General features: G+C 41.6%; 1 protein-coding gene across 4 annotated transcripts; it reads right to left on the reverse strand.

The window, feature by feature from the left end:
- Window positions 1-8,770: 8,770 nt before the first annotated feature.
- SCN5A (sodium voltage-gated channel alpha subunit 5) lies at window positions 8,771-181,563 on the reverse strand. Of its 4 annotated transcripts, none has more exons than XM_086466888.1 (27): window positions 181,297-181,563; window positions 179,462-179,580; window positions 174,048-174,137; window positions 170,504-170,632; window positions 166,021-166,112; window positions 157,725-157,955; window positions 141,151-141,214; window positions 128,126-128,267; window positions 126,332-126,529; window positions 122,308-122,490; window positions 119,498-119,899; window positions 110,276-110,408; window positions 107,405-107,643; window positions 102,411-102,584; window positions 100,621-100,977; window positions 77,474-77,944; window positions 63,218-63,364; window positions 56,301-56,421; window positions 46,491-46,645; window positions 42,437-42,610; window positions 28,063-28,185; window positions 20,720-21,001; window positions 13,764-13,817; window positions 12,447-12,588; window positions 11,601-11,701; window positions 10,878-11,148; window positions 8,771-10,005 (listed from the first exon to the last, which is right to left on the reverse strand). In XM_086466888.1, the coding sequence occupies exons 1-27, from the start codon at window positions 181,561-181,563 to the stop codon at window positions 8,771-8,773; spliced, it is 6,096 nt and encodes a 2,031-aa protein (XP_086323014.1). The 4 variants fall into 4 exon arrangements, with proteins under 4 accessions (XP_086323014.1, XP_086323015.1, XP_086323017.1 ...); XM_086466889.1 differs by lacking the exon at window positions 63,218-63,364 and adding an exon at window positions 73,974-73,982; XM_086466891.1 differs by lacking the exons at window positions 63,218-63,364; window positions 122,308-122,490; window positions 126,332-126,529; ... (6 more) ...; window positions 179,462-179,580; window positions 181,297-181,563 and adding an exon at window positions 70,627-70,641 and having other exon boundaries at window positions 119,579-119,830.
- Between the last annotated feature and the right edge of the window lie 60,728 nt (window positions 181,564-242,291).

Here is a 242,291-nt window from a genome sequence, read left to right on the forward strand (position 1 = left end):
CTCCCTGCTGCCTGGAGAAGATAGCCAGGGCAGCCTTTTGTGCAGTGAAACCCTGAGGCCGGAGAGCCTGCCCAGCTGAACCCTGCAACATTTCTATGGGCATAAATGAATACTGGAGCACCAGCCATGCAGATAAGCAGTTATCTGTGCTGTGCACACACAGAGGCACCCATCATGGCACTGCACACCACCCTGGGCTGCTTACAAGTCTGCATCACTGCTGATGCTATCAAGACAAGTGTCACCTATTGCAAGCGATTTATGCCAATGTCATCACCCCTGAGCTTACTCCCTCACCCACCCCACACACTTTTCAATAACTGTGTGTACCAAAGCAAATCAAGGTATTTGTATACTCCTACACCCCACCTTGCTTCTCCCCATGTTTTCTCAATTCGTTAAAGTTTTGATGAGAAGCATTTCACAGAAGTGCAGCGAGGGAGAGCGGTACAGAGCTGATCTAGCTTCTAAGGTGCATAGCCATCCTCCCAGCTCCTCATGGAAAACAAAAAGTACAATAGCTTCTGTCTCAAGCATCTTCCCATTTGATAGTGAAGGCAATCTAAACAAATCTCAAAGCGCCAGAACTAACTACATCTGAGTTTCTGTGTTTCATGCCATGGAATTAATGGCCCCTGGTGGTTAAACAAGTGTGAATTAATTGTTCCCCCTACAAATTGAGGCTTTTATAAGATCTGCCCTCTTTATGAAGGTGTTTTGTCTTTCCTTAAGACCTGAGCTCTTTTTATGGCCTTTCCTGCTTCCTGAAGCCTCACAGTGAATGTCTCCCCAGCTACTTAATTTTGCAAAACTTGTAGGAGTTCACTTATCTTTGAGACTCCCACCACTCCATCAAACCAGCCTGAAACAGGCCAGGGGGAGAGACACAGGCAGGTGCACATGGACCCTGTGAGCATGTAACTTGTCTCCACGGAAAGCAAGACATGTTCTTAGAGGCACCTGCCCTCCTTTGAGGGCTGATATTACCATCAATCTTCCCCTTCTGGGTAAGGGTTTCCCTTTTCCTACTGCAGAAGGGGAACAGCTATCTTCACCCCATTTCTACCCCTGGCTTTAGAGAAGACCTTGCACATCTGCAGCACCTGAGCACAGTGCTGCTGTAGTACTTGTCACAGCTACAAACCTCCTCCTGCATCATGCAGGGCAAATCACCTTCAAACCACAGCCCCCCACTTTGTCACAGGCTCAGGAGGACCTTCTCCTCTTCTGCTTCCCTCAAAGTCTTTCCAGCAAACCTCACACCAACACCAGACCCCACAACCAACCCAGCTAAGCCTCAGAGCATCCCTTCAGTCCCCACTCCCATAATAAGAGAAAGGAGCTTGTTTAAAGCTGCCTAGCTCTTTCTCTGCCCTGCTTGTCCTGAGGGGTAAGGCAAGCACAAGTAGAAGTGATGTCCACTCCTCTTTAAGGTTTAACATGGCTGTGACTGCAAGTTGTGGTCTGCAGTCTTCAACTCAGTAAGAAAAGAATATGGAATTTCTTCTAGATCAACAAAACACCTTTCAGAAATAGTAGGTGTGCATTCCAAGCATGACCATGCTCTGTTGTGAGAAAATGCAGCCCTTTGCACGAGTCTGTGAAGGAAAGCAGCCCCAGAGTTGCACTGGGGATTTATCCCCCGCCCTGCAGACCTTGCCCCACTCAGGTGCTGACTAGGAAACAGCTGCAGGACAGAGAGCACCCTTTGTGATACAAAGGTGCAGAGCAGACATGGGGATGTGTAGGAGGGTGTAGGGCCTCTTGGGAAAGCACCTGCTCTAGAGCCCAAAGCATGAATGCAAGCTTTGCCTATCCTGAAGCTCTTCAACTCAGCCTGCAGCATTTCTGCATACGCTGGGGGTGGGTTCAGAGCAGGACCTGCAGCCACGCAGCAGGTCTGCAGATCTTGCAAAGAAAGGGTGTGAACAGATCTGCAGTCGGCATGTGTTTTTTTTTTTGTCTAGAAAAGGGCCTATGTAAACAAGACAGCTTAGGGTCAAATTTTCCCTGTGCCTGGGCTGCAATTGCACAAATATTTTCTAAAAAGCCAGCCCTGCATGATGCGGTGAGCTTTACTCTCTCTTAGGCATCACCGAGACAAACCACGCTCCTGCTTTCCTCGTAACAGGACTTAGCTGGTCCTCAAAAAAGCCAAAAATTCCTTTGCACTCCAAGATGGCACCAAGGCCACCAAGGGCTGAATTGCCTTATGTTGCATTGGGCCCCAAGACTCCAGGTTTGTATCCTCTGTAGAAATACTTGTCACCTGCACTGCTTGTCCTGAGCTAAAAATGAAAAATATTTTATTTGTGCTTGGTCTGCAAATGTGGGAAGATTAAAGATTAAGACAAATGTGAGCAACTGGGACAGTCTCTATGAAAAAAAGTGTTGGAAACCTGGCTCCTCTAAGGGCAATTGCTAAATTCCCTTTGGCTTTCGAGTAACTGGGATTTCACAGAAAACACAGATGTTTTAAAGTACGGGTATGTAGTTCAAGTCACCTTTTAGCAGAAAACAGCATTTTAACTCATTTTAGGACCATTTTGCATGGTTCTATCATAACTGTCTCAGTGTTTGGTCTTTTTCTCTTAAAGCCGCAGTTTTTTCCTAACATAGTTGTTAAAAAACCAGAAAGCTTGAAAATATGGCCTGGACATACCCTTGAAGTTTTGGGGAATTAAAATAATAATAACACCACCACCACCACCACCACCACCACAATAATAATAATAATAATAATAATAATAATAATAATAATAATAACAACAACAACAACAACAAAACCCAACCAAACAAAAAAACCAGAGCAAGACACATTCCTTTCGAATTAAAATCTCACTTTTTAGGCCACTCTGGTGAGGTTTGAGCACTGGATATTGATTTCTGGGACTGTGCGGTATTCAATATAGTTATTTTCTAGGGGAAAAAGACCCTGGCCTGGCAGGGACTCTCCGATCATCATAAAGCAATGAGGCTCCAGGGACAACAACTGCAGCAGCGGTCTCAGAAACTGTGTCGGCGAAAGCACGCGGGCCAGGAGCTGCTCAAAGTCCTGTTTGTCAGCTGGCTAAAATAGCTCGGGCGGAGGTGCTGACAAACCCGTGCCCACACTGCAGCCCAACACCTCCAGCCCTCGTGGGGTTATCGGTGACGTTTGACTCCGAAGCATTTTTTTGCTCGCTGCCAATAGCTATTCCCCTTAGACTATTCCACATGCTTTCCCTTTGACACCGCTGCTATTTCTTTGCAATATGTAAACACTCAGAAGGATTTCCATGTTTGTTCTTCACCCGGCGCGGCCAGTCTTTCACAGCTCGTGGGGAGAGTCGACAGGAAGAAGCAGCCGTTTCGCAGGTGTTTGATTTTATTTTTTTTGTGCTCCTGTTTCCTCTTGTTTTAGATCCAGTTCTGCTCTTGTCTCAGCACCTCAGCACCCAGCAGAAAAATGCATTGCTGTTGTCAGAAACACGACACTTACTGTCATCCTACATGGCCGTCCTTTAGTACTAGATCCCAGCTTCGCACTGCAAAGCGTTTATTTTTTATTTCTCCTGTTCCTACAGCAACTTTTGGTGGTTATAACGATTCTCTTTAAACCTAAAGCAAGCTGTTAATGTGTGGCTTTTTCTAAGAAAGCTGGCTTTGCCTGCGCTGCTGTAACTGTCTCTCTTAATGCAAACTTGTTTCCAAAATGATCCTGGTATTTAGTAAGACAATTTGCACCAAAAGTCAGAAGGAACCGAAACCACAAAAAAATCTGAAGATAAATCTGGAAATTGCAGGCCCCAGCTCATGGATTTTATACAGGCTTGATTTAATAGATCTGTGGCTTTGTAAAATCAACATAATTTGACTGATTTAAAAATAAATACTATAAAAATTCACATTTATTGAGGAGCCAGTCCTCCAGGTTCCTTGCTAGGGTTGGAAAACAAGAAATCCCTTTGGCAATTTTTTTTTTTTTTAATTTTCATCCTGAAAAATGGAAATCTGAAAGTCTTTAGAAACTTGCCCATGATCTGCATGAAAATAAGGAGAGTCCTAATACAAAGCAGCCCCTAGCATAGTGATGAGAACATGTGTATAGGAGTGGGGTGATTCTGGTAAAAATCCAGGGTGTAAATTTTCACAGTAGGGTTTATGCCCCTGAATTTCCTTCCCATGGCAAATTTGACCACGAATTCTAACCAGGAATTTCCATAACTAACTTGACATGTCTCCACAGAGAGTTCTCATTTCAGTGAACTGCTCCTTCCAACAAAAAATATCTTTCTGAGAATTTTTCAGACAGATTTATTCTATACACTTGATTACTTAGAAGTCATTTTATTATATGACACATTTTGGTAAATGATTATTTTTATAAACCCCATCTTTTTCACAAGTCAGACTGCTCCAGGTTAATGTAAAACATGATTATAAACTGATTTTATTAAACTAATTCAAAGGACTGAGTGGACTTTCTCACTGCAGTTTAAACCAGCTCAATTTTGTTCTGTTTTAATATGATTAGGAACCTGCCACATTTAAATAGGAATCAGAGCACTGAAACAGGGTAACTAAATTCGTGCTAGCCTGGGAGAAGATAAGGCTGACTCAATCAATGCTGATAACAAGTAAGGGTTGTCCGTGTATCTTCCGAAGCTCCTTCCAGGATTAAGGCATGCATGTGTTGGGAAGGATGTTACTCTTCTTTAGTATTAATTTTAACATAAAACTAATACAACAGTAACCAAAATGCAAATCAATATAATTAAATTTGTATCATTAAGAAAATCTTGTTTATGCATTTTTTTTTAACCTCTAGGTGGGATCCTGTGTTTCCAGTAAAACCCTTCCACCTCCAGCTAATTCTGCTGGGCAGGATGGGTTGAAATATCAGTGCTGGACTCATCCTATAAATTACTTTCTTTGAAGAGAAGCTTTTGGGTCTGCTTTAAATTCGTCTGAAGTACCCAGGAATTCTCCAATGATTTCAACAAGCTTTGGCTCAAGCTTTTAATGCCCTGTAGCTAGCCTTACAATGCAAGATGAACTGGAGGGGTTTTCATTGACAAGCCTTCTAACAAAAGTCACCACGCATTTCCCAAACAAATGTGCTGAAAAAGTCAGAGAAATAATAACATAAAAGTTGATAACATAAGAAAAAAAAAAAAAAAAAGAAAAAAAAAAGGCACAGGAAATATTTGTTATCCTTATTTATTTAATAAAGAAACATAATAAACTTGAATTTTTCCAGGTACAAACAGCTTAATATGTCCTATGATATTGGCTGATATTTTCCTTGCTCTTTTTGTAGCTTGAGTGATTCATGTGGTAGCCTTTATTGAACAAATCAACAGAAAAAATGGTAGCACTCACCATGCTTATAGACAGTGTGGGCCAACTATTGAGTTAGTGTCTGTAACTAAGTCACTGGACTGGGAGGTTGTATCATTGCTGGATTTGGATCGGCATCTCCATTAATAAAGATCTGCAAGAGACGTTACTCGAAGTTTTTGAGGGGAGTTCTGCACACCATACAAAGACACCATTCCCTCTTCAGCTCTAAAGAAAATGTGCCACGAAACAATAGAAAACCCAATAGAAAACCAGCCTTCCAGTTACAAAGGTTTTGAAAGTAATTTACACTTCAGTTTCAGAAAGTTGCACTGTAAACATCTGTAGTTAAGACCCTCTTTCAGATTTTTTTGCGTTATGATTTTTTTTTTACAGGTTTTGGGTAGAAGACAGAACTGTTTATAATTGCATTGGTACTATAGGGTCTCAGTAATGACAATAAAATGTCCAACACAAGGGTGAAATGACTGGAGGAAGAGCTCTTCTCTAATATAATCAGTGACCAGCTAATTGTCCCATTACATCCCGTTCATTACTGGGCCTGACTCTTAATAAGAATATAATCTGAATATAAGTTACAAATAATTAATGTATTTTTTAAAACAGCGTGATCAACATTGCACTGCTGAGTGCAAGCTGTCTTTTTCCTCGGGTTTTGAATAGTTTATACTATATGTGAAAAAATCACGTAAGAAATGCTCATTTTTCTTAGTATTTTTCCCTGTCTTTTTATTCTAAAACTTTAAAAGGAAAATAATTTTACCAGTTGTCAGCCAATAAATGCTTGTTCAGCAAGTAATGAATGTTCTATTTTCTAATTAAACAGTTTCATTATAGGCAGCAGCTCGTTACTAATGATCAATAAAACCCATTGAGAAGAAAACATTTTAATCAGTAAGTCATGTCCTCTGAGTGTCAGCCACTCTATAAACTCACAAGATACATATATATGTATAGATATACGTATGTGTGTGTATATATATATATATGCATATAAATATAAAAATCGCATACTCTTTCTGGGTGATATGTACAGTCAGAATAACATTACAGCATAAATACACAGGGAATCTGTATAAAGTTTCTCTAATTTGAGAAGCCTTGAGCAATTTTGGTTTTTTGGGGGGGTGGTTAGGGGTGGGAAGGAAGGAAAGAATAAAGAGTGTTTTCACTTTAAGGAACTAAGAGTAGTTCCCTTAAGTTTGAATATAATTACATACAAGATTTAAAGGCAACAAAATGCCCAGAGGAACAGCCCTATGTTATACACCACAGACTTGGGGTTAAAAGGGCAAGAGAATATGATTATAATAATACTTATATAGTACGTTTCATTCCCTTATAGCACTTTGCAACCAGAAAGTCTTACAACACCGTTGTGAGGTAGGTAAGTATTATTATTCCCATTTTACAGATGGGTAAACTGAGGCACAGATAGGTTAAATTATTTGCCTAAAAATCATGTAGTAAGAATCAGGAATAGACCCCAGGAATCCTGATGGTAAATCCTCTGAATTAACTGATAGACCACTCTCAAGTGAATGCCTGAGACACCTCTCAATGAATGGAGAGAATATATTAGCCCATATTTACACAGATACATCGTAATTCTTTTGACATGTTGTCTTTACATGTTCTGACTTGTTTAGAGGACAGATAACAATGGCCATAGATAAACTTGGCTGTAACATGTTGCTTTAATTCTTGTTGCCAACCCCATGTGGATTTTGACTCCTTTACAACCTGGGACGTAACTGAATGTCAATGACAATACACCTTAAATACATTCTTGATATCTTTGCTTCTCCAAGGTGAAAAGCACAATTACTCTTCCTTAAAGTGCAATGGCTCATTATAGAAATCTCAAGATTTTCCATGAAGTCCAACCAAACCCAAGTACAATCAGTCTGAAGGTGAAAAAGAAAGAACTTGTCTGTAATGATGGACTTGTCTCTATATTCCATAAATACTTTCTCACATTCTATCGAGGCGGAAAGTTTAATAATAAATAATAATCTATGTTAGCACATAAAACCTCTAATACTTTTCTACAGCCACACATCCACCTTCCACCCTGTTGTCATTTCTTTGGCCTGAAGCTGATGGAGACATCAACTGTAAATATTACTTTGCCTACAGGTATGAGGATATATCTATTTTCTAGTAGATTCTTTTTATTGGTTCCTGTATTTCTTGTCCTTCTGCAGTAATCTAACTGTACCATCTGAGAAAATGAAAGATACACACTGAGTAGAAAGGATTCAAAACCTCAAAATTCACATACAGATCCAGAGGCAACTCCCCTCCCACCTTCTTGATCACACTGTTGCAGCCGTTCTGCATGGTCCAATTGCCATTGTTTTAACTATTATTATTATTATTATTAATAGCAGTATTTCTGGAGTAATACTGATGCACAGAGTTTCCAATAAGGCTGCTTAGCTCAGTGTTTCCACTACCTTAACAGAAACTTTGCCAGCGTAGATGGTGCTTTGGAGCACTACACATAAACGGGATGCACTACTTCTATGGTGAGTTTGATTGCGGTATTCAAAGCAGATTCTTGAAACATACTAAAAAATTAGTGCTTTTATTAACAGTTTTACAAACAGAATCCATTACTGTCTAGTTTCCTGAAGGATAGAACAAGCCATTTCTCTCATTATTTTGACATCATTTCCTTCTCTGTTTTTTTTGTTTGTTTGTTTTTGTTTTTTTTTTTTTTTTTGTGTGTTTCTGCTGATGAGCAGTTGCAAGTCCCAAGAGGGAGGGCATAGTGTAATAAACAGTTAAAATGTTGCTAATTTGGTAGTTTACTTTGCAACAGCTTTCCTCTTCAAGCCTTGGGGATCCCACAAGTTCCTATTACCTTGACTCAGAGTTCATTGTGAAGAGTGCAAGGATCATTAATCTCCATTGAAAAAGAGACTTTTTTTTTAAGTAAAAAAATATCAAATATAATAAATTTATGAAAGACCATTCACAACATATACAGTAAGTGTTACATTTTGCTACAGCAGCTGTGATTTTTTTTTTTTTCATTTTAGAATGCAAGGTCATACATTGCCATAAGTAAACACACTAATATGAGTAAGACCTTAAATGAATGTATACAGCCAGGCTTTATCTGTGGATAGTTATACACTGTGTTTACTGTTTTACAGTCTAGTATATTCTTATTCACACCGTTGATATAACAGCTATGACCCTGCAAAGATTCTTCCTGTGCATATATAAATATAAATATTGAGCCAAGTCAAAATGAGCAGGGTCAAAGGTTATATGACTTATTAGACTCCTGCAGTTAAGGGTAAAAACTCCATTGTTTCTTTTGCAACTAATTTTTAATAAGAAGGCTGCTTCAATCATTGTGTAGTTACAGCATTACATTCTGTAAACAAGATTTTAAAGCATTCTAAACAAACATTTAAACAATTGATTCTTTATCCTTGTCTGGCGAGAGAAGACAATCTATAGCCTCATCACTTTTGCTCGAGTCTGTCATCTTCAGCTGGAGATTATCACTCGTACCTCTGGTGACACTGTCATAGGACGGAGGGAAAGACGTGGAGGACAGAGTTTCTGATTTGTCTATTGGCCTGCCGTAGTTTTCGTTCATCATGAAAGCAATAAGACCCTCCTTCTCGGGTGCATCGTCCTCAAGGATGCTGCCATCAAAAGTTCTGTGCCGGTACAAGTAAGACGCCTGCTTCATGGAGCGTCGAAATAAATGTCTCCTGTAGGCTCGCTGGATGACGATGGCAGAGACCTCTTCTTGTTTCCGCCTGAGAGTTGTTGTAATGGGTTCATATGAGATCTTAGATGGATTCGCCGCCATGAACTTTTCTTCCATCTGTATTTTAAGGGCATCCATCTCTCCGGATTCTCCTAGCACCCTCTTTGTAAAAGCAAACAAAATATCCAAGCAATGGATCCTATCTCCACTGACCATGGGCAGGTCCATCGCTATGAGTTTGATTTTGTTTGGTTTTGCTATGCGCAAAGGTTCTGACAGCGCGTCTGCAAAGTCTGAAAGTGCAGAATACTCAATAAACTGAGTGGCTTCAGGGTCAAACTTCTCCCAGATTTCGTAGAACATATCAAAATCATCCTCGCTTAGAGGCTCTGTACTTTCCTCAGTGGCTACACTGAAATTCTCTAAAATAATGGCTATATACATGTTTACAACAATGAGAAATGATATAATGATATAAGTAACAAAGAATAAAATCCCTACGGCAGGGCTTCCGCAGTCTCCCTTTGAACCATTTGCATTCGGAAGGTTTGGGTCGCAATACGGTGGTCCGGTGTTTAAAATAGGGTTGAGAAGACCATCCCAGCCAGCTGACGTTGTGATTTGGAAAAGACAGAGCATGCTGTTAGCAAAGGTTTGGAAGTTGAACATGTCATCAATCCCGTGCTCCTTCTTCACGTAGGCAAAGTTAGCCATGCCAAAAATGGCATAAATGAACATGACCAGAAAAAGCAAGAGGCCGATGTTGAACAAAGCGGGTAGGGACATCATTAAGGCAAACAGGAGAGTTCGTATTCCTTTGGCTCCCCGGATGAGTCTTAGGATCCGGCCAATCCGAGCCAAGCGAATGACTCTGAAGAGTGTGGGAGAGAAGAAATATTTCTGGATGATGTCAGAAAGTACAGTGCCTTGAAAAGAAAAAAGACAAACAGAGAGTTAGTACATGAGAAATAATCCCAGGCTTCCCTTTAAAGCATTCAGTCAGGATTATGGACAAAATCAATTAAAACAGGAGCATCAGTCAATGAGAAGATGGCTCTGTTTTCCTAATCTGACACTTTCATTCACCTATTTCCTCCTTCAAAATGGAAACTTTTTTTGAAGAGCCAAATTTATGCATTTCTTCTTCTCACTGGATCAGTTGATCATCTTCCAGTTGCTACTTTATTTCCAATTCACATTTGATCTGCAGTTTTGTAGCACCTAACCTATGATCTTTGATTTGGGCTGCAGAACAGCAAAAGGCATAAATTGGCAACAAACTTGTGTCTTTCTATTTCATCCCTTGGATATATGAGAGTGTGGAGTTCTAGTGCCAACAGGGCTGAGAACAACCAGACTCACTATGCCTGCCCAAACCTGCCCTGAAGGACTGTTTCATACTTTTGTAATAAAAAGTAAGTAGCAGAACAATACCTTTCCCCATGTGCCCTTTCCATGTGACTTTTTGTCTTCCCAACTTCTCTGTCTTTGGCTGTTATGCAGAACCGGGGTTAAGTGTATGGTGCCAGTTCTGGACCATGATTTATCACCATAAACCTTTAAGTGTATGTTGAAACCAATACTGTGGCATGATACACCTCATCATTTTGCTGATCATACAAATTATTGTTAGGCAATACTATGTTATATTATGATACCATATTAAAAAAATATGCTTAGAATACAATTTTCTGAGTTCAAAGTGTGTACCATTGCACAAAGCCTTTAACTTTGTCTAATTAATTTTATGTCTGCCTTTGTGACTTTGGAGTTTGGTTGAAAATCCAGGTTGACCTACCTACGATAGACAGAATCACAACAACAAAGTCAAATATGTTCCAGCCATTGGTGAAGTAGTAGTGTCGCAGAGCCAGCATTTTGATGATGCACTCCCCAGTGAAGATGGCAACAAAAAGCATGTTGATTTTATGGAGGATGTTCACTTTTTCTTGACTTTGGTCATCCGTTTCCACCATCATGGTAATCATGTTAAGGCAGATGAGAATCATAATGGAGACATCAAAGGCTTGTTTTGAGACGACATCAAAAATAAAACCTTGGTATTTGTTCTGGAGGAAAGGAGATTTAGTTAGGAAATTTGAACCATGTCAAGATGATGACATCATTGTCTCCTGACTCATCAGAAAGTAGAGCTTCATAAACTTAAAGATTATGATGAATGGTTGTATGACAGAGTTTTCAAACCTGTTTAACCCTAAAGCTTCTTGAGACTACTGAAAAAAAGCCCTGGACTGGGGCCATGAATTCATTCATTGCAGGCACGTGGTCACATTGTTTAATTGGCAAATTTGACTTCTGGTCAATATTGCACAACAGTGAGAATTTTGTACCACAGGTCACTGGACTTGCAAATATTGTCCAAAATCAAAACATGTGAATAATAAGAGGCTTTCATCTGGGAGCGATCACCTATCCTACACTGGAAAGTTGAACTGCATTTATTCTATTAAATAAATATTCAGCTGTTACACAAAGTTCAACTGAATTATGCCATTCTTACCAGTGGCCTTGGAATTGGCTTTTGAGGTTTCTTAGATCCCAGCTTTTTCATTGCATTATAATACTTTTTCTGTTCTTCTGTCATAAAGATGTCCTGGCCGCCTAAGTATAGGGTGAGAACAAAGCCATTACTTTCTGATGAAAAGAGCTCCACTGCCCCCATCCAAAGTTCAGGCCTTCATCCTCTTCTCTTTTCTTATTTTCCTTTTCCTGTAGCTTTCATCAAAATATCTAAGAAGGGCTTGATGAGATGCAGTGCTAGGAGCTGCTTATCGAATGGAGACAAAGGGCAGGAGACACAGAGTGGTGCAGGCAACTGAGAAGGAGCAAGACTCGGATTCTGTCTGCACTCGAAGTGCAGGTCGAGGGCAAGAGAGGAAAATATAAGAACCTCAGCCCTTCATTTAGAGTCTACAAAGCAGTGAGAAACACAGCGCTCAGGCTAGGCTGATCCTCCCTGACCCTGGCTACACCTTGGGGCGGGGAGGCAAGGGGTTGAGGAGCACAGGTTTCACAGGAAGGACAGAGGTGTTTGTGCACAGGGTACACCAGGGTAGTCTGTGCCCCTGTGGCAGTGTTTGTGCCCGAGATCCCTTCTGCATGGAGCTGCTTCACTGCTTTCTGTGGAGAACATAGTCCCCCAGCCTGTATTTTCAGGATGCTCATCCCGTGGGGACATTAGGGGCTGCTACATCTCTGCTTTTGTGAAAGTCCTGGCAAGGTGGTTTCTGCAGCTGTTTTGCCAATGCTAATCTTGAGGCTAATGTGGCAAAGTCACTGCTTATAAATCTATCCCTTGCCCTGGTCTCTGCAGCAATCACAAGGTGATGCGTTGCATATGTACTACTTATCTTTTTCTTTTGTTGGTTAAAATTGTCAATGATGACACCAATGAAGAGGTTCAATGTGAAGAAAGACCCGAAGATGATGAAAATCACAAAGTACAGGTACATGTATAAATTATATTCCCATTCAGGCTGCTCCTCACACTGCAAAGGGAAAAGGGAAAATGTGAAAATGACACCATGGCTGCATATACCAAAATATTAATGCAGTTAAAAGCAAACTGTCCACTGGCAATAAAGATTATGAAACAGGAAAAATAGTGTAACTCCCACTAGCAGAGTCAGCACTCCTCAGTCTCTGTTTGAAGTTTACTACTGGCGTCTGCAATGCCATGGTCATTTCTGCTACATTTCACAACACTGTCACAGTGATCACACTGCTCCAGAAATTGCAACTTCAGAATAAATCCTATAAAACATTCTCAGTCTGAACCCAGAAGGGGAAAAGAATTAATTTTCTGATTATCCCTAATCTTATATGAACTAATGGTACTTATAAAAAGCAAAAGTATGATTGCGGTATAATTAAATGCTACTGGAAAACACTGTATTTAGAGGTACATTTTTTCTTTTATAAAGGGTGGAAATGAGTAAGATTTCTTGCTGAAGAACTGAGCAATGCAGTCCCATAGCCTCAAATTACATGTGCCACGTTTGGCAAAAACATTCAGAATTGCCCCACCAGCAAATCTGATGGGGCAGGGGTTTTAGGAAACCTGAAAGCTGAACAGGATGCAGGTAAGAAGTGAGCAGTCACCAGCACCCAGAGCTCCAGGCTCCAGCACTTCTCAAGCTAGAGCTGGAAGCTCACAGCAGCCTCTTTCCCTGCCAGGAGCTCCTCCACCCTACTTCAGTGGAGCTGCTGGTTGCAGAAACTTGCTCAAGGTGAAGATATAAGGAGGGTTGAGTATGTGGGTTACAGGTGAATGTAATTTAAACTAGGGCTTTTATGGAGGGTCTATCATCAGAAGTTAAATCCTTGGAAAATATGGCAGTCAACAGGGAGAGTAGAAGAAACAGAGGACAATTTAGGTTTTGGGTAGACACAGTCTTACCCCAGAGGCGCCTCTCTGTGCTGGCAGTTTTGCAGTATGAATAGATAAATCAGTTGTGTAGAACTGAAGGCTACATTTGTTTTATTCTCAGGGTCAAGACGCTTCAGTAGCAGCTGCAAAAAATGAAGGTCTGCGACTGTCTGAACCAGAGTAAGACAGGGACTAGCAACCTGCTGTATTTTTTTTTTTTTTTGCTATTAAACACAACGAATGCTGTGAAAATCAGTGGAAAAGGAAATGATTTGTTTCCTTGTAGTGACCTACCTCTCGTGAATCCACTGCTGCATACATAATATCCATCCAACCTTTAAATGTGGCCTGAAAAAAACCCCACAAAATACATAATTAAACATACTAAACAAGTGTATCTTGAAATGATGTTATCGTATCTGTGACGAGTTTTCAAAATGCAGTGTTGAGCATGTTCTTCACAGTTAATGGATTGCCTCTCCTTTAATGCAATATGAATCCATGAGCTTACGTTCATTTAGACATTTAAAATCACTCCTGAATAGCTTTCTCCTGGATTCTTTCATTCATGTTTTCTGATTTTCCGCACTTGTAGGGATAAACCAGAAGTTTTTAAAATAGATTTTAAGAAGGAGACAAAACTTGACAAATCTTTCGAAGTTTTGACCTTAAGAATTTCAAGTGATGAAGAGATACAGCTACACAGGACAACTCAGAGTGCCGTCCTGCACAAGTCTCGGATCAGGCAAGACAGATCCCACCCATACTGCTTGTTCGGACTGGTGGGCAGTGACTACTTTGTAGGATCCCACTGAAACTTGGATTCTGCCCTTTTTTAAAACAGGCTAAATCAAGGCAAAATTAAAGCCCAGGGAGTCTCATAAATCACAGCTGACTTGAAAGGAGCAAAGGCAATCAACACCTGCTGTGAGCCTGGCCCTGGAAACTCAATATCTGACTTACTGTTCAGATATTTTTTTTAACCAGGGGGTTTAATTATTAATTTTTTAAAATTGTTTAAACAAGGAGGGATTCCACAGAAGTCAGTGTCTCTTACTGAACAGTGACAACATTCCTAGGAGAAACATGTAGAAGTGGGTTTTATTATTCTGTAGCAAAACCATGCCTCTGCTCTCAGTATATGCCTCTCGTTATACACAGCCCTGTGACAAACACACCTGGCGTTATGTCTGACTCTGGCCTAAGCCACATTGCCTTCATATTAGTTCTCTGGGGTTGTTTCTCATTTGACTTCTGACCCATTTAGACTTACCCTGGATTTAAAATCAGTGTGAGCAGATAATGAGGCATTTTTAGATTTATTCGTTTAATCAGATTTACACTAGCATGCATGAAAGACCAACTCCAATATTTTTTTTTTTTTGCATCCCACTGACACTTTGGTTGAATTTTCTCCTGGTACACAAATCCAGAAAATGCTAATAGGAATTTGGCCAGTGGTTCCCAGGAGAAACCCAGCCGTTTGTGTTGAGCTAGGTACATTGAGCGGTTTTAGAAATGCTCCATTATACACTCTGTATTATTAAATTAAATCCTGGATGTAATGCTGCCTTCCCATTTCCCTTTCAAGGCTACTGAACCAAAGGAAGATGTTGTACAAGAGGTCAACCATAATTCTCGTGACATTAAGTATAAAATAATGTTTGAAAAGTTACATCCATTTTTGTCTGCTGGCTGAAAGAGATTAAACCCCCCAAATCAGAACCTTTTGGAAAATCTATGCCATGGTACTCTGTGTTAAAAAACACTTTAGATGTAAAGTGTTTACAGGAATGATCAGCAGTTTTATTGAAACGAATAACTATTTGAACCTGTCATGCTGATCCTCCTTAACTGTTCTAGTATTTTCCTTTTTTGCTGTTCTCTTTCTAATCTGATGGAAGATTTTCTGGTGTCATTACAGTCACTTGCAGCTTCCAGCTCAAAGTGCCATTCAGGAAGGGTGGACGAGGTGAAACAAGAAATCCTTTCCCTGTGGCACAAAATGATATGATCTTAGCCTGTACTTTTCTCCCACTTGGGAGAAAATCTTTTCTCTTGAGTAGCTATTTTACCCCTCAATATGTACCACAGACAGTAGAGACTCTACTGCAAGGCACAGGGGTTTATAGTGATAACAGATGATGAAGTGATCTGACAAAAACAAATATTAAGTGAATGAAGTACTGTGATTTTCTGGTTTTCCCACTTGTCCAGAAGTAGGAGAATTAAAAATCCATGGGGCTTCTGGAAAGCTTCCCTAGACACTTCATCTGCAGAGGGTAAAAGATACTGAGAATGAAAGAAATATAACACTGGGGAAAGAAATTATTTATCTGGAGTTAGTAACCACTTACACTCTGGATAAGGAAGTGACAAAATCATAGGAGTGTTTGTGATATTATCCTGTCTGGAAGCTGTCCAGAGAAACACCATTTTCTACTGAAACTGTCATGTGATGAGATTATCTACTGATAAACTCATCTTTGGATGGGATTACATTTTGTTATTTGACTGGTGGTTAGAACTGCAACACAGTAAATTAGTGGGGAGAAGGATAGGTGGGATGGCACTAGCTGCCCTCAAAGCATTTATTGTAGAATCACAGAATCACAGAATGTCAGGGGTTGGAAGGGACCTTGAAAGATCATCCAGTCCAACCCCCCCGCCAGAGCAGGACCACCTAGAGCAGGTCACACAGGAACACGTCCAGGCGGGTTTTGAGTGTCTCCAGAGAAGGAGACTCCATAACTCTCTGGGCAGCCTGTTCCAGTGCTCTGTCACCCTCACAACGAAAAAGCTTTTCCTTATGTTAATGTGGAACCTCCTGTGCTCCTGCTTGTGCCCGTTGCCCCTTGTCCTGTCATTGGACGTCACTGAGAAGAGCCCAGCTCCATCCTCCTGACACTCACAAATGGTACCTTAAAATAAAACAAGCCTTTAAATCTGTAGGGTTGTGGGTTTTTTTCCTAGAAAAGGACAGCAAGAGTGCAAGAAAAATGGCTGGTTTTGGTGGCAGAAATACTGGTCTTTGCATTTCTGAAATGCTTCTTTAAGCCTTGCTATTGGTGAGAGAAATTTCTGAAAGCTGAAAGAGAGCCACCAACAGTACAGCCAAACTACACATATTTAAGTTGGCTATGCTAACTCCACTATCTTCTAGATTTTGTGTTGAATATTTCAGTTTATTCAATTTCATCATAGCAGCAGTTTTATACTGAACATTTGTTTTATGTTTATTTTGCATTAAGATGATTTGCTGGGGAGGGTGTCACCAAGCATTGGACCAACCAGAGCACTTCAGAGTTCTGCACTGCGCTGGGCTAGGCGGGCTCCAAGGACACTGCCGCTGCTCCCCTCGAATTTCCACCAGTAAGTCCTCATGGAAATACTGCTTAGTCCTGATCTTTGGATATACGGAGAAATCTACCCTGGAACACTGAGTTATGGTTTGTTCAGAAGCACAGATTTCTTTGCGCATTTTGCATCCACAGTGAAAATAAAATCTAACATTACAGTTTACAGAAGTGCAAGAGATCATGTAACTCAGTAACTTTAGACACACGCCGCTGTCTCATGACCTCTTTGTAGCTGATTTATGAGCTCAGTCATGACTTCAAACCCGGCATGAGGGGCTGACTTAACTCTACAGCTCCTGATTGCTGTATGGGTCTAGGAGTGCTTCTGTTATCTTCCCGTTCCTTATCTGTAGTCCCCGAGTGACAAAGGGTTGTAGGACATATTAGATGTAAGCCTCTTCCTGTTTAAGGAGAACTTTTCCAAGCAAGCCAGGTGCTGCAGGAAAGACCACTTGTTTTCTTGGTATTCTTCAACAGATTGCAAAAAAAATATGTGGAGGAGATCATAACACGAAGGGAAAGATCCTGCAAGGGAAATGCAAAACTCCTACTGGAAATTTAAGATATTTCTTTGTTCAGTTCAAATACAGATTTATAGAACATAGGTGCTCTGATCTGCAAAGCAATTCTGAGAATATAGAAAAAGCATTACTGAAGCACTGGGTTGTAGCAATAATTTTTTCCTAATAGATTAGGGTGTTAAGGGTGTTAAATCCCCAGAAGAGCGAATCATCCTTCTTGCAAATTAAAAAGTCGTGATAATGAAGATCTTTTCCTCCCCGTGAATGAGGCATTTCTCTTTCTTGTAGAGTAAGCAGAGACTACCTCCTATTTTAGTAATCTGTTCTGAGACAGCCCATTTGTTAGTTGGAGAAGCTTGAAACTTGACTGACCACTGCACATGAAAGTTTTCTCAGACTCATTAATTCAAAGCAGCATCTTCAGAACAACATGATAGATCCTAAACAAGGTAGGAAAAGAGCAAAGCATATTTGGGGAAAGTTTCATGCAATTCTCAACTACACTGTCAGAAAGTTTGCCTCTGGATAGTAGCGAGCCTTTAAGTTTCCGTAGTAGCAACTTCTCATTCCTGTCAAAGATGCTGCAGAAGTGAAGACGGCAGACAGATTTGTTTTACCTATTTCCATTTGGATTTTCAGACACATTCAGGCATCCGAAGGTAAATTCAGAGTCACTTAAAGAATGTGTTGCAGCAGCTGAAAATGTCAACAGTCAAAAGACAAGTCCCACTTAAAAGCTCATATTTTGGATCCCAGAGGGCTGTAACCAGAATGCTTATCTCACCATTGCTACACACTGTCTCAGTGTGCACAAAGATGCACAGATGTGTCTGTCTCTTTAGGAGAGCTGTTAACTGATCCCCTGCAATTCCTATGGTAGTTTGCTCATGAAATGCAACCCCATATGGAGGATATTTGGCAAGGAGCACCTGTAACCAACACTCCTCAGATGGAGTCTGGCAAAGGAGATCCAGATGTTTGGGCCCCTTCTCTGTGGGTGTCATCTTTACACTTTATTGCCTAAGACTGTCATTAGCAGCAGAGATAAGAGCTCCAGGTGAAGGATAAAAGTTAAAATCATTCCCCTAATGGCATCTGGCTCCTGCCCTTCCTCCTGGAAGAAGAAGCCAGCACATCTCATACAAACTGAGCAAGGTTTTAGGGCTCCCTCATTTCCTGCCATAATCAATTTGTCCAGCCTGCACAGACTCTACGTTTCTGTCACTTTTGTACTTCTGCAACTGGAAAACCTACTTCTTGGCTGCCCAATACAGGATCACAGCTTTGAAAGAAACCTGCAGGGTTATCAAGTCCATATTCAGCTGGAAAACTGCAGTACTAGACCACCACTTCTGTGCTGAGATCCACCTTAAGATCAGTTATGTTTCTTCTCCCATCACTGATCCCAACAGAAGGCAGTCCCACCTGCTGAATGCAACCAGTATCACCAGTGCCAAGTGTCCAGGAACGGATACTGCAGAACAGTAGAAGAGACTGCTTCAGGATTGCTTAGGCAATGCCAATTTATCAAATGTTGCAGATTTTCAGAAAGATGGAGCTTGAGTCTTATAAAAAAAAAAAATGATGAAGGAATAACTACTACTCTAACGAAGTTTTTTCACCACAGAAACTAGGCATCTGTTAGGCAGCCATGGAGGAGATAAGATTCAGGTAAGACACAATATGGAAATTTTTGCTCTACTAGATTAGATGTTTAAATAAAAGACAAAGAAAGTACTATATAGAATGGAAAATCTAATTAAAGACATTCAAAGTGAATTAATATACCTTGCTTGGGTAAGCTGAATATCATAATTAAATGCAAAAGATAAAAGCTCTTGCTCTCAGCAAGTTCAGCTTTATGTCATGGAAAGAACGAAAAGTGGTTGTGCCCATTCTAACATTTCTGCTTTCCAGAGGGTCTGAAAGCAAAGACTCAATGGACAGTGGTCAGAAGATCTCAAACGTGTGTATGTACCAGGAACAGAGTATATAAGGATAAGCATTTCTACAAGAAAGGAAAACTGCTTCAAGGAGCTATATCGTGTGTCTGTGATAGAGAAGAAAAGATGTAGGAGAAAGGAAACTTGCATTGTGGGAAGGAGAAGGGCTGGCAGATCTGACGGGGACCTGTGGGAGGCTAATGCCTTTTTGGAAGGGCAGGTGGATACCCTACTGTATTGCAAAGGGTGGGTATCTATATGTAACAACTGAATTGAGCTCCCAACACACAAGTTTTTATTCCAGAAGCAAGGAATGCCATCACAGGTGCTTCAAGAAAGTAACCTCCTTGTCCAAGGATGTAGTGAGGGACTTGTTCAACTCTGCATAGGTAAAATGCAACACAAAACCCACTCCTAGTACGTACACAGCCCTTGTCATCACTCCGCTTCAGAGCAAATGAAGAATAATGGAAATAGGTATCATTACCGCTATTTTATGTGAGAGCCCCATGGAATGAAAACACAAAGAATTTTGTCTAAAATCACACAGCAGTCCAGCAGAAGAGTCTGGACAAGAAGATGGAGCCTCCTGTGGCTCTATCCATTGGGTTGTACTGCGTCACAACACAGTAAATCTCAGTGCATACAACCCATTTATTCATGTTTTACATTTGCTACTGAAAAAGGTTGTAAAAGTGCCTTACTTCTGTCTTCATAGATCAAATATTGCCATCATCTTTGAACCTCAACACTCTCTTCTCTGATATGCTCTCAGCACATTTCCAGAGAGACCAGGAGGTACGGAGTTACAACAGTCTGATCACCACCATGTTTCGTAGCTAGGTTCAATCTGGCTCATTACGTATGGCAGGTGGAAATGAGGCGAGGAACCAGAATGAGAGGCACCAGTGTCCTTCTCAAACATCTCCGTGGAAGGTGAGCAGAGGACTGTAAATTAAGATTTCTCTGTGATTACAGCTTTATGCAGTAGCTTCAGCCGAATAACAGAAAGCACTGCAAACTCATTTTTTCCCAGCAGGGTATAGTGAAGTCCCAGGCTGTTCAGGAAGGCCAGTGTACTCTGTCTGCGTGAACAGTCCTTCCTGGACCACGACTATTTTTTTCTGGAACTCTGGATTACAATACTGACAAAATGGTCTGTAATTCACTTCAAAAATCCAATCACCTCCCAGAGGACTGTATTAGTGGTGCACCAGAAACTCAAATTAAGACCAGATCCTACCATAAAGATCTCTAGACCAAATTAATATGCCAAACATGATCCGTTTACACTTGAGGAAAGGCATTCCCCTGATGGGTAAGGCTGAAAAAACCAGAAAAGCGTAGAGGTTATCCTGAGCCTTTAAACTGATGATTTCAATGGGAACAAGCAACATTTGCCATGAGCTTCTGGTGGTCACACTTACCACTTGTAGCAGAGCCAGGTACCCAGCACCAACATTATCGAAGTTAACTTTGACTTTTGTCCAGTAAAACGTGCCTGACACATTATAGAGAATGCAGTCACTCATGTTGTTAATAATTTTAGAGTCTAAAGGCATATCTCCTTCTGTCTTATTAATGCACTTCCCAAACTTCCCAGCAAACAGGTTCACTCCCATGATGCTAAAGATAAGCCAGAAGATGAGGCAGACAAGTAGAACATTCATGATGGAAGGGATGGCTCCCACGAGGGCATTGACCACCACCTTGGGGGAAACAGGAGAGGAAAAACGGAATTAATGTCAGCACTCGTATAGACACTTTGTTAACAAGTGTTGTGCATCCTTGATTGACTAGGCTGAACCCTTACATGGTGACAGGTAGTTAACTACTAACATTACCTAAGAAGCAGACCACCTTTAAAGGCTTCACACGTGATTATTTTTTCCTTTTGTAATTGAAGAGTTAATCTGTTGGCAACCCACCCATGGGATGATGTTTTTTCAAGAGTAATCTTTTAATTCAGGACCAGTCTGTGAAGTCATCTTGGCCTCTCAGATCCAGCTGGATAATACACTTTAGTCAAACTATCTGTCATAATCATATGATTAACTCGAAATGGCTACGGCACATCACAGTGTCTCAAAACAGACAAAAAAAATATTGCTGAAATCTTTTACTGAACTCAGGCTTCCATAGTCCTTGGGATGTGAACTCTAACTGTGATAAATTTTGCTTATTTAAATAATAACTGATTGAGACATACTGTGCTAAGCCAGCTTCCCCTGTCTGATCAGTATGCATGATTAAAACAGTGAAACCAGTCTAATTTAACAAAAAATGCATTATTTTGTCCTGTGACATGCTGTAAAGTTCCTACATATGAACCAGGCAGGGCTGTAAACTCCTGTGTAAAATCATATGTAAAAATGAAAAGCAGAAGGAGCTTTTCAGGTGTGGGAATGATGGCACTGGCAATGGAAACCATTCTGAAGCCATGCAAAAAAGGTCAGACCATCTACCTCTACAGATGTCAGGTTTGAATGCAGCATTACAATACCAGTACACCAACCAGGCAAGACACACATCATTTACTGTTTTGAGCATTAAGACATTTATGCATGCCAAATGTTATACTGAAGACATTTTCTGAGGGAAGAACACTGCCACACAGAATGTAGTTTTCCCCTTCCTATGTCAACCAGGTTTCTCCATATTCACAGTTTTTGGAGATGCTGCCATTGCACAGTGGAGGCAAAGCTGCCTGTCAGCATTGCTCCAGACACCAGCCCCACTACATGGATTTGTCTCCATCTCTGTCTCATGCTTTGGATATTGAAATCCGGTAGGCAGACAGTACACTCTTCCTCTTCCCCATCTACATTTCTGAAACTGAGACAAGGTGGTATTGATCCATAAAAATTAAGTTTTATTCAATTGAGAATCTTATTATGGCAAATGTCAGCTCTTGTTTTCTCTTGTATTAGTGTCCAATTTTCTGACAAGCTAATAATGCAACATTCGTTTCCCCATCATTTTTGCATTGCTGAGGCAGAAAAATACCCGGAAGAGTAAAACGGGTTTCATGCATGAAGCAGCAGCTTCATCTACAATGTACAATAGAAAATTATGTAGATCTTTCAAAACCCAGATTTGTATTTTGTGCATTTATGAATGAAGCTAATTTTCACACAGGAAAAGCTGCTTGACCAATTTTTATTTATTTTTTTTCTTTTTTTTTCTTTCTATATAGGCCCATTCCTGATGACTTTTCAATTTCTTTCTTTTTTTGCTGATTTTGTCTTTCAGTTTTGGATGTTAATCTATTTCTAACTTCATTGTTTTAAGACCAAATTTACTGTGTTAACCAAAATGCCGAATAATATCCAAATCGAGGGCTTATTTGGATATAGCCTTGGCCCTTGTCAAAGTAGCTTTCATTTGCTGATATGATGGACAATATTTTTGTTCAACTTTAATCCATTCCAACACAAAGCCACTGCACTTATGTCACATATGCCGCTGAACCCAGCTCCCACCCACAAGCCCTGTGGCAGGACACAGACATCCAAGTTTCAGCAGTACAAGTGATGTCTGTGCCTGCACCCTGCTTTTTTCCTTCTGCTGAATTATGTTCAATAGTTTGTAGATAACAAAACACGACATGAGGCTGGAGCAAATCCCGTAACACCTCTCTGAATGAATAATTAACAGGGGGGTTCATTCTTCTTTCACTGCTTCTGCTCTTACGCCAGCATGATGCCATTTGGTCTGCTGGAAGCACTCCTGATTTCCACTGAGACAAGTGAGAAGACTTAAAGACCTGGATATATAAAGGTAAATTATTATAAAATCATGTTAAAAGTTCAGCTCAAACCTTTCCATGGAAAGGGCTGAATTTCTGCTGCATCTAGGAATAGCAACATACGTGATAGCCATGTACAAGAAAATATTTCAGACCTCTTGATTTCCATGAATACCTGTATAGGTGAAACCACCTTCCAGGTGACTTCTTTAGGGATAGCCTAGAAACTGAGCTACCCTCTGCCCTAATCCACAGTGGTGCAAATCTATAGCCTGTGCCTGGACCTCAGCTCTCCTGAACTCATGGGCCACATCCTCAGCCGAAGCCGATCCAGATTTTAAATCCAGAAATAGACTTGCGCAATATGTTAAACCTCCCTTTGCTACAACAGAGCCCATCAGACTTCCTGCAGCAATTTCAGGCCCAGGCTACAACTCCTAGCCGAGCCTGGGCATAGCGTTTGCAAAGACATCTAATTCACAGTGTCAGATGTCAAATAATGGACAAAAAATTTATCATTAATAATCTACTCTTGGTGTCCTTTGCCCTCATTTCTGGAAACAGGTGCTGTATTTTTAGGTTGAATTTGTTGAACATGAGGCACTAGTCATCTGCTATTAGGTATCTTCTCCTATCATTTCCGTCTTCACCGCAGATGAGTTACCACTGAACATTGCTCTGGGTCATTAGAAAAACACAGCTTCTTTCTAGCTGTCATGGTTCCTTCAGATTTCTAATCATGCTCATAGCTCCTTGCATTTTTAACACTCCATTTCCATCTTTTTGGTGGAATTCAAGTATTGAAGCACTTCCCTCTCCCTCTGTGTGCTGGACTATTTCCCTGCATATTGAGGGATTGTAATAGTCATCTCGTTTATCAGACCTGCCCAAATGCTTGTGACCCGTTGAACAGTCATCCCGATCCCTAAGTACTTCCCAGCTGCTGTTTTCCAAGAAACGTCCCCCAGACTGACCTACTTTCCTCCTCCCGAGGTGTATGATATATGTGGTTATATTAAAAAGCATGTTTTACAATTGATCTGTTTTTCACCGTGATCCAGATCAGTCAGTATAATTCCCTCATCCGTCGTATCACTTACTACCCCGCTCACTTTGTGTGTTGTCAGCAAAGATTTTATATTTTCTTCCAGATGCTGTTGAAGTCCAGATTAAGGACAGTTGTCATTCTGAAGGATCCCTCACCCTGAGACACTCATCACTGAATTTACAGTGTCACCACTGTTTACAATTACTTTTTGAGATCCATCACCATTTTAAATTAGTTTAAAATATATTTACTTGGCTTGCTACAAAGCTCGTGTTTTCTTCACAATGTCTCATGGTATCAGATTCCTCTCTGAAATCTAAGGATATTACACCAGCACAGTTACCGTCATCAGCATAATTTGTAATCAAATCAAAGGACCATATCGGTTTTACAAGAACTATTCCCATGAAATCACACTAACTAGCATTAATTATGCTATTTCTTTCCTGCATGTATCTTCTAGCAGCCTCACCATGACTTTGCCTAGTATCATTTTCACATTAAATGGTCTATCATCATCCCACTCATCCTTTTAAAATACTGCAATAACCTCCCTTGCTTGGAAGAAACTTGCAGGGAAGTGGCACCTCTGAAATAATTCCCTGATGGATAGCAAATGAGGGGACATGAGAGACTTCATGACTCGGGACAGGCAGACCTAAGTTAATTTACACTGGGCTCTAGTGTGGGCTGGAAAGCAGTGGGTGAGGCAGGGTCTTGGCACATGCATGGAAACCCCCAGGGTTTATAGTAACTGTCTGGTGGGATACTGGTTTTACTGGGGTCTTTTTTTGGGGACACAGGGGCAGGACGGCAACAGTTCAGCCTTATTTTGAGGACCTCTCATGGGATGGAAGCTGCTGAGACTTGTGTCAAACGCAGAGGTCCCAGCCTGTTTGAAGACAGGGAAAGGACTGAAGTCTGATGGCTAGAGGTCCTCTTGGCCATCCGAGTACTACTCTGTGCCTTTGCCTCAAGACTAATTTCTTCCAAAATTTAGGTACAGCATCAATGAAATAAATCCTTTTCTGCAGCATAAATGAGAATTTTCTTGCTCCTATTCTAGCCATGCAGAGATCTTTCAGTTATTCAAGAAAAAGACATTATAATAATCCAAACTATTACTATTTTCTTACTGTCAGTGTTTGCTTCTCAACATTATCATTATTTAATCCATCACTGCGCTGGAAATTTTCCTGTGCATTTTGGAGCATATGAACTCCTAATAATGAAAGGTCTAACTGTCCCTAGTCGTGTTAAGTGTGGTTAGACAAACTAAAAATAAAATGATTTGATTTTCCAATAGCACGTATTCTCAATTACACTTTATCATAGTCTACAAGATAATTCACTACCTCTGACAGCTCAGAATGACAGAATATATCTCAGCTGCAGCAATGGTACAGGGAAGAAAAGGGATGTTGAGTCAGGGTCCAGGGGGGCTTACAAGTATGACCATGTTAGGAAGGAAACTTGCTGGGCTGATGCGTGTCTATTCCGGGTAAAATCTCCATCAAACCAACCTCTTGGCATTCTCAGATAGAGATGCGGCCTTTTTTACATGATTTCTTTCCTGTTTCAGTATCACTTTTCTGGTGCTTTGGGCTAGTCTTCCCACTGCCTTTTGGGTTTGAATCCAAATTTGTTAAACTGATGCAAAGTCATGAATGAAAATTCTTATGTCAGTTTTAGAAAATGTTCAAGGGGTTTCACTTGAACTTGCAAACCCACCAGTAGAAGCTAAGTGTTCATAAGCCAGATTTAAATTGATTTGAGAGAGTCCGTGCACAAATCACTCTGGTAGTTAAACTAGTGCAGCTTTTGCTGATACCAACTTCTGCTCAATTTGCGAATCTTTAATAAAGATTTAGAATGAGGTCATCAGATGACATAGGAGAACTACAGTCGGTAGTGCAACATCACTTTGTGCCAGTTGAGGCTCTGCAGTTTACTTTTGTTTTATTTTGTCAATAATCTTTAAAATATTGCCTGTGTTTGCAGAAAAGAATGTGATGAACAAAACAGTTCAGGTGTGAGTGCCCAGATGAATAAAGCCTTTTGAATATTTCTGTCTTAGTGCTAACAAAACAGAGACTGATCTGCAACTAGATTTCTCTGATCTTCATCCACGAAAATAATGTGATTTAGATAATCACAAGGTTTATGGGACAAAGCCATAGATCCCCAATGCTTGTCATCCACAGAAGAAGAAAAGTATGGATACAGTGTTTTCATAAATTGCTCAATCATTGTATTTCCTGGGCTCATAGAATCATGGAATGGTTTGGGTTGGAAGGGACCTTAAAGACCATCCCTTTCCAACCCCCCTGCCATGGGCAGGGACACCTTCACTAGACCAGGTTGCTCCAAGCCCCATCCAACCTGGCCTTGAGCACTGCCAGGGAGAGCGCAGCCACAGCTTCTCTGGGCACCCTGTGCCAGTGTCTCACCACCCTCACAGGGAAGAATTTCCTCCTAATATCTAATCTAAATCTCCACTCTTTCAGTTTGAATCCTTTGCCCCTCATGCTGTCACTACCCTCCCTGATCAAGAGTCCCTCCCCACCTTCCCTGTAGCCCCCTTTAAGCACTGGAAGGCCGCTGTAAGTTCTCCCTGGAGCCTTCTCTTCTCCAGGCTGAATAACCCCAACTCTCTCAGCCTGTCCTCGTAGGGGAGGTGCTCCAGACCCTTGGTCATCTTCGTGGCCCTGCTCTGGACCTGCTCGAGCAGACCTGTGTCCTTCTCATGCTGGGGTCTCACCAGAGCAGAGTAGAGGGGGAGAATCACCTCCCTCGACCTGCTGGCCACGTTTCTTTTGATGCAGCCCAGGATGCAATTTGCTTTCAGGGCTGCAAATGCACATTGCTGACTCAGATTCAGTTTTTCATCCACCAATACCCCCAACTCCTTCTCTGCAGGGCTGGTTTTCTCTATTGTTAGACTCTCTAGCTTTCCGTCTTTTTTACTGCAAGGGTACCGCAATGAGAACAGTTAATTGCTAGGAGGTCAATGCATGAACTGAGATTTTCCAATAGTTCGTATTCTTGGACCAAAATGATTTGGACCAAACTTTTGCCTATGGGAAAGCTTTACCCTGAATATGAGTCAGTATGAAAGCTGTAGCGTTTTTGTTGGCCTGCTAGAGAGATTTGGGATCATCAGACAATATGAGTTGTTTTACGTGTAATTTTGTCACAGATTTGCTTTATCTTGCTATGTAATCTGCAAGATTAGCAGTAACCTCAGCTCATGCAGAACACAGTTGTCATCATCTGCAAGTCATGCGTAGTGCAAGGAGTTAAATAAAGTGCTTATCTAGACAATAATTGATTAGTGTAGCAAGTAGGCTTAACAAATAAACAGGTATGCTGTGTGGATATAGCCATGCTGGTGAAGGACTGCAGAAGGGAAAAAAATGAGTGCACAAGATGGAGAAAGAAACACAAGCTACATGGGTTTAATGTTAATCCTGGCAGTCCACATTAAAATAGCAATCTGTTCAAAGGGCAGATTTTATATATACATTCATTTGCTTTCCCTATCTTCAGCATTTCTAATTTTTGCTTTAATTATTACTGAAAAAGTCCCTAAGAACTGTCCCAGTCAGTCTCATTTTAATGTATGTGAAAAGCAGGGAGCAAACTTGTAGCTTGGTTATTCCCCTGATACGCCTTATAATTGAGAGGTAATTGTTAGCCAGATGCTTCCTTGGCCAAAAAGATGTTTTTTAAAGCCCAGTATGACAAGTTAGGCAGCAGGATTAGTTTATCATTAAATCCACCGGAGGATAAAGCTGTAACGATACAATTGCAATCAAGACAAAGGAGGGATTTCTGGTATTGTTGTTTTGATACAGCTTTATGATTAATTTCCTTTGGCAGACAAAATGAAGACAAAACCACATGCAACAGTTCCCTGTTACATGCTTGATGTCACACAGTTGCTCTTTGATTGATGCTTTATGTACTCTTACCCTCATCCCTTCGAACCGTGACAATGCTCTTAACGGTCGCAGAGCTCGAAGGGTCCTGAGGGATTTAATGGGACCCATTTCAGAGTATCCAAGTGTATTGGCGATGAGGCTTATTAAAGAGACCTGAATGGAGACACAAAGCAAAAATCCAATCTTTAGTACACTCCTGCCATTTTCCTTCTCTTCTGACTTTCCTTCCTGGAAAGAAACAGCTGGTTAGTGGAACAGTGGAAAAAAACATCTTAAATGGAAGCCATTAAATTAGATCAACAGAGAAAAAAATGGAGATTTTTACATTCGCACATATACAGTTGTCTTACCAACTCACAAAACCTTGGTTTCCACTTTAACGGAAAATTTATAGAAATACAGACTTTCAAAGTTGTCACTTTTCTTTTAACTAAGCACACAGACATGCTCTTATCATCAGCTTGCACAAAGCGGATGAGAAAGGAGATCACCATTACAAAACCACCACTCTGTGACGCTCGTGCTGTAGGTTTCCTGTGCACTCCTCAAGGTGTGTGTGTCTTCCACTATTGAAAATATGAGTCATGTATAAATGTTATAATTTAGGGCTTTCTGGATGAAAGTACCTGTAAGATCTGTCCATTTCCAGCAGAGAGAAAAGATTTTAGCAATATCATTCAATTACTAATCTTAAACTTACTGATTAGAAACAAGTCTTCTCGATTGCTGATAGACACGACTTTATACCATAGACTCTAAAAGAATGATGTGCATGACTCTTTGATTCTGCACTTTTTCACTTTTTTTCTGGTTTCTGCACAGCCTCTAAAGGAGAAAGAAACTTGACAGGTGCTCAATATTGAGGTTCATATCCTTCAAAGACTATTTATTTGAAAGAAAATATCTATTTCCAAATCTAGAGACATCATGGAGGGGTTCCAATGCTCTTCATGATCTCAGAGCTTTTGTAATGCCCACTTGGTCCAAAATGTGGATGTTATCAGGCACAGGACTGGAGTCTGGCTGAATTGAATGGCAGTGGAGATTATGGGTCAGATTAACAGACACATGGAGCAATGTGGGTTTTGCATTCTCAAATCAGTGGTCACAGCCTCAATCCCCACTAATCAGGGACTGAGAAACAAACAGCTCTCCAACACCATAGGTATCATGCCAATTTGCATGTGTTAAATAAAGAACCAAAATTAATCACCACGTATTATAAAATATTATTTTCTTAGAAGAGAGAGACCTATGCATATTGCTAATCACAGTGCCCTTACTCCCATCTTACTTTAGCTGTTTCCACAGCCCCAGGTATCATATTATTGGATTATCTCACACTCACCAATGTGAGTGTGCAAACCTTACCTGGAAGGAGTCTGCTTTCTGCCATTTTAAAGGTAGCAGCTAAGTCTAAAACCAGAGATTATTCTACACTATATAAAAACCAGGTGCTTAATGTAAAAGGAAACTCTAAGCTCCCCCATGAAGACAGAGCTCTAGTGGAAAACCTTCCTTTTCATTTTAGGATGGTGTGATTTTTCCTCTGAACCCCACTGCTGGCTGACCAGCCCAGCATCACCCATGAGGTTTGTGAGAAAGCAGGATAAGACGAGCCTTGTCCCCTAAGTCTCAGGCTAGTGTCCTCTATGGAGCAACCTTTCTCCTCAATGTGCATTTGTTCATGTACAAGCAGTGTCTGCACAGCTAAGCATCTTTGTAAAACCTGCTCAATTTGTTAAATTATTTACCTATTGATGGCTTTATTGTGGCATGTGGGTGACAGCAAGCCTAAGGTTAGGAGGTCTCAGAGACGCCAAGCCTGGGCTGGATGCAGAGAGCTAGATATCTGCTGAGATACGACAGCCCACCTCTGCAGATGACTAAGTGGCACAGAGGCTGACTGTCACACTTTAACATGTCACTCTCTAACAAGGTGTGACACAAACTCACCTCCCATGAGCTGATGCGGAAGGAAGGTCTTAATAAACACTTCTGTATTTTAGTGGTGAGTGTGCTATAAAAACATCACAGTAGGCAGGCAGACTGGATTCAAGGTCTGATGTCTTAGGCCCCCTAGACACCAGGGAGGTAAAAATCACCAGTGAAACCTTTGCTTCCATCTCCTAGAGAGCAGATCTGAACCCGTCACATGAGAATGCCTAAGAAGTTACTTTAGAGTAAGTAATGCTATAGATTGGACATAATTCTTTCACCTAAATCCTGCTCAGTCAATGCTCAGAGTTAAAGAAGAAAATCTGTGTTTGACTTAAAAACCATCTTAAACTCACCAAAGCTTCCAAACTGAGGCAGCACCCATTTTCTGTCTTCCCTATTTCTTACCAGCCTCGATTACATCCTGTACTCTGAAGTTGCATTAACATACAGTCCAAAGCCTTCTCCTTTCATTCACTCTCCTCATTGACTCAGTGTTGCCTAAATAACAAAAAGGGCTGAAGGATTTGTCTGATAGCAGTATGCAAATGTGCAGCATACTTATGTACTAAAGCCATTCAAATAAGTCATCCTAAAATGTAACATAACTGGCATTATTGAGATACCATGATAGGACTAACACTGTGGCACATATTTCTATGTCAGAAAGTTTAGTGCAGAAAACAGCCTTAACTCCACAAACCCTTGGATCTTCCTATACAGAAAGGCTGGAGGTATAAGAAAAAAGCAGCTCAATGATAGCATGCTCAGTGGTAGAAACAAAGTTCCATACACTCAGGTAGCATTTGTAAAATGAATGTAGAGATTTAAAAGAAAATTAATCAAATAGGGAGCATCCAGCATCCTTCTTTGCTAACTTCACCCACAAGGACTGAAAGCCAGATCTTCTCAAGGTCTTCAAACTGCCTTGGTTGGTGCCCCTACGTGCTTCCTCCCTCATCCTGGATTTGCGTCCTATAACTCCCCTTTCTCTCAAGGCAGAAGACGTTCTGTTTAAATCTTGCAAGACCAGACTTCAGATCTGAGTGGGCTGCCATTTTCTTTAGAGTGCCGTAAATGTCACCGTGAAACACATCACAGGTGCTGTTGTCCTCCTGACACAGATTTACACAGCATTAGATATCTCTTCAGAGGATTAGGCCGCAAAGCTGTGTGACATTTGGCAATGATTTACAAGGCTAGAGTCAGAACCTAGTTTGAGAGAACTTGTTTAAACGCTTGGATGTTGGTTTTGAAGGTATCCCCGTCAAATTTTATTTGTAGTAGAATTACTAACGCAGAGACTTGGCCATGTGGACCTGATTAAAAGTGACCCGGAAGGCTATTTTTAGGAAAAAATTCAAGCAGTTTTCAAAATTGGTGCTGACTGCCCCACATAATCACAGCAAAAGGTGAAGTCAGCTGTTTCTGTTACTTTTTTTTTTCCTGTTACAAGGCTGTGCAGCCCAGAGCTGCTTTAAGATTCTGCTTTGTGTCTGCCCGGTATCAGAGACGTGCTGGCACCCACCAACACCTCCAGGGTCAACGTAACCTCTAGGTTCACAAAATGGCACACTTTTCTAATCCTTTCAGTATCTGCAAATAATTTTGTAGGTTTTTCAGAAAAAAACCTCGTCTGAATACCAGCAAGCACTGTAACATTGTGGAGAGCCGATGAATCCTAAGAGGTCACTATTGCTTGGAAGCATTTCCCATAAAATGCACAACTTGCTGTTGGGCTTGAGCTTTCACCTCATCTTCACCCTTCACATGGCATGTGTGCTAACAGATAAGCTACAGAGTCTCTCATCCTCCTGTGCACTTCTTCTGACCCAAGAAGCCTTATTATTATTCTCATTTGCAGATGCTCTGCTTCTAGGGGTTCCCTTGAGGGTGTTTGCAGAACGTGCTAGATCTTACTAAGAAACTTTCACAGCTTTCCAATGAGAAAATGAGAGCTTTGAAATCTTGTGACTGCATTGAACACTAGAAATACCAGCCATGGGGACTACCAGGCCTGTAGATGGTGTTTTGAAAGCCAGCCTCCTGTCATCTATGTGGCTCAGGGGCATCAGCAGCACAAGTCTAGAGTGCCCCATTGTATGATATTCATACGTGTTTCCAGGGCAAAATCAAGAAGAATCAATGAATTTAGACTGCTAGAACACAGGCAATGATCTCTGAAGAGAGGTTAGCCTCACTGGTAACTGTTCAAAGTTACTGCTATTATGTTCTAATGAGAGTAATTTATTAATTATTTTGACAATACACTACTAGATTTTACTTGACCAAAGGAAAAATAAAGCTATCTTGTCCAGGAATCGGGTTATTATTTCAGTAACGGTCATTTATTTATTTTACTATTTTATTGGAATGTTGTCGTTCTTGAGATGAGAAACACGACTTACGTATTTGTACCCAGGTGGCACCTATGTAGTGTTTGGTTCCCAGTGTGCTCACATTGGTGCTTAGAGTAATTCATCAGTTAACAGATATGGAACATTTTTGGACTATTAAAATTGTTCATTATGAACACACAGAGATAAAGCTATACAATAGGTATATATATCTTCATTACCTGACAGTGACTTAAGAAATCAGTGTTGTAAACCAATGTAAACCCCAGTAAAGCTGTCAGAAGAGGATTTTAAGGTTGCAGAAAACAATTATAAAGTAGGAAGTGCAATAATGCAGCTTCCTTTCAGCACACACGGGGGAAACAGTTTTTAATCAAAAGATCACAGACTCTTTTTCCCAAGGAGCTGTTTCATTTATAACAGTAGTGGGGTTCCTTCCTATGTGCATACATTTTAATCGCGTATTAGTAACATGCAGACTCCGCAGCCATGAAATTATGCTGGTGGCAGTAATTGGAAGGGCGTAGTCTTTGGGACCAGTATTTCACCTGAGGTTGACAGAGTTTCCTATAGTGAGGAGGTGGGTTTGAGCTGGAATAAGGGCTGCTCCTCTCTTTTTCACAGTCCTTCCCACCAGCCTAAAAGCACACCTTTTCAGATAACCAGTGAGCATCCACTGGACTGAGCTGGAAGCAGACCTGAGCAGCACCATCCAAAGGCAGATGCTACTCAGCATAGACTGCGTTTTTGAATTAACCCCAGATCACCACTGAGATGAATTAATAGTAGAGGCCAGGGAACAAGATGTTCTGCCTGAACAACAGTAAAATCCTCCTTGGCTGGTCATATAAATCCTAAAACCCATGAGAAAAACGAGAGCCTCTACTAAATGTCTGCCTGCTGCAACACACAGCTGTAAGCAATACCCTGCAAGCTGCTGTCTCGAGCAGAGGAGACCTCCTTCTTGGTTTGGGCAACAGCATATGTTTTATGCAACCAGGGATTTCATCAAATTAACCTGCTTGTTCAAATTAGAGGGGAGGGAGCAGGGAAAAAAAGGACAACCAAAAGGGAACACAGCAGCCGAGCTGAAAGCTCTGGCCACTTATTTAAATAAGTAGTTTCAGATAATGCAAGCCCCTAGAGCTTTCAAAAAAGGTTTTTATATGCTCCAGGAACCCCTGTCTCTCCCTCTCTAACTGCTTTTTTTTTTTTTTTTTTTTTTAAAAAAAAAAAAGGTAGAAGAAAGAGAGCTTGGATTACTTTGGGTGCCTCTTTTCAATCCAGTCTGGTTTCTCCTCTCCATTGCTGTCAAGGACAGGATTACCCAAAGAAATCTTCACAGCCCAAGCGGCAGCCCAGTGTCTTTAAGAGCCAGGCGTGCAGTCCCAAGTTGCTCCCCTTGATTTGGAAAGGAGCAAAACAAGGTCTGTACCCCAAACGCAAACGGGAAAAACTGCAGGAAAAGGGGAATTTGCAAATAAATTTAAATACATGGAACTTCTTATTGCCACTCTGAAATACTGGTGGGAGAAAAGGGCTTGTGATGATGCTGGTATTTCCTTTAGCATCTGCCATTTCTAAGCAGATATTTATTATCACCTTATTTTTAAAAAATATCTTTTTTTTTTTTTTTTTCACTCTGTCATTGCGTTTTCTGCCATATAGATGCCTAACTGTATGACTGCACCTGCCAATTCAGGAATTGCATTTTATGAATAAAGGCCATAAAGATAAAGGAAATTCTTAAAATTAGGACACTAGAGAGAGACTAAGGTGACCTAAACCAAATTCCCACCTCTTCTACCTGTTTCCTTGAATCGCAGCCCTCACATTCAGGTAAACACTACGAAATCCTTAGGGCTGCTCTGGAGTTAGTCCATGGCACGGAGATGAAAGCGCGTCTGCAAACGAGTTAATGAACACCCTCACCAGCAGCGGTGTTCATTACTGCTTGTGGAGTGCTCTTGTGTATTATAATATGATGGGCTACACGAGTGCCTAGATTAATTATAAACAAAAATTATCTCCTGGAAAGCACAACGCTGCTTTTTGTAACTCAGGTTAAAAAAGGCTTTTACATCATCCACTCATGTTCTTTTCTCTAGGACATTTCCTTTTCTTTTATTATTTTATTGTTTCCCCATCTACTACCCAAACTACGGCTGTGAAACTCTGTTAATATTCCATCTTCTCAGCTTGTTTCCTGATCCTCACGTCCACGCTTTTTGAGGCAATGTTTCTTTTGCAGGGGGCAGCCTTGTTGCAATCAGTATGTGCCACTCCTGTTGGCTTAAATGCTTTTAAATAAATCATTCCTGCATCCTAATCGCTTCCTGGTGGTTTCCAGAAGAACCTTTTTACATCTCACTGTTCTCTTAATCTGTCACCTCCTTTACACCTGCTCAGGCTTTTCTAACAACTCCAGTCAATTCCCAAGGCAGATGGCTGTGAATCAAGAATTAAACCTCAGCTAATTTCTGAGGGCGAGTCAAACAACCTCCTGCTGCGAGTTTACATCCAGTGAGATGGAAAACTGACTTAGTGATTTGCAGTTTTCCCACCCCACCCTTTCCAAATAGATTTTCAGTTTGTCTCAGTTCACCTTTTCACTGCAAAGACACCTTTGCCAGGCCTCCAGGACCCATTTAACCAGCCCTGTGTAGGGATGGCAGAGGGATCTCTGTGACTTTTGGAGATCACATGACACTTCTTGATCAGTCTAATCTTGGCCAAGACCCAAAATCTTTCTCCTTGTTGCAGCCGTGGTGGCTGTGCAAGTGCAGCTGCCTTGAAAAGTCTGATATTTCTGCCGGGATTTAGACCAAAAACAATTCCTTCATCATCAACTACATTCTGCTTCTCATCCAGACTCCATGCGGAGACGGGTTTGATTTAGGGCAGCTGAAATGGAAAGATATTCCCCTCTTAAAATATCTCCAAAAACACCGCACAATTCATCCCAGGGTACCTTCTTGATGCTGAATGCTGTTGTCAGGAGTAGACGGAAATATGCTTGATTATTATTTATTATTTGAAGATAGCTTTATAATGCCAGGGGTGCACATAGTGATTACTGAAGAGAACATTTCCCTGGGGGCTCAGCCCCATTGACTCTGCTGCATTTCCATCCCAGTCAGTGGGAGCTGAGGTGCTGAGCTGAAGACATGAGCTGAAGACTTGCTTATTTCTGGGCAGGATTAGCTCAACCCTACTTACACATGACATGATGTAAAAAAAAAAAAAAAAAAAAAAAGAAAAAGAAGTCTAAAAATCTGTTTGGGCTGTTTCCACAAAGCGCTGTTCTGGATTTGCTCAATTCCCTAAAGCATTTATTTAATCAGATGTTCCAAATCAATATGAAAAATACCAACTTGATGTGGGAAATATGACAGTCTTAGCTTGAAAATCATCTCTGTTAAGTTGGATTCTTGAACCTGATTGATCCTGATATTGTATTGAATATGCTAAGATGGAGAGGGACTCTGAGGAATTACAGGATCCTTGCTTTGTGCCAGAAAGGACGATGGTACAAGTAGGAGTACATACCACAAGTAGGAGTGTTCATCTTCTTTTGCCTAGGAGGAAAGCACTGCAAAGCCAGCCACACCAGGGTAGGAGGCCAGCACAAAGTCTCTACACCACTAGAACACAGCTCCCAAGTTTCACCCTAGTTCCTTTGATGCCTCCCCCCCAAATAAATAATCCCTGACCCCTCTGCAGGCTGCTCCTCTTCCACCACTTCTTCCTTCCCTCTCCTCCTGGCACCAATCTCTTGAGCTGCACCTGGCCATCCTGGATGGAGTCACAAGGGTGGTGAGAAGACGTTTTTCAGTCTGCAACAGCTGGGGTTGCAAAGGTGTTGGTCATTAGGGAGAGGAACTGTAGGACAATCCTCCTATGCCCCTGCAGAGCATGTGGGACGCTGGACTGTTAAATACAGCCTACATGTCCCTCCCAGCTCTGATCCTCCATGCAAGTGACAACATCCTCAGTTCACCTAGGAATTTGGCTGCTACACTCACAGTAACCGAAAGGGCCAAGCAAGTTGTGTGCAAGAGCTCCAGGGTTTTATTCATTATTTTGTTTTTCAGCATATTCTTCTAAAAAAAGGACATTGAAATGTGCTCCATCTTTAAACAACTTCAAGTTATTTAAACCTAGTTCAGCATAATCTGGGTTGAGACAGGTTTTTTTACACCACTTTCAAAAGCTGAAATTCTCCCTCAGTAATTGAAATTCTTCAGTAACTGCAGTTATTTTTCATATTGCAACCATTTCACGAGGTGTAGGCAGGCAGTGAGCTACACTCACTTCTCTCCTCACCTTCATTTACCATCCCTTTTCCTCCAGCTGCAGATGCCTTGTCTGAAACCAAGCTTGTGCCTCCACTTGGCAAAGCCTGGTTGCTCTCCTTTTAGCGTCTATGTGGTAACTAACATGAGGTGCAAACCAAGATAAGACAAGACATTTGGATGTTTTTGCATGTGTTATGTTGAGATAAAATGTGGGGAGGCAGAAGGGAGATTTACAGCATCGGCTGACCTGCTAACACACATTAAAACCACTTATCTAACTTCATGTGGAATTTTTTTTTCACTTATCCTAAATTAGCCAATATGTAGTAAATCAGCATTCTTTTTTTTCTTTTTTCCTTTTTTTTTTTCCCTTCAAAACCAGGCTCCCTGGCTTCTGAAGAGGGATTCTCTTTCCTATTAGTTATCTGGGGTGTTTATGTTATCAGCAGAGGCCCAGAAGAATGAGCATTGAAACATCTTCAAAAATCCCACATGAGCATTTGCTTTGAGGAAATGAAGGAAAACAGTCAAAAACCAACCTCTGAAGTAATAGTACCCTGTTGTAACCCGTGGATTTTTGATAACTTGCAGAGAGCATTAACACGTTCACTCTTAAGATGTTTCTCCAAATGACAACCTATATTATTTTTACTTTGCCTCAGCTGTATTTTTGTTATTCTGTTCCTGTGTGCTTTACTGAAGAGAAACTAGACAAAATTTGCATGCTTTTAGGATAATTTCCCAGGAATATAAATTGAATTTCGGTGCTGTTTGGGAACAACTCATTACAGCAGATTGTGTAATTACTGGTAAAGAAAACAGAAATCACCTTGATAATCAACAGGGAATAACAGATGGAAAAAACAATTAAAGTAATCATAAGCCAGCAATATTTACTTCACACAGCAAGTTTTTAATTGTCACTTAAAGACAATCCAACACAAGGGCATAATTTAATTCAATTCAACTTTTAACTAGGGATAGAAAGGCTGTTTTAAATTGTTCATCTCAAACTCAAAGACTATTACCTGTTTCTTAACTTGTCTGGCACTGAAGTATCTGAAGTAGAAATCTTAGAGCAAATGCTTTCTAGGAAACTGTCTTGGGAAATGTAGTGTCTATACCTTTCAAAGCATTCAGTGAAAAAATTAATCACTGAACATCCATAAGCAGTTCTCAAACAAGCAAACGGGAAATTTGGAAAGCTGTTCAATGGGGAATACAGATCTCCAGGTACAAACACAGCAACTCCAGGCAAACACCAGAAACATGTTGTGTTACAACATTGCACAAACTTATGGGGGTGCGTGAAATGTACATATTATTTTACTTCTGTAAAAGCATCTACAAAATCTTGCCTTGTGGACTTGAATAACTCATTTGAGATGTCTGGCCTCCAAATCCATTGCTGAGCCTTGCTGGAACTGTTTTGCAGCCAGATATACTGCTTAAAGCTGTTGTGAGTCTCTGCCTTCATGGCGGAAGAGCAGGCTCTCTGGGAAAAGGAATGGAATGAGAAATTTTTCTCTGCGGTGACTCAGCTGGAAAGAAACTGGTGGGGCACCAGGGTAAAAATTGAAAAATAGAGATGCTCTTCCCCTCCCCATTGCAGGACATAGGACCCATTGCTGGAGAGGGCTGAAGAGGAAGGAGGCTTCCAGCACCTCTAAAAAAGCAATTCCGTAAGAAAGTAACTTTCCCCAAGTATGAAATCTTGAAAGATGGGATAATCTTACAAATGATTGGTGGAGAAACACCCATTTCCCCTCATCTCAGAAAGCACTAAATGACAGTCAGGGGATTTTTTAAGCCTGGATTGGAACTAACTTTTGGTCAATTAAATTGAACCCAAAAGCTGCAATGGAGATGATGGATTTGTGATAACGGACTTTTGGAGAGATGATATTAGTGCCTGTTTAAGAGGATTTTTCTGTGTATGCCACAGGCAACGAAACTTGGCTGTGACTTTTTTTCTGAGCATTCTTACTAATGAATTAGGGACTTTACAGCCCTTTCACAAGACTTCCTTGTGACAGCTTCTGCAGGGTACCAGTCTCTCCCCTCTGCCTTCAATGCACGATCAGCGAGTGAAGAAGCTGTTGACTGCAACACCTCCAGTCTTTGAATGATGCTAAGCTTCAGACTGATGCCTTTCTTGAACTGACCACTGTGATGGAATAATCCACCCGCTGTCAGCAGAGACTGGGACATAGCTCAGAATTAATTGGCTGAAGCTCAAACTAGATAAACTCGAGATAATATTCATAGGTCAGAGGAAACAATTGAAAGAAACATCAAACACGACACCAGCACGCACAACTGGTGGAGTTTATCTGCCCCTTGTTTTAAACCCCAGCTCTCTCTGCCTGTCACAGGACATGCCGGGTTGAGAGCAGTTTTCATAAACAGTCTTTTCGAATGCCGTATGCCTCCGCTCTCTGGCCAGGTTCAAACTCCTTGTTTAATCTGCTTTGTACGAAGAAGTTTTGAGTGCATGAATCCTTGGAAAATATCTGTTCTTTGTGAAAATGGTGATATTGCTGTCTGTCTGCACTTCAGATATACTATGGTCTCTGCTTTCCCTCATTTGAAAAGAGCTGAGGGACTGAGTACCCACCACTTCAGTTCATGAGCATAGAGAGGCTATATTTGCATTGCAGAAGGGGGCCGCTTTTAGCAGTATATTTATTATTTGCAGGGAGGTATAATGTATAGACGTACATTAATGCTGTTTGTTCAGTGTATCCAAATTTCAGTAGTCATCTAAGACAGCTTTCCCAGGTGCCCTAAGCTGAAATGAACCTGTATTTTGTGGTTTGATTACTCCTTTCTCCCTTCCACCCAAAGAAATCTGTTGCAGTGTTGTTGATAGGACTTAATGGTATTGCAATGTATTTAAAAGCACTCTCTTACGGTTTTGCTACACAAAGAACACTTCTTTGAGATGCAGAGAAGCCCATTATCAGAGATCATCCTTTAGGGATTCTACATCCAGCAAAAATAGCTCTCAGTTTGTGGATTACTATGTGTTTTGATGTTCACGCTTTGCAATACAGAGTTTTATTTAGTAATCCACAATTGTCAGATGGAGCCTTTGCTGTTCCACTGGCCCAAATCAGTGTCAAAGGTCTTTCACAAGGCAGAGTAAGTACAAATAAAAAAAAATAATGACAATTCAGCAGCAATATGCTTATACCCCCCCGGGTTCACTTCCCATTTAGAAATAGTGAATACTTGCAAATTTTGAGCTGGTTTTATGAATTATTCACAACAGAAGAAGGATTCTGAGTTGCATTTGTACAATGAGAAAACACAGATGATAGATGGTTCCACATGTCCAATGAAAAATCAACCATCGCAGCTTGATTTTTGAATACTGATACCAAACTGCTAATGAACAATTTGCAGATCAGGAATTTTTAAGTGAATAATTTTAAACAAATAAATTTGAGAAAATCAGACAAGTGGTTCATCTGCTTCTTTTGGAGCAGCTAATTCGCCCATTCACTCCCTTTTGCAGCTCAGTTGCAGTGATTTGGTTCTCAAAGGACCAAAAAGAAAATGTAAATTGAAGTAAAAAGTGCGCTGGAAAAATGATAGCATGTTAACTCTGCCAATTCAGAGTGGCAGGGTGTGTGAGCAATAGGGTAGGAGAAGAGCATCTGTTAAACCCGCTAAAAATATAGTACCAGGTTCTCATAATCCTCATTGGGAAATGACTCTGAAGAAAAGAATGGGGCAGGCGGAAAAGCTTTATTCATTGAGAACACTAAAGGGCAAGTGATTTTCTAGAGTCAGTCAATAACTAAAACAACTCAAGGGTGGAGCGACTTTTTGGTGAGATCAGGAGCCTGCAAAAACAACATTTAAATCTGGGTTAAGAAAATAAAAATCTCTGGGTCAGTAAGAAGGCTTTGGGGTGCATTTTCTGCAGATAAGCATTGCCCCAGGACCCTGTGGTCCCCTTTCCCCCATAGCACTGTTTTATGCTGTATGTGCTCTGGATGCATGGTGGGGAGCTGAAGCCCCTTTCACCAGCCCACCTGTGGCTGCCTCTACATTGCCATTATACTCACAAACCACACCATTAAAAGGCAAACATGTAGCTAAATTTTGGGGATATATATTGACTTTTCATTCTTGTATAGCTCTTGTCCCTAGGGCTTTTTTTTGCATGAAGGACAGAATTTAGCTAATTTTTTGGTTTACTGTCTTTGGTGTTAATTAGATGTCATGCTACAAAGTACGCATTTCTAACAAGTGTGGAACTCGTTTTGAACTGTTAATGATGCAGCAGAGCTCCAAACTGTTTCAGGTAATTCATTGTGCAAACTGTTGCTCCCGTCAGGAAGACACCTACTTCTAGTTGTGATAATATCCATCCTTCATCCAGCCCTTCTAGTCTTCAGAAGCTCATTAAAACAATAATTCCAATAACAGGTTGCTGGAAGGCCATATAATACTTCACGTGAGTCCTGTTAGTCCCGTTTTACAGATGGAGAAATTAGGGAAGAAAAGCTATGTCACTCAACCTAAACAGCAAGCGCAGTTTTCAGGGTTGGGCTATATCTTAGGAACTGGTGGTTTCCAATTTTGTGGTTCAATAATTAAACCAGGCTTTCCTCTTCTATTGAAACTAATCTGTGAAAAATGAGTGCCTTCCCTTTAAGAGGTTTCCAAGCATGTATGCAAAGAGGAATTTATGACCTACAACTTATGTAAAGAACTTCCTTTTCATAAATCAATTTATTAAAGCTCTGGAGAAGCTTCCATAGGCTCTGATCCAGCAGTACACTCAGACATGTCCATAATTTCAAACAAGTAAATTGTCCCATTGAAGTGCTTTCCTGGACTGGGGCCAAAGAAAGTGCAGTTCTCCCCTGAGTCAAGGTTCAGATGTAAAATGGGGAAAAATAATCTATCAGAAGTTTAATAAGTTACACAGTCATGGCAGAGCTCTGCCAGCCTTCCGCATTAATACCTCAAGCTAATAAGAAATGACCTCGGGGAGATAATTGCCTCCTTATTGATATGCTGTGTTGAAATGTTAAACCTCACCTAGAGGATGCGGTGTTGCTGGCTTTTCCTGAATTTGGCAGATCCCACATCCAGGTAATGTGAAACTTTGGAGGGGACATGCCTGTTACTAGCAACACTCCTGGGGTATGACCTCCCTTTTGTTCAATTACTACTCACTTCTAAGGATTATCCTCGTAGGAGGATTAAGTAAGCACTGTGATATTTCAAGGATTTGGAGTATTTTGTGAGGTTTTGTAATAGTGAAATCACTTTGACAAGAGGACTATTCACACCTTCTTCTGGACTCCTTGACTGGTAAATACTTGGGAGATGGTACTGAACATAGTGTTACGGACCACTGGCAGCCTGACCTGGAAACTACGCCAAGGACAGCTTCTCTAATCTGCTGAAAGACTTGTGTGTTGAGGTCATATGCGGAGCAGTCGGTGGTAACTGGACCTTGTGCTGGGCGGGAGTGTGGAACGAGATGTTAAATGCTAAAAGAAAGAGCGAGATCCTAGGGACAAGAAGGGAATGTGACTTAAATTAGCAGGGTGGAGGGTGACTCCTACACGTAACGACACAAAGCGGTCTTCTCCGCTCTGGCACACCGATTCCTGGGGATGCACGGTTACACAGCAAGACCTCCTTCGAGCTTTGCCTAGGGTTGTTACTCAGAATCAGAGTGACAGTTGTCATTTTGCAAACGGAAAGCTGCCAGACATAACAGCCCATTCTCATGCATTATAAAATCCAACACAAGGAGCCTCATAGCCCCAAAGTGGTACTTACATCTACAATAAGGAAGTCAAGCCAGCACCAGGCATTGGTGAAATATTTCTTGAAACCATAGGCCACCCATTTCAGGAGCATTTCCAAGACAAAGATGTAAGTGAATATTTTGTCAGCATATTCCAGCATGGTTTTTATGTTTTTTCGATCTTCAAGGTAAATATCTTCAAAAGCCTGGAAGTACAAAAGATTGATTAAAAGCTTTTCTGAAGCTGTGTTGGAAAGCATCAGTGCTGCACTGCAAGTCTGCAATATTATTTGACAGGATATCATGTACTGTCTGTGATTTCTGATGTATTTCAATGATACCACCAGAAAGAGTGCACAGGCACAAATAGGACTGACGCTAACCTAATAGAGATCTGTTCAGCTTTCCCTTATAATGGACACAGGCTCTCTCCAGCCTCTGCTGACTGTACTGGCTTTGAGTGTGAGAGCTCAAACACCCTAAATTTGGGAACATGAATCTGGGATGAGGGTGCCACCCCGACCTGCCTGAGGGCATCCTGCCTCAGCTCCTGTCGGCTGTGCCACCGCTGTCGGGGCACCTCAGATGTCTCAGGGCATAGGATGCCTGTCTTTGGGAGGCAAAATACGGCCCTTACATTTGTCAAACACATCTTATTGCTAACGATGACAAATTGGATTATTAACCTGCCTGTGTTATAGAGTACTGGAGTTCCCTGGCTTCTGTTCAGCCACCACATTTCAGGTAGCTACAGCTATCTGCCTCAAGAGATGCTCGTTATTATTCACTTAACAGAGCAATTAAGTTTTAAAGGTCAAGGTATCTATCTACCCATCTCATCTATCTCTCTAACAGATCTTATGCAGGGCGTCATCAAAGGACTTTCAGTATCTGTATCAAATACGAGCAACTTAATAACCCCTTTAAAATATTTAAGCTATAAAACAACATGCCTACTAAAATAAAACAAATAAAGTTGTCTCATAATTTAGCTTTCACTTTATAACGTACGTACACAAATAAAATGCAGAATCCTAGTGTCAGGGTTACGTATATGTGTCCCGTTTTGAGGCTTCCAAGTCGAGCAGCAGTTACGGTCTGCTTCCCCAGCTACTCTAGTGACTGTTATTACACAAGCTGCTCCCGTGTCCCTGTAACCTGGATAACCCAAGCTTTGATATATCACTCTCATCCCATTGTGTGACCCAAAGCACTTGGCAGCAAGAAACAACATTGTTTGAGAGGATCTGTGCTAATCATCTTAATTATCTGCATTTGCATATTTCAAGATCTGTAGCTACTTTCTGAGGAACTTCAAAAAGTTAGCAAACACCCAGTGCCTGGAGATACATGAAGTGTGTTACTTGTCACTCAAGCAGTCACACTGCTCTTTTGCCTGCCAGGGAACAGGAATTGAACTGACAAGAAAGCTTTGGCAGCCTGTGCCAAAGCTTGTCCATTTGTCCCCACACTTTGGGGTGATGTTTTCACTGCAACTCTGTCTCCTATCTTGCCTGCAAAAATGATATTTCAAGGGTGTGAAAGAGCTGTTGGAGAAAGCCACAGAAAACAATACACACAGAGACTGGAGTTTATCGCTTCTTGTATGGTCTCACTCACTTTGTCAGATGACTTGCTGTACTTTGCAATTACTGCAAAAATAACAACAAACTATTTAAAGTGATTTCCTCCTCGCCCTCCTTCGCTCTCCTTATTTTCTACTAACTTGTCAAAACTACATTGTGTTTTGTCTACTAAAAGCACACCATGAGTCAGGAAGCAGCTTAATAAGGGATGAAAAATACGCGTCCTGAATGCCTCAGGTGCACCGCACTTCTGCACGAACTATGGATATTACCCAAACGACAAAACTCTGGTACTTTACATTTTTTCATGGTGACAGCAGATGAAATCTTTGTGATGTAAAACGTCATTAAAGGTTATTTCTTCTGCTTTGCTTTGTGTGTTAAAAAAGAATTAATCAAGATACTTGCAGTGTTATCCACAATTACTGTTAAAACACAGGCTTCCTGTTTGGGTGCTTATGGTCTAAGAAGGGGTTTTGGATCTTTTGCAGTAAGCTATAGATATATTCTGATGGTTTAACTACCATACACAAATATATACTGGCTTTTAAACTCCCTTAAGAACTTAACATGTCCCAGGGATGTAGCCAGACAAGCTCAGTTTTTGGAAGAGTTCACCCCAGAATAACAGAAGAAAAAAGTTGTGTGTTGCCTCCAACATATCCAGTCTAAATACTGAAGCACAGTGCTGATATGTGAGAAAATGCAGCATAATTTGCCCTTAAACAGAATTGCAATGGCTAAATTGAAAATCACAAAAAGTAAATGAATGGATGCGATGAAAATTAAATGAGATTTATATTGCAGTGTTCAGTATCTGAGGCACTTTTAATTACATATGTAAGGAAGTGTATTCATCTAAAGTGTATTATAGCAAGCGACATGCCCCCTTTAAAATGTGTTAAAAAATTAACATGCTGATTCTCAAGCTGGTGCAAAAACTGTCAGACTCTATTGATTTCAGCAAAGCTATGACAATTTTCAGCAGCCTACTGTTTACACAAGCTTTTCAGCCTCTAACTTTTCATAATAAAATAAAATAAAATAAAATCCCTTGGGTGAAATTTCAGCCTATCCCTGGTGGACCTGGAGATTAGTCCATTCCTTTCCTTTTTGCATCAACATTTATGTGTTTCTACCTTCTTGTCTCCCTGTAGAGACTTTTGTTAAATGACATAAACCCAGTACTTCTGTGTTTTCCTCTTTTTTTAGGCCACTGATAATTTGTGTTGCTCTCCTCTGGAGTTTCTTCAATTAGCCCATGTCTTTCCCAAAGTGCAATGCCCAGAGCTGAAGCCAGTGCTCCAGCTGAGGCCTCCTTGATGCCAACTGGTGTGGAAGAACATGCTTATTTATATAGCCCAGTGGGGTGTTCCGCTTTCGTGCGGTGCTGTGATGTAGTTTACTCTATCATGTTTGTTGCCTGTTCTCTCTCCAGCTCTTTTTAGTAAATCTGCTACCTTACCAGTCATCCTGCACCATGGATTTCTGCCTGTGATTATTCCTGATGAGGTGAAACAGGCACCTTTCTAAGATGATGTTCCTTTTACTATTTAAGGCAGATTCATCTGTTCGGCTGAAGTTAATCCTGACCTCCAGAAACACATGGATAACCTGCCCAAACCTGGCACTGCCTGCAAATTTAGTGGGTGTATTTCTTACTCCATCATGGAGAAGATCAGCGACCACCAGACCAAAGCCTGGAGAAGTCTTGATATACAGCTGTGCTTTACGCCTGGAAAAAACCTGGGAGAAATCCTACCAACTTCATTCCTGACGTGTAAATGAGCAACACAAATGTATGCTGCCATTCCTATGAGGAGTTCAGGGCTGATAGCACAGAGAGGATAATCCCAGTATGCAGGGGATATCAGGATATGCAGCATCTCAGGAGGAGAGGATCCCTTATCAGAGTCCTGGGCAATGACCAACCAGCCTCCATATGTACACAATCATTCGGGTGGAAACAGGAGCTATCTGTGCAGGGAAAGTACAGTGGTTCAAGGTAGGGTGCATTCAAAACATGAGAGGTGCCCACTAGCTCCATGGATACCACTGATTCAGTGCCCCCTGCATCTTTTATGATTTTGCTTTGCTAGTTACAAAATATGATTAAAAAAAAAAAAAAAGGAAAAGAACAAAAGCCATCCCTGGAGCAAAACACAAGCCTCCAGATGGCAGCTACCATGGAGCACTTATGGGATGCTGAGGTAGTAACTCTGGGATACTTCCTCACACAGACTTCCTTAAGGATTTGCTTTTCAAAATGTGCGCACGTCATAATTTTATGTTACAACAGAAGAAAGTTCCCCTCCATATGGTAAAGCGGGTGAAATCAGAAAAGCTGAAGACCTGGTTTAGCCCCAAACATGCTTTGCTTTGAGAAATGATCAGTAAGGGCTTATAAGATCTTAAAGATCTTAGAGACAGCTAACTGGAGAACACCTTCTCTGAGACCCATGTCCACTTTCAAAGAGCTAGAAAATCCTGTTGCATTTACCAGGGCTCCACTGCTCAGCAGGATCATGAATATGATGAAAGTTTCAAACCAGTTGTGTTCGACGATTCTGTAGCAGGTTTTCCTCAGCCTCCACCAAATTTTGCCTGGAAATTTTGTGATGTCCACTGAACAGCATGGGAAGAAGCGCACACAAACTGAAAAGGAGCAAAATGAAAACAAAGCAGTTGTTAAATAAGCCCATTTAATGCTTAAAGCTGCAATAAGGAGCTGCTAAACAAATTTCTTCCAGCAATAAGCTGCTGCATGGAGTCTTTCCTCCCTTGTTTTTCTCACCAGTCTTCTGCTCTGCCTTCCATTTCCCCCTCTGACTCCTCTATTAAAAAACATTCAAAATCACTTAAAACTTGCCCCAGTGATTTCTCCCAGTGATTTTTATGATACAGTATATATCAGCCATGAGTCACCAGTGCCCTAGGTCAATCACATTGTGTTAGCTGAGCTCAGGCAGCACCCCTGATCAGCACTAGTGACTCCAGTAAGGTATTACCGAGAGTTTCCACATCCTTTTGAATGGAGGAAGGATACTTTCTTTGTACTATGATACGACTAGAATTACTGATTAAAAGTGGCAATCTGATGAAAGGGAGATGAGAGGAGGAGGTACTACAGTGCAGATGGGATGAATGTGCTGAAGAGACTCAAACAGCAAATGCAGGAGCAGATTTTGATCTCTCGGACTCTCATAAGCTTAAACAAGGCATTAGAACAACTTTGGAAATATATTTAGGCTGTTAAATCCCCTTTGATGTCAGCAGAAATTTAGATATCCAGTCCACAGCAGGTTCCCCACTGATGCTTCCTGGTACTTTGTGACCTTAGTGACAAATACTGTGTGCTAGTTAAATGCTTGTGTGATAGTTAGATGCTGTGGTTGCAATGGAGACTACACAAGGATTTCTGAGGGGCAAAACCATGGCCATTTTTAGTTTCCTTAGCAACATTAATTCATTATAGCAAAAGGATATTGTCGTTGGTAATAGACAGATCCATCTCTCCCATTTTAAAAAATGCCATATGCATTGCCTTGTGCTGGGTAAGAACCTAAAGTTGTGTGAGAGGACACACTGGTAGCCAGGACTTGTCCTTTTCCAGGCTGGGCATTCAGCATTATGTCAGATAATTTGACTCAAATTTCACAATATTTGCTGATGAGAATGATCCTCAGAAACTACTTTATTTTCAGAAAGAAAGCTTTTTACCCTACATTTAATCCATGTGTTGTATAGAAAGAGACTTAGCTATTGAGCTTTATCAGTCATCATGAGAAAAAAAGAAACCACAGGCCAACTGCTTCCGTAGCTGAAAGGTGGCCAAGGTCACTGACGTGTCTTGAAGCTTACAATAACTGCCCAGAAGTGACAAGGGAGGACATCTCGCTGTGGTGATGTAATGCAATGTTATTGCAAGTAGAAATAATTTTTAGGCAAGGAAGCTCAGGAACGAAAGAAGGTGAGTGCCAAGGTTATGCAGACAGCAGATGCTGCTAATTCAAGGCGGCATAACTGAGGCGCTTGAGCTGCATGTGATACGCAAGGAGATCAAGTGCAACTCCTGGGATGCCAGGATTCCCAAGCAGCTGGAAGTGGGGCTGCATTGGCAGCAGGCTCTGCCAGGAGAAAGAGAGCTGCTAAGTCTACTGTGGTCCTACTGGAATTTTTGGTAAGTTTTTATTATCCCAGATCCCTGCTATGGGGCAGCAGAACTGTAGGATGTTTCATATGTGAACCATTCCCAGAGCTCCCCGTTCCCTCACCTTTCTGAGATTCTGATTAAGTGTAGGCTCTTGGCTGTAGGAAGTTTTGCTGTGGGACTAACAGGACAGTAAAACATTTATGCAAAGGGAACGGGACAGTGATGCAAGCAAATACCTGTTGTCTAAATGCCTGCATCACACAGACCCACACCAGTTCCCAGTTCCCCGCTGTATTCTGGAATTCAGAGAAATTCTGGGAGCAGTTGAAATACACTAAATTAATCAAACTCTTTGAGAATGACATAATGCTAGAAGACATAAATGTAAGATCCAGCTCTCTGCCTCTTTGTAGAACAGGTACCACTCCAGCAAAGGCAAGTTTTATGCTTCTAAGCAATTCAGTCCTAAATACAAAGAATCATGTCAAGGGATAGAAGGATATCATGTTAGTCACTACTTTTTGCAAAACCCGGTACACTGCTTATAGATGGTAATGCATGTATTTGGGTATATTTTAGGAAGTAGGTACCTGGAACAGACTTCAGGCACAAAATACTCATGGCACCAGGATCCCCGAGTGCCATGAGTAACACACTCACATGGCAGCTCTTCTTAGAGATGACCATGAAGTATAATCCCACCAACATGATATGACAGAGAGGTCTATTAGTTACATCTCTTAGCAGTGCTGCCAGAAAACTCTTACACTGCTTCTCACCCCACAAACTGTATGGTCATTACAATCTTTCATATGTCTGGTCCACACTCTGTGCTGTTATGCAGGTACACTGGCCACCTCATTGTCAACTCAGCTGTGGATCAGGGAGAACAAAGACTTGGGCTCAGATCCCTGGTTCATCAAATGAACAGCCTAATGAGCAGGTTGTACACTACGTAAGTATGGATTACTCACTTCAAGCAGAAATCTCCCTTTGTACTGGAAGTAACCACAGCTTCTAGCAGAACAAACTTTACACAAGCCTACCTTGCTCCCATAAACAGTTTCAATTTGGAAAAAAACCCAGCTTTTTTCCAAATTAAAACATTTGTCCGGAAATTTTCCCCTCTTTTCTCCTAAGTTAGTCTCCTAGATGAATGCCTAGGCGCAGCTAGTAACAGGCATGACATGCTCTGTCATGCTCTTACAGAGTAGAAATGCTCTGTAAGTACCATTGGAAAAGGTTAGGATCTTCCAGGAAGTGGTTTTCCCCGCTGTAAGACAGCTGGATGAATCATTCCCTGGAGGAGTCTGCCTCTGTCTTTCTACTACACAGGGAGCCTACATGATTACCTGAGCACAGGCGCAGCTAAAATTAGGGGATCACCTTCAAATTAAATACTAATGAGCAGGGCACTGTGAGTTCATTTGTGATGAAAAATACTTACAAAACGGTAAAAAGAGGCTATTGCTGATTCAGTCAGCTTCCATCTGATAATCTACAGGTACAGAGAGGTATTTTTAATGACAGAAAGCCAGCTAGAACCACTAATCTTTTTTTATGCTCTTTGATGGCTTTCATGCAATTTTCATCTGAAAAAAAAGTCCTAGTTACTGACAGTAATACCTTGAAAAATCCAAAATAGCTTCTCAGATGAGTCAGCCCAAAATCACAGCGCTATTAAATCCCATGCTTTTGATTGGGCCCAATTCAGAAATGTTTAGAGCAGATTCTGATACAATTACTAATGTCAAGTAGCATTTCCGTGAATAATCATGCTGGCTGCAATTCAGACGAAATGCTATATTTAACTATTCATAAATCAAACAGGAAAAAAAAGAAAATGGAAAGAAAAAAAGAAAACTGACCACAAAAGTCTTTTAATGAATTAATAAAGTTCTATTTCCATTTCAAATTTTCTGATTTCCCTCACTGACTGTTATTTCATGCCTGTGCTTTTCTGGACTCTCTCATAATGCTGCTAGCCTACTGTTCTGGTGACCTTGACCCAAGCTTAAATGCTGAATTAGAAGCTTCACATAACCCAACCAAAAAAGTTTACTTGACCTTGATCAGCATTCTAACAGTTGTTGGTTTGTTTTTTGATTTTTTTTTTTCTTTTTTTTTTCATTTCTGTGAAATCAAAATATCAAAAATATTCCAATGTCTCTAAGGCATGACCTGGCAAGGGTCTGAGCAATCATAACTCCAGCTGGCTTCTATAAAAAGGCAGGTGGTCAGCAGAGCCCATCTTCAGGTTTTGAAAGCTACTTTACCCACATGAAGACTATTCATTAACACCTTTTAGCACAGCAAGTGTCAAGGCAGGGATCAACCCTTTGGCATTTCTTATAACTGCATCACTCATACTGCCTTGTCTAGGAGATTTGTGGTATCCCCCTGAAATCGATGCTAGTAGGGATTGGGCTGTGTGGAAGAAGCTGACCACATTGTGATTTAGTCAGGACTTAGTTTTGCCGCTATAATTCATGTTGGGCTACATCTTTTTTGGGAGCAAACTGACTCATTTCCACCATGGCCTTTTGGGTAGTAGGTTGCTGCTCAACAGAAACACGCAACAGCAGAAGTCCCCCCTAACGGGTTGAGTTGTTTGCTGGTAAATCAGTGAAGCTGTACTGAGCTGCGTCAGTGGCCTACTTGTCCAAGAACAATGCCTGTTTTCAATTCACATTTGAATATTACATACCATTTCTCATGAAACAGAGACCTATTTACCAAGAAAACTTTCCAAATGCATCAGTATACCATGATATTATTTACTTGTTGTTTGTTTTCATATCAAGCGAAATGTTCCCTGCAGTCACAGGGGTGCCCTATCGCACAACCACATTCTGCAGATTAAAATGTGTCCTGAATTGCAGTCTCTACTGCAGGTGTAACAGAGAAAGCTCTTACTTAAGCATCTGCCACAATGATAAACAAGTTAGGGAAAAAAAAACCCCACACCAGGAGGAATTTAATTTACAGTGCATTTTGTGTAAATATTCCTTTGGTTCCATATTCACATTTTCTAGCCCTGTGCATTATAATCATGGAGCTGTTAGACCTGATTGCATTACCTTGGTGCACTGGGAAAAAAAATTCTCTTTGTAAATGTGGGAGCTATAATGCAAAAACTTCCTTCTGCATGCATGAGAGCCAAGCCTATTGATTTCAGGCTTATGAGTAAAGACTTTACAAATCTACTGCTTGCTCACACAAATATAAATATACAATTAATTTACATAAAATTATTAAATATGTTTTGGATAGATTGGGCTGCTGATTCTTTTCAATAAATTGGGAAGACCAATTAATTTCTTCTAAACTGTGATCCAGTAAGTCTGGTATCTTGTGTTCAAACTGCAGTAATTTTGTGACCACCTTCACATAGAACTTCCCGATTATTGGGACACTCGTTTTTAGAACAAAACAATATTCTGCTTAGCTTGAATGCTGGTTATAGCATTGCTTGGTTTGACACAAATAAAATACAGCTCCCTCAGCATAAACTCAAGCAGGCAGCTATTCATAACATGTTTTTAGTATATATATATCTGCCAAGCTGGGTTTCCAATGACTGGTCTGGCTAGCTGTGTATGCTCAAGCAAGAAAGCAAGCCTGGCTGCGGCCTCTTTGTAAGACCCCGGCAGTCTCCCCATGCTGGTGGGAATATGATCTCTGCAGACCCTCCTTATTTAACCCCTTTCTTGTCTTCTGGCCCCACTAACCCATGGGCATGCATGGCTGGGTTTCATACTGTGCAGCTCTAGGGCTAACATGGAAGAGATTCGACACCACTGTCACCAGCATTTGGGTACCTGAGACTCACACAGAGATTTGAGTCTTTTCTTGTGTGCTACAACTGGGTGCTGCCAAGACAACATCTGACATAGCCACAGTCTGCCAGGTGTTTTTACTTTTCCAAGGGCTTTGCAAGAGTACATTTCTTCTTTATCTGCTGCTACTCCCAAAACACATCCTGTCAGAGGTCGCCACAAATAATGGTGTGATGCCTTGAAGCAGAGGCAGTGGGCAGTCTGGTTTACCACCAATGTCAACTCTGCTTTGGGCAAGGGGGTGGACGAGTTGAAATCTAGAGGTCCTGTCCAACCTGAATTCATTTAATTCTGTCCATGCAATGGAACTGTAAGAGTCTTATGATGTCTGAAAATAGTATGCAACGGCCCTTCCTGATGGGAAACTACACTGTATCTCAGGTATTATGGCTAGAGGAAAGAGATACTTTAAAACTTGGGTTTGTTCCATGATTTTTTTCTGGCATAACAATTAACACATTTTGTTGCGCTTAGTTTTAGCTTCTAAACATCATCTGGTGGTAGTCCCTGTAGCTCAGTTTAGATTTGTTCAATTTAATGGTCTGTTTATCTTCTTCACTTTTTTATTTCTAAACAGCCGCTAGACGTGGTTGGGGAGGGCATGACGCAGATCCCGCCATTAATCAGAGCAACTTCACTTTAGTGCATGGCATTTTCCAGCTGCGATAATTGCTCCTGCACGGTCACATGAAAACTGGTTTTGAGCGTCCTCGGTGTCACGAGTTGCGATCAACTACGCGTTGAGCAAGGTACCTCATTCTTGCACGACCATCTGACAATATTCCTTTGAAACCTTTGCCAGCGGGCTGTGGCCGGGGAATTACGCTTAAGGACTTGGTGGAAACTTTCTCCTATTAGGGTCTGGGAGAGAGGAGCGTGCTGGGGCCAGGGGGCTCTCTTTGGATGACCTTCTGTGAGACATGGAAGATAATGTCCAAACAGATAGCAATTTTTGATGCAGCGAACACATACCAATGGAGGTAACAGGACTGGAGTGTTGCAAGGCATCTGGAGGAAAAAGTACCCAAATAGCTGGCATTGCCTAGATGTTGCTTTCCCATCAACAGGCAACAAGAATGATCTCTTCATTTCTATCAGGTTTTTTCCCAGCAATACTTGCTAGCTGCCAGGGCTGTGACCCTACCTTGGCTTCACATTTCCTGACCCAAGAATATTCCCTGTTGACCCTAATCAAAGCTATTTTGAGATGATAACGAATTAACAAGTCTCCCCAAGAAAAACGACCTATGGCTTATCTGGGTCACCTAACTCCCGGAAAACTGTGACCTCAGCAAACTTTCAGCAACTATTTCAAGAACATGCATTATCTTCATTGCCTTTGTTATCTGAAAAAGGGGGCTGAATCTGGAACATATTTGTTCAGGACATAACCTATGCTTGATGTGTTTAGAAATGTCATAGTTTGAATTTAGATAGCTAAGAACTTAACCCTTCCCCTCTCACTCTTCCTCTTCATCTCACCTAACTTCCTTCTTTCACAAATATTATCTTGTCATTCTCCAAAATATACCAAACATTGTTGTATCTCTCTGTTACAAGCCAGTAAAGGCAACACTAGATAGACTTGCCCAGCGCATGCCCTTCAATACTTCCATTTTAGTACTTTATAACCTTGTCAGATCTTAGCTAACTAGACTGTTGTTTGTTGGCTTGCTCATTTTTTAGCTAGACTGAAATGATAACTGCATGAGGTTTGATTGCAATGGTAAGTTTGGGTAAAAATATTGGAAGGCATTCAACAGAAGAAGGTTATAGGAAAACACTTTGTTTTCCAGCATAAATAAAACCAAATGGTAATATCTTTGCAGTAAGAATAATTTGGACTTTCAGTTTATGGCACTTTGACTTGTAATTTTATGAGTGAACATTCACATGTTGTTAATCCATTTTTGCCAAATCCATGAGGAAAGTGATCACACTCAGCATACATAGTAGCCGCTGAAAAATCTGCATGGATATGTGCTGCACAGAAAAGCTGAGCAGATACGTTGAGGAGGGCGTCACCTTCAACTGCAATCCCCAGTGCCCTTGGACACCCTGCACTGGGCCCTGGCCTGGGAGAAACTTGTCCTCCAATTCCCATTCAAAGTCCAAGGCTCAGATGGTGTACCCTGCGAGAGGAGGAATACACCCTGACTTGAAGAGGCACTGGTGAGTAACTAGGGGAGTTGAGGAATAAAAGGTAAAAGCCAGGAGCAGGAACACTCAGGAGGAGCGGAGCAGGGGCCAGCAGGGTGGATATAACCCAGGACAAGCTTGGGTTTCAGCTCACAATGCCTTCGTTTCTACATTTCTCTGCTGCTAGGATGATAAGTGGGCTTCAAAACTGCCTTAAAGCCTCCAGTGGTCCACTTAGAAGAGCGCCGTTTTGTACCCTGTGTCCAATTGAGAGCAATGGAGAAGATCTGACAAACTAGGTTGGTACTGATGTGGTCCTGCACAATGGAATTTCAGGCAGTTCTGGTTATCTTAAGACAGAGCAAATTACAGAGTGCTGCTGCTCTGGGAATGAATCAGGGCTGTGCACTGAATGAAGTGATGGGTTGTGTGATGTCCGCCTTATTTCTTTTAAAAACCGAAAGGTGATCATGGCAAACCACAGTTTCAGAGTTTGTAAACTGGCATCTGACCAGCGCTGGTCTTATAGCACTGGCTTGTTTAAGCAATTATAATATAATTTCTCACTTTACAGTGCACAACATAAATTGCTGCTCACTAGCCTCATTAAGAAATATATTGTGAAAGAATGAAAACACCAGATCTAATTTCTAAATCTTATTGTATGGGCCAGAATAGTTACACCATGCTTTCTTCCATCAACTGCATTAATTTTTGGTTACTGCTTTTAAGTAGAGCTGCCAAAAAAATGTTTAGATCCTAGGGACATTTGTAAGCCCTGCAGGGCTCCCTTACCTCATTCAATCATCTTTCTCACAGATATAGAGATGCACATTTTTGCTGACTTCAGGGGCATTCATATACCCAGCAAATCATCTCTGTCTGATCCCATCTGAGCAGCTCTGTTTTTATTTATAATAATCCTTGAGTTTTCAAGGGAATTTACTAACATTCAGCTAACCCTATTTTTCCTAACCCAGATTTAAAAGAAAATGAATCTGACTGAGATAACATTTGAAATAGAACTCACTCTGAGAAGAAAAATCTTAGGATGTTATGTACCTTATAGATTTACTTTAAAATAGATCTTCTGATGTAACTGGGTTTTAAACCTGTGTTTTGGAGCAGGCTGGTATTAAAAAATTAATAAAATGATGGCATATTTTGGTATTAAAAGTTATATAAATGTGATTTTTTTTTTGTTATCTAAAGTAATTAAGCAAAATACCCTTTACATAGCACATGGTCAGATGAAAGTTACTGGACATGCTAATATTAACGCCCTTTAAAATAAGTTGAAAAGGGTCCCTGGGGCTCATGAACTCTCCAGACAGTTTCTATTAACAGCCTATATACATTTAAGCAACAGAAACATCCTGATCTGGTCAGTTCTCTACCAAATTTGATCATGCACACATATTGGAAGGAAAAAATCTTCATTGGCCAAGTTAGAAAAATCAATATTTAGAAAACCCCCAACACTTTATGGCAGAAATTATGATGAAAAAAAACCCTAGCACCTTAGAGGCTGCATAGCCTTTTAGAGCATGCTTTTGGCTTATCTCATCTTGGAAATCCAAAGACGAATCATAGAATCAGAGAATGGTTTGGGAATGGTTTGGATTGGAAGAGACCTTAAAGATCATCTCATTCCAACCCCCCTGTCATGGGCAGGGACACCTTCCACTAGACCAGGTTGCTCCCAGTCCCATCCAACCTGGCCTTGAGCACTGCCAGGGAGGGGGCAGCCACAGCTTCTCTGGGCAACCTGTGCCAGTCTATCACCACCCTCACAGGGAAGAATTTCTTCCTTATATCTAATCTAAATTCACCCTCTTTCAGTATAAAACTGTTACCCCTTGTCCTATCCCTACCGTCCCTAATAAAGAGCACCTCCCCACCTTTCCTAAGCCCCCTTTAAGTACTGGATGACCACTATAAGTTCTCCCCAGAGCCTTCTCTTCTCCAGGCTGAACAACCCCAACTCCCCCAGCCCTTCCTCATATAACAAGTGATTTTAAGTGTGTGTTTGGAGCATTACAGTAGCTAAGAAATGAAGTGCATCCAGTTAAATACTACTTTAGGCAGCTAGAGCAACGTAGTGTGAAGGTGAAGATGTTCACTAAGAGAAGAGGAGGTTTCTTGCCCCAGCATTGCAGTGAAATATGCAGGCCCTTACCTTCAGGGAAGCAATCTTCAGGCTCCATCAGCTCCTCAGCAAACTCGGGGATCTGTTCCAGCAGTTCTGCAGGATTTGTCAAATCCACTGTGCTGCCTTCAGAAAGACTGATTTCATCAAGCTTGTTGTCAACAAGAGCAAAGATGAGGAAAACAAATTGATCAATTGCCCCAAAAGAAGTAGCTGAGTTTTTATTCCACTAACCAATATCCCCGCTAAAGCCACCACAACAGAGACACTGCCATGCACTTCACATGGTGCCCACTCCTCAAGTGACAGCTCTGCCTACGCTGCAGTGAGCTAACAGTTGACCAGTCAACAAGAACAACAAAAAATTAGCATGTAAAACTTACTTTTCAAAACAGAAGGGAAGTAAACTGTAGAAAGATAGTGAACAACCATTGAATATTAATGGTAGGTGGAATGACAGAACCACTCATGATTTTAAGGCTTATATGTCCTGAAGGCTCATACCTTCAAATGGGGGAGACCAGAAGTGGGACCTCGCTCCTGAAATGCTGAAGGATTAATTTGATGACTGTGTTGTGTTCCTGCCTCTGGGGCCTCATTCTTGAGCCTCCTCACCCACAGCTGATGGGTGAAACCTGTACCTTGTCAGTCAGGACCGTGCTCTGCTCCCTGCTGCCATAGCTTCTCCTCTGAGACAAGCAGAAGTCCCTCTGTCACCAGGGTCCAGTCACACGATGCTACAGGCACACATGTGTAAGAGGGCTCTTCCACCTGCCTCATCGTGGGCCTAACTTGATCCCATCACCTGATGTGGCCCCTCGCCTTTTGGTCACACACTTCAGATCTCAAGGTGACATAAAAGGAGGGACACATGGCTTTTGAAAGCCTTTCAGAGGCTCTGTTTCTTGCCTGAAATATTTGACACCACCATCTTAGACACGTTGTTTAAATTCAGTGTTTGTCAAATCCTCCTCTGCAAAATGGGGACAAGAATATTCCCACTCCCTGAAGCATTGGTTATCTTGTCTATTTAGAGCAGGAACTCTCAAGTAGATCTAGGTAAAAATTTCTGGGGAATATATTATTTTAAAAATTTGTTTTAGAGGCTGAATTTGCTATTAAAAGAGATACAATACATGATTAAATAAGTCACCCAAATATGAAATAAGAATTTCATTTCAAGTCAAAACTTTCTTTTAACAGAATCAAAACATTTTCCTTAGAAGAAAACAGGATTTTTTTCCCCATATTTTATTTTACTTGTCAAAATAAAATATTTCTATTTTTTGTTAATCCAAAATTGTATTTTAGTTCTCTATTCAATTTGGCCACTGAAGTGAAAGATCCAAGATCTGCCCAGCCCTGATCACAGGTTTTTTTCTGACTGTATTAGAGCGCTATCTGGCATAACTGGGCAACACCAAAGTTTGTTTCTTCTACGGGTCATATCACTGCAAAACAGCTGTAAGCAGGAGTCAGGAGAAGTGTGTTTTGTTACCTGTCTTATTCTGTTTCCTGAGCACCTATTGAAATCTTTTTGTGCTTTATCTTGCAATACTATTGTCTCCATTTAAAAAAATGGGGACAATAATACTTACCCATGCTTTTAAACAACCTGTAAGATAGTTATATGAGAGATGGCATATGCACAGAAAATACTATTTTCATGAGGATGATGGTGCTGGAGTTAGAGAATAGGTACAGCTTTATATATTTATTATTAATGTGAAAATGGGCCCTCTGTTTTCCGGTATACACAGTCAATGCAAAATTTATAGCTGAATTCAGAGAAATGCTGAACCTGGGGTAAAATGGGCAAGACTGAACATTCCAGCAATGCTTGCAAGCGGGGATGGAAGCTACTCGTTTGCAATTAGCTGCAGCATCCAGAAGGTCATACTCTTGGCTAGGGTTTTTAATGCTCTACTCGAAAGGACTGCAAACAATCGAGAAGAGACCTTTTAAAAAGAGAGTCAGAACAGAAAGCACAGGTCAAAGACATAGATAAAGCCTCTAAAAAATCCATATTCAGAATGCAGCTGTCATACAGAGCCCATTTTCTACAGACTACCAACCGTATATGATGGTGGAAAATTGTCATACCAAGTTTTAGCACAGTCAGAAATTTCTGATACGGTTCATTAGGGAATGCATTTAGTCATTATCTGTTCCGTTATGAAGACGTCAAAACACAGATCACTGAAATAATCCTAAATCATATACAGCTGTAGGATGTAGAAAAAAAGGGTTCCAATGAGAAAAGAAGCCTTGTTGGAGATACTTTTTATCAATAGACAGAAATCAGAGAAAACTGTAAGAAGAACGTCAGCTTGATAGCATTGTCAATGAGAGAGCTGGATTTAGCAGAGACAGGTTAGGAAATTCACAAAACACAATAGGGTGCAATTATAATAGACTACAAGGAAAACATCTTAAAGAATCAAGAATTCTCAAGAGTTATTTATCAGGAGGAGTTTTCAGAAAATACTAGAATCCATCAGCGTCAAAGGGAGATGGGGCACATGCAAGACAAAACATACAGGATTTCTTCTGAAAATCCTTCAGGAAGAAGTGGCAGTGATTCAGAAAACACTAGACAAAGGTCTGAGGGTCCGAATTGGGATTAGAAAAAGAAGGAACCATACATGTGAGAGAGGAGGGAAAGATTAGGAAAGCTTGTAGGAAAGAAGTAAAGGTTAGTCTTTGCCAGAAAGGTTAAAGGGATTAAGAAGGTTTTCATGAACTCAGTAATGGAAAGAAAAGAGCTAGAGACATAATAACAATTGATGAGGGAGATGTAACTAATCAAAATTCAGTTGCCTAAGAAAATAAACTCTGTTAAAAAAGAATCCAACAAGGGGATCAATAAAAAGAGGGGGGAGAGCCTCTTAGAATGAATACAAATGTAAGTAGAGAAATATCTAGAAAGCCTGAAACATATGCAAATCAGCAGGTCCAGACAGGGCACATTGTAGGGCATAAAGGGATCCGATACACCAAGTTAACACACCATTAGCGATCAATAGCGAATGCTCATGGAAAACTGGAAACAGCCCAGGAGAGCAGCAATAAGTAAACCCAATACTGAGCTCAGAGAAGAGTAAAAGGGAATAATCATGGGAATCACAGATCACTAAACACTTGCAGTAGCCTGTGATTAAAATGAACAAAATAAAGACTCAGAGGAGAAGAGTTCTTTCTCAGAGTGAAATGTCATAGAGATGTAAAGGCAGTGAGGTGGTGCTCCTGTACGCTAAGGGTACAGTGCACAAGCGTGGTGCAAAGAGGCCAAAAGAAGGCAAAGGACAAATACAAAATCTCCTCTTTCTTTCTTGGAATAAGCGAGTGGAGGAGGAGTACCAGGCAGAGACAACGGGATCTGTCAGAAACCTCTTTGGGAGACCTCCCACTAGTGCATGAATTCCTGCTGCAGAGCGTAGTTTTTAGTGTGTTTCTGGGTGGACTGGCTGTTTAAGTACCTTGACAGGGCTTCCACACCCCCTGCCCGTGTCTATAATAGTGGCAAACTGATGTGAATGGGTTTTTCAAAAAGCTTTTAGCAGTGAGATGCTGAAATCTCATTGAAAGTTGATGTTTGCTCAAGGCTTAAATCTCTTATCTCCCATCCTCTCTCCCTCGTCTCTGAAGATCACAGCCTCAATCTAACAAATATACGTATGATATATAAACCTTAAGAAAATATCTGGATGTCTATTATAGATAAATCTACTTTTAAAATAAATTGTAATTGGCTTGGATTCACCTGTTGATGCATGGACAAAAGCCATCCTAAGGACCCAAATATAACAAAACTTTGTCTTCAGATGAGGAGATCTGTAGGGAGATGTGTAGGGATTAGAGTCAGCATTATCTTCACTAAAGATATAGAAGATGTACTGACGGATATATTCCTCCTGTTAGCCGATAACAATAAATTGGAGAGAGTATTGAAACTGAGGAAGCAGAGAGGAAAAGAGAAGTAAAACATGGAGAGACTAGCAAAATTGGACTTGACTCAAAACAGTACAAATAAGAGAGTTTCAGGAAAAATTAAATGGAAATCCTGGAAACCTGAAGTAATATTAAAAAATTAGACATGATTTTGCAGTGGGATATAACAGCACAGAAAACCTATATGAGAGCACCACGTCTGATAACAAGATACTATCTCCTCTCCTTTCAGTTCTGTGGCAGTTGTATTTGGAATATTGTGCTTACTTCTTGGCAAACAACTCCAAAAAGGAACAACTGAGGGAGTTGAAAGAAAGAGGTTAAAAAAGCCAGATAAATGGCACAGAGATATTAATTTACAAGAAATAATGAAGTGAAAGAACAATGGCATATGACTTCAGAGGCTAAGCCAAAGACAAAAGGAAGCAAACACCAGTCTATTAAATTAAGTGATACTGATTCATGAAAAGAGAATGATGGATAAAATTTGTAAAAGAGAGTAATGAAATCTTACTTTGAAAGGGAAAAAAGAAAAAAAAAAGGGGGCTGGTTATTAAGGCCATATACCCAGCCATGAGATTTTTTCTAAGTGAGTGAATTGTTCCCTTTGGTGAATGAAGAAATCTAAGTTGTGTGATACATTGAAAGGTAGATTCCACCGAGCTGTACAAAATATTTTATGGGGCAATGTTTCGGCAGATAAAACAACTAGTTTGTTCTCTGTGGTCTTATCCATCTATGACATTGATGATTTTATTTCTATGGTGTCTTTCTGATGATTTATATAGGATTAATTTTTAATCATATAATGTATCCTTTACCGACATCAACAGTGTTTTATTCAGAATACGTTCAATGCTTCCTGTTATTGACTGAATCACTCAAAGCCTGGCCTCTTGGGCATACCAAATCTGTTACTTCCTCGCAGTTGCTGGCTTTATTTGGCTAGTCACAAGTTCTTGGGACGTTCATCAAAAAGGTGATTAGCATGTCCTTGTGTGCCAGCACAAAGATTACTTCTGAATAGGAGGACTGTAAGTATGTAACGTCCATGCAAGATCTGGCCTTCAAAAATAGCATCCTTTGGGCTTTGCTCTTTCATGTTGGCATTCATAGCCTCATGTGAACTTCCGTTTGATTTCAAGTCATCCCTGGATTATTGCCATATTCCTCCACCTCTTTCTAAGCAGCCACAAATAGAATCAATTATACTCTACTATAGAAAGTTGACATTTGTGTCCCAGGACCCTTTGAAAGTTGAGGGAGGAAATGGGGATTAGGTCTTTACATGATGTGGCTGAATATATCAAGGATAGAATGTTCCTGATTTATCATGACATTTCCTTATAGCACTGAAACAGCACATCGTTTTCCAGCCTCTATGTTATGATCACAGGGTGTATTTACCTCAAAAAGACATTTAAACATGAAGAATACCTAATCCCTTGAGAGAAAAATTCCTGAAATGGTCTTCTAATTCCTCCTAGTTATAATGCTTCATCTTATTATTTTAAAGTTTTGGGTTTCTTTGGTAAATATATATAAATTTTTCCCTGAGTCTAGGATATCAAATATTTGAGTCTCCTTCTCTAAAGTTCAGGACCTTTTCTTTCTGAAGACAAAGTTCAATATGCCAAGAAGTATCCTGGCAAGAAGGATTGTTCCTTAAAGAAATGCTTCATGGTTAGAGGATTTCTGGGTACTGTGAGTGGAATTTAGCTCACCTAAGTGTACAACTCACCTAGTTGTCCTGGGTTCCCTTTATAGTCAATGGGGAGAAACAGGCGCTTTTAGAAGATGATTCATATGACCTAATTTAAATGTTGATTTCGGTCAGAGATGAGGCACGTTTACCTAAGTATATTGGCTCCAGATCCTCACTGACTATAAAGGGGCCTCAGATGACAAGTTCAGATGCAGATGTCTACATTTAGCTGAGTAATTTCCACCCATCATGACAATATGAATCAGCAGGCCTGGAGAATATGTGCTCTGGCTCTGTGATGGGTCTGTTTCCTGCTGTCCTGTCAAGATTTCTCCATGGGATTGCTCCTGCTGGGCACAAACTTGCCAGAATTTTATAGCAAAATTGTGAGAGGTGTGATGCATGTTGATACTATGTCATCTGTTCCCTTTCATTAATTTGGACCCCCAAAAGCACCACTGGTTCCAATCTCAAGGAGCTATGGAGTTCCCAAACTCCCAGGACAACATCCAAAAGATCCAGTTCCTGATTTCAAAGAGAGGAATCCATCACTCTCTCGTAATAAAGGCAATGTTATATCAATAAAATGCTAAATCTGAATGGGAAAAAACCCCAACAGGTCAGCAAGTAGGATACATGGAATTTAAAGCCTGGAGTCACTCAGCGTACAGTACAAATACAGGTACTTTTGGTATTCATGTTTATAAGGACAACATAACCCTACAAATTGAAAATACTCAAGAAACAACGAGTGAGCTGCGCTTTGGCCAGCGTCAACTGAATGACACCAAGGCTTACTACTTAGTTAATAACTTCATGTCAACTACTTAAACTGTTGCACCTTTCTTGGGTCTATGTGCTAACAGGAAAAGAAATGTTAATCTGTGATAGATAGCAGATGCCCTCCAGTGAACTCAAGGTAGAGATCTGCCAAGTCAGCAGATGCCATTCTTAGAGCTACTTTGCTGTAGGAAAAAAACACAGACATATTTGCTCCGAAAATAAGACAGTAACATTATAGATGATTTCATGTTTTTTTCCCAAAGCCTCTTAGAATCCCATCTTAATTTCCGATGCACATTTTCCAAGCTTTCCAATTATTTTTATAACAACAAAATCCTCTCTCTTCTTTACTGAGACTGTAATACCTACTACGTACGATTGCTTTCCTACCACTTGACAAACGTGTTTTTACAAGCCATAAACCCCACCACACAGATCAGTGACATGCACTATGGAGCTGGTGCAATGAATTGCATGCAGTATCAGGTAGGAAAGTTGTTTCTGTTACCTCTTTTTGCCCTACTGGAGGTGGTGGCTCAGCCTTCAACTGCTTATCCACGTGCAACTCACTTAACTCTTCACAAATCTCAGAGTTCTGACTCCGGACGCCTGGACTTTGGCATCGCTGCCCCCTCAGCTGCAGCTGTTTTTCCTGCTGGAAATAATCCTAGATGGGTTTATTTTCTTTTTCTTTGATAGCATGTTTATTTCTTAAGGAGAACCCCCCAGCTAGAAAAGAAAATAGCCTGGACTATACTGGTCAGGGGATGACATCTTAAGGAAAATGTCAAGAAACAAGATAACACAAGCTTATGATGTAACTTTTGAGCTTTAGCAACTGGATATGTCAAGATAGCTGGCTGTAGAAAATGGAAATACAAATAGGCCAACTCTTTTCTGAGCTGATGTTGCTGGGGCAACAACAAAATTCCCTTGCAGTCTCCATTTTGAGTCTGTTTTTTAGATACAAGCTTTCCCCCAGAGACCCGAGGCACACGGAAAGGTGCTTGCAGTTCAGTCAAATAACTGAGGGGTGTACTCTGAAGTCATGCAATCAGGCAGAGATACTCAGTGTTAAAGCTGGAGAAAGGCATGAGTGTAATACCCACCACTGTGCTACTAGTCTGCTTGAAACACAATGGAAAAGAACGCAACCAAAGGAGACAAGATACACTTTGAAGGGGAGGAAAATGAAAAGTCCACTGGAAGAGATAAAAGGTATCTAAAAGCAGATGTGGAAAAGCATGTAAATGTATGCGGTGCCTATTCAGCAAAACACTGAACGCTACTTTGCACCCTCTGATGCCAAAGGGACTTAATCACAGGTTCAAAGGAGAGCACATCCTTAAGTACTTCCCTAAAAAGGGATGGACTCTGGAATCAGAGCCGCATTTTTTTTTTTTCTGCAAACGTATCTGACTAGACCCAGTGCTTACTAGTAGGAGTGGTGCCACTAAATCCAGCCTCTTCTTCCTGGGGTGGTGATTATTGCTGCTGAGCTCTCTAGAAGTACTCCCAGGACTAATGGCAGAGGAGAGTATGTTTGCAAGGCTGGTTCCTATATCTGGAGGCCCGGCTTCTCTGTTGGTGTGCATCAGTGTGGCTTTATCGATTCACCTAAGACAGGGATTTCTCAAAACTCCATAGCTCATCACAGCACTACCATTGTTCATGCCATTACTAACACTGCTACTAAAATATTAATAAAGTCTTAGCTGGTTTCAAAGGGTTGTGCTGAATTGCTTACAGAAGGACTTCCATGCTGAGAAAAAAATTACAAGCATAACAGGATTTCAACAGTAATTATTTAAAACTATTTATCTTTCACTTGTCCACCTTTTTTTTCCCTTGGCTTGACTGACATTTGACGTTATTCTTGTATTAAGCAAGTTTCCCTTCCCCAGGGAGCCGCAGCCTACCTGCCTCAGTTCTAAAGCCACATCACCACAGGAAGTCCCTCAAGAGGTACCAGGAGTAGAAAAACACTTTATTCCACATATAACTATCTGAAAGAACAGATGACACAAAGGAAGCAGTTGGTTAAGCAAATTGCTCTCCATATAAATACTTTTGGACTGTCAGGTTTGTACCAGTCCTTTCGAATGTTGTTCTGTGTTTCTAGCAAATTAATTTAAAATCAAATTACTTGTTTCCTGCTTCAGAGGGCATGTGGTCTAAAATATATTCTAACTTTAATAAATTAAATTATGCATGTCCAAGCCTGTACACTCTGCATAAGAATGTATTACATACAATTTCTAGGCACAGTTTAGCACTGATCTTCACAGGCCAGAGATTGCTTCATAATCATTGAGTCACAGTTCTGTCCCTGTCAAAAAGCAATACTCTTTAAGGCACAATTTTGGAAATAGTGTAATATTCAGGGGAGAAGCTAACGTGGAAGGCACAGTATGCACAAGTAAGGCGCTCAGCCATAAAAAGTGGTCTTTTTTTTTAATGCAATGTGCATACAACTTAGTACCAAGTAATCTTAATGGCATGTTATTGGTTATAGCACTAAAACAACAGAAACAATTGTTTCATGTTAAAAGTGCAATGCAATGTGAGGTGACATCTCAAGTTCATTTATGCAGAAAGGTTGTGCACTTGGATTCATTAGAAACTATGCAGTGTATGAGAACAGACTGTGTAACTCAGTTGATCTGACGAATATTCAAGTTGTTAAGCAAATTATTGCACTAAGCTAGAGTCAAATGCCAAACTTATACCAGTTCTCTATTTACTAACCCCTCTGTGTGGTATCAAGACTTAGCAACACTTTCCTAGAGACTAAACGACCCTAGTCCAGGAAATGTGGACCCAGCTACTTCCCGGAAATCACACTTGTATCAAATATCTGATGAGTTAACATTAATTAAAACTGATTAAATATATCCTGCCAAATTATCCAATGGGGACAACACGCACATGTGCTTGGACAATGATTTGATTCATCACCATGTGTTTTCAGACTTGTCCTGCAAATGTAAAAGGTGGGAGAAAATCTGTAAGAGAAATTGCCTCTTCAAAAGAATCTGGTCGTACAGACTGATCCCAAAAGGAGTGCTAGGGAATCAAATGAGTTTTTGCAAACAACTGATGCCAACCCTGGCAAGTCACTTGCGTGGGACGCAACAGTCTCATTTCCAGTACACAGCACCTGAAGATCAGCACAGACCTGACTGGGGAAAAGTGCCTTTGGTTTATGTTGTTTAACTTTGGACTGTTTGCTTTTGTTCTGATTCCAGATGATTCGTTCTGGCAGCAACGGCAGCAGGTTTATGTCCTGTAAAGCTCCCTACCGTGGGTGGTTTATATAATTTGTTTTTAATTTTTGTATCAAGTGCTATGTTGCCAAGGCAATACACATTATGTTAATATTTATTGATTCAGTTGTTTTCATAATTTATAAAGTAAAACCATTCAATAATACAAAAACGTTGTGCATGCAAACAGAGGGTTGGGAGCCCAGGGTAGACCTCAGCTCCTTTAGAGCATAAACCAAAAGTTTTCTGACCTCTGCTGTGATCTGGGCCCTAAAAAGAGATGATCTGCAAATGCCATACCAGTAATTAGCACATGGAGGAGGATGGACCCAGTGTTGTCTCCTCGCATGCTGCAGGCCAGTTGTAGCACCAGAAAAACAGCAACCAGATTGAAAATAGAGCATAATCTGGGTGACATCTCAAGTGTGTTTGTGCACAGACCCACATACTTGTTTGCTGACACAAATAAATACAAAGGCTCCACACTGTGTTCTGCCTCTGAAAAGCACAGATCGCCTAATTGTTTCAGGCTCAAATGGGGATTAGTGCACATGCCACTCCTTTGGAAAGAGGACTTGCTGTTGGCAAAACAAGACAAATACCTGTCATCAGTGCGGATTCATTTTATTCCTTCCCCATGGAAATAGCATTTTTTCCATCCTGTGCAAACAAATTTAGAAAGAGGATCCCAGGACCTGCCGTTCAGATGGCGATCAGTTCAAATGGGTTCTCCTGATGCTTCACTCACTCCCTAGATCATGACCCTGGCTTGTAACATTTGTTCCCTGATTCCATAGCCATGGCTGTTGCCGGAAAGAAGATGTGCAAAGCCTTTGATAGCAGGAAGCTTCCTCTCCCAAGTGAGGGAGGCAAGAAATGGGAATTGGCTCTGGAGCCGTCCCTCCTTGCACCACAGAGCCAGAAAGCAAGGGTGAAGGATGTGGCAGGATAAAGTTAAAGTATTTATGAGGTGGACAAGGTGACCCCTGTCTCTAGTGAGACAGTGCAAATGCAAATTGCCCTTTACTCAGTCCACAGTGAAATGGGAAGCTCTACTCCCCACCAGATTCATGCATCCCTTTGTCACTTTGAAGACCAATTTCGAGACACTAATGGGATTTCAGGGATGTCCAGGTTCTGCAGTCACCTTCCAGGAAGAAGCTGGTCAGGACATTTCCAGGTGCACACTCAGAGCAGTGGAGGCTTGTCCTGTTGTCGTTCCCCCCTCCCACCCCAAGCCAGCGCACACTTGGCCATACAGGTGGGACCCTGCTTTACCACGGGACAGTGACGGTCAGAGGAAGCATCATCAGCAGACAAGGATGCTGGCAACAGAAATATTCCTGTCTTAGTGGTTCATAGATGATTTACACGAAGAAATTGCGCCTCCTCAAGTAATGCAGCTCAACAGAGCAGCAATTAGTCCTTTAATAGATGACAACATAGCTTAACCTAAAAAGTTTCCTATATAGCCGTTCTTCAGATACAAAAACCATGATATGAGCCTGAGGAGGTTTTTGTGTATAGTAAACCCAGATCAGCAGTGTGACACACATAGTTACGAGAGGACTGTTTACTCTGTAAAGTAATTGTTGATGTTTGTGTTCCTCCTTGCAGACAGCTATGGATTTCATAAAATTACCGTGCCTGGTAGCAATTGGCATTCTTTCTCAGGAACAGTTTGCGTCTAGCAACTGGCACCCTTCCTCTGCAAAGAAGCCAAGTAGTAAATGATTGTGAAAACTGAACTGTTTATATCCTACCTCTGCATAAGTGGAGAAGCAAACAGATTGCAATGCTGCTGAAACACGGCGAGCTTGCATTACTGCCTGGGTAGCACCTGTTTCGTGTGTAAGTAAACAGGAGACTACAGTCTGCAAAGCTGTTGGGCTGACAACTCTGAGATATGCTGAATTCAGTCTTTCTGAAAAGCCTTGAAAAATCTGAGCTAAAATGGGAAAGAAATAAATAGCCATGAACTGGGGAAATGAATCGTGGATTCTTGTTACTAGAACAGATCGTTTATGATCTTGGTTCTCCTCTTTCACAAATAAACCCTTGTAGCACCAATAAAATCAGTGGATTTATCCTTCTGCACGTTTAGTATGAGAAGAAAAAAAATCTCCAAATACATCAGGAAAATCCCCTTGCTTTCTTAATATGAGAAGGGGAAGATTAATATCACTTATTCTGCTAGGAATAAAAGAGCTGGTGTGCAGCTGTCAATTTTCAGAATTGCAGTGTAAAGCAGAGTTGCTACTCGGTTTAATGAGAAATCAGAGGAAAATCTGGAGCAATACCCTATCACAGCACTAGGATAATAGCTGAGACGCAGAAAGGACCCGTGCTACACTGTGCTCCTTTACAAGTGCATTTTATTAGCAGACTACAGCGTTTGCCACAGTGATGTAAAGCATGTGAAGTCCCACCTTAAGGTTGCAACACATATATATAATATAAGCATTGCAAATTCCTCAGAGTGTATGAAAACAAGAAAGAGAAAGCCTAAACCTGATTAAGACCTATGTTTGAGATATATTATCCCCACTATCCATCTTATGTCAACTAGTCCATCATTCCACTTCAGCAGAAACAACCAGACATCAGGCTAGCTTAGTAGACTGATTTTTGTTCATTTTTTCAGACCTTATCAACTTCTCCCAGTCTTTTCTCTTGCCATTGATCTACGCAAAAGCCTGAAACGATCTGGTGCAAACGGAGTAAAACATCAGAATTAGAAGATGCTGCTCGTATTTGCCATGTGGATCCATCTGGATTTCTTTTCTTTTGCTTGATGACCCAGCCTTTACAGAGACTCCATTTGTTAAAACCCAAATCACTAATACATGCATGCAGAAGAGCAACATGGGCAAAACAGGTTAAAGACAACAGTCTCTAAGTTCAGAAACAGCATAGGCTGGTTGCCCAGCTCCTGGGCAGATGAAATTATGTCCCCAGCTTGGATGTTAACAGATCCCAACAGAGTTTCCAACTGTACTGTCATCTGTCAGAGTTAAGGCTGTTGAAGTTGGAAGTTACACGGATGTAGCTAAACACGGAACTTGTCCTCGTGGTGGACCTAAGAAACACATTGTTTTCCCACTGATAGTCATGGGGTATTTGGAAGAAAACTGCAGTACTTGTTCTAAAAAAATAATGCACCTGTGAGTACTTAGCTGGATAAAAATATCAGAATCTGGCCCTTAAAATTCAGAATGGCTAAGGCTAAGGCTGGCCAGAAACCGCTGCTGCTCAGCAGAGGCTTTTAACAGCAAAAACTCCCCTGGAACCAGTTTGCCCTGGTATTTTCTTTCATTTTGAATAAAGGTGAACTGAAACTTTGCCAGACGTACACCATCACAGTCACTAACTGCTGGTCTCTGCACCAGCTTTGGATGTTTTGCTAAACGTCATCCCTCAAGGAGGAAAACAGCAGTTCAGCAGTGCTCCTTCTTGGATTAATCCAGAACATTTTAAGCATTTGAACTCTGGCTGTGGAGCAGCAAGGCACGTTATTTCTAATGGCTTCTGCCTTGCTGGCCTAAGATCTTTTTCCCATACTGGGCAACACACTGCCCATAATAAAACACAGATTCATTATTCCAAAGGTTGACTCTTAAAATTAGTCTAAGTGGGAGAACTTGGCAAAAAGATGGACTGCCAAAGTTAATTTGGCCTGTTATCAATTCAATAGGCTTAAATAGGCAGTGAAAGTGTTTCATAATTGTTCATTGTTCAGAGTTCAAGCTAATACCTTCTGCTAAATTGCATTTTGAAGTTTAATCACAATCTACTTTATGTTTCTTTTAGTAATTGGGATCTCTCCACAGTATAATATGAAGAACTCAAACTAATGGGCTCCTCTGATGGAAGTTTAAATTTTGGAAGTTTGCCTCAAATTGCAGTGAGAGAGAGTGCTTGAAATAACGCAGAAACTTTCACCTAAATAAGGCATTAATCTTTCGATCATTAAGGAAGTCTCATAATATTACAGGCGATAGCAACAAAATAACGATTATTTTAAGTTCTGTTATTTTGGACCATAATTAATGGGAGTAATTTCAACCCCCTGACGCACGCACGCATGCACTGCCTCACTCGGCACGGGAGCTGTTGGGGACCTGGCTGCTGCTCATTTTGTCCGAAATGTTAAAAGTCGGCATTTTCTTTACCGAAGGGAGAAACAGCGAGAAATGCTCATTTCTGGGCAGCATTTTGCTCCAGGGAGGGATATGGATACTGGGAAATGGCACCCAGTAAGCTGTGACTGACACGTAGTCCACGGTCTGGGCACTTGTCCAAATGCATGTTGTCAAGTCCGCTACGCCTGATATCGTCTTGTTCAATGCCAGGCTTTTTTTTTTTTTTTTTTTTTTTCCTACCCCCTCTTTCTCTCCTCCATCAGCTCCCTGAGTTTCTTGCACCTTAGGCATTATGCTGTGGACAAATATATTTCCCTGCCACCGCGTACTGAATAAGCACCCTAAAACCTTTGTTTGCAGTGTGACTGCTCTAATCACGTCAGCAGAGATCTGACATGGAGGCTTCTCCTTCTGCCCCTCGTACTGAAACAAAATAAACACAAATGTCTTTCTATATGTAGAAGCAAAGATGAGGACATAGGTGTTTTAAATCTGCTGCTTTGATTTACAGTCTTTTTCTTTTTCTAATGACCTTGCTGCTATTCATTGAAAGATGCTAAGTACAGAAATGTTCTATTTTACTGCTAAAAATAATTAGCAAATAATTGAGTTCTACGCAGTTTTCAAGAAATGCAAAGCAAAACATACAGTTTAAAAAGGGAGAAACCCAGGAAAACTATGTCTGTAATAATAATGGAAAAACCCTGCTATCTTACTTAATGATCAGAAAAATATTGGCCCAAATAAAGCTGACAAGAATGCTGCAAGATTTATTGTGTGCTGCATGCATGTATACACGTGGGCTCACTCTCCTGCCAGTAAGAACTGGGGAGTCATCAACAGAATTCAAAGGTATTTTATCCAGTTGCACTAAAAGAGAACATGTCCCACAGACTGAAACTGAAAACAGACGGAACATAAATACTGTTTGAAAGAGCATTATGGCTCCTGACAATAAGGTATATTTCCTGCAGTAAAAGGCTGAAATTAATGTACTCTGTCAAATAAACACATGACTTCATGGTGTCTCTGATTTATAGATGTTAGAATTATTAGGAGCATAAGACATTGTCACAAACAATTCTGCATCAAAATCGTTGTGCACTGGCATTTTTATAGCAATTTTCAATAATTTCAGCTACACTTATGTCAACCTGGAATGATTCTATTGACTTTCACAGAATCACTTCAGGTTTAGGAGCAGGTCTGTAACGTGCAGAAATTGTACAGTAAAATTTCCACTGTATACAAAGGAAACAGATGTGGGTCCAGATGCAGATGGTGAACTCTCTGTTACCTGAGACATTTCATTCCTTTTTCTGGCTTACAAATGATATATCATAGCTAAAATAAACTTACAGGCTCTGTGCAGAAATTAGTGGTTGAAGTCTCTGACTCAGTGCTGTGGGATAGCTAAACCATGATGATCCTAATGGTCCTCTCTGACCTCAAAATTATGAATCTCCTACCGGTAGAAACATGTGAAAAAGCCATCAGAAACAGTTTTACCTTGTCAAACAAAATAAAATGAGCTAGTAATTCTGAAATAAAGATGGGGAAGAAGAAAATTTTGGGTTCTGATCCAGTTCAGGGCAATATAGAACCTGTACCATTGAACAGAAATGGTGGTGGCAGCCAGGTCTATCATTGATGTATCATAGAGGCAGTTACTCATATGAAGTCTGGAAACTTGGTTTTCCTGCGTTTGGAAGCACAGCTGTGCAGGTGGGAAACTAGGAAACCCTGAGAGGAAAGACATTGTCCCCTTCCCACAGACAGTATTCCCTGCCAGGTCACGGGAAGGTGAGCCCCAGCAAGCACAGCAAAAAATCTTTGCTATTTAAGGATTTCTGCAGCCAGGGTTGAGCCTCAGGCAAGAGGATGGGCCAGCCCTCTGCCTGCTTTGTAGTCTCAGGATGGCACAAATTGGTTATGGTGGGAGCTGGGACCTGGTCGCTGTGCACGGAAAGGCAGCGCTCCCACGGCATGCGTGCCTGGTGTCGAGAAAGGGGTAAGAAGCTGCAAAGCACTCCATCCCGGCAGCAGGCAGCCAGCACTTTCCATATGACCCAATTAGCCACTCCATCGGAACAAATCAATAATGGCATTTTCTGAAGACAAGCAGGCAAGTGCTGCTGGCTCGGCACTGCGCTGCATGTGAAAATACAAAGGTGTTATCTCTGCGGAAAGCAGCATCCGTGCCTGGCTTTGTCACTGCGGCATGGATTTTTGTCTCAGTGGCATGCTATAGGCAGATCAAGTTGAGGGCAGGAGTTTGAGTAAAGCAGCAGACGTAGTAATTAAATTTAAGAAAGAGGAGAAAGCAATAACAACCCTGTTGGGCTCACTCAAACAACAAGGAAAGGGTAGAGCCATTTTCTTAGGTTGTACTAATAAAATTTGCTGACTGTAGGAATGTAGCAATGCAGGAAAGGATCCAGACAGCGTGCAGAAAGACCCGGACATCATTAAGGTCTGGGCTAATAGAAACAAGACAGAGTTCAACAGTATAAGTGCAGGACAGCATACTTTGGGGACTGATTCCGGACACCCAGTGTTACTCATCTGGAACCTCCTTTTAGCCCATTAATCACAGGATTCCTCTGAACCACAAAGTGATGTCACTGTGAAAAAGACACACGCCATTCTGAGCTACAGCTGTGGGCACCTTGAAGGTTAAGCAATACTAAAGTTGGAATTTTGAAGACGTAAACTTTGGACTTATGTGTCTACTGTAAATGGTACAAATCCCTCTGATGTTTGAAACTTTCAAAGTAGTTCAGTTGCAGGTAAATTCTGGTAGAATCCACTGTGTCAGGTGGACTGGACTATGCACACTGAATTGTCCCATCCCCTTACTGTCCCCATAGTCTGGTTCTTACTCTCTCAGGAGACTGAAAGATGATGTCACATATGAAAAGATGGTCTTTATAAGCAATTGCAAGACACTCTATGGAGGTTCAAGAAAATAATTTCCACATTTTAATCACCTAGGAAGCCAAAATACGAACTCAAAAGAGCTTGAGAAGATGCAGCCAGCATGTTACTGTGGTTGCTGCTGAGCTTTTGGGAGCTGTTTTCCTGCTAGGACAACCCATAATTAAATTATATATCACAAAGACAGAGGAAAAATGGAAGTCAATTGTTGTTCTCATGATGAGGCTAAATGGCCCATCAAATCCTGAAGAAGTCTTGTGGACCAACAGGGAGAAGCTTCCCCAGCACTATGAGCAGGGCAAGGAGTGGGGGTTAGATAAAGACAGAAGCTAAAATGTTGCAGTGACTGGCATCAACACACGTACCACACAATAATGACTAATGAATTAAGTTCAAGGTGATCCTTTCTCAGCCTCACTCCTCTCCTGCCAGCTTCTTGCACCTGACTTTTGTTGTTCAGTTTTTCCTTCTGATCCTTTCACCATACATGTGGGCTACGGACATGTGTCTCCTGACTCTCCGAGCCGGCAGAGGATCTCACTTGCATCTCAGTAATCAAAGCAGATTTGGAAGCTATCAGGTGGGCTCACTCTTTCAAAACCCCCCCAATGACACTGCCACAAATGGGCAGCTTTCAGGAAGACGGCTGCTGCCAGTGTAAGTTTTGATGATAGAAATGGCAGCTGAAATTTAAACTTAGACATTTCTATTACTCAGAGGAAAATGTGCAGTCACAGAAGGGTTTCTCATCATCTGAAATTTCAAACTGCTGTGTGTAACGCTGTGGGGCCCATTTCTCATAACCACAATGGCTTACTTTAGAGTAGTTTTGTGACTTTCTGGGAAGAGCCCTGCACTGGTACATGAGCTGTAAGCTGAGCTGATCATCACCCTAAAATACCCCATTGGGATCAACAACCTTGCGGCTCTGCCTGAGACCAGCCTCCCTTTAGGCTCTCCGTCATGACGGATGAGTCTGGACTGATGTGAGCGCACAATGAACAGAATATGGTCCAGGATCTTGAAGTGAGAGAAAGTGTAAAGGACACGTAAGGATCATGTGGGCTTATCTAGTCATGCACTTGAGAGGTATACACACATAGACTCCCTTTTTATGGATTTCCTTTTGCCTCCTCTTCCATACTATTGCACGAAAATCTACATGCACGAGGAGGAAGGCAGGTTCTGGCAATGCCAAAGGGCTGCTAAATTCCAGGTCAGCCAACAACTTTAAATGGAAGCAGGGTACATTGTCTTCTCCTGAGAAGTAAATATACATACACATTCTCTTTGTACACACTAAAATATTTAAATATGTAAAAATATGGATTATAATTAGGGGAAAGTCAGAATATATTTGAATGTTTAGCGTACCCTTGGTAGTTCTTGTTTCATTTCTGTATTCTGCCCTCCACACAAAAAGATACTTCACCGTAATCGCGCCCTTTCAGTGCAATCATGTAAATTTTGCTCTTGTTCACATTGCTCTTCCTTTGAGAGCTCTGCCACTGTTATCATGGCTATCCTGGAAAGAAGGCACTGAGGACCTCCATGGAGTCGGGGCTTGCAGGATTAAAGCTTCTGTAACTCAGTGGGGGAGTTTATTCCCCAGAGTCCCACAGGGCTGCCCTTGATACAAAGGTTGGCACACTATAATGCCCACAACTCTCTATTCAGGGAACTGGGATTTCATACTGTCCTCCAGGTGCAATAACTTTTGCAGTAACCTACATGTTGATCAAGAGAGTTTTTTTGTGGGTCCAGACATCATCCATCTTTGGAATGGGCACCATTAAAAATGACAGATCTTTGAATCGTTTGGGTTTTGCTTTCTCATGGCTCTGCTCCTTACGGAGACATTTACAGCTGTGTAAATTTATGAGGGTTTTGGAGGAAAGGAAATGCAAAGCTCATCACACAATTATAATTTCTGCTGTTGAGCTTCTTCCTATTTTTTTGCAGATTTATTATGCCATTGTATTTTGAATCTTTGAGTTGGAACCCCCTTGCATGCACACGTTTTCCTCTCTAGAAATTTGATAAAATTATTTGCTGGATATATGTGCTCACTTCTTGTTTGGACCTTTTCAGCAGTAGTCCCCTCAGGCCTGCAGATAGAGGTTGAAAACCATTGATCAGGGCTATGTACAGGGGAACGGCAGTGACCTGCAGCAGCTGTTTGTCAGAGCTTGGAAAACACTAGTGACAAAGCTAATTAATACATTTCTTGACTCCCTGCCTTCTAGTTAACACACAAGCTAGCAGTGAACTATATTATTTCACTGCAATCCAAATATCCTGTGGTAATGTGACATTACTCTAATGTTTATTGAAAATTTCAGTAAGAGATATAGTAAGAAAACAGTCCTTTGGTTTGTCCCTCATGCTGGGTTTTGTTTACTGGTATTTTGTTTCACTCTGAGTCCTTGATGTTTATATTACATATCATAAAGTTTCAATGTTATTGAAAAAATTTGACATTTTCTTAATATTTTCAAATCAACTTTTGTTTATAATGTTCCATTTCACTAAAATGCCTATTTTTGTACATCGCTTCTCTCCCTCATAATTCTAATAGATCCCACTAAAGGTCTAATTCCACATTTGCTTGCTATACAGCATAAAATGGACAGCTACCTGTTCCGTCCACTAATATACACACCAGCACCTGCATGGACACATTGTGCAGCTAAATACAAATTCACGTTTCTATACTTTTAAGGTACGGTAAGATGTAAAAATCCCAAACTCTCCATGCTCTGTGCTGCAGTTTAGCTTACAACTGTCAACATTGCTATTTATCTTGAGGAAGGCGGAATACAGTGATGGAATGTGCACATCTGTGCACGCACACACACACACACACACACACACACACTTCCAGACCTCATGGACATTTATGTGCAAAGTTTCAACAAACTTTTGCTTTACACAGTGAAGTAAACATCTAAGAGTTTTTAAGATTATGACCCTCTGTCAGATGTAGCAGAAAGGTGTGGATATCTTTAAAGACCAAAAATTAAAAAGCAAAACAAAACAAAACAAAACTCCAGAATTAATCACATTTGTACACTATTAAACACATTTAGAGTAGTGAGTATTTGCAGATTGGCTGGTACTAAGAAACCTATTTACTATATTCATATTTCACTTTTCAAATGTACTCTGCTTGTAGGTTTAACTAATACAACACAGGGAACAGAGAAGAAAAAAAATAGGTATTATCCATGCAACACTGATCCACAGGTCATTTCAACAAAAGTATTCCTTAAAAAAGATACCAGAAACTCATTAAAAGTGTTTACCAACACTTTCAGACTTCTTGTTTTGTTACCTAGGTGTCTATTTGGACAGTGGGGTTTGATGATAAAGTTTTCTGACCCGTTGCTCTTCAGCTCTCCAAGGGGATGATCAATGTGTAAGACTTGCTGGTGAGCAGATGCACTAACACTGAGATTTCTGCAATGGAGCAGCAGAAATTAACATTTAGCAGCTGATTTGTGCCCACCTCCTGACATGGGGTCCTTCCTCAAGGGTTTTTTTAGGACAGCCATTCCCTGAGGACAGTTTTGCTTCAAAACTTTCTTCCCTTCAACTGAGAGATTGGGGATCCCTCCTGACAGCTGGATCTGAAACAGGAGCTTTGATCCAGTGCCTGCTGAAGTCCGCAGGTCTCAGCCAGCGTCAGAGGATGCTGGATCAAGGCTGGAGGGTCTGGAAAACATTAACTAGATATGGTGTGTGGAGCCAAGAGATAAAGCTGGTAGAAAGGGGAGAGGAGGAGAAGTAGAGAAAGAAAAGCGTTCCTGTGAAGATTTTTCTTTTCCGTTTTACACCAACACTTTGAACCACATAGAATTTTTCAGCCTTTTCTACTAGGTGCTCTGGGGAAAAAGAAAATCTGCGATACCACATCAAAGAACAGGCAAATAACTATTTTTCCTGTCTGAATAGATATGATTATATATCTTCTCTTTTTCTCTGGTGCCTTGTCATATCAGCCTCTGCCTTGTACTTTTAAGAGAACTACCTGACCCTCCATTCTTGCTGCACAAATAAACCAAGCCATTGCCCGGTTTTGCACACTGTCGTAGTCAGAGGACCTAAGATCTGTTCTGTAACTTTCCCATGATTTAGCTGAAAGAAAAAAATATCAGTCTCCTGTGTGAGAAAGTGCTTAATTGCTCTGGTTAGAAGAATTAATCTAAAGCACAGAGAATACAAAGAAAGTGAATGCCTCTTGTTGGAGACTGAATTTTGCTCTTGGATATGCACCTGTAACTTCTTCTGAAGTTAACAGCATATCAAAGGCAGGATTAGGCCATAGGACATTTGCATCATGAGCCATGGATCCAGATCAAGGGAGGGGACAAAGGCCATCTTAATTAACTGCAAGTAGCAAATATTTTAGTTGCCTACCTGCTCCATTTCTGTATAGGTGCTCTGCTCCTCATCTTCCTCCTCGATATCTGACTCTCCCACAGCGATAGGAACACAAATGGACAGGTCAGGATTGGTCATAAAATCATCATTGTCTGTAATTCGTAGGTGTTTCTCCCCATTTTTATTCATTACATCCTCAGTGTGGTTCTCTTTGTGATTCTCCATGTCTTTGCCAAGCTCAGCAGTTGTGTGACTGTTCACGCAATTGTTAAGGGCACCTGTATTCTGGGCAGCAAGCTTCATCATTGCCTTCTTCTCAGCCGTCGTCTTGGGGTGCCGGAGAACATTGCAGCAAAAATCCCATGTCGTGCGTTTCACGTACTGAAGACCTCTGTTGATCCGAGCAAAAGCAAGCTGCAGGTTGTTCATCTCCCCGTCCTCGTCTGGTGCTGAGAGGTTGTCAGCACTGAAAGAGCTTAGCAGCAAGGCAAGGAAGAGGTTGAGCACCTGGAAAAAATCAAGTTAAAAGGATATCGATGACCCTTAAATGTGGAGGATGAATGTTCAGTCTTGTAAGCAGGAGAGTCCGAGTCTCATCTCATCTGTGTCACCGTAACACCACCAGCATTCATGAAACTATATCTAATTATAGGTGGTTTCAGTAGGAAAAGGAGAACTGCAGACATCTCCAAACACAGTAATTTCAGGTGCAGAAGTATATCATGGACAACAACATGTTCTGACATTCCCTTTCCCCATCAAACACCCCAAAACACAGAAAGGAAAAGATAAAGCTCAGAAATAGAATATAGGATAAAACTTTCATTGGAAGCTACATAGTGTAAATTTTCTCATAATAGTGGTATAATGAATTTCCCGTAATTGCCAGTATTCCATCTTGGAGAAAATCACTAATTGCAATATTAATTGACATCCAGGAAGGTACTGTTTACATGTAGAAAAAGACTATAGGAAGAATGTTTTTGGGACCTTTTTGTTTTTCACTCAGTGTGAATATTTTCGTTTATATTTTATAGTATAGAATATATAGGGACCTTGACAAGCACGAGAAGTGGGTCTATGTGAATCTCATGACGTTCAGCAAGGCCACGTGCAAAGTCCTGCAATCAGATTGGGGCAGCCACCAGTATCAACACAGGATCAACACAGGCTGGGGGATGAAGGGATTGAGAGCAGCCCTGCGGAGAAAAACTTAGGGGTACTGATGGACAAAAAGCTGGACATAAGCCAGCAATGTGCACTTGCAGCCCAGAAAGAGTCAACCATATCCTGGGCAGCATCAAAAACGGTGTGGCTGGCAGGTCAAGGGAGGTGATTCTCCCCCTCTGCTCTGCTCTGGTGAGACCCCACCTGCAGTGCTGTGCTCAGCTCTGGAGTCCTCAGCATAAGAAAGACATGAACCTGCTCGAGTGGGTCCAGAGGAGGCCACGAAGAAGATCAGGGGCTGGAGCACCTCCCCTGTGAGGACAGGCTGAGAGAGTTGGGGTTGTTCAGCCTGGAGAAGAGAGGGTTCTGTGGAGACCTTGTAGTGGCCTTTCAATATTTAAAGGGGGCCTACAAGAAAGATGAGGACACTTTTTAGTAGAGCCTGTTGCAATAGGACAAGGGATAATGGCTTTAAACTAAAAGAGGGGAGATTTTGACTAGATATAAGGAAGAAATTTTTTATAATGAGGGTGGTGAAACACTGAAAGAGGTTGTCCAAATAGGTTGTAGATGCCCCAATACTGAAAATATTCCAGGTCAGGTTGGATGGGGCTCTGAGCAACCTGATCTAGTGGATGATGTCCCTGCTCATTGCAGGGGAGTTGGACTAAATGACCTTTAAAGATACCTTTCCACCCAAACGATTCTGTGATTCCATGATAATGATATCCATATGCATGGCACTTAAACCAAACAGTATGTTTGGAAACATTTCTAAACATTTCTATGTATTTTCACAGGTAGGCTTGATTTAAATATCCTCTAGGCCATGAGGAAAATCTATTGTGACCGTGAATAAACAGCTAAGAGGTCATATAGTTTCAAATCCTTTTTCCTCCAGGCAAAAACAAGCCATCACAACCAGGATTAATGTGGTCAAATCTGAGCAGGGCTCACCCCCAAAGCAGGCTTGGTCCTCAAAAGGCTGCTATTAGTCGGGAAAAAACTATTTGAAGATTTTCACAGATATATGAGAAGATCCAAATTGAACTGGAGACTGTAAGATGGCTTCCTCTTGTTCTTGCAGCTTCAGAACTGTCTACCTTTGCTGGCAGTGCATGCAAGATTACACACAACTACTCATTTAGGTGACATATTTGATGATTTAAATCTCTTTTTACCTTCCTTTTTTTTTCCCCCCTCAATGAATACAATTATATCCAATAAATTTATCCAGCTTCTTCTAGAAGGCTATTCCCAGTAATACATCTTGCAGACTGATCACCAGTTGCTGTGTAGGGGACATTACACTTGCTCGTGGTCTGAGAAGGAATGAATTACAGCTTTAGTGCTGGATTGACAAGGGCAAGAAGCTCACACTGGAGGTAGATGCTTGGGATGACAGGAATGGGGTAAAAGTGACTCAAACCAATATCAGCTAAATATATTTACTCAAAATAAACTAGGACCAAGTTGCCTGCTATCAACTCATCTGCTGCCTGTACAAGCTGGGTGCCAGCTCTGTGGCACTGCAAGGGAGAAATCAGTGCTGCAGCACTTCTGCCATTTTAGCAATATTAAACTTTGTGAAGATATTTTCTCTGTGATCCCTTAATGCTACCAGAAATATTTGTAAGTCTGTCCCCTGGCTTCTGAATTTCTGATAGTACTATAAATTGATAAAGTCTTCTAGACCAAGATAAACACTATAAAAAGTACTTATATTTAACTGGGCCATAACAAACAGCCACAAGGTTTTGCTATCGCCACCCCCCCCCCCCCCCCCCCCCGTTCCCTCTTATTTCAAATAGTCAGAATATATGAGCTGGTCTTAATCACTCTGGTGACACTGCACTTGAAGTGTTCTGTCAGTACTGTTTTATAAAGTACCCTTTGCAATCACCGTGATTATAAATGAAAGCAGTTGGTAGCACAGCAGATGCCCATGTCCATCATGAACTACTGAATAAACTATTGCTGCACTGAGAACTACCCTGCTTTAAAGTAAAGTGAGATTAAAGCTAATTGTTTCTTAGCTGGTCCATCATACTGGAGTGTCACTGAGAGCTTGTGTGTGTCTCCTCTTAATCACTGTAGCTGTCTGGTATGAATCAATCTTTCGTTTCATATCCCAGAGGTATTGCAAGTGATGTCTGACAGGCAGTTATAAAATAGAGTACTGGACATACTGCCAAGCAGGTGGGAGACCACCAGTGAACGATTCACTGGTAGAATCCCTGTAGCCATTTTCAACCAAGCTTGATAGAAGGATGAGGTCTCAGAGACAACCATATTGCTACAAATGTCTTAAAAATAAGCATGTGTGTAGAGAAGAGACACTGTCCAGGTTACCAGTGCAGACAGAGCTTGGAACAAGCCACAGCATGCGTCTTCTTCCTAGTGGCAACCTAGGGACATTGGAAGGAAGGGAAGGGATAAAGAAATCCAGACTAAAAATCTTCTGGACATTGTAAATTCAATCCAGTTACCTTAACAGAGAAGTCTACTGTTGTTTGAGGTTATCTGAGACATCTGCACACAGCAGATGTGTGTCCTTCTAAAGCTCCAGCTATCATCCAACCAGGGCATGGTGTTGCAGCAGGCAACAGACTGGTGGTGTTTAGGGAACTGAATCATTCTTCAAGAATGGCAGCTACCTCCAGACTCAGAAACCAAAGCTTAGGGGTCTAACGGAGCATCTAAGCCACATTTCAATCAAAAGAAATTCACCATGTAGGCAACGGAGCCTTGACCAAATACAGGTGACCATATCAAGGCTACATGCATCTGCCAATATGTAGTCATCTAGTGCCAACTGACCCTCGCATGCCCAAGTCATCCTGAGGCAACTGGCCAATAGGACACACAATTATGGGAGTTCTGTATCTAGTTGGAGGCCAGGATGGATACCTTACAGTATCCCCAGTGGTGCTAGACAAAACTGAGTCAAGCCCTAGATCTCTGCAGACTGCAGTGGTAGCTCAGTCTTCTCCATAAATGAACATCTCCATACAGGCACCCAAATTTGGTTATCCAAAGCTGAATTTCATCCTATACTTCATTAATTCTGCTGTTCACAGAATAACTTTTTTGAAATGCCTTGTTTTGATTTTCCATATTTATTTGGATATCAAACTACAGTTACATAAGTTTATCCAGATACACCTACAGGTGTATATAATAGGTGGTAACATTCCTAGTGTTGTTATTTACCATGGATTATTAAGGCAATGTTGTTTGCTTCTCAGAAATGCAGCTGACATTTTGCACAAAGAGTTATTTGCAGTTCATGCTCTTAGCCAAAAATAAATCACAAATATCATTCCCTCCTTCCTTTATGAGCAGGTAACCTCAGAGTTGTATTGCTGGGCATTCAAACAGAGTGAACTGCTGTATAAGCACTTTATGTTTACCTATTCCCCCCATTTCACTGTACACTGCATTTTCCAGAAAAAATATGTTCTCAACCCATGACACACCACATTTCCTGTAAAAGGTTACTAATAATATCCAGTTCTCCTAGTTGCTAAGGCAATGCTTTCAGTTTAAGTAAAAGCAAACTAAAAACTAAATCAGTTTTCAAAAGCAATGGCTGATTTGTATGTCTGTATGGATCCTCTTAAAGAGAAATCTGCTTTCCAGTGACACCAAGCAGTCAGACTGTGAAAGCAGGTTGCTTTTTTGGTCTTTGAGGTTAGAAATCAAATGACAGATGCACTCAAAGAAACCCCAACCCCTTTAGCATAATGATGTTAAGCATTTACCCTAATGACAATACAGCATGCTTCCATAGGCTTTCTCAGTTTCAATGCCTTCCCAAAGCTAGTGACTTCGGTTATGCCATTATAGGGCACAAACGATCAGATTCATCCAGCCTAAGGTCAGGTGCCTCCCTGTGGTGCTTAAGCTGAAGGAGTTTTCCCAGGATGTCTGTAGATGATGGAGACAGTCTGGTATCCCAGGAGATGCTGAAGAGCTGAATCGTCTCTGGCAGTGCCTATCGAAGCCTAAGTAGCTTAGGTTTAGTATCTCACAGCTAGGTTAAAGTTAGGGCACTTACGGATGCAGGACAAATAACTAACAGAGTCATAGAGTCACAGAATCATAGGATATGTCAAATTGGAAGGGACTCATAAGGATCATCGAGTCCAACACCCTGCTTCTTGCAGGACTACCTAAAACTAAACCATGTGACTAAGAGCATCGCCCATGACTTGCTAAACCCAGCCATGTGTCCAGAAAGTCCTTCTTGGTGTCAGTGTGGTGCTCCATGCTTCAGGCCAGTGGTGGCCAACCTTTATAACCAGGCAACCTTCACCAAGTGAGGAGAGAGCTTGGGATGTTTCAGCCCCATCCTGAGCAGAGCTGCAGCACACAGGTAGCAAGCCCGGCGTTGTGTAAAGTGCTGCACCAATTCTGTGGTCACAGCAAGTGGAGAGCATAGAGGCATGAAGCTGTGAAGGTAATTCCTAGCTCCCTAGCCATGTGGAGAAAGCAGGCTGCTGAAAGGACTCCGGCCCAAGGAGGCCTAGGCAGGAGCTGCTGGCAGACCCTGGGAGCAATACATGCTGCCATGGTGGGATGCAGTCTGAATGCCTTGGCTCCATCGCTTCCTTTTATTTTGGCCACCACAGGACAAAAACAGACTTCAGATGACACCTTCTCATCCAGCCCTCTTTGAAAACATGTCTGCAAACCCTGTTGCTGAAGTTAAAATACTTTTGGAGCAAAAGCATATGAGTACTCCCCCATTTCGCTTCCATTCTTTTATTTACCTTGATTTGCTTAAAACGGAGGGATATAAATCTTCATGTATTTAACCTTCCACTTGTCTTTCCATCAAACAGTGTGCAGCCCTGCAATCCCCCTGCACTCCTGTGAGTTCTTTCAGCAATGCATTCACTGCTCTGTACTCTGACTGGCGTCACCCAAACGGAGGGCGTTTGGCACCTTGCTCAGCGTTGCACTGAATATAGGCTGAAAACCCACTGGGAAGTCTAAGGCCATTTCTTAACAGATGGAAAATAATTCTGTATTTCATTTAGCTAGGGGCAAGAATGGTGTTGCACCTGCACAAGTTCAATGGCAGGGTTAAGCCATCTCCAAAGTGAGGTACACAGCTACTGCTCTTGTTTGATTGTAGAGGATGTCATATGAGCTCACCTACATGGCTTCTCCTGTAGTGGGATCTGTCTTGACCACACACTGCCAACAAAACAAGTGAGTTTGATTTTCAAACCCCTGATCCTTTCCTGTGCACGAAGTTTAAGTGAACTTTCACACTAAGCAGCAACTGAGTCCAGACATTCTCATCTGCCCAGACCACGCAGGACAAACCCTAGTAGGCTGGAATCAAAGATGGGCTCTCCCTTGCAAGGGGGAGGTTTGTAGAACAGAGCAGTTCAGGAACCGATGTCATGAGCACTTGTTTGTAAACCAACAGGACCCTTCAAACCACTGCAGATGTGTACTGTCCTCTCATCTGCAGGAGATGGAGGACAGGAAGGACAGCTGAGGGCCGCTACAAGGGGCCTACATCACCTGTGGGTGCTTCCCTGTAAAAGAGGAATCTCCTAGGAGCCAGCTAAGCAGGTTTTTCTATAACAGGGTCCAGAGCAGAAAACATGCCCCATCAGTGAATTCTGTCATGCAAAAAAGAAAGCAGTTAAATCAAATTGTATCCCTGTGGCAGCACATTGTCACTGCTGTCACTCAGCTGCACAGAAAAGCCCAGGCGGTGCAGCATGGTGAGGTACCTGCCAGGATCGTCAACGACTCATCTAATACATTCTTGTGGATAAAACAGAACCCATACACCTCAACCTATTCAAACTCATTTCTCTGGTGTACCTGTTAGACACAGACCAGTAAGAAGCTCTTCAGGCACTCTCTGACCAGTGGAAGAAACTGATTTTCTTCCTTCCTATTTGTTTTCTGATGGTACTGGATATCTGCACTGTTCTTTGGCTAGCACAGACAGGAAAGATGCAGTTTTCTCTTTGGAGACCTTGATAACTTCTAGCAAGGCTATTACAATACATATCAATTTATTTGTCTATTTATTGTAGAAAATCCATAAAGCTGCAAAGAAAAACTGTTCATAAAGGAGCTTTCACTGCGTCAAGGAAGTGAGAGATCTATGTTTAAGACAGAGGCCTGCAGTAATAGGTCATCTAGTCCACCTCTCTGCTACTGGAGGATTATTTCTTTCCTTGGAAGTGTATTTTCCAATCCTTTGTACATTTTCATCACAGGGCAAAGTTTACCAAGTGAGACTACTTCTGCAAAAAGCAATTTACATGATCAGTTATTTTCTATATTCCCTTTTCTATTATTTCAGCTATTTGTGCTTGGATAAGAGGCTTATATCCTCACAGCCCAGTTTTTCTTTATCTGCAGTCAATCTCATAATCCCATTCTCGTGATATCTTAGTTTCTCACTGTCGAAATGATCATGATACCCCAAGTATGGCATGAGGTCATTGTGGCCAGGGGCAGGTGGCAGAGAACACAGGTTGGAGCAGGACTGATTTCCTTCATGTTTCGTGCTCAAGATTGGCTGGGAAAATGCGTAGAAATGGGGATATGGATTTCCTGCCTTGCAGCCGTACAACTTCCCAAGTGGGCTCTCATCCTACAAGGCAGACTAGCAGCCGTAAATGAGATGTTTGTAGGACATTATAGTACCAGTTTGTGGCAACAAGATTTTTTTCTTATCAACTCCATGTTAATCTGTTCAGCGAAATAACCATTTTATCTGTTTAGATATAAGAAAATGAAAATTAATAAAAGCAATGCACCAAATTCAGCCTATTTCCCATGTAAAAATCTGTAAACTACTTCATGATGGTAATGAGAGCGGTTGTCCTCCATAGGAAAGAAAAACTATGGCAGGAATAATTTTCTCATATGCAAATACAAAAGTGGCTATAACTTCAGTGGTTTCAGGTAAATTACTTCAATTTTCCCCAAGAAAGAAGAGAAGAAGGCCTGATTTTCCCCCTAGCCTCACAGCTAGCCCTGCCTGTGCAGAACAGCGCTCGCAGACAGCACTTGAAAAGCGCAGCCTTGGTGCACAGCTGACACTCAGACTCCCTTTAGGGGAGTCGAAGACATCTAGGGTTCTCTTTGTAGACAGGCTAGATCCAACCAGATGGTCAAAGGAGCTTAAGCCCACTGTTTCCCATCCTAAAACTGATGGCTGCACAGATGAGGTGAAATGAAGGAGTAAAAGTGCCTTTTCTCTCTGTTGACTGTGAAGAACAAGTGCGTTGCTGATACAGCTGTAGCTATTTGCACAGTAGAGTCCAGAAACGGGGTGAGATGAATGTCATCCCCCCCATCCCACTAGTGTTTTTGTGGTATTTAACATAAGGCCAGGAGTTTTGCTGAATGTTCTCCACTTTAGATACTGACACTATGCTTCCCCACAGTTTCAGTGGTCTCTTGTGCAGCTCTATGTTTTTAAGCAGTATAAGGCACAGAAGTGATGCTGGATGGCAGTTGTGCTCACCCATGTTTGATTGTGTGTGTGTGGGTGGGGGGAACGGTCACCCTATTTCTTGCTTCAGAATTCAAAGGCATCTATATAATTAATAGGGCAGATTCCTCAGTGCTGTTCTCGCCACTTCAGATAGGAGTAAATCTGCTTGAGTAATGGAAGGGTAGATTGAGCCCACTAATTACACTTCACAGCACCTTTGTGTCACTTAAGAATTCTCTGAGGTCATTTTAAGCTGCCATTCATCCTACCCTGTTTTCAGTGGAGCTATGAAGCTGCACTAGTACCAGGATATGTCAGACCTGGCATGGGTACATCCTATTGAGAGGGGGAGGCGGGCAAAGGACACCATGTCAACATCGCTCTTGCTGCCAGTCTGACATTCTGGACCACACGATGAAAATGCCTCTTCAGAGAGGGAGGCTGAACTGGGAGGGAAGTCTGGTGCTTCCCCAGTTCCCGTCTCACAAGGACCAGCCACTAGCCTCTCCCTCTCCTCAGCCCCAGCCCTTGCAGCACCCTGAAAGCAGGCAGAGCAAGGGGCCTATGTCCTTGTCACTCTGAAACACAGACCTGAGGCAACCCATGACACATCTTACCACAATCTGGTAGATCCCTGCACACAAACCCCACCATTCCAAGTGCTGGTCAAGAACTACTGAACTGAATGTAGATTATTTTTTTTTTTTTTAGCTGATGGCTTTCAGTGTTTTTTTGAAGTCTCTTAGAAGTATCAGAAGATGAGTGTCTGGAAACCAAGTGCTTTCTGATCTGAAAATCTTAGTCTCTAAGTCCTATATGAGAGAGGAGGATGGGATGGTGGGTGGAGGTGGATAAATTCTTTCCACTGCTGAAGCCACAGCATAAAAACAAACATGTTTCTGCACGTTTTTCATCAGATATCAAAACAACACTAATTTAACAGCATAGCAAGAGCTCTATCAGAGCTCTGTGGACTTCTCAAACCACTGTCTAGACAGAAAAAACTTCCTATCAGACAAGCCCGGTTGCAAACCTCTCCCAGCAAGACAGCTGTGTTTGCGGTGTTAAAGGCTTAACATACCCCAAAAGCATTAGGGAAACTATGGAAAATTTATTGATTACAAACCAAGAGACAATTACCTCTGTGTTAAGTCAACAAAAGTGTTTAGCTGATGAACATGTCAAGACAATTAGAGAGCAAGACAGACTACACAGGCTTGGACTGACTGTACACACTTGAAAGTCTTTGCCATTGCTGCTCCCTGCAAGGAGTGATGATAGGTGAGAATCTTCTGTATTATTTTTCGCTACTCATATGCAAACACCACTTCATCAGCTGCTCTACCAATTATTATACAATGAAAAAATCCCTAATTTTGGAAGTTTAAGTTCTGTGCTTTTTACCTGGAGACTACATCAGCCCTGATGTGGAGGACACTGATTAGTCAAGGCAGAGTGGAATCCCTGGAGTCATCCCTTTAAATTTAGATCCTACACCTCCCTTGAGAAGGGGACACTCAGCCATGACCAAAGATTGTTCTAAGTTTTGCACTCCGTCATCTACAGGACATCATGTCCCTTGGGCAGTCGGGACTGGAGACCAAGAGAAAGAGGTAATTCCCATTCATACATGGCAGAATACACCTGGGGAAAGGTAAGTCATAGAGACCCAAAAGGATTAAAAAAAACCCCTGGAATGAGAATAACAAAGGAAGAAAACCAGTGATAATAGCCAGAGTAAGTAATGACTTCCCTGCAGCCAATATATAACACCAAAACAAAATCAATATGAGGGTAAGCCCAGAGACTAGAAAATTAAATCAGAGAGTCAAGTCATTAATATTAGCTTGGGCTTTTTTTTTTTTTTTTTTTTTTTTTTTTTAGCAGGGAGGGGAACACTATTTCCTGTAAAATGTTTCTTTCTAAGCAGTTTCACAGGTTTGATGTTATAATTTGGGTTCCATCATGGAACTTTCCTATTAAGTGAAATGTGAAAAGGATACCTATTTAGTGAATTTGGGAGGTGTAAGAAGGTTCTGATTCTTTGCGTTTTGCAAGTGCAGATTCCTGGGAAGGAAAAACAGAGTGACAGAGCTGTCTTCCAGCCAGGAGGGCTTCTTCTAGATAAGCTACAAAATAGATTTCTACTAGTAATTTCACACAGTGCAGAATCTCCTGCCTTCACAGCATACGGCTGGGCTTATAGCTTTCACAAACCTCTTCTGGAGAAGACCAATGACTCAAAAGTGGGACAAAACCTCATCTTTCATCAAAGAAACAGGGCAGAAAGGTTTACCAGTAGTGGTGCCAGTTACGTCTTCAAAATGAGAGACACCCTGTATTTGCAAGGCAGGAGGTGCTGACACTCACACCTCACTGCTGTCCTAAAAAGTGACCCATTTCATTTGCCATCATCTGCCCCTGGATCCCATGGTGCCCCCAGTCAGCAGCCTGTCCCCTTTGGTCTCTGACTTAGCTGTGGCTACTTCTGCAGGTCTCTTGTGCTTCCCAAAGCCTCAGGCAGTTATGCTTGTCCTTTTGAACAGAAGAGAAGGAGGTGGGTGTCCCTTCTTCCTGCAGTGTATATCTACAGGATCAAGATGGCTCTGATCTGTGTTTTGCAGAGGAGCATCACCAAACACATATGAAAGGCACTTTGTGGACAACGGGCTACCAGCATCCTTCAAATTGAGTCTGTGCTCCACCACATGACCAAAGCAAACTCCTCTTTCCAGGCATGATGACCTCATCTTTGACTACCTTCTTATATCAGGAATCACAAAGGTATTTTACTGATACGGAAATTTGAAAATGATTTTATTTATTAATTGTATTCTGTGTGCCTGGCTGAAATCACAGCAACTGGGGCTGCTCAAAATCTTTAGTGCAAGATGGACATGAAATCGGGGAAGCAAAGGAGAAAGTTGATGGTGTTGTCCATACAAGCATTTTCATGAGTTTAGGCTCACTGCAAGACTTCTAGATAGAAGAAAGGAACCAAGAGCTAGTCCATCTTATGATCTAAAAATTGCATCTGCAGTAGTAAACAAAGACAAGCCAAGCCTGTCCTCCATCCCTGAGGGTAAGAGGCTGAGGTCCCTTCTCTGCTCTTCCCCCTTTGTGGTCGCTGTCCCCAGCCAGAACGTTCCCCTCTATGCCTAGGCACCAGCTGGAACGGGGTAGTCAGAGAATATGCTAACCAGGACAGAGGATGGACACTCATAATATTTGAGTTCATGACCTAACCAGTTTATAGATGCAGCCACCTGCCTGTGTTTTGAAGCAGAGAGACTTCGGCAGACATTTTGCACTTGCTGAACATCCCAGAAATGGGATGGCATGACATCTAAATGTGGGAGACAAGAGAATTACAGGAGAGAAGAAGGAACATGGAAGTTCTTCTGGAAGAAACACCCATACAAAGGAGTTTGTAGCACAAGGAGCATGAGAGTGCTTTCTGTTGAGTGGTTGCCACAACTGAGCAGACGTGAGGAGGGCCAGAAAGAGAAGGGAACTGGTGGTGGGGAGGAGGCAGCAAACAGAGGGGAATGGGGATGAACTGAGAGTACAGCTGCTTGAAAACAGTCCATCCCCAAATGTAAGTGCCTCTCTTCATCTCCATGAAAATTCAGCATGGAAAATATCATGTATACTTCAATCCAACCCGTAAGATCAGTTAGCATGTACACTTTTCGTACAAAACTATGACTATGACCCATGGAAGGCAGAGGTTCTGTACAAAAATTAACTTGGTCAAAAAATAAAACCATTTTTGCATTAAAATAATTACGATTTCAAATGGCTTCAGGACAGAGACCTGGAATTTGCTTGTGCGTTGGGAAGGGTGAAGTCAAGATATACGGTCAGATGGAGCTTGCAGAAGATGTCACAAAAGACAGAAAGCCAAAGGAATGTTGAAAAAGGAGGAGATTTACTCAAAGCATGAGATTAGGAGGACTACAACAGAACTATGTGGCAATATCAGAGAGGGAGTTACTATAATCAAGGCCAGAGTTGACCAAAACCAAAATATATTTTAGGTAGAAGAAAAATAAAGGAAGGGCAGATTTGGGTCATATTTGATGAGAACTAATTTAAACAGGAGTCTGGCTAGGAATGACCCAAACAAAACAGGAGGAAGAGAAAATAACACGTGAAATCTGGATACAGGGAAATAGAACAAAAAAGACTTAAACAGCAGCAAAGAAATGAAAATGTTAAGAGGGATGGAAAAACAACAGGTCTGATTCTCCTTCCCTTTGCACCGTTTGCAGTTATACAAAATTGATGGAGTAGATCTGTGTCTATTGGGAGATCCTCCTCAGCAAATGTGGGAGAGTGATTTTATTGGATTTACAGGAGTTTAACAGAGTAAGAGCCAGCCGAGCTGACTTTTGGGAACAGAACGAAATGTGGGTTTGCAGCAGGAGACCAAAGGCAGGACCTCTTTAACTGCAGGAACTTCTTAACTGTTCAATAAGACCCAAAAAGACAGGAAATTAGTATCTAATCCTGTGTACTACATTTAGTTTCCAAATGTATTCTTCTGCATATTTCCTTGGGAAGCCACAGACCATGCTGCTACATATGTGCTAGGTGGAGAAATGCAGATACAAATACATACTGTACATGGAAAAGATAAATTCCAGTCTTTTTAAAATACCACACACCTCCTAAGACGGTTAAGGCTGTCATGACTAGCTGATTGTTTCACATATCCCTTTTAACAAGGTATTTCTAGAGGCAACTGTTAGAATGAACTGCTCACCGCTCAGTTTTGGTGGGGAAAAATAATATTTTTAATAGATTTTTTTTTTTTAGACAAAAGTATAAAATGTTTAGGAGTAATGAATAATAGATTAAATCTGTACCACATGGTCTATTTTAACATTAAAACCTCGCCCTTCCTTTAACACACGCTAAGAAGAATTTTGTTGTCATTACCCTTCCAATGACATCCAGACAACTCGCACAGTGACATTAATAAAAAGAGACACATTTAGTTGTACCTACCTTTGCACACTCTTGTCCAATTAAATTTGACTCAGTGTCTTCTAGATTTTTAATAACTACCCAGCTATTAGGAAGAATTTAACCACTGACAAAACCCTGTTTACACTATTAACCAAGGACAGATGTACAAAAAATGGGCAGCATTTTACTCTACTGATGCCTACTATATTAACAGAGCTGCAGTTTATATTTTGAAAACTCAGCTCCTCTTCAACCCTTGGACTTACAACTAAATCTCAAGAAACAATTCACTAGTAATATCTTCACAAATAAAATATATATATATATGTACATAGATATGGTGAATCCTATTAAAAATAGGTCATCTTGCCAGCAGTTCATACAATGGAGTCAATGCTTAAGCAATATTTTTAGAGAAATATCTCTGACTTGGAAACACAATTAGAATACAAGGCATAAGGATGGTCTCCAAGGGGCAGGTTGATTGAACTAATGTATTAGCATCCTTCTTCTTCCATATTTCTAAGTAATCTTACACCCATGAAGGTTAATGGGAGATAGTTTCATATGCCTTTATATACATACCTATGGAAGAGCACTAGCATTATTATCAGATTTTATTCCTCTCTGATACACTTCAGTGGCTTGTTTTAGCTCAAGAATAAATACTTATTATTCTACTGATGAAAATCTGCACCAAATGCCAAAATTTGTCACAGGCCAGCAAGGAATCTGGTTTGGATTATTCCTTTTGGGAATTCCTTATTTCACAGAGGAAAAAAGAGCCTTAGTCCAGTTTTTGTTTTCAGCCTCTTTTGAGCTGCATCAGAAGCAAAAACTCATTCCTCTCCTGTGCACCAACTTTTGTTAGGATTTCGACTATTTGTATTTAAAAAGATCTACCTTTCTGTGGATGGATGTTGCAGGGAAAAAAATGGTAGATTTTAATATATATTCAACACAGACACCTTATAGTACCTTGAAAAGAGGAACTCAATACACTTGTCCCCTAATACAAGATGCATGCTCAGATTTAGCCACCAAGTGCCAAGATTCTACTCTTCAGGAGAAACAACTGAGCCTGTGGCAGGATACAGAAACTCATAAACCTGGAGTGACAGAAAGAAGCAGATTACTTTTTAGGAGTACATTTTGAAGGTAGTTTTTCCTCCTGTCTGTTCTCAGGTGCCTTTCCTTCACATCTCTTGGGTAAAGCAGCCCTGTATTTCCCAGCTTTGAATAGACTCTATTTAATCTACCATACAATGGCGTTTTTGAAACCCAGCAGCCTTTGGTGGTCCATCATAAATATCCTGAGGTTAATTTCCCCAGATGTTTAAACACCAGCATCTGGTGTTACACATGAGGGTGGGATATATCTACTCATTAATGAAATGATAATTATTTATGTGGGCACTGATAAATTGCACCATTTTTAAAGCCTGGAGTCTTAGGCAAAAGGTTTGTCTTTAAGGATGCGAGCTTTCCATCTCTGCTAGGAGTCATCAGAGGCGACTGGACTGATTGATGGTTGGTGTCAGGATGTATCTTTTTGATTCATCACGTGATGCTATCTGTTTCTGGGGTACCTTTTATTACTCTTCAGGATGTTTAATACTTAAGTATATATAGCCAGATGTTTGCTCAAAAGCATCAGTTACCTGAGCGCTCTGCTTCCCAGACACTGCTCAAGCAAGGATGGATTATTGGGAATACAAATAGCAAAAATTGCTTTGGGACATATGGACTATACATGTAGCTGGCATGAAAAATATGAAGGGAGAAGCTGGGAAATGTGCTGGGGTTTAGCTGTTTTCCTCTGAGGTTTGAATTCTCCAGTATCACGCTAAATGTACCTGCTGCCAGCCGTAAGCATACATCTGTAGAAGCAAAAAGGATGGTAACATGCTGACAGTTGTTTTGACTCTGTTTGGCTTGTGTCCCCAAATGTGCTTATTCATGTATTCTGGGCTGCTCTTCTGCAAAACTGCATGTGACTTGAGAAAGAAAATTTGCCTTCCTTATGTAAGTGTCCAAGTTGATGAGATAGAGTCAAATGACACATCTTGCTAATGATCCCTTGGTCTCCCTGGCATCTTCAGGACCCTCTAGCTCTCCAGCCCCTATCTTCAGTATTCCCCCAGCTCTCATTATGGCTCTGCAGCTTTCTGATGAGTCCTCCTCCTCCTCAGCACCCCACATGCACTCTGCTCACTGCTTTGCAGATTTTGTGCATCCTGATGATGACTGCTACTGACACGACTATTCTCGCCTGTTTGTCTAGTGGCCTTCTCAGCTGATGTAACCAAACCAAAAATGCACGTTTCCAGAATGTTGGGAGCTGCTGAAAGAGCAGATAAGGTGAACAGCAGCACCCAGCACACGAACATGAGGGTGCAGAGAGAGCAGAGAGAAGGCAGTGCTCATGCAAGACTTGGGACAACCTGAACTTCTCTTGCAATCTCCTTTGGACGCATATTTCCTTGCGAAACACTGTTCTTTCCCAGCTTTATACAGTTGCATCTTATCCTCTCTTCCTTCCACCGTGCAACAAGTGGAACTGGTGGGCCCCAAGGAGAGTACCTGCTTGGTGGTAAAAGTACAATATATAAAGCTTGAGGACGTGGACTTCTACTGTGGTTTGAAAACTAAAACCCTAAAACCTAAAATGGAGCTTGGGCTTGTAATACCTTCTCCCAAAACTTGCTTTAACTTCCAGCAAGCAGATCTAACCTAGTATCTGCAATTAGAAGGCACACGATATTTTAGAATTCCAATTCATTTATATTAATGATCAGATGCAATACAAATACTAAATTTCCCTCCAAGGAGATTAATTTTTACTGACAGATGGATGTCTTCAGTGGCCCTCATGAATAAGAGCATGTTCGTCATTAAATGCAAAAATAATTACTTGATTCAAGGCAGCAAGACCTGCTGCAACTCTTGAGTTGTACCTTTCTCTAGGGATAGACAGTGAAAAACATGAAACTGGGCTTCACTAGTCCTAAATTTGTACATAATTTGAAAATAAGGAGATAGCTGGAAAAGTGCTATCATATGTCATCAATGTTCCATTTTCATTCATTTATTGGCACAGGAAATCTTAATGAATGAGGCCCTGTTCCTTTGGGATAAAGCAACCCTTAATCACCCTGTAAAAAGTTTCACAGTCTTGAAAACCCCTGGTGTAATGCCTCATGTCTTTTTTAAAAGTCAGAGTCTTGATATAGTTGCTTTCTGTGACAATCCTATCACGTCAGGCAGAAATATAAGTCTCATCTGAAGACGTTCTTTGACCATCATAATATGCTTCGGCTGTCTGAACTCTTGAAATGTAAAATTGTAATCCACTTTTACCTAAGCCTGTTAGATGCCTAGGTATTATTTTGCTATTACTTGTGATTTTACCACGAGGGACAGTCATAGTTCTCTATACCCATTTCATTTAAACAAAGAGAAAAATCTGACACATTACCACAAAGCTCTTTCAAGCCCGGTTGTGATCTACTGAGAAATTTGCATTGATGGAGATTTATCAGTATTGCGTGAGACAGGACTTCATGGCTACTGCTACACTAATAAATTAAAAGTGCCCAGGAACATTTTCTGGCACTGAGGACAAATGCAAAACATCATCTTGCTTCGTGGTATTAAACTTCTTCATGTCCTGCACTGACCTCAAACTTCCAGCTGGGATAGTCCCTTGCCTGTGGAACTCCTGTGCAGTCAGCAAGCTGACAGGCTCCCACAGGACTAGTTGTCCTACAGAGGTGGCCACATACACTCCCTCTTGTGTTCCTCAATTACAGATCGTGGTGCTCACATGGCAACGCTCAGTAAAGAACTCTAGGAAATGTTTTAATATAGAAACAAAGCCCCCATGCTGAAGACCATACAATCCAAATAGCAGCCCCGCCTCACACATTTGTATACTACACATCACAACTACCTCCTTTGTAAGTTTTTTGTTCTGCTTTCTTGACTGCAAACACCAAAATAAAGGCTACCTTAGCAAACAAACAAACAAACAAAAAAGCATCGAACAAAGCTAATCAGACTTAAACACGCCTTTACTTTGTTCTTAATGTTAAAAGAATAGGCAGGAAAGGAAACAATTGATCTGGATAGACACAAATTTGCAGGCGCACAGAGAAAGTGATTTTGCCTAACTAGGATTACAGCCATAGCCAGTAAGTGTTAGGTAGCCACACGGGACCCAAAGACTCCTTATGTTACTTAGGGTCTGTCACTTCGGAAAGTGATACAGGATAGGAAATCACTGTGAATTTCTTCTCATAGACTAAGCTTCACATATACCTGTAGTCATTTCTCTTCCCCACACAAACAGTCATCCTCATCCCAAATCTCCCTTGCACACCTGTCAGGCCAGATCCACGCTAAACGGCCCTTCATCCATCTCACCATTCTGCTCCTTCTAGGACATTTATTCCCATCCAGGTTGTACTGGTGGTGCTCAGGACAACCTTCTAGTGGTAGGGATGGAGACTTTTGTCAAAGAAAATGTTGAAGTGGAAATACTAAGAAGTTATGTGTTGCTCACATTCCCTGTAACATGATTACTTTCTTTCTTGCCCTGCTGCAGAGATATGTCTCTGTCAGAACAGCTCTGGTAATATGCCATTTTATCAACAGGCTTTGGTTGTTAAAGATCAAAATGGTGTTGAGTGAGACCTAATGAGCTTTTCTTGGCATCTAACCAGTTTCAGAATTCATGGATTTTAACATGATGGAGATTTAGCAGCACCCTCCCAGAACATCTCTTCCAGGAACTGTCCTACACTGACTTGTAGGAAAGGCACATAGAGAGGGACAACCCCCCTTTTTCCAAGAATGTGACTTCCAGATTTCTGTGTGTCACAGTCATGGGCCATGTTAAAACAGAAAAAATATCCATTAAGGCTTCCTGAGACATGGAAGCAGAATAAAAGGATGGGTTCCAGGCATATCTGGCTTTTTCAGAGAAAAGTTTCCACTGAGTTTAACCAAAGCAGGCCACTTCAAATCTCATCCAAACCGTGCCGAGCAGCTCTGCTGACAGGCACTCAAATTACCATAGTCAGACAGGACTGGAAGGTCCTCTTGGGTCACCAAGTCAAGCCCCCTGCTAACATGGGTTATTTCCTTCACAAACTAATCAAGCTCCATCTCATATGCTGCTGATTTGGGGTTAGTCAGTCATGCTGGAAAGTCCTCTTAAACAACCTCACTGTGCTGGTAGTCAGAAGCCTCCTTTCCAATCCCAGACTAAAGATACCTACCGTGATTTATACTCCCTTTTTTTGGGGATGAGCAGTATCCTGTCAGTTAAACTGTTCTCCTCCCATACCTAGCTCTGCATTCACTTCATCAACTTCATATTCCAATACTGTGCTTTTCCCCGTGGTATTTAATCTTTCTTGAGCCATTAATGAGGTGTATTGCATATCCAGCATTGCAGATCGCCGTGCAACAGCATTCATACACTCCTTCCTCCTCTGTAATTACTTTTTGTGATATGTATTAGAATCTCATTTACTTTTTTGATGGGTGAAATGTATTGGTACATTGGTACATTGTATTGGCTTAGTCAGCCAGAATGATATGTACATGGGGACACCTACAACTGAGTTTGCCTCCCAAGACTTCAGGGACAGAAATAGGTACCTGTAGGGTCTTTTTATCTGATGTATTTTAGATGTCTTTTTGGGTAAGATATTTTATGTCTTCACAGACTCCATCAACCAAATCCAACTACAAAGGCTTCTCCATGCAATTATCTCAGATGTAGATGTCTATAGTGACTGATACATACACTTTTATTATCCTCTCAAACATTTTCTTTTGGTAAGCTACTTGGTCGTAACATAAATTCTTAAATAGGGCTGAGTGCATGACCTTACACTTTGTATTTTGTAATTCCATGCATCAAACATTAATTCAACGATAATGGTTATGCGATTCTTCCTGCAGGATAGGCTAATACCCTAGAAATTGGTGGTGCTTTCTACCTTTGTGTTTTCAGAAAACATCATTAGTACTTTCCTGAGTGAATAGCATTTCCATGGACAGAAGACAAAAAAAAATCCCAAACGTAGGACTGATCCTAAAAGGGCACTTCCAGTCTTACATTTTACCTCAGGAAAATTCTGAAGTTATCATTTCCCTAGTTACAGACTCTACATCTTGGCACGCTTGTGACTCCAGGAAGATGAAATCCACCATGGAAATGCAGCAGTGAATTACCAGCTTGTGGTGAATTGGGGAACCGTGGTGGATGTGCCATGGAAGTACTAGGGGTTGTATGTAAATCAGACAGAGGTGAGACAACGGCAGTCCAGAAACTCAGCCCTGAGGGTGAGTTAATGCACTGTATTTGTTTTGTTTAACACTAACTGATGCTTTTTGGGTGCTGCCTTTGAAATACACAGCCAAATCAGAGCATGAGCAAAGACAGTGAGTGCATTTCTGCCCTGTGTTGAGTCGCCCTTCGCTTGGTGGCACCTCAGGAGAAGCTGGTAGAAAACATGCTTCATCCGGGTGGCTGGCAGAATAATAAAAAGGTGGCTTGGGTAGTGTATGCCATGCACACACAATGGGGTTGGAAGGTTGTTCTGTCTGTGATTGGAGTGTCAGTTTTATTCATGCACGTTGTTAGCACTCATTACACGCAATTGTCCCCTGAGAAGTGGCTGGTGTCACACTCGACGCTCACATCGGCTGACCCGCCAGAGTAGGGGGCACTGAAGACTGCCTTGTTACTCAAATTCTCCTACATCTTCTTAATAATTCCTGTCTCGGTAATTTTCCTTATTAACCTCAGTAACGTAAACATACGTAGGAAATATGTTAAGCCCTTTATAAGACTTAACAGTAAGCATAATTATTCAGTTAGCAATTTCAGAAACTCTTTCTTACAAATGAGGGAGAAACTATTTTATTATCTGGCTGGTTTGATTTTACCTTCCAAAGCGTCTTCAATGACTCTAAAAATGCCATCTGACAACAGTAGCGCAGTCTTACTGTGCAAGAGGCAGTTACACAGCACATAGTTTTCCAACTATGTTGCAAAGTTCAGTTCTTTGCAGATGACTCAAATATCAGCTGACCAGCAGTAAACATAGTTTCATGTGGCACTGCACGGGTCCAAGACATTTTCAGGATATATGAATAGAAACCAAAGATTTAAGATTTATTAAAATCCCTTTCAACAGCTGCACTGCTCTATAACATGAAGTTGCCCAGGGCACTTACCAACTTTCCTGTATTTTCCTCCACCATTCATTTGAATTTATGTTACTGAGGCTCGCCAAGACCTGCACACCACATCACCAAACATACCACAGAATCACAGCAGTTTTAACTCTTTCAACACCAGTGTGCAGCCTTTACTTTACAGAAGTTAAAGAGCAGGTCTGCTCTGTAACGCTTAGCCTTGCAGTTGGGAAAGTGACCACAGACACTACCATAAGTACTGGCAGATGTGACGGATAAAAGTATTTAATCAAGATGAGCGTGCAGGGAAAAGACACTGTAGGATTTCCTCCATGCCTTCAGAGACTAAGAAAGTGTTCAGAGTCCAAGTAGAGCTACAACCTCAGGATAATATTTTTCTTATCAGAAAACTTGAAACTCAGAGGAGGAAGGAGAATATCAGCAAGTTAAAAGAGAAACTTTGCTGGCACAGATTCAACGGAGTTACAGGTAAAAGATTTAGCACTTGAGTCTTATTTTAAAGGCCTCGTGGTGCTTTTCTACCACCAGAATTTTTGGGTCTGATGATGTTCAGCAAATAAGTGAGTTTGCGAATTCAATCCACTCTCACTGAAAAAAAGCAGGAATTTTGCTGATGCCAGAGGAATGAGATGATCTTCTCACCACCTGCTGATCAACATCATGAAATCTCCATGTAACGCAGTTGGTGCTGGATGAGTCTCATGATTCAGAACCTGTTGTTCTTTTCACACCTATGAATCATTTTCTTTTTCTTTTTCTTTTTTTTTTTTTTTTTTTTGGAGTGATCTACAGACAATAATAATTCCTATTTACCTGTCATTGCTACGTGCTTTCAGAACTGTTGGCTGAAAAGGATAAAGCTAGCATTTTTGTTTTCAGCCGATCGGTAACTTCAGCTTATCCGTGCTGACAGTTTTTCAATACCTGGTTTTACATCTGGGACAGTCTTTTTTGAGCACTGAAGGTTAAATATATGCAGACAATGTTAGTGCAATCTCTGCCAAATCAGATTTAACAGAACTTATACACACTGATGAGTGTTAATATCTAAGGGTATCAGATGTTACAAATTCACATCTTTCAATAATCCATTAATATTTCAAATGTTAACATTTTCCCCAGACTTCACCACATATTATTTTCAGGTTTCATTATCATATACAGAATCTATTCCTTAATGGCAGGGTGAGGTTAACTTTCTGGATCTCAGGCTAAACTCCCAAAGAGATATGTAGAAAGTAATAATTTGCCCCAACTCCTCTAATCACATTTAGCTCCAAGAAAAATCTATAGAAATAGGAAGTTAGGGAAAAAAAACATAAGTTACCTGCCACTTTCTGAGTAATCATAATTAGTCTTTTGACTTTTATAAAAAACCCCTATCAAATATAATTTGCTCTTGCAATCAACATTTTCAGTGCAAAACTAACTGTCAAAATATAAATTAATGTAAACAAAACAATGTGCTCTGTTTTTCTACAAGCACTTTTTTTCCAAGCTCTTTCAAGGACTTTTCTGTCCCAGCAGCTGTGAACCAAAACACTGGGTACTTAAAAGCAAAGCAACCACTAAAAACAATCGGTAGCAAACCCCAACATTTTTTATAGCAGCATCTACTATTAAACAACTCGCTACATAAACAGTAAGACCATTAGAGCCGCAATGTCAAAGATGCTCTGTAAGCTGAACGGGCGAAACATTTCCACAACGACTGCAAGCCAGCAAAGCGCTCCATAAGATGTCAACAGGGAAATACAACTCAGTCTTAATAGGTTCAGAGCTTATGTAAGCCGTGCTTATGGGATAGTCTATTAAAAAAGCAAGCGAGCAAGTGACATTACTGTAAACACAACCTGCAGCTTCCTAGAACATGCAGGCTAAAGACATTCAAAACGCTACTCAAAAACACCGTGCTAGCTGTAAGGTTCAAGCGCTCTGGCCCAAAAATGAAGGGAAGTAAAAATATCTCCCAATACAGTGCCAGTTGAGGTGATATTCACTCCTGTACAGAAGAGAGATCTGGAATCCCTTCAGCCCCATGAATAGCTTAAGAAATAAAATCATTGTAACTAGCCCATGTGCCTTTCTTCTAGTAAAACTTTGTCTGTTCTTCTGCAAAAACCAGTAAGCCTTCATTCCTAAGTAGTAATGCAATGCTAGCAATTTTGTATTCGGGATAGGAACAAGTTTCTCTGGTTGAAACCTTGGTTCATCGAATTAAAGCCATGAAGCAATGTGAGATTTACCATTTCTGGATAAAAAAAAATGGTACATTTGCACACACCCACCAGGAAACGGAGAAAAAAACATCCTGAGAACTCACCACCAGGTTTCCTATCACCATGACCAACAAGAAGACGAGAAGGCACAGCGGCTGCCCAGCTACTTCCATGCAGTCCCACATCGTCTCAATCCACTCCCCACACAAAATTCGGAAGATGATGAGGAATGAGTGGAAGAAATCGTTCATGTGCCACCGTGGCAAATTGCCAGTTGTGCTTATCTTCTTCACATTGTCCAGGTAGCTTTTCCCAAAAAGCTGCATTCCTACCACGGCAAAAATAAAGACGATGATTGCCAGCACAAGAGTGAGGTTACCGAGGGCACCCACTGAATTACCGATGATTTTAATAAGCGTATTTAAGGTCGGCCAGGACTTTGCCAATTTGAAGACTCGCAGCTGTGAACAAAACATAAACAACAGTGTCAGTTCACAGAAGCAACAGACATTTCAGCTGATGAATTATTAAAGTGGGTAAAACGTGAAAGACGTTAAATGCCACAATGTGCGTGGTACAAGGTGATTTTAGCTACACTTCCCGTTAACCTCACTACATCTATTAATAAAATATCAGTTGGTTTTCTTGGATGAGAATCAAGTTTTCCAGAGCTATGCTTTGCCTTGTTAGATAGATGTGCTTTCAGAGGCTTATTTGCCCAATATCATGGTGGGGAGAGGATGGAAAGAGGAAATTTCAGGTCTTAATATTTTCTTTTACACTGCTTTTCCTCCTAAAATTAAACAGCCTGGCAGGCATCTGGGGGAAGGGGTGTAGGGTTTGATCCCACAAAGAGAGAAGCAATGCCTCTGTGTTTCAGAGCAAGCCTCAGCCAGATGCTATTAGCTGTTAGCTCCCAGGGTGAAAATCACCTCTGTGCCGAGGATCACGCAGTCTATGCACAACCCACATCCCACTTAAGACCTATTTTAAGGATGTAAATTGTGCCTAGCCCTTGTGCTGTGTTTTCAACTGAAGGTTTAATTTCAGCCCTATTAAAGAGGGATTGCTCAAAAACTGACAGGAGACTCTCAGGACCTAACACCAGCGGCGAAAAACTTGCGGTTTTGAGCAGTGCAGAGAATTTTTGGGGAAAAAAAAAATAAAAGTCTTTCTCTAAATGTAACCATAAGGGCTTATTTTCCTGGTCTTTCCAAGTTGTGAAGCCATATCATGACTAGAATGATTAGCATGGACATCCTGGTACATGAAGTGCAACACAAATGTCAGGCTGGCAAGGAAACTACTTTTCTGTTCCAATATGTCGACAGTCTCTCGTTAATAGAATACCACTATCCCGTGCATAACAAAGGAGCTGACAGCTAAGGAGTTCCTGTGAAAGACAGATGCTATGTTATGCTGATCAGTTCTAGGAAAAAAAATCACTCCGTGAATAATTCAAAGACATTTTCTTTTGACAACATTTAAAAGAACAGTGGCATGTTTATAACATAATTTAGGAATAATAACTTCTAAAATAACAAGTTACCGGCTTTTGCTTTTCTTGGGCTATCAATTATCTGCTGACTATGCTAACAGGTGTACAGGTATAAAATGGTAGATTTTTATTACAAATTTGAACTCAAATATTTTAAGTGTGCTACAAGTACCCGGCACAGCTAGAAGGAATCAAACTATATTCTCATTTACCCTGATGTAAAACTGGAAAAATTCCATTTATCCCACAGCCTGTAATTAGTGTCACTTACTGTTCACCGGTTTGCAGCAATTAAAGTCTTTGTCAGCAGATGCGTTTTTAAGAAAATGTGTTGCATTCATGACAGAGTTTGTAGGTAATAAAAGAAGAGGGGTAAGAATAGAATAAGACCGTTACCAGTCGAAAGGAGCGTAAAACAGACAGGTTTCCCATGCTGGACAAACCCAGTTCCATCAGGCTTAGAATAACAATTATGCTGTCAAAAATATTCCAGCCCTGCTGAAAATAGTAGTAGGGGTCAAGGGCAATTACTTTGAAGATCATTTCTGCTGTAAAAATCCCAGTGAAGACCTGCAGAAAGAAAATATGAAACCAAAGTAACCTTTTAAGCCCACCTCCTTGCTTAAAGACTTTCCACTGACACAAGTGAACACAGCAGAAACACAAAAAACATTTTACAAGCAAATACTTTATTTTGCATGGCTGATTTTTGATCACTATAACAACTTTGTCTAGTCTTTTCACAGTATTTGATTCTGCTGTAAACTTACAATGACATCTGAGTTCAAGCTCTGGACTGGAACATACATTTCCATCTTCCGTCATCTGAATAATCCCAGTGGTAAAAAAGCAAGTGTAAAGGTGCCTTTTATAAAGGTTAAATCTGTTCATTTCAGTGAGGAAACCCAAATGAATGGAGCGTGAGTGTTAAGAGGTATTTAGGTTGTAGTATACCTACTGTATTAACGCTTTTGATTTTGTTGTTATTATCAATACCGGGGCAATGCAAGCCTCCAGTCATTCTGAGGTTATTGCCGGCAGCCAAGGCAATTAGACACCCTAATTTGAGTCCTAGTCTTTTTTTACAAATAGTCATGGCAATCTTCTTTTCACAACATCTTGAGAACACATTGCTTATTTATGACCCAGTTCAAATGTCATATGGTGGACCTCCTAATTGGAACATTTTTTCTTTAAAACAACACATAAATATTACCTGTGAGGCACAGGGGGAGGGGAAGGGAAGGCTGCTGACCACAAATTCAGTTTTAACACATTCCTGCAAAGTATCTGTCTCTAAGGATCAGATCTTGTCCTTTTGTATGCCCTCCTTAAGTAACAGTTTAAATCCACAACGCAAGGATGCAGTCAACTTAAAATGACAAAATGTGGGCACCAAGTTCTCAATATACTGTTTCATTTTCGTTCCAAGTCCCATTACAAGCTGCACAGAGCTTTATGTTTCTGAAAACTTCTCTGTTGTACGTGTATGTTAAAGCATATGGTTTTCCATGAAACAACCAACATTAATAAACTGTGTTGGTCAAAAAAGAGGGAGGAATCCTAAGCTCACATATCAGTAATATACAGTCAAGGAGAAATGTTTTCCTTCCAATAAGTCAAGTATTTGCAGCATTATCCCAGTAAAACTGGTCCACTCTGAGCAACAGAGATGAGAAGCCCACTAAGATGTGAAAGGGAAAAAGTTAATATTCTGTAATTATGATATTGAGGAATAAAAATAAATTATCATAGCCTGCATTTGAGGAACGTTTGGCTTTATTCTGTAATGCTTCAGGAATTAATTCTTCCAAGAAGCCATTTTACATAATTCCTTATGTAAAATGACTTCTCTGTCTCATCAGGAAAATAATACCTTGGACTGCAGCAATACCTTGGGATGCAACAACATCCCATCACCATCTCATACAAGAACCCAACACAACGACCAGTCTCATATTTCTAACTAGCCAACAATTTCTGTGTCACAGCGGTCAGAGATACCCAAGATTCCTACCAGAATGCTCCCATTTCCCTTAGGACAGAGAACAAGACAAAACTGGATGTCTGTGAAATTGTATCCAGGGGACTGCCTTAAAAACCACAATACCACACTGCGTACATTATGCAACCATCTTGCTGAGAAATGACTCAGGAGGATCACTTTCTTTGCCTGAATCGTTTTAATCAATAGCCTTCTGAGAAGGAAATGTCACAGTAAGATAGCAAAATGTCTGAGTCCTCCTAAAGGCATCAAGAATCATGCACATGTGCCAGCTACGAATTTCAAACGCAGTTGTCGAATCACCAGCACCTGGTACGCAATGACTGCGCTTGTACAAGAGGCTGGATACTTAATACGACAAAGGCTGGAAAGAAAACAAATAAGAACGTCCCACTGGTGCTAAATACGACACTGCTGACTCGGAGGACTTTATCTTAAAAGAAATATGTTATTTATCATTTCAGCCATTTAGGCTTTGACATTGCATAATGGTACCTCAGTTTCTAAAGGAAAACAAAAATTGGGGGAATCTTGCTCTATCTACCCGTTGTATAAGTGGTGGCAATGCGTAGGCAGATGAACCACGTAAAGATGTACATGTGCTTGTCTGGCCTTCTGATCGCATTTGAAAATGTTGATTCCTGTAAGTGATGGACTAATGGAGTCTGAAGGTAGCAGATGCTGCGTGAAGTAGATAGACCATTAGAGCGGGAGATCTCCAATGACTGTCAGCAGACAAAGAATTGCTCTCAGAGAGAGCAAATCCACATTCCACTTTCATTCTTCTAGTTCTCTCAGAAACATTTGTTTTGAGGAAAAAATGTCAAAGATCTGCCCTTTTTAATATTTCCCCCCCAATCAATGCTAGTGTAATCACCCAAAGAGGGTTAGATGCAATGGGAAGGAGACAGCCAGCCAGCGTGGGGGCAGAAGAGGGGTCTGGCAGTCTGCAGCTTAGGGGATGCAGTCACCTGGCAGCCTGCCCTGGAGCTGGGACTCCCTTTCCTTTCAGAAGGAATTGCAAAAAATGTCAATTTTCATTACAAATTACTTTGGAAAGTCCTCCGCACAGTGGAGTTACCTTCCTCTGACCTGTTCTACTTGCAATCAATCCAGTTATGCAGGGGTTTAGTAAAGCTAATGAGGGGGAGCTGGGACAGTCTGGCCTTTCACAGACCCATCCTGGGATCTCAGGGGAAGGGGAGCCCTGTGTGCCATCAGCCTGCTACAAAAAATATTAGCAGGCTGTTTTGCTTGATTTACACTTTAGCACAGAGAGGAGAAATAGCTCTAGGCAGCATTGAGAAACTCTCACAGTGGGATAAGTATTTTTCTTTTTTTTTCCTTTGGCAAAAAATTTTCAAAATTTGCTTTGCAATTCCCCCCTCTGCTCATTGTCTCTATTTTTTTGTTGGCACCTGGCACAGCCCCACTCAGCCTCGACGGGTCTGCAGAAGCTGTGTTGGTAGGAGGGATGCTAGGGACTAAAGTTTCATTGCTTGTAGTTTGCAAATGGAGAAGCTCTGCCAAAAGCAGAGCAAGGAGCAGACCTATTTACTATCCCAAGTGCCAGAGGAGGAAACAGCAGCATTGCCACCTGCTCTGATGGATACTGGGTCCGAAGGAGATTTTTTAGAAGGTCACAAGTTGTTGAGCAACAAGGAAGGCTGGCTGCAAAGTGGATCTAGATGCAGTTGTGTGAGATGACTTTCTGAGCTACCCTTATCTATTGTGTTCTGCAGGGGGCAAAAGCATGGGTTTGAAGCAAGAGAGACCCAAACAGATTTGTGCTTAGCACAACAGAGGGAGATTTGCCAAGACACATCAGCTGAAAAACTGGAGACCGGTCTCACAGTCTAGAAGAAGTACCTCAATCTGCCCAAGGAGTCCCAGAGCTAAGAATAGCAAGGATCAAGGTAAGGAAAAAAAATCCATACATGATGCACCACATATGCTAGGACTGAAAACAAAAAGTCTGACTATTGCTACTGCCTGCATAAACCTACCAGCATAGGATGCTTGTCACTAAAGGCAGTATCACATCTGTAGTGTCTCTGCATACTCCCACTATAGTCACTGGTCACTACAGTGACTCGCTTCCGGGACATAATTCACCTTATCCAAAAATAAATGTCTTTAAAACATCACATTAATTGTACCTTAAAATTGTCCATTACTCTCCACTAACTTTAAAGAGAGACAAAGGCAATCGGCTCAGACAGAGATTCCTAAGCTGTAAATACCTGAAGTTAGGCAAGGTGAATCACACTTTGATCTCATAGTATACTTTGAGATCCTGCAGCCTTCGTTTTTTATAGAAATAAAGGGCTTTTTCCATCTCTGCTGTGAGCTTCTCAAATGCAAACTTAGCAGCATCCACATCCCAGAGTGCTCCAGGCTTACTTATGGTCCTATAGAGTACCTCTGCTTCTACCTATGGTGTCTTAGCTTTTATCCACCACAGCTAGACAGCCTGTGCCATTTCCAGTACAGACTCTTCTAAAATTAAAAGGATTTTAAACATTAAGTTTTAAAGCATTAAACATGGTAACTTTTAAACATACACTCAGAGAACGACGATTAAAGAAAAAGCTTCCGTTTTGTAGTAACTGCAGAATTTTAGTGGCCCCCTGGGTTAACAAATTGTACCACATCGCCTCTGGAAAGGCTTTTCTGCTGTCCCTGCAGCTTGACTGTAGATCTGTCACTCTGTTTTTCCTCAGAGAAGTGCGGTCTCTGCTTACTTTGCAGCTCTCTCTCCCCAGCTGCTCCAGCTTGCACATTAAGAGTTTCCCCTTGAAGCATCGGTTAAGCTTTGCTCCATGTCCCCTCTGCCCCAGGGTTTGCATGGGACCCAGAACGCGCTACTGGACAAGGCAGGGAGGCACAGCAGGACAAACAAGGACATACAGAAAATGTACCTTAGGGGCCTTCCCACATATCTATCTGCCTATGATCAAACACCACTCTCTTTCCCTCCAAGATCTTGCCTTGTTTTTTTCCTCTATTTTTTTTTAGCTTAAAAGTCACTATTAGTCACCAAGAACTGCTGCCTTATCATTGCTTTACCAGAAATCCCAAATAAACCTCATTAACCTTTCTCTTATCTCATTTCCTTAAACAGATACAAACTAGATACCTATCAGGAACAGCCAGAAATACAGCTTTAATGGTTACTAATAACATTAGAATATGTTAGTTTAATAAAAATAGACCCTTGTCTTCATTCATTTCTCTTCACCCCTAGAAAGAGGTGGCTGTGTAGACTTGCTTGACATGTGATGCTGACAGTGTACCAAAATGGGGTCTTCCCAAGCCACAGCCAAAACCTTAAAAAGCAGGCAATATAGTCCTCAGGTAGCGCTTCAAGTTTGCGTTCACTTACCAAATTGCCTATGTAAAGCATGTGGTCAAACTCTTTTGTCATTTTGTAATGCTCCAAGGCCATGAAGAGCGTGTTCAGCACAATGCAAAGGGTGATGGTGAGGTCGGTAAATGGGTCCATTACCACGAACTTGACGAATTTCTTGATTAAAAGCCAAAGTGGGCAGCAATCCCAAATGAGAAATTTAACAGCAAAGTGGTTCCAGCAAGGAGGACACTTCTGGTGTGATTCCTCAAGCTCTAAGTCACAAGCAGTAAAGTAACAATCAATTCACACTGAGTTATACGACAAGAGAACACTTAATATGACTCATAACATAGAGGAAGGCCCCTGAATTACCCCAAACTTTTTTTTAGGATAAAAATATTTCTGTCCTAAGAGGCTGGCAAATTACGCACTTTGGGGTTTTTGCCAGTTGATCTGCACTTAGCAGAGAGTGACCTATTCTGAAAGAAATAACCTTTTAAAAGTGTCACAAGAAAAAAAGGAGAGTCACACTAAATATGCAAAGTCCAGTATTATATATAGGCTCAGATTTTTACTCAGTTTTACGTTTTGGCAAGTTCAAATGGATAAGAATACACTATCTTCATTTAACTTAGATTGGAATATGTTTTTTGCATTTGCAGGTCACATTTTGGAAGCATCTTAAGTAAAACCTTTTGAAGTGGTTAAGAGATGAAGGGGCTTAAATCCAGTATTTAGAGCTGATTTAAGCACTTGAGAGGCAAAGCATCACTGGTTATCAATAGGGTTTCTGTTCTTGATGTGCAGTCCAAAAAGGCATTAAGCAACTGATTTCTTCTGACAGGCCCACATACAAAATCAAGGGGGTGCCTAAGTCAGTTTGAAAACGCTACTAAAGATACAGTGTGCTTTTTAAAGGTGCATTTAAAATATTACCTAAAATACAACTTTCATATGTTCATTTTATTCGAGCACAAAGGAATTGAAATAGCTTCATAAGTACAATTTGCATTAAATGGTGAAAAAGAAAAGCCAAAAAAGACAGTGGATGAATGATAATGATTAGTGAAATTGCTTAATGCTTTCGTTTTCTGATTCTTTATGGGCATGGAATGCTGTATAACGGTTTTAGTCTATATAATTAGAAGCTGCACTGATAACAGGAAAACTTCAGCCAAGGCTGTTATTTCAATCAGTTTATAAACAGCCTCCTTTCCCAAGTCAGGATGCATTCTGTGTGCATTTTTCTTCATAGGACAACAGAACTGCTGTATTAGGTGTCTTCTAGCAAGCTTTCAAAATATCAGATGATGTCCTACATGCACAAGTTTTGCAAAAACTTCTACACTGCTCCAAGATCTCTGGGATACCAACTGGTCCCAAGAAATAACTATGTGTTTCCAGCCTCCAAACAGAGGGTTTACAGGTAAGTACCTAAAATGATGTGAGAACCATCCATACCCCCAAAAGATTTCAATGCAAATTCCTAATTTTATGGGGTTTTTGGTAACCCACCTCTGAAAGTAATAAAGATTTTAGGCAGTCACTTCCTAAGGGATCTAATTTTCCAAGTAAATCCAGAACACATCTGTCTATATCCATACTCCTCACAATCACTTCTAACCCACCCTGCTTATGCCACTGCTATTAATTTGGGGACCTTCATGATGGACACACATCAGATGAGTGACTCCTTTCCCTGAGGCTCCATGCTTTTTACAAGCCCCTTTAAGTCCAGTTGTTGCTAAAAGGGGGAAGTTTCATCCCTGTCAGCCTCAGCCACATGTTATTTCTCTGTCCTTTTGCCAGCTTTTGTGCTCCTGGACCTTCTGTGTGAGCTGGTTCTGCTTGTCAATCCAGCTGAAAACCAATTGTACAGTCAAATCAAACTGCAGGAACACAGCAAGGGAAGGAAGAAGGTTACTGCAGGAGACCATGAAAAGAAAGAGAGAAAGAAGTAGAATTTTGTGGTTTCATGCTGGGCTGTCTCCGAAAAGCTAGGTCCCGTCCCTTTCTGTAAGGCATCTCCCAAGTAAGTACCTCTATCTTGCCTTGCCTTCCTACTCATCAGTAACACAGAAAATAAGGCTACAGGAGAATCCAAGATTTCCCTTGCTCCACACTGCATTCTTGACAGACATTTTTCTATACTTTTAGTTGCTACCTTCTACCTTGTGTCAATTTACAGTGTAGAAGACACGAGGAACTCTAAGAAGCCCGTTCATGCTGTGCGTAAAGAGCCTAGAAGTGTGACTCATTTTGCTATGAGTTGTTTCCTTGCTATCAAATTTGTGAAAGGGAAGTGCAAACTTCCCATGTATGGAAAGACAGGGAAGGGAAATCCTCCTGCACCTAATGAGCAATGGAAAAATTTGCTGAGAAATATTTGCATGGACAAATGGGTCCTTTGAGCGTCCTTGAATCTCATGGTGGGATTCAAACACCCACCAAAATGTTGTGTCGCAATAGCTGCTCTTCAAGGAGACTTTCCTCCCCCACAACTTGGAAGTTCTGCAACTAACTGGTGACTGCACATGCCAGACTTTGCATCTGCTTCAGAGAGATGAGATATAAAGCTATGTACAGCCACCCAGTCTGGTGTTCCACTATCCTGCATCTTGGTTAGTCCTGTGTAAATCAATTGTCATAGGGGCACAAAATCTTTCCAGATCCAGTTTGGATCATATGGCAAACATTTTGTCAGGGTTTTCAGAAGTCGATGGGTAAGATAGTGATTATATCCTTCTGTTATAGCATTGCCCCCCTTACAGGGGTTGCAATAACTGTCTACAATGCCTTCTTGCAAAACAACAAGGGTTTAATATTAGTTTTTTTTGTGTCACTTTGTTCCTGCCAATCAACACGTATATGGTTTTGAGATGAGGAAATAAAGACATATTTTACCTTCCAGGGCACTGGTGATGATGCTGACAGCGCTCACTGCCCTCTGCCTCTGAAAGGGTTCGTCTGAGTGGTCCACCGATGGGCAGTGGGGCATTAAAAGCTGCTTCTTGCTTGCCTCATCTGAGGGAGAGGTCTGTTTAAATGAACACATTGGATCAGCAGAATAAAACCAAGGCAGATGTGGGGTAGCATTTTCAAAATTGCCTAAGCACTATTTTTCCCATTTGAAAAGTCCGAAGCTCACTGATTTTCCAATTAGACACATGCTGATGGGGTACTGCTTTTGAAAATCGCACTTTGAGCAGTTTTGGAAACTTTGCCCTGCCCTTTACCTTCATGTAACAGGAAAGATGCAGGTGAAAATAAAGGGAAGCTTCTGATGCCAGAGAGACAGCAATGTTGCTTTACCGTGCTCTTTGCTTGTGAAAGAACGCCTGCTTAATTACATTAATTATTCCATTATTTCTGAAAGGTGTTAACTGTTTAATTATACTGCTAGAAGAGGGAAAGGGGCGTGGGTAACAGCTCCATTACAGGCCTCTGATATCATACCAGGCAAACTGACTCCTCAACACATGTTTTTTCTTGTTCTGAAACACTGCCAAATCTCGGGAACATATTGTCATTCTGGTGATCTTTGGTGTCATGGATTCTGAAGCTCTGTAATTAGGGGACAATCTCAGCTTCTTTTTTCTCAGGAAAAATAAGAAAATAACCCAAACTCTCTCATTCTCATGTTTCTCAAGGAAAAGCTTAAAAAAACCCAACAAACAAATAAACGAAATACCAGAAAAAGAGAACTCCTAAACAGTCTTTATTTAATGTTTCATGTTAAATTAGTTTTATGCTTCTTGAAGGCTTGAGTTCCTGAAGTCAGCCTGAAACACAGCATAGCTGCAGACACACACTGTATTGAATACTTTATATCGTCAGCCCACAGGAGCAAGATGTTAAGACTTTTATTATTATGAGCTTCCACTTCATATAGAGACAACTCCAGCTTGTTTTACTCCTCTAGCTCTGCCACAGGTAGAAGGAAAGTTGGTGGCTGAGGTGTTAAGGATCTGGGAAAGCCAGGTTCAACATCACTCTCTGTCACAGACCTCCTGGTCGAGACACTCAGTCTCCCAAAATAAATGTTTTAACAGCACCTGTCCTGCTCCTTTGAGCATACAGGCTATGAAGTCCGAGGTGTATGTAAGCAAGAGAGATGCGCTGTAGATGGGTCCTGATGGCTCGTCCAGTATAGCTCAAGGAAATGTGAAAGGAGAAGAAATCCCTAGGAAGATGATAACCCTTGATTTATACAGATGTCAGAGAAGATGTTTTTGCTTCTCCATACTCAAATGAGCTACAGGAATCAGATTCAGTCTTCTGGATCTTCTCATCACATCAGTCTGAAATGGCCCTAAGCACCCCAAGCAGTGCCCAGGATGCCAACAGAGACATGCCATGGGCAGCGGCTCCACAGCTCTGTCGTCTGTGCCTGGGGCATGCACCCAGAGGGACTCAGGATCCCTCCTCTTCGCCATTTCTCTGCCAAAACTGCTCTTCAAGAAAGGCAATTCTGTGAGAACAGCAGGAAAAAAGCACTGAAGCTCTACAGGTTGTCTCTCTGTAGTGTGACCTCTTCAGGACAGGGGACATCCCCTTGGAAGATGGTTGCAAAAGACAAAGATGCTTGGCCGCTGGTTGATACTGAAAATAATAACCAGGATACTGGTCCCAGGTCACTTCAAAGTACTGCAGTTAAAAATACCAATCACTGCAGAGAAGAGTAAGGACTTTCAAAGCAAGCACTTAAGACATTAGCTAAGCCAGGAAAGTAACAATGTTTCAAAAGGGATTTTTTGTTTTCTAAAATGTTCTCTTTTTTTGTTGAAACAATTGGCTCATTGTCTGTTGAGTTACTCACACAGTCATCTCAACAGGAGAGGTGTAATCAGAACCCATTCAGAGAGACTCCTACTTGTGCACAATGTAACAAAAAAACACTTGGCTTAGGAGCTGGGGAAACTAGGAACAGTATTTCAGATGCATTAGTTCGCTTGGTTCCCTTCACCTCAAAAACATCTAATAAAAACCAAAGAAACAACAAATGTTTTATTAATGAAGAAAGCATCTACAAAATTGCATAATCATTCGCACCAGTTTGCAGTACATAACAAATGCATGGGACCGAAAAGAAATAACTAGACAAGCAGATAAAAAACACGAGGGAGATAAATTTCTAAGTAGAAAAAAAAAAAAAAGTAAAAACAAAGAAAAATGAAAAGAAGCCAAATAAAACCCCAACCCTTCCAGTTCCCCCTGTCTGTAGAATGGGCCACAAGAAAACTTCAAATATCAAATTCCTCTGGATCATCTAACTCTTTTTAAACTGTACCATCTTCCCATCCCCTCTGACCCAGTGTTTAGGACATACCAGCAACTTGTCTTTAGGCATAGTCATCCCCAGAAGTACCAGTTTTCTGACTGTCAAGAAAGAAACTATATTCCTATTCGTGCATGCAGAAGTGCTTTTGCAGATATTATGTGTTGGTGGCCTTTATCAGAAAGCCACCTTTTACTCACAGGTGCAAACAGAATACACTACAGAGGTAAAAAGTTGAAGGAAAAACATTAAAAACATTCAGAGATTCATTCTTCCTATTTTTGATTGAGATAAACTAGGGTAAATGAAAAGCCCAAGTTAAACAGGTTTGGCATATCCTTCATAAAAAAAAAATAGCAGGGAACTGATGTTTTCCCTAGGTTTGACGTGATGTTCCCAACCCAACAAGTTTTTTAAGTCACTCTATTTTGCTTTGGAGCCCAGCATCCTCCATCCTGCCACTTGCGTCATGAGAAACGGTCCCCAAGACTCGAGGAGTCAAGGGGACTGTCTGCAGCGTGCCATCCTCCACGTGCAAAGAGGTATTTCTGAAGGAGACGTGCACGGCTCCTTCCTTCCTTCGTCTCTGGAGAGGTGAGGTGGTGCAGTTTGCTGCTTGGCCCACATTCAGAGCAAATGCTGCTGCACATGAGAGCTGCCCAGCTGCATGTGCCCCTGCTGGAGGGCAGAGCCTGAAGCCCACTACTGCCTGCCAGATGCTCGGCAGCGGGTACACAGCAGAGGTTCATCCCCAGAGCCACGACACAGTGTCTGGCAGGCAGTGATGGGGCATAAGGAATACTCCTGTGGTCTTGCAGGGGGATGTGGTCTCTTTACCAACAGAGCAGTAAATCTATCACATGGTCAGGTTGCCATTTACTAGAAAGAAAGTTGCCATTTACTTTTTTGGGAAAGAAAATTTCTATCCAGGTGAACTGCTCAAAATTACTGAAGTTACTTAGGGAAGTTTATGAGCTTTTGTTCTTTAAAAAGAATAGATATGTGAGGGGTTGTTTTAATTATTTGTTTTAGAACAGAGACAGCTAATAGTCAGGCAAGGAACTGGCAGGTTTTGCACTCTGAGATAGAGCGCAGCTCCAGGAACTGGACAAACAAGGCAGCATAAGGCTATTATCATTACAGAGAGAATATACACAGGCACAGTTGTTCATCACACTTATATTTCTATAGAAATTAAGCAAAAATAACAACAGTCCCTACAGTTATGCAAGGAGTCTCCTTAGGATGCAGATGAGAAATCACAATGGAGTTAAACACAGGCACCTCCAGCAGGACAAGATTATTTGTGTTGCTCCCTGATTGACTGGAAACGTTTCTCCTTTGGATTAGCTAAATTCTATAGGGACAAATATACTATTCAGTAATTTACATGTAAATGAGGATGCATAACACTGCAGAATTATTTTCTTCTGAGTGCCTACAGTTCTGAGCTATATCAAAACTGTTATGTGAAGATGGGCTTATACATGGCAGCATTTTAAAGACCACATTTGGGAACTGGGACAGGTTTAATTTTCCTTGTACAGTAAAAATCTTTTCAAGCATAAAAAAAAGGTGGACAGGCCACACCATGAACAATGGCCCCAGTAAGGCACTAGCACAAATATTTAATGAGATTGAAGGTGACCAAAATATCACACAGCACTAAAAAGAAGCCATTTAATTTTTTGGATACTCGATTATTTAAAGAGACACACTGTACACTGGAGCAGCTTGCAATATTTGTGTCAAACCTGCATGATTTATGCTTAGGACATGCCAAAGCAAAGTTTGAAATGAGCAGAAACTAGAGCCGCGCTGACAACTCTCCGTGCGACAGCAGCGGAAGTCTGACTAGCTTTCCTCCATGTAACTTCTTGGTGGTGATTTTTGGATGAGTTACTTATTTTGTTGACCTTTTTTCTGAACATGGAAACTGCTAACAGTTCCCCCTTTCACCAGTCCTGTGGCAAAGCAAGAAGGGGAAAAAAAAAGAAATTCTACCTCGAGGTGGGTTTAGGGTCAACAATAAATCCTCAAACCAATGTGGTCAGCAAAACAGTTTTATGCTTAGTGGCAACAAAAGCCAAGGTCTCTTTTTTTCTTCTTCTTCTTCTTCTTTTTTTAATAAAAAAGACCAAAAAAAAAGTTTATCTAAAGTTAAGCTTCTAAATCCTTAGTTTGGCACCTCAATAAGCAGCCTGGCCTTTCTTAAGGGCTCACTCCCCACTAGTTTCACTCCTACCAAGCAGGCAATACTCAGCATTTCTAGTTTTCGAAAAGAAAAAGCGTATGTGCAACGAAGAGGAAATTCAGGAAGGGTTGTATGTGCAAGAAGGAGACCCCAGGTAGCTCCAACTTCTGCATTGTTACCCGTCCCAAAGCCATGTCATGGGTGGCCCTGCTTTCCTCCTGGGCTGATGGGAAGCTCTGGTGAGTAGGTGCCCCAGGGAAAGTAAAGCAGTGGGGACCACTAGCTAACAGCCAGCTGCCCACTTGCAAACAGCCACCTCCCCAGTCTTGTGTCCATTTTTCTGCCACTTCTAATCTCCAAAATAATTGGAAAGTCAGGCTAAACTAAAAACCTTGTGATGTCCCTGCAGAGTTCCAGAAAAGGCTCCAGCTGGCTTTAGGAGGCAAGAGGGGGTATTTGTCATGTGTAGAAATTCTTGAGAACCACAGGTGACATCTTACTCACCCTTATCAGATCCCATGGATAAACTGAGCTCCAGATAACAGCTCATTAACTTAATCCGATTCTGTTCAAACAGATCAATAGCTTGTGAAGGGAGATGTTATTCTAACCTCTTAACTAAGAAACAAAAGACACAACAGAGCAATACACAGCTACAACCAAATACTACAGGAATGTGCAGAAACTTTATGTTGTAGTGTACCCTGAAGTTACTTACATAATGTATAAACTTTCTCTAAAAAAGGTGAAAGACCAAACTCCCAGCTCAGCAATCAGCAGGAGCATAAAAACGTACCATTTTTCAAACCTCTCAGTCTCAGGTCAAGCTAAAAAAATTAGGACATTAAGCATAGTCACCAGGTCCTGCTTGTATCTTATTTACGCTGGGGCAAGTTTGATGAAATCAGCAGTTGCACTACGTGAAGAAAGCTGGTAGGGGAACAGGGGCAGACCTGATTCAAGTCCTCTGCAGCATACACTGGAGATTTCCATGAGAGTGCCTAGGACTTAGCAGGGGTTTCTTGGGACAAGCTCCCTGCACCCCTCGGACTTGAACGCCTGTTGCTTTTCACATCCAGATGAAGACTGCCTGACCCAGAGCCACCTTTGTGGATGACCTTTGCAGATCATACTTTCATATTGCACTGCTTTGCTCTTCATATGACCTCAGCAGGCTTTCTAGCTTGAACACAGCTGCGTAACCCTCTGTGCTGCCAAAGGCAGCTCCCCAACAACACTGCCAACACTCCTTGTGGGTGCTCTTATGAGGCGTGGGAACATCAATGGGTGTAACAAAGTGTGCAGAGATGCATGGGTTCCCTGCAGAGGACAGGATGCCCCTTCTCTTGCTCAGGCTGTGCACTTGATGACTTGGCAGGACTGCTTTGATGCAGAAGACTGCACAGACAGACTTGGTTTCTTGTGGAAACAGACTCACATCCATCTGCCATGCAGCCAGGGCCATCTGAAGAGCATTTGAAACTCTTTTTGGTTTAGCTTATGTGCTCCTCGGCAGCCAGGTGTCAGGAGATCACTCAGATGAGTCACCAGCCTGAATAGTGGGATAATCTGCTGCAGCCACCTCTCTCATAGGAGAAGGCACAAGTTGCACAGATGCCTTCATGTCAGCTCAGCTGCTACCTGCAGCCATTCCTCTGGGCAAACAGCCCTTGGCTGGGACAGTAGGTAGCAGTTGCAATGGCACAGGGGCATGAAAGTTGTTCATCATGGTCCCAAAAACTTTGCCTGGGGTAAAATCTTCAGACTGAATGTGCTAAAACTGATCACGCTAAAATTCTCAACAGTGGCTAGTGACTTTTTGTGCTTTCCCTGAGAAACCCTAGGGAGGCCCAGTTTGAAATCATCTCCTGAAACTATGATCTGCTTATGGGCTGCTGGTTGGAAACACAAAACCAGAGACAGTCAGACCTTGTTTGATGTTTACGCTGCCCTTTAAATCAGAAGCGCTCTTCCAAGCTTTCCCCAAATCAGAATTAAGGGGTGTCCCCACTCAGTAGCAGTCAGACAGGTCTGTGTTACGCTCATCTGATAATACTGAGCATCACAGAGGGACCTGAACAAATGCATCTCAAAACCTAATGCTGTAAAATGTGTTTTGCCAGCTCCATCAACTCAGTTGTTATGTTTACATGAGTGAAGCCACATTTACACCTCAGGAAGTTGCATGTCAGGGCTTAACACATATTATAGCGATACCTTTTCATGGACTGGTCCTTTGTTTCTTGTTCGGGGAAGACAGAACAGATAGCACGAGTGGGTCCTTTTTCACCATGGGCTTACACTTGACAGAATACACAACAGCGGCAGGCTCAGTGGGGTTAATGAGGTAACTTCAACTCCACCCTGCAACGTTTTTCTTTTGCTTCCCCCAAACATATCAAGAGACTATAAAAAGAAGCCAGAGCTGCTAACGAAGAACAAAGCAACTTCAAATTTTAACGAGACAAAGGCGAAAATAATCCAACACCAAGCCCAGAAGTGTGTTGATTTATCTCTGAGCACACTGAGGTGTTGAATTTGCTATTTCCTTTTGCCTGTGCTCCACAGCTGAGGCTGCACGTTTATGCCCGGCGCTTATGGTTCCTGTAGTGAATGTATCTGTACAGCAATGGGCTTCTTGCCAACTACCTTTTAACTCCAGTTCACATTTTCTGGATAGATTAGATACCAAACCTGTTTTGCAGAAGACACAACATCCTTCACATTGCATCACTGAGTGAGCATCTGTTACTATAGTGCCTGGGTGTTATTTCCTAGATGATCAGGGAACTGTCAAGTGAGCTCACCCACCCGGGCCATTCAATTTTCAACATCCATTTTTTTAAAAGGCAGGAAGCTGGCAAACAAAAAGAAACGCCAGCAGAGCTCAAAGCCCTGTCACCTCAGGGCCCAATCCTGTAAAATACCAATATTTCCTGTGAAAGGTTGAGTGCTCTCATGCTTTGTTAAGCTTTTTCTGACAGCTGGGAGAGCCTCAGCAGCCTGCAGAGCTGCTTTCCTTACGGAGAAAAGGGGAACATCCACTGCTCATCTACTGAGGCCTTTCTGCTTTGTTTCAGATTTTTTTTTTTTTAAAAAAACAGATACACAAGCTTTCTTACATAGTTCCTTTAATGCACAGCTCTTTTTTTCCGCCAAGCTAAGTCCAATAAAACTCCCCTACCTACAAATATTGTTTCTATTGCTCAGCTGTCTAGAGGCTGCTCTTAGGACTGGTCTTCCTTGTCTGCAGAGAGTAAAAATGGGAGTACCAAAGTCCTAAATGAACGAAGGTGTGAACATCTGAAAAAGCAGCAACAGCCTTAAAACTGTCAACAAAACAGATAATTCTCACACCAACCAGCTTCCCACGCACAGCATGGCCCCTCCTTTCATGTACAGTGTGAGAGTCTATTTGCAGGACTACAGGGAATGCCTGGATAGGTGAGGAAAAAAATTCAGCCCAAAGCTTGAAAGGGAAGAATCTGCCTGGCTCTAAAGAAAAAAAGCTACTTCTCAATTTACGGATAATCTGACACCATGGCTGGGATCCGTCTCACTCGCCTTTCTCTTCAGGAAATACCTTGCCTACTACATGTTAGAATCACATTTGCTTGTTTCCCCACACATGTAACCTGGTTTCGGCACCTTGTTACTCTGAGTGGGCTTCATCTCACCTGACTTAAGATACGTGCAATATAGAGCTATTCACCTTGGCCTCGCCTTGTAGTTAAAGCAAACAGAAAGAGGCACTTTCAGGGAGAGAGATTATTCTGACCCATTTTTGATCTCTAAGATGAAATAAATCCTGCCCACACTGAAGGTAGTGACTAGACCTCTGTTGCTTTAAAGACTGTTGAGAGTGATGAGCTCCAATGAAGATTATCTACACTAAAAGAGAAGAATTACCACCATATCAAACTGGCAACCTGTCCAATTTGCCCTACCTGTGTAGCACCTATGTCTGAAATGCCATCTTATGGTTTTCTAAGTTAATTAATTCTTGGGTCCTAATGATATCAGTCTTAATAGTTTTATTTACAGCCATATTAAATATTTTGCAGCAGTGGTGCTTAGCAGCAAAGATCCTGGCAATCTGTAAAAGGCTTGAAGTCTGTTGATCATCTGTTCATCTTTCCTGGATGTATTTGAACTGGATGCTAAACCCTTTTGAGAACTACCTTTGGACTGTAAAAACAGCCGTCCACAAGCTATACAGAAGACCAGAGGTCAGATGCAAACAAATAGCAACCAGTGGGAGAAAATGCAGTCTGAAGATGGTAAGACTTACACCAAATCATTTTAATGACATCATTTTCTAGCCACCAGACAATGTCAGATATTCAAATGTCAAAAGAAACCAACTTAAGAAATGTCCCTACAAGAAAATAAAATTCATATCAAACCCAAGATTTATTTGCCTCCAGCCAACTCTGAAGAGTAAGTCTTACCAGGAGTCATGAACCTCTCTTACGCAGCACTAGATACAAGTTGCTGTGTGACTTCACCCATTGTCTTCCCACCCTGCCTAGGACGGTGGGTCTGGGTTTCTCACTGCAGACTTCATATCACGTAAATAAATTACAGCAAACTCCAACAACATTTAGAAGGAAACAAGAGCATGAATCACATACAAAAGTTATAAAGTACTCACCAGGTCTCCTGTCCCAGGTTTTTCCATAATAACTGGGGGGAGCAGTAACCCTGCAGGAGAAGTAGGGTCTGGGTTGAGTGCCCCGATGCCTCCTCCTATCAGGGAAACCACACCATTGCAATCCACTGAGCTGTTCCTTTTGCCCGTCTGGGTGTAGTTGGGAGTAGTAGGGTGAGAACTATGGCTCACTTGACTTTGCACGCTTGGACGCCTCCCAGATCTTGGAATTAAGAGAGAGCCCCGGTGGCTTTCATTTTCCCCAGCAGTGCTGATCTCATCATCGGCAAAATCTGTTTCGGAGCCAGTGTCTCTGCCACGGAGTCGGAAACTGAATATGCTTCCGTGGCTGGTTCTGCGCTTCACCAAGTTTGCACTGGGACCATAACTAATGCCAAGGAGAGTCTAGAAACCCCCAGAAAGGAAAAAGGGGAAAGAGAAACAACATTTTGCAACATGTTTTCAGGAGCGAGGAAGGTCTGGGGAGAGCAGTAAGTTCCATTTTAAATCAAGTGCTTCAGAGAAAGACTTAATTACACGTATTCAACCTTCGCAAAGTTAAGAGGTTGAATAGTCATTCCTAGCCATTAGGTATTTGTCTAATACTTGACAGTTAAAGATGTACTGAAATAGGAAGGGTCAAGGTGGCATTCACCTTGTTTCATGATACTTCCGTTGCTTCTACTCCCCACCCCCACCCCCCCCCCACCCCGTCTGATAAGTGCCAAAGGACCTGGGAAGGCAGCAGAAGGAGTGGAAGACAGGAGCAGGGAAGGGGATCCAGCTCCAGTTCACCGCACTATCACACATCTTCATAACAGCTAGGGAAGGAACGTTGCAGTGGGAGAAGAAGAGATAAAGAAATAGGGCAGGAAATGAACTTCAGGGAAAATGAGAAGAAGAGGGAAGAAGAAGTAGCAGAATACGACGGAAGAAGGTGATAAAGGAAAAAAAAAACAAGAGCAAGAAGAGGGATATGGTTTATTAGTTTGTAAAATGATTATCCCAACGCACATGGCTGCTTTAAGGGGTGGGTAGCCTCAGTACACAGCATTCTCCCTCACAATCAAATATCAGCCTTGACGATCAGCTCTGAGGTGAGCTAGTGAGAGTGCAAATCTGACAGAGCATCAGCAAGATGTAGCCAAGGACTAAACACACCTAAATTCTGGTAGAGTAAAAAGGATGTCCAGAAAATGTGTATGGAATTCAAGTCTATCCCCTTTCCTCATATCTGAAGAGGAAATTATTGGAGTAAGAGAATTTAGGCAGAACATGCATTTGATTTTATGGCCTGTACAGAATTTTCAGCTTCTTCAGAACTTTCTCATGAGCCAAGTATATACGAAGAGAGGTCAGATCTCCACAGCATCCACACACCAGAAAAAACAAATGAAGCCTGATTTCACTTCACGCTGTAGCTTACACCACTGAGTTACGTAATGATGCTATTTTGTGACACAGGTGCAAGGACGAGTACAAAAACCAGGCCCCTTCTAACTAAAAACAACCCGTTTGGATTGCTACCAAATTTTAACTGGTCAAAAATCCATGCCTGGGTTTCCATGGCACAGTCATTGAGACTGATTTCTGATGGCAACACTTTTCCAGCTGCTCAGATTGCATCTGAATGATGACTCAGCCTTACTCCCTCCAACCATGCCAGACACAGCCTTGCAGAGAAGATTTACTATAAGCTTTGAAATGTGTCTCCCATGTTTCTCATGCATATGACATCCAGGGGCGAAAAGTGAAAACAATAAATATTAATCTTAGGAAAAAATGTCAGTATACAGCTCCAATCCATGGTCATTCTGGTACGTGATGTCTTGAAACTCATCCAGAATGATACTAAAGAGCAATTCTGGCTTTAACAAAGGTGTTATTTGTAACACAATCCACTCAAACAATGAGACAACAACAAAAATATTTTTAGATTAAAAAATGCATGTCATTTACAGAAATCCAGCTCTGTGTAAATTTTGTGAGCTGGGGAGTCATTAATTGGTCACATTTACTTACATCACTTGCATGTTTTCTATGAGCTTTTTATGGCTGCCAAATATCCCTAAATTCACTGACAACAAAATATATAAAGACTTAGCCCATTACATGGCTATTCAAAACAACAAAATAAACTGATTTAAACTTTGCCCTCAGTTAAGCAAAGACAAATTGTCTGAAGCTATTTATGATCATTTGATACACACAGCAGTGCAGATTCATATTCATGCATGTCAGTAACATTTACATAAAACCCTATTTACAACAGTCTCACTCTATTTTTTTCCCTGCAACAGAAAGTGGAAACAAGTACCACAAAGTTTTGACTTGAAGGCAACTAGCAAAGGAATATAAAAATGTTAATAATGTCTTTGTATAGCATTTAAGAAGCCCTCAGAGACAAGTTTCTTCCTTTTCTCCTCCTCTTTTCTTTTTACGCTTTGCAGGTTTCTTCTAAGAATTTTTTATCTCTAGTAGGGATAGGATCGATATAATCAGATGAATTAAATTAAAGTAAGAAAATAAACCACATGTGGGTAATCTTGAAGCAAAAAAAAAAAAAGGCAAAAAAAATTGAAACAAAATAGATTCGTAAGAATGTTTAATGGGCGTTTTTAATTAATTTTGAAAATAAAGTGGTAATATGTTTCCTTCCACTGTTCTAACAGACCACTTGCAGGTCAGTCATGATATATAAATATCAGATTCTTCTTTACAGCTGAAAGTTTCAGCTTTAATTGCTTATTCCGAGCCTGGCCTATCCAGCAAAGTGCAGTGTGGTGTAAGTGATGTTTCTGATCACGGCTTACCATTCTCCTCTGACCATCATCGTAGTCGCACTTGGGATTCCTTTGGTCTTCCCCATACTCTTCTGCACCCAAAGATTTCTTTTTCTTTCGCTTGTTTCTTCTTTCCTTGGCATTTTTGGATGCTAAAGGTGACATTTCCAAGGAACTAAGTGACACTGAATCAATTCCTTTAGCAGCCAATGCCTAAAACAGAAGATGGTAGAAGGTGCAAAATTTGTTCTTTGAGTTGAGGATCTGAGTGAGAGCAAATATTTTTCATTTTAAGGTTGTATAGCAGATACAGTAAAAATTTCAGGTGGTCATTAATCATAAAACTATCTCACAGGGCAGGAACTGGTCTTAATCTGTTTCTATCCTCTACCTTTAGCTATAAGAAAATAAACAAGTGAGACAGCTTCCTCGTACTAATGCACTCATGCAATTCTGCCACATAGATCTTATGATGGAGTGCTATGAACGGCTGCATAAAATAATGTGACTTATGTAGAGCTCACACGCAAGATCCTTTGACATTTCACAGGACGAACAGCCTGTGTGCACACACCTATGGGTGTAGACTGTGCACACATCTCTGGAGTAACACTTGTGGTGCCAGAAAACAAATCTCAAACTGGGGAACCTCAGATTAAGCCCCCGCCCTGGACTTCAACCCCTTGAACTAGGAGGACTGAGCAGGAGGGCAGCCAAACTGGCTGCTGGGATGTTCCTCCCCTATCACAGAGGGATGCTAGGAACAGCAGGCAATTCAGCTGGCACGTTTTTGTAAACACTTATCCCAAGTAGCAGCGCAGGCAGCTATGATCAGAAATGCAAAAAGAAAACTGTGGGTTTAACCAGAGATAAGGTGGACTTTGCTTTGCTGCATGCTTCAGTGCTGTGCTGGCTATCTGGTGGGATCGCTGCAGAAGCTGGCTGATAACAGACCAACTGCTAGAAACCCAGCAGCGGCTGAATGCGAAAGTCTGAGCACACAAAACCACAGCCTTGAAAGCAAATGAGCAGCCAGGAGGAAGAATTGATAGGTGCAGGGAGGAAGCCGCTGCCCACAGCAGCAAACTGGGTCCCCATCCCTGGTGCAGGTGGGAGGAGCGAGGGGGCTCTGAGCAGAAACCACGAGGTCAGGTTTGGAGGTGCCAGCGTCTCAGCGGTAGCCACATCAGTGGCCTGGAGACAAGCCCATTTACAGAGCCCCCAGCCGAAATATATAAAGCTAGAGAATTATCAAAAAAAAAAAAAAAAAAGCTTCTCTGGGTTCCCAAGAACAGGAGAAATGGATGAATCCTCAGTGCTATTGTCTGTAAGCCACTAGAATCAAACAGGCAATCAGCTCTCCGCAGCAAAATACTCCCTTCCTCCCACAGGCATCAGTCCAAGGAAAGTGAAGGCACTTAACAGTCGTGTAAAGGATCAATCATGTATTTCAAGGAGTAGCGGTAGCTCTATCAAGCTGAGAGCACAACAAAACTTAATTCCTGTGGGAAATATCTTTCATGAGCAAGCTGCTTAGAGCAGGGAGGAGGAGGGCTCAGACACTGGTCTAGGCTTTTCTTTTTATTTTTTTGAGTCAATTGATTTAATTGCTATGCTGAAGTGCTTTCTCTTCATAAAGATTCAGCACGTCTTTTGGTGTTAAGTTCAGGTTTAGGAATGTGTTAGACCAATTGTGTAAATTGACTGATAGTCCCAAAGCAGGCCTATCAATTATATTTGTACTCTCTTTATACTGCACAGTGTAAAAGCTGGTCTAAAGGGTTTCGTTTTTCCTTTCTGATTGCCATCATTTTTTCTTGATCTAGAAAATATTGTAGGTTGTGCTACTAAGCATGCTGTACGCTTAATACAAAATAAACTAATTTTCAGTTTCTTAGCCTTTTCTTACCTATTGCTTGGGTTAAGTTGCTTCTGCCCTGCATACCTTTTCCAGTTACTGAAAAAGGATTTGGACTAAATTGTTTCCCAGGGCATGGAGAAAGTCCCCATGTCTTGCCTATCTACCCTTTCTGGTTGGGTTCCTGTGGCTGGAACATGTCCTGCCCCTGGGGCACTGCAAGCCATAACCCACTGCGGTAACTCCCAGGGGCAGGAAAGGCATGTGGGACCAGACATGTCTGGCAAGGATGGGTAGCGGATGAGGAATAGGAGAAAAGCCTAGCTCACAAAAGCCCTGACATGGGGATTATGCAGGACATAGGATTTGAGGCAAGACCTTAGTGGTACAGTAGGAAAGTCAAAATCAAGATCTTGATAAAGGCTTGGAGAGCAAGATTAAAACTGAGTATCCCTGGCTGGAGCATGGCATGTGAGAAGGACATCTGAAAGCTACACGGTGCAGCCACCCAATTCACTTTCCTGAGTCTCTTCTTCCAGATGACTAATTTGAGATGTCGGGAGTTAATTTGCAGAATTACTGGGCTCCACTAGTGAACATGACGGACCCCAATTCCTCTACTCCTAAGTTTCCAGGAGTATTACAAGTACAAATGAGTATTTTTGAAGCACACTGAGACTGAACAGTGACAAAAGGCACTGAAAAACCTCTGAGGACATTAGTCATTTTGTCTCTGAAGCAGGATTTGAATGCCTGAGTTGCGGAGTTTGCTCAAGCTGGCCTAAGGCTACAGAACAAACGATGAGAAAGTGAAGAGTTGCTCTTGAGTCATGCACTGTCCACCCTTTGTACTGAACAGGGCACAGGAAAAATGAGACATGGTTGGCTGAAGAAAAGACTATGTTATAAAGCATACAGACAAGTGGGAACAATTTAGGCTTTCACGAGAAACCTTCATTTTGACACATTCTGACTTTCAGGGCTTAATGTTCGGGGTTTTTTTGTCCATACAGGCTTAACTGAAATCAAAGTCTTCAAAAGGAAGTTCTTAAATATCTTTAATTATAGCTGGGACTACCAAAGTTGAATGTTATTAGGAAGAGCTCAGCTGGAGTCAAAACACATGAAGATTTGTATAAATTAGGTACGAGTTAGAGCTCCGTTTGCTCCCTTAGGTTATAGCAGAAAGTTACTCTGTTCAAAGTGCCTGTACGTGAACTAAATTGCATTTACCTATTACTTAAACCATCAAAGAGGATCTTTAAAAGGACTTAAATGATGTATAAACCTCTACTAGCACTTTGTCAAGGGTGAATTGCATTTTCTATTTTCTTTCTAAGGATTTAAATGGGCTTTGGATTAGGCCCTGAAGCTACATGTACCTAAAAGAAAATTATGTATATTCGTTTATATTGTGTATAAAGGATTTATTTCTCTGAACTGCAGTGCTACGTGTTATTTCAGACTAATTTTCTTATTGTCTTCTCGTTCACAACGCCTAAAATGTTCTCTTCAGCTGTTTAATGAAGGATTTCTACCCCACACAAACCACATGTGAATTAACTAGCGTTATCAAGGCTATGTGGCTACATCCACCATTTGGCCTCCCTGTTTTGTTTAAACTTCCAACATAACATTAAATCTGTATAATTTGCATAATTTGCAAAGCTTAACCTCATGATGTGCTTGTTTACTTGTTCAGGAATGAAGCTGTATGTGCTTCTCACAGGTTATCCTATGTCTTTATCTTCATTATCAGACAGTTGGATATTCATGGCAGTTTGAATGAGACAGTGAGAAAATGAATGTGAGCTAAAGTGGTGGTGGAAGAAGGTTTAGCTGAGGCTATGGCTGAACTACCAAAACAGCTGCTTTGTGCTCAAATGCAGATGTGGTTATACCATCGTTAAAATGTCTCACATACTCACCAATACAAATTCCTCTGCTGGCATATATGGTACAGTTAAACCAGTACAACTCTAGATACGGAAACCCTAAATGGCTCCATCCTAGCAGGAAAAGCCATCATTTTTCTTTCAAAGAAGAATTGCAATAACTCTGTCCAGGTCAATAAACACTAAGCTTCTTTCAAGCAAACTCTTCTTTTGGTTATCACATAAAGGTGAAATAAAAAGAATCTCAAGGCACCATCTCTTCAAGTTACCCAAGGCTAATCATGTCACATAATTTACTGACCTCCTGCTCTTTCCTTAACATCTCCATGGCTTCCCGAAACTTTCTTTCCTTCTCCTCTGATTCAGCAATAGTGGCTTGGTTCTGCTCTTCATACGCCATGGCCACAACAGCCAGAATCAGGTTGACCAGATAAAATGAGCCCAGAAAGATGACAAGCATAAAAAAAAGCATGTAGATCTTCCCAGCAGATCTGAGAGTCTGTAAGCACAAAGGTAAAATCACTGATACTTCTTTACAATGTTTTTAAAAGAAACAAAATTTTTTCATATATTTTTTTTTAAACTTAGATTTACAATGTGATTGAATTCAGCTTTTGTTAATAGCCCAAACAGAATCCCTTTGATGACAAACAACAACCACGTGCAAGGAAATAATCTTCTTACCAATAAATTTTTATACCTCAGTCAAAATTTATGTGCCTTGCAGTAAAATTCATTTCTAAAAGAAGAATGCTTTCCTCCTTTACCTAGTATCTCCGCTGGTTTGCTTTTAGAATAGATAATCTTACAATCAGTTGCAGTGAAAGTTTCCCCCACATAGCTCAATCTATTTTTGTCCAGCACTTAAAAAATTTCCAAGCAGGATTCATGTTGTATCACTTCAGATGTCTATAGTCTAGGTCCTTTATGGTCAGTGGGGAGAAAAAGATACTTTTAGGGTACAACTCATCTGAACATTATACAGACATCTCCCTTAGGATAACAGCAACCAAAGTTTTAGCGTTGTTGACTGTATTGCCTGGTTCTTTGCTAGATTTATAGGCATAACAGTAGTTTAGGTTAACAGGCTGAGCTTGTATTACAGGTCGTCCCATGGTCAATGACTTGATGCTAGTGATAGAAATCACTGTGTGATATTATAAGGTCAAATAGTGAAAGGGAGCGATGTTCACCCTTATTTGCCGCGAGAGTTTCAGCCTTCCAGGATTGTGCATGCAGCTCTGTGCCAAGTAAGTGAATATAGTTGTTTAAAGAATCTTCCATTTCATTGTTTTACATTTTCCTGAAATTAATTTGTGTAACTGGCTGCATGTGAAGCTGAAATCCCCAATACCTTCAAAGGTACCTTCAGAGTAGTATCTGCCAGCAATAACTCCTTGATTTCCTTAAGAGCATGTTCCAGTTTGGGCAATTTTGAGACATAGAAGTAAATCTTCAGTGGCTTCATGGACAGAGCATGTCCAAACCTTCATATGTAGTTCTTCAGAGCTTGCATACATTTCAGGAAATGAGATTTTACTAGCAGACCACCTTGCACACGTAACTGTATGTTGACTCTGACTCCTTTTGTGCCTCTGGCTGTTAGGCGTCCATGATGAAAAGCTTGCAGCAGGGAGAACTGAAACGGACTAGGTAATCTTGCCATTTGCTGAACATGTGTTCATTATCATGCCTTGCAAAACCAGATATGCCAAGTACGCAGGGGCTTCTCGTGGTTTTTTGAGCTGAACTCAAAAGATTAGTTCATTTTACACTAGTCATCAAAAAATCATTAAGTGGTGATGTGGTAATCTTTCTTAAGTGGTGAACTTCATTTAGATTCAGGCGAATTACCCATTCAAAGTGTCTCTCAGTATCAATTTTCCCACCTTTCCTCAAATACCCAGTCTAATGTCTTCTGGTATCATCACTCCCAAGGAAAGAAATTAATTGAACCAATTGATAGTCCTTCTCCAGAACTGACACAGCACAGTTTACCTAATAACCAGCAATTCTTTCTTGTCTTTAACTATTAGATGTAACAGGTTTATGTGTTTATTTTATATTTTTTAACAGCACTAAAACAATCTCATACCTGTTGATAAAGACGTTCCCAACAATCTTGAGTCATAAGACGGAACAAAGAGAGAAAGGCCCAGCCAAAGGTATCAAAGCTTGTGTAACCGTGGTCAGGATTTTCCCCAGCCTTCAAACATATGTATCCCTCAGGGCACGTGCTGCAAAACAGGGAAAACAACGCATGAAATGCAGCATAGATAACTTCAGCATGGAGAAACTCATTTCCAGGGAAACATATTGAATGCTTTTTTGTTAAGAGCACAGATTCTCAATGGTAAATTCCTTCACTGGGTAAAAACACAGGAAGCAAGTGGATATTAACTTCACAATACCAAAGATCTTTGCAAACTTATTTTACCTTTGAAAGGATAAACTGGAAAATGGTAACCATAGCTTGAGCTGCAATGGCAAATGAGAACCTAGCATTTCAGATATTTGGAATAGACCAGAATTAGGCGCCTAAGCAGGACTTTAGTGCTTAAATATGATTTCTCTTGGCACTTATTCCTAATTAAGAGTCATAAACTTGCTGTTTACAGGTCATACTGTGATGATGAACCTGTTTTCTGGTTACGTAGTCTGACACTGGCTGGATGACACCAGCACGTGCCATCTGAGCACCTTCCCAGTTTCTTATTATGCCTGACCTTGCACTCACACCCTGCAAGGACTAAATCTTTAACATAAGAAACCCAGTCCTTTGTTCCACTTACTATTGTAGTCTGGGGTCATGACATTTTTATTTCTGCCAGGAAAATATTTTCCTCATGTGTCTTGTAGATTCACAGATTAAACGGCAAGCAGGTAGCATGAATTTCACTGACTCTTGTTAAACTTTGAGACTCTTTGCAAGTGATTTTCTAGCCCCATATCCCAGAAGAGAAAAAGAATTGTCTCTGTGGTAAATACTGAACCGCATCATCAAATGAAACACAAGGTAGAAGAGACCTTGGGTCAAGAAGCCACCTTCTCTCCCAGAATGGTGTAATATGATTAGTCAAAAGACCCCATACCTCTTGCATTAACACAAGCTGCTTTCCAAACATAAGCTATGCCCCTTCAGAAGCAGAAGACAGAGCAACGTGCAAAGGCTTACTGCTGTATGTATCATAGGAAGAGAATATGAGATCAAGGATGTTCCCAGTGTCCTGGAGCCCTACAGTATTTGGGAATTTGTTAGGTGGTAACCATCTAACTAGCTGAAGAAGCAGATCTCAGCAGAGCTTGCAGTAATGCCAGCTCTTTCTGTTCTCCTTATGCTCCAGAGAGAGATGAACTTGATATGATTCGGTGCAAGCTCTAGCTGACACAACTAGGGAAGGCTGGAACAAGAGGAATTGTGAAAGCACTTTGTCAGAGATCAGAGACATTGAGAGACCAGCTTCCAGGCAGTGTTTTGATAACAGAGCGATACCCTCTGTCCTGGCAGATGGTGAGCTTGATGTTCTGCCTTCTGATGGAGGAATCCAGGTTTTCTGAACTGCCTTCAGATAGGATGATTATTGTAATATCCAGCCATTTTAGACATGTCACCAGTCATGTAGATTGTGTCCAATGTGTACAGCTTTTCACTTCTTTTTTTCTCCCAGTAAAAACCTATAGAGTGTTTCAATCACTGCTTTTTTTTCCAAAACAGAATACTGCCACAAATTGAAATGCAAAGCAGTAATATATATAATGCAAGGTAATTTTTAAAACGCCACTCAAAAAAGAAATTGACTCCTGAGAAAGCAGAGTGTCTCAGTGTGAAAATCAAGGATGGGGGGGTTTTAAATATCAATTTTCTACTGATATAATTCAAATCTTTACAGCACAGGGTAGCACCCCTGTATTGCAGATTGAGATGAGAAAACATAGCTATACATTTTGGAGTTATATAAAACTATGGTGTCAGCCACCAACATTAGACATTCAACACTTTAAGAAGCTTAATTTAATGTCATTAGCCAAGCACAAATTTTTAAGTAAGTCTGCTTTGAACACTGAAAGAAAGGAGAGCTGAAGCATTGCAAAATGTTTGCATATCCTTGTTTGCAGCAGTCTTCAGAAAAGGCAATAAAAATGAAGAAGAACAGTCGACGTTTAATGAATTAAATGTAACACTGAAGTGAGAATGTAACAAGTGATTCTGTCATCTTAGGTAGAGCCAAGTTAGTTTGCATCAGCTGAGAATTCAGACAATAGTAACTGTATGTCACAAAGAAAGAAAAAGGGAGACACTTCTAATTTTTTTCCCCGTTGGCCTAGAAATGCCTCCTTCCAGATCTTTCCTACTTTGACTACCTATTGTTTCCTGATAAGAGCCACATTTGAATAAAAATTACAATAACATTTCTGAGTTAGAAGAGAATAAAGTGCAGAAATGTCAGCTTCTTTCCCCTAAAATATGCAGATGCACACTGAATCTCTCTTGTATATCCATGTCCTTTTTTGAGGCAGCGTTTTCACTAAACCTCCTCTCTCCCAAAGGCAGCATCTGCTGTCACTCTGCCATAGAGACATGCGATCTCTGCCTCTGATCTGCTGCTGCAGACAGCCTTCAGAGCCCGTGACATGCTGCTGACACTGTTCAAGAGCTCTGAGAAATGGATCCTCTGGGTTCCCGAGAAGGTAACCCTTTCCGCTTGCTTGCTCTAAGACATTGTGTCCAGACAGGACATGTAAATTCTTGTAAGGCTCATTCCTTTTGCCATGAGAAAAAGACTACACTCACACACTCTTGGCTGGAAATTAAGTGATCATGTCCAGAGTGGACAGCCTTTCCTTAGTCTTCCACAGAAGTCCAATCCCAAGTGGCTCCATTGAGCTAGTCTCATGGCTCCTATTTTGATGTTACTACTAATGGCTAAAACATCTGAATACAGCTGTGAGAAACTTGATGGTGATTACTTTAATGGTGAACTTAAGCCTGGGCAGGGCAGTCAGTTTGAAATCAGGTTTTATCTAGAGAATGTTACCTAAAATCTTAGGCAAAATGGAAAATATGCCATTAATTTCAACACTAAGAGAGAGAGAGATTTTCCTCTTAATCTCTTCTCTATTTTGAACAAGAGAGTCTGAAAGAAAGGAGATACTAGGAACATTGCACTTGGATGTATTTTCATAGGAACCTCTCGGCACTGTGAGATTAGAGGTTACAAAGTCACTCTCAGGTTCATTGCCAATGTTTCTTGCTGGTGAAACTCTGTTTTGATGCGGAATAAAATTAGAGCAATTGCTCAAAGCACTTTTTACCACAACTCCTTGGAAAGCCCTAGGACACGAAGATGCAGCTCCTCTGTGAAAGTGAGCAATGGTACCTCAGACAAGTATTTTCTGTTTATAATACAGTTAGTATTTTTTCATGTTTCATTCTGTCTGTATGTGTCTCTAAAGCCTTTTCCACTTAGCAGTAGATTGCTGGTGTGAAAAGATCTGTCTGACTCTGCAGTGAGTGTACAAGTTTCTCTAATATTATGTTCAGGTGTAAGAGCTTTCAAACAAGGTGTCTTCAGCACAAAAAGCATGAACTCCATCTCAAAAATGCTATTAATGTTTGCTCACATCCTTCTTACAGAAACTAGACACTTGAGATAAAATATCCTACTTTTCAACTCCTTATTCTTGCTCACCCTCTTTTGTAGCCAATGGAAGCGATAACCCATGGGGTATGGGAATGTATCAAAAACACTGAAAGGAAAACAAATTACTGGTTCCCAGAAAAACACTCTACAGAAATTTAGGTGTAAGACTCTCACATGAGAATATTATTCTGTAATTGACACCATTTCCTCTGAGGATTTTTTAAGGAGGCTCAAGATATTGCTGAAGTGCCTTCAATGTATAATATTAAGCTTTCTCTTTCAGGTTTTTAGCAGACTCTTTAGCTTCTTTTACCTCGAGGAAGCATTTCACAGGATTGCACTCTCCTCTGATGCAGAGGGATGGGCAACAACAACAAGCTACCTAAATGTAACATCCTCCACAGGAGCCTCACAGGATGCTGTTCAATTGATCACAATAAAATTAGTGTCATTGATTCAGAAAAGTTAAAAGCATCAGTCTACCTACCTATCCATCAGGCTGTAATCACCATTGTAAGCTGGCATTGGTACAGGAAATTAAAGAACATAAGAAACAGCTTCATTTTAAATAACACAGATTGGGGATGCCAGAGAGCTGTAGCTGAGGGGCATAATTACAAAATGCTCTATCTCACGAGTTTAATCTAGGCAAGCCAAGTAACCTGCTGATCCAGACTGTAGTGGCCAATAGAGCTGTGCAATAAAAGAAGATTTGTAAAGCAACCACGTGCTGGATTTTAACATTCAGACCCTGAAAATACAGAGAGGGTTGTCCATGTGTTACCAGGAGTTAGCATCAAACAGCTGCTTATGTCGGCTACAACATCTGTAAGGTAAAGGCTGCACTGTCGTTTGGTTTAGGTTGCAAAGACACACTATGGCTGGCTACACCAAATTGCTTATGAAAGAAGCAATAATGGGAGATAAAGTGCAAATCACAGACACACCAAAAATTAAAAAACTAAACCCATGTTGTAGTAAGGGCCACTTAGTGTTCCTGCTTAGGTCACAGCTTAAGCCCAAGAATGCAGAAACCAAACTGAAATGTTTAAAGTTAACATCTTTGACACATGGCTAATTCCAGAGTAATGGAAACCACCCTGGTGAGCACGGTGGGGTTTCAAAGCCTGGCAGTAAGAGCTGGAAGGACAGACGGTGTCCATGGCCTCCAAGGCTTGTTGGTGTGCACGGTAGAGTCTTCCTCAGCGTGCATCTTCGTGCTCAAGTCCTCAGGCCACAAAAGAGAGGCTTAGATCTCCTTTAGGTCACAGGCCTGAGTGTTTTTCTCTGCACTTTCCATGTTTTCTCACTTCCCTTGCCTTTGAGGCAAGAGACCAGCAGCCAAACAAGGAGTGCACACTGTGCAGTGGTTGTGGGGGACAGACAAAGATCCTTAGGCTAACATTTGCTCCCATTTGACAAGATGAAACTACCCATTCTGAAACAGGGCAACATTTTTGAAAATAGATCTTGTAAGAGCAACTGGGCATATAGAATAAAGGGGCCAAAAGGCAGCAGAAGCCCAGCCAAAGCCAGACATTGCTGTTAGCGGGTGCTCGGTCTGCCTGAAAGTCACAGGTCGCTCTCCTTCCCCTGCTCTTTCTTGTTTTGTTATATTAAAGACTGATCACGGCTAGAGGGTCTGACTTACAATTCCCCCTTAATTACCATTTAAGAGCCAACATCTGACTTGCAGAGGCATGATTCACATTGGATAGGTCTGACTAGGAGTCACTAGCAGCTCTCACTCCAGGCATCTAAGGGGTCAGAGAATTTGAAGTACGTTTTTTAAAGCAAGCGGTGCCAATGGTCTGAAAGGAAGGAAGTGCAAGCCAATCCAACCAAATGCTGCGGGGGGGGGGGGGGGGGGTGGGGGGGAGGAAAGAAGAAGAAGAAGAAGAAGAAAATCTCAGAATAAAGAGCAACATTGACCAGGAGCTGAAACTGGAGGAGAAAAGGGAAGGAGTTGCCCATGAGCAGGCTTGCTCAGAGGCTCAGAGCACCCACTGACCTGTACATGCCACTGACTTGTATCCAGGAAAAAGGTTTCAGCCTTTCCCACTGGCTACTTGCTCAGGCAGATGGAAAAAACACTGGTTTCAGCCTGAAACGTCAGACCGCTCCATGCATGCACACAAGCAGCAAAAGGAAGAACTGCCTCTGCTGCAATGTGTTTTTTCAGACTTCATGCTGCAGCAAGGTAAGCAAACTCTTATATCTTCTCACTCAATCCAGTGGCCAGATATCAGATCTTCTGTCTAACCCATCAAACAAAATGTAGGGCAATAATTTATCATCATAAACATAACGGTAGATTGCTGCTTAATGAAGACTATAGCCCCTGGTAAGTCTGCTTCTCTCATGTGGCTGATGAGCTTATTACAGCTTTGACTAAGAGGTAATATTACCCATCCTTAAGAATTGAGTGGATTTGGATTTAATCCCTATTGCTGCTGTTTAACCAGAGACATGATCTTCCAAATACACAACTGATCCCTAAGAGTGGGGACTGTTATTGTTGCCCCTAAGCCTGTATAATACCTAAAGTATGGCCCTGCAGCATGTCTCAGGTGACATACTTGCTTTCTGGTTTTTCTCATACTCGTGAGAGGCTTTCTCACCATGAGCAAACCATCCTCATTCTCCTGTCACTGTAATCAACACAGAGTAGGTGGAAAAGTTTATGTGATTTACATCAGAATCTAGTTAAATTCATTTAGGGTATGCTGAAGGTTTGTAATAAAGTCATTAATATTGCTTACTAATCTGGGGTGTAATTACATTATTAGCTCTGGTAGTTTAAACAGCACACTTCATTCTTTCCAAAATACCCTCTCTTTGGCGATGTCCGAAGTCACATTTGGGAACTGTATCTCCTTCCTCACTCCACTAGCTTTTGCAGGCTTTCCCACCCATCAGCCAGCTGTATCCCATCAGACTGAATTTGGCAAGTGTTATGAACACAGCAGTCCCACTAGGCACATGCCAAGGTTCCCTAGTAGCCCGTTCCCTGTGATGGACCCATTCATGAAGCAAGTTAAGCCCACACTGCCAGGCCATGACCTGCCTGATGAAGTTGGCTAATCCAGAGATCACCTGCAATAGGTTGTTTCTCCTCACCTTACCAATTCCTGTCGCTCTCCAGGAGTATACACGTGCAACTAAGACACCTGAGCACCATCTTCACCCCAAGCATCCATGGACTGCACCTCTGAAACGCAAACCTTCCAAGCCAGCGGGGCTCTTGTCACCCTACTTGTCCAGTATCCAACACAATGTGGCTTGAATCTGGGGCCTTGTTATATTAAGAAAACAAGTAATAATAATAATAACAACAATACAGATTTATGTTCAGGCAACTCAGAGCTGCAGTGGTCCTAATTTCCAGCAGCAGAATAAAAGAATCAACTGGGTGCATTATCCTCTGGTGCAGTTCCCCAGTTTCCAGTGCAGCTGGAGCTGTGTTACTGGACATGTTTGCCTGTAGTCAGACTAAGAGCTGTGGGAGACCATGCTGTTTGACATGTTCTTCTGGCAGACGCACACATTGTTCCAGGCTCTCCGCCTGCCAAGGGCTAGGCGAGAGCTGCAGCGCTGCGCTGTGCAAAGTAGCGTTGGTGGAAGCATCTGATAGCAGCACTGCTCCTCAGTATGGTGCATGTTTCTTCTCTACCCTTGAGGGGTGTGATAAGCCTTTGCAAGGGACTTTAAATCACAGCGTGGAGGATGCTTAAAGGCAAAGGAATGTTACTGTAGCTCAGAGAGATCGAAGTGCTGCATCAATGTAGATGCAGTAATGAGTATTCTGACAGTATGGTGGTGTGGAGGACCTGCCATAAAAACGTTGCTCTTGCTACTGATGGTGACTATGGAAACAGGCATCTGATGCGATTGGTATTAATTACCTTAGTAAAATGCCACCACAAAAATGGAAACAAAGTTCTTTTTCTGCAGATACTTTAAAAAGAGTTAGGACTCACTCAAAAACTTTGAGGAACATGATACTGCATGGTTGTTCCTTCATCCCTTATATGCAATAAGCTCAGTGACAGCAGAATTTACCAAAGCATATCAAATCTTGCCCCACATAGTACATTATTTTAATGTACCCTGTTAAGAAATATCAAGGTCACAGTGAGGATAAAGGTAGCTAAAGTCTCTATAGCAACAGTTACTAGGATGCAGTTGCCAAAGGTGCTTTATTGTTGCATCCTGAAGTAGCTTTACTGGCTGCTTTTCCTTCCTGTTCACTAGTCTTTTTGGTAATATCAGTACAGACACGATGCAAATGTGCTTTCATTGTCAGTATGTTCTTGTAGACTATTCCTGCCCACGAGCTGAATATACAGGACATATCATGTGAAAGGGAAAAAAAAGTTAAGCAGTCTGACCTTGAGAACCAAAGAGGACACAATTGACTTAAAGCATGCACACTTTTCTGAAAAGCCAGCTTTCTCTTGTACTTGCAAGTGAAAAAGTGAAAGGAAGAAAGATAACTTTCTCTTTTTTGTCTGCTTGTTTTCTTTATACACTGACAGCATCTTATCTGTTTCTCTTTCTCCTAATGGACAAATTTCCTTGCTGTTTCTATTGCTCTTCCAAACCTTCAGGCAGAAGGGGAAGAAAAAACAGGAGTCTAAGTACAGCAGAAAAATGTCCCTGTGAAATTACAACAGGATAAAAGTGGAAATGCTTTAGAACCAACATGTATCTTCCTTTCTCATGGACAGATAATTCCAAGCTGCTGCAGCCCCTATAAGTCTTCCCGTGGGGAAGCATGGGACTCTGCAGTACTGGTCATCTCTTGAAAACAAACATTTAATAGTCCTGGAGAAAGAGCAAGCCATCGTTGCATGGGCAGCATGAAGCAGGTTGGTGTGGCCTGAGATGAAATGGTTCCCACAGCCCACTCGCTGGGAGACTTGGTCTGATGATTGCATCAGAGCGATGCGTGGTAGAGGGACTCCTGATGTGCTCTAGTGGGATACCTCGTTGGATCTGAAGGTGGGATCAGGATTGCATCTCTTCCTGAGAGCAGTGCCCCTAGGGGCTCCCTCACTTCTTGCCTGGTGTTGGCCATGTCCCATGGCCTGGGGCCAGGCACCGAGTGCTGGGGTTTGTCCTTGCTGTAGGTCCCTAAGCACACCCTAAAGCCTTGCATCCAACCACAGGCCTTCCCTTTGGCGCTATCACTGTAAATACTCATCTGTGGATATGCGGTAATTTTGCCCTCAAGGGCCACTTTCACACAGTAGGGTAGAAGCCGTCAAAAGGTCCATGATGCCTGATTATAGGCACTGTATGGTGCTGCTTGCTGTCACGTGCTGTTCCGTAGCCCTTGCAAAGCATAGTCCACTGGATGCTAAGACTGGAGTTCACAAAGGCTAGAGCAGCTTTCAGCTTCTGCTCCTAGCTAAGACCTTCCAAATATTTGATCATTGTACCAGATCTTTACTGGACCTTCCTCAGGGCTAAAACAAGGTGTTCAGAATTGGATAAGCTATACACTGGGAATTAAATTGAAAAGCAAATTTACAGAATTTGTAATCCCTTTGAAAATCAGACTATCTGAGCTTTCTCCATTTATTTTAACCAAATCAAATGAAAGAAGCTGCAATTGCAAAGAGAACCAACTTTGATAAATCCCAATGCAGCCACATCCAACAGAACAACCAAATTTAACCCCAAAACATGTCTAGAAACATGAATAATTCTGCAAATAGACTACATTTTTTTTTTGTTAAAAGAGCCTTTCTGTTAGCACTGCTTCCAGTGTCTGACCAATCTGACACACATCTGAGAGCAGAGGATTTATCCATTAAGGTAGTGCTCTGAATGTGCTTGTGAAACACCGAGCACGTGTCACTAGCATTCATTTTGACCTAAAGAATATATTTGATCACAATCATTTGATTTTGTGTCTTCTCCAAACATTACTTCTTGTTTCCATCTGACTCTTTGCTTCTTCTAAATATAAAGCAAATTCTTGCAGTACATCAAGGGGAAAAATGCAGTCGGATAAACAAAGTGAAAACCAACATAAATATTTCTATTTGAGTAAATGAAGAAAAATCAAATTTCAGGTATCCTGAAGAAAGTTTCTGATGCATCACATGGGAAAACCCACAGACAGGTTAGTCGTTGGGCAGCTAAGAAATATGCCATCTCCCTGATGTTCCTACCATGTCACTGCAGTGTGATTTTAAAGTGGCTTCTTGAGGTTGTTTAAGCATACTTAAAAGCATAAATAAATGTTTTTTCTTCCATCTGCCAGGTAAAGCACTAGAGATGTTTGCTGCTGCTGAGTGACATACATCTATTCAGATCCCTTCTGAACTAGAATCAATATTAGCTAGATCCATTACCTCTTGCTTTATTGGCAGTTTGGGTGCTTGTTCAGAAAACAGTCCCTCCTAGTAATGTAATAAAGCCCCCACCTTGGAGATAATTAGGTTGTCTGTGATATAGCATCCGCTGATGATAATTTCCCTGCTGATTTTGGCCTGCTACTCCAGCTAAGGTTGCAGCCCCCATCACTACACACTCTTACATCAGACCATCTGAGTCTCATCATCTAATGATTGCCATAGTAGATTTATTTAGATATTTTTTTCACTCTTTTATAATAACAGCAACCAGCCAAACCTCGGAGTGTCATTAACATGCTTTTAAAAATGCACTAAAGTGGCTTTGTCAATTACCTCGAGATTTAATATGCTGGCCACAACACAGATACCCCTCACTCTAACAACAGCTCACTCCAGCAGTGCACACACAACACCGCCCTTCCTTGTGTCTCCTTTGGGCCCTCAGTGTACCCCAGGGGCTAATAAATTCAAGCTCCAAATTGGGAGCAGAAGTAAGCTCCACGAATGCTATGAACACTCAGACACGGCCTTGCCAGCTGTTTTTCCCTGCCCCATCTTCCCGGGGATCTCTCCCCGAAGCATCCTCACTTGTCATTCATTTCATTACTAATAGACAGGGGAACCACAACTTGACGTATCCACTCACTCTTAACTCACCTCCCTTGATCCGGTGGTGCAATCTGTCTCAAAAGATCCCATGCATTCAGATTTTGTATATTACTATTGAAAGTGCTTGCTCTTGGCTTTGACCATTGAAGGATAACAGAAACCAAATCCGCACTGTTAAATACGTCAGCCTGTAAATGATGGTCTCTTTAACCTAGCAGGTGGGAATACACGACATCACAAGTCCCCTGAGGCCTTAGGATCATATTCATAATTATCTTCCTGTGTTTAAACAGCAGGAGTGGGTGACTGGTAGGAACTCTGTGCAAGGTATACAGATGTGACACCACTTGCTAGTGCTGAGCTACAAAACCAGTATAAGTAGGAATATTTATTCCCCTTTTTCAGGCATTTAAAACCAAACCTAACCCAGTGGTGTTAAATACTTAACTAAAACAGTAAGAGGCTTAAGAAGAAAGAACTGATGCATAAAGGGAAACTGGGTTTCCCTTAACAGCACCAACACTGATAGTTTTGACGTATTTATCAAAACAGGCACAAGGACTCTAGATGTGGGGGTGGCGTTTTCCTGTTACATACAAGAGCTGGAAGTCCTCCCCCAGGCTGTTTCAGGCTGTGACTCTCTCATGGGCATAGTGCCTTCATTGGAGGTTTTCTCTGATCGTGGATTTTTTGCTGATGCTTTGCAATTTATTGACTTTCTAGGGAAGGAAATAAGGGTGGGTTTGTTAATATGCCTTGCTAGAAGCCAACCCTTAAGTCCATACAGCCTGCTAACATATAGATACCCCATAGATATTGGATTGGTATTTAACTTCCCACTGCTTGGACAATTCCAAAGCAGTAGTCCCTAAACTATGCCTCAAACTGCTTATAATCTAATCAATGCTTTTGACATTGCTTATGACCTTAGCATCCTCCACCACCATGGTTCAGGTCATCAAAGAGAAAAATGTAAAAAAATTTCATTATGTGTAAAATATTGTCATTGTGCAGAACATTTTTTGCAAGAGATTATGACCTATTGGCTAGCAAAGGCTGAAGTCCACCAGCATAGGTAGATTGCCAAATCCTGGGATCCCCGGGAAACATACCAATAGTCTTGGAGTCCAGCCTGAGCCTGGATAAATGCAATGTATTACAATCAACAAAGCAATTAATGAATGCTGACATTGTACCTTCGGTGGAACAAACAAAGAGGAAAGCATGGCCCTCTGCCCAAGGAGCTTACAGTCTAAATTAGACTGGCAATACAGATCAGACACACAAGACATGCAGAGGGAAGGCTGACACTTCAGCTTTCCCTTTGTCTTGTGTAAATACAGATATAGACAGTGGCAGCAGAAAGTAAAGCGTCTCTCTCCAGGACCCCATGGCTTTTCTCGCCCTCCTGTCAACAAGCAAGTTTGGATTTTATCTTCCTTTCATCTTCCTGCTGCCTCCCTGTGCACATATGCCTCTCTTCACATTAAGTTCTTCCAATTCAAACCCTACTTTTTTTCAGTCTTCCATGTTTAGTTCTGCCAACTCAAAACATCTCCCTCCAAAAGTAGGTGATCTCACCTCCTCCCCTCACTTGACCTAGGTCATCCACCTCCCTGGTTCAAATACTGTCACATATTTAGATCAAAAGCTCATCCATTCCACAACTCTAAGGTCTTTTCTTCTTTTTCCTAGAACTCCTAACAGCCTACAACCTTTGCATGGCTTATAATCTCCTCTGCCCACACAAGATCCCATGTCTCTCCATCCCATCTGAACTCTCCCGTTTCCATCAAGATCATGAGAACTTTCAAATAAAAACACACTCTCAGACAGTGCACTTGGACCATGAGGACTGGATGCAGGAGGAACCATTACTATCTACAGATGGTAGGGATATGAATGAAGTCCTTTATGCAGAGTAAATTAATATACCACAGGACTTATTCTGAATCTCTTCAGTGTCTGTACTATAAGAAAATCAAACATATCACGTACAAATGTAGATTACAACTCAAAGCTGGGTACCTTCCCACCTCCAAAGCATGTTATTTTGGGGACTATCATTTGTTAATTTGTTTATTTTCATTTGCCAAAAGCCAAGAATTCATCAGCAGTCTAAATCCCTCCAGCTTTTTTGTTTCCATTGCTGTTTCATTTCCTTTAAAATACTCTCCACTCAGCCAAAGTGTTACTTAGTTTTCACTTTTTTTTTACTGAGAAATTTAAATGTATTGAAAAAGAACTGTAATAAGGCTCCTAAAGATTTTAGACCTGAATAAGTGACACACACAAACCTCTCTTCCCTGCAGTTCAGAAAATTGTATTACTATGCACAATATTGTCATTATCCTCTCTCCTATTATGATTGACACAAGGAAGTTGAAATATCTACTTCACGCTGGTGAGAAGTGGACAGAACTGAAGGAAAATGTAGCAAAAAAAAAAAACCCAACAAAACAAAAACAATCCAGAAGTGAAGATATTTTTAAAGCACTTACCCAGCATCACTGCTATTGCCGCACAGTAACACATCTTCTGTACCATTTTTTATGAAATAGTTCACTGCAACAGAAATAGAGAAATGGCTTTTTAACAAGTACATTCCGGGGGTGACAACATTCACAAATATCATCCGCCAAACAGCATATTCAATTGGGACAGTAATTGAGAGATGAATGACATGCTTTTGCTTTGATTTGCTAATTTTAACTTTTATAAATTGTAAAAACAACTCTGTTTTTTCAAATCTCTTTAAGTGTTTGCTGTCTGTATTCCAAATCTGACCAGTTTAATAAGGTGGCAGCAGGGCTGTCGCATTGTTTGTGGGAAACATCATCCGTTTCCCTGGCTATTCTAACGGAGAACATTGTTACTGAATTCAGAAGTGAAACCAAACCATAAGCTTGCCCATAACTTTTAGACTCTACACTGAAGAGATACATATTAATTGAAGTTTGAGATAGAAAATCCTGACTCATAGGTTAAAAATGCAACCAGCTCTAAGTCAAAATGTAATAATACTAACAAAACAGCCCACTCCCCCAATCTGGTGGATTCTGCTCAGCATAGAAAACACACAGTATAAAGCAAAAGAAACAGAAAAATCCACCCTGTTAAAGATCAAACAAACAAGGAAGTACCCATAAAGACAAATATTTATTGATGTAGTCATCTGTAATGGCAGTGGAGAGAGACAGACTCTTCTCGAGGGAGACTCAGAGGAGCAAGATAAATTTAAGTGTTCTGGCTCATTCCCTGGTTGACTATCAATGAGGCTTAAGGAAATTGGCATCCCCAGGCTAATGAGAGCATTTGTGTACACACTCCCTCTTCTATCCCTGGCCAACGAAGTCTAACATCAAAGAAATAGAACAGGAGGCCAACTTCTTCTCAAAAGGATAAGCAAAATCAGTTTTCCAGAGAGAGTCTGAAGAAAAGGAGATGTTCCAATGAGCATCTCTAAACCCTGAATGGTGGCATGGAAGAAGAGATAAAAGCATTGATTTAGAAATATAATAAATGCAAAACAAAGGCCAGCAGCTGACTGATGGAGGCTAGATTATCCAGTGTGCTTTGCTGCGGTAGAGAGGATGTGATCCCCTGTTGACATAAGACATGATGGTGGCAGCCTTATGCAGCATGTGTTTGTGAGCAGAGGGGCCTCTGCAGATGATGCTCAGAAGAGGTTCTCCATTCTAGGCTAACCCTCTGTTGTGAAATGTTTTAAAAATCAAGAGTGACAGCTTATCCAGGCAAGCTATGCAAAGAATGCTCAATGGCTCAAGCCACCGAACAGATGTGCTGTGGCTTTCTCAGTAAGCTGTGAGCAGTGGAAAAGCCCTGCCCTGCTGCATGCCAGGAGGGAATTACTGTCCATGAGCTTGTGGTTATGAGGGCACGTGATGGTGTTCACAAGTTATCAGAGCATATATCCCGATCAGACTGTATGCCTTTCCACTGTGCCTTACATGTGGGCTTTCCACAGAAACAACTTGACTGACAGTAACACCCAGGTATTCAGTATGGTTAAGGATCTGTGATCAATCGCCACAGAAGAGGGAAGGATGCTATGTCTTCCATCTCCTTTCACCCACCCTTCCGCTTTTCTCAGCACAGGTGGTATTTTATTTGGGATACACGGAGTTAGAGACACAAACCCGTCAGATTCTGAGGTACAGAGGAAATATGGCACAACCATGAGATAAGAGATAGACAAACAACTGCAGAGGTTCTGCACCTTGTTAAGAAATGGTATCACTATATGGGGTACCTTGAACTTCACAAACACGCACTTCTCCCTGGGAATTGCAACTTTTCATACTGCAAATGCTAAGACCAGAAGGACAGTAGACCTGTCACTGTGTGTTGACCACTTTCTTTGAGGGATGATTGAAGCTCTGCAGCGCAGTGATGGTTGAAGACTGAACCAACACCTCCTGGTCAGTCGAATCAGGAGAACAGAGTCAGAGCACAGAAGTGAGGAGGAAAAAGAGATTCTGCGTCCAAACAAGAAATTTAAAACCTCAAGAACAGACAAAATTCTGTTGTCTCCTGTTGACTTAAGCATTTACAATTCTAAAACAAGCAACATGGTAGGTGCCAAAGAGTGCCATGAAATGCACTGGTAGATGCTGCTGGGAGGGGGTAACTTCACCATGGAGTCTGCAGCTGCGCAACAGTGTCACAGCTGCTGTGCCAAACGGCACCCTGAGGAAGAGCTGAATTGCCGATTCCCTACTGATAAATGAAGCGGGGATTAGAGTATTATACACAAATCGCTGTATTATCAAAAATGCGCACAACAATCAATTTGTCATTCAAAGCAAGTTGGTTTGGATTTTGATCGAGCAAGCAGGGCAATCAGAGGTCTTTAAGAAGCATTACTCTTACTTTTAAAAATAAACCACCTTGGTATCATATTAACCCACGGCCTTAGCTTTCCATCCGTTAACTTCAATATGGACATAGAACATAAAACTCCTTTTTCATTTATAGTAGGATTGTCTCTCTGAAACATAGACTGCTCTAATTGATCAACACTACCTGAAAACACAACGACTTTTTCATTGTCTTGGAAGATTACAATTAGGTTTTGTTTTGTTTTGTCAGTTTTTTCACTGAAAAATTTCAGCATGTCAGTGGGAAACAAAATAAGAAAAATAAAGTGGAAAATAAAACTGAATACCTCCATATTAGACTTTTTTTTTTCAATTTTAAAAACAAAATCAAACCGAAACAATGACATTTGTATGCATGCATGTATGTACATAAATCTTTATGAAACATACTGTTCTTTCCAAAAGAAATTCTAATTTTTTTTTTCTACCAGCTTTACTAAAATGTTGATGTCACAGTTATAATGTATACAATGTCTTTTAGGAACTTTTCTACAGGAATTTCCAGAGTGAGGAAGCTGCTTGATCATATTAAAAGAATTTTAAAAAAGGTCAGAATAACACTGGCTTCATATCAGTTTCCAGTTGGTCACACATTATTTACTCCATTGTTGCCAAATAAATTCATCTATTATTCAAGAATACAAAACATTTTTTTGTCAGTACTCAGCAGTCAAAAATTCAACAGAAATATGTTTTCTAACAACCACATGCTGTCTTCTCCAAAACACATGCACATTTATGCCCGAGCTTACAAATACATACTAAGACCCTGTATCTCTGGTGCTCCTGACATGGTATTACTCGTGTTAAATTGATTCTGTTGCCACTAAGTAGGTGTACGATGAATCCACATGTTGGTGTTTTCTTCCCAGGGCTTGTGTTTCAGAGGTGCCGAGTTCAGTAAAATAATCCTGTAAAGTGAGTACTCACAAGCGCCTTATTTCCTTCTTACAGAGTTATGTCTACGTGCAAAGGACACCAAGATGATGGCAACTGCTTCGCCCAAAGTCGCTCAAGCAGCAGTAACAGAAAGATTTGGCCCCAAGCCACACCCCTTGCTGTGTATAGGGTATGATGAAGCTCACGCTACTATAACCTCACTACAACTAGTACTTGTGACAGTTATGCGGAAAATAGTAGAGGTTTACCTCCATCTACTCCATCTTCCTTGGTATCCACATTAACACACCTGTAACACCAAAGAACAAACACTACTCTAATGAATTCTCTTGTTTCCGGGAAAGAGTTAATAACAACTATTACTCAGCACAGTTGTTATACATTACATAGGGACTGCTGATGGCTGTCTTTAGATGTGACACAGAGCCCAGACAGCAAAACTCCATGACTGTAGAGTGGAGTAATGTCTGCTCTTCCCCACCACCAGAAAAGGGATCCTATGCTAAACACAGCCCAGGAAACAACGTTCACTGATCCAGCCCTCTGTTATATTTACACCAGCCCAGAGTAATTCAATATCTCCAATGTCCTCAGAGCTCCTGGATTTCCAGGGAGACCAAGAAGCTTGCTAGCAGCCCTAGCCATCAGTGCTCCCTTAAAACTTCAGTTTGCAAAAGCATTAGGAAGATGAAAATGTATCACCCCATTTTTTCCTCCTATAACACCATGACTTTCTGTGTCTCCTGCAAGTCCATGCTGTGCCTCCTATACTGCTCAAAGCACAGAGCATTGACTCTAGTTTTAAAGTTGCTCTATGTAAGTAGTGAGGAAATACACGAACTCCTCCAGGCTATTCTTGCAATGTCTTCCTTCCAAAGTCAACTCTTCAAGCTTCTCATCATTTCTGCTGTTTCATTCTACACTTTTTCTGATTTATCAATATCTTTCTGGTTTCTGTATTTCTCCCTTCCACACCAGGCAATTCTAACAGAGCAAACATTCACAATGGCTCCAAAAAGAATAATAAATTTAAATTAAAATTTAAAATTATGCTCCAGCTTATACTTTCAACACCTACATCACACTGCTGAGCAGAAAGCCAATGAGGTACATAGAGCTGTAGGGTAGAAGTCCTCCTCATTTCTGTGCAAAGGAAAGGAAAATTTTCCAGTTCAGAAAAATAACAAAGGTTAGGGTCAGCTTAGAAAACACACTTTCTGAGTCCAGCCTCTCTTTCTCCTTCGAAGACCCAACTGAAATGATATTTTGACTCATCTTACAACCAATTAATTCCAAATTGAAAAAAAAAAAAAAACCCAACGCCTATATTTTATCATACTTGCATAAAGAGCAGCATTCAAATATCATTAGTCACTGCTCAGAGAAGAGTCCTCTGGCTGACTTTCTAACAAAAACTTCAGAGGTGTCTGTTATCTCAGACTATTTATTGCAGCCACACGGGTGCTCACTGATTGGAGAACTTCTCCCTGCGCTATGGCTGGCACAAAGCACTGACAGCCACTAAACGTCCCAATTCCAAACTTAAAATGCAATTCAGAAAGCCCCATCACCTTACAATTGTGATACGTGACACAGAAACAAAATAGATAACACCCCCTCCTTGCCCTTTCGCCCACCAGCACAAACACACTGTACCTCCTGGTAATACATAATAATTAAAACGAATCCTTGCTGCACTTGCTGTGTGCACACTGTGTCACATACGGTGAAGTCTCTAATAAATGAAATTGAGTTTGAAGATGAAAAACATGCCTCACAAAAGCGATGGAACAGGCTGTATTAAGGGTATTATTAGGGAAGAATGCTTGGGAATAAATGGCACTGCCAGTTAGTTCTTCCTTGCTAAAAGGGGTTGCAAATAATTATAATAATCAGTTACTCTCCTGTTGCTCACCCCATGACAGGTGATCTGGCTCTCTGCTGTCCCCTGGCATTTGCGGCTGCCACCCCTTTTGCTGGGTTTCACAGGCTCTCGGGTGCTCTCCTCTCCCTTCTAGCTTCCCATCCTTCCCTCCCTCTTCCCCTGGGCACTTGTTTATGGCCCAGATCTCTCCTGACACCCTGTAACCCTCTGGAAGGACATTTTCAAAACTTCAATTAAAAAAGGAAGAGGAGAAGTTAATTATGAGGGTGGTTGGGTGGGTAGAGAGAGCAGAGACCAAAGAGACAACTTTTTTTTTTTAAGAATCTTGTATACAGCATTAGGTAATACTTGACTTTAGGGTAACTACAGCCCTGAATTCTCGGCATGACGTATCCTGCAGGAGATATGCAGGGGCTAGGAGGAGGTTGTAGAAAACCATACAACTAGGTGCTGGGAGGAAAGCGGTCTCCTTAAGCTTGAGTGTCTTTGGTAGGCTCCTATCAGTGCTTCTCCCCATGCTCGAGACAAGCCAAAGTCTCAATTTCCTAGCCAGGGCTCAGCAGTCACTATAGCACAGAAAGCGTGTCCGATTTTGATAGTACAGTTTTTTCCCTCTCTGAGAAAAAGCCACTAAAAATATCAATCAAGCATTCTGCTAGATGGCTCCCGTGCACTAGGAAGAGGTTCTAAAAGCCTCAAAGATCCACAGTACCTGGTTTGTGCTGCCTGTGCGGTTCAAGGGAAGGAAAAGCACATCAGGAGCGTTTGGAGCTGTGGACTAGAGGGGAGCGGAGAATTTAGATGCTGTCAGATTGGCTTGGGGACCATGCCAAGCGCATGAGCATCCCAAGGAAGACGAGGGAGGAGACAATGACTAGCAATAAATACACATGCTGGCTTTTAAACATCTTCAGATAACCTCCTTCTGTGTCTGTGTCTGAACAGTCACGCAGACTCCCGCTTTTAGGGCTGTAGGCTGCATAGCATGTAAAAGCTTATTTAGTACCACTTGTTTAGATGTACACTTCACATGAATAAACAGCAAAATGCTAAAGTGTGGTCTCCAGAAGTTTTGTAGAGGTTTTGTGTTTTGTGGAGGTTTTGTATGTGTTTCACACAAAAGAATTAAAATCAAAAGCTGCTACAAGGGTCAAATACATTTGTGATTAAAGCCAGATGCCAGAAAAATAGAAGAAAATACTCCAGCTTGTACTGCGATAAAGAAAACAAATGAATTGGATCAAAAACTGACTAAGAGATAGAAGACAAAGGTAAGATGAAAAGTCAATGTGCAGTATCTCTGCAGGCTAACAGAGGGCTGTATCTGCACCACTTCATTACATTTAGAAGTACAAGGGAAAGAGATGGTGAGCAGAGAGGTGACAAAATTTACTACACACAGTATTTTCCAGGTAAATCAAGTCCAAGGCCAGGACTGAATGAGTAACACTAGAGAGGCCTATTCCACTAAAAAAAAATGAGTGGAGAAACGTAAAGTGAGATATTATGTTGTCAGAATGTGAAGTAAAGGAGAGAAGGAGAAAATCTCACCCATCCATGACCTTGTCAAGTTTTAAATTTGCTATATGAGTTCAGGTAAGAGATATGGACTTTTTAGGGATCCTTAGCCAACACTTTTATGTAATATGAAGCTGTGATAAAAGTGTAATATTGAGATGCAGGAGGAATACGATGGAGTACTGTACAGGAAACAACCTATAAACCAGTGGCTTGTCTCATCTAGTTCTGTTTAATATCTTTATCAATGATCTGGATGAGGTGATAAAGTGCTCCTTTTGTAAGTTTGCAGATGACACTAAACTGGGAAGGAGTGTTGATCTGCTCAAGGGTAGGAAGACTCTACAGAGGGACCTGGGCAGGCTGGATCGATGGGCCGAGGTCAACTGTATGAGGATCAACAAGGCCAAGTGCCGGGTCCTGCACTTGGATCACAACAACCTCACGCAGCTCTACAGGCTGGGGGAGGAGTGGCTGGAAAGGTGCCCGGCAGAAAAGGACGTTAGCTGAATAGAATCACAAAATCATAGAACATGAGCCAGCAGTGTGCCCAGGTGGCCAAGAAGGCCAACAGCCTCCTGGCCTGTATCAGCAATGGTGTGGCCAGCAGGAGCAGGGAGTTGATCGTGCCCCTGTACTCGGCACTGGTGAGGCCGCCCCTCGAATGCTGGGTGCAGTTTTGGGCCCCTCACTGCAAGAAGGACATTGAGGTGCTGGAGCGTGTCCAGAGAAGGGCAGCGAAGCTGGTGAAGGGTCTGGAGAACAGGTCTGGTGAGGAGCGGCTGAGGGAACTGGGGGTGTTTAGCCTGGAGGAGAGGAGGTTGAGGGGAGACCTTATCGCTGTCTACAACTACCTGAGAGGAGGTTGTAGTGAGGTGGGGGTTGGGCTCTTCTCCTAAGTAACAAGAGATTGGACAAGAGGAAATTGCCTCAAGTTGCTCCAGAGGAGGTTTAGATTGGACATTAGGAAAAATTCTTTCACCAAAAGCATTGTCAAGCATTGGAACAGGCTGCCCAGGGAAGCGGTTGAGTCACCATCCCTGGAGGTATTTAAAAGCCATGTACACGTGATGCTTAGTGGCATGGTTTAGTGGTGGACTTGGCAGTGTTAGGTTTATGGTTGAGCTCGACGATCTAATGTCTTTCCAACTAAATGGTTCTATGGTCCAGAAGACAGAACACAGCATTGCTTTCAGTAGGGTAACCGCTGGACTGCAGGGTATTGAGAACCGGGTAATGAGAATGACGGGAAAAGTTTAATAAGAAGAGCAACTCGATCCCAAAATCGAGATCTTTTATCTTAGAAAAGAGTTGACTATCAGAGTCAAAAATAGCATGCATTCTGGAAAATGAGCTTTGTGTGCTCCCGGTCACAGAACACACTAACAATGTTTCTTGCCCTAAAAAAACAGAGGGGGAAAAAAAAATATAAAAAATTCAAAACTAAAGATAAAGGAAATATTTTTCACTACACTTGCAATTTCAATTGCTGAAGTTTCTGCTGCAGACTGCCCCTGTGGCCAAAACATTGAAAGAGAGGTTTATTGCTATGTAGATAAGGATATCCAGAGTTATAATAGTTAATGTTAATAAAAATTTAGAAAAATATCTATACCTCAGGCTCTCCTAATTTCTTCTGGAACACGTGGCGCTGCTCTTTGCCACAGACAGATGCTGCTGTAGATACACTAAGGCCAGATTGAGCCTGGCAATTCCCATATTTTGTCTCCACCTCACTTGGCTGAATTCAGCACTGATGAAGAGCAGCAGGAGAAAACATTTCTTTACTTATTCCTTAAAACCAGTGCAATAAGGGAAAGCAGCAATGCAAGCTGTTCTCTGCCAGTGGGCTCATGGTGCACCTGGGCTGACTGTTCAGAGCTAAAAGCAAAAGCTACCTCTTGCTGTTGCAAGGCACATTATTGCTGAACCTGGAGCAAGCAGGAGTCCATGGACAGGCTCCAAAGGGCACAGAAGAGGTCCTTTCAAATGCACATCACTGTACAAGTCAAAGGACATGTTAGTTTGGTAGTTTAGGAACAATTTGAAGGTGCAGGAAAATTCTGAAAATGTTCAGTATGAATCTTCTGTGGCAGACCTTTCCTTTCATAGATCTCTCCTTTCTGCGAGCACTAATGCAGTGATGAGAGCAAAAGAAATGTACCTGGGGGACAAATCCTCCTGTTTTACAAACTGTCCCAAGGTAAGGACTTACTCTTTCACTACAAGGACAAAAAAGATTGTTTTGAATGTTTTGGAAGAAACTATATGGGATACAACAGTACCAATTCCCGTATTTTTCTGATCCTTGTACTTCTTCTTTTGGGCCTTTCTTTTTCTATTTAGCTTAAAACATTAAAGTGCACAGGTACAATATCCATGTTAATAACACATCAGAGCATTAAGGTTTGAGCATTTATGAAGCTATTTATCAAAAGATCCACAGTACCCTAACAAAGCCACAATATTTATGGTTAACATTGGAGTAACGTGAAGAGATTCCATGCTGACAAGAACAGTCTGAAAGCTCAGAGAGGTTCTTTGCCTTAATCATTACTTCATATACAATCATACATAAGAAAACACCTATTCCAGTCTCAACCTTGCTTCCCTCCATGATTACTCATCAAACAGTCACTGTCTTCTATTAGCACCTCAGACAACGCCTCAAACACTTCAGCTCTTTCCAAACTTGCTACATTTATTATCTGACTTGTACATTATAATTTTCCATACAGTTCTCATACAGTTTTAGAATATCTGTTCATACAGTTCCATATCAGTGGTTCTGAAAGAAAAAATGAAGCAATCCTTCAGGCAGAGCTAACGATCAGGCACTGAGCTTGGAGAAGATCATAGAATCACAGAATGGTTTGGGTTGGAAGAGATCTCAAAGATCATCTAGTTCTAACCACCCTGCCATGGGTAGGGACACTTCCCACTAGACCAGGTTGCTCAAAGCCCCATCCAACCTGGCCTTGGACACTGACAGGGATGGAGCATCAGCAACTTCCTTAGGCAACCTGTTCCAGTGTCTCACCACCGTCGGGGTAAAGAACTTCTTCCTTATACCTAGTCTAAACCTGCCCTCTCCCAGCTTCCAACCTTTACCCCTCATCCTATCACTGCAGGCCCTTGTAAAAAGCCCCTCCCCAGCCTTCTTATAGGCCCCCTTCAGGTACTGGAAGGCCGCTATGAGGTCTCCTTGGAGCCTTTTCTTTTCCAGGCTGAACAAGCCCAACTCTCTCACCCTGTCCTCGTAGGAAAGGTGTTCCAACCCTCTGACCCTCTTGGTAGCCCTCCTCTGGACTTGCTCCAACTGCTCCATGTCTTTCTTTTGTTGAGGGCTCCAGAGCTGGATGCAGTATTCCAGGTGGGTTCTCACGGGGACAGAGTAGAACAGAGGTATTTATGTACACACCCATGCATCCATGTACACATATGTATTTCTATATATTAATAGATATATGCCTCAACATCCATGTTCATTTATTTCAACAGTGCATTACACCTAGGACATCAAAAAGGAGGATGTGGAAAGGCTCTAGAATTATTTCACATTATTCTGGACCGCTCCTGATTTACTGGCTCTGAGCAGTCAGACTGTCTCTGATGGCATTCACACCACGTGCAAGACCAGTTGCTTCCCACAAGCCTGTGATCCCTTCACAAGTACCCAAGAAGACGATGATTTGTATGGGTATCACACCATTGTTCAACAAGTTGCTCTGCAACTAAAGGTCATCTATGCAGAGTGCTTATGTTCCTCAACCTTAGGCATCTAATGTGGCTGGTTTAGTTAGACCATCTCCCTAGGCTGCCTAGTATGATTAAGAGATAGAAAATGAAGCAGTCTCCTCCAGAGGCTACCTCAGAATGTTCCTTCTCCAAATCACTCTTGTCACTTTGTTGGATGTAATTGGGAGCTGCAAATGTACCTAAAATAAGGACCTAAACTTAATGTATTTTATACATCTTTCTAAATATAGAATCAGAAGCAACCATAAGTCTTCCAGGTCTAACTGGAGATAACAAAACAGGTTACACATATATCTTCATCTGGAGTTTTTATTTTTAATTAAAGCTCTTCTTTTTTTTTTTTTTTCCTCAGACCTTTGGTAACTACACAGTTCGAGTTCAGAAGACAAGAAAAATCACTGCTATTAAACGAACACCAGAAACTAGTCTGGAAGAAAAAAATAACAACTCTGGAAAATCCTCTTAATTTGAGCTTTAAAAGTAGCAGTTGATTCTTCCCAGTAAAAGGTTAATGAAGCTTAAACATTCTTTTTTTTTTTTTTATTATTTTTTTATTTTTTTTTATTATTTCAGTAGCTTGGACCGGATTATCTAAAGGAAATTACAGGGTTTTATTTCACCTTAAAAGATACTGATTTTGAGAGAAAACATATACAGAACACTTTGAAGACTAGATCCTTTCAGAGTGTCTTAAGTAGGGTATTTAGTTTAAAGAAAAATAAAATACTGGGAATAGAGACTATGATTTCAAAACCAGTTTTATAATAATTTTACTATATTTTTAAGGTTTTTTTTCTTAAGTGTTTTTTTCTTATGCATTCAGCACTTACATTGAGCCCTGCTCTACAAAAGAACACACTACTTAAACTCAGATTTCTACTTACTACTTACTGACTAGTCAATAATCCATTTTAGTAATGGGATATATTAACGACATTAAAGTTTCTACAGTCATCAGCTATGTGAATCAACTACACCCAGTCCATTGCTACGTCTTTTCTCTCTCTAAGCCAGTGACATATCTGACATCATATAGCTTTCAATCCACTCTAACTCACACATTCATAAAGCTTCACTTCATCAAATACATCTTTAATTAAAACACCACAAACTAAGACAGGCTTTCAAGCGTGCCATTTGCAGCTGCTTTCCTAGAAATCTTTACAAGTATTGGAATTAAGCTTGCAGTTTTTCAATCAGTTGGTATTTCTAAACTATTAGCTGTCCTAAAGATAACTGACAGCTCAATAACTTTGATATTGATATATTGATCACATAATTTTCGTAATGCTGTGGTTGTAAACTATCGCTGCTTTCTACTTTTTTTTTCTTTATTTCAATTTTCTATGTGAGCACTGCTTCATCTACAACTTCAGATTCCCAGGTTTGTTATCATTAATGTCTAAAAATAATTCTCCTTGGGCTTATTGATTGCAGTCCCTTACCAAATCTAGAACTGCAGGTAGGAAAATAATTACTTACCAGTAGTCATTGTTTTCCCAGATGAATGAGCTCTGCATCCATTTTAACTTTTCCATTGGCACTTGATATCAAGAATTTTTTAGCCAGATTCTATTTAATGCTCAACTGTCCTCCATCCCACACTTGATTCATACAGGCAAAGAACAGTCCTGCAGAGGAAGCTGGGGAACCCTGATTGTGAAGACCTAGCATCATTTAAATTGGTGGAAAGAATAGAAAAATCCTCCTGTCTATCATGAGATAGATGTGCTCACCGAAAGGCAGATTTTATACTTACATCTCCACCGTGAATTGAGGAGACTAAGCAGGAATCTCACTTTACTATGACTACTGGTGTCCAGTAACTAAGCTGGGAAACCAGAGGCACTTGCAGAAGCTTAAATGAAGATTCTTTCACAGAATTAATCTTTTAATTACAACACCAGGGAAGTCCCCTTCTTGTCAGTCTGATCAGGAACATTCAAAGTCACTTTTGTATGCTAAGATTTAGTCATTAGTGAAGCTAAATGGAAGAGATCTCTCAGTGTGAATTTTCCTGCTTAATCCCTGTGCTCAAGGGCTCTGTCCCTTGCTTTCCAAGTTACCTGGCATTTCCTCCAGCTGCAGGAGCCATTTAAACGATGGAAAGAACAAGCAAAGTGATGGGTGGATAGATAGGAATTCCTTACTCGTTGTGGGATTTACTTTATATGCTTGTTTCATGGCAAATGCACAACAGGAGGAGAGAACTCAACAATTCTCAACAACGCTAGCACTCTTGCAGTGCAGGATTGACAAGTTCACGCAAGAAAGATTATGTAACAGCCAAAGGCCTGAAAGGGAAGGTGGTGAGGGCTGAATGCTTATGGATCTATCATGCGCAGAAATGGAACAATTTAATTGGTTTTTCAGATTTAGGAGAAAAAGATTTTTCTTCTGCCATCACAATTCCTGCCACTACTACTACTAGTGCTGGTATGTTGCTTTTACTGGTGGTGGAGTGAGGGGGAGCAGAGGGGCCAGGCAGAGGAGCCTGGCTGCACCAGCAGCCAAGATAGTCACGGTGATCACAGTGCTGGAGCAGGAAAGCATATGTAGGTCTTCAGTGTGTAGCTAAGGGAAAGAATTCCTGATCCCTGGGGACACGATACTTATTTCCTCAAGGATCAACCAAGTATTACCGCATAATCGTGGTTTGGACAATGATGACGCAAACAAAGTTTATAAACTGACTTTCTTCTCCATCTATAAAATCAAAATGAGGAGACTGAGAAGATAGATGAGAAAAAATTTCCTGCCTGGGGGGTAAAAGGAGCTAAGGAAAGAGTACACAATTTAGTCCAGATACCAAGTCAGTTTTAAATAAAAAAGCAGGGCTGAAGCTACCCCAGGCCTTCTACAAAACCAAAATGTCTCCTGTACCAAGTGCCTGTGGCACACAGTTATCTCAAGATAAAATGGGCTTGGAAAGACTGAAAACTGAGTTCTTATCTTTCTTTACAGATCATGACTAAGTCTCTCACCCATTTCCTCTGCAGCACCAGGCAATTCTTCACTGTATTACCCTTTTAAGAGGTTTAACTCGTTTTTGCTTTTCCATTCATGCAAAAAAGGTTCAGAGGCACAAGAGGAGGCTGATGCCATTTCAGAGGCTCCCTGCTGTCCTTAAAACATTAAAAACTCTCTCAAAGAAGCCAAAGCAAATTTTTGCTCTCCAAGAAGAGCAGAACTGGCATATCATCCCATTTTGATTCTCTATTTTGGTGTCCTGGCGGACAGAACTAATAATTCTTCTTTCCAAATTTGCTTTTGAGTGCTTTTCACTGCTTGCTTTCTTTATATCCTTTTTCTTTTTTAAGTATTACTATGAATCTCTGACAGTACTTCAAGTTTCTGGTTTCTGTTTTTTAGATCAGTATCCCTGCTCCAAACGAAGTGACTCAGCCACATTGGTTTTGTAGTCTCCAAAGAGCTTTTGTAATTGTCTGGGCTCCTTTTGAGTGAACTCTACTATCTCAACACGTTGGCCAATTTTCTTCTCTAGTTCTTCTTCAGAATAAACACTGACACTACTCTGTTTCTTAATATATTCCACTTTTTATCTAATTTGGTCTGCCTACACTTTAATCTAACTGTATGTATTGTTTAATTCCCTGCAGTACTTGAAATTCAGACTGTTATTAAATAGTGGTCAGTACTACTCTGTTAAACAGTCACTTCATTTCACCACAATACTTATGCAAAATGAAACATAAAGCACTATCCTATCTAGTCACAAAATGACCCAGTCCTTCCATTTCTCAATTGCTTTAGTGCAATAGCCAACATTAAACGAAAATCCTACTTAACATTGTTCTCCCTAGCCTGATAGCTAAGCCACCTTCTCCAGCATTTCAAGGAACATGTCATTATTCTTATTCAGAGGTTAGTACCTTTTTCCTATAGATACACTTTTCTCCTAGTTCTTCAGTGGCCTGTTGCACTGACTCAACACTTTAACTATTTAAATAATTTTTGACCATCCACCATAACCGACGGCTGTTTGCCACAATGAACCATGTCTTCATTTTCAAATATTATGAAAACATTCATTGATATTACTATTATTTACTATTAATGCAACCTTTAATTCACTTTAATCCATTATCTCAACAAGTCGGTTATCTTTGCAATAGGTAAATCTCCTTTAGTGATAACAAGTTTATTTTCATGACCATAGTAACCATTGCTGGATTTACTAAATGGATTTATGGGAGTGTCTCCTCTCCTCCCCATATCAGAACTACACAAACAAACTTGCTCATGGTATGCTAGAGCAGCTGTACAATTCCTCCCATTTAAAGCAATGCAGCAGCTGGCCCTGACATTAACCATATTTTTATAGAGACTATCCAGTGGTACAATTTACCCTACTTCCATTTCCAGAGAGTCAGACTACCTCCACAGCTCTGCTTCATCCCTTCACCTTATTGCAGGGTTTTATACTTCCAGCCAACACTGTTTTATCTCTCAGTGCCTCTTTGAGAGAGGGAGAGAAGCACCTCACACAGCTGTCAGTTATCTGTGGGTGGAGGAGCCGTGAAGTGCCTTAACCCCCCACAGGTGCACAGATATCTTTACGAGCTCCATGAGCCCTCGTCTCCAAGCTGGAAGTACAGAGAACATGGGTGGGAAAACATGTCAGCAGGCTCACCACTAGCCAGCACAGGTCCAGTGTGTTTTTTTAGCTCTGGCACAGAGCTCTCTACCCTTTCAGCTGACAAGAGGCTTGATACAGGGACACTGAGAGGACACATAACCTGGTGGTCAGGGTCAGTCCCAAAGACAACCCTCAATCAGCCACAGCTTTGTGAGCTGCCCTTCCTTAATGCTGCGTCAACCTCATCATGCATTAAAGAAACCAATGTTGCTTTTATTGCTTGAATGAAACCTTTCTAACACCACTGCTTCCTGGGCTGCTCAGACTGCAGGGAGAAGGATCAAGCAGAAAGGCCAGAAGTCACCATGGGGGAATGGTGGGACTGCCCTTGGCCCAGTCCCTGGACTGCATAGCCTGGCTGAAGAGATGTATGAAACTGAAAAGCAAGCAGGAGTTGGAGACAACTTTTAGGAGTCAGGTGTGGGGTTTTTATAGTGCAGATAGCTGCAGGTACAGGACAGTGGGGTCCACACGTTCAGAGCAGAGGTACTCCGTGACACTGTCACTTCCTCCCAAACAAATTTCCAGTCAATAAGGTGACTGTGTGGTTCATTCTTCTTCTCAAAATAAATAAAATACCAAAGGTCAGTGGTCATAAGTTCCTACCAACACACATCAGTCTGGCTGCTTCCTTCCCTCAAGAGCATCACTGACTTGTTTTCGATGTGAGTCCATGTCCACTGCAACTGGTGTGGGTCCTCTGGTGACTCAGAGGGTTTTGGAACAGCAACACCTGAGCCACTTGTCTACATTCTGAAGTCTATTTACATGAAATGCTTATTTTTAAAAAATGTTAATAAATTAGTTCAGTGAACCTATTTAATTGTAATTCAAAATATAGCAGACTGTATTAAAAACTGTTTTGGCCTAGAAAACAAGCCTTTTGACAACAAACATCAGAGCACCAGATACTGTAGGATGGCCCAACCCAGATAATGAGTTAGGGCCCTAATAGCATAAGATTTCCTCAAAAAAATGCTCTTGGGATTTTTCAGATTAATAAATACAGAATTGCTCTGCTTTGATTTTTGATTTTTTAAGACCCTTAATTCAAATTTTGAAGTTTTGCTAGGAAATGAAAGAGCTATAAATTGTCTTAAAGAAACAGTGTGCAAACCAGACCCCCACAAAGAGTTGAAATTTTCACATGATTGCCTCATTCCAGGAAAGGGAGCTTTTAAGAAAACTATAATGAGACACTCTAAAACTGTGAAAATCATCAAAGACACACAAGGACTTTAGTCTGTATCATAGGAAAGCACCAGAAATACTTTCAGCATGTACTGCGAAGACACTCCAGAGATCAGAAAAAGCTACCTAGATCTTTTGAAACCACATCAACGTCACGAACAACCAGGAGTCACATAATACTGCACTTGCTGATTCACATATAGATTTTGGTCAACATAATAAAAATAATAAAACCTACAAAAAACAGGATAAAGAGCTTACCTGGATCACTAAGGAATTCGTCTGAGGTGTTCCACATCCTACCATCCAAGTACAAAGTGCCATTGGTGGAGTTAAATTTGGTGTAGTCCCTGACACACTTGTGTCGCAAGTTGCCCATGAAGAGCTGGAGGCCTATGAGGGCAAAGACACTCAAGCAGAAAACGGTCAGGATCATCACATCAGCAAGTTTCTTAACAGACTGGATAAGTGCCCCTACAATGGTCTTCAGCCCTAGGGAAATAAAAGCCAAGAGTTTATAGACTGAGAGGCTGAAACATGTCTGCAGATAGCTACTTTTCATGGTTAAAATCTCCATGGAAGGGAAAATTGGAAGGGTTTCTACTGCATGTTTGTAACTGCACTGTAGAAATGAGAGACAAGTGATCACTATGAACGTGTAGTTTGGCCTACTTCTGTCTGGACAAAAGTCTTGGTATTACTTTTACACAGACACTAATTGAAAAATGGAAGTAAAGAACTGAATGGAGGAATAGAGAGATACAAAAATATTCATGGATAAAGAAAATATGGAATATCATTTATATTTTCGTGGAGTTGCAGTAAAGGCTGTAAAGCCTAAATCCCATTGAATTTTGAGAATGTAAATGAGCTTTAAATCACTCAGGTGATTCTGATAACTTTATCCCTCACATAAACAGACGAAGAGGTACGGTATGGCTATTTGTTCCCTGATTATTTTACGTATTTCACTGCCAAATCCAGCTCGCTGTCCTCATATGAATAATTCCTCTGCCTCCAATTCATTTGCCTAAGACAACAAGAATTTGGGATTAGAAATAAGCCAAATAATATGGGCAATCAAACAAACCCAGAGTAGAACAACCTGAGGCTCGAAAAACACCTGGGCAAAGTTAATTATTTTATAATATGCTGCCGATGTAGATAAATCATCTTATTACAAACATCAAAGGCTTGGGTCACACAAATTAGCTTCTTCTGTGTTATTTCACTCTGTAACACTAGCTTCAGTTTATTATTCTATAAATATACAGATATAAATAATTATACTTTTTTCTCAAAAGATATTGTTTGCTTTTGATTTGTTCCTGGAGATAGGCACTATTTGAGATGATTGAATATTACATGAATACAACAAAACCCACTCTTCAAAAAAAGAGTGGTTCTTCTCAACCTGTATGCTGTAGTTGGATATTAATATCAGCTGTACAATAGTAGCAAATTTGTTGTTTCTTTTCTATTTATATTTAATTAATACTCGATCAGTAGTAATCAGTGCTTCTGAAAATCAGTGTCACCACTATGGCAGCAGTAAGAGAAATTGAGTTAAATGGAAAAAGGAAAACGGAAAGGGGAAACAGGAGGAATTCTCCTGGGCGATACTCAGAAGCACATTGATTTGCTCACTGAATATGATCATACACATTAAATCTCAGTTCCCTGGAATTCCACTCCAAGAGTGTGGTGGCCACAAAGGTTGAGCTAGTGCTGTATAATTTAAAATAATATGAAAATGTACTTGAGGACTCATAGGAAAGCAAAATGGGGTTTTGGTCTTGCTTAAAATTCTGCAGTTAAAGTAAGGGGAAATCATTGTTTCTCAAGGGAGGATGAGCTGCTAGAGTAGCCAACAGGTCCAACAGTCCCTGTATCCAGCAACCTAAAATATTCTGCTCCTACATAGGATATTGCCATTAAGTTAACCTGTGAATGATATTAGCATCTATAAAATGGCCATTTAACCAAAAGGGAGTGACCCATCAGGTGTGGGTAGCCCCCTTTCTCCACTAAATTCTTTGTTTGCTTCTTTAAAGCTTGAGTTTGGCATGGTAAAGAGGGAGAGGTTAGACAGCTCCCTGCTCTACTCAAAAATAGAGTAAAAAATATTGCAGCACAAACTTTAGTCAAAAGCTGGATTTTTGTGCTCTCTGAACTCCTCACCAGAAGAAGATTTTACAAATGAGGTCACTTCTTTTCAGGTACTTAGAAAAAAGCCATCTTTGAACTTTTGAGTCCATCTCTAGATTTGGCTACCTATTTTGACGCTTATATAAAAAGCATAGCTTTTCTGATAATCTAGTCTTGAGTGAACTTTATACCTGAAGTGAAAATAGTTTTCGTTGTAGCCCAATTCTGAAGGACTTTCTGGGGTTTCAACCTTATCCAGTGTTAAGACTGTAAGACCCTTAAGATAGCCAGGTCTTAAACAGGTAGTGGGGTGGGGCAAAAGAAATACGATTTGTAAATGCATTAGAGTATTTTTTTATTTTATCTAATATCCTGAAATATTTTCAATGATTCTCATCTTTGGCTGTCCTTTGAATGCACAGATGTTTCTTCTCTGAAGCTCGCGAAACTTGGGAAGTCCATGTGCAAACTAAGTCTTCAGAAAGGCAAAAAAGGCAAACCACGAATTCTTTTACTGCAGTACCCTCTGTGAAATCCCTGTTTGTGAAACAAATACAAGCTTGGAGCCTGTATATGTATCATCGAAGTACACTAATTAATCTTACTCACATGGGCAAGGACAATGGGCGTCCTAATGTAACTAGGGATAATATTAGGAAACAAGACCCACAAAATCCTAATCATCTATGTCTGTTTTCAAAATCAGGCCCCAGTATTGTTAATTTCAAGGTCATTTTGTGAAACATGTTTTTCTCTGTTTACTCACTGGGGTTTTAAATAGAATAGTAATCCTATACTATTAGTTTTACAAGTTCATTCCTTGCAGGTATCAAATAATTTCTTTATGAGAGGGCTTTCTGCTTCACTTTCTTTTTCTTTTTTTTTTTGTTTTAACAGCATACAGGCTTCTGAACTGTTTAGGAAGAGAATGCTTTAGTAATACAATTGCTGTAATTAAAGACCATTTAAAAATAACTTGTAGTCTGCCTTCTGGACCTTTGTTAAAACTTTCCAGGAAAACCATTTGGGGAGTGGTGTACTTATAGTATAACTGTTTTTCCTCACCCTTTAAAAAAAAAATTTGCCCAGAAAATTAAGTAGTGTCCATCAAGTTGCTTGGCACAACTCACTGTTAAGGAAAGTGTTCAAATCACCATTCATTTAAACTTCCTGTGCTTATAAATGGAAGGGCTGAGGGGAAATAAGGACACCCAGAACCTCTTGCAGGTGGTCTGTATTTCTCTGAAACAATCCCATGTTTTGTAAAGCAATGTTAGATGTATTCAAATTTAGAGCACTGTTAAATCTTCTAGATAAATAATCCTCCTTTGAAATAGTGCCAATGAGAGCACTGTAATATAGCTTAATAAAAGATACTATTTATGGGGCATTAAAGGCATTTACTTATTCTTGCAACTCAAACATCAAACCAGGCAGCATGCACTAAAAACTGAGGATCTGATCCAAAGCCGAGTAACATCTACACCTGTTAATGACAATAGGTCTATAGATTGCTCCCTATGGAGTAATCAAGACAGGCTTTTCCTGAATCACTTTCCACAATTCTGGGCCAATTCCTGCTAGTATGACATGAAAAACACCACGAGATCCAAAATCAGTGGAATGAAGGCTTTATAGGCAGCCTGACATCTGCAGAAAGCAAGACGGATTTGGCTCAAACATTCCTGTTAATGCAGGTAGAAATTATCACATTCAGAGGTTAATCAAAGAATCAGTTTTCAAATGCAAATTAGAAACCATAGAAAAAGAACACCGAACAATGAGAAATGGCAAGATCCCACAACACCATCCATTCCTTCTACAAGATGTGAGAAAGTATTAGCATAATTCAGTATGACATCCATACCAGATGTTGGCAATCACCTACAGAACATCAGACACTTTCATGCATGGTCTGGAAACAAGTGGGGAGAAAAAGCAGAAACAAAAAAAAAGAGAGTGTGACTGGCACCATGATTGTCCTCACCTAGCCTACTACTTCTCCTAAGGATACATGTGTCTTGTAAATGTCTGGATGAGTCATGTACATGTAAGGAGAGAAGAGTTCACCCTTGATGAACGTATATTGTCATTAGACACTGAGACATGAGGCAGCAAAGAGTTTAATAGCATGTCGGCAAACTTGAATGGCTGTCAGCTTTCCTGTAGACCATCTTTGCATGAAAATGTGACTGTCAGGCTAGTCTGCAAGGACAACACAAACATGTCATGTATTTCTCACTTCTGGCGTAGTTTCTTCTCAAGTTAAGCGATCTAGCCACCAGAAGGATGACATTTATCTCTCCGCAGGAGGACTTCAGCAAGATTGAAGTAGTGAACTAGGGTCAGTCTCCTCCACACAGTCTTAATTCTTGTGCTCCGAGCCCTGTTCTGGCTATCAGCAAAGTACTGGATAACATTCACAGCACTATTTATAGTCTTTAGACTCACACTAACTTAAACAGGAGCTGGATCAGGCCCCAAAGTGCCTTGGCCCAATTTTCTATGAGGTCACCTTTCGCTTGTATCCTGTCGTTTTATGTGAGATGTCTGTGCTGTACATGCCTGTTCCAGAAAGAGCAGTGGAGCTTCTCTGGATAAAGGCACTTTTTACAAAATCCTGTTGATGATGATGGCCTGCATTTTCCAAGCTTTTGACGGGGAGATATGGGAGGCTGTACCTCAGGGCTATATATTATCTCAATTAGTAGTTATCAAAAGCATTGGTGATTTCCATGCAGATAAACTATGATTCAAGACCCTCTGTTCTCATGGGAAGGGTTCCTATTGAGCACACTGGGACCTGGATGCACTGATAATGGGAGAAAAATAAGTGACTTCAATGGGTTGTTCTGCTGCTGACCATGGTTCCTATCTAGATCGCAAACGAACGAAACCAGTTGCCATGGCAATTTGCAAGACGCTAATTAATACATAAAATCATTGAGAGTTAAAGGTTTTTATGCTTCCATAGAGAAAATGTTACCTATGCACATGAACATGAGGGATATATGAAGAAATTAAAACCTTTTTTCTTTTAATGAGTCTGGATAAACTGGATAAATAGATATCCGGCTATTGTACAAAGCTTGCTTTCTCTCAATATCACAGGCAACTGGAAAAGAGAAAGAAATGGCTGTGTTTAGTGCAGAAAAGGGAAAATTGAGGACATACATGAAGGTCCTCTGGCATGTTAAGGGCTGCCACAGAGGCTAAGACACTGACCTGACGTCCTACGCAGTGGCAGTAGGTTAAAAAAATAAAGACCCGATAATGCACCAAGAGAGAGTAAGGCTGGATAGGGGTATGGATTCAGAGACAGGACCTGCAGGTGATCCGTGGCCCTGGGGAGCAGGAGATACTGGCATGCTGGCAACCAAATTGAGCCTCAGATCTCCAGTGAGTGGGAATCACACAGCTTGCTGATAGACATGTGTTGCTGAATCTGGATCTGGTCCCATCTTTCCAGGGCAAATCTTCTAATGGAGAAAGCAATGAGGTGCTGGAACAGACTTCTCAGGAAGATCATGAGACCTCCAACTTTAAAGGATTGTTAGAACAAGTCAGGCAATAAATATCATGCCAGGTCTGAGCTACAGTAAACTCAGCCTTAGGCCAGAGGAATGGACTCTGAGAATTTAGGAGATCTTTTTGTGTCCTGTGAGTCCTCGTCCCCTAAACATCCCTGTGCCTCCTTGTGCACTTAGAGTCAGGCACTAAAGGTAGGTGAGATTTTTAAAAGCACTAATTGTTAGCTTTACTGACTCCCTCTGGAGTCAATAGTGAAACTCATTGATTTCAAATGAGGTAGAATGCCTTTGAAAACCAGCCTCTAAGTGCTTTGCTGGACAGAAGCCTTATGCCACGAAGGACTTGGCCCGTTACTTTCGGTAAGCTATTTCACTAAGCATGCTGAGTCCAAGTACATTTGTGCAAACATAACTACCTGATGGAAAAGTATGATCAATTTTATTGAGGAAAAGCTTAAATATTTGTAAAGGAGAATACATCTCGGTGTTCTTCACCTAAGATGTAAAAGAGGAAGCAAAAATAACAACCTCCTCCTCTCTCTAGCAGTTGAACCCAAAAATCTCATGGAAGATAAGAGTGTTCATCATCTTTTAATTTTTAAACCTGTTGTGGAAAAATATTTCATCTCAGCATAAGCCTATGTTATCATTAAAAACTCAGATGGATCTCCAAATAAACCACAAGATCACGCCCGATATTTCTTTTAAAATGTATGTGTCTAACTGAAAATGAACCAACTCCTCTGAAATTATTTGCTAACATTAAAAAGAAACCTTAGCTGTGTTTTACAGGCAGCTGGGTATTCCATGGCAATTTGTAGCTCTCCACATCTGTAATTTAAACATACTCAGGACTCAGAAAATCTTGACAACAAAATCTAAGGCCAGATATTCTATTAGCATATCATCGTGCAGTTATGTCAGAAAATAATTTAGTTACTAGTGCCTAAAAATGCAGTTATCGAAAAGCTAATCGAATGCTCAGTCAAAAAGAAAAAAAAAAGAGAATGTGAGTTATTGTGTATTACTTTAATAAATAATATTCCTCATCCTTTTTTTTTTCTATTAGCCAACAAATTGAACAACTCAGTGTTTAATACCACTGAAGGGATTTGGTGTATTTTTAAATAAAGTTTTTCTGAATCTTAATACCCCTTTTTTCACACTAAAAAACCAGCCACAATTTATTATTTGATGTAAACCAAGCTTCAGTTCCAACTCTGATACAGGAGAGTAGAAAACTGGTGTATATATATAACTCAGCAAAATTGACAGGCTCTGCTCTGAAGAGGCTCAAGCTTGAGACAAGATGGAAAGTGAAAGGTGTCCCCTGGAGATGGCTGTCCCTCTAAGTTAGTCTTCAAATTGCTAGCAAAGGAAACTAGGAAATTCTGGTTTTCTTTCTGGTTAGTCACTACTATCTCACATGGTCTGTAGAACTATGTTCAAATTTCTGTTTCCCAAGGAAAAAAAAAAATCCTTTCTCAGTGGAAATCCAATTAGAGAAACCTTTAAAAACTGCTCTCTGCTAACAGATCATTCTTTTTAAACTTAAAGACAAAAATTAACACAGGAACTGATTTCAAGGAATACCAGATCTAATGAATGATCATCCTAAAGTCTTCTTTAAAAGCTATATTTTGGCATATCCTTTCAATGAAAAGTATCTTGTTCTTTCAGTAATTTCACTGATTTTCACTACTTTAATGTTGGAATGAGGAGTAAGCCCTAGACCCACATACAAGTTTTCTTAACACCTCCATTCCTCCATTCCCATTTTTAGTTTATAGTCCATGTGAGTGCTGGTGATTAGTTTACACCACAGAATTTGTTTAGATCTATATTATAGTGTAACTGTGCATAACATAATGGGTGGAAAAGGCTTTCTAACCTTAAGGAGACGTGCGTGAGAATCTGAGCAGTTTTCTTGATGTTTTGAATATTTTTGACATGTAATTGCCAACATCCGTTCAGGATTACCACCAATAGGATCTACCATGCATGGGTTTTGCTATCTTCTCTACCTTGTCATGCAGGTTGGAGATGTTAAACACTGAGGCTGAATGAGACCTGTCCATAGATAATGCTTGGCAAGAAAGTATTGTCATACGGTTAGTCCCCAGTGGACTTAACTCTGCATAAATTACTTTAGTAAATATTATTTATTATTTTAAGAAATAGTAATAGATTGGATAAAAAAGCTATGAAAAAAGGAGCTTCTTTCACTATCAGATCTGTAGTAAAACACTGACTTCTTTTTGGGGGGTGGAATCATATCCTTGAAAACATGAGCATATGTGAGTTGATTAAACGCTGAACCTACTGAGATCAATAACGAGATGTTTTCTGATCTCTTCAGGGTCCAAAATTTAAACAGTATTTCTATCATATGCGAACGGATAAACACCATGACAAATTAGGCTATCTATACCTACAGTCTTGAAACCTCAGCTCATAGCACAGAATTAGATTCCCCTGTCGATGTGCTCTTAAACACAAATATGCATTTTGAGGTCATTAACCTTCCATTTTTAAAAATCAATATCCGAAGACTTGGAAAGAGTTTCACTGCCATTTTCATATGGTTCATGAATGAGTACTTTATGTATGTGATTCATGAGCCACTGCATACCACCGTTCTTACAGCAGCACTCGCCTTAGTGAGGTCTGTAATTTTGGAGGCACTCTCATTCCTTCTGCCCACAGAAACGGTATTGGAAAAACATATGAAAAATGTATTCTATTGACAGGTCACATTCCCTACATTCCTCCATTTCCTGAACAGTATCTATGGTTAAGTTATTCGTAATTACTGTGTTTACTACTGGAAATGGCATGTAGGCTTTAACTGCAGCCGGAGTGTTTAACCTGATTTTCACCTGAAATGACTGAGATTGTTTTCAGCGCCCGCAGTACTCTGAACGTTCGTAAGGCTGAGACATTGCCCAGGTCCACAAATTCAGTTATGTATCTGTAACAAGGGAAAGTCACACACAGACAATGACAAAACACCAGCAAAAAAAAAACAACAGTCAAAGGGACAAAGAGAGACAGAGAAAGAATCACTTGTAGCTGAGAGCCAAAACGTAAGGATCAGGGCTTCTTACCTGGGATTACTGAAATAGTTTTTAAAGCTCTCAATACCCTGAAAGTCCGAAGAGGTGAAACACTGCCTACATTCACAAATTCTCCTACATACCTGTAGAATTAAGTCACAGTTATTTGGAATTATACAATAGAGAATGAGACTTGTCTGAATGAAGAATGCATTCATACATAGCGGGAGTGAACACAGCCAAATGAGAGGTGCATCCACTTTTCAGGCTTTTTTTTGATGCCATTTGTCCCAGGTTTTTCATAGTACACATTTTTTCAACGTTCCTTGAACTATTAAACTTATCTAATAGGCATCAATTCTTTAAAACTACTGGGTGAACTTTGTTATGGTGCTGTTCAGCAATTTTAAAGATTCAGCAACTTTAAAGATTTTACCATCATGTAGTTTAACAAAAAATTCTTTACATTATATGAAAAATTAAGAGTTATTTTGCTGCTCTTAATAAAAATAAAAGCTTCAAATACCCAAGTAGTTTTCACATAATAGCGTCTGCAAGCTACGTATAGGACAACATTGGAAAATATCAGCGCAAATGTTTCTACTGGGTTATTTATTCGAAGATGCTGTACTCTGTGGTAAAGCAGATGTTGGTTTTGAGAGATACTTAAAATTTTATTTCATTTTGTACATCAAATCCATTCCCTTTAGCTGCAGGAAGATGGATTTTGAATGGATATAATTGCAATGCTACTAAAAACTATTTATGATTGAAATACCAATCCCAGCTCTTCAGTGCCATGCGTATTTTGGTCATCATGGAGACCAATGTCACAGCTGAGCTAAACGCTGCCAGAAGGGTCAGTTATGGAATGAGTTTGGTTTTTCTAGTGTTGCACAAAATTATTTCCTCCAAGCCAATACACAGTAAAGGCATAGTCACCACTGTAAATTCTGAACAAAAGAGCTCTTGGACCCTTTAATTTCACTATGAAATTTCTATTAAATTTCAATTACTAAATTCTACTTCTTTTGAGGCATTTATTTTCACACATTAAAGAAAAATCTCACCTGGTTATTTTACAAAGCCTGCTTAAGTGGGCTTTGTGCAAAGGCCTCTGGGGAGGACAAAGCATCCTCTCCGTATCTACTAATCCAGATTATAGCCTGGAAGAACAATATTGCTTCTCTTCTTCGTGATCTCATAGGGGAGTCTGGGCAAAGATTTACCTTTCCTCCCCAGGTTTACCCAGCACTTCTCTCCCAAACTCTTCTACAGCATGCAAGGGTGGAAAAAAATAATTTTGGGAGAAGCAATAACACAGGAAAATGGTTTTGCTGGCCAGAGATCTGTAAAAACACACTATTAATATGTGAACAAGTGTAGGAAGCAATTACTACTGCTACTTGTTCACAACAGTTAATTAAGATTTATTTTGGCCATTTCTTGCATGAAATTGCAGCACACCAGTTCCTCCATATATGGGAGTGAGATGCAACTGGAATTCCCATCCTGAATTTTCTTGTTAGCCAGGGAATTGCATGCTGTCTTTAAGATTTTGGCAGGGCATTTTCCAACCCAGACCACTTTCCTGAGCTGGAAAGTAGTCACTTGTCTGGGAAAGAGTGATCTAAACAGAGCCAGTTTCATAATTTTCCCTGAACTCATCCATGGCCCCACAGAAGGTCACAAGCCATGGCTGTGTCTGCTAGCACAGGGTAGGAGAAAAGCCCTGGAGACCTGTGGCACTGCTTACTCTCAAATGTGCTATTTAAAACTACTCTCTGTGACCCAGTCTGTACTCTTTCTGCCCAAAAGAGGAGGTAAGAAGTTATTTTGCAATAACTCTAAAGCAAGTGATGGTCTTTCCACTATAACACCTGTCAGTGAAAGAATCAGATCCTTGGTCCATCTAAATCTCATGGACCTTATCAGGCTCTCCCATTTTGAACTGCCACGCCATCTTTTTTTTTCCAGATACAGAAATACTCTAGCATCACGGTAGCTACAAGCAAAGGCAATATCAGAGTTACCTTATCAATCTTACTGTAAATTACTTGCAAATTTGATTTATGTGAAGGATAAATCATGTTGGAATAGAGTCTATTATCCAATGCTCTGTACTATCTGCTGCTTGCATACTTGGGAAGGAGATTTCATTGTACGTATGAAGATCATATTGCAGTCACTTTTAACTCTCTCACTGCTGCCTATGGGCTCAAGGAAACACACCTCTATTTCTTTTCTATTACAGAATTCCAATTTTTTTTTTTTTCCTATTCTAAAAATGTTAGTATAATATGCCTTAAAATAAGAAACAATAGGAATGGATGCTAGTTCTGAAGGGGGCAGCTGTTTCTATAATTTGATGTTGAGATGCTTGATTTTTCACAGTTGCAGGCCCCCTTGTTTTAGGGATCTTCTAACTAAGGAAGTACATATAATTTGGAAAGAAAACAGATAGATGACATGGGCAGAATTTAACAGATATCTATTCCTTGTCCCACACCTACAGCTGAGTCAAATTTCAGTGACAGTAAATGAGATGCCCCCAGAGGAGTTCTGCAGAGCTGAGGATGATGCCTCAACCTCTGCCTGAGCTGAGAAGATGAGGTGGAGAAGATGCATTTCCAAGGCTGCAAGCTGTGGCTCCTCTTGTAATTTTCTCTGCTCCTTTCTGCCTCACTGTCAAAATCCTCCTTCCTTGTAAAATAGAGGGAACCCATGTACAGAAACTCTCCATGTTGTGCTGAATTCAGAGACCTGCAGATAAACGCACACCTAAACTCACAAACAGATGACCTGTTGCACCCTGCTTTTACCACCTGTCTGACGGACAGGAGAGCAGGCTGGTGACGCTTTGCGTTCTTCCATCCTGCCTCTAAATGTTGCAAAAGAATTGCACTTAGCACTGCTTGAGGAAAAGTTTAGCTGAGGAAAACACCTAGTGTGTGCTGACCTCCAAAGCTCCTCCCCATCTGCGTTGCATTTTTTTAAAAAGCTTATCACGATGGCCAGATGTCAGTTCAGGCAAATCCATAGGAATGCAGTAACAGATACCAGGATCTGGCCTAGGGCTGGCTTTGATCCAAAGCCTACTAAAATAAATGGGAGTCTTCCCAATGAAGGCCACGTAGGTTTTGCACATCTTCATGCTGTTCTGCTAAATACTGCTAAGCGTCACAGAATCATAGAATATCTCAAGTTGGAAGGGACCCATAAGGATCATCAAACACAACGCGCTGCTCCTTGCAGGACTAGATAAAACTAAACCATATGACTAAAAGCATCATCCAGATGCTCCCAGAATAATGGTCCTGATGCCTGTACCCTGCCAAAAGTTCTGCTATCAACTTCAGTGCCTCTCACTGGTGTTTGAACTAGGTTTGGTTGAATATATTTTCCCAGTTTTGCTTCCATTCAAATATCAGAGGCCCAGGAGTTCAGTTAAATGTCAGAGCTAACAGGCTTGCATCTCACTTAATGCTGTGAATTACGAGGTTTAAAGATGGCAGCGAGAAGTAAACTAAAACCGGAACAGAATATAGGTATCATTAAGCAGAAAATACAGGGAGATCAGACGAAATCATTCTACAATTAGGAAATGGGGCCTTTCAGGGTATTTCTGCTAGCTTCCACTTCAGATGACATGTCCTCTTTGCATGCTTTTCTCTCTTCTTTGACTGTGAAGAATATCTGCATTTCTAGCTCAGCTGGAAACACTGACAGTGTCTGCCTTTGGCCAGAGCTGGGGCTGGCCCTGTGTCCTCTGCAAACACTGGCTGACTGCCCCCCTACCCTCGTGTGTTTTTAGCTGTCTAGATACCACAAATCCATCAGCTCCTTCAAAGAAGCAGAACCTCACATGTCCTGAGTGAATTCTAATAATCTCTGTGGAAGTATACAGCTGAAGGGGAATATCGTGTTGGGGGGCCAAATTTCTGTTCCCAAGATACATAACAAGTTTCAGAGGCCTTTAAATTAGTTCTCTATTGTAGAGAACCTTCCCAAAACTACATTAGATAGGCAAGTATTAGTACAGGTATTTTACAAACAGTTCTCTCTGTGGAGCACAGAGAGAGTAAATAATTTCTCCAAAATAGCCTAGTGAATTGAGAGAACAGAATCAAGAATTCCTCTGACATCCTCTGAAACCACTCAGGAAAAAACCCTCCCTCCTAACACACTGCAGCATTTTCTCATTTTCAGTACAATTTGAGTCAAAAAAAAGAGAACAGCCAGGCAATTTTTTAAGAAGTTCTATTGCATATCACTGTCTTGGAAAATATAAAGGAATGCTACTTACGCCATAACAATAACACTGAAATCCAGCCAGTTCCATGGATCTCGAAGGAAGGTGAATTCTGTCATGCAAAATCCTCTCGCCAATATTTTTATCAATGACTCAAAAGTGTAAATGCCAGTGAAAGTGTACCTGGGGAACAAAGTGGCCAAGATAAGCAAGAGCATTAAGAAAGCAGTAGATGTTAGGGATGGCAGAGGCACACTCAATCCAGTCCTGCTCACATGAGACACTCCTGCCCATCTTGTTGGAGTTGCTCATGTGAGTCATGGCTGCAGCGCTGGGCTGTGTGTGAGCAGCTTCATGTGTGGACCAAAGAACATGTAGGAAGTGGGAAAGCGCTCATGACAGCCGCAAGATGAAGATAATTTTGACCACAGGGTATACTTTGATGAATTCTCACTCATTAAGTCAAGCATGAATACTACACTGCTAAACTGTGGTATGGGACTTTTGAAGCTCTGCTTGCAATTGCCACTGAAAGAGTAGCACATTCCTTGTTTCTCTGATTTGAAGGAGGATGGTTGTTCCATTCATACCTCTCATCTCTTCCTGCCCAGGACATTTTGAAGGACAGCAAGTTAAAAAATGTCATCACTTGGTTTTATTAGCTGAAAAGAATATTCCTCCTGCATCTTCCGCTGTGTTTCATTATCCATGGTAAATCACACCAGCCCTCAGAATTAAACAGAATGCCCTCACTGAAAAGGAAAGCAACTCCCACCCACACAGTATATATAGTAATTTTGACCTGCTTGACAATAAAAGAGACACAAGGGTGTTTTTTTCCCATAGAAGGATAAGTTGTTTCTTACCAACAGCTCCTTCACTGTGATGATCTTGGATAGAAAATACATCTTACCTTTTGTAATAAAGATGATACTTGTAATAAAATTAAGCATATTCTCTGTGGAGGACAGTAATGTATCTGACTTACAACATTCAGATCTATACTCACCCAGGGCTCTACCTACCATCAGAGACATACCTCTGGGCATACAACACCTCTTTTTTAATGTTTCTGCCTAAGACATCTAGCCCAATGAGACTAGGTATTCTAGGCCATATCTTAATATAAATAATAAATGTTTAGTATCCACCAAGAGGCATTCTCTACCCCTTTTCTCCAAATGAAGATGCAGATGATACCAACACCTATTAAAAAACCCACCAAACAAACACCTAAAATCCCATAAAACACAAATCTCATAAGTTATGATGTTAGAGGCTTTTACTGGAAACACTAGCTTGAGTTTTCTGTTCAGTCCCTAAGCATCAGTAGCTATAATGTGCTATCAGACACAAAAAATTATAAAAGTTGTGATTCCTGTTTGGTAAAGAAAAGGTGTAAGCAATCAAAGGTGGTAATATGAGGAAGAACTTCACTGTGAATAAAAGGGAAATGTTTTCTCTTAGCTGTATTCCGCTGATCTGCAACTGGGCACACATACAGATAGTGGCAAATCTCACGCCCTCCTGCCATCATGCCACACAGCAGAGCTAGTTACACATGTTATAAAACCTCAGAATGCTTCGTCTTAAAATGCAGATTAGCGCAGTTTCTGTGCAACAGTGGGCATTCAATGTTTCTCACGTCTCCTCTTTGACTGTACACCTGAGCATTATCTTGTGTCTTGACTTTTCATGGCTCCTATTTAGTTTTGTTCTGGTATTTAAAATATAGGTCACCCATGTGACAGTCTCTTTAAGCATGTGTATTCAGTAATACATGCAGAATACACATGCAAAGAACTTAAAAAAAAATACTTAACGGTACATAAGCTCATTAAAATGATAAAGTACTTGTGTTTATTCAGCATGTCAGATGGTTTAATTGATTGTATAATCATCATCTAATTCTAAATGGATCGGGCAAAGTCCTCCAGCAACCGAACATCTTCTTTAGCAACAGAAATCAGGATTTTTTAAAAAATGTTTAGTGGAAGGAAGTTGAAGTGATTTGTTTCTTCAAAATGGTAAGGAAAGTGTTTTAAAGAAAGATCTAGGACAAATACTTGCACAAGGTTACTCTTGTATCCCCTGTGAGTCTCTGGAACAGCAGAACAAAATGGATTAAATGTATCTTTTCCAAATCCAATATTAATCAATTTGAATTACAGTGCATTGGGTTATTTTGCTCCTCAGAAGTACTTGCCTTTGATTTCATTTTATGCATTTGAGGAGGAAAAGCTGAGAGGTATGAGGGAACGCAGACAAGAGGAAACTCCATGCTGCATGAGTCCATTTGAATTTCTGCTCTACATTTCTTGCATGCCCTGCTTGATGCACTGATAACATCACCCACATTTTCCCGCTTACAGAAGACACAACAAGCACTTTGATATTTTCCTCCAGAATGTTCAAATACCCAGAAGTAGACCTGCTGTCCAAATTTTGACTCACACGGATGAGATGTCCATGTTTCAGCTGAATACATCACAGCTATGGTACTGTATGACAGTTTTCAGTAGGAAAAGGACAACGTCATGGGAAAAGGGAAGTCACAGACATACTTGAGGGTACTACACTGTACAGAAGTACATGGAACATCCTGGGATTAGGATGTTATTGTGATCAGATGAAATATTTGGTTCAGTGCTGTCTATAATTAGTAATTTATGGCCTAGAAGATGTGCCCTGCATGATTTTATGAAACTTAAAATAAGGGCAGTTTACTGTCTTTCCTTACAGCCCTGAGTAGACCAACCACCAGGCTATGGAGCAGCAGATGGCTGTGTTTATCATATGTCAGTCAAAAATAAAAACTGTGTTCTGATTGGTTCAATGAGCCAAAATAATTGTTTAATGCACTGTAGGTTGATTAGCTTGTGCATCTGGTATCTGTTTCTAAGAGGAATATTTTAAAGCAACTTAAAGAAATGAAATGGGCTTTCTGAAGCCCATTAACCTCTTTTAAAATTAATTTTAAAAAGAAAAAGAAACAATAAAAAAGACCTTCAGGTGGTATCTTTGCTATTTTTTTCTAAAGGTCTGACAAGCTAAAAAGACAGGAATACACATAAAAGTGTTCTCAGACAGTTGTATGCTTGCTCATAAATTATGCCTACCAACAATTGCAGGGGAACACTTCTCATGATGCACTCAGTCCAAAAGAAAATTTTGCTTCCAATAAGTTTCAGTTCAAGGACGGAACTAAATATGTCCAGGAAGTACTATCTGAAATAATTCAACTTAAGCTTCATCAGCCTATTTGAATGTGTCCAACCATCAAATCTCTTGCATGGGAACTGTGGAAGGCTGGCCAGTTTCAAATGGAGTTCTCCTCATAGGTGATTTCATTCAGATGTAGCAGAGCGGGTGTATTTAGCAGTAAGTATGAGCTTGGTAAACTAAAAATTGTTAGTTTACTTACTAAGGGAGGCTTCACAGGAAACAAGCAACTGGAAAAACATTTTGTCAGGACAGATACAACAGTCAGTATTGCCGGAAAGAAATTAGACAACAGCAAACAAGATGAAAAGAAGAACATAACAAAGAGGAAGGACAAGCTAAGGGCAGGGCAGTGTAAACCAGCAAGAATACTTACTCAACATATTTATTCCATGATGGAGTCTCTGATTGTGCCATGAACACACAATTAGTTAAAATAGTGCACATAATGAACATACTGAACAATGTAAATAAGTGAATTAAGGAAAACAATGCATATGTTGTAAGACTTCATAAATTTTTGTAATTTCACACAAGATGTGACAGCCCACTCATAATTTGCAAGTTGCTTAAAAAGGACTATAGACATTTGTTTGCAAGTGCATAAGGAAACAAATAATTATATAAACATAGAAAAAATGAGAGAACCTTCCCTGCTATTTTTTTCTTTGCCTACATCTTTTATACACACTTTATACAGTAAACAAATGTACTGACTCTGCAGTCTTCTGCAAATACAATACCCCAAATTTACAGCTGTGTTGGTCAGATAACAATGTGCATAGGTGTACAACTTTGAATGAAAAGAGGGATTAGTCTCATTTAAGTATTACAGAAAAACTTGTGTCTGCAAATTCCTATTTTATTTTGCATCCTGAAACATTTCTCAGGCAGTAGGGCAAGTTATAAATCTGGTCTTTCTAATCTCTCTAATGGGCTTTAGGTCTCGCTTTCAGTATAAAGTTTCACCAAAAGCTAATATGAGCTTCAGAGCACTAATTTTAAGGCTTGGTCTGCAAACCTGCTTGGCACATACACAGTCTTGGTCTGCAAAGCTGACTGCCTCAGCTGAGGCACCAGTTTCCCTAATTGGAGGCTAAACCAAACCTCCCAAGAGTATAGTCCATGCACTTAGCTGCTAAGCTAAGGCCATAAATACGAAAAGGAGCACCCTAAATCCAATTCTTGAAATCGAAAACATAGTTCACTGAACTGCCCTCCTAAAAGCACATGCCACTTTCTGTAAAAAAATTACAAAATATGATGGAATTTTCCTGAGTAAATAATAGGTCCCATGCTATTGGAGAAAGTTTAACTAATGAGTTTAAGTGGACAGAAGATAAGGCAAAGGAAAGCCTACAACTCAGTCAATAGTCTGGGACCCCACGGAAGAACAGTAGCATCTAAATGTAAATTTATTTTGCCTTCTTTAGAAAAAAAAAATAAACTGTTTTTTGTTTGTTTGAGAATGGTGATTGAAGAATATAATTTCAAATGTATGTCCTAAAATGTTTGCATTAAAACTGTCCTTTCAGAGAGCCAATATCTCTGCTGAATACAGTTTGGAACATTTTCCGATGGGCCACATAAGCAACTACAAGGTTAAATTGGTAGTAAGCATCCTGCATATCCCCCAGCGCCATCGCAGAAAGCAGTAATTGAACTCAAAGGGACTGCTCATCTCACAAACATTTTCCACTTCTGGGCCAACACCTCCTACTGAACAAAGGAGATCTGATTTTCAGTCACATTTTCTCGTGTCAGCTTGAGATTCGTTTCTATAAGTTGTGTCCATCTGGTTAACACAATTAGGTTGTAAGCTGCAGCTAGCTTAGAAAACACTGGATTATTTTTTCAAGCACATTAAAATGCTATGACATGCTATGAAAACAACAATAGTAAAACTGAGTGGTATCCTCAGGCCATGCCAAACAATTATACTTCAATTCAATTCCAAGCAAAGAAATTCCTCTATAAACACCCGTTTTAGGATCACTGGTCTGATTTATACATCCCTGTTTCCTTGTGGTATAAGATGGGTCTAACAGCTTTCCCAGATGCTCACTTATAGGCAGGTGTCATCACCTTCTTATTCAAACACCAAAGACAGTATTCCGGAGAACACAGGTTGAAAATGTAAGCGATCAGCTTTGGGACATCAAATGCACTATGAATTCAACCTGAGTTTCATGACCAAGCTGAAAACTCCAAAGAGCATAAAAGAATGAAACATTTCAGCTGGTTATGCACCAAAGTTGGAGATCTGTGTTAAAAGACAGAGAAATTACTACGGAATGAAAATTAGCGTTCCTACCTGAAATCTAATGCAATTGTTTGCATGAGAAAAAGTCAGTGATGATGATCTACTCAGAAAGGGCAAAGTAAAGGAGATGAAATTGAGATAAGCTATATTAGCAGCATCGTCTGTTACCTATCCTAGAACTGCTATTAATTCCATTTTTTGAAAACCTACTGATCCATCAGTTGACATGGCTAACGTTTCCAGAAGTAAGCGTTGGACTCTGTTATGGATCACAAACCAAACATACTAAACTACTCATCAGGATCCTTTCTGCAATAAATTAAACCTATTATATCCAACTTGAAGTTATAGAATAGGCTTTGTGCAAATTGATTCTAAAAGTTATAAATTTTATCTTCTAGCACAAAGATAATGAGTCGAACATGGCATACTTCTAGACTTCATTATGATGGATAATTGTTAATTAGCAGAAAGAATAGTAGAAGCTTTTTAAGCGATCATTGCCAAATTACATATAATATGTACAAGCAAAGGTTAGTCCCAATCAATAGTACATATAATTGGTGTTTTACAACGTCTCATTTTCCTTTATGGAGGAAAGCATGTACAATCAGATGGGAGAGAAGTTGCAAGCAGAAAATAGGAACAAAGATTGGAAATTCTTTAAGAATTTTTTTTTTTTTTTTTTTTTTTTTAATGGGCCAGAATCCATAATTCTAGAATCAAGGAAGGTAATTTTGGCCAAAACTCCATTCTGAAGCAGTGGTAAACTGAGAGCAACTATCTATAATACCTAGAAAAACTAGCAATAGCAACTGCTATGGATTTTATACAGGACAGCAAACTGCTTGCAGAAAGTAAGGACATCACAGAATGGTCCTTGACTTGCAGGCAAGATCTAAGAGGAGTCTTTTAAGCACAAAGCATCAATTAAATGTTAGCAGTGGTTTAAGCTTATAAATAGGTGGAGATAGTAAATAATGATGCTAATAATAGCTAATAATGATGCAGAAGGCAAAAAGCATTCATCCAATGGGATGCAGACCTACACTCCCCATGTCCTCTGTGACAGAAATGGACTACGGCCTTGTTCTGTGCAGCTGTCTGGGCCATGGTCATTTCATGGGGCCTCCTAGACTCTGAGGAAGATGAGACATATCTAGAAGAGGTTTAGAGATATGCTGTTAATTGAAGTAATTCACATCACTGGGAGGCTGTGGATGTTTTTTCCCTTGGAAGGGTGTATTTTTGAATGACTAGACTAAACCGGCTTGGCTGGATGAGCAGTGAACACACAGGATCTATCCTGCCTGAAGTCTCAGAGGAAGAACTCCACATACAGCTACTTAACCAAGAAATGTGACCCTCGGCAGCTGCTCTATAGGATGATTTTACTCTGTCCTCTCTATTCTGTTCTACTGTTGGCCTTCATGGTACACTCAATGACTGGAAATGGATATATGGCATCTACTAAAGATGTTGCTTCAGACACTTACGTGACAGGGCACCATTTGTTAATGCTCTTTTTTGTTGTGTTGTGGTTTTTTTTTTTTCCCCTGGGGAAAATAAAGATTGCTTGATTACACTCACGCAAGACAATACATCTGGTTCCCAGATTCATGTCTGTGATATTATCTGCTTGAGTACTTGCCGATTCAGGCTCCTTTTTGCCTGGGATATTGACTGCCTGCTTAGCCAATTGGCCTTTGTGTTTCATGTTGATGTGAAAGGTGATTCTGTCTTTATCGACAGAAAACAAATCCGTGCCTAATGCAGGAACTTCACTGCTGTTTCACTGGGACTGGAGCTGTGCCTCCTGCCTGTGCTTGCCAAAGATTGAGCTGTTGGATTTCCTGACATTATCAACATAGGGTGATAACTTGGGTCTTTCTGGAACTAAAATGCTATTTGCACCTTCCACTCCTAAAATGTTACACTCTTTAGCTGACCATATCTCTGTTCCTGACATCTTTCAAATTCACTCCTCTGTGGTTTTTATACTTGGAAGTAATCTGGTAAGGATTTCTTGCATACTCATCTTTCGGTTGACAACCAAGGGCATGTAGTTCCTCTGGACTTCACCAGTCAGCGTAAAAGAAAGTAAGCAGAAGACAGAAGAGGCCTCCAAAGATGGAGACAATACTCACACATACATGTCTTTTTCTAACAAGCTAAATTTTCAGATTCTTCTCTTAACCATACCGGTGCAAACTCATTGACCTCAGTTAACTTCAGCAAGGCTGTGCTGATGTAACTGTACCTAACAAACACTGTTGGGCTCTGGGTATGCAGCAGCATGTGCTGCACTGCTTGCATGTATAACCTGATCCATAAGCAAATCTCTCTCCAAAATTCTGTGGTCTGTTCTTAGTAACCGTAATAATGTCTTGGCTGATAACACATATTCATTTTTGCATAGAATTATTGTAACTAGAAGCTTCACCTACTTTTCTTCTTACTAGAATATCTATATTCTCACTTTTTTTTTTTCTTCTCACTGTATGGACAACCACTGGAAATCTGGTTTCTTTCCCTATTTTTTTCACTGAAATATGATAATAAACCAATGATTCTAAGATGCTACCTGTTTAGTACTTAGTACTCTGTGGTGGACATGAGCATTGCAGACGAGGGACTTCCATCATTAAAAAATCACATGGTTGTCACATCAGCATGTGGAGTCTTTGAATTATCACTGCCAGGTCTCCCATGCACACTATAGAGAAAGAGGGCAACTCATGAAAAAGGGTGTGTTATTAGTAATGTTCATACAAAGCTGAACATTTGTGTCAGTTTGGTCTTCCAGAGAGCTGTGACTATTTCAGAATATAATTTTTCTGTGGCCATGTTAAAAAACACAAGACAAAACGAACAGCTGCAGTGCATCTTGCATGACTTTAAAGCTAGAGCTAGGGGAAATCGGGCATTGCCCTTCCATTGAAAGGTCCAGCAGGCCAGCCTGTGCTTTCATCCCTAGCTGGATAACACATTGCAATAAACAAACTAAAAATTTGAGAAAACAATTTTTTAAATGTCCTGTTTCAGGAGAGAAAAAAAAAATTCAGTTCTGCGGCAGTTCAAAATTAAATTGTGTCTGCATATGGTGTCACAGGGTCTCATGGGAGACGTTGCTTAAGTGCTCAGTAACAAAGCTCTCCATCAGTGTAGATTTTCCCAGATGTGCTTCAGCCTCTTGGTTCCCTTCCTTTCTAAGGCACCCAGTTTCTTCCACTGGCTCTTTATCAAACATGATCAAGCCCTTCACACCTTTTAATCCTGAGCAAACTCACCAGAGTTTCCAGTGCAGTTCACATTATCTGATGCCAGCAGTATACTGTTGTAATTTTCATAGCTCACATAACAATATAAAATGAAACAAACCAAAAATCCGAATGTATTTCTGCTTGTGCAAGGAAATTCAGCCAAAAGATTTAAAACAGCTTAATGAAATAAAATGGTTTCTGACTTCCATCCATGTTTGAAAAACATATAAAATACATCAGGAGGGAAAGCAACAGAAAGGATATGAATGTACCAAAATTTTAATTGCTGCTCTTCTGACTGGATGGAAAGGACTAAGTATATACAAGGCAGGAGTGGCACTAAATCGAAAGATTGTCTTCCCTTTGTTCAGTACTATAAATGTCTGGAAAACAAAATAGAAAATGAGAACATTCAGTATTTACATTTATGCTCGGCTTTTCCCAGCCCATGTCCCACTGGGAAATTCCTACCAGCATCCCATACTTCTTCCCCACTCCCTCCTGAGACCCCCAAACTCCTTTTCAGTTGGTGAAGAGTTTTGTCCAAGACCCTCCCAGCAGAGCTGTTGTCTGTCCTATTGCAATATCCCAACTATTTATTCTTCCTTCACTCCTTACAGGGTCCTGTGCCATCGCCTCCATCAAAGGGCTGGGAAGAGAGTGGAATCACCTTTAAAAATAAAAAATGACCTGGAGACTGAAATGTAGTGGAGGGATTTTTATGATGCTCTTCTTCCCAGGTGCCAGGAACCTTGCTATGCTGTTACTCCACCTTCTCAAACTCGAGCACTTTGCTGCTCTCAGTTGATGTTTTTTGTCTCACCGAGTAGGAAGCGGCATGAGGCACAGCTCCACAGCAGGACCTGACGCTGACACTGAGGCACTGTCATTGTACTGAGGTTAATATAGGCAGAGAAAACCAATACCGTGAGTTATCTCAAAGCCAAAGCAAAGGTGAGTTGGATGCTCACCCAATTTACAGAGCTCTGAAGATGCCTCACCATGCGTAGGGGAACTAATATTCACTCAGAGACAGGATCAGGACACCCAAACTCTAAACAACTCACCCACCTTGAGTCTAAGACCTTCATGACTCCAAAATCGCAAATCTATATCCTGCTGCTTGTGCCTGGGGATAGCAGGCAAATTAAATGGCAAATTAATTCTGGCCCTTCAAGGTAAGTAATCTATCTTACTTTATCCATTTAACTTTTATTCTGTAGTTCTCGCACCTGTTTCTACACTGTTTTAATAGAAGTAGCATTGTGGTCATATCAATTCATTGTTTACAGGAAATAGCATAGCCCAAAACCAGGAACAGCAGTACCTGAAAGAACTGGAAGCTGCCTAAAAATACACTGTGCTTCCAAGCCTTATTTTGTCCTCCGTTTTTGAAATGTTTGGAAAGGGGAATGAACTGTAGTAAGCAACCAACCCAGCACTGCTGTCAACAGCCTTTTGACAGAAGCTGTTTGCACTGTTGTGGCTTTGGTCCAGCCTACACGTGATTCCTCATCAGGTGACGCTCACTTTGGGATGAAGCTTACTCTTCTGCAAAATGCCAGTATTGCACATGCTACTCACATCTACCTTCAGCTCTATTTCGGTCATCTTAAATGGAGTTGAACTATCCCTCAGCAGGAAAAGAACCGCTGCTCTCCAGGAACCATTGTGGAGGTGCCTCCTGCTCTTGTGAGGAGTGCTAGCACAAGACTCAAGTCACCCAGAAGCCCTTAACATTAAGGGGCTTAGGTGATAAACAGACCTGTGAAGAGTCAAGGCTCACGCAGAAGGCAAGATAGGGCAGATAAAAACCTCTGGCTCATTTTAACACGGCTACGGCTCTGCTCTTTTCAGGCACTGTATATTCATACTCAGAGTTATCTGAAAACACCCAAGTTTTAATTATGCTGTTTATCCCTCTTTGCTTTCATGTTTAGATGTTTCCTGTGAGCTCTGCTCATGCCAAAACTCTGATCCTTAATCCAGAAACAAATATTTTTACCAGTTACAGAAAGATAGAAACCAGAGTCCTCAAAACAGCGTCAGTGTTTATGCCTTAGCAAAAGCAAAGAAGCAGGATGGCTGCTGGTGCTCACCTTACGATCATTGTAGAAAGGGTCAAGGTCCTCCAATGGCTCCCCAATGAGCTCTGGAGGAACAGTCCCATAGATATCGGGCAGCTTCTTGCAAGCTTGCAAATCAAACTGAGGCTGAGGTTTCTCTTCTTCACCCAGCTGCTCTCTGTATTCCTGCTTTGCATTCCTTGCAAGCTTCTCCGCAATTCGTTTCTCAATAGCAGCCAAGGATTCAGGCGTGAACCGGTGGAAGCTGTTAGTACCCGGTGGTAACAAGAAGTCAGCCATCTTTTCATCCTGCTTTGTCTTTACTGGATTTTACTCCTAGTAGTAGAAACAGCTGAAACAAAAAGTACCAAAGTTAGTGACGGGGGCAAAGCAAGAACAACAGAGCCATTGGAACAAAAAAAAAAATAACCCAAATAACTTGTAGGCTATCTATTATCAGGAAACCATCTATTTTTATGTGGTTAGTAGAACACCAAGGAAAACAGAAATGACTGAAACTGTAATTTCAATTAGGAATCACTCGCAATCAGAAATAAAAAGACTTTGTATATAGGCTGTGGAGTATTCTAAAGTTTTTCAGTCAGCTGGGATCCTAAATCCAAACTAAGGAGTAACTTAGATTCATACAAGCTTAAGTTTCATTGAAAGCCAAGGGGATTTGGATTCCTAACTCATTTTTGAAAATGCAGCTCTGGGAGTGGATGAACAATGTGCCTAAGATGACCACAGGGCAGATTTAAATCAGCCGATCTGCAGCCACGTGATGCAAACTCTAAAAATGCCCCAGCTGTTCTATTCCAAATTTAAAGAGTGAAGGGTCAAGTTCAGATTCTTAAATCACATAGAATTCTTCATAATCTCTGTCTTAGGCTTCTGCAACTTAATTTTTATTTTCCTTTGGGATAGGAGGTATCATCTTCAAGATATCTGTCAAGACTTTTGAGCACTTTCTTCTCCTCCACCCCCTACAATCTGAAGGATGCTGGAAACCCAAATGCACCTGGCAAAGCCCTGGCACCGTCATGAGAGAACTCTAAGCTTCTGTGATGCTGAAGAGCCACTGCTGACAGTTCATCGCATCTGAAAACCAGGCTCCTTCCACCCAACACCAGATTGAACTCTAACCCAGACCTGTGAGGTCTGACAACCTTGGATTGCCGGTGCTTCACTGTTAACACTTTCAATCCCTGCCCGAATGAAAATGAGTGAGAATTGCCACAAGTCTTCAACCTACATGAATAAAGCCAAGCGTGAAAAACACAGCAAAACAAAAAGCCTTCTTGTATCTGCGCTAAACAACATGGATAGCAATGGAAATTAATGTAAAACCGCTGCTTGAAAAGGAATGAAGTTTATCCCTGTTCTAGTAGCCTGCACAAATCCATCCAAGTTCACTGAAGCCGTATTTTGCAATTTAATAGTGACTTTAGCTGCATGTTTTTCCAGCAAGAGAAACTCTCACCATGCAACAATTAAAACTCATTTCACAGAAGAAACACAGCCCTTGGTTTTCTACCACCAGCAGACCATTCATCCTAAATCAGAATACAAGCTAGTGACAAACAAAATAGTTAATTCTGAGGTGGGCTACCCTATTGCATTCATCAGTGTGTTCAGGATACAATTCTTTGTTCAGCCACAATTGTTGTTTTCTGCTTTCAGATGGCATTTGTCTATTTGCAGTGGATAGTTCCAGATAGTTTCCTTCTATTAGGCTCTGTGATGACAGCATTTTTGTTAGCAAACAAGACTTTAACTGGACTCTGCATGACAAATAGCATATTTATTGACTCAATTTATTTGAGTAAAGTACTCTTTCAAATAACTACTGTTTTTCCTATTCTGACTTCATTTTAAAATGAATTCATTAAATTGTCATTGATCACAGCCTATCATACAGGAATGATTTACTGGAGCTTGTACATTATACTCTGCACTACTGCTTGTTCGAACAAGCAGGGCTGAAATGAATTAGTCTTCCTAGAGTTTGGGTATTCTGACATTCTTCTTTATTTAGATTTATTCTCTTTATTCCTTTCCCCTTTCCCCCCACATCATTTGTTTTATCCCCTTCCTCTTGAAAAACAGGAAATTAGAAGCCTTCCCACAAATTGAGTTTTCTTATGCTTGACGCTTTGTGACTCAGAACCAGTGCAAGCAAATAGAATTTCACTTTCTATAAATGACATCAGTACAGGTGGCCAGAGAATTCTCAGAGCTTTTTGTTGTTTCAGTTTCTGTTTTCTTCACACTGAAACCTGTCTCAGTGCTGAAGGGGACAACAAAAATCAGTGGCTGAGCAGTACTTCTGGAAGGGCCCAGACCAGGTCTCTAAATCAGGGTGGAGATCATTGAGGGCTGTTAGTTGAGGTCTAGATAATCATGAGCACTGTGAAGGTGATGGAGAATGTTCGTTTTTCTCATAATACAAGAATGGAGAAATTTCAAATGAAATCACAGAGCTGCAGGTTTGAAACAACCACTGGAGCCACTTTCCACATGGCACAGGTTTATCCTGTGAAACTTGTTGTCTGCAAATGGCAAGGATTCACAAAGCCGCAAGACAAATCCAAGGGCAAACGATCCATTAAAGATTTTAAACACAAAGATGTTGTCTCTGACTGAGAAAATCTCTTATCTGCAGAACCTGGGTGCATGCAAGAAAGACTACTTGTGTTTGCCCTATTTTTACACTCTTCCTAGGCTACCAGTCCGGAGAAACCCACTACCTGATCTTATGTGCTTTTATCCTCACTGCATTAATGCCAAGACAAGACAGTCTATGCTGCCTTGGGCAAGGGCTCAGTTTGCCTGCTGACTCTATGGCTGGCCTAAGCTCGTGCAGACGCATAAGCACACAGAGAACCAAAGTTAATACATCCTTACATCTGGAGATGCTCGAGATCCACATCACATCAACTACCTGCTTCCAGTGTTTTAGAGAACGTGCTGGGTGACTGCCTCTAACCTACGCAGACGTTCCCTTTGCGGAAAACTGGTGGTAGCCACCTCTGCACCACCTTCTCCATACAGCTGAACTGGAGGCAAGGCCATATAGCATGAGCAACACCAAGTACTTTACTGAGATGATAAGAGAGTGTGCGGAATGTATCTACTCACAAAAACTGAATCTTTGCTAGAATATTCTGCACCCTTTTCAGACTTTCTTAAAGACTTCTGAAAGAAGCCTTTCTGGCAACAGAACTCATCAACATTTTTTTAAAAAGCAAAATACAAAAAAAGGAGAGGGGATGGTGAGGGAGATAAAATAGCTGAAAAAATCTAATGAAAATGACAAGTTTTATTTACTTTATTTTTGTTTTAAAAAAGGAAATTATTTTTGCTTAAAGCTCTCTCTTATTAGAAAACGGAATCAACTTCAAACTGGTCAAAACCAGATCTTTTCAATTTTATCTGCAAATTCCAGAAGGATAGCTGCCTAGGAACAACTGGAAAATCCTACACAAAATTCATTAGAGCTTTTGCTAGTCTTCTATGTACTTTTCTTTAAAAAAATTACATTTTCCAGCATCCTTACAATTGAAAAATCTTGACATGTTTCCAGCATCCTTACAATTTGAAAAGTCTTGACAACTTCATATTGTATATAAGTTAAAGTTCCAAATTTTACTATATATTTTAATCCTAATTCTTCTTCAATTTCATATGCTTTTGGGAGATGGACAAGATAATTTCATGGGTCCTTTCTATGTCTAATTTCTTTTAATCTATGAACTGCAAACATTTCTACAAATAGCCAGGGTTAGCCCAGATGTTTCTTAAAAGGGTAAGAAAGCACCACAACTTAAAAAGAGAAATCATTAATGTCTGAATCAAAGAGTTGGAATGCCATTTCTTAAGAGATAATAGCTGTTGTGACACACGTTTTTACAATATTAGCCTGGATTTTTCCATTCCTCTCAGGCATATTTTTGAAGTACAAGGCTTCAAACACATTGTTTCTGTGATATCACCATGCGCAAAATGAACATTTCCCTCTTGCTTTGTCTTTGTTAAATTCAGTTAACATCGGTTCTTGCTGATAAAAACGTACTGCTTATGTAAACAAAATGTGCATATGAAAATAAAGCCTCAAGATGCATATTATCTATGGCATGGCAAGAAGTAAGAACAGTACAAACAAATAAGATATTGCTAGCACCTGTATTTATTCAGAAGGATAAATGCTGTTTTCCATTACAGGTTTGGCCTTACTGCCATAGACTTCAGCTCAGAAGCCCTTTCAGGGTCTCTGAACGTGACTTGCATGCCCTACAAGCCTTTCCCCGATACCCCTGAGTGAGCAACCATCACCGAAAAGGCCACTTTGGGCAATAGGTTGCCTACAGGAGTGGAAATACAGGGAAAGTGGGGCCTGCTCACCTGCAGCTAGCTGCCCTCCTGCTCTTTCATGGGCTTTGTGGACTCAGACCACCCCCCTAGCACCTACCAACCCCTTATCATGGCCCAAGACACTGGCATGAGCCAGCTGGGAGGTCCCATCCCCCAGAAGCAACAGCAAAAGCAGAGGCTGAGCTCCTTGCTGTGCACTACACCTGGCTGGACACTGATTTCAGAGAAGTCATGGCTTCTTGCACGTCCATCTCCTGCTTGCACAATGACATGCTTGCCTGGCATGGTGTCAAGGACATGCGTACACATATTTCAGACACTTGGCAATGATAACAAAGGAGCCAAACTTGAAGATCAAGAATGTGAAAGTGATGCTCACAGGCTAGAGGTTAGTTACCATTAGACATACTCATCTTGAGTAGGACTGTATTCATTTAACCCTACTGATTTCCATGACACCACTCAAGAAGCTACTACTGACCATGGGCTGGGGAGATGGATGATAGCCCCTGGCAGCAGGTATGTTTCCACTGCAATTCTGCTAGACTGCTAACAAAATAACAATCAGGAGTCCTAAATTCTCCTTCTGTTTAAGAAACGTTTGTGACCAAATATAGGCTGTGCATTCCTAACTGCTGTGGTAACAAAAACAGTTATGAGGATGGGTTTCTTTGAAATGTTTGAAACTACATGGAGCATAGTCATATTTTCTTCTCCCTCTTTTCCATATAATCTGTTTGGCATTTCCCTTTCACCTACAGAGCACTGCAAAACATGAGAATAATAGGCCAAGGAAATTAAAAAAAATAATAGAGCACATCTAATTTAACATCACTGGCCTAGATTCACAAATTCTTACACATAGATTTACACATACGCACAAATATTTTATCATACTTGAAAAGACTATAATGTGACATGAGATCGCATGGAAGTTTTATTCCAACCATGAAGTAATGGCTTCATGGAGAACTCTTATTTTTAGTTAAGATCAAATAAAGACCTTCTACATAAAGATACATAAAGATCAAGAGGCTACAGGGTCTAGGTGACTTAGACACTCTTCATAGTTTTACTGACAATCAATAGGCAACATTTTGAGACTTAACTCACTTATATTTATTTATACCGCACGTCACATTCCATAGCTAGGAGGTGTCATGAGAAATTCTCTTTTAACTGAAAAATTTCAGTTGCTGTTAATACACACTCTGAGGGTCTGTGTCCTCATGTCAAAACAAGGGGGAACTGAATAAATCAGTCCTTGAAATTTTACACAGCACACTCATTACTTCTGCTTAAAATTATATCATGTGGTTTGTTTCTTTTTTCCAACAGGCATAATTCTGTCAAGACCATAATCAATGATTTTTTTTGGTAGTACACTTTCCTAACACATAGAATCAGGCACATCTCCAGCTGGTGTAAATCAGCACAGCTCTAACCATCCCAGCGAAGTCACAGCAGCTGGGGAAGTAACCTAATAGGACCAGGAATATTCAGATAGAAATGCTTTCTTTAAAGAGAGTACCTTCACACCAGAGCATGAACACCAGAGAGTGTGTAATTGAGGTTTTAAAGTAATGGCCTAGAAGGTAACCAAGCATGGAGGGAGCTGGAAAACCCTGGGAATTTTTGCAATGTGTGAAGGCAATGTGCAAATACTTCTTCACCCAGAGACATCTTGTTGAATGAGCTCAGAGTTGAAGGTGCAAAAAGAGGTGCAGGAGACACCAATGCCTGCTGGGGACTGGGCAGGGTCCTGTGGCTGGCCTGCAGGGCAAAGGTTTTGTATTCCACAAAAATCTGATGGAAACGACTGCAACGTTTGGCTCTCGAAGGAGATCTCCCAGGAGGAGCTCATCATTGAAATCAGCTCCAGACTGACGCAGGAGGAGCTGTGAGACAGAGTTCCTCTTGCTGCCCGTGTCACGAAGCAAACCTGCAGGTTGATGTGACATTGCATAACACAAATTTCCTAAAACAAGTCCTGTTTGTTCACCACACATGCTGACCAGGGGCAGAAATAAGTAAGAAATCTCCTTGCATTCACATGGTTGGGAAAAAAAGAAAAAAACAACACAAAATGTGCAAAACGAAATCTCAGAGTCACCGACCCATGAGCCTTTCATCACAACCAGCTCTGCCTACACTGTGTCTTCTTTTAAATCCAGTTTTAATGAGTTCTGCTGGCATCTCGCTCATCAGAATCATGGCATTCAGACATTACCAATGACTTACTGATAAGATGAAGTCTTCAGAACGCTAACATGTGCTAAAAGGAAATGAATTCAAAAGATTTCATCCTGATATTGAAACACTATTTGGGGATGACAAATGTTATGCCAAGAATTAAATGTTGGCACTAAGTCTTCTCTTATGATAAAATATATATTTTTAGTGAGCTAAAAATATTCTGCTTTCTTTGCAAGTGTTTTTATTTCAAATTATGCTGCAACCAAATGACATAAATAAGCAAGGAAGCAGCACATTATAGTTAACAATGCACATCTCTGTATTTTGCTGAAAATTATAATTCTTAGCATCCAACAGGTTTTCATGTCTATTTTAATTAACTAGAGATTGGCCTCAGAGTTATTTTACTATAAACTTCTCAGCCTTCAAATCCGGTGAAAGATTTCTCCTTTGCTACTCTGAACCTACAGTTTGTGAAGAGCTACCAAGGAAGAGGAATGTTTTTAGCTCATGATGCAGTCAGTAGCTTTTGAACAAGAAATAAGAAATCTACAGGAGAACTCCATGTTGTGCCAAATATAATATACACTGCTCACACCATTAGATGCTTTCAATGCTCACATGAATAAAATATATCAAATCTGGTCCATTTTATTCAGAGAGTGTTTTGTAAAGACGTTCTAACGGATATAGGAAGTTGTAAAACGGCCATTAAAATATATTCTGAAGCCATTATGGGATAGTTATGCTGCTGAAAGAAGGCAGGTTTTATGCTGGCCACCAAAAGCTTGGCTGCATGCTTCTAGAGGAGAGGGAGCCACAGCTGGAAAGCTGTCTGATGTATTACCACAAAGTTATAAGTAAGGCATCACTGATCCCCTTCCATCTAAGCTATGGAGACACATTTCATCAGCAGGGAAAACCAGCAGACTTATAAAAGCCGTCACCAGAACTGGCATGTTTACATTCAAAAAGATGGATGAAACTCTATAAGCAAAGCTAGGGACTCTTTCACAATTTTAGCATTGAACTAAGGAGACAAACATGACATAACAACTAACTTAATTTGTAATAGTGAACAGAGCAATAAAGGTTTTCTTTCTTTCAGGTAACAGAAACAAGAGAGGTTGAGGTGAAAGGTCAAGAGAAAACTGGACGTGGAAGGCTGGAAGAGACAGACCCAAATCATACAGAGTTAAGCAGTGGGAGGTAGCCGTGTGTCATGTCCCGTCCCCACCCTCTCCCCGCCGCATCCCGCGGACGGGAGGTGAGAGAGCAGGTCCTGCCAAGTTTGCAGCAACAGGACCACTTTGCTCCACGACCACCATTCTTCATCCAACTCCACCCCCTCCATACACCTACAGCTTCCCATCCTTCTCTACCTCTACCCCTTTCTTATTCATTAGTGAAGAAAATGATCTCATCCTCCCTCCTACTTTATTCCAAGTCAACATAACCTTTTCACAAAATCTGTCCACAGCAATAACCCTCAAGTGACATTCACAACAACCCTCTGTGATTTTGGCACAGCTACTTTATTCTCCTCTCTGTCCCATGCAATGCATCTCTGTCTATCATAGCATGTTCCCCTCGACAAGGATGCAGGGTCGCTGTTTGTCGGATTTTGGATTGTGTTTGATGCTAATGGAGCCCCAGCTACTGGCAGGCATTTTCAGTGCTTTTAAAATAAAATCCATGGTAGAAAAATAAAAAGGCAAAGATTTTGAAGTGCACAGGCAAAATTATCTTCCCTGGTAATGCAAATAGAGACTCACAAAGGACAAATTGAACAGGGACCCTATCAGGGAGCAGCTGGTTGCTGCTTGCTGGGGTATATTGAAGATTTGATTCATTATTTAGTGCACTGTAAATTTTACAATACTATTTGGATAAAGCTAGTGGATCTTCCACTCTGATGGAAGAGATTTCCCCCCCCCAGAGACAGAGAGAGATTATTGCTGTCCAAAGAGGAGGGATATTCTGCCTGTTTGCGATTGAAAACCGCCTGGGTTTGGTTGCCAAGTTTAGGAATCAGAGTTAAGAGCTTACATGGGCTCCGGGGGTGCAATCCTCAGCTCATGTCAGTCAAGGGGACTATTTTGTGTGACTGCAATAGGCTGTGGGTCAGACCCCTGGCGTCGGAGAGACAGAATTATTTCATTTCTGTCATTCCTTTCAAATACATTTACTTCAGCGACTTGGCGTAGCTTCATGGAAAAGATGCAATGGATGCTGGTGCCGACTGACAGCGATTTGATTTGAATTACATAATACTCTAAACCATTATGTAAATGAGATGGATGGAAGCATGGAGGGAGAGAAGCCAGGGATTTTTCATTGTTTTTTTTTTCTAATACCTAGTGGCACTTCAAAACTAGTACCTAGATTACCTTCTTCTAGCTACTACATTTTGCTGGTACGTTGGCTGAATTAAACTTTATTTCTCCTGATATTAAACAAAACCTAAAGTGCATCTGAGAAAATGATGGTGAGCATCTAAAGAGTGGTGAAAGTGGACAATTTTAGAGGTACATGAGTGAGTCACTTTACCAGGAGTGGTTTTGGCTATGTCCCTCTGATGTCAATGAGACTCACGCTTCTGAGAACCCTGTGGCTCTCCTGAATATTACTCCCCTTCTCCCCTGTATAATTTCTTCATCTTTTTACATGGAAGAATTTTTCAGAATAAATAACACATTACACAAACAAATATTTTCCAAAAGTCATGACATTTTCTGTTAATTAGCAGTAATATAATCATCCAAGTAAAACTGCTGGGGACATTGCATTTACTAACAAGCTACATCCCGATATGCATTTATGTGTCAACTGTGCATGCTTGAGTGGCTGGTAATACTCAATTGGGCCTGAGGCACAATGCACTGGAAGCATACAATAGTGGCCTAGTATTGCAAACCCTGTTGTGGCTTCTTGCTTAATTTAGCTTATGGGACCAAACAGTCAATGAGTAAACCAGAAAATAATACATCAATTGGCCTGTGAAAGAGAAACATCTGATGATGGTATCAATGCAGGACTTTTTATAAATGGAAAATGCAGTAGCTCCATAATTTGGGAACTTCTTTGCACTTCCTGAAAGAAAAAACACCATTCCTAAAAATATTATTACTAATAGCAGTTATAAACAGCAATTGTGTCAAGAGATCATCCAATAGCTTGACCCTAAGCCCCTCCTATAGCCAGGGTTCTTTCTATGCTAGAGACCCACAATAATGTATGAATAGGGGTTCCAGGTAAGAGTCCCCGAATGGCGTTATGTTTATGAGGTATAATAGCACCTACCCTGACAGGGTCCTAAAATTACACAGAAATGACTGTACTGCTGGAACATTCAGATATTTTTTTTTTCCTTTTTCAAGACAATTTCAACTAAAAATAAAAATTTGACAAGAAAATGGAATACCTTGGTCAGATTTCTTAGTTTTTAATCTGCCATGAACGGGGCGAATAATTCAAGTATTGCCTGTTTCTCTATACATTCACCTGTATCTTTACCCATCCTGCAGTATAGTTCCTCAGCTTAGACAGGACAAATAAAGTATTCTAGAAATTTTTGGTTAAAAACATATATATTGGATATGCAACTCTCGTGAAATAGCCTCATACACAGGACAGAATGAATCAACTAAAATCTAGCTTCTCGGATGCATTGGAAAAGATCAGCCAAACCGAAGAAATGTGTGATGTTAGACATTCAGGGGGAAATAGACACTGTTAGGACATGAGTCATCTCTCCTGTTTTGCATGTCTACTTCAGTGAGATAAACTATGCTTCATATCCTAGTGAAGGTCCTGATGATTCAACTTATTAAGACACCTAAATTTAGGTGTTGATATGTACCTGCAGGGACCTGTGAACTGAGTGTCTACGCTTACACACCTGCTTTTCTCTGACTGAGCAGGGGCATCTAAAGTCAGACCATTATGGAATACGATGCAAGGCGTGTGATGTGTGTTAGCTTTTCTTCTGCTTGACTGTCCTGAGGAAAAAAAGGACCAGCAACCTCTAAATGCGTGGTGGTAAAGGAACGGAGCATGGGGCTGTTCCACTCCAGTGGGTGGCAAACTAACACATGTACAACAGCTTTCCAGTGCTCACAATTACTTTACAACATGAAGTATAGATCTTCCATTTCAACAAATGGCATACATGCAATTAGTCAACCATTAGCATGTTTTTCCCAGAAACATGATCACCCAGGTTATCCTGACACTTTCAGACTCAGCATGGACTCACAAATCTGGAAAATATTTTCTGTCTCACATTTTCTTTCTACAAATTAAAGGCATGTTTGAGATCTGGATTGTGCAGTCACATGGGCAAAAGTTATTTTGAGCTACTAGTTTTAAAAGTAGAGTGAAATACAGGTGAGTGGCATCCATGACTCCTAGGGGCAACAATGGAACAACCCAAAAAAAAGCTGACAATGCACATCTGTCCTAGTTCACAGCCAATTTCCTACTCCAGTCTTGGGCTTGCCTTGCAGATTATGTCAAAGCATACAGTGATTTAAAAGCAGAACAAGTAGGATGGCACAGTTCCTCTCTTCCCACACAAGTGTTTAGCCTGGCTCCAAAATATGCTTCCCTAACTCTACTTCCCCTCCAAAAAATATTCCCAAAACTTACAGTGCTAACTCCAGAAAAGCTATCTGGGATCCTAGCTCCCTCCTACACAACTGTACTGCCAGACAGAGAAGAGGAAAATGTAAGTGAGCGAATGAAGAGAGGCAAATTTGGATGGCATTTCAGAGGTTCCCCTTGTCCATGTCTCCAGGATACATTTCACACTCTCCAAGGGCCTAATAACCATCCTTTATATAGGATGTTCATGTATTGGGTCCCCTTTACCTAATAACCATCTATGGTGGGTTAATCCAATCCGAGGAGGGGGGAGTCAAGGCAGCATCTTGGTGGACACCTGGCAGCCAGACAAAGTTAACCCACCACACCATCCTTTGTGGAAACAGTGCTTCTCACTTGATCTGCACGTCAGTGAGCTGCAAAGAAGTTAAAGAAGATGTTCTAGAAGAAATGGTCAGAGCAGACCAGATGCAGCTCTATACTGCAGCCTTGGGCTTCAGCATGACTTCTCTACCTCCCCTTTCCACCCCCCCCAAAGGGGTGGAGCTGGCAGAGAGAGCTGCATAAAATGCTGTCACAAAACACAAAAGAGCCTGTAAGCCAGACCTTAGTTCCAAGCAAGAAGAACATCTATCTTGAAAGATCAGACCATTAAAAGCATTACTGATCCTCTCAGTTCTCACAATTTATAATATTCCCAGATGAATCTAAATTAAATTGAAGATTCACATTAAGAATGTAATGGGAAATCCCACTTCACATGCTTAACATTTACTCTCACAGTGGCTAACAAGAATAAGATAGTCCAGGACAGAGTTCTGATGATTTATCTTAACTCTCTTCTCCTTCCACACCCAAAGCAGAAACACATCCCAGTGCCTGGTCTACTTGTATCTATTATTTAGGTATGGCATGACAGCACAGACATCACTGCCTCCATTTTACCCAATGCACCCTGTAACGATCCCAAGAACTGATGGTTTGAGTGTGCTTGCTTTCTGCTGGCTGGTACAGATAGGCAGTGGTCTTCAAGTCTTTCTGACATGGCTAGTAATGCCATCAACTCTGGCCATCTCATATCTCACTCATCGCCTCCTTCTCCCTGCCCTGGAAAACACAATCTCAGTTCATCTTTCCAAAACTGCCTCCAAACCCAGGGCCAGGACTCTTCATCACACTGACCCTGCTGCTCCTCGTTCTCACATCTCCATCTTCATTTGGAGGCTCTGATTTAAACTAACATTACTACAAAGCAAATAGACATGCTTTACTGCGCATGCCTAAAAATAGAATCGCAATCATCTATGCTTCCGTTACTTTAAAACTAAATTTATCAAGAGATTATTGTTCCGTGAGGTTTAGCACATCAGAAGTGTTATGTTTTAAAGTTTAATCATTTCACAGTTATTTATGAGCAGAAAATCTTATGGATTAATTTTATAAAGAAGCACAATCAGCTTGGGGATCAGATCTTCTTTTGGTGTAAATGGTCAGAATAAGTCTGCAGCCCATCAAGACAGTTTTTGGCTTATTTTTTTAATGTTGTTTGCTATGTTCACAGCTAATGTGCAGCTAAGAACCAATAAGATAAAATATAAGGGTTAAAATTCCATTTCAGAAAAATCTTCCAAGTAACAGTTAAGATTTCTGTGACTGAATAAGGAGAGAGAAAACCCATACATTTCTCTGGGGTTTTTTATCAGTTTAGTTTCTACATTAGACAGTTCTTTGAGTGCAATTGATTTTGTAGTTTCCTCTGTAGTTTCCAATTAATCATCCTCCCTCTTTGTGAGGATGTTTTACATGAAAACAGGAGACAGGAAAACATTTTAAAATAGGAAAATGTGCTTATAAAATCACTACACTGGCATGGGTATGCAGAAGTGCAGGTTCTGTATGAACCCACCCTTTCTAGAGGAAGGGGGAGCAGCATTGCCTGCCGTATGTGACAGCTGACTGCAAATTTCCTATTGAAACTCTATTTCTATAGAAAAATGCTTTTCCAATAAGAGATGCGTTTCAGTAAAGAGCATCTACTTTGAGATACAAATTTCTTTGTACAACAAAGAAGCCTCCAAACTGAAAAGGGAACAGATTCTCAGAGAAAAACACAATTTTTCGGGGGGCGCGGGGAATATTTTCTCTCCAAGAATGATGGGAAACAGGCCAGAAACCACCCTAACCACATCCCATTGCTGGTTCTACCACTGACTTGACATCCCCATGTTTGTTTTTTTAAAGTATTTGAAAAAATTGGGAACTTTACATAGTCATTTTTATCTCAATATAAAAATGTGTTTTAAAATTACTCAGTTTTGTCAAGACAAATGGTATTTCTTTAAACCACAAAGTAATATATGCGACAATACCTATTCCAAACCAGCAAAACACACTTTTCTTCTAATAGTCACCATTAGAATCTCATCCAAGCATAAAACCTTTGACTGAGGACAAGAATCTTTTGGAGCTCTGAATGAGTAACAATGGGATTATTACAAAAATAAATAAAAGATGAGCAAGCTGCCACTTAAGCTATGGATTTCCCACTGCAACAGCTTCAAAACTTTCTTGAAACACAACAAATTAAAAAAAAAAAAAAAAAAAAAAAGGAGGCAGACGATAAGGCTCTGGCTAACTGATAGCATGAAAACATCAAGCACTTTGATTCAGATTAATAAATAATGATGGCGTGTTATCCAGGAAACAGTGCAATGCCAAGTCTGTTTGATCTCAGACCAACTGTTGGGTAAAAGTATTCTGAAACGCTCTCTTGGGCAAATGGGCCAGTTGCATCTCATCTCTGGGATTTTGCTTATTTAAATGGGGTTTTTATTAAAAGAAGGAATTTCATCCTAGAAGAAATTTTATACTATGCCACCTTCCTAAGGGCAAACTCCAGTTTTACTTGCCTTATGCAGGAGGCTGGAGTCATAGAAGCAGGGGAGCTCAGAGCATCCTCTGTTACTGCCCTCCTACACTGAGATGGAAGCAATAGGAAAGGAAGAAAAGAGGGAGGCTTCTAAGCCCTGTCCCTTGCATTTCAGAGCTGTCCCAGAAAAGCCAGAAAATACCTTCCTTGCAGCTCCTACAGTCCACACCAAGAGCTGTGAACCCCTGGGAGCATCTCTTCCCCCTCAGCCCTGCACAGTAAAGAGCTTTACCCTCATTTTATGGCTGGGAGCACATGTCAGCCTGCCTTAGGTGCACAGGGATGTTGAACACTCCACAGTGCCACAGGACAACAAGACTGGGGATGGATGTACATCCTCAGCACTCCTGAAGCCTTCTCCTAAGGTAGCCATCATCTAAATCCGATCTAAATCTACCTGGTTTTAAACGAGAAATGGGTAGATTTACACTGGATATTAGGAAGAATTTCTTTACCGTAAGGGTGGTAAAGCACTGGAACAGTTTGCCCAGAAAGGTGGTGGAGGCCCCATCCCTGGAGACGTTCAAGATCAGGCTTGATGGGGCTCTGAGCAACCTGATCTAGCTAAAGATGTCCCTGCTTATTGCAGGGGGATTGGACTAGCTGACCTTTGGGGGTGCCTTCCAGCCCAATGCATTCTATGATTTTATGATCAAGGAGGATGCTTTCTGGATGAACCAGTTAGAAAGTCTCCCTTGGCTCCAGCTGCCACATAACCCGCTTTGTTGCAAGCCATGGCTATAAGCCTGAGTCCAACCGTTAAATAACAACCCAAGGCTGACAGCTGAGTTCATTGCAGTCTGCTTTCAGACAGCAGAAAATGTTGCTTTTCCCCAGGTCCGTCTGCAGCAACCCGCCTTCTCTCCAGGGGAGAGTCCATCATCTCTCAGGCTAGCGCTTCCATTTCACATCTAAATCTTTTACAGGAGAGTTACCACCCTGACCTTCTCAAAACATCTAAAGACCCCTTAAGTTTATAAACATGCATTGCCCACACAGGTGTGTCTGGACTTGTTCACTTTTTTTCAGTGTAGTCATCCCCCCCATGAAACACTCCACTGGACCATTGGCCCTTTCCCTACCAAACAGGGCTTTGGCAGCCTGCAAGCTCAGCTGAAAAAAACCCCAAGCACTAATGCAGGAAGCGTAAAGAGATCTGATAAATGCTCCAAAGCTTCAGCTCCCAATAAACATATGAACTGTAGCAACTGCCAAGAACTATGACTGCATGACATTACGTCCAGCTCCTTGCTCTTATTAAAAAGTAAGCATGGGTATCCGATGTGCAGATGGACAGTACTGCACAATCTGCTCTGCCCCACAATCTGTGTTTTAATGGATGCTCATAGGTTGTCACAAAGCAAAAGTTTTCATCTTAAGGAAACACATGCACTCTGCAAAGACTGCTTTTAGTGTTGACTGTAGTAAATGGACTGAAGTGAGTGATTCTGGACTTTTGGTCACATTTTGTATGTTCTGAAGTGAGATGTCTTCCAGTCTCCTTCCTACTACATTGAATATAAAGGACACTGATGGCTAGTTTTGAATAGAGGAAGGTAATTTGCACATTTTTTGTAAGTGAAAGTTAATGTTTTTTGAAAATGATAAACTGATGAGCATCTTTTGGACTACAGATCATAAGAAATGACAAAGCAAAATCCTTGGAGAAGTAGTAAGATCACCAAGATACTCTATGCTAATCTAGAGAGATTGCCTCTCGCAAGATGAGGATTGGTTTACATTCATAATCCCTCATTTTACGAAGTGTCAGTTTACTCAGTTGGTATTGAGCATAGGATTGTTGAGATCCTTGCGTGATCATGCTAGTAGCACTTGTCCTTAATATCATAGCTAATAACAGAGACGTGATCGTTTGGAGACTGTGAACATTGAACTGATTTTAGTCTATCAAAACCTTTTGGCATCAGTAGCTGCAACCCTTAGCTGTAAGAAAAATATTCTGTGGCTTTTTAATAATCGTCCTGATCTGTCTATTCTCAAATTTCCAAAACTACATCTGAACCAAGGTGGGATAGATGAGCAAAGAGGGCTACAGAAAGAGTTATAGGCAGGAAAAGTTTGAATTTGGCATCCTCTGAAAACAGCACCAGCCTTACTGTGCTGCAGGGTCCACAGTAAAGATGCACTGCCAGCGTCAAATTTGTATTCCCCAGACTTTCACTTCTGGAAATGTACTTCAATCATGTTCACTCTCACTCTGAGTAGCAACACTATGAGTCTGTCAAGACTTCTCAGATTGTCCCCTTGCTTTCATGGGTGTTGTTCCTTGGTGCACTTCTTAACAGAAACAGGGCAGCATAATTTATTGGAAGTGATGGTATTTTGATCTGTGACCATCAATAAGTCCGTGGCCTTCAAACCAAACACTATTGTCAAGGCATTCATTGAACTGGAAACACCATTAAAGAAGAGACAGCTAACTCAGCGTTAATCAAGACTTTCTGTTCTTCCAGTATCTGAATATTGCCATCAGGCTTTCTGATAATACCAAACCTCTGGCAATTCCAAGCGATCACACACTGATTTATTAAGTTGGTCACGTAGACAGGTGACTTGTGATACTGCACTACAAGGATTACATCCCAGATTGACAGTTAACATAATCATTTCTAGGGCCACGCACAGGGTCCAATGTTCACATCAGATTTTGCATGTCAAGACTCAGGGAACTCTGGCAAATAATTAAGATCATCTAGTCATAGATTTGTCCTGCTTTCCCAGCAACAGAAATTACACAAGGTACAGTATACATTTGGAGACCAGCCCAGTCTCCCAAACGAGCCCTTTAGCTGCCTAGTGAAAATCACCAGTATAACCAGCATGTTTGCTTCTCTGCCTGATCACAAGATGCTACCCAGTTACATTCCCAGGTAAAACTTCAGCTTAATCAACATCTACAGGCTTTTAAATCTGGAGCTCAGATTGCAGTTGTGTTGGTCAGCGGTAAGAACAGCATCCCTGTCACTGTTCTGCACAAAGAAATTGCAGGTCTGGCTCTTTCCGCCTTTCTTAATATTTATGCATCTATTCTGGAAGCATCCATCATTGGGGTAGCCTTAGTAAGTGCCCCAGAGGGATGGAATAATAGCAATTGCAAAATGAGACACAAGGCAAACGGGAATAAGTAGGGTGGGAGGGAGCTTGTATCAGGAGTCTTTCAGAGTTAGGTTATATGAGGCTATAGCTCCTGCAGCACAGGAAGAAAAAACACCACCACAAATTAGCAACAAAGGAAAACAATGCGTCTGAGCTGGTTTGAGTGGGGGGTTGGGGTGGAAGAAGCATTTGGTAGAACCTTGTACAGAATATGTATTGCCAAGGGATCAGGCGTGGGTAGAGGCATAAAGTACTTTGCAAGGCATCTTGCAATCTTTAGGCATGGGCAGTGACCCATCCCTAGACAGCACAGTGCACACCCAAGTCTTCCATAAACCAACCCAACAAAATTAGGGGCAGAAGCTATCTACTCTCAACTGCCTTTGGAGAGCAAATTGCCAAAAGGCAGCAGCTCTGCAGTCCCTAGGAGGAGAGGAAACGTCAGACTTCAGATAGGAAATAGGTTTCTGACACTAAGCCATTTTCAGAGCTTTTTTTCCGGCTGTGGTGGGAGTCGGTGGGGTTTCCCCCCCCCCCCCCCCCCCCCCCGCTGCACACCTGATGTAGCCAGCGTAAAGCATAAAGGCTGCTTGGTCCCTCCTGGACAGCAGGCTCACAGATAATGACTCTTTTGAGCACAGTGCTTCATTATGCACACCAGACTAATTCCCTCCTCCCAGACTTCTCCAAGAAGGACCTTGGCTGAATTTTTGCTGCATAGTCAGGGGATTTAGGTTGACACAGACAGCAAAGCAAATTAGTAATCCTGAAGACTAGGCATGGTACCAAGTGTTCCTGCACAATGGTAAATGCCCAGCTGAGGGGAAAGTGCAGGGAGAGATTTTTCAAGTGTGCACAAACTTTTTGACCCTCTGAACTGAAGCTCAGCCCCAAAAAATTCCTGTTGCTATTTTTTGTTATTTGGCAGTAGTACCCAGAAGCCCCTGCTTTGCAGCTCGGTGCTGGACAAACACACCATGGATTGAACAAAGGGCAGGAAGTTGTGAAGTTATTTGTCTCTTCCAGCAGGCAGATGAAGGGATCCTAGTTCTCCTAGTCTTTGCCCAGTAGCCCATCCTCTCCCTCCCCATTCAAAAAGTGCAGCTGTGCCACGAGCTGGGGTGAGACACACTCAGAAGGTCTGAAAGCCCAAGCAAGCACCAGATGAAACCTTTTCCTTGGCAGGTGTGAACTTAATCTGGTATCCATCACCTCAAACAACCATGTTGCTCAGCAGCTCATCCAAATTCCTCCAAATAGAGTTCAAAGCATTGGTTTTGAGCCATACAACCTCTCCTCCCTGAGGGTGCTCAGAAGCTACGAGACCCCCAGCATTACAGGTGCAGGGGGTCAAGACAGTCTCTCCAGGTCATCCTCTGGAGCTTATTCCCCATCCTCAGCGATGCTTGTAAAAGTTCAGGCACGATGGCTGAGATGACAGGGATGTCAGAGGAGCAGGAAGGGAGGGAGGAGCACTGTAGCCCAGCTGGATTGCTGGATTTGTGTGTGGGGGTGGCAGGTTCACAACCAGCCATTCCTTTTATTTCTGGATTTGCGTGTCTGCTTGAAAATTTGTACCAGCTCTGCTATATAAACAGGAACGCAGAAAATTGGGCTAAAAATGCCAAGATAACCCAGAACTCCAAATCTTAACCTCGTTCGTACCTTTCCTTCACATTTCAAAATCCATCTCCCAGAACATGCCTTTATTTAGCCTGAAATTAAATTCCAAGTCTTCATAACTTCACAAGCTTTAACTATTTTTCTTCTTGCAACTGAGGCTGGCTTTCATCCCAGCACCCTTCTCTTAGATGAAAGACCCAATTAAACGCAACCCCTTTCCAGCACTCCTCCTGGATCATGGGATCATGATTAACAAGGTTTGCCCTGAGATGTGCACAGGGATCAAAGGGTCGTCAGCTTTGCTGTACATGCAAAGTGTCAACCTCTTATCTAGAGACCAAGCACAGCACCTCATGGACTTCCCCACCACCCAGAGTTTGTAAACCTTGATTTATGAACTGGACTGTCAGCTTCTAAAAAGTAAAATGTTGCGCCTTGTGAAAGGTAATGGTCAAACACGTATTTGGGACTGAGATGGGCACAGTCTCATATCCCTACTCAACTAAAATATTTCCATGTTGACATCTAGACTGAAGAGAAGCAGCAAAGTCCTCGTCAGCTGCTCAAGGATACAGAATGACAAAACTGTTGGCTTGTTTTACAGCCCCTCAACAAACAGTGACTAGTCCATGGGGCTTGTCTCCTGGCAGCTAAATCCTGTTTTGGGCAAGGGGATGTTCAGCTGTGGGTAACCTGGAGCCCCTCCTCACAGACACATGACAGATTTCAGCTGCTGAGACAAGGGATTGATGCCACATCATTGGGATGACCACATTAAATATTGCAGATGTAATGTAAATAAACAGAGGAAAGGAGGGTGGCATTTCTGTATGTGCTGCATCACTCATTTGTAAATACTCAGAGTTTCCAGTATTAACAATCATAGACGCTGAAAAAAACCCAGGATGTACAGAGGACATTGCAGGAGTCCTTGCACTAGATTTTTTTTTTCCCTTTTTAGCCTAGTTTTCTGAGGAAAAAGGCTTATCTGATCATGCTGTCTGTCTTTTAATCCCCTCTAATAACTTTTGAATCCATTGGCCAATTTCAACCACACTTGAGACAGAAGTAGACATTTCAGATACACTAAATGCCCACTCATCCTATAGAAATGAAGAGCTAAGCAAAATAAATCAACGGTGGTTAGTGCCCCCACTAAGGTGTAGCTTCAACCCCTTATCTGTTCTGAGATAGCAGTCAGCATGTCAGTTTAGGGATGCAAACGAGTCCTCAATAAGCCATTGCACACATTGTCACTTAGCCCCACAAGTGGTCAGGAAGAGACTATGTGCTTGGAAAGGCAAGTTAAAGATAAATGAGCTAGATCCACAGGAAACAATGCTGAATTAGTTTTGTTACTCACAAAGCAACAGGAGCTCTATTTTTCCTGGTTTAGAATAATAACCTTAGAAAAGCAGAATCAGTGTGGCTGTGCAGGGATTAATATGTGTCTTCCTCTCTTATTCTTTTCTGCCTTGAAATAGTAAAGTCTAAAACTTAGGTCCTGAAGAAAGAGGGGGAAACCAACACTGATGACACGAATCAATCCCTTAAAGCAGCACCACACAGAATAGTGAGACAACGAAAGCCATTCAGCTCTGCTTGACTGTGTTCAGTTCTCATTTTGGTTCAAGGGTAGCAACTTCACGCAAAGCCTCTGACCAGGGCAGCAAAGCAGCAGTGAAAGACTCCCACGGGATCCTGACTGTCAGTCTGAAATCCTACTCTCCCGAGAACAGCATATGGTACATGCAAGCTGCAAAAGCAGCCTTTGAATTTACCCACACTTTTAGCTTTATTTCCCTGACTACATGCACCACACTGTAGATCTGCACCTAGAAACGGGACCTTTTTATCTTAACAAGAGGCCTTGTGCACGCAGGCACAATGTGCTGAAAGAAAGTTTTAAGCCAGAAGCAGAAATACGCTCCCAAACTCATGTGCCCTTGCTACAAGTGGATGCAGACAAGCACAGGACTAACAGAACTTTTTCCCACATGGCAGGCTCAATGTGTTTCAAAGCTTCCACAAAAAAATCTAGCTCAGCTGCTATATATCATGAGAAACGGCTGATGCACCCAGCACACTGGCAGACTGCCTGGCTACCAGCTGTGGTCCGATTTCTAACCCTGCTAAAAACAGAGGTCTGCCAGTGGACACAGTGCCACAAAAAGTGCAGAAAACAACGCCTGCCTTCAGATGTGCCTGCGAAACCATTGCCATGGCCAACGAGATGCACACGATGCTGCAGGCAACATTTTAGGCAGCTGGGCTCTCTTTGCAGTGGCTAGCAATGACCTGGTGTCCTGGAAGTCAGTAGGAAAACTCAACCCTGGGTTCTGCCTGGAGGGCAAGAAGTTCAAAGGACTCCAGACTGGCCTGTGGCCAGACTGAGAGGAGTGTTTAACTGGGTGTCTGTAAGAGGCATTTCAGACATTCCCATAAAAATGCCATTTCCATGTAAGTCCTATGCAGGCAGGCTTGCTCGCTCCTCTCCCAGTCAAGGAATGCAGCAATTATGCCCACAATGGAAGGTCATCTTCCAGCTCAACAGCCAAGCTGCTTTCCCATCAGTCAAACTCTGATGGCAGCTCCCACCTCAAAATCAGCACCTGGTAGACAAACCAGAGCTGCTGGCTTTGAAAATTAGAAGGACAATGTACAATTTAGGTGTCTGGGAGGCCAAACTAGACTTGAAATTGCTTTTTACTGGTTGGTCAGTGCAGATCTGAAAGTCTCCAAATCTCTAGGTACCTTGTGCTCTGTCCCTCTCTCCTGCCCATGTGACCACTTCCCAAGGCATCCTATAGATACTCTTCTGATACATTAACCCACAATTATTAACAAGCCTGTGATTTTCAAGGCCACATCTGCTGTACCCATCTCTGGGATTCAGGATTTACTGTCTTCATGTCCTGTAAGTTTCGTCTTGAAGGCAGCCTCAAGGCCACCATCAGAAGGCAAGATAGTATGAAGCTTTTTTCCCACAGGATAGTTCACCTTTCCCCATGACTATCATCTCTGTTTTCCTTTATCATGTGAACAGTTATGTTCAGGTCAAGATGCTGAGAAAAATCTATGGGTTGCAAAGTCGTATTTACCCTGGTTAGTTAGTTCCACCATGAAAGAAAATGACACTCTATTTTGCAATCCTTTTCCAGAAGGTGCAGCTCACTTGCCTCCCTGGAACAGACAAGAACCTTGATGAAAGTCAGGAGATTTTCCTCAAGTAAGATAAATCAGAGTGATGTCCAGCAGAGAACTACCTTTCACTGTTTTTTAACAAGAGTAATACGGGCTTTCTTCTTCCTCATCTTATCCTTTCTGGCATGTGTCCTCTGGGTCGTTTGCAACCTGGAGGATTATTTCTGGCTGCATTGTAGAGGCGTGCCTTTCTTCCATTTCAAGTATTCAGAAGATTGTACGTACCTTTATAAAATGGGGTTCTCAACAAGTTCATTCACATCTCTATCATTGCAAGGTTGCATTATTACAAGATAGTCAACTTGGGACTACCTTTTAAGATTGTTTTGTCAAGAATATAGTGAACACTAATGTGAGGCTATCTGCCTTCTGAACAACCCATACCACTTGAGCACATTGCACGTGGAACACTGTTAATTCACTCCTGTGTGTCATTCAGTGTGAAAGTCCTTAGCAACAAACTCAAAGAAAGATTTGAGCCCCAGCTATACTGCTGCTCTGATGCAGCTCTCTGTGATGGAGCTAAGCTGTGTCTGTAGGACAGATCCTACCTCTGGAATTCAGCCATATTGGGAAAAACATCTTGCCTCCATCCTGGTTGAGTTCAGAGTAAGATAAATACTGTCCTTCTGTTCATTTACAGCTGAATGCAGGTTTCTCCATAGATTAATCTCTGGGCTGCCATTTGGGATCTGAAGACAGCTGCTTCTGTGCCCTGCCCAGTCCTAGAATAAAGATTGGTTCTATCTTAACTACAGCAAAGTGAACCTCAGCTGTAGGGTGATAGGTGTGTTCTAAGCACTTCTAGCAAAACAGTAGATAATACTACCACTTGAGCCTTGACTTAGAGCTTGGGCTAGATCAACACCCAGTTCAGAGGAGGTGGGAAACAAAGTGTGACTCCGATGTCATTTCATGTCTTCACCATTTCCCCTACTTGCAAAACAGTAGTATTTCTGCACAGGGAGTAACTGGTGCCTAGCTTACGTGCCAACAAGAGCTGCAGCTCCCTATACTTACTGGTTTATTGCTAATGCAACAAATAGCCTTGGGTGTGCAGTATTTGTTGTGACAAGCTGGAACAAATCCATGTATCAGATGATGAAGTTGTTCTTGCTACTAGAAGGTACAATTGTCTTTTCTGCTGAACTAGCAGCACACTATATTTTCTTTTTGCTCTTAAATTTTTCACCTTTTTGACTACTTTTTAAATATTTTACAGCAGTTATACACTCATGGCTGAGCTCTCCAACACATTTTCAGCAGTTTTGTTGAGTCTGCATTTTCAAAGTTAATATGGGGTTAGGATCAGGGTTAGAGCCACTCATATCAACACACTTTGAATGCTCTGTTATTCCTACATCATGGTCTCGACACGCATTATCAAACTCCATGCAAAGAAAAAGCTAAGCAGGCCCCCAGGAGAGGTGCATTTTGAGGACCAGACAGCAGCACAGACTTTGGCTGAAATACTCAGCATCCCTGAAGACAACAGCTTTTCTGTGTTTGAGCACCTAAGAAGCACATTTTAGCCATCCCAGTTCAGCAAAGCACATGGTGACAGTGCAAATACTCTAGGTTCATATGACATCAATGCACAGGCAGCATCACCTCTAGGCAATGTCTGAGGTCATACAAGAGCATTGCCATGCACATTTTATTACCTCTCTACACCTGATTAACTGTACAAGGCATGCTCACATGCAGGTCCTGTTCACAAAAAGCCTGAATCCAGTCCTGTTTCTTGGGGTGGAAGGTGATCCTGCTTGGAAGGAAGCAAAAGTAAGGTGGTGGCGAATGTTCTCCTAAGCAGAATTCAAGGTAGGAGTGGGAAGGTTTTGGAGGAAAAAAAATAATGTTGGTGGTGAAGACAGAAACTGTGGAGAGCTACACATGGAAAGATCCTTGATCAGGCCCCTGGAACTGGAAGGTGCGTGCTGGGGCTATCTGTGAAGGTTTGAAAAGGTGGTCCACAAATTTGCCTGCTGATGTAGGGTGCAGTGCTAACTCTTTGCTATGAAGTTTTTACACGACTTTGGGCATGCAATTTGTCCTCAACTCTACCTCTGTAAAATGGGAAAAAGAGTGCTCCCTCTGGTGGAAGGATAAATAAACACGTAGCAGCTATCTCATTTTCTCTTCATTGAGGTCCAATCCCTTCATTTTCCAGCTCGGTTTGGCAGTGTGGTCACATACCCAGGTACCTCATTCAAGCAACTCAAAAGCACCCAAGGAAACATCACTCTGAGAATCACCTCTACCTCCCATTCTCAAGCAGACACAGGCTTTCCTCCCTGGAAAGACAGACCTCTTCTCCAAAACTTTGACTCCCCTTGCCTCAGCTGCTGCAGCCTTTCCTTTGGAGGACATCTCAGCCCAGCACAAGCTTTCTTGAGTTTGGTTGAACTGACAATAACTGCAGACCTTCCCAGCTCAACTGGATTTGTCTTTGAGCATCTCTGTCTGACCCTCACTCCAGGTCCATGCTCAGTCTGTCCTGTGACTTCACCCATTCTCCCCACGCAGAGAAACAATTGAAGTGTCTCAGACAGCAAAAGCCAGGAACAGTGTTGGGACAATCAAAGCTCTGCCCTTGGAAGTAACTTTAAAAAATAATAACAAGTAACACGTATAAATACCTCCTTTGACTTTAAGCTAAATATGTGTGCTTGTGCTCAGAGTACCCAACAGTAAAATCACATTGTTATCCAAAGCTTTTACCTCCATAATACAAAATTTTTGCCACTTCCAATATGAAATTGCTACTCTGGTAACAAAGAAGAGGTCTTTAGAGTTTCAAAATACAAAGTCCCTATGGGCTGTTCAGGCATAAACGTCACCATTTACCGAAAGAAGTTTTTCTCAACCTGCATTTAAGCATCTCAGAAAGAAACTGGCCTCACAACCAAGGTGTTGTTGCCTGGATCAGCATTTTAAACATGGGTAAAAAAAAAGTAGAAAACTGTACCAAATGTAAAATGCTGTCAACTGTCAAGAAACCATGAAAAGCACAATAAACAGCACATGTTCACTTTAGAAATTTGAGGCTGTAGATTGGGAAAGAAAGTCAAAACTAGCAACACCAAAACACACAAAACATGATTTATAGTACTAAATATACTGCTGTGATAAATGCTTAAAGGGCTACAGATAATATTAAGACTTGTAATTTTGGCCACAGGAAAAATTATAAGACAGGGTGGTCCTGGTGGTGGGTCAGGATGAATAGGAGCTCTTGCCCTCACCAGTAGCCTTTGCATTTTTCACCACCTTCATCTGCCTCATCCCTCCTCTCCCTCCTGGAGGAAGAAGATGGGATGGAGTAGAGCAGCCGTGGCTGCAAGACTCCTGGGCTCAGCAGTGCAGCGAAAGGTGAGTCTGAGAAACCATCCTTTGCCCATTTCTAATTTGGACGCTGTCAAGTTTCCCATCAGCAGCAGTGGGGGCTGACTCACTGCTCACTGAATTCCCTGAACACCAGTTCTTGGACTGAAGTGCTCTGCACACACTCGCTGAGTCCGCAGCAGAGTGAAAAGAAACCCATGGCCTCATGCAGCGATGGGGACGACAGAGGCATCCCTGCCTGGCATCCCCCCTGTACACTGCTGATCCAGACCACAGCATAAGGTAGGGCGGGCTGCTGGCATAATTCCCCAATCCTACCAGTCCACAGCAGTGTGATAAACCAGCTTTCCCAGTGCAAGGGATGGTGTCATGCTAAGCACACCTAGGTCATGCAGCGCAGAGTCCTGTTAGAGGTCCCTGGACCATCACCAAATGAGTAAAAGCATCCATAGCACATAATAAAGCAGAACACAACAATAGTAGGTCAGGTCCTAGAAGCAATAAAGCCACATTAGCAGCATGTAAAACTATGCTAAATAGCCTCTCTGGGTGTGCCCTTGAAAAAAAATAGCCTCCTCCGGTGGCTTGTTACTGCAACCACTTAGATGAGTGCCTGCGTTTTTTTAGGTGCAGAGCAAAAGCTCTTGGGGCATGGACTGCCCCTTGGGCACAGCGGGATGGTGAGGGATGATATGGACCCTCGACAGCTCACACAATCAGCCACAGAGAGACACTGCTTCTCTTGCAGCAGAGCTTCCTCCCACTTGGTGTCTGACTACCTGCAAGGTGCATGGGGCAAGAGGCTTTGGGGTGCTGGAAGGAGTGATAACTCCTTGGGGCTACGGGCGCTCCTTTGACCAGCAGTATAGCAACCTGACTGCTTCTGAACTGAAGTAGTAGACACTTGAATCCAAGAGTAAGGTTTAGAAATTCTCAAAACTGTAAGTACTCTAAGTCCCCAGTAAAGCCAGGGAAGCACAGCTTTCCCACTAAGCCAAGTTTATCTTTATTATTATTAATATTTATTATTACTCTCAGAGCACATAAGAAAGGTAGATAGTCCCGGCCACAAGGCGCTTGCAAAAACCCTAAATTCCTTACACAGAATTCATGTTTTTTCTAAGGGACACCATCCTACAGCTGATACTAGGATGAAAGGGAACCCAGCAGAGACTACACTTTTGTTACACATTTTTCCAGCAAATAACTGATTAAAGTTTGCATTCCAAGTACAGCTATGCTGTAGGCTTACAAAAAATCTTCTCATTTGAAAGTCATTTTCCTCCCCTGCATCTAGGACAATCAGCAGCATGAAACAGAAAATAATAATAAATAAATATGCATCAGCCCAGAGTTCATGTTCAGTCAAAGCCAGGAGGCCTTGTGTCTCTCGCTAAGGGACCCAAATATCAGTGGGTTTGAAAGGCTGAATTTTGATACTTTCAGTAAATGGAAGAAAATCTCACTGGCTTGTAGGGATTTAATCATGATTTGGGAAGTTATCCTTCCTCCTCATAACCCTTGGTGTTTGGCTTATTGACCCAGTGCTCTAGCTCACCTCCCAGCCTGAGCTTTCTCACAGAGCAGAGGGCTGCTCCTGAAGTCTGGAATGTTTCAACCCAGGAAGAGCATGCTGCAGCCACTGACTGTCCCAACGATGCTGTTTTGTTGCAGTCTTCAGCTTAGGATGAGGTCAGAGAGGAGTGATTTACTGCTTGGCTGTAGAAAGACAGTGGCTGTAGGATGATGACTCTGGTTTTGACCCTGGTATCATTTTCCGAAGTCCCAGTCATGTGTGGGCTGTTAGTAGAAACACAGAAGAAGGTGGCATGGGGTTGCAACCGCATTTCATGGGAGAAAAAGAGCATATTTGCAGTTGTCACCATGTGATACGATGTGGGAACATGTACCAGACAGCTCTGTATTAATGGCTGGGGGCTAGTAGCCCCCCTCAGTCTGTCCTTTATTAAAAGGGACGCATCAAGATCTGGTGATGTGAAGCAGACCTGTTTTGCTGAGGCTTTCTGCAGAGAAAGGATTTCACCCTGAATGAGATGTTCAGGACTTTTCCCTTTCCTAGTTTCCCAGCTCCACTCCAAATACCTGCTACATCATCCTTCAAATCCCGTGTTGGCCATGTAGTGCAGAGACTGTACAGTCACTCTCCCTGGGTGCTGAAGGGCTCAAAAAAGTTTCTACCCCCTATCCTATGACAACTAAAATGTCTTGCATGGAGCAAAGAATTGTTGCAGACCCTCCATTGTGCAAAATGCTTAAAAAAAAAAATAATAGAAGGAAGTAAAGGAAGTAAAGAATAATACATGTAACTCAGTTGCCAGTGATAGAGTAGAAAGAATGAGAAAGCTATAGCTAGAGATATTGCTGGCCTTTTTAAGGACAAGAAGGAACTTTTCAAGTACATAAGGAACACAATGTATCCTGTAAGTACTGTCAGGCACAACACCACGGAAACAGCTGAAATGTTCAATACATATTTCTGTTCTGTACTTGGGAAAAATCCATGCGATGCAGCAATACTATGCTGATAATGACATTCTTTCCCATTCAAGTGCGATAAAGAAGTACAATATACACCAGCTTCTTTAGCTAGACTTTCTAAATCAACAAGTCAGGGTAATTGCACCCAAGAGTTACTACAGACTTGGCCAAGATGTACTCTGAATATTAGTGTTGCTTTCCTAGGTATTGGGATACTGTTGTAAAGCACCAGAAGAAAACCATCGTTCTGGCAGTATTTTATACAGATAAACAGAAAGATCACAGTGACTGTCGGTCTCTGCTTTCTGGGCAAAAGAGCAGAATAGCTGATGCAGGGCTTGGTTAATCAGGGCTCAAAGGACTGTAATATAATTTGATGGGAACATTACCCCTGTAGAGCATTTCAGTCCTGATGTCCAAAATGCAAGGGTTATGGTGATAAATTAAAAAGGTTTAGGGAAGTATCACTAAGGACAATCATGGGATGGAAACCAGGCTCATAGTAAGTGCTGCAGAGAGCTCAGTCATACTAAAGAGAAAGTAAAGGGATGAATTAATCACTGTAGCAGCGCCCTTGGACAAACACAGCTACAACAATACTACTATTCCACATATTACAGAGTACTTTGCAGACTGTCAGACTATGATAGAAGAAATCCAGTGGTCAGGAACTGGAAGAAAAGAAATATAAATTAGGTGTAACATGCATACTTTCAAGAAAATAATTTAACCATGGTTCACTAAAGACGGATAATTTACCAATGACTGAAGGATAGAAAAGCCATCCCCCTCAGTTCCTGTTTTCTAGACGGTATATGCTGTAGCTCAAACAGTACTAATTATGAGGAGCCCTCTGTTATTCTGGAGACAGAGTAGATGACCACATTTTCACTTTATGGTTTTATAATCTCTAAATTATGGGATTGAGCCTAAAATTTATAGCTTTTTTTATTATTATTTTATCTCACTAGCCAATGAACAAAAAAGACAAAATCCTTTACTTGGGCTTCAAAACACCATATGACACGGTGTGTGTGGAGCTCTGTTATAAAATGTGATGGGAGGGATGAGAAAGCTAGTCAGTTATAAACAAACAGATGCAATGGTGAAAAATAAACATCACTGCAAATCTAGACCGGCTCAGGGTCCCTCGCTGCAGAAAGATGGCTCAAATCTCCTCTTCTTTTCTGCTCGAGCGCCTGCTGCGGCTGTTGGGGCTGCGTTACAGACAAGCAAGCATTGTCCTACGACACCACCTAATTGGCACCCAGCCCTCCAGGGAGTGGGAGATAGTCAGCCTAAAAATAGGCTGTCCTCTGTTTTGGCTCCCCCCTTCCCTCCATCCCCCTGCAAAGGCACAGGGCTGGCAGTTCATGGAAAAGCATCCAGAAAAGCAGCAGCCTCAGTGGAGGGAGCTGGGCGGTATTTTTGGAGATGGAGGAGTGGGATGGGGTGCTCTCAGGGTGATGCTGAGCATTGTACAGGGGGTCCCTGCCTGACCTCCTGCTTCTGGGCCAGATTGAGATCTACTACCTTTAGCAAGGGAGCTGCAACCCAAGGCCCCCGGCCCCTCTGGAGGCGCGGGGACAGAGCGGAGCCACACAGCCCGTCCCTGCCCTCTGGGATGCTATCCCCAGCCAGCGCACAGCCAAAGCAAAGCAGCTGAGCTTGGCTATCGTGGCAGGTCCCACAGCAGCTCACTCGTTCTTCCTCACTTGGAAACTCTCTCCAGCCTTCCCATTATCCTGCAGAGGCCTCTGCTTCAACAGTCCGTGCAATTTCTGGTTCAAGAAACCAGAATTTACAGGCAGCAAAGCCTCACAGGACAGTTTTAAATAGGAAATTCATTGGCGTTGAAGATCCTCGTAGGACTTTGATGAACACTTGAACTTTAGTCTGACATTTAAGTGCCAAAAACTCTGTATGAAGCCCAAATTAAGAGATCTTATACTCTGCTATTGATGCTTTCTCTCTTATACAGCACTACAAAGCTCCCGAACATCTGTAACATTTCGGAAAGCATTGGTTGTGCTTCTAACTGGATATGACAAGTCAAAATCAATTAGAGATTGATCTCAATACAGCTTTTTTTTTTTTTTAATTTATTTTTAGCGTGCAGTTCAGTAACCAAAGTGAAGAACTGCAATCAATGAAGCTAACTTGCTTTGTAACAAAGCTATTGCCAAGATTACAAGACGTTTTGCAAAGTTTCCCAGGCTCGTAAAGGCAACTGTGTAAATAATGTCACTTATTGAATTTTGCAGAGTACTTTAACACCAAGACTGATGGGTAGCCTAATACACTGTGTAGTTGCTATAAGCAATAATCTCCCATGCTAATCGGAACTTTCACAGTCATTAACATTACAGGAACCTCCTGAAAGAAATCATGTACCAGGGACCCATTCAAACATATTCAAAGCTAGCTATGACTATAAAACTAACTTTCAAACTGGTATTGGGAAGGACATATCCAACGTATTTTACATCTCACAGACCTAAAAACGTGAGGTGTTGCTTTTTGAGTCCTGCTTTGGGCCACGTGGTCCTGCAAACCACTGTGCATGTTCAGCTGCCACCATTTAAAATAAGCATGAAGGGCTGGTGCTCTGCATTCAAGGTGAGATCCTCGTCCACTGAAGCGAGAGGAGAAAATGCCCTTGCAAGAGTATTCCTCCACGCGTCGCTGCTCAGCTTGTTTCTTGCGTGAGCAGGAATTCGGGTTAACACTGAAGAGGGATAACTCGACAGACTCATAACAGTTAAGTCAGTGTTACTGCTTAGCCACCCCCAGGGATATCTCAGCATAAAACCAGTACAGCTGGAACAGTCCTCACCTTCGAAAATAAACCTATCGACCCAGAGGCTCATGGGGCTGGCTGTTGGCCGCTGTGCGGCCGTGCAGCGCTAGTCAGCAGCACTCCCTGCTGCTATCGGTCCAGGGATGAGAAGCTGCAAAGGAAGGTGCCCAAGGGGCGTGCCTGGGATGAGGAACCTCCCTGAAAGGGTTCTCCATGCACAGGAAAATACCTTCTGCATTTTGGGGCACAAGGGCTGCTGGAGCTGATGGGGACAATGCTGACAGTCCTTCCAAAGTGTGCTTTAAAACACCTTCCTCCCGGTCCTGGCAGACAAACAGCCCTCCAAAATAACCTCTCAAATACAGATAAAGCTTCCTAGCTAGGCCACCCACTGCAAACCAAATCAAGGGCACTGGCTTGCCATTAATATCTACCATTTTCAGTGCTAGGTATGCGCCTGCCTGTGTTTTCCCAGGCTCCTTATGACCTTTTAAAGTCCAAAATAATGACACATGCAGTTCCCTACTGCTCCTTTCCTCCTAGAGGCAGCTTGGCCAGCAAGGACACTGCAGAGAACTGGGCACAGTTCATCACATGCCTCTGCACTGGATCTGCCTGTGACAACCTCATGATGGTTACCACCATTTGAGGTCAGAAGACTCTCTTTCTGTTCATCAAGAAAAAGGCAGCCAGCACACATGCATGTCTCTCCCCTACCAAGATGCTCAAGAAAGACGACTATGTGCCAATTGTAAGCTCAGAAAGCACACTGGTCCATAAACACCCTATGCAATAAACAGGGAAAAAAACATTTTGAGCTGCAACTGAGTGCAGAGGGTGGGTTTGATTTATCAGGGAAGACAAAAGCTGTTGGTCAAGGAGGAGGGGCCCAAAGGTGGCTCTCAGCCACCTCCATGCTCCTTTGATCCCGGGGCCATGCTGGCCACAGGCCAGTCCCTGCTGTGGGCTGTGTTAATCTGCGCTGGCCGCGGGTGCCTCGCGGGAGGCTCGGTGGCAGCTGGGGATTACCAGGGTCAGGGACACCCTCCATTTTCCCATCCTCGTACCACTTGCAGCGATGGTCAGGGCAAGGGCTGGGGGAGAAATAGCCATAGCCTTGTTGCAAGGGTGCACACACATAGCGGGTATCCTCAGTGTATCTCCTGCTGCCTCTCATCCCGCTTTGCACCAGCTTCTCGCGACAGCTAGGCACACATGTCCTGTCTGACACCACAGATATGCCAGTTCCCAGCAAAATGGTGAGTATGCAACTGGTGGAGCTGGAAATTGCATTTTCAAGATCCCTGATTTGGTTTTTTATATGTATTTATGCATAGAAAAATCAAATATATATATATATCAAATAAATATATATGCATCTATATGGTTATTAATCCATATGTGATACATGTAAGTGGGCAGTGATGCCAACACACTCAAACATCCCACAGGAACACAGGGAGACTCAGCTATAACAGTGTATGGGTTAGGACTAGAGCAGGAGGGCCATGGTCCTCTGGGATTTGATCTTTGTTCCTCTTCCACCTCCTCCAGTCTTTCAACAGCACCACAGGCTCTCTCACGGCTGGGAGCAACTTTGGTCTTTGACTCCTGACACCCACTCCTCAGCAGACAGCACATGCAGACCTATCCACAGCCTGCTGAAGCCAACAGGGATCTTCCACGAGTTCAGATCAGGCACTAAATCCATATGATGGAGCCTTTTCAGCTGTGATTTCAAAAGTGGCTGAAATCCCAGGGCTTTGTTTCCAAGTTCCCTCTAGAACTACGCAATTATAGCCCACGCTTTGCATTACCTGATCTCACGAACCTGGTTGATGTAGGTTAAGCAGTCACTGGCCTGGCAATGGGACACTGAGATACAATACAATATGGCATAATACAATAAAAATTCTGTGAACAACCTACATTACCTAAGTAATCGTCTTCCCTGTGGATCTCTGGTGGATTCATTTCTGTGTAGTTTGTGCCTGAGTCACCCTACAGCCACTTTCTTGTGTATGACACTCCCTTGAGTCTCTCTACTGTCTATCCAGGAGCATCCTTTGACGGCACTTGCAAAATCAAAATATCTTTTAGTCCTGAACCTCTGAATCAAATTGTCCAGTGGGTTCAAAAGCTACAGGATAGCACAGATGCATAATGAGAGCAGTGGTAAACCAACTGAGAAACCGAGCAACAAAAGATGATTTTCTATGGTTTGTACAATGAATGACTAAATACACAGAAAATTAGAATTTCCTGTGCAACAAAGTAATTATGCTATTTCCTTCTTATATTTAACCAATCCAAGCACTAAAGGGATACAAACGACACTACACCTGGCATAATAGTTAATAAAAAAACACCCAAAAGACAGCTTTAGAAAATTCCAGAGAGGGAATGATGTTTCAAAGTGTAATGCCAGATACGAAGAAGTCAAAAGGAGCTTTATGTTTGGCTTCACAGGGCTCTGGATCAGGCCCTTAAAATAGTTCTGGAAATGTTCCAGAAAACTTATTTCAGCTACATTTAAGCTCTGTGCTTTGCAGCTATTCAGTAATTTTCACTGTTAGTGTTAAACAGTCCAGGGGACTTTTATGCTTGTAAACAAATCCTCCATCTCTCTTAAGTTGCTTTTACACTGACGCTGCATCACTGACTTCAATAAACAGTCTCCTGATTCACCCTGTTCTGAGACAGCAAGCAGAATTAGGCACCAGAGATGTGTCTAAAAGCCTCGGTTTCAGGATTTGAACATCATTTTAGCTAATTAATAAAAGAAAACCACAGCCCAGAATCTTTCAATGTTTTCAGACCATAACCTCATATTCAGCCACTTGCTCTGTTCCCAGGAGTGTAGAATCACCAGGGGTTTTTGGTTTGTTTTAACTATTTTTATTGCTATTATTATTTTAGGGGTCTTTTTTGCCATTCTCTGTATTTCTTTAAACTGGCAGCGTGTGACTCAGTGCAATGTTTCTAGGTTCTTTCTGGCCTGCCCTGAGAAGCAGCTAAAAAGCAGAGAGCTTCGCTGGGTCCTGACTATCGAGTTCACAACACACAAAGCAAGATCAGCCAGGCCAGCACCGTTCAGGTTTCATAAAATGGGGAAAGCCTGGGGAAAGCTGTGAGAGTCTTTCAACAGAAAGAACGTTTTTTTACAGATCTAAGAGGACACGAGGAGCAGCCCTGCATTGCACAGCTACAGGAGAAAGCAAGGTCTCCAAGCCATCCTGGGCAGCCAGAAGGACACCTTGGAGATGCTTGTTCAGACACCGCGTGGTCATGACAAAACTTTCGGGGATCACTAAGTTTAGGCAACTTCACAGGAAAGCGAACTCAGCGTAACTCAAACAGAACTTCCATGAAGGGCAAAGGAACTGAAGAACTCAGAGACTTTCCTAGGAAAGCTTCTACCCAAATCTCATCCTCCCATGAAGAATTCAGACCCTCGATTCAAAGCTGTCTGAACCCAGCAGGAACGGGAGCACCACGGACCTACAGGAAATTCGTTCTGGACTAAAGTACTAAAGTACTGCTTCAGCTAACGGACTACTACAGAAGTGTCAAGAAAGGATGGGACAATGGGGAAAAGCACAGAGAGGATTCATTCTGCCTTTTTCTTCCCATATTCATATGATGATTTTTTTTTTTTCCCTTTTAGCTGTGACGTATGGTTTCATAACAACTATTTGCTTTTCTCTCTTTATCTAACAGCTGTCTGCTGAGAAAGACGGAAAAATAAACTAAACATGTTTAAAACGAGATAAACTATTCATATGCAATGTATAATTGCATGCTATATTTAAATCTTTGTACATTATCTTTCAAATTATATTTAGTTTCAACAGGAGGGAAAAAAAAATCCCCCTTACTTTCTAAAATTAGCAACAGAATTTGTGTATTGTTTTCAAATACAACCACTCTTCCTCAGAAACTTTTGCCAGGGAATAATTAATAGTTGGAGACAGGGAATCTGACTACATCAGATGTATTTTGACATTGGCCCACTAACGGTCACCTAGAGCAAAAAAACAGGGAAGTCCTCAGGGAAAGGGCTGTGTAAATCTGGATTAGCTCTGCCGAAGTCAAACAAATCGATCTGGATTTACGCCGGCAGAGCCGAGAGGAGGATCCAACCCTCTGATGGACGCAGGGGAGGAAAGAGCTACGAGGACTTCAGCAAACTGGGGGAACTTTGCCATGCGCTGCAACTCTGAAAGGGTTATTTCCTAAGAGACACACAGCACACGCTGGCAGCAGCCGCTGCGCTCACATGAATGAGAATTACACGCACGCATCGAGGGAGATTAGACCTCTCGACGTGAAACATTGTTGAAAAGAGATAAAGGGGAAAAAAAAAACAATTCTTAAGATACTTGCAGTGCTTTCCAGACCCTCTTGCTGCAGATGCCGCTGGCAACGCCTCCAGCCCCTCCAGCAGCACGGGAGCGACACATAGCTCGATGTCGGAGGCTGGAAATCGAGCTGGGGAGGCAGCGGAGATGATGGGCTCGGCTCTGGGGAGGGAGAGAGGGCGGCTGCGTCACACCGTCGCGCTGGCTGTACTAATATGGGGAGCAGCGGTGGCCAGAAATCCTCATCCGGAAGGAAAGGACAACCCCTGTAACACGAGAGCCGGCGCGCAAAGCGGGGAGCAGACACAAAACCGTGGGGGGCTTTGGAGGGTTTAGGACTTCCCTGGGCCAAGAAGACGACACCGTTGGCTGCATCTGACATGGCAGAGACTGGAACAGGTCTTGGTGCTTCCCCGCAGCACCCAGCTCTATTAAACATGACATAATTACCCTGTAATAATCAGGCAGGTATTTTAAAGAGGCTTTAGTGTGATTTTATAATTGTGCATTATGTAACAGTTACTAATGTGTCAGGCCTCGGACAACACTAAATGCCTGTCTACAGGTCTGGCTGTAATACTTTAACGATGCGTTTCAGAGTTGTTCACTCCGGGCTTAAAACTTCTTGTCATTTTGCCCTCCCCTTCTACCCCCATCCCAGTCCAGAGGCTTCAGCTGCATATCCAGTGAGGCAGCCATTCGCAGAGCTCCCTCCTGTCACTGAAAGCCTCCCTCTAACACTTCTTTCCGTAGCCCCATGCCCACCTTTGGTGGCTATATCATAGGGAAAAATGAAAACTTTACCACAGATATGCTCCTCTTTACGAGCTTCACACGATGGCCAGGGGTTTTTTTGTTTATTTAATTATCACTTTTTTTAAAGTTCATGTTTTTCAGGATTTCCCAGGGGCAGTGTCTGTCCTTGTACAGCCCAGCAGCAGAGATGGTCCTCAGAGGACTGAAATGGGCTGGCAGCAGGTCATAAAATCTGAGCTGGCTCCTACAGGGGTGAATGTTTGCTCACTGAAAATCATGAGAAACGATCCCTCTATGCTGTCCTGTTTCGGTCACTCACAACCAAGCAGACATTCAGTTCTGTAAACCCAAAGCTGCGATGCACTCAGAGCTTGTTAGACCCGGTGTGCTGCCAGCCAGCCAGGAGGAATGGTGGCGTATTCAGCCACCGAGACACTAACAAAACTACCCGTTTCTTTGGATAAAGGACCATTTCATTATGATAAAAAAACCAACCTCGGAAAAATCACTTTATAAATAATACAGTCTTTGAGAAAGGATCTGGGCCTAAAAAGTTAATACCTAATCTATCTCCAGCTAATAGGTCTTGAAAGAATTTGTCCATGGAAAAGTTTTCCCCTAAGTTCTTCTTACACACATTTTTCGATTTTCTCTAAAGGCTTTAGAAACAGCAAAAAAAGTCCCACAACTCCCTCCTTCCAAGACCCCTCCAAAACCCCAAAACTTGGCTTATTGGTCAAAATCAGCTTGAAAATGCCGTGACTATATAGAAAGGCTCATTGCCTCTAACACAGACATCTTAATCGTGCCCAAGGTCTGCAGTTACTTAACTTTTATACACTTAAACATGAACCTGACATCAGTAAGACTTTTTAAATACCCCATACTAATGCTGCAGTTGGATTAAAATGAATAAAGCACAACTTGCAGATATCTTTCAAATGATAACTTGGATGCAGAGCGGTTTTAGTACCTTAGGAATCCAGCAAGCTTTAAAAAGAATCTATAATCTGTTGGTAGGGCTCTCAGCATTGCAGCAGAAAGCCTCTTTGGCAGAAGTTGAGTGAACCAGGGAAGTTCAATTCAAGCTAACAGATTAAATAAATAACCTGGTAAAGAATGGACTTCTTTTTTCCAAGATAGAAAAGAAAATCTTATAATTTTAAAATTAAATTTTAAAAAGGCAAAGGGAAAATTCAGAGCCTAACAGAATTTTAAACTTTTCCGCATGTTTTAGTACAAAGTTATTATTTGATGTGTAATATCTCTACATTTAAAAAGCTCTTGTAATATTATGATAAAAATAAAAACCCAAGCCATTCTTGTTATGCAGAATTGTGAATAAAAAAATGCTTTGTTCATTACAAAAAGCAGGGAGGCCATGAAAGACAGGGGATCTTTTGACATCAATGAAAATTTTGCACAGATTCATAAGGTGACCTCCTCACCAGAGACCAAGCTGCACCTCCTCAAAACTGAGCATGTTAGCAGAGAGGGAATTTTTGTGGTTTGTTTGCCACCTTTCCTGGGAAGATGCCTCCGTGAACTGGGATGATAAGAAACCTAAAAAGGAGCGGTACAAACAGCAATCATGGCAGCTGGTACTACATGCATTTAACAAAACCAGTGTGTCCACTCTGTCCTCAGCCTGTTTAGGGACTGGGATGGGGGATAAATTTGGCAACTGCCTCCTCCTTCTTCTCCCAGGCTGAAATCTGGGATCTCACTCACTGCAACTGGGCAGCCTGGAGCTGGTCCAGTGACACTATCCCAGAATGAATGGGAAATAAACAAGCAAACATTATTAACCTAAGGAAATGAAGGTACCTTTGTAAGGGCGACCGTATCGCCTGCAGCTAAATTTAAAAGAAGTCACTGTCTGTGTAACAGAGCAAAAAGATCCTCCACAACAAACTTTCTGAACTACCTGGGTCTCTTCAGTGACACAAAAACCGCAAGAAGGAGAGAGGGGTTAGGGACATGCCAGTTCTGGAAAAGTTTTCTTTTCCTCATTATTAGCAACTCTAATTACTTTGAAAGAAGAGCAATGAGATAAATCCTGCAGAGCCAGAAATGTGACCTGATTTCCTTCCTGATTTAGAAACTGTCACTTTGCAAGAGAAACCCAAAGAGACAGAGCCAGGTCAAAGTGGGCCCATCAGTTTGGTTTGCAGAGTAAATAATGTACCAAGATCAACAGAAATATAACCATCACTTTCTTTTGGTAGATGTTCATCGGGACAATGGTATTTAAAAGATAAATAAACACATGTTTATCTGAACATTTGCAGTCATACATGCTGCCATGGAAGAGATATTCACTATAATTAAACAGGAATATGCCTGACTGCCTTTATGTATTTTCCTCCAGGTTAGACAGTAAAAGTGAGAAGCAACGACAGAATTTCAAATAAAAATTGCTTCATACCATGATTAAGGCCCTACCTCAAGACAGCATGTAAACACAAAACCAAAAAGTCAAGCATATAGTTAAGAGTGATGCTGCTTCTGCGATACCTGAGTTTTATTCAACAGAACTGAGAAATTACTTGCTGTCACCTTTTAACTACCAGAGCTATAATTTTCCAAAGTAATTCTTGAGGACAATTGGAGACAACTTACAAGGTAGTAATTTTCGGGAAGAACTGAGTACCCACCCTCTGAAAACAAGAGGTCTCTTCTATGGTTTTCAAATTGAGCTTCCAAAACCTAAGGCATCTAAGGTGATGACAGAAAATAACCTGTTCCTTCTGAAAAGCATGACCAGGATTTCAGAATGACCGCAAACATGCTTTAATACACAACCCATAATGTTCTTTACTCACATACATACACAGAACATTTCTTCAAGATACTCAAACAAAATTATAAAGAGGAAGAGAGAAGAGAAGAGAAGAGAAGAGAAGAGAAGAGAAGAGAAGAGAAGAGAAGAGAAGAGAAGAGAAGAGAAGAGAAGAGAAGAGAAGAGAAGAGAAGAGAAGAGAAGAGAAAAAGGTCAATCCCTGCCTAATATCATAAATAGGATCTTTTTAAAAAATTAAAACTAGCTATATTTTATAAATCTCCCATGCCCATCAGTATGTAATTTCTCAAGTATATTTTTAAACATAATTTTGACAACACATTTAAAACGAGAACACAGCAACTACTCAACGTTTTTCTGTAGCCTGTAAAAGTCCTGGGAGGTGTTAGCTGGTGCCACAGGTGTTAGTCCTTCACAGCAAGAACCGAGACCAGTTTCTGACTCAAGCCAGGAATACAATACTTTCAACTGTGTTGCAGTTTTAACGTCTGTTCCCATAAGCTGTCATTCAGAGTCAGGAAGCCTCATGGTCTACATACACCCTTCATGGTCAAGGTATTTCGGTTACATACCCGATGATGCAACTGAATACTTTCATGAGCTCTGACGAGTGATTGAGGGTATGAAACAATATCAGTTCTCTACCATACTGTACAGAGTTTTTACATGCTTTAAATCTGCAGGACTCCTCACAGCATAAACTACTTCTCCATGCAAACACGGGTATTAGAATCTGACTTTCTGTGTTTGTAAACCCTTTGAGAGTTTCAGACAGAAGTACAAAGCTGTATTATGAATGGGTTCAGAGCGAGTGTCAAGAACTGAGAAAAAACACATTACAACATTGCACTCCAATCACGTACAAGTTAAGCAACATATTCCTTTATGAATATTTCTGGCAATACTGTGATCTGCCTCATACGAAAGGTTACATAAACACCACTACTTAAGGCTGAGACCTTTTGGCACATTAATCTAAAAATATCAGAACTTGCAGGACAGGCTTCCATTGCTTAAATGTTGAGACACTTGCTCTCAAAAGACATGTTTTTTTTCTTAAGGACCCTCTATTTCCTGAATCTCTCTGTCAACTGTGCTTGCAATTTGAAAAGGCTACACCAGAAAGAAAAAATATATTACCAAAATCAGTGGACATCACTCCAATCCCATTTGCGTCATTCCCATCCTGTCTTTACACTGGGCTCCCCTCAACTTTTTCAGAACCAGATGTCTCACATCGGAGGCAATGCACTGAAACCAACAGCAGCGACACTCTCAAAAACATCACTTTCTTGGTCCATTAGAATAAGGGGGTTTCACTCCTCACAGCTTCACAGCTCTGACCTTTCCAATTCTCTGCCACCAAAAGCTTATAGGATCTGCTGGATCCATCTGCGGCTCCACCTGGCCTGCTTTCCCACGCCAAAAGGACGGATCAAATATACGTGTCTGAAAACACATCCCTGCTTTCCCTTCGTACTACCCGGGGGGGGGGGGGGGGGGGGGGGAACCCCCACCCCCACCCCCCCCTCCCGGTTTCAGACGAGAGGCAAGTCTCCCAGACCACTTCTGCAAAGCTCCGAAATCCTGGGAAATCACAGCAAAATGAACTTCAGCACCTTGGACAAGACACACGAACGGAAAATCGCCGAAATCGGCTCATCGGCCCTGAAAACGCTGCGCCTGGACATGACCCTCTAGGACACATCTGCGGGCCTGTGTATTTTTAGTATTGACAAATCCTCTTTGAATCGCCACGTTTATTCCACCATCCGCCCTGTATTTTGGGAAGAGCTGCTCTCCAACCCGGCAGTGGGAGAAATCGGGGCCACCAGCTCCAGATCCGACACCCGTCTGCGGGATCAGCGGCTGCCCCAGCTGCAACTGGAAAGGTTCAGCTCAAGCACTCGCAAAGCTCAGCTTATCCTTCCCAGGCAAAACGAGACCTGTTGCCGTAGGTGTGCGTGGCTTGTGTGTTCCTCCGCTTTCTAGAAGCTCATCTCCACTTCCTCACCCAAATCTCCAGGAAAAATAAAATAAAAAGGTCTGATTTATTCCCATTGCAGCCACACTTTGATTGCATAAGTTTTGCTTTAATTTAGCTTTTGTTCTCTCTCACAGCGCTCCCAGTATGTCACTGCTCCCCTCAGGGCTGCTTCGATAAAATCATGACCACCTTGCCGGAGTGCTGCACAGCCTCCCAGTTTTCCTTTTATTTGCATAAGCCAAGTCGAGTTTTTAATATGTGTCAGTAAAAACTCCGAATATTTTAAGCAGAGGTATTCTACAAACAGCTTGGAGGGGAGTGGTGCCATTAAGGTATACACATAAAGTATGTCAGTTCTCACGACACGTAATACGAGTAATATTCTCATGATACGGGAGATTGATACATTTTCCCTGCCACCACAGAAATACCCACTCTAGCACATTTATTCCCTTCAAAACGTGCCACTAAATTTCCACTCCAACACATCTGATGCCACATGACAGTAACCGAACAATCTACAGAGTATTTTCTGTGTTATTTTTCCAGCACTTCTGGGTGCAGAAGTGTGATGGAAACTAGACCGATTCCCCCCTAGAGTTACCCTTCAACAGCAAAATATACGTCTCTATATCCTTCGCTTTTACACCCCGGCACAAGCTTCGCTGAGCCAACTTCTCTCTCCTCAGCCCCCGACAGCCTCCCTGCCGCCCTGCCCGGACGGGACGGTGCGACCGCTTCTCCCGCCTTGAGGGGAAAGTTTGGGGAAGGGAAAATCCCAGAGCTCCCAATCCCTCCTCCACGACACGCTCGGAACCGGACGACTTTTTAGTTTTTTTTTTTTTTTTTCTTTCCTTTTTCCTTTTCTTTTTTTTTATTATTTTATTAACAAGCAAACAAAAAAGAGAAACTTACATTCGTTTATTTAATTTTTCCTGCTAAACCAAGAGTCCCAGAGCCACTTCATTGTATCCACAGAGTTTTTAGTCCCCGAGCGGTACCGTCCCGCGGGAAGGGCCCGGCTGCGGGGCGCGGAGCGCTGCCCGCCCGCCGCGGAGGGCGCATGGTTCGGAGCCGCCGCCGCCGCCGCGCCGGTGCGTGTGTGTCTGTCTGTCTGTCTGTCTGTCTGTGTGAGTGTGCGTGCGTGTGTGTGCGTGTTCGTGTGCGTGTGTCCGTGTGCGCGGCTGCCGCGGGAGCGCAGCCCCGGCCGGGCGGCGGGGGCGGGCGGTGGGGGGCGGGGAGGTACCGCCCGCCCCGCCCCGCCGGGCCCGCAGCGCCCCCTGGCGGCCGTGGGGGGAGGGGGAGGGTTGTGGGTGGGGTGGGAAGGGGGGAGGAGGAGGAGGAGGAGGAGGGAGGGAGGGAGGGATGGGAAGGGGAGCTGGGGGAGGAGGGAGGGAGGGTTGGGGAGGGGAGCTGGGGGAGGAGGGAGGGGAAAGGATGGGGAGGAAGAAGAGGGAGGGGTGGGGAAGAAGTGGGAGGGGTGGGGAGGGGTAGATGTTAGAAAGGGAGGATGGATGGGGAGGGAGAAACGGTAGTGGGGATGAGAGAGGGGTGGGGAAGAAGAGGGAGGGGTGGGGAAGAAGAGGGAGGGGTGGGGAAGAAGAGGGAGGGGTGGGGAAGAAGAGGGAGGGGTGGGGAGGGGTAGAGATTAGATAGGAAGGATGGGGAGGATGGCAGGGCGGGGGAAGGATGGGGAAGAAGGAAAGGCAGGGGTGAGGAAGGAGAAAAGGAGGGAAAGGAAGAGGGGTGGGGAGGAAGGAGGGCTGGGAAGAAGGGAGGGATAGGGAAGGATGGAAAAGAAGGCACAGAGGGGATGAGGAAGGGCTAGGGAGCGAGGTGAGATGAAGAAGACTGGGGAGAAAGGCAGGAGGGGGGAAGAAGGGGGGATGGAGCTGCAGTGGAAGCTGGGGGTTGCCATGGAGCAGGGAGGGGGTTCGGCCAGGGGTGAGGGGGCACAGGGCAGAAGAGAGGTGCTGGGGAGCAGGACAGGTCCCCAGCAGGCAGGGGCAGGGGGTGGGTGTGAACAGTGCCAAAGCTGGGCCCTCTGATCACCCCACAGACAACCGAACCCAGCGCCTCCTGCAGCTGCCTGCCCCAGGGGCCTCAGGGCCTAAGGAACAGATGCCTGGGTCACGCTTACAGGTCAGCAACCCCAGTGAGGGGGAACAGCAGCTTTTACCAAAAATAAGCTGCCCAGCAATGACTGGGAAGGTCATAGATGGATGCTGATAGGTGGAGAGAGGGGTGGCAAGAGTTTGCTGCTAATATTGAAGTATTCAGAGTGGTAAAGGTGGTAAAAGAGGAAGAAACTTCTGAAGAACTGCAAAAAGACCTCAAAATACCAAGCAAGGTGAAATAAAGTACACAGGGGTAATGGGCATCACTTTCCTGGCTCAGTGACGGGCTGTGAAGTGGCTGTTACCACTCCAGAAAGAGAGAGTTGGAGCTGTAGTATACACTCCTGTGAGAGCAGCTCAGGGTTTGGTAGGGATCAAAGAAAGCAAGTGCTGGGAAAGGAGCAGACCATGTAGGAAAAAACTGAAGTGGCTACAAAAAATGCAGCAGTGGACCCAGAGAGGTGGATGGAGAGCAGGTCTCCGTTCAAGACCAAGTTCATGCTCAAGGAAATTGTCATTCCAGACTCAGAACTGGAAAAACAGCAAATGAAGGAGTGTATCATAGGGAAGAGCTAGGTGAGGAAGAGGAGAGAGGGAGCCAAGAAGAGGTGGTAGAGGTCAGAGACTGGAAAATAAAGGCTACAAATGAAGGGAGGTGAAGGGGAATGAAGACTAGGAAAGGCAGAAGAGGATGGACCTGAGCTCCCTGGTGGGAAAACAGCCTGTGAAAGCCCAGAGCAGGGCAGAGGTGCAGAACCATATGCGAGGTAGAGGTAAAGGACGACAAATCCTCAGGGATTAAATCACTCAACGTGAAGCTGAATGGTGGCTGAGCAAAGGGAAGGAGCTTCTCACAAAGACCCAGAGTGGACAGAGGATCAGAGGATGAGCACAACTTCAACACCAGAAAGGCGAAGTGTGAAGCCTTGGCAGCTCTACCCCTGCTGTTGAACCCCTACCACAAAGCCATCACATCTCTGCAGGACATCTACACCTTACAAAAGGAACAGCTGCCTTTTTTTTTTTTTTTTTTTTTTTTTTTTTTTTTTCCAGCAGAGTTTAATGGATTTCCAGCACCATTTAAAGTTCAACCAGAAAAAAGAATTCCCACCAGAGTGAAAAAGCTGTGTAGGGATTGCTGCTGGCCTGAGCCCAGCAGGCTGGGATCATGCTGTTCACCACAGCAGCACAGCCCCAGCAGAAATCCTGCATGCTGTGGTGGCCATGGTATGGTCCCACCATGCAGATGCTTTCAGCACCCAGAAACATCCCCAGTTCTGGGGCAGATGGTCCAGCATCACTGTGGGGGTGCTCAGATCCACACAAACTCCTACCGTGGAGCCATGCCCTACATCACTTCAGAAAATGGTGCTTTCTCCCCCAAATCACCCAAACAGCTAAAAGGAGACTTGACAGCTAAAGATAAATATTTTAGCTTCTTCCATCCAGTTCTTGCTCCACTCAGAATCAGTGAATGAAGATCCTCATCTCTGTCCTCCCTCCTTCCTTAGTAATCTCAGCAGTGACTGTCTCAGGGTTGATGACAGCAATGAAGTGGGAGAGGACTGGGGATCCAGCAGAGTTCAGTGGCACAGATTCAGTGACACAGAAGGGAAAGGAGGGGAAAGCCATGAGTTTTCACTTAATGTTCCATCCACTGTCCCATCTCTTGTCTCTTTTTTGCAGTCTGTAATACTTAATGCTACTCTAAATTTTCAACTCCATCGCTTGTTTATGGAGGAAGGAAATAATTTTAAACCCTGATGAAGCACCAGGAAGACCCGTCTCTGTTTCAGCTGTCTTTAGAAATTGAGAAATTATTCTTAATCCTAGCAAATCCTTATTCCCATGGTAATGAAATCAACTCAGTCTGAACCCAGGTTATAGAAAACACAGAGTGATATTTACAAGGGAAATAAATAAGATTAATAAAAGGTAGGAAGATGTACATGAGGAGAAAGCTACCTGTCAAATTCATTCCATGCCAGGAACAGGACTGAGAGGATCCCCCATTTCCTACCCTCTTGTTTAACTCAGAGCCCAGAAAACCATCCTTTCCTCCAGTTTTCCATTCAAACATGCACATGTCTTTTGGGTTCTTGCTTCTAAACTCCCTCCCTTTGAGCATCACTTCAGAAGATGCAGAAATGTAACCCAGGAGCATACACTGAAGGCAGAACTTCAGGGGTGGGTTCTGGATCAGCAGCATCAAACTCACGCAGCAAGCAAGGAGTATCCTTGGCACGGGAGCAACTCATAATGTAAACACTAATCATAAACCAACCACATTAATTGGAACCCTATAGACAGACTGATCATAGAGAAGAAAATTGATTAAACCTGTAAACCTGTGCTGCTTTGCCAAAATCTTCCTTTCTCCAAGAAACCTTCAGGTAATGCAGCCTTACCGAATGTCTGAAAAAGTTCAGACGAGTCAGCTGAAACCCAATAAATGTGCATGTCAGATGGAACTAAGTACCAGCAGCAAAATAAATACTATGCGGGAGATCAGTTGATGTCATCTTTCTATTCACTTCTCTCCAAAAGAGATACCTTTTTCCCCACAAAGCAATCACTGCTTTCTTAAAGGAATTACAGACAGCAGTGCTGCTTGCAAAGAGCCGTTTATTCTTCTAAGATGTTTATAAAGCCTTTCTTTCATCCCATATCCCTACGCATTTGTGACTGCCTTTTTTAAGGAAACAAAGAAATTGAAAAATGTGCAGTTCTTGAAACTGTGAGAGTTTGGAGAACGGTTTCAGTTTAAAACACATTCTTTGTTTTTTTTTCTTAAAAAAACCCCGCCATGCTTCTTTAGAAACACTTTTGCAAGAAAACTCCATTTGGCAAAAAGGAAACAGAAGTATTTTTCTTCAAAATTTGAAAGATCTTCCTCTGCCCTCCCACCCTGCTGGTGCTCAGTGGAGTGCTTTTGATATCCAGACCCCAGCTTTCTATAAAGCCTTTTGCTACCTGGGATAAGTGCTGTGAGAAGCTCCTTTAGCATGAGGTGCCATAAGGCTGTCGCATGCAAAACTCAGTTTAGACAATACTTCCCTCTGCTGGGAAAGAAAAATACTGCGATTTGTTATAGTTCCCTTTGAAATAAAGGGAGATAACAGGACAAGGGTTTTCCTCACTGAAGATGACGGGAGATCCAGGCTGTGCAGGATGAAGAAAGGGCACCAGATTCAGGGTATCACCAGCACGTTTCTCACCAGGCAAAACGGTTTTGGTCATTCCGCGTTGACCCCCCTTCAGTGAGGATCCCCCATAAGTTCCCCTCCCTGCTTGGCTTCCCAACCCCCCTGTGAGTGAATGGAGCAAACCTGCAGGGCTGGGTCCCCTCCACATCCCCACCTCTGCGCTAAGGAAAGCACAAGGTCGGCCACTGTTTGCACCAGGACTGAACCCACTGCTGGGTCACGTCAGGGGTGGTGCTAAAGCTTCATTGTATAATACTGTCTGGGATCTGGGCTTGTTCCTTCCTCTGTAATAAGAGCCCTGATTTCTTCTCATCTCCTGTTTCAATAAGCAAAGAGACCCTGACACAGACCCAGCTGCTGTGTCAGGATACATCTACATCAGTCTTCAGCTTCCATCTTTTAATTAAGTGTATCATCCTCATGGAGCATCTCTCATCAAGCATCCATGGGGAAATCCTGTAACGCCTGGCTAAATTGCTACATTTGTTCAATCAGACTCAAAGATATAATCCTAAATTGAGCTAATCTAATTTAACGGGGGGAAAAAAAATTACAGGCAGGCAGTGCCTCTGTCAATGAATGTGTCCAAGTGTGAAGAAAGTGTTCAGTGCTCTAACAGACACATAACAGCTCACATCATTACAGCAAAAATTATTTTGTCTCCCTGAAATGGCTCACCCCCCCCCCCCCCCCCCCCGAATCAGGCCACTTTATGTCACACCAGAATACAGATGCATTTTAATTTAGAAGGGGATGAAGGTTATGCTGGGCTGAATTATGTGCCATTACCATGCTCTTGCCACCTGTGGACAGCACAAATATTTGGTGATTAGACAGTGCAGAGAGCAGAGAAACACCGCTTCGCTAGGCGGGGAAAGCGTTTACATGAGGTTTAGCGATTAGCAGTGTCAGAAAGGCAGAGCTTGGCTTTCCAGCAAAGCTTTCTGTTCCTCCCATGTTCCCTGCATTGTAATGAATCTCAGGCTGGATGAATTTCTGACACACAGAAGGCTGAGAAAAACTTCACCTCACGTGAACTTTCCTTTGCTAACTTCCTCCAAAACATTATCCAAACCCCCGCTTTCCCAGGTTAGGTAAAACCTCCTATGAGGGAGAGGTCACAGATTAAGCCTTTGCAAAAAGAAATACAAATATTCCTTCCTTTTTGGGTCAAAAGGATCAACTCATGACACCAAAGTTGCTTTACCCTTGTGACCTCTCTAGCAGATGACACTGCCATCTCTTCAGTGGCTTTGAGGAACAGCAAGGCTTAGCCTGCAGAGGGAATCAAGAGAGCTCCTAGGTGCACCTGGACTTTGGGTGCCCCAGGCAGATGTTTTAGGGGGACTGAAATCAAAACTTTGCCAAGCTCCGTGGGAGTTTTGGCTGTGATTTCCACAATGAACGTCTTCAAAGCAGACCAAAGAAAGGTTAACCATTTCTAGAAAAAATTTCCCCATAGAACCTAAAACATCTAGAAATATTGGTCCTTTATAGACACTGCAAGGTCACCCATACCCAACGTAAAAATCACATTTGATTTGTGGCAAATCACATTTTCTGTGTGCTTTCCTTTCCTTGCACAGGCACTTTGAGCAAACCCTTGCCTTACTTCTGCCTCCAGAGCCAACCCTTGTGCATCATACAGAGGATCTCCAAGGTATCTCACTGCTGTTTCCAAGCTGAAATTAATACTGGCTTATCGTTTGCATCTCATTGTGGTAAAGGCACCAAAAAAAAAAAAATCTCTTAACAGAGTCAGAGAAAGCTCGTTGATTGGTTGGTTTTAGTCAAACACTAACTGCAAGCCTGCAGTTAGAAAAGTGCCTTCAGGTGCATCAGGTGCTAATGAGAAGACCCCTATAAGGACTGGAGGAAAATTCAAAGTGATAAAGTAATTTTCTGCATTTAGTATCCCGATCCCTCTTGCTTCCATTGCAGTCAAGCATGCCCTCCCTTCTCCATGTTAACACTAATTAAAGTCAAGCTTCCTTCCAGCACATTTACTTAATATTCTACATGAATCATGAACCACTAAAAAACTTTTTTTTTTTTTAAATTTGAATCTTCTAATTAATTGTTATGCCTATTAGTTTGTATTCAGACACTGCTGTTTCAGTTTCTGGGAAGTTCTTCAGGTAGAAAGATCCAGTGTAGCTCATCAATAAAGACCACAATGTCTTTCAGCACGGAAATAATCCTGTGGACTTCCTTAGGACTGCTCTAGGCATTTTGATGCCTGCATAGGACAAGTCTTGGGAAAACTGCGGTTACAAGTGGTTAAGTGACTCAGAATTTCTGATAAACTGACAGATCTGAGTGAAATTAAACTGAACCATCCTTCTGTTCCTTTTCTAGTAGGGTTTCCTGTAAGGTTTCTACATCATCTCCATCCTTTGGTGCCCTTTCTCTGGTGCTCCTCACTGACGTTTTCATCCTTACACCTACTGCATTGCAAATCCAGGGATTGGAGGCTGCCAATGGTATTTTGCTTGCAAAAGTCTCCAGTCCACCAGATGACTTCTTTCTCATCACTTCTCCCTAGCATAGCTGCTTCTCCATCCATTTCCAACCCAAGTCTACTGCAACAGCACAGAGATGTAACAACAGAGTCTTTCCTTCTGAAAAGAGGAAGACATGACTGAATTCAGGAACTATCATTAGTACTTTTTCACCATCTTCAAGCTGAGCAGCTTCAGGATCCCCAGGAGGACATGGAGCCTGCCCCTAAGATCTTTCAGTCTGACACTCTCATCCTAATACTACATGTACATGGGCAACTTGTCTGCGCCCTGTTGCCTTTGGGGATTGCTCGCATGAGTGTGTCGTCCTGGTGGGATGAAGGCACAAGGAGGGTGGGTTGTCAGAAAAGCCTGGGTGGAAGGTTATAAACAGAAAAGGATTCAATGACAAACAGGCGCTCACAAACTGGTAGTTGTGTTGGGCTGACTCTTTCCCTACAAAATACAAAAGAATACAAAAGGCATCAACAAGACCAAGGACCAGGAGACACTTTCATATGGAGATCTCCACCTTCCACCTTTGAGGGAACCCTACGCAACCAGGAATAATCACCAAATATATCCACCAGCTGCCTCTTTTGCCCAAGTGAAGAGTCAAGCACAAGCCCTCACACATCTCTCTGGGCCTTCTCCTTCTCTCCTCTGTCTGCCTTTTTGCAAGCACACTCAGCAAACTTTTCACCCCTCTCCTGCTTACTCACACTTCCAACTTCAAACTTCCATCAGGTCCCACTACCAATTCCCCCTCATTTTCCTTTCCCCAGCAAGCAGTTTTTAGACCAAATTAGACCTGAGACAAAGTTAGAGCCTCTACAAGAGGACCCTCCAACATAAATCACCTGGAACCCTGGTAATAAACCAGGCTGCTATTCACAATGACTAGAAAGGCAGGAGGAGGGCAGCATTCAACCAGGATCTGACTGGTAATGCAACAGGCCCAATTACCATCTGGGATAAACTACAGTGAAGTTGCTGGGTCCTCCAAGCATCGGAAAATCTGCCCTATTGAAAATCACGGAATCCTTTGAATCCTTCTGGTTTGCCTCTTTGGAGAAGATTTTAAACAAAGTTGTAATTGCTCCAGGCTCTCAGTTTTTCATACTTCATCCTTAATGCAATATCCTACCTCTGACAAATGGAGCCTTTAAGAACTGTACTGCCCTTGACTGGAAATCTAGCGTTAAAGCACATCAATGCACACAGTGAGCAACTGCATTTTGCTTTCCAAGTTGACCCCCTCTGAGTGCAGGGTCAGATCCTTGCTGGATATTGAATGCTCTCCTTAGCATCAAGTAAACTCCGATTTTTTTCCCCTCTGCAGAGTTTCTGAGTGCTCTCTTAGAGAGGGTTTTCTTTCTTTATTCTTTCATCTATTTTCAAACATTGATTTGGGGGTGACTTTAAATGGGATAGGACTGGGGCTTCTGCCAGGTAGTTTGAAGGGAATTGCTGTCCTCAACACAAACACAGCCACCCACAGATAATAACGCAAAATCCTAACAATTTACTTCAGTCTCCAAAAGAGCTGGATGGGTTCAAGAGTGGCCTCTTTTTGTGGGCGTTTGGGAGTCTGACAGAAAGGATGGATGCTGAGAAGCACTTCGTGCTGCCAGCCACTTTTCTTATTTTGCTTTTTCTAATGGATTTTCACTTCTTGGCTTTTTCTCTACTCATGTCCATATCGAAAGAGGAGGGAAAAACAGCACAAAAGCTGGTTTAAATGGATGGTTTGAAGTAAAGGAAATGTTGAAGTGCAAATATATGTAAAAGGCAGGTACCCGCTTCTGAATTGAGTGACAGTTTTCTTACAAATGGGGTCACGATTTTACTATTTTTGTACAACACAATGACACCAGTAACTTATTCACATCAGTCCATCCCCAAGAACATCCCCCACTCTACAATCTCACTTCACACCCCAAGTTTAGTATCTGACATGAAGACAAGTGCAGCTATGAAACCCAGCCTGTACAATGGATAAGCAAAGAAAAGCAGTCATTTCTTCAAAAAACCAAACAAACAAGTAGGATGAACTCTCCAAGTCCACATGCTTTGAAAACCTGGCTCTGACAACATCCCCAGCAAAGACTTCTCTGAGAAACACAGCATAAATACCTATCTCAGCACTATCATCTCATTAGATACAGAGGCCATAATGGGTTTAGGGCTATAACATAGCACAAGAAACTCTGAGACTGAAACAAAGGAGAACACTCACTAGACGAAGCAGACTTGGGCTTACTGAAGAGTGCAAGACTTTCTCCCAAAATTGTTACTGTCCAGTAAACCCATCAGGAGTTGGTGCTTTACAACTACGAGGTTTGTGTGAGCTTTTTCCAATCTTATGTAGTAGGATTCATTTGTGCCCATTAAGGTGTTTAAAAGTTAGACCTAAGTCCAAGTCTGAATAAGTCATATCACGTCTGCCCTCCAAAGGGTCAGTGGAGACACATATGTGATTATCCACCCCTAAATGGATAAGATCAATCAACTTCTGGAGATGCTTTTCTCCCCTACATTGACTGCGTCATGAGCCTACTGCTGAGGTTGTACTGTAGTGTTGATAAACTGTACTGGGTTTACCTTGCCACATAAACCAAATATACAAGTGTGCAGCTCTTCTGTGGGGTTCTTCTGGCCTGAACTGACTTGCAAGCAGTAAGATGTAAAGGCACCCAGTCCCAGTTCTCCCACTTGCTTTCTACATCTTGAAGAAATAAGTAAGCCAGAAAACTCAACATTCTTTTTATCGAATTGGGTTTTATTTTAGATAAGTGTATGTACATACACACACAGAGAATCATAGAATGGTTTGAGTTGGAAGAGACCTTGAAGATCATCTAGTCCAACTTCCCTGCCATGGGCAGGGACACCTTCCACTAGACCAGGTTGCTCCAAGCCCCATCCAGCCTGGCCTTGAGCACTGCCAGGGAGCGAGAAGCCACAGCTTCTCTGGGCAACCTGTGCCAATATCTCACCACCCTCACGATGAAGAACTTCTTCCTTACATCTAATCTACATCTCCCCTCTTTCAGTTTGAAATGGTTACCCCTTGTTCTATCACTGCACTCTCTGATAAAGAGTCCCTCCCTACCTTTCCTGTAGCCTCCTTTCAGCACTGGAAGGCCGCTATAAGGTTTCCCCAGAGCCTTCTCTTCTCCAGGCTGAACAACTCCAATTCTTTCAGCCTGTCCTCATAGGGGAGGTGCTCCAGCCCCTGGTCATCTTCGTGGCCCTCTTCAGGACCTACTCAAGCGGTCCAATATCATTCTTATGCTGAGGGCCTCAGAGCTGGACGCAGTACTCCAGGTGGGGTCTCACCAGAGCAGAATAGAGAGGGAGAATCATCTCCCTTGACCTTCTGGCCACACTGGTTTTGATGCTTCCCAGGATGCTGTTGGCTTTCTGTGCTACAAGCACACATTGCTGGCTCATATTCAGCTTTTCATCTACCAGCACCCCCAAGTCCTTTTCTGCAGGGCTGCTCTCGATCCACTCATCACCCAGCCTGTATCTGTGCTTGGGATTGCCTCAACCCAGGAGCAGGATCTTGCACTTGGTCTTGTTGAACTTCAGACATATATATGGTGGGTTTTGGTGGTTTGTTTGAGTGGGGGCTTCCTTTTTTTTTTTTTTTTTTCTTCACCTCAACAAATCTATAACCCAAGTCCTTTGACAAAGGAGACCAGTTCTCCTGGAAGCGGTAAGTTCTTGCCATACACATAGCCAGAGGACCCCACTTATAAAATAGCCACTGCCTGAACAGTGCCTACTTCCTAAAGATTTTCCTTTCATTTTGCTGTCTATCAGAGCGACCATGATTCAGATTTTTCTCAGCTTGACAGAAAGGTGGAGACAGTGTCCTCCTGAGCAGTGCCTGAAGATGCATTCTGGAAAGAGACAACAGGAGCAGGGATGGCACCCAGTAAAATGCTCTGTAATAGATTTATTTGTCTGAAGGAGATGTTGGGACTGATGTCAGCTAATGGGCTGCTAAAGCTTACACAAATATATGAAAAATAGATTTTTAAGGAAGTTTGCAGAATTTAAGTAAGAGGATACAAAAGTATTTCCTGAAAGGCTTGGTAATGCACATAAAACTGGCTCAGAACACAGTTTAATCAAAAAGGGAAAAAAAAAAAACGTTCTGGATTATTTCTAATGCATAAATTTCATATTACCTTGTTTCACAACTGACCAAAAAAACCAAACCCGAAAACCAAACAAACACCAAAATCCCAAACCCCATAATTTTGGTTCAGTTCATGATGATTTTAGCAGACAAGGTCCTCAGCTGGTATAAATAGGCTCAACACCATTAACCAAATTATATCAGCTGAGGGCCTAATTCAGGAATTGTTTGAAAAATGAAAAGGGTGTAAGAGTTTCCCAGACAAATTAAAAATGAATTAACAGCTGAAATTTTCTTACTTCAGGGTGATGGTGGGTATCACTACAATTTTTCTTGCTATCGTGCTGTAGCTTCAGTGGAAGAGGGAACTAATTACCATATGAACCTGAACATTCATCAGCTTCCTTTTCCCTGAAAAAACCTCACTCAAAAATGTCTCAAAAAATTTCGGGGAAAAACAGAGAAAAAAAAATATATGAAAAGAAAGTATTCAAACTGAGTAAGATCTTTGTCCTTAGATAAACGTGGTAGGATAAATTAAAGTTGTATTTTGCACCTTCTACACATAATGTAGAAGGGAATGAGTGCTTAGCAGCCAGGAGGGGCTATTTGCAGTGTCCCTCCCATCCCACCAGTATCAGCAGAGCAGCCTACGCATTTAGGTCTACATAGTTTACATCAAGCATCCCGCTCACTGCCCAGATAGTCTGACAAATGCACTTGCAGAAGATTTGCCTGCGTAAAAACCCAAGTGCATGACGTAGTTTGGTCAAAGCTGGCAGGAAGAGCAGTGCAAAGGAAACAGGGACATCCTCACCCCCACCAGCCTCCCCTAGCTGCTCAACATCAGAGAGGGCAGCAGTTCCTTGTTATGCATTTTGCAGCAGGGCCAAAATAAAGCTCTTTTTAGTGGTTGTAGTTTCAGTCATCCTTCCATTTTGTAGCATGGTCACATCCTGTCCTGCACAGGACTTTTTCATGGGATTTGCTTTTACCTGCATAGGCATCTTTAGCTCAGGAGTGACCCACGTGTTTTTCAAGAGCATAATAGCAGTCATTCTTGCCTGTCACTAGCAAACGCAGTTGTGTGAAAGGGAGAGTTTTAGCATCCTCCACTTAAACATTTTGTCTATGTTTAGCCTGTACCCACAGCTAAACTATAATGGTTCTATCACCCAAAAACCCCTCTCCAGCCAGGGAGGGGAACTGGGAAAAGGACAGCAAACCCATGGGTAGAAGTAAAACAGATTTAATGAAAATACCACCAATACCAACAGAGATATGCTTAGCCAAATGAATATTCAGTCATTACAAGCAACCAGAGAGAAGCCAGAAGAGACACAGGAAGAACCTCAGCAAGAACCCCATAGAAGCTTTCTCTTTTCAGCAAACCTTTCCCCTTTATAATGACCATGACATTATGGGATGGGCTACCCCTGTAGCTCACTCAGGTCAGCTGCCCTGGCTGACTCCAAACTGCTAACGGCCTGCCTGGCGTGGCTGGGTGGGGATTCTGTCCCAGCCAAACCAGGGCACATTTTGATCCTGTAATCAATGCCGAGGAAGCACAGTGTGGAATATATGATAGCTGATCCAGTGAAACATTAAAGCTTATAGCATCCGTAGGAGGTAACAGACCCCCATGTCACCGAGCTTTGTTAATACCATGGCAAGAGCATCACTGTAGCTGAACAAGCACACATTGACAAGGTTGCCCTACAACTGGCATCAATGGAAATGCTGTCATTGCATTACACACATTTTAGCACGATTTCCTGAATCTGTCTGACAAGATCATTTGTCTCCTCTGTCATTCCTGAGATATACACAGAGGATGGCTCCTGTGTTGAACCCTGTGGTGTAGTGTCATGTCATCACTCCCAGTTCTCATTTCAGAATAAAGTTGCCATTCACACTGTGAGGAAATAGGACTCAAACCTCATTGAGATAAAAGATCTGCCAAAAACATTGAGCCCGAGGTGTGAACTGCATCATGCATGTGGCTGAGAGACCAACTCTGGACCTTGCAGCCCCAGGGACTCTCACACCCAGCAGTGGGTTTAACCATTGAGATGTGCTAAATCAGAACAAGGCAGCAGATCTATTAGATCTTCCCCATTTCTTGGCACGTGGGGAGGTGTAGAAGTTGTGTGAGAATGTGCTTGAAGGTGACCAAGCAGAATGATTTAAAACTTAACTAAGCCAGTGCTCCCTACATCAGGAAAGATGTTTCCTTTCAAGATTAAATGTTGATTTGAGAGAAGAAAATATGAAGCAAGTCAAACATTTCCAGGTTACTAATCGTATGAAGAGATATGCTGACTGACTGAATTTTCTCCTTTTAGGCATGTGAAAACATATATTATTTTGATAAGCAAGCCCAGCTGCCTCTCCTCAACATACTGCCAGACACCCATTTTCTGGACTGGCTCAGACTCAGCCTGACCCCTCTTATGGCACAGGGTCATCTCCTCCCACCAGGGAGTCTGACACCAGAATAAAACATCAAGGTACTTCGTGGCTTACCAGGGTAGATGTGTCGCCTCCTTGAGATCTTCCCACCCACAGAAGTTCACACCTTACCCAAAATAATCCAGTCCCATTGGACCCGTGCAAGTTTTCCTTCAGCTGCTAGTCCCCAAACTACTTCTTCTCCCCTCAAAACAGCACCCAGCTCTCCCACACCTTACCTTGACAGAGCTGAGACACCCTTCTCCCAGGTATTCACCTGTCTTAAGCAATCATCTCCTCCTTTTTATTTTTTTTTTTTCCTGATTTTTATACTTGTAGCTGGCTCCTGGTGGCTGAATGGATTAACTCTTTCTCTGCCACATTCAATAGTGCTCCTGACAGTTGGCTCCTGCTCTTCAGCTCCCAGGAGAGGGAAAACTGGCTGCATAGTCAGGGCTATAATGATCATGCCAGGCAGCAGCTATGGCAGCGGTGACTCAGATATAGGAAGATGCTGAAAAGACCCAAAAGACTATTTGATTGATGAGAAAAATGCCTGTGTGAGAGGCTTTAAGAGGTCATCCCCCTCACATTAAAATAATAAATAGAGAGCTGATAGTGCATAAGTGCCTTCATTGAATGAAAATAGTAGGTACTAAATAATTTTTTAAGGTAGCTTTAAAGGTGTATCAAGAACCAGTGACTTGGAGCTGAAGCCAAGCTAATTTAAATGAAAAGGTAGGCTTGTGATTTTAAGTATAAGGCTAATTAACTGCAAAACAGATTACCAGGTGGCAGACATTCTCTGTGGTGTCTTCAGGTCAAGAGCTCTTACCCCAGCTGGACAACTTACTTTAGTCAAATGCAGCCCAATACTCACCTGCAAGATATTTGTCAGCATTTAAACCTGTGTTTCCAGTTCCTTTCAGTGGTGACATGGCATAGTTCTAAGCTAGTGACCTGCACTAAGGTCACTCGGTTTATGATCCTGCTACCCAAAACCAGACCCTCTGGATCTGCTTTTCATATGAGTTTGCACAAACTTTAGTTCCATATCTGTCTAACTGACAGATAATTGCCTGCAATTATATTACCACTTGCCCTGCACATGACCTGTGAGCCTGCCAGCCTGCTCTGTTACACCCTATACTCTCCCACAAAAGTTACCTTCCACTTGCTGCAGTAAAATCTCTTTCCACCTTCTGGTGTTGCTGTCCCAACACATATGAGGTCTCAGTTAGGGACAATCTCAATCCACTGGATGGGATAAGCAAACACATTTTGGATGATTTGATCTCACTTTTCTGGAACAACTTGTGCTTTGAGACCAATAGGGTATGGATGACAAATTTTCTAGGTACATTTTCCAGGTTTCCTTTGTGCCAGAGGCCTGGCCCATAGCCATTGGATCATGGAAATCTTCCACAGGCAAAACTCACCACAAGGAAACTGCACCCCTGCTATATACCTGGGAGGAAGGGTGGTTGATGCAGGCTGTATTCAAAATAAACATTGCTCAATACTCTGGTTTAACTCTCACTGACACTTATTACCCTCTCAGGAACAGTCGCATCTCTTCTCTTGACTTTCTTCTTCCAGAATTAAACGAGCTATGATTCCAGGCTTCTTTCTAAAGCCTTCCTAATCCCCTGTCTATCATAGAAGCTCTTTAATTCTTGTTTGATTCATATGACTGTTTCCTGAGCATCATTTACCAATGCATGCACGGGTGCAGATGCAACCTCACCTGTGCCTTCCCACTGCATTAGCTCATCCTGCTCTCCATGGATTGTGTCTCAGCTAATAGATCTGCATTCCCATTTCTCCGTTTCATGACTGCATCATACTACGCATCACAATGATTCTGTTTCAGTAATTTATCTAGGTCTTCACAGTGCTCTGTTGTTTCCATCACTTGGTAGCAAATACCCCCATTTGGACCCCAGCAGAGCACTTTATGCTCTACCTTACTACATTTTCTTTATCAGAATAGCAGTGGATAAGATCTACCACATTCTTCTTTCTTAGTAAATACATTTCAAACCTATTTTATTCAGATTTCCACTTTCATAGAATCATAGAATGGTTTGGGTTGGAAGGGATCTCAAAGATAATCTAGTTCCAACGCCCCTGCCATGGAAGGGACAGCTCCCACTAGACCAGGTTGCTCAAGGCTCCATCCAACCTGGCCTTGAACACTTCCAGGGATGGAGCATCAACAGCTTCCTTAGGCAACCTGTTCCAGTGTCTCACCACCCTTTTTACATCTAGTCTAAACCTGCCCTCTCCCAGCTTCCAACCATTACCCTCATCCTATCACTGCAGGTCTTTGTAAAAAGTCCCTCCGCTGCTTTCTTGTAGGCCCCCTTCAGGTACTGGAAGGCTATCTTAAGGTCTCTCTTTCCTTCGAGTCTTCTATTACTTCGCCTTCAAAATGTGTTCCACAGCCCCGCAATACACTCGGGTCAGATTAGCGAGTCTCTGATTACTTGAATTGTAACTCGTTTGTTACCTCCTTTTCAAATACAAGTATTACATTTGGGGTGGATTTTTTTTTCCCTCCTGCTACCTTTCCTGATGTGACAGATTCTAGCAAAATCCTTACTGACAGATCTGCAGTTTCATGTGCCTGTTCTAAACAATATTTTTGAAAAGGGGTTGTTTGTGCCCCAGACTCCACTGCTTCCACTCTTCTGTATTGATCCGTGGATGTATTGACATTGCCATTTAAACATTTCTTTTTAGCCAAGAAAAATATAATCCCATACTGAATAACTTCTTCACTCAACATGAGAGAGAATATTTACATGGTCTTTGTCATGTGCATAGATAGATTATCTTTAACCTGAAAGCTGTTCAAAACCTCATCCCTTAAACCTAAAGCTGTTCAAAACTCCATCCCTGCCCCATTTTAAGCCAATCTCACATATTTTTTACTTTTATTTCTTCTCTTTTATACAGCCAATGAGTTATTTATTACTGTTTTAGTGTCTTATTCATGGTCTAATTCTCTTTTACACTGGAAATTCTCACTCACTTAATTTTCTGATCTTTAAAGTGTAGCTTTCTTTTAACACAACCCTTTGTCCCACTCCCTCTAAACTCTCTCTGTGCTGCTAACACCATTTTTTAAAGACAGTTATCTATCTGTTTAGGCTCAATCTCTGTAGTTGGGATGAGGCCCCAACTTTTTTTTCACTTTGAGTATGCCGTTTTGATATAAAACCACTAGGAGGAAGCATTCAACAAGTTTCACTGTCCTGTTTCAGATCCCAGTCTTCATTTTATGAAACTCAGGGAGTTTCAAGCAGGAACTCAGGGGTCTGCTGGGTCACACATTCTCTTGAAAGTGCCATAGCACATAATCCCTTGAAGAAATGTATAACTATTTACCTTGCGGTCAGAGTGGCTCCTCCACTCCTGCTGCAAAACGGACTCCATCCTCCGAAGAACAGAATCCACTTCTAATTTCCAGGGTATTTTTTCCCCTGGTTATTCTATTTGTCTTTTAAAAGTTTTTCTCACTTGTTCATATTTTCCCACCTTCTTTATTTACTGAGAGTTACGATGCATCCTCTCCACTCTTATTTCTAGGCTGAACAAACTAAACTTGAATCTCTTTTCCTAACATAGTTATTCATTCTAGTATTGTTTCTCTGAACTCGATCCAGTTTTAATTCACAGCTGTTGAATTGCAAAGGTATCTGGCAAATGGGAGGAAAAACCTCTTTTCTTTCAAGTGCAATAGGAGTTTCATGCCATGCAGCTCCATTGATTTGCACAAGAGCTGAGAAATACTGAACTAAATTATCTGTGTGTTCCCATTAATAATGATAGTCTCAATGGTAAAGTCAGTCTGATTTATGGTGCAGGTCCTGATTTAGTTGAAGATAATACCTTTTATTTTATTTTTTAGTTCCACATAGTCTTTTTTTTTTTTTTTCCTTTAACTCTTTTGACTGGGGTGCAAATATTCAAGGCCTTTCCATTACTTTGCTTTCCTGCGAAAAATGTGTGTGTTTTAAGTAGTGAAATCAAGCCCAATAGAGAGAGGTACAACTGTTCTGGAATTCCCATAATGTCCATCATTGGTATATTTATTGTGCTACGTCACTACCAAAGGAACAAACAGAAACGTCATGTTATTGAGCTGGTGTTTCTCGTGGACTTACAAAGGGAAAAGCTCTCAGCTCTTATGTTTTTGTTGTCTCTATCAACAACCTATTTAAAAATGCAATAATTTGGGGTAAAATTTGTAAGTGATACATAGATTATGAAAGAGGTAACTGTTGAAGAGACCAGGCTGTTAATACAACGATCTCAGAACCATGGCTAAAAGGAAGCAAGCACATAAAACGTTGCTCAGTATGACAAAAAAGGACAGCAATCCATCTGGAAACAAGACTGTATGCCACACAGCCATCACAGGGAACTAGGATTTTAGTATGGACATCAGTAGGATCCAAAATTAAGTGGGTTCAGAGGAGAACCAGAAGAATCAAAGAACATGGCAAGAGATTTGCCTTCCCCAAAACACTACCACCTTTACTCAGAAGGGTTTCTGCAGAAGGTAAAATTCACCCTAGGGGGTACTCAACATTTCTTCACATAAGGTACCAAGTGATCTTTTGTATCTGATCTCCTACACTGGTAGAGCTCTAGCTCAACTTCAGGGTGGTCTTCCCAGACAGACGGACTTCTGTGAGGTTTGTGTGTAGCTGACTGTCAATAAAGTATTCTCACGATCAAAAGTACCCCTTCCTGGCACACAAACCGGCAAAGATGCACTACCTTTGCATATGGATGTGTTTAAACACATACTCTCCTGAGAGGATGTGACGTCAGGACTGTTCAGTGCATGCCCAAATTGATGAGAACTGTGCATGTGGCTCACTACTGCTTCTCTGTGGACCCTGCACATCATGGGAAGCAGACACCGAACAGGCTGGAGCTGGGAAACACCATCTCACAAGAGCCATATAGTCAACTCCTGAACTGTGGCGGGTCACAAACTGGGTCAGTGGTTTAAAAATTATTTGGTCAGTGGTTGAAAAATTATTTGAAGGAATTAATTTTATTAATTATTTTGTAGTTGTTAATTTTATTTTTTATTGTGAAGGAATAGAGTCCCCTGGGTTCAACAGCACAGAGCTGTTGACTTCTCTGGTATAATGCAGATTCACTGTGTACCTACCTTAAAATCTGAGGTCAAAACTGATTAAAGATGCTACGGTGCAAGGAATGGCTAGGAGAAGCTAAGAGAATACCACAGAAGAAATGAAAAGGTACTATAAATACTGTTTATTTGCAATCAGTGTTCAGATAGTATTAACTGAAAACAGAGTCTCATTATTAGATGTAATTTACTAATCACAGTAAAAGAGAATTTCTGTCCAAAAAGCTTACAATCTGAAGAGGTGAAAACAATAGGAGAAGAAGTGCCACAAGACAGGACATACAACTGCCACCATAGAGAAGTGGCGTTGAAGAGAGCAGGCTACTTGCTGCAGGTTGCAAGCAAAGTGTACAGCAGGTCCCACTCAGTTGCAAAACCTGTTTTCCTCTCTGGATGAAATCAGCGTGGAAGGAAAAGCTCACCAGAGCCTTGCCAGAACCTGCCAACCCCAACAGTGACTATACAGCTACAGTCTTGTGACTAAGAAAAATAAAAAGCATCTTATGCTAGCTTGTGTGTAACATGTTTGAAGTTTAAATAAGAAATTAAAATGTCAAAGGTCATTTATGACTATGTCTAGTGCATAACAAAGGATAGCACGACAGTCATTAGACAGCAAAGCACATCAGGTGGAAGTATCTACAAAGTACATCTACAAAGGACAAAAGACTGAGTACTGCTTGGGCATGTGTTTTTCTGAGAAGCCCAAGCTAGCAAGAACATGAAGAAAGACAAAGAACTTTATAAGGAAAACGCAGTGAGGATCGTGAGAGACCATGTGCACACATAGTTTCATGAGAAGAATTTACTATTACATCCTAAGTC

Source organism: Leptosomus discolor, chromosome 6, assembly GCF_034619465.1.
Source record: "Leptosomus discolor isolate bLepDis1 chromosome 6, bLepDis1.hap2, whole genome shotgun sequence".
Classification (NCBI taxonomy): Eukaryota; Metazoa; Chordata; class Aves; order Leptosomiformes; family Leptosomidae; genus Leptosomus; species Leptosomus discolor.

What these genes read in the sequence shown, in the direction of transcription:
- SCN5A (XM_086466888.1), bottom strand. Translation starts at nt 181,563, where the DNA reads ATGGCTGACTTCTTGTTACCACCGGGTACTAACAGCTTCCACCGGTTC. An exon ending in TGCTTTACATAGGCAATTTG is followed by an intron (nt 102,585 to 107,404) that starts GTAAGTGAACGC and finishes TTCTTTCTGCAG; the next exon opens with GTCTTCACTGGGATTTTTAC. An exon ending in CAGCAGTGGATTCACGAGAG is followed by an intron (nt 12,589 to 13,763) that starts GTAGGTCACTAC and finishes TTCCCTTTGCAG; the next exon opens with TGTGAGGAGCAGCCTGAATG.